General features: G+C 45.7%; 4 protein-coding genes across 4 annotated transcripts; 2 read left to right on the plus strand and 2 right to left on the minus strand.

The window, feature by feature from the left end:
• Window positions 1–8,132: 8,132 nt before the first annotated feature.
• LOC309550627 (uncharacterized protein) lies at window positions 8,133–215,107 on the plus strand (the record flags this gene model as incomplete). The annotated part of the gene is made up of 5 exons (XM_082250965.1): window positions 8,133–8,164; window positions 21,788–21,885; window positions 37,313–37,344; window positions 46,228–46,338; window positions 214,811–215,107. The coding sequence occupies 5 exons, from the start codon at window positions 8,133–8,135 to the stop codon at window positions 214,997–214,999; spliced, it is 462 nt and encodes a 153-aa protein (XP_082107091.1). The 3' UTR covers window positions 215,000–215,107.
• On the minus strand, window positions 80,906–82,999 carry LOC309562030 (uncharacterized protein; the record flags this gene model as incomplete). Its single annotated transcript, XM_082266130.1, has 2 exons — window positions 82,156–82,999; window positions 80,906–81,226 (listed from the first exon to the last, which is right to left on the minus strand). Exons 1-2 carry the CDS (start codon window positions 82,930–82,932, stop codon window positions 80,906–80,908), a joined length of 1,098 nt encoding a protein of 365 aa, XP_082122256.1. The 5' UTR covers window positions 82,933–82,999.
• Window positions 84,418–91,776, minus strand: LOC309547723 (uncharacterized protein; the record flags this gene model as incomplete). Its single annotated transcript, XM_082247685.1, has 2 exons — window positions 84,418–85,974; window positions 91,426–91,776. 2 exons carry the CDS (start codon window positions 91,774–91,776, stop codon window positions 84,418–84,420), a joined length of 1,908 nt encoding a protein of 635 aa, XP_082103811.1.
• Window positions 215,108–239,923: 24,816 nt separating the features above from the next.
• On the plus strand, window positions 239,924–271,765 carry LOC309550638 (uncharacterized protein; the record flags this gene model as incomplete). Its single annotated transcript, XM_082250976.1, has 6 exons — window positions 239,924–240,359; window positions 241,354–241,443; window positions 251,344–251,814; window positions 262,787–262,932; window positions 264,465–264,565; window positions 271,576–271,765. The coding sequence occupies 6 exons, from the start codon at window positions 239,924–239,926 to the stop codon at window positions 271,763–271,765; spliced, it is 1,434 nt and encodes a 477-aa protein (XP_082107102.1).
• Between the last annotated feature and the right edge of the window lie 16,593 nt (window positions 271,766–288,358).

The following is a 288,358-nucleotide window of genomic DNA, read 5'->3' on the forward strand; positions in this document are numbered from 1 at the left end:
CAAAGAGACAGAGAGAGAGAAACAAAGTTACAAGAAAACTCCTGAGTAGAGATAACATTAGAGCCAGTGCTGGGAGGGGGGCCCACACAGGGAGGGGGATTAGTGAGGGACGACTGTCTCTTTCTCAGCAGATAAAAGCTGATAGCAGGGAGAGGGACAGATCAGATTCAGGTGCTGGAGGAAGATTTCTGTATTTGTTGTCCATCACTAATCCCCCTCTCTGTGTTGGCCCCCCTGTGTGCTCGTGCCCCCTACAAGAGGGCTTGTGGTCCCCCCCCCTATCAGCGGCCCTGAAGCCAACTATGCATCAGATATATTATTTTAAGTCTTTGAATGCTCAGTAATCTGTCCAAATGTCACCCATCGCACACTGCCTCGGCATATAGTAAGCCAAATTAGAAAAAAATGGCTTCAGCTTATTCTCCTAGCCATGGGAGAACTGCCTCTAACATGTATCACCCAGTAGGGGCTTTATCGTTGAGGCCTTTACTGGGCCAAACATATTGGAGGTGGTTCTCCCATGGCTAGGAGACTGAAGCTCATTATATCCTGAAGCAGTGTGCAGATGGGTGCCATTTGGTTGAAGTTCTCGATGTGTCTGAGGAACCATTGTTCAACCCGATTAGAACCTGCAAACATTGTGGCCAGTTGGCTTGGATGACAGATTGGGGCATCTATTCCCTTTCACAGAGGTCACTGCCTCTGATGATGACTTCATCTACTTCTTTGCCCAGAAGGATGGTGAAATCTTCTTTCAGGCATCATCCAAGGTTACTATCAACCTCCTGGACTGAGATTCTGGTTCAGAGATGACACAGCCATGTAATTCCCGATAGCATCATCTCACTCTAGGCAAAGTAATTGGATTGAAGCTCAAGGGGAGAGGGGCTTCCTGATGAAAAAGGCGGTGCATTGATTGAAAAAAATTATACTGATGTTGTCAGAGATGTATTCATTTTTGGGTTTGGTTTGGTTTGAGAAGGGTTCAGGGAACTTACTAATGATCGGGTGCCAAATTGACAAGCCTGAACCCCATTGACAGGGCTGGCCCAAGACATTGTGCTGCCTTGGTCCAAGAATGAAATGTTCCCCCTCCCTCCAAAATAAAAAAAAATAAAAAAAATCAGGCCCACCAAAAGGTCCCCACATCCATTATATATAAAATCCTGTGCAGCGCTGCCCCCTAGGGGGACTTCTGAGAATTACACTTTCTGGATTCCCCTGGGTTACCCGTAGCAACAGTCTATGGCAGGGGTCCTCGAACGACGGCCCTCCAGCTGTTGCAGAACTACACATCCCATGAGGCATTTTAAACTCTGACAATCACAGACATGACTAGGCATGATGGGAATTGTAGTTCCTGAACAACTGGAGGGCCATAGGTCTATGGAAACGTATCACTTTAAATGCTTGGCTCAGACAATGAACAGTCCAGGGGATGTTGTTTTGTAGTTTATTGTTTATTGTAGAACAGGGATAGGAGAAGGGATGATTGGGATACTCCAACTGATAACTATTCACAATGTTGAGGACAACTGACTTAGGATGCGGCAAGGCCACTGCTTCACCTTGCCACTGAAGTGAAGGTACTTTAATACTTGAAGTGTTCCTGCTTGAATTATCTCTTCACGGTTCTAAACTTGGCACCCCCTTTCTCTCTTTCTGTGTGTGCTGACACCTGTCCACTGACTCTATTCACTGGAGTGGTCCCCCTCCTGGGCAGACCCCCAGCAAGCTTCCCTGTACTCACAGACACTGTTTTTCCAGAGTCATTCTGCCTTCAACTCCACCAGTCAGCTTTCCTGGACCTCTGAATTCAGCCCCACACTCCTGGCTCACAAGGCCAACCGCCTGTGACCATCATCCACAGCAAACAGGAGGAGAGACAGCCGTCACCCTCCTTCTGGGACCTGGCTTCCCGCCCAAAGACCCCCTGCCTCATGTGCTCTCAGCTTTTATACCCTATGCCAGGATGCACCTCTCTCTGTGCCAACCCACTGGGACAGTACAAAAGCCTGTGCGTCATTGGTCAGGTTTCCTCCACTGTCCAACACACCTCCTCATTGGATACAGTGGGGACACTCCCTCAGCCCACATGAATCGCACATTGAGCACACTGAGCACACGAACAGTTGATGTTTGAGTTGAATTTATGTTCGACTCGAACATAAAGCTCATCCCTACCATTGAAGTCAATAGGAGTCATGGGAGACTAGGTACTTCCATGGGGGATATGCACCAAGAAAAAAAAAATGTTTGGGGAGCCCAGGGTCACTGCCTCTGAGGTGGCACATTTGTATGATGTATATAACCTACTACAGCAGCGCTGACCTTTACAAAGAAAAAATGCTGGTAAATGACAATTCCCAGCTGCTTACTTTTATTTGTAAAAAAATTAGCTGGGGATTCAATTCATCTATACCAGACCTTTATCCTAGATTAGGGTCTTGCAAAAAAACATACTAGACCCTTATTTTGATGGGGGTCTAGTATAATGATGTGAGTCTGGTATTATGGGGGTCTGATATGATAATGGGGGCTCGGCGTGATGATGGGGGTCTGGCATGATGATGGGGGGTCTGGCATGATGATGGGGGTCTGGCATGATGATTGGGTCTTGTGTGATGATGGGGGTCTAGTATAATGAGGGGGGTCTGGTATGATGGGTGTCTGATATGATGATGGGGGTCTGGTATGATGATGGGGGTCTAGAATGATGATGGGGGTCTTGGATGTTGAGGGGGCCCGGCATGATGATGGGAGTCTGGTATGATGATGGGGGTCTGGCATGATGATGGGGGTCTTGGATGTTGAGGGGGCTCGGCATGATGATGGGGGTCTGGTATGATGATGGGGGTCTGGCATGATGATGGGGGTCTGGTATGATGATGAGGTCTGGCATGATGATGGGGGTCTTGGATGTTGAGGGGGCTCAGCATGATGATGGGGGTCTGGTATAATGATTGGGGTCTGGCATGATGGGGGTCTGGTATGATTATGGGTGTCTGGCATGATGATGGGGGTCTGGCATGATGATGGGGACCTGGTATGATGATGAGGGTCTGGTATTAATTTCAGGGGGGACTCCCTGAAAAGTAGGGAGTCAATCACGTACTTCCACCCTGCTTCCTAAACCATACCCCAGGCCACATGCTCTCAATAAAGGGAGGGTACCTTTCCAGTGGTGTTTCCCATAGCAAAGCATCTTGTCCCCATTCTGATGAATACAAGAGCCTCCTCCCAACAACCCTGGCCCAGTCTGTGGGTGGGGGGCTTATCAGAATCTGGAAGTCCCTTTAAAAATAAAGGGGCCCTCAAATATCAGCCCCTCCATGTGAAAGAGAAAGGGGTACACAGTGTCCCTACGCATAAACAAAAAAGTGTAAAGTGTAAATAAAAACACTCCTTTTGCAAGTATTTTATTAAAAAATAAATAAATAAATACATTTTCCATGATGTAAATCCATTGTCACTCACATCATCCAGTAACAATCTCAATGAACATTACCCACCAATCATGATGAACAATGCCGTTCCCAGTGATGTCATTGAACAAATGTGGCCATTGCCAAAATATACCCAGGAGGCTACAACTGGGAAAATAGGTCAGCCACTGTACATGTTAACATGACCATATTTGGTTCAGTGATGTCATTGCTATCCCCGCACCTTTGTTTACATGGCTGGGAATTCCTGGCCAGCAAGTGAATAGGAAGCCTGATGATGTCACTGACTGCTAAAGACATGGCTGGTGCTTCCGTAACCACTGACAGGGGAAAAAGGAATCTCCCACATACTGTATAGCGATAAACAAAACACTACTCTATATGACATTCGTCTCCTGCCCAGTCAGATAAAAGCCTGGACCAGCAAAGAGCTCTCTGAGATAGATAATCTGACCTATTCTATGATTTGTGACTTTAAAAGAAAGGGGAGACGGTTTATAAAATATTAGTAATCTTGTTAATTTGGTAAAATGACTTTCAGAGGAACAACAGAGCAACGTGTGGTAGAGCTGTGTAAACTCTGCTTTGTTTTTAATTCTTTAAGGTAACGAAATGAGCGATGATAGTCATGAGCATAAAGATGAAGAGGATGATGATGATGATGATTATAAGCACACTGGTGATAAAGATGATAAAGAAAAAATAAAAGGAGAGAGGTGAGAAGCTGTGGATATCTCAATTTTTTTTACAATACTTTTTCATATGTGGCAAATATAAAAAAAAAAAAAGGCAATAAGATCTTCAAACGAGTCCACAGGCCGTTGGAGAGGTTTGGGTGGGTGGAGGAGGAATGTCTGCCTCCATTATCTCCTCTATACTGAGCCTCTCCTCTACCTCCAGTATCTCCTCTTTGCTGATTCTCTCCTCCACTTATAGTACCCCCTATATACTGAGTCTCTCCTCTACATCCAGTCTCTCCTCTATGCTGAGTCTCTCTTCTACATCCGGTCTCTCCTCTATACTGAGCCTCTCCTCTACCTCCAGGATCTCCTCTATACTGAGCCTCTCCTCTACATCCAGTATCTCCTCTATACTGAGCCTCTCCTCTACCTCCAGGATCTCCTCTATACTGAGCCTCTCCTCTACCTCCAGGATCTCCTCTATACTGAGCCTCTCCTCTACATCCAGTATCTCCTCTATACTGAGCCTCTCCTCTACCTCCAGGATCTCCTCTATACTGAGCCTCTCCTCTACCTCCAGGATCTCCTCTATACTGAGCCTCTCCTCTACCTCCAGTATCTCCTCTATACTGAGCCTCTCCTCTACCTCCAGCATCTCCTCTATACTGAGCCTCTCCTCTACATCCAGTATCTCCTCTATACTGAGCCTCTCCTCTACCTCCAGTATTCCCTTCTATACTGAGCCTCTCCTCTACATTCAGTATCTCCTCTGTACTGAGCTTCTCCTCTACCTCCAGTATCTCCTCTATAGTGAGCCTCTCCTCTACCTCCAGTATCTCCTCTATACTTAGCCTCTCCTCTACATCCAATATTTCCTCTATACTGAGACTCTCTTCTACCTCCAGTATCTCCTCTATGCTGAGCCTCTCCTCTACTTCCAGTATTTCCTCTATACTGAGCCTCTCCTCTACCTCCAGTATCTCCTCTATGCTGAGCCTTTCCTCTACCTCCAGTATCTCCTCTGTACTGAGCCTCTCCTCTCTCTCCAGTATCTCCTCTTTGCTGATTCTCTCCTCCACTTATAGTACCCCCTATATACTGAGCCTCTCCTCTACCTCAAGTATCTCCTCTATGCTGAGTCTCTCTTCTACATCCAATATGTCCTCTATACTGAGCCTCTCCTCTCTCTCCAGTATCTCCTCTATACTGAGCCTCGTCCTTACCTCCAGTATCTCCTCTATACTGAGCCTCTCCTCTACCTCCAGTATCTCCTCTATACTGAGCCTCTCCTCTACCTCCAGTATCTCCTCTATACGGAGCCTCTCCTCTACCTCCAGTATCTCCTCTATACTGAGCCTCCCCTCTACCTCCAGTATCTCATCTATACTGAGCCTCTCCTCTACCTCCAGTATCTCCTCTATACTGAGCCTCCCTCTACCTCCAGTATCTCCTCTATACTGAGCCTCTCCTCTACCTCCAGTATCTCCTCTATACTGAGCCTCTCCTCTACCTCCAGTATTTCCTCTATACTGAGACTCTCTTCTACCTCCAGTATCTCCTCTATGCTGAGCCTCTCCTCTACTTCCAGTATTTCCTCTATACTGAGCCTCTCCTCTACCTCCAGTATCTCCTCTATGCTGAGCCTTTCCTCTCTCTCCAGTATCTCCTCTTTGCTGATTCTCTCCTCCACTTATAGTACCCCCTATATACTGAGCCTCTCCTCTACCTCAAGTATCTCCTCTATGCTGAGTCTATCTTCTACATCCAGCATCTCCTCTATACTGAGCCTCTCCTCTTCCTCAAGTATCTCCTCTTTACTGAGCCTCTCCTCTCCATCCAATATGTCCTCTATACTGAGCCTCTCCTCTACCTCCAGCATCTCCTCTATACGGAGCCTCTCCTCTCTCTCCAGTATCTCCTCTATACTGAGCCTCGTCCTTACCTCCAGTATCTCCTCTATACTGAGCCTCTCCTCTACCTCCAGCATCTCCTCTATACGGAGCCTCTCCTCTCTCTCCAGTATCTCCTCTATACTGAGCCTCGTCCTTACCTCCAGTATCTCCTCTATACAGAGCCTCTCCTCTACCTCCAGTATCTCCTCTATACTGAGCCTCCCCTCTACCTCCAGTATCTCCTCTATACTGAGCCTTTCCTCTACATCCAGTATCTCCTCTATACTGAGCCTCCCCTCTACATCCAGTATCTCCTCTATACTGAGCCTCCCCTCTCCCTCCAGTATCTCCTCTATACTGAGCCTTTCCTCTACCTCCAGTATTTAAAATGTCCTCATATTGTGATTTCGTTTATTAAAAAGGATTTATTAAAATAATCACAATATATTCACAAACGAACAGTGAACAAACACAGTGAGCCGAGTTCTCTCAGAGATGATACTTCCGTGCGTTCCACGACCTGGAAGTGACGTGTTGATACTCGCGCTCACATCACCACGTCACTTCCGGCTCGTTACTCCTGTGGGGCTTGATCTGGTCCTGGGAGAGAGGGGAAGCACGCGTGTTTTCACAATCCCGAATCACCATTGCAGATTGAATACATTTTGGGATTTTGATTACTATCATCTATTTTTATATGGACATATTTTTGGGATTCTTACATTATTAATTTTTGCACATATGTCACTTTTATTGATGTTTTTAGCTGATTTTTTTACTTATCCAGTTGTCTTAACACTGCTAGCATTACTTTATCATCTATTACTACTCATTATTACACTATTTATTTGTTGCACTTGAGCATTTTTTTTTATTCAGTTATATATTGATTGGTGAGACACATTTATTTATTTTTAATGAACCTCTCATTGGTTTCCACTCCTTTTTGGATCAGGCAGCGCCATTTACCTCCTTTCTTTCTTAGCGGGTAAAATATGTATTGAACACGTCACCATTTTTTAATGCAAATATATTTCTAAAGGTGCCATTGACATGAAATGTTCACCACATGTCGATATCAACCCATGCAATCCATACATATCAAGACACCAAAACAAATAAGTTCAGAAATGAAGTTATGTGTAATAAAATAGAATAACACTGGGAAAAAAGTATTGAACACATGAAGAAAGGGAGGTACGAAAAGGCATGAAAAGCCAAGAGACCAACGGAAATCTATCAGTAATTAGAAAGCAATCCTGCCCCTTGTCAGTGCAAATTAATATCAGCTGGTTCAATCACAACTGATGGCCTATTGAAAGGTGTCTCATTACCAAGGGGTCACACAAGAAACATCTCATGATGGGTAAAAGCAAAGAGCTCTCTCAAGACCCTTACAACCTTATTGTTGCAAAACATACTGATGGCATTGGTTACAGAAGGATTTCTAAACTTCTGAATGTTCCAGTGAGCACTGTTGGCGCCATAATCTGGAAGTGGAAAGAACATAATTTCACCATAAACCAGCCAAGATAAGGTGCTCCTCGCAAGACTTCTGACAGAAGAGTGAAAATAATTATCAGAAGAGTTGTCCAAGAGTCAAGAGCCACTTGTGGAGAGCTTCAGAAAGATCTGAAATGATCAGGTACAACTGTTTAAAGAAAACAATAAGTAATGCACTCCTTGGCCTGTATGCATGCTCACCACGCAAGACTCCATTGCTGAACAAAAAGCATTGCAAACAAAGAAATTGGACCGCACTCGGAAATATGAAATCAAAACTGTTCTTTATTCCTCATCGAATCCATACAGACAGTGCATTGAGAGACATGTCAGGTTGACGCGTTTCACGATATAGATAATCGCTTACTCATAACCACACCTTTTGTTGAAATGGCGAGCCTCCGTGAACAAAAAGCATGTTGAAGCTCATTTAAAGTTTGTTGCCAATATTTAGACAAGCCTATGAAATGCTGGGAGAATATAGTCTGCTCAGATGAGCTCAAAATGGAACTCTTTGGATGTCATATTACACGCCATGTTTGGAGGTCACATGGCATGTCACCCAAAAAAACACCCCCATACCAACAGTGAAGTTTGGAGGGGGGAACATCATGGCGTGGGCGAGGCTGTTTTCCAGCATACGGTACTGGCAAACTTTTGCCTCGTTTCCACTGAGTGGTACGGTACGGTTTGGTTCAGTACGGTACGGCTCGGAACGGTACACATTGCGTTTCCACTGCCAATAGTACCCTTTCATGATAGGTGTGGTGTAGCAGGAAAGCTGTGATAGACGATTCTCTGTCAACCAATCAAAGTTCTGCAGAGTGTAGCTCCACCCTGTTGTTACGGTACTAATGTGCTTGGTACCCCAACGAAAGGGTACCAAAAAAGTGGTACGGTACGGTTCGGAATTAGGGTACCATTCGTAATGGAAACGGCATAAATAGCTTACCGTACCGAACCGAACCGTACCAGAAAGCTCAGTGGAAACGAGCCATTAGTATCATTGAAGGAAAGATGACATGAAAAATGTCCCAAGACATTCTTGATAAAATACTGCCACCATCTCCCAAGATGATGAAGATGAAATGAGGGTGGACATTTCAGCAAGACAATGATCCCAAACACAAAGCCAAGGAAACTCTCCATTGGTTTCAAAAACAGAAAAAATAAAGTTAGTGGTGTAGCACAATTCCCAGCCACGTTGCTGGATATGGGTCCCCCTGGGTCACCGCTAGCAACAACAGCACATTTAAGCATGTTCTCCAAGTGTGAGCACTGAGACAAGAAACAGTCCAGTATCTTTGAGTTTTTAGGTTTATTTAGGAACTTGGACGGGAGAAGGGATGAGTGGGATACTCCTACAACTGAACTATGCACAATATGGCGGGGACTCTGAAAAATGCTGCTTGGCGCTGGTTTACGCTGGCTGGATGCCGGTTAACGCTGGATTAACTACGTGACTTTTCCTTTGACTAAAGAAGTCCTTCTTGGCTCCCTTAGGTACTCTTGCCTGAGGTAGCTACTTGTACACTGTTGCTGTACTGCTAAACGCTTCAGGGCCCACACTGGAACCCCCTTCACTCCCTATCTTCAGGGCCCACACTGGAACCCCCTTTCACTCCCTATCTTCAGGTCTTTAACACTTGGCACCCCCTTTCACTCCCTATCTTCAGGGCCCACACTGGAACCCCCTTTCACTCCCTATCTTCAGGGCCCACACTGGAACCCCCTTTCACTCCCTATCTTCAGGGCCCACACTGGAACCCCCTTTCACTCCCTATCTTCAGGGCTTTAACACTTGGCACCCCCTTTCACTGCCACTACTGCTGGTCAGCTGGCTCCTGGATCCCTTTGACCTTCTAGAGTGGTCCCCTCTCCTAGGCAGACCCCTGGGCAGATCTCCATACGATACTGTTTTTCCTGGAGGTCTCTGCTCACCAGCTCCACTCGGTCAGCAACACTCTGGATCCCTCTCTGTAGCACAGCTCAACCTCCGGTCCCCTAGGCCAACTGCCTGGACCACCTTCTCTCTCTGACAGGAGGAGAGACAGCCATCACCACCTCCTGGGACTGATGCATCCGCTAAAAGATGCTCTGTCACATGTTCCCGCCGGATTTATTCCCAATCCCAGGGTGCATTGCGGCAAACTCCACCCACTGAGACAGTCATAAACCCTTATGTGCTAATGGCCAGGTTTCCTCCACTGTCCAACATGATCCCTCATTGGATACAGTGGGGAGACTCCTCAGACTCAACAGGCACACCTGGAAACATGTGACAGACTAGCTGATAATTCAGCCCCCCCCCCCCCTGATAAGCAGACAGGGCCCCCTATGTGTTTACCTAGCACCTACCTAGGAAGGTGCTACACTAGAATGGCCCAGCCAATCACATGACTCGATTACAATAGAAAATCTATGGAAAGAACTAAAGATCGGAGTTGATAGAAGCGGCCCACGGAACCTTCAAGATTTGAAGTCTGTTTGTGTGGAAGAATGGGCCAAAATGACACCTGAGCAACGCATGTGACTAGGTTCTCCATACAGGAGGCGTCTTGAAGCCGTCATTACCAACAAAGGATTTTGTACCAAGCAATAAATACATTTCAGTTTGCGTGTTCAACACTTTTTCCCTGTTTACTCCTCTTTTTTTTTGTAATTATGCTTTTATTGAGATTGTACAAACAACAGGCAAAAACAAAGGAATAAAGGTATACAGTGCATTGCGAAAGTATTCGGCCCCCTTGAACTTTGCAACCTTTGGCCACATTTCAGGCTTCAAACATAAAGATATAAAACTGTAATTTTTTTGTGAAGAATCAACAACAAGTGGGACACAATCATGAAGTGGAACGAAATTTATTGGATATTTCAAACTTTTTTAACAAATAAAAAACTGAAAAATTGGCCGTGCAAAATTATTCAGCCCCCTTAAGTTAATACTTTGTAGCGCCACCTTTTGCTGCGATTACAGCTGTAAGTCGCTTGGGGTATGTCTCTATCAGTTTTGCACATCGAGAGACTGAAATTTTTGCCCATTCCTCCTTGCAAAACAGCTCGAGCTCAGTGAGGTTAGATGGAGAGCGTTTGTGAACAGCAGTTTTCAGTTCTTTCCACAGATTCTCGATTGGATTCAGGTCTGGACTTTGACTTGGCCATTCTAACACCTGGATATGTTTATTTGTGAACCATTGCATTGTAGATTTTGCTTTATGTTTTGGATCATTGTCTGGTTGGAAGACAAATCTCCGTCCCAGTCTCAGGTCTTTTGCAGACTCCATCAGGTTTTCTTCCAGAATGGTCCTGTATTTGGCTCAATCCATCTTCCCATCAATTTTAACCATCTTCCCTGTCCCTGCTGAAGAAAAGCAGGCCCAAAACATGATGCTGCCACCACCATGTTTGACAGTGGGGATGGTGTGTTCAGGGTGATGAGCTGTGTTGCTTTTACGCCAAACGTAACGTTTTGCATTGTTGCCAAAAAGTTTGATTTTGGTTTCATCTGACCAGAGCCCCTTCTTCCACATGTTTGGTGTCTCCCAGGTGGCTTGTGGCAAACTTTAAACGATACTTTTTATGGATATCTTTAAGAAATGGCTTTCTTCTTGCCACTCTTCCATAAAGGCCAGATTTGTGCCGTATACGACTGATTGTTGTCCTATGGACAGAGTCTCCCACCTCAGCTGTAGATCTCTGCAGTTCATCCAGAGTGATCATGGGCCTCTTGGCTGCATCTCTGATCAGTCTTCTCCTTGTATGAGCTGAAAGTTTAGAGGGACGGCCAGGTCTTCGTAGATTTGCAGTGGTCTGATACTCCTTCCATTTCAATATTATCGCTTGCACAGTGCTCCTTGGGATGTTTAAAGCTTGGGAAATCTTTTTGTATCCAAATCCGGCTTTAAACTTCTCCACAACAGTATCTCGGACCTGCCTGGTGTGTTCCTTGTTCTTCATGATGCTCTCTGCGCTTTAAACGGACCTCTGAGACTATCACAGTGCAGGTGCATTTATACGGAGACTTGATTACACACAGGTGGATTCTATTTATCATCATTAGTCATTTAGGTCAACATTGGATCATTCAGAGATCCTCACTGAACTTCTGGAGAGAGTTTGCTGCACTGAAAGTAAAGGGGCTGAATAAATTTGCACGCCCAATTTTTCAGTTTTTTATTTGTTAACAAAGTTTGAAATATCCAATAAATTTCGTTCCACTTCATGATTGTGTCCCACTTGTTGTTGATTCTTCACAAAAAATTACAGTTTTATATCTTTATGTTTGAAGCCTGAAATGTGGCAAAAAGTCGAAAAGTTCAAGGGGGCCTAATACTTTCGCAATGCACTGTAACATCCATCAAACGAGAAATAATCGAAGTACAACTTACAGGTTCATTTTGTGCAAAGAAATACAACATAGACACCTAATACAATTCAAGGCAGGTGCAAGATTATTCATTGAATATACAGCGCATCCAGAAAGTATTCACAGCCGTTCACTTTTGTGTGTGACAGCCTTATTCCAAAATGGATTCAATTTATTATTTTCCTCAAAATTCTACAAACAATCCCCCATAATGACAACGTGAAAGAAGTCTGTTTGAAATATTTGCAAATTTATTAAAAATAAAAAAATAAAAAAACTAAATAATCCCATGTACATAAGTATTCACACCCTTTGCCATGACACTCAGAATTGAGCTCAGGTGAATCCTGTTTCCACTCATCATCCTTGAGATGTTTCTACAACTTGATTGGAGTCCACCTGTGGTAAATTCAGTTGATTGGACATGATTTGGAAAGGCACATACCTGTCTATATAAGGTCCTATTGTTAACAGTGCATGTCAGAGCACAAACCAAGCCATGAAGTCCAAGGAATTGTCTGTAGACCTCCAAGACAGGGTTGTATGGAGGCACAGATCGGGGGAGGGGTACAGAAACATTTCTGCAGCATTGAAGGTCCCAATGAGCACAGTGGCCTCCATCATCTGTAAATGGAAGAAGTTTGGAACCACCAGGACTCTTCCTAGAGCGGGCCGTCCGGCCAAACTGATCGATCGGGGGACAAGGGCCTTAGATAGGGAGGTGACCAAGAACCCAATGGTCACTCTGACAGAGTTCCAGTGTTTCTCTGTGGAGAGAGGAGAACCTTCCAGAAGAACAACCATCTCTGCAGCACTCCACCAATCCGGTCTGAATGGTAGTATTACGTACCTGGTGGAGATCGAGCTGTAGAGGGGGCTTCTCTTGCACCTCCTGTCTAACACCCCTGGTAGAGATGACAGGCGGTGTAGGACACAGAGTGGCACGAGGGCCGGTATAGCAGGTGGTGCCTTGACAGGAGACTGATGGCTGTGGGTCACCGGATGAGCACCTGGAACTGGAACTCGGTGATGCTGGATGAGAAGGCAGGAACGAAGCCGGAACACAAGCCAGGCAGTCGTCAACAGCCAGGCAGCGCAGGTACAGGAACGTGAGACGGAAGCGGAGTCAGGATACAAGCCGAAGTCGGTACACAGTCTGGCAGCGAGGTACAAAGGCATAAAGACAGGAGCAGGGTCAATCACAGGCCGGGGTCACAGGTAGGCAGGCATGAATCCAAAGGAGAGTCAAGGGCAAGCCGGGTCAGTACGGGTAATCCAGAAGCAGGTCTGGGCGCAGGTAAACAGGAACAAGCTGAAAGACCACTCAGCAATGTGCTCCTGTTACTGCTCAATTTAACCACTTTACCACCGGAGGATTTTGCTGTCTTACGTCTGGGCCACTTTTTGCGATTCGGCACTGTTCGAATTTAACTGACAATTGCGCGGTCGTGCGACGCCGTACCCAAACGAAATTTACGTCCTTTTTTTTCCCACAAACAGAGCTTTCTTTTGGTGGTATTTGATCACCTGTGCGATTTTTACTTTTTGCGCTATAAACAAAAAAAGAGCGTTTATTTTGAAAAAATAACAATATTTTTAACATTTTTTTATATGAAATTCCTCCCAAAAAAATGTAAAAATCTAATTTTTTTAAAATTTTTGGCCAATTTGTTTTATGCTACATATGTTTGGTAAAAAATTCACAATAAGCGTATTTTGATTGGTTTGCGCAAAAGTTATTGCGTTTACTAACAAAGGGAAAGATTTCTGTCATTTTTGTTGTTTTTTTATTTAACGAGTAATGGCGGCGATCTGCGATTTTTTTTGTGGTACTGCGACATTGCAGCGGACAGATCGGACCCTTGACTGACATTTGTGACACTTTTGGGGTTACCAGTGACATTACTACAGTAATCAGTGCTATACATATGCACTGTTACTGTAAAAATGACACTGGCAGGGAAGGGGTTAATTTTTATTGGAGAGGGAGGGGTTAATGTATGCCTGGTGCTTACTGACATGTGTGGGGGGAGGGGACTGAGTGACACAAGGACAGATCGCAGGTTCAACTATGCTGAACCCTGCAATCTGTCCCTGCCTGTCACTTAGGAGATCCGCCCGCTTTGTTTATACAAGCAGGCGGATCTCCACACTAGATCCCCGATGATCGGGGAAGAGCAGTGGCGATCACCGTCGCTCCTCCCCTTCCCCGACTTCCGCTGTGACTGAATACAGCGGGAGCGAGCCTCCGGCGGCGCGCGCGCCACCGAGAAAGGGGAGTGTCTGGCGATGTAGGTCTACGTCGCCAGACGATAACCAACCACTGTGCCGCAGTAGGCTCAACGTGAGCAGACAGCAAGTGGTTAAATAGGCCGTTTGGCGCCAAATGCGTGCGCGCGTAAGCGCATGGCGTCAATCTGTGATTTTTAGCGGGACTGCGACATTGCGGCGGACAGATTGGACCCCTGACTGACACTTTTGGGGGAACCAGTGACGTTGCTACAGTAATTAAACACAACATATACACTCAAGGTGATATTCACCATCCATGCGCTAATCATACCAGTCCAAACGTAGCTTGTGTGTCTTCCTTCCAGGACATAGTCTATTAGTGCCGGGTCACACTTGTGCGATGCGGGAAGGCTGCGAATTCACAGCCTGTTCCCGCATCGCAAACGCACCCTTGGCAGTTCACACTGCCATATGCGATACGCTGGGGGTGTCAATTAATTGTTAACGACACCCCCAGTTTGATCGCATATCGCAGTGTGATCTGACAGTTCGCACAGGATGGATCGCACAAGTGTGCACCACTGTGCGATCCGATCCTGATGCGGCTGAAAAAAAGGGTCATGTGCGACTTTTGTGCGGGTGCAGTGCGAATTTCAGCCATACAAAGTGTATGGCTAAACTCGCACTGCACAGCCGATCGCATGTAATGAAGGAGCAGTGCACTCCGATATTACATGCGATCGCCGCACACGCTATAGTGTTAACCGGCACTTAAAGCTAGGTGGCTGCTGCTCCAGTCAACTCCACTGGGTGGCGGAAGAGAACACTGTGCAAAAGATAAACAGAACCAGGCGCACATCCAACCTAATGTATTATAGTTTTTATTAACCGCTTTAGGACCGGAGGATTTTCCTGCTTTACGTCCAGGCCACTTTTTGCAACTTGCCACTGCGCAACTTTGACTGACAATTGTGCAGTCATGCAACGCTGTACCCGAACTAAATGTACGTCCTTTTTTCCCACAAACAGAGCTTTCTTTTGGTGGTATTTGATCACCTCTGCGCTTTTCATTTTTTGCGATATTAATAAAAAAATGCGACAATTTTGAAAAAATAACAATATTTTTCTAGTTTGACAGTTAAAAAATATCCAATATATTCAATTTTGGTCATATATTTAGGCCGAAATGTATTTAGCTACATGTCTTTGACAAAAAAAATTCTCAATGAGCGTATTTTTAACAGCTTTAAGACCGGAAGATTTTACCCCCTTCCTGACCAGGCCATATTTTGGGATTCGGCACTGCGTTACTTTAGCGGACAATTGCGCGGTCGTGCGACGCTGTACCCAAATTAATGTCCTTTTTTACCCCACAAACAGAGCTTTCTTTTGGTGGTATTTGGTCACCTGTGCGATTTTTACTTTTTGCGCTATATACAAAAGAGAGCGACAATTTTGAAAAAATAACAATATTTTTCACATTTTTTATATGAAATTCCCCCCCAAAAAAATGTAAAAATCAAAATTTTTTAACATTTTCGGACAATTTGTTTTCTGCTACATATGTTTGGTAAAAAAAAAAAAAGTTATCGCAACTACTAACCAAGGGAAAGATTTTTGTCATTTTTATTGTTTTTTTTTTTTAACTAGTAATGGCGGCGATCTGCGATTTTTTTTTGTGGGACTGCGACATTGCGGCGGACAGATCGGACCCTTGACTGATATTTTTGACACTTTTGGGGGTACCAGTGACATTAAAATAGTGCACATATAAAATAAATAAATAATATTCCACTTGTGAGCAGAAACTTACTTGTGCTGGGTATAAAAACCAGTGTGAGAAGGTGCTCATGTGCAAATGCCAAATAAATAAATAAATAAATAAATAAGCACTAGTGAGCAGTGTTAATTTCGTCGACTAAAACCGACTAAAACGTTTTCGTCGACTAACACAATTCAGATAACTAAAATACGACTAAAACTAAAATGGCATTTTAGTCTTAAGACTAAAATACGACTAAAATGGCATTTTAGTCAAAAGACTATAACTAAAACTAAATCGAAATTTGCTGCCAAAATTAACACTGGTGCATGCTCAAAGCTTAATACCATAAATAATAACATATTAGATTTTTCACTCCAGGACCAGCAGTAGTATATAATGAGTTTGGAAATTGTAGAGAAATGCTTAAATAATGCATTACAAATCACAATTGAACTACACCCATTCCATTATAGATGACTAAAATGAGTTTTAGTCGACTAAAGTGTAGGACGTTTTAGTCGACTAAAATATACTGGAGTTTTAGTCGACTAAATACGACTAAAACTAAAACACTTTCAGAAGACTAAAATGGGACTAAAACTAAAATGCCATTTTAGTCCTAAGACTAAGACTAAAACTAAATTGAAATCTGCTGCCAAAATTAACACTGCTAGTGAGAAATAAATAAATACAGTGCAGAAAAAATTTATATTGTCACTGGAAATTAGTGAACCAGTGTAAAATTATTATTATTTAAGGGAATTCTTGAAAAGTGCAAGCAAGACAAGTGAAAAAAGAAATTCCCACTGTGTAGAAAAAAAAAATGTTGCATTCACTAGCCGCTGCAGCAGACGTCCTCTGACGAAACGCGTAGGGCGGGTCCATTGCGTCATACGTCACTTCCGGTTCTCAAGCATCTGACCGTGGAACGCGGAAGCTTCCCGGGAGACCGAACTGATCACCAACAGCCTACACCGTGAGTGTATCTATGCTCGCTACTCTATTAGCATTTATTTACTGCACAAATGGGGTTCCCTTTCTCTTGCATTCTATGATATCGATTGGCGTGTGCCTGCTCGCCGAAGAGAAGGAACCTCTACAATTGTGCCTACCTTATTCAAGTGAAAACTACCAAAACAGGTTGTATATCGGTTGCGACCTCTAGTGGCCACACTAGTGAATGCAACATTTTTTTTTCTACACAGTGGGAATTTCTTTTTTCACTTGTCTTGTTTGCACTTTTCAAGAATTCCCTTAAATAATAATAATTTTACACTGGTTCACTAATTTCCAGTGGCACTATTAATTTTTCTGCACCGAATAAATTTTTTCTGCACTGTATTTATTTATATTTGGAATAAAATTTCATCACTATTTCTCACTAGTGCTTATTTATTTATTTATTTGGCATTTGCACATGAGCACCTTCTCACACTGGTTTTTATAACCCAGCACAAGTAAGTTTCTGCTCACAAGTGGAATATTATTTATTTATTTTATATATGCACTATTTTAATTTACCAACTGTCTTTGTAATTATTCACTTCATGGCACATATAGTTTAACCACTTTACTGCTGAGTACCGGAGTACTACTGCGGCAAAGTGGCACGATCCCGCCTGACAACGTAGACCTACGTCACCAGACTCCTCCCCCTGTAGGCGGCGCTCGCGCGCCGCCGGAGGCGCGCTCCCGCTGTTTTCATTCACAGCGGGAGTCGGGCCAGAGGAGGAGCAGCGGCGATCGCCTCTGCTCTGCCCCGATCGTCGGGGAATCGAGTTTGGAGATCCGCCCGCTGTGTGTAAACAAAGTGGGCGGATCTCCTAAGTGACAGACAGTGACAGATCGGAGTGTTCAGCATAGCTGAACATCCGATCTGTCCCTGTGTCACACAGTCACCTCCCCCCCACACGTCAGTAAGCACCAGGCATACATTAACCCCTCCCTCGCCAATAAAGTTAACCCCTTCCCTGCCAGTGTCATTTTTACAGTAACAGTGCATATGTATAGCACTGATTACTGTAGTAATGTCACTGGTAACCCCAAAAGTGTCAAAAATGTCAGTCAAGGGTCCGATCTGTCCGCCGAAATGTCGCAGTCCCGCAAAAAAAATCACAGATCGCCGCCATTACTCGTTAAGAAAAAAAAAAAACACCAAAAATGACAGAAATCTTTCCCTTTGTTAGTAAACGCAATAACTTTTGCGCAAACCAATCAAAATACGCTTATTGCGATTTTTTTTTTTTACCAAACATGGGTAGCAGAAAACAAATTGGCCAAAAATTTTTTAAAAAAATTGGTTTTTACATCTTTTTTGGGGGGAATTGCATATAAAAAAATGTGAAAAATATTGTTATTTTTTCAAAATAAACGCTCTTTTTTTGTTTATAGCGCAAAAAGTAAATTTCGTTTGGGTACGGCGTCGCATGACCGCGCAATTGTCAGTTAAAGTCGCACAGCGCCGAATCGCAAAAAGTGGCCCGGACGTAAGACCGCAAAATGCAGTGGTAAAGTGGTTAAGGTGACAATTTGTCACTTAGAGGTAGCGCCGGGGCAACTCCTTTGCACTTTTCACTTAATTTAACCCCACTGGGTTTTGTTGCTGGCAGCTTACACCTGTTTAACACACGTTATTCACACACTTCCATAGCGCTGGTCACCCTTGCCTTTTTACTACCAGTGACATTACTACAGTAATCAGTGCTATAAATATGCACTGTTACGGTACTAATGACACTGGCAGGGAAGGGGTTAACTTTTTTGGTGATCAAGGGGTTAAATGTATGCCTGGTGCTCTACTGACGTGTGTGGGGGGAGGGGATTGTGTGACACAGGGGCAGATCACAGGTTTAACTATGCTGAATCCTGTGATCTGTCCCTGCCTGTCACATAGGAGATCCGCCCGCTTTGTTTACACACTCGATCCCCGACGATCGGGGAAGAATAGGTAATCACCACCTCCCCTGTCCTGACTCCCGCTGTGTCTGAATACAGCGGGAGCGAGCCTCCGGTGGCGCACGTGCGCCGCCCACAAGGGGAAGAGTCCAGCGACGTAGGTTTATTTTTTTTTAATTTCTATTATATTTTTTTATTTTTATTTTAATTTTTTCACATTTTTGTATATGTATTATATATTATATTTTATATGGAAGATTTTAATAATACACATGCATCCTTATGTATGCATGTGTGGGTATTTATGTATATATTTTTGCATGGCTGGTGTGCTAGGTGTACTTTTTTTATATATATAAATTCATTTTTTATGAGTTTTAATATGAGCCATGTACATATAACATGTGTTTTTGTTGCAATATATGTTGCCGCTTTTAATTGTAATCATAGACTCTTGCAAATGCTTGTAAGTGTTCCCAGCGTGCGGAGCCTCTCCTGGTATGGCCGTTTTAAGTCCAGGGGCGGGGGAGGGGCCAGTATATACACACACGTACATATAGTTCTGGGGCACTGACATAGCTATGACCTGAAGAGGGAGGCTACGCCTCCGAAACATGTTGTCATAGCAACCAGTGCTGGGCCTTAGTTTCCATCCTCCACCACCATCTGCCGGAGAGTTATCGGCTTCTGCCTGGATCCTTGTGCGTTGTGCGGGATTCACGGTGGGGACAGCGGAGTCTGGCTCAGGCGCACTAGGCAGAGACGCCGGAGGTGCAGCGGATCGCTCGTCTTGAGGGGAGCTTCACTTTCCAGGGGACACTGAGTGGGTACAGTGCGGGATCTGAAGAGGCCATACAGCAGGAGAGGAACCTACATATGCCCAGTACTTGATGTACCATGTGAGTGCATTTCATATTGATTCATATTGCTACAGTAATCAATGCTAAAAATATGCACTGTTACTGTAATAATGACACTGGCAGGGAAGGGGTTAACCCTGTGGGTGATCAAGGGGTTAAATGTGAGCCTAGGGGAGTGATTCTAACTGGGTGGGGGGGGGGCGTGGCTTCTGAAATGACCATAGAGACATGTGATCCTATATAGAAGGATCACAGGCAGGCACTCTGTGATCATTGCAGGGAGAAGAACGGTCAGCTGTGTTTACAACATCCGACCGTCCTTCTCTCTCAGTGGGGAGCGATCGCAGGTGTTAGGCGGCAATCGGAGCCGCCTGCCCGCTGCATCAGCTTCCCCGCTGACGGCGCACGCTCGCCCCATAGCCTCCCGAGAGCGAGCTGCCTGGGAGCGGCTGCCTGCCGCAGTACATCAGCGGCGGGCAGTCGTAAAGTGGTTAAAGGCACAAGGGCAAACTGCAACACCCAGTCCAAAGAGTTAAAGTTAGGTCCACAGAAAATACGTTGCCTTGCCGGGGCTCTGTGGCTTACCCATGTATAAAGTGACTGTACCTTATGGCAAAACCATAAGTCGTCCATTTTAGGCAAGAGTCCTTTAAGGCAATAAATCCACAAGAGGTAGCAAGTAATCCCTAAGTCCCTAAGTCCGTAATTTGGCAGTAGTCCACAAAGGCAATAAGTCCATAACTGGCAGCTAAGAGTCCGTAAAAGTTCTCAGATTTCAAACCCCATAGGGAATCCCGAATGGGTCCCCAGATGCCAGATGCCGATGGGGGCACAGAATGACATAGTAACAGCCTACAGCTTGGCAGTGGTTTAGCAAGAGATCTGTGCTGCGGCACTGGGGAGCCCCTGTTTATGTGAGTCTTTAGACAATTGTTGGGAAAATCTAGCCAATCATTTCAGCTGAGAAAGAGCGCAGTGAACCCAGACAGCTGCAAAACACGAGACAGCACAGCAGAAAACTTGAACCTTTTGGGCTCATGTACACTGCAACTTGTAAACGGACATTTAGGAGCAGTTGGGCGATTTTTTTTCAGAAGCCCCTGAACCCACCTCTATGTTATCTTATCTGTCCATGTACACCGGGTCGTTTACAGTCATTTACAGGCAGTTGAGTTCAGTGACGTTTTTTTGGAAAGCAATTATTTGCTTTCCAACGTGTGTTTCCCGGTGTTTCAAACGCAAAAACGGTACCCGCATTTAGCGCTTGCGTTTTTAGGAGGCCTTTATATATATATATAGATTTATATTGTGTATATGTATATATACTGTATATATATATATATCATGATGCTCTCTGCGCTTTAAACGGACCTCTGAGACTATCACAGTGCAGGTGTATTTATATGGAGACTTGATTACACACAGGTGGATTCTATTTATCATCATTAGTCATTTAGGTCAACATTGGATCATTCAGAGATCCTCACTGAACTTCTGGAGAGAGTTTGCTGCCCTGAAAGTAAAGGGGCTGAATAATTTTGCACGCCCAATTTTTCAGTTTTTTATTTGTTAACAAAGTTTGAAATATACAATAAATTTCGTTCCATTTCATGATTGTGTCCCGCTTGTTGTTGATTCTTCACAAAAAATTACAGTTTTATATCTTTATGTTTGAAGCCTGAAATGTGGCAAAAGGTCGAAAAGTTCAAGGGGGCGAATATTTTCGCAAGGCACTGTGTATATATATATATATATATATATATATATACACACGGTCACCTTGGCATGGCAGAGTCAGGTCACCCCAAACACCGGTCACCCTGACATGGCAGAGTGGGGTCATGCAGCTGCCATGTAAGGGTGACCTGACTCTGCCATGCCAGGGTGACCCAACTATGCAGATTTTGGGTTAGGGATATACATATATACACATATATATATACAGTATTTGGATACCATCATTCAGTGTGGAGGACTGGTGATATCAAGTGGCTGAAAGAATTTGCTTTGGGGGACCACTCTAGATTGAATGTGCGTTTTACCTCAAAAGTAGCTTTTTTATTTTCTTTTAATAGGCTATTGATATTTATTTATTTATGTATTGAATTTATTTATTTAGTCTCTTCTTAAGCTGGTATTCTGTTTCAGTTCTAAAATTCTGCAGATTCTCCTCCCTTGTCTGGCTGTGGTGGTCCTTCTGGCGATCTGCTCTTTTCTTCTTTGGAGGAAAAATCGAAAACTTCAGAGTAAGTCTGGTCGGTCATTTTCTTCCAAAATTTAATTTTCCTATAAGGAGTAAGCGATGCCCTTCTCTGTGTTTTGGGTTAGGCGATGCCCATTTCATTATTAGATTATTTCTGATTGGTTAACCAGGTCATTGTACAGTTCGATATAATGAACAAAATTATAAACGCAACTCTTGTTTTTGCCCCCATTTTTTCATGAGCTGAACTCAAAGATCTAAGAAAACCGGGATTTATCCATGAAGAGAACACCTCTCCAAAGTGCCAGACGCCATTGAATGTGAGCATTTGCCCACTCAAGTCGGTTACGATGAACTGCAATCAGGTGGAGACCCCGATGAGAACGACGAGCCTGCAGATTGACTTCCCTGAGGCGGTTTCTGACAGTTTGTGCAGAAATTCTTTGGTTATGCAAACTGATTGTTGCAACAGCTTGTTGAAGATGCTGGATGTGGAGGTCCTGGGCTGGTCTCAGACCATCTTGGAGGTGAAGATGCTGGATGCGGAGGTCCTGGGCTGGTCTCAGACCATCTTGGAGGTGAAGATGCTGGATGTGGAGGTCCTGGGTTGGTCTCAGACCATCTTAGAGGTGAAGATGCTGGATGTGGAGGTCCTGGGCTGGTCTCAGACCATCTTGGAGGTGAAGATGCTGGATGTGCAGGTCCTGGGCTGGTCTCAGACCATCTTGGAGGTGAAGATGATGGATGTGGAGGTCCTGGGCTGGTCTCAGACCATCTTGGAGGTGAAGATTCTGGATGTGGAGGTCCTGGGCTGGTCTCAGACCATCTTGGAGGTGAAGATGATGGATGTGGAGGTCCTGGGCTGGTCTCAGACCATCTTAGAGGTGAAGATGCAGGATGTTGAGGTCCTGGGCTGGTCTCAGACCATCGTAGAGGTGAAGATGCTGGATGTTGAGGTCCTGGGCTGGTCTCAGACCATCTTGGAGGAGAAGATGCTGGATGTGGAGGTTCTGGGCTGGTCTCAGACCATCTTGGAGGTGAAGATGCTGGATGTGGAGATCCTGGGCTAGTCTCAGACCATCTTGGAGGTGAAGATGCTGGATGTTGAGGTCCTGGGCTGGTCTCAGACCATCGTAGAGGTGAAGATGCTGGATGTTGAGGTCCTGGGCTGGTCTCAGACCATCTTGGAGGAGAAGATGCTGGATGTGGAGGTCCTGGGCTGGTCTCAGACCATCTTGGAGGTGAAGATGCTGGATGTGGAGGTCCTGGGCTGGTCTCAGACTACCTTGGAGGTGAATATGCTGGATGTGGAGGTCCTGGGCTGGTCTCAGACCATCTTAGAGGTGAAGATGCTGGATGTTGAGGTCCTGGGCTGGTCTCAGACCATCTTAGAGGTGAAGATGCTAGATGTGGAGGTCCTGGGCTGGTCTCAGACCATTTTAGAGGTGAAGATGCTGGATGTGGAGGTCCTGGGCTGGTCTCAGACCATCTTAGAGGTGAAGGTGCTGGATGTGGAGGTCCTGGGCTGGTGTGGTTACACGTGGTCTGCGGTTGTGAGGCCGGTTGGATGTACTGCCAAATTCTCTGAAACACCTTTGGAGACGGCTTATGGTAGAGAAATTAACATTCAATACATGGGCAACAGCTCTGGTGGACATTCCTGCAGTCAGCATGCCAATTGCACGTTCCCTCAAAACTTGGGACATCTGTGGCATTGCTCTGTGTGATAAAACTGCAGATTTTAGAGTGGCCTTTTATTGTGGGCAGCCTAAGGCCCACCTGTGCAATAATCATGCTGTCTAATCAGCATCTTGATATGCCACACCTGTGAGGTGGATGGATTATCTCGGCAAAGGAGAAGCGATCACTAACATAGATTTAGACAGATTTGTGAACAATATTTGAATGAAATCTGCCTTTTGTGTACATAGAAAAAGTCTTAGATCTTTTAGTTCAGCTCATGAAAAATGAGGGCAAAAACAGAAAGTGTTGGGTTTATAATTTTGTTCAGTATATTTGTACACAGGCACAATTTTATTTTTTCAGGTATTTACCAAAACATTTTCAAGCTATAGTTATATGATGGATATGGGCTGAAAGTGCACACTCTCAGGTGTAATTTGATGGTATGTACATCCAAATCAGAGGAAGGGTTTAGTAATTACAGCTCTTAGGAATCGCCATATCCCCTTTTTCAAGGAACCAAAAGTATTTAGACATTTTGATTCAATTTGAATCAAAAGCTGTTTCACGGCCAGGTGTGGTCTACTGGTCTACTCTTTCTTTATTTCTTCGTCAATTAACATAGTTACATAGTTACATAGTTAGTGAGGCTGAAAAAAGACACAAGTCCATCCAGTTCAACCTATGATGTGTGTGTGTGTTTGCTAACCGTACATTGTATACCCCTGTATGTTGTGGTCTTTAAGGTGTCCATCCAATAGTTTTTTGAAACTATCAAGGCTCCCCGCTGATACGACTGCTTGCGGAAGAGAATTCCACATCCTTACTACTCTTACAGTGAAGAACCCCTTACGCACTTTAAGGTTAAACCGCCTTTCCTCAAGTTTTAGTGAGTGGCCACGTGTCTTATTGTATTCCCTTACTCTGAATAGTTTGTTCCTTATGCTAGGGTCGCCAGTACAGTATTTGTACATTGATATCATATCCCCCCTCAATCGTCTCTTCTCCAGAGAGAATAAGTTCAGTGCTTGTAGTCTTTCCTCATAGCTGATGTCCTCCATTCCCCTAATTATTTTTGTTGCCCTTCTCTGGACTTTCTCCAGTTCCAGCACATCCTTCCTGAGGACCGGTGCCCAGAACTGGACAGCATACTCCGGACCAGAGTTTTGTAGAGTGGAAGAATAATCTCTTTATTTCTGGAGTGAATCCCCTTTTTTATACAACCCAGTATTCTGTTGGCTTTGCTTGCAGCGGCTTGGCATTGCATGCCACTTCCAAGCCTGTTGTCTACCAGTACCCCCAGGTCCCTTTCCATCCTAGACTCACCCAGAGGTTCCCCCCCTAGTGAGTAGCTTGCTTTCTGGTTACTGGCCCCCAAGTGCATTACTTTACATTTTTCTACATTAAATCTCATCTGCCATGTAGTTGCCCACCCCGTTATTTTGTTCAGGTCTGCTTGCAAGATTTCCACATCCTGCATAGAAGATATTGGCATGCCTAATTTAGTATCATCTGCAAATACTGAGATTGTACTAGATATCCCCTCCTCTAGATCATTTATGAATAAATTAAACAGGATTGGTCCCAGGACAGAACCCTGGGGGACCCCACTTTCCACACCCGCCCACTCAGAGTACTCCCCATTAATCACCACCCTCTGGACTCTCCCCTGGAGCCAGTTCTCTATCCAGGTACTCACCTTATGGTCCATACCTACCTTCCTTAGTTTGTACAGTAAGCGTTTGTGGGGAACGGTGTCAAAGGCCTTTGCAAAGTCCAGATACACCACATCCACAGGCTTACCTTTATCTAAGTGGCAGCTCACTTCATCGTAGAAGGTTAATAGATTGGTTTGGCATGAACGATTTTTCATGAATCCATGCTGATTACTACTTATAATACCGTTTTCATTACTAAAGTCTTGTATGTGGTCCCTTATCATCCCCTCCAAAATTTTGCAGACTACTGATGTTAGGCTGACCGGCCTATAGTTACCCGGGATATATCTCGGCCCCTTTTTAAATATTGGTACCACGTTGGCTTTTTTCCAATCAGCTGGCACCATACCTGTCTGTAAACTATCCTTAAAGATCAAGAATAATGGTCTGGCAATCACCTGGCTGAGCTCATTAAGAACCCTTGGGTGCAAGCCATCCGGTCCCGGGGATTTATTTATGTTAAGTTTCTCTAGTTTAGCTCTAAGTCTATCCTCTGTTAGCCATGGCGGCACTTCCTGAGGTGTATTATTTAGTTCGGCCTTACAAGCTGGGTTCGTGTAGCCCCCCGATTCCTTTGTGAAGACTGAAGAAAAGAAATTATTTAACACTTCCGCCTTTTCTCTGTCCTCTGTGGCAATTTTTCCTTTATCATCTTTTATGGGGCCAATGTGTTCTGGCCTCGCTTTCTTACTGTTTATATACTTAAAGAACTTCTTGGGGTTCTTTTTACTCTCCTCCGCTATATGTCTCTCGTGTTCTATTTTAGCCGCCCTGATTTCATCTTTACATTTCTTATTACACTCTTTGTAGTGCTTAAATGCTGCCAATGACCCCTCAGTCTTGTATTTTTTGAAGGCCTTTTCTTTAGCTCTAATATACATTTTTATGTTGGAGTTTAGCCACCCAGGGTTTAGTTTTGCTCTTTTAAATTTATTTCCCTGTGGAATGCACTGGCCCACCCCCTTGTTAAGTATGCTCTTGAAGCACTCCCATTTTTCCTCCGTGTTCTTTGTTCCCAGGGTTCTATCCCATTTGATATTTTCTAGCAGCGAGCGCAGTTTAGGGAAATTGGCTCTTTTGAAATTCAGTGTCCTTATATTACCCTTGTGTTTCCTATTACTGTAATTAATACTGAAACCAATTGACCTATGGTCACTGTTCCCTAAGTTGTCCCGTATTTCTATATCCGTGAGCAGGTCTGTATTGTTGGTAATCAGTAGGTCAAGTACCGCATTGTTTCTTGTCGGTGCATTCACCATCTGACCCATGAAATTGTCCTGCAAAACATTTAGGAACTGCCTAGCCTTGGCTGAATGCGCGGTTCCTTCTGCCCAGTCTATATCAGGATAATTAAAGTCCCCCATTATAATGACATTTCCCATCCTTGCTGCCAATCCTATCTGTAACATGAGGTCCACCTCCCCCTCCTCCCTCTGGTTGGGGGGCCTATAGCATACGCCCAATATTACCTTCCCCACCGTGCCTTCCCTTTGAAGCTCTACCCATAGGGATTCTGCTTCGTCCATAGCTCCATTATTAATATCATCCCTCATATTTACCTGTATACTGTTCTTAATATACAAACATACCCCTCCCCCTTTTTTACCCTCTCTATCTCTGCGATAAAGGGAATACCCCTGAATGGTCGCCATCCAGTCATGAGAGCTGTCAAACCAAGTCTCAGTTATCCCCACAAAATCTAAGTCCTCCTCAAACATCAGCAGCTCCAGCTCTCCCATCTTGTTGGCCAGGCTTCTGGCATTGGTATACAAGCCTCGTAATTTTGATGTTTTTAGGCTGCTCTCTTGATTTTTCCCCGTACCCACCCTGGGTATAGGAGCTCCGAACACCCTACCGCTAATGCCCCCATTTCTGCCCTCTGAAGCTTGCTTTCCACTGGCTAATTCTACATCTGTACCCTCCCCCCCATTCCCTAGTTTAAAAGCCCCTCTAACTTTTTGGCCATCCTCGCACCCAGTACGGCTGCACCCACCCCATTTAGGTGCAATCCGTCCCTACCAAAGAGCCGGTGACCGACTGAGAAGACGGCCCAGTTCTCCAGGAACCCGAAACCCTCCTTACTACACCAGCTCCTCAGCCACTCGTTAACTTCCCTAATCTCCCGCTGCCTCTCTGGTGTGGCTCGAGGTACAGGTAGTATTTCGGAAAATACTACCTTGGAGGTCCTAGTCCTCAACTTAGCGCCTAAGTCCCTGAAATCGTTTAGGACTCTCCGTCTTCCTCTGCCTATGTCATTGGTACCCACGTGTACCATGACAGCTGGGTCTTCCCCAGCCCCACCCAATAATCTGTTCACCCGATCCGCGATGTGCCGAACCCGAGCGCCCGGCAAACAACAGACTGTTCGGCGCACACGGTCTTTGTCACAGATTACACTATCTGCCCTTCTAATAATTGAGTCCCCTACCACCAGCACCTGTCTATCCTTTCCCTTTCTCCCGGCCTCACTGGAGGAGTTCTTCCCCTGGCAGCTAGGGGCGTCACTCTGCTCCAGCAATGCTGGTCCCTGACTGGTTTCCCCAACATCACACAACGGGGCGTATCTATTGGGGTGCTCCAGCCCAGGATCAGCCTCCTTGACTTGTCCCCTTCTACCCCTCCTAACTGTCACCCCTCTGCTCTGCTCTGATGCCTGCACCTCCGATACTCCGCCCACCTCTGTGCAGGCCCCTGCCTGCACCTGATTGGTACAATCCTGGCTCTCCTCCGGTATGGACATTCGTCTCAGTGTTGCCAGCTGCTTCCCTAGATTCAGGACCTGAGCTTCCAGGGAAGCAACGTGCTCACATTTTGCGCATTTGTATTCGCCCTCGATCGCATGACCGAGGAACGCATACATATCACAAGATGTACACCGAGTCGCATCTCCACACCCGCCGGGCATTGTACCTACTATCTAATCTAATGGGGATTCAGCGATTTAAGTCTATCCTATGTGGCTATTTCCTGGCTTCCTAACGCTACCTTCTCACCCTCTGGTATTCCGCTCCACTCACTTGACACCGGTCAGTCACCCAACACTCACAATCTCACAGCCCGGTCAGACGCACAACGCTGAGTCGCACAGCCCGGTCAGACGCACAACACTAAGTCGCACAGCCCGGTCAGACGCACAACACTAAGTCGCACAGCCCGGTCAGACGCACAACATTCAGTCGCACAGCCCGGTCAGACGCACAACACCATTAAGCAGGTAAAAGGTCTGGAGTTGGTGTGGTATTTGCATTTGGAATATATTACTGTGAACCTAGATCAGGGGTTCAAAGGAGCTGTCCATGCAACTGAAACAGGCCATTGTAAGACTTCAAAAACAAAAGAAATCTATCAGAGAGATAGCAGCAACATTAGAAGTGGCCAAATCAACAGTTTGGTACCTTCTGTGGAAAGAAGAACGCACTGGGGAGCTCAGCAACATAAAAAGGCCAGGACGTCCACGGAAGACAACAGTGGTGGATGATCGCAGAATCCTCTCTATGGTAAAGGAAAACCCATTCACAACATCCAGACAAGTGAAGGACACTCTCCAGGAGGTGGGCGTATCATTGTCAAAGTCTACAATCAAGAGAAGACTTCTTGAGAGCAAATACAGAGGGTTCACCACAAGGTGCAAACCATTCATAAGTCTAAGGCCCGTTTCACACTATCCGTCCGTCGAACGGATTCCGTTTTTCTCAACGGGGGATCGAGCCGCCAATCCCCCGCTGAGCAGGAGGAGGACAGCTGTGTCTCTGCGCTGTGTACGGAGACACATCTGTCAGTTCCCCAAGCATCTCTATGGGGGAAATCGGATGGGAACGGACCGTCGGTCCATTCTCATCCGATCCCATCCGGTGGATGGATGGAAAATAGGGTTTCCATCCGTCCAGATTTGACGGATCGGATCGGGTGTCAGCGGACATGTCTCCGCTGACATCCGATCCCCCATAGAGATGCATGGGGGGACCGCTCAGATCCGCCAAAAAAAAACGGACAGGCGGATCTGAACGGTCCGCCTGTGTGAAAGGGGCCTTAAGAATAGAAAAGCCAGATTAGACTTTGCCAAAAAACACCTAAAAAAAGCCAGAGCAGTTCTGGAAAAGCATTCTTTGGACGGATGAAACTAAGATAAATCTGTACCAGAGTGACTGGAAGAAAAAATTGTGGAGAAGGATTGGGACAGCTCATGATCGAAAGCACACAACGTCATCTGTAAAAAATGGCGGAGGCAGTGTGATGGCATGGGCATGCATGGCTTCCAGTGGCACTGGGTCATTGATGATGTGACAGAAGACAGAAGCAGCCAGATGAATTCTGCAGTGTTTAGAGATATACTGTCAGCTCACATTCAGCCAAATGCAGCAAAGCTAATTGGACGGTGCTTCACATTACAGATGGACAATGATTCAAAACACACTGCAAAAACATCCCAGGAGCTTTTGAAGGAAAAGAAGTGGAATATTCTGGAATGGTCGAGTCAATCAACCCAATTGAGCATTTCACTTGCTGAAGGCAAAACTAAAAGCAGAAAGAGCCATAAGCAAAGAACAACTGAAGACAGCTGCAGTTAGAGCCTGGCAAAGCATCAGAGAGGAGGAAACCCTGTCTTTGGTAATGTCCATGGGTTCCAGACTTCAGGCAGTCATTGCCAGTAAAGGATTCTCAACAAAATATTAAAAATGAACATTTTATTTATGATTATATTCATTTGTGGTCGGTAAATAAAATGATGGATACCCTTAGTATGGAAAGTCGGTGTGGTGTGCCAGAACCAACGTAAGGGGGTAGGCCTGTAAATAAAGAGGGCCCCCCGAAGATTAGAGGTCAGGAAAAAAGGGTGAAGGTGGGTGGGGTAACTAGAGTGAACAGCAGCAGGCCGGAGTAGGGGAGGGGCAGCGCTATAAAGCCCGCTAGCTCCTCCCACAAACACCAGCCTGCGGCCGAACACTTGTGGTCGGTAAATAAAATGATGGATACCCTTAGTATGGAAAGTCGGTGTGGTGTGCCAGAATCGACGTAAGGGGGTAGGCCTGTAAATAAAGGGGGCAAAAAGGAAGCAAAGAACACACTTTATTAACAACCCAATTCATGTCATAAGCCTACTAAAAGCTAACCTCAACTCCTTCTCTGGGTGAGGAATGTATACTTGAAAGGCAACAAATTCCCATTGACCAAGTCTTTTGATGATGTGGCCTAGCGTGTTGTTGCCGGAGGCAGCTGATGCTGCGCCTATCCTAAAGGAGTGACCAGAGTGCGCAGCAGGGTCCCAACCCAGTCTGATACATAGAGTGCGGATATAAAATATAAACTTATTTGTGGTGAGGGGGATGCCCAGCAACATGAAAAGTGGTGAGTAGCTGGGAGAGCTCTGGGTCTGAGCAACGTAATTGTCCAGGACCTTGACAGGGCACCAATTATTCCCTGATGGGTACAAAGGGATGGACAAAGGGTGTCCCACCTGCCTGGTCTTAGAACACCGAAGTGACAAGACATAGTGATCCCCCCGTTTGACCAAATCCCATTTGAGGAGGCATGAGCGACCCTCTGATAGGGAAGCCACCGTGAACTCCCCGGGTCTGAGAAAGCCATAAAAGGCCAGGTACATGGCGGTTTTGACAACTAAATTCGTGAAGGATTCAAAAGGGGCCGTGTCAAACAAATCGGAGAGAGCCCGGAATTTCTCCCCATCTATCGGCAACCACCTGACCGGAGTATGGCGATCCACTTTGCCAATACTCTTCAAAAGGTTTTTTAATGGCTATGCCCTGAGAAAGGGAGACGAGTTCGGCTGGTACGTCAGGACATGATGTTGAACACCAGACAGATACAGCTTGATGGTACTAGCAGATAGTTTCAGCTGGAGGTGGCAAAAGGCTGCAAAGGCGACCATCGTCTGAACTGAGTGGTCGTGCAACCCAAATTCCGCTGAAAACCTCCGGAAGATGGACATGGCTCGGTCATAAGCCTTCCTGGTGTTTGACGACAGAGCCATCCGTGCCAATTCCCGACCATGCGCCACAATCCGGGCTAGTCCAGTACTAATTCTTCGAACTCCGGGGTACGAGTGGGGCATCTGTCGGCCGTCGGGTGGAGGTTGACGAACACCTGTAATTTAGACCCGGGAAAGAGCGTCAGCAGCTGAGTTGGAGTGGCCCGGGATATGTTCACAATAAAGAAAAAACTGGAAGGTGGCTGCTAACAAAGTCAGCCTGCGAACCAGCCTCATGATGGTCAGGGATGATGACTGGCCCTTGTTAATGATGTCACAGACTGCCTTATTGTCGCTAAAACACTTGACTGCCATCCCTGACCAGCACCTACCCCAAGTGAAAACTGCCGCCACTATGGGATAGATCTCGAACAACGCCAAGGTCTCACCGAAAGCGGGTAAGGAAAGTGACTCAGCCGGCCAACGATCCCTGAACCACGAGTCCCCAAAGATGGCTGTGAACCCAGTATTAGCGGCCGTATCCGTCCAAAACACAATGGACTGGGAAGAGATAGGCGGGATAAACATAGAAATGCCGTTCCAACTTTCCAGGAACTCCACCTACATGGCCAGGTCCGCCCTGGCTGGGGGATCCAAGTGGGTGACAACGCCCTCCAGAAGACCTGGCAATAGACACAGCAACCGGGAGATGAAGGACCTGCCCTGGGGGATGATGCGCATGGCAAAATTCAAAGACCCAATTAATGACTGCAGATCTTTCCTCAAAAAGGTCCCCACTTCAAGGAACCTGCCTACCACCTTTCGAATGCGCCTAAGCTTGTCCTCAGGGAGGCTGGACTGCATGGAGATGGAATCCAAGGTGATCCCCAAGAAATCTAACCTGGTGACAGGTCCAATCGTCTTGCCTGGTGACAGAGGGACCCCTAAGGATGAAAACAAGGCCATGGAGCTGCTCAAACTGACGGGAGTGCAGTTGCCCTGTTCAATCAACAAGAAGTCGTCCAAGTAATGCAAAGCCGTGGGGCCCCTGGTGATGTTCAGAAGAAGCCAGCAGAGCATCTCTGCGAAGGTATCAAAAATCCTTGGACTGCTCTTGGACCCGAATGTGAGCCTGATGGCAAAATAATATTCCTCCCTCCACTTAACACCGTGAACATGCCATAAAGAGGGGTGAATGGGCAACAGCTTGAAGGCGTTGGCTATGTCTGTCTTGCTGAGCCATGCAGCCCTACCTGCCCCCAAAATGGCTTGGATGGCGTTGTCCACGGTGGTATAGTGGAGAGAGAACTCAGCTGAAGGGATAAGAGAATTCAGGCTAGGGTTAGTTGAAGAATGAGGAGCCGACATGTCAATGATTAACCGCTTTTTATTCGAGTATTTGCTTGTGGAGATACCAATGGGGTTAGTACGCCAGGAGGTGAAGGGGGGGTTGGGAAAGGGGCCTAACATGAACCCTTCCTGAACTTCCTTTCTGAGCAGAAGATCCATCGACTGCGGGTCCTCCCTGGCAGACAGTAGGTTGGGACATTCTAGTGACCCTGTGGGTAGAGACACCAACCCCGTGTGGAACCCCCCGAGAACCCTTGTACCAAATACTCGATGCAGGTGCGGAGACGGGTGAGACTGTAGGTAAAAAGCCAGCACCTCGATCTTGACCCCAGTCAGTCATTGGTTTGGATTAAGCCTTGATGGACACATGGACTTGGTATGAGCCCTGAAGCAAATTGAACAAACATGGAGCAGCCTGCAAGCACTGAAACTACACGCCCCCCCCCCCCCCCCCCGTTGAAATTGTTGCAGACCTGGGCCTTGCCTAAGTAAATGATCGGGTGACCCAGTTTGTCTCTAAGGCCACGCTGCTCTGATCTGCCAGCCCCCCCCAGGACCCCGGACGTGGAGGACTCGGTCTCCATGGGGCAAAGGTTGGCAGAGTGCGAGGTGGATGAGCATGTGGCGCAAGAGGGAGGCCCCAAACCTGCAAAGTGCCTACAGAAAAGTTTGGTGTCCAAGAGGCTCCAATCGAACCGCACATTGAATTGTGCCAAGGTAGCCGCTGCTTTGGCTGAAACTGACTTATGAAAGTCAGAAAATGTAAAACCCCCGTACTTGTGGCCCATATCCACAACCTTATGGAGATAAAGATCCAACTCCTCCCAACGATGTGGGTAGACAGAACATAACACATCCCTGTAAATCCCGAAAGCCAGGACGAATTCAGGGATGGTCAGCTTCTTATTGAGCCTGGGGTCTCTGGCCTTCATCACTACAGACAAATCCCCGTAGTTGTAAACCTTGTTCTCTACCACATCTTGGGAGGCAATAAGGAGAGCCACCAGGTTAATGTCCTTCCCCTCCAGGATATCCTTGCGGAGGGCTGGGGGGACCATGTGTGCCGGGGTAATGATGGGAGACACTGTAGCAGAGGGAAAGAGGGGAACTGGGGGCCTACCCTGTTCACTAACGGGAGCGGGCGCCTGCAACAGTAAGGAAGGAGGAGAAACCCCATGAGCTGGACTGGCGTCCTCCAGTTTGGTCAGTCTATCGCCGATGGACTGCAGGGAAGACAGGATGGAGTCCAGGGTCCCTTGCATGACTGATCCACAGCCCTGAGAGCTGGTGCCCAGTCCAGGATCTTCCGGATGCTCAGACAGGATTCTAAACAGTCTGGCCTTCCTAGCTGTTGCCGGGAACGGGATACCCCTCTGGCGTAGGACCGCCGAGATCTTTGGGATGGTCCAAGATCCATAGGAGCCCAGCGGGGATGGATTCCAATGACCCCTGGGGGTACCAGATCTGACTGGGGTGCCAGGTCTGGCTGGCGTGGAGGGGGAGGAAGATCCTTCGTCCAGGATGGCTCCTTGAGGCACGCTGTCGAAAGAAACAAAATAGAACACCAAAGTCCAATTAACAACCGCGAGAGCCCGAGAACAAAACTGGCTGGCTAGCTAGTGCCCTTAAGCGAAAAACTTAACTACCCCATGACAGGTGAGGCCCTGCTAGATGCCAAGCGGCAGGCAAGAGGCTCTACCTATGATTTGGACGTGGGGCATGAGCCACTAGCGTGGTGGCGGGAAGGTTGGCCTCTCGGTGACAGTAAAGAATCAAAACATGTGGCCGTGACAGGTGAGGCCCTAACTATAAACCCATGAGACGGGTGAAGCGAGGCACTAACTATGGTTTGGCCCGAGGGGCGAAGAATCTCCGTGTTGAGATTGGGAAGTTGGCCTCGCGGGACCAGCTATGAAGGGGAAGTATAGGGCCAGCACCTGAACCCTAACAGCCAGTTTACTCATCCTATGGGGAGGGGGGGGGGGGCTTGACAGGGGAGACAACACATGACGAGGTACAATACAGTTGAAGTGCAAACAGCGAATAACAGTGCCCATGAGGAAGGACGAACGACATGAAGTATTGTACGTGGCACAGAGTTGGTGAAGGTAGTGATGGAACAACTGGAACCGAGTGGCACCCGCTGGTGACATACTGAAGGTGTGATGCGTGCCTGAAGCGTGACCGGAAGGGGCCTAGACAACTGGTATATGGCATACCGAGGTGACTAAAAGATGTGTGTGGAGGCCCAATGAGATAAATGTAAGACTGGCCTAGTAGTGCCTATGGGCAACGCTGGAGTGGCGTCTGTGATGACTACCTGAATGCGGAGCCGTGGAGTAAAACACAAGGAAGAACCTGCAACCTGGCAGTAGTACCGGATACCGGCACTGAAGGACATGACGTAATCCTGGAGAAAAAAGGCAATCAGTCAAAGGAGGAAAGAAGGGGGGGGGGGGGGGGAAGAAGAGGGAGAGAAAGAGAGAGGAAAAAAAAAAACAGAAGCAGCAACACATGACCTCCCAAGTGTTGATAGCATGTCATGGAAGCCAGGGATCGGGAAACACATGATCCCGTGGAATGCTAGTGAGTCCCCCCCCCACCCCCCCTGAACCCTGGACACCAAGCCTCCCCCCCTCCTGACCGAGGGGGTAGGTTGATACATATGTATGTATGTATATATATGTATATATCATCCCTCTATCCTACCCTTGACCTATATACCCAAGAGCCCCCCGATGAGAGCCTGGGGGCGCCTGGTGACCCCAGTGAGGGGGAGCCGTGCCTGATTGAGAGGAAGGCCGGCAGGCAGGTGGGACGACAGACCAACCCCCCCCCCCCCCCTCTGCAGGAGACCATGCCCAACCAGGGTGAACGAAGTGCAATTGAGCAAAATTCCCTTTTATTTTTTTCTCTTTCCCCTTAATCCTCCTGCTGTGTAGCCCAAGATTGGAGCGCCCCCCCCAATGAAGAGAAAAATAGCCGTGGCCTAGCTGGAGGCAGGCAATGTGATGCAAGTGAACATAGCCGTGGCCTTGATTGAGAGGCAGGCAGTGTGTGCAAGAAGCCGCCCCCCCCTCCTCCCCCCCGATCCCCAATCGGTACCTGACCCGGCTTGTACAGCGGGGAGAAGCAGCGGTGGCGATGCTGGCGGTGGTGGAGGTGCTGACGGCGGCTGGTGGCAGCGGTGGAGGTGCTGGGACGGCTGGCAGTGGTGGAGGTGCTGGCGGCGGCGGAGGTGTCTTCAGCGTCTTCTGGCAACCGGAAGTTCGGTCCTCGAGGCGGAAGTTCCAGCGGACGTCAGGTGACAAGCTAGAACACCTGACTAGAGCGAACAGCAGCAGGCTGGAGTAGGGGAGGGGCGGCGCTATAAAGCCCGCTAGCTCCTCCCACAAACACCGGCCTGCGGCCGAACACTTGTAGATTTACATTTGAGCCCCTGAAAATGGGGGGACTGTGTATAAAAATGGTTGCAGTTCCTAAAATTTGTACTTGATATTTATGTTCAACCCCTTGAATTAACCACTTAAGCCCCGGAAGATTTTACCCCCTTCCTGACCAGGGCCTATTTTGCGATTCGGCACTGCGTGAATTTAACGGACAATTGCGCGGTCATGCGACGCTGAACCCAAATGCAATTGACGTCCTTTTTTCCCCACAAACAGAGCTTTCTTTTGGTGGTATTTGATCACCTGTGCGATTTTTTGATCATGCGCTATAAACAAAAAAAGAGCGACAATTTTGCAAAAACAACAATATTTTTCACATTTTTTTTTATGAAATTCCCCCCAATTTGTTTTATGCTACCCATGTTTGGTAAAAAAGATTACAATAAGCGTATTTTGATTGGTTTGTGCAAAAGTTATTGCGTTTACTAACTAAGGGAAAGATTTCTGTCATTTTTGGGTTTTTTTTAACGAGTAATGGCGGCGATCTGCAATTTTTTTTACGGGACTGCGACATTGCGGCAGACAGATCGGACCCCTGACTGACATTTTTGACACTTTTGGGAGTACCAGTGATATTACCACAGTAATCAGTGCTATAAATATGCACTGTTACTGTAAAAATAACACTGGTAGGGAAGGGGTTAACTTTATTGGAGAGGCAGGGGTTAAATGTGTCCCTAGGGGCGTGTTTCTTACTGTAAAGGGGCGTGGCTTTTCATGTAATCACAGAGACATACGATCCTAAATAGCAGGATCGTATGATCTCTGCAGTTACACCAGGGAGAATGACAGGCGGCTTTGTTTACATTAGCCGCCTGCCTTTTTCCCTCTGCAGCGGACGATCGCGAGTGACCAGCGGACATCCGAGCCTCTGGTCACTCGCGCTGGAGTGTCCGAGAACGAGCAGGGGCGGGAGCGCGCCTCTGGCGGCGCGCGCTCGCCCCCTATTGGCTCGCGGGCGAATGAAGTATATATACGTCACTTTGCCCAGGAGGGGCTGACCGCCGCCGTATATAGTCGTGCGGCGGTCGGCAAGAGGTTAAAACTGAAAGTCCACACTTCAAATTCATTTGGATTGTTTAGTTTTAATCTTCTTCTGGTGGCATACAGAGCCAAAAGTATGAACATGGTGCCTGTGTCCAAATACATATGGACCTAACTGTACATCATTTACAAACTGTCTTATCCAATAGGACAAGCAATTGGATTGTTATAAAGGCGAAGTTCTACTTTAGGATAATAACACCAATTAGTTTGGATTCCAACACTGTGCACATGACTCTGATCAGTTATTTAGGATTGATGACTTTGTTTTCTCCTTACTCACAGTCTTTTTTTCCCCAGGAAACCTTGAGATAGGAGGCGCTAGTTATCGGGTAAGCATCGTATTTGCTTTATTTGGTGCAGGAAATTATATGATTGGCTGATCTTATATGGGGGGTAATTGTGGACCCTAATGTCTACAGTGCCTCTCACACACAGCTGGTTGGTTTATTCCTCCATCCTAGCTTGTACCCAGATAGCAAAGACACATTTGTGGCAGTGTTGAATTGTAAGTCTGGTAACTTGCTGCACATTTTTATTGCTAAGTTGTACACTTGCAGAGCACTTGAAGCACAAGTTCTAGTTGACACTTTTCCAATCTGTAGCAAATTTGCATGGCAAGTCTCTAGCAAGAGCAACATTGAAGTGATGGGTCTACAGCAGGGGTGTCAAACTCAATTTCATCGCGGGTCGCATCAGCAGTATGGTTGCCCTCAAAGGGCCAGTTGTATCTATGCAAAGATGCTGGGTTCAGGAGTGTGTTATGTACAGAGTGCAGAGCTCATGATTATGGTATGTACAGAGTGCAGGGTACAGGACTGCATTTCGTATAGGGTGCAGAGCTGAAGATTATGTTATGTACAGAGTGCAGAGTTCAGGAGTGTGTTATGTACAGAGTGCAGGGTACAGGACTGCATTTCGTATAGAGTGCAGTGCTCAAGATTATGTTATGTACAGAGTGCAGAGCTCAGGAGTGCACTGTGTACAGAGTGCAGGATTCAGGAGTGCGCTATGCACAGAGTGCAGGGTTCAGGAGTGTGTTATGTACAGAGTGCAGAGCTCATGATTATGGTATGTACAGAGTGCAGGGTACAGGACTGCATTTCGTATAGGGTGCAGAGCTCAAGATTATGTTATGTACAGAGTGCAGAGCTCAGGAGTGCGCTGTGTACAGAGTGCAGGATTCAGGAGTGCGCTATGCACAGAGTGCATGGTTCATGAGTGTGTTATGTACAGAGTGCAGAGCTGGTGATTACGATATGTACAGAGTGCAGGGTACAGGACTGCATTTCGTATAGAGTGCAGAGCTCAAGATTATGTTCTGTACAGAGTGCAGAGCTCAGGAGTGCGCTGTGTACAGAGTGCAGGATTCAGGAGTACACTATACACAGAGCGCAGGGTTCAGGAGTGTGTTATGTACAGAGTGCAGAGCTCATGATTATGATATGTACAGAGTGCAGGGTACAGGACTGCATTTCGTATAGAGTGCAGAGCTCAAGATTATGTTATGTACAGAGTGCAGAGCTCAGGAGTGCACTGTGTACAGAGTGCAGGATTCAGGAGTGCGCTATGCACAGAGTGCAGGGTTCAGGAGTGTGTTATGTACAGAGTGCAGGGTACAGGACTGCATTTCGTATAGAGTGCAGAGCTCAAGATTATGTTATGTACAGAGTGCAGAGCTCAGGAGTGCGCTGTGTACAGAGTGCAGGATTCAGGAGTACACTATGCACAGAGCGCAGGGTTCAGGAGTGTGTTATGTACAGAGTGCAGAGCTCATGATTATGATATGTACAGAGTGCAGAGTACAGGACTGCATTTCGTATAGAGTGCAGAGCTCAAGATTATGTTATGTACAGAGTGCAGAGCTCAGAAAATGCGCTGTGTACAGAGTGCAGGATTCAGGAGTACGTTATGCACAGAGCGCAGGGTTCAGGAGTGTGTTATGTACAGAGTGCAGAGCTCATGATTATGATATGTACAGAGTGCAAGGTACAGGACTGCATTTCGTATAGAGTGCAGAGCTCAAGATTATGTTATGTACAGAGTGCAGAGCTCAGGAGTGCGCTGTGTACAGAGTGCAGGGTTCAGGAGTGCGCAATGCACAGAGTGCAGGGTTCAGGAGTGTGTTACATACAGAGTTTAGGGGTGTGCTGGGTTTAGGGGTGAAATTCACAGTGTGCAACCCCAACCCCCTTTCCTGACGCTTCCTCGCATCTCTCTCCCCTGCCTTGCCTGGCTCTAGTACCTCCCTGTGTAGGCGGCTCTGTCTCACCTTGCAGGAAACAGAGGGTGAGAGATGGAGGTGGCGGAATAGAGTTTTGCCATTTTCTGCCTGCAAAGGCCACATGACCAGGCCTGTATGGCCGGATTTGGTTCTTGGACCTTATGTTTGACATAAGTGGTCTACATCAAGAGCTCTGCAAGTCTACAGCATTCAGCCACAGTGTTCCCTGTGGTGGGATAGCTATTGCACAACATATAACTTAGAACCAGAACTTGCAGCAGAATTGCAGAATGTTTGCAAAGAAAGTTGATCTGTAGTCATGCAATTCGGACTTGCTGCAATTGTGCAACAAACTTGTGAAGCCCGGCAAGTCTAGCAATAGCTTAGCAAGTCATTTTCAAACTTGCTTGCTATTTGGGTAGTGTATTGTCAAATTCTGCCCCTTGAAATGAATCAGGCAACTCGGATCATACTCCTCTTAGCATACAGTAGACTGACTCTTTAGTGCCTTCCTCATTCTGCAATACCCCCTGCTCTGAGCAGTGTCCATGTCTCAGAACACTCCTTGTAAGCACATTTATCTCCTGCTGCCCCTGGGGTACCTCTGAGTCCCAACTATCTCTCTCTCCATCTTACTTCTGTCACCACCCTCCCTATAGCTTCATATACTGGGTACTGCTGTCCACCACCCTCCCTATAGCCCCATATACTGGGTACTGCTGTCCACCACCCTCCCTATAGCCCCATATACTGGGTACTGCTGTCCACCACCCTTCCTATAGCTCCATATACTGGGTACTGCTGTCCACCACCCTCTCTATAGCTCCATATACTGGGTACTGCTGTCCACCACCCTCCCTATAGCCCCATATACTGGGTACTGCTGTCCACCACCCTCCCTATAACCCCATATACTGGATACTGCTGTCCACCACCCTTCCTATAGCTCCATATACTGGGTACTGCTGTCCACCACCCTCTCTATAGCTCCATATACTGGGTACTGCTGTCCACCACCCTCCCTATAGCCCCATATACTGGGTACTGCTGTCCACCACCCTCCCTATAACCCCATATACTGGATACTGCTGTCCACCACCCTTCCTATAGCTTCATATACTGGGTACTGCTGTCCACCACCCTCTCTATAGCTCCATATACTGGGTACTGCTGTCCACCACCCTCCCTATAACCTCATATACTGGGTACTGCTGTCCACCACCCTTTCTATAGCTCCATATACTGAGTACTGCTGTCCACCACCCTCTCTATAGCTCCATATACTGGGTACTGCTGTCCACCACCCTCCCTATAGCCCCATATACTGGGTCCTGCTGTCTACCACCCTCCCTTTACCTCCATATACTGAGTACTGCTTTCCACCACCCTCCCTATAGCTCCATATACTGAGTACTGCTGTCCACCACCCTCCCTATAGCTCCATATACTGGGTAGGGGTGATCGAACGGTTCGGGTCGACCATCGGTTCGACCCGAACATTGGCTGTTCGAGGTTCGGCCGAATTCCGAACTTTTTGCTGAAGAACCCTTCCTATAGCTCCATATACTGGGTACTGCTATCCACCACCCTCTCTATAGCTCCATATACTGGGTACTGCTGTCCACCACCCTCCCTATAGCTCCATATACTGGGTACTGCTGTCCACCACCCTCCATATAGCCCCATATACTGGGTACTGCTGTCCACCACCCTTCCTATAGCTCCATATACTGGGTACTGCTGTCCACCACCCTCTCTATAGCTCCATATACTGGGTACTGCTGTCCACCACCCTTCCTATAGCTCCATATACTGGGTACTGCTGTCCACCACCCTCTCTATAGCTCCATATACTGGGTACTGCTGTCCACCACCCTCCCTATAGCCCCATATACTGGGTACTGCTGTCCACCACCCTTCCTATAGCTCCATATACTGGGTACTGCTGTCCACCACCCTCTCTATAGCTCCATATACTGGGTACTGCTGTCCACCACCCTCCCTATAGCCCCATATACTGGGTACTGCTGTCCACCACCCTCCCTTTACCTCCATATACTGAGTACTGCTGTCCACCACCCTCCCTATTGCTCCATATACTGAGTACTGCTGTCCACCACCCTCCCAATAGCTCCATATACTGGGTAGGGATGATCGAACGGTTCGGGTCGACCATCGGTTCGACCCGAACATTGGCTGTTCGAAGGTTCGGCCGAATTCCAAACTTTTTGAAGAAGTTCGGAATTCGGCAACCAGAACCGACCAAAATGCAATGGGACAGGAAACGTGAATGTGATTGGAGTGACTAGGGGGTCCAGAGGCCAATCAGTAGTGAATATGCCCCCCCAGTATATAAGATAGCCCCACCAAATTCCTAGCATTGTAATACAGGGACATGGAAGAGAGTGGAAGCAGTTCTGTTACTTCTGCTTCAAAAGTGTCATTTAGCAATTATTAGTGTGAGGAAAGGGATATCTAGTGTAGTTAGGGTGCTATTTTCCACTTTAGTTAGATTCAAAAATCTAGTTTCTGTAGGGAAAGTGTTAAGTGCCAGGGTGACCGTAGTGTAGTGTAGGGTGAACTGACTCTGACTGCTATGGCAGGGTGACCAAACCCTTCCATGTCAGGGTGACCGCTATAAAGAAAATATTGTTTCTCTTAGGTGACTTATAGAACAGCGATATGGCTTCTCGCCGGTCACCCTGCTTTTTGCTGCAGGCGTTTAATAGGGCTTTTTTGAGGACATGTTTGGAGTCAGGCATGACATCTGAACTTGTGTGTAGGGGTATATATACACACACACATGTATGTATATATACACATACAGTATATAGGTGTGAAAGTAGCAGAAATCTATGCTTGCGCTAATGAAATAATTAACACCCATATGGCTCCGCTCCTATCACACTATGTGTAAGTGTATAAATACATATAAGTATGTGTGTATATATACCCCTACACATAAGTTCTGATGTCATGCCTGACTCCAAACATGTCCTCAAAAAAGCCCAATAAAACGCCTGCAACAAAAAGCCGGGTGTGAAAATAGCGGAGCCATATCCCTGTTCTATATTAATTCTAATACAAACATACTTTTTTTTCTGGTTCTGGACATGCTACAGAGCTGAAACTTCACAGGTACACTTTTTAGACACCCCCCCCCCCCCAGACACTAAATCCAAAGAAATCTCTTTTTTTTTTTTCTCAATAATTTTTTCAATAATTGTCTCTGTTTCAAAAATGACAATTTTTAAGAACTTTTTTTTGTGTGATTAATAGTCTCTGGGGCATGACCCAGAACCCTAGGCACTTTTTAGGGGCATTTATTGGGTTTTAGGGCTTCAAAATTGTGTTTTTTGATTACCGAAGTTCGGGTCCCATTGATTTCAATGGGGTTCTGAAATCCGGGCCGAACTTTCGGGAAGTTCGGGTGTTCTGGTTGAACCGAACTTTTCAAAAGTTCGATCATCCCTAATACTGGGTACTGCTGTCCACCACCCTCCCTTTAGCCCCATATACTGGGCACTGCTGTCCACTGACCTCCATATAGTTCAATATACTAGGTACTGCTGTCCACCACCCTCCCTATAGCCCCATATACTGGGTACTGCTGTCCACCACCCTACATATAGTTCAATATGCTGGGTACTGCTATCCCGGGGCACTAGATTAATACTGTATGAACAAAACGTAAGTCACTAAGTTTTTACTACATGATTACCCCTTACACCCCAAAATCATCAAACATATGAACATAAATAAAAAACACCTGATCAATAATTGAACATAAGGTTGCTGCGTGCCCCATAAAGTGGTTTCACTCCACCCCTCAATAAAGAATGCAACAAATGATCCTGTGCAACCCACAAACCTTCACTATAAATTAATAATAAAGTCCAAAACAATGATGAACCATCCACTAAATTATCCATGTGTACCAATATCTCCGTGCACCAATATCTTCTATAACTGATCACCTGTGCTACTCATGCATACACCTCCGGTGAACAGTATATGCTCCTCTGCAGACTAGACCTGGATCACTAGTCAAGGGTCACATGCACTTTTGCCCCCTTTGCAGACTGCAAGCAGAAGGGCTCCAGATTCACTCCATCACAGATTGCTCCTACTGTTCCACTGATCCTCCATTCTCTTAGGAAGCATTATTTAATTAATGAAAGGGGAACAGGGACCAATAGTGCTTTCCGTGCAATAAAAAACATTTATTCAATGACACTCACAAGTCAGTGCACGCACAGTGCTATGTACAGCATATATCAAACATAGGCAGCTCTCTGTCTCACCACCTCCACTGCTGACATCAAAATGGCCACCGACTCACCGAGCTTCACTCCCATACGCTTTACGCTTATTCAACAGGCTTCATCAGTAGGCTTCAGATGGAGATATTGGTAAACGTGGATAATTTGGTGTTACACGTGGATAATTTGGTGGAAGATTCATCATTATTTTGGACTTTATTATTAAATGATAGTGAAGGTTTGCTCAACATATTTTGTTGCACTGGATTCATACTGTTATTTTCTCACCAGTGGACACATCTTTGCCAGCTCTCTCCCCCTCCAATCACTTTCCATTTCCCACAGTCTGTCTTCCCAAGACCTGAAACATCTCTCCCCGTTTCCTGCAGTCTTTCCACCCAGTGTTTCCAGTCTATCCTAGTGTTTTTCCCCACAGTTCCTGCAGTATTTTCTCCCAGTTTCCACAGTCTCTCATCAGAGTTTCCCTAGTTTTTTCCCCCTATTTCTTCAGTCTCTCCCACTAGTTCCAGCAGTCTCCCTTCCCCCAGTTCCTGCATTTTAAAACAAAAAAGTGCTACAACCCCAAAATCCCATGAGGATAGATAGGATTAGATCAAGACATCTGTGCCCAGGCTCATGTAGTACTGAACGTCCAAAATCCAGCAGAGTAGAAATCCAGCACCAGCACGACTTGGCATTAAAAATTGATATTTTTATTTAGTCCATCTTACCATAATAAGAAATCAATTCCTAAAAATGGACACGTTTCAGCCTCCTATATATGCCTTAGTCATAATGACAATTTTAGGAATTAATTCATTTTTATGGTTTGATGGATTAAATAAAGATATTAGTTCCTGCAGTCTATCCTCTCTTTTCTTGCAGTCTCTCCTACCTGTTCCTTCAGTCAACCCTCAGGGTTCCTGCAGTCTCTACCCCCTTCCCTAATTTATGCACTTTCTCCCACAGTTCTTGTAGTCTCTTCTTCCAGTTCCTGCATGCTTTTCCCTGAGATCCTTCAGTCTCCCATCTCAGATCCTGCAATCAATCATCCTATTTCCTGCAGTATCTCCTGCCAGTTCATAGAGTCTCTCCTTCCAGTTTCTACAGTCTTTCCACCAGTTCCCACAGTCTTTTTGAACAGTTCTCATAGTCTTTCTTTCAAGTTGTTGCCTGCAGTTTCTTTTTCCACTTCCTGCAGTTTCTCCCCCAGTCTCTTCTCCCAGTTCCTACAACCCCCCTGTTCTTGCAATATCTCCTCCCAGTTCCTGTAGCGTTTTCCCCCCTGCTCCTGTGTTTCTCTTTCCAGTTTCTGCAGTTTCTTCTTTCAGTTCCTGTAGTCTCTTCCCCCAGTTCTTACAGTCTCTCCTCTGAGTTCCTGCAGTTTCTCCCCCTAATTCATGTTGTCTCTCCCCCAGCTCCTGTTGTCTCTCTTCCCAGTTCCTGCAGTTTCTCCTCCCAATTCCTGTAATATCTTCCCCCAGTTCCTACACTCTCTCCACCCAACTTCTGTAGTCTCTTCCCCCTGTTCCTGTTGTCTCTCTCCCCAGTTCCTGCAGTTTCTCCTCCCAGCTCATATAGTCTCTTACCCAGTTCATACAGTCTCTTTTTCCAGTTCGTACAGTTTCAACTCCCAGTTTTTACAGTTTCACTCCCCAGTTCTTGCTATCTCTCCTCTGAGTTCTTTCAGGCTCTTCCCCCAGTTCTTGCAGTCCCCACCCCCAATTCCTGTTGTCTCTCTCCCCAGCTCCTGTTGTCTCTCTCCCCAGCTCCTGTTGTCTCTCTCCCCAGCTCCAATTGTCTCTCTCCCCAGCTCCTGTTGCCTCTCTCCCCAGCTCCCGTTGCCTCTCTCCCCAGTTCTCGTTGTCTCTCTCTCCAGTTCCCGTTGCCTCTCTCCCCAGTTCCCGTTGCCTCTCTCCCCAGTTCCCATTGCCTCTGTACGCAGTTCCCGTTGCCTCTCTCCCCAGTTCTCGTTGTCTCTCTCCCCAGTTCCCATTGTCCCTCTCCCCAGTTCCCGTTGTCTCTCTCTCCAGTTCCCGTAGTTTCTCCTCCCAGTTCCTGTAGTCTCTGCACCATTTGCTACAGTCTCTCCTCCCAGTTATTGCAATCTGTCATCTGATTTCCTGCAGTTTCTCCGACATTACCTATTGTCTCTCTCCCCAGTGCCTGCAGTTTCTCCTCCCAGTTCCTGTAGTTTTTTCCCCTAGTTCCTGCAGTCTCTCCTCCCAGTTTTGGTAGTCTCTTCCCCCAGTTTCGGTAGTCTCTTCCCCCAGTTTGTGTAGTCTCTTCCCCCAGTTTGTGTAGTCTCTTCCCCCAGTTTGTGTAGTCTCTTCCCCCAGTTTCTGTAGTCTCTCCCCCCAGTTCCTGTAGTCTCTCCTCTCAGTTCCCGTAGTCTCTTCCCTCTATTCCCGTATTCTCTCCTCTCAGTTCCTGTAGTCTCTTCCCCCAGTTCCTCATGTCTCTCCTCCCAGTTCCTGTAGTCTCTTGCCCCTGTTTCTGCAGTTTCTTCTCCCAGTTCCCACAATCAGACCCCTCCCCCCATCCCCCATTCCTCCAGTCTTCATCCCCTATTCACAGGGGTTTCTCTCACATGAAGTCTGTCTTACCAGTGTCTGTGGTTTCTCTTTCCATATTATTACTGTTACTATACGATCACCCCAATCTGTGTTTTCCGATCTGGAGGAAAAGTTTGCCTATTTAAACCTTTTTTGCTGTCAAACAATTCACAGCTGGGGAAGAAGATGGGATCCATCAGTGACATTGATGTGAAAAACAGTGAATTACCCCCTGTACCACACAGACCTTCCCACATCTACCAGGAGATACCGGCTACTCAAGAGGTGAGATCCAACTCCTGATCACATCCCCGTGGAATCAAGAGAGATTCACATTAGTTATTGAAACATATCTCTGCAGGGATATACAGTATGTGCATCTGATATATGATGGGCAAGGCCAAGTTACAGTTACTAAGCTTCCCAGATCCTTCAGGACAGTCCTGGGATTTTGCCCAGTAGTGTCCATGTTCCACAGGCTGTAATGCCGGATCCAGAAAATCTCAGACTTTGCAGAATAGTAGAGGGGTGCTAAGTGATGGAACACTCTCTGTTCTAGAACCCAGGATTACAGGTGGAATTCTCTCCTCCCCTACAAGTCACAGTATAGTTTTCCTCAACGGCACATAACAATTGAAAACCAATGATTTTTCTTGTTCTGGCACCAATGACGGGACCTATTTTATCCTAATGACACCAACAATGTGGATTATTGTATCCCACTGAAACCAATGATGGGATTTATTTTTTGCTACTAATATCAATGGGATGAGATTTTTTTTACTGACACCAATGATGGGATTTATTTTATCCCATGGACACCAACGATGGTGCTTAGTTAACTCCTATGTACACCTATGGGACTTTTTTTTTTTTTTGACGATGAGACTTTTTACACTCCCCCAGACACCAATGATAGGACTTATTTTAATCTCACTGACATCAATGTTGGGACTTTTTTTATCCCACTGACAACAACAATGGGGCTTATTTTACTCCAACTGAGAACAATGATGGGACTTATTTTATTCCACTGACATCAGCAATGGCAAATATTTTTTATCCCACTGACACCAACAACAGGGGGTCTTTTTTAACCACTTGCCGACCGCCGCACGACTTTTTACGTCGGCAGTCAGCCCCTCACAGGCAAAGCGACGTAGGGCTACGTCACTAGCCTGTGAGGCTCTAGGGGGCGAGCGCGCGCCGCCGGAGGCACGCTCCCGCGCCGACATGGACTCTCCTGCGCATGTGCCTGGCAGACCCGATGTCCACCAGGCACTCGCGATCCTCCGTTACATCGATAAAAAGGCAAGCGGCTAATGTAAACAAAGCCGCCTGTCATTCTCCCCTGTATAGGAATGGTGATCATACGGCTCTACTATGTAGGACCGTTGATCTCTGTTCTTACACATCAAGCCACAGCCAATCACAGTAAGAAGCACGCCCCTAGGGACACACTTAACCCCTCCCTCTCAAAAAAAGTTAACCCCTTCACTGCCAGTGTCATTTTTACAGTAACAGTGCAAATGTATAGCACTGATTAGTGTAGTAATGTCACTGGTAACCCCAAAAGTGCCAAAAATGTCAGTCAGGGGTCCGATATGTCCGCCGCAATGCCGCAGTCCCGCAAAAAAAATAGCAGATCGCCGCCATTACGCGTTAAAAAAAAAAAACAACAAAAATGACCAAAATCTTTCCCTTTGTTAGTAAACGCAATAACTTTTGCGCAAACCAATCAAAATACGCTTTTTGCGATTTTTTTTACCAAACATGTGGTAAAAAAAAAATTGGCCTAAAATGTTAAAAAAAATTTTGATTTTTATATTTTTTTGGGGGGAATTTCATATAAAAAAATGTGAAAAATATTGTTATTTTTGCAAAATTGATGCTCTTTTTTTGTTTATAGCGCATGATCAAAAAATCGCACAGGTGATCAAATACCACCAAAAGAAAGCTCTGTTTGTGGGAAAAAAAGGACGTCAAATTTGTTTAGGTACAGCGTCGCACGACCGCGCAATTGTCCATTAAAGTCACGCAGTGCCGAATCGCAAAATAGGCCCTGGTCAGGAAGGGGGTAAAATCTCCCGGGGGTTAAGTGGTTAAGCCACTGACACCAATGATGGGACATATTTTATCCCACTGACACGAGTGACGGGGCTTATTTTACTCCCACTGACATCATCGATGGCACTTATTTTTCTTCCACTGAGTTGGGTCTTATTTCATTCTTTTAAAAAACAATGAAGGAGCTTATTTTATTCCACTGACACTAATGACAGAGAAATATACCAGGTGACACTGTCAATCTTTTCTTTTAGGGTCCAGCTGAGGTCCTCCAGAATCCACTGTATGCCCCTTCTGGACCCTCTTCTCATGAGCAGCAGTCGGGGTCCCAGGATGAGCATCTGGCAGAAGGACAATACAGCCTCCTCCAACCCCCAACCCAACTCCAACCCAACTCCAACCTCCAACCCAACTCCTGCCCCCAAAGCAACTCCAACCTCCAACCCAACTCCTACCCCCAGGCCAGCAGTTATCTCACAATATGAAGAGGCTCAGAAGATATGATCATTATTTGGGACACATTTCAGATGTTGTATAATTATCTGCTTTAGCGCTAAAGCTTCCACCGATCGAACCAGAATATTATTTCCCAGTGCTGTCGCTACTTTCTTTTTTGTATTATATGTTTATTAAATAGTTCATAAAATTTTGTTAAAAATGTGTAATAGCCGTGTAACAATGACTCTGATAGATGGCCGGCAATGGATTCCATTTTATTGGCACATTCAGTGGCTGTTGTTCTATTACTACTGTCCAGACCCTCCAATCAATGTAGATGAGACTGACTCACATCCAAAAGATCTCCAGAAATGACACCACATTGGGCAGATTCTGGTAAGATTGGACTTTGGATGTCTCTGGTTATTATCACAAAATATCCTCCGACAATGACTGGATGAAATGATGGTCATTGGGCTAGGATCTCTGATAGGGGCCAAATCTTCCAGAAGTCAGTAAATAAAAATAAAATAGATATTAGTAAAATATAATGGGGTAATACACATATCTATACAAATATTTACAACCTAATCTTATACAAAGACATTAACAGTAGGGATGATCGAACGGTTCGGGTCGACCATCGGTTCGACCCGAACATTGGCTGTTCGAGGTTCGGCCGAATTTAGAACTTTTTACTGAAAAAGTTCGGAATTCGGCAACCAGAACCGACCAAAATGCAATGGGACAGGAAATGGGTTTTAAAAGCCTGTGATTGGACCAGAACCATTAGTAAAAGCCAATTGAGGGGGCAGGAGAATGCTAGGGATGTGATTGGAGTGACTAGGGGGTCTCTAGACCAATCATTAGTGAATATGCCCCCCAGTATATAAGATAGCCCCGGCAAATTCCTAGCATTGTAATACAGGGACATGGAAGAAAGTGGAAGCAGTTCTGTTAAATTGGCTTCAAAAGTGTCATTTAGCATTTATTAGTGTCAGGAAAGCGATATCTAGTGTAGTTAGAGTGCTCCTTTACACTTTAGTTAGATGCAAAAATTTTGTTTCTGTAGGGAAAGTGTTAAGTGCCAGGGTGACAGTAATGTAGTGTAGGGTGAACTGACAGTGACTGCTATGGCAGGGTGACCAAACCCTTCCATGTCAGGGTGACCGCTATAGAGAAAAGATAGTTTCTCTTAAGTCACATTCAGTGCACTAATATGGCTTCTCACCGGTCAGCTTGCTTTTTGGTTGCAGGCGTTGATAGGGATTTTTTGAGGACATGTTTGGAGTCAGGCATGACATCTGAACATGTGTATAGGGGGTATATATATACACACACCCATGTATGTATATATACAGCTGCACATATATAGGTGTGAAAGGAGCAGGACACTATACTTGCACTAATTAAATAAATAACAGGCATATGGCTCCGCTCCTATAACACCTATATATGTGTAAGTGTAAAATACATATAAGGGTGTGTGTACATATATACCCCTATACAGAAGTTCAGATGTTTTGCCTGCCTCCAAAGAACCCAAAAAAATGCCCAAAAAAACGCTAGCGCCAAAAAAAAAAACAAAAAAAAAAAACAAAAAAAAAAAACGCCCAGGTGTGTTGTTGCAGGCATTTTTTTGGGGTTTTTGGAGGCAGGCAAAACATCTGAACTTGTGTATAGTGGTATATATACACACATACTTGTATGTATTTTTACACTTACATATATATAGGTGTGAAAATAGCGAAGCCATGTCCCTGTTCTATAAGTGACATAATACAAACAATCTTTTTTTTATGGTTCTGGACATGCTACAGAGCTGAAACTTCACAGGTACACTTTTTAGAAAAATCTCATTTTTTAAAAAATTTTTTTCAATATTTGGCTCTCTATCAAAAATGACAATTTTTAAGAACTTTTTTTTTGTGTGATTAATAGTCCCTGGGGCATGACCCAGAACCCTAGGCACTTTTTAGGGGCATTTATTGGGTTTTAGGGCTTCAAAATGGTGTTTTTTGATTACCGAAGTTCGGGTCCCATTGATTTCAATGGGGTTCTGAAATCCGGGCCGAACTTTCGGGGAGTTCGGATGTTCTGGCCGAACCAAACTTTTGAAAAGTTCGATCATCCCTAATTAACAGTCGGTTCACACTAAGGCTATCCGACTTCGGGGGCAACCTGTGAAGTCACGTGCACCGCGACTTCGGCGCGACTTGCACGGACTTCACATAATTAAAGTCAATGCAAGTCGCTCCGAGGTCGCCCCGAAGTAGTACAGGAACTATTTTCTAAGTCTATTAGAATGGTTCCCGTAGCACTGAATGGACCACGACTTGTCAGGCGGCCAAGACGCCTGACAAGTCGCGGTAGTGTGAACCGGGACTTAAATAAAATACACTGTAATGATTAGACAATAAAAAAAAGGTATGTATAGTTTTTTATTTTAGAGGGACCATGGTTGCTGTCCATGCAGGGGGTCTATGGATAAGGGGTCTATGTATAAGATTTTCGCTGTGTGGCTAGAACAAAGATCAGGGCAAACATTGCTATACTTCCTGTATTATGTGCCATCTAGTGGCCACAATACATTTATTTTTCCTGCTAGGGGTATTTCTGGGGAAAAAAACCCCACACATTAAGGCCACTAGGTGGTGCTGGCGATAGAGGAATCACACATAATAGAGAAGGTATGGCAAATGTTGCCCTTCTTGTGTGAATGTTTTTCACATCCACATAGGAAATGTTTTTAAACATAGACCCCCGAAGTGTATGTCCAAGTACCATATCCAATGTACCCCCAAACCTCCCCTTCGAGATTATATTTCAACGTTATTTTTTTCTCCCTTTCTTTTAGTAGGAAACAGCTTTTCTTTTTTGTACATCACAGGACACAGAGAAGGCTAAAAATCATGACTACCTGGGTTATGTGCCACCTATAGGTGAATGGACACTGGTAAAAGAAACAGAAGAAGAAGTTCCCTATATCATTTCTCCTACTCAGGAAGATCCTCAGTTCTTTTGCCAGTGCCTGAAGGTGATAGTCACTGACGTGCATCTGTCTGCATAATCCTAACAGATTCTCCATGGTTCCAGCAGGGTTCAGGAACTTGGTTCTATCCAGGTCCATTCCTGCAGCTGGTATGCTGAGATGGATGGTGTCCAGGCTCCACTACAATGAGACTGGAACAGACATGTGAGGATTGCCTGTAATGTGACCATTGGGTGTTGGACCCTTTATATTTGGAACCCTATGCAGTACTGACTGACCAAGGTGTTTCCAGTGAGGTATTGTACAGGTCCAGGGTAAGGGACCCCAAGAAAGAGGGATTGAGCTCCCTGGAGGTCTACCTAGACATTTCTTGCCATGATGGATGAAGGTTAGTTCTTGTTCTCCAGCTGAATATGTGTGCCCTTCCTCTTTCCCCCTCTAGGAGGAGTGTGCTATAAGCAGCCTGTGTTCCATGTGTGTGGCCTGCTATTGTGACTCTGGCTAGAGAGGGGGCACACAGCCCTTGCCACATTTCTTTGATGTGCTCAAAGCCTTCTCATGGCTGCATAGTGGCCATCTTCCCTAGTCACATTGGCTGTGCATTCGCGATTGTCTGATGGCATCATAGGCAGGGAAGCGCCTTTTCCTTGGCCATTTTCACTTCAGGAAGAGTAGGAAGTAGGATCACAGTGAGTTGAAGCAGCACATTTACACTTGTGCACACCTTTTAGGCACATTTACCCCTTGATTGCCTTCCATTAACCCTTTGATCCTCCATTTCACCCAGCCAGTGTCAGCGTACAGTATTTATCATTGATAACCAAAACTGGAACAAGTAGCCAGGAAATGAAATGCGGAAATTAAACCCTTTGAAAACTTGAAGGTGGTAATTGGATTTTGGGCCCATGTACCTTGCTAAGCTCCCAAAAAGTCTCCTCATACTCAGGAGAAGTAGCAGAATGTATACACATGGCACGTGCAGGAAATATCTCAATAAAGTGACAACTTTGTGTTAAATTAATTAATTTTCCAAAAACTTGTAACAAAAAAATAAACATCTTCCATGGACTCAATATGCCTCTCAGCAAGTATTTCGGAGTGTCTTCTTTCCATAAAGGGGTCATTTGTGGGGTGTCTGAATTGTCCTTGCATTTTAAGACCTCCAAAACTGTGATAGGTAGTGAGGAAAATAAATTAGGTAATTACACTCTTTGAAAACTTGAAGGTAGTCATTGGTTTTTGGCTCCTGTACACTGCTAGGTTCCCAAAAAGTCTCACATATGTGGTATCCCCAAGCTCAGGAGAAGCAGCAGAATGTGTTTTGGGGTGTAATGCCACATATACCACATATATATGGAATGTGTGAGAAATTTCTCATTAACCACTTGCTGACCAGCCGCCGCCTATATATGGCGGCAGGTCAGCAGGTTCCTGCGAATCGTTGTACCTGTGCAGCGGTTCACAGGAGCAATCCTGGGGGGTGCGCATGCCCACTCACCAGTGGGGAGGCCAATGCACGGAGATGGCGGCTGCAATGTCCGCTGTTACCTGTGATCACTCCCTGTGAAGAGAGAGCGACGGTCTGCTGTTGTAAACACAGCAGACCGTTGTTCTCTCTGAAATGAACAAATAACTCCTGTGTTCCTCCTATTTAGGAACACAGGTCTCTGTATTGATTTCACAACCCCATCCCCCCACAGTTAGAAAACACCCCCTAGGCTCACACTTAACCCTTTGATTGCCCCTGGGTTAACCCCCTTCCCTGCCAGTGTCATTAGTACAGTGAGAGTGCATATTTTTTTAGCACGGATTACTGTAGTGATGTCACTGGTCCCCCCAAAAGTGTCAAAAATGTCAGTTAGGGGTCTGATCTGTCCGCCGTAATGTGGCAGTCCCGCAAAAAGTTGCTGATCGCTGCCATTACTAGTAAAAAACAAAATAAAAATTACATAAATCTTTTCCCTAGGTTGTAGATGCAATAACCTTTACGCAAACCAATCAAAATGTGCTTATTGGGATTTTTTTTAACCAAAAATATGTAGCAGAATACAAATTGGCCTAAAATGATGAAAAAATTTAGATTTTTAATTTTTTTTTTATTGAGAATGTTATATAGCAGAAAGTGAAAAATATTGTGTTTTTTTTTTTTTTTCAGAATTGTCGCTCTTTTTTTCACACAGGTGATCAAATACCACCAAAAGAAAGCTCTATTTGTGGGAAAAGAGGACATCAATTTTATTTGGGTACAGCATCGACAGCCGTGCAACTGTTCTTTAACCACTTTACCACCGGAGGATTTTGCTGTCTTACGTCCAGGCCACTTTTTGCGATTCGGCACTGTGCGACTTTAACTGACAATTGCGCGGTCGTGCAACGCCGTACCCAAACGAAATTTACGTCCTTTTTTTCCCACAAACAGAGCTTTCTTTTGGTGGTATTTGATCACCTGTGCGATTTTTACTTTTTGCGCTATAAACAAAAAAAGAGCGTAAATTTTAAAAAATAGCAATATTTTTCAAATTTTTTTATATGAAATTCCCCCCCCCCCCCCCCAAAAAATGTAAAAATCAACATTTTTTACCATTTTAGGCCAATTTGTTTTCTGCTACATATTTTTGGTAAAAAAAAAAACGCAATAACTGTATTTTGATTTTGCGCAAAAGTTATTGCGTTTACTAGAAACATAGAAACATAGAATGTGTCGGCAGATAAGAACCATTTGGCCCATCTAGTCTGCTCAATATATCTGAATCCTATGAATAGTCCTTGGCCCTATCTTATATGAAGGATAGCCTTATGCCTATCCCATGCATGCTTAAACTCCTTCACTGTATTTGCAGCTACCACTTCTGCAGGAAGGTTATTCCATGCATCCACTACTCTCTCAGTAAAGTAATACTTTCTCATATTACTTTTAAACCTTTGCCCCTCTAATTTAAAACTGTGTCCTCTTGTGGTAGTTTTTCTTCTTTTAAATATGCTCTCCTCCTACTAACTAAGGGAAAGATTTCTGTCATTTTTGTTTTTTTTTAAACGTGTAATGGTGGCGATCTGCAATTTTTTTGCGGGACTGCGACATTGCGGCGGACAGATCGGACCCTTGACTGACATTTTTGACACTTTTGGGGGTACCAGTGACATTTCTACAGTAATCAGTGCTATACATATGCACTGTTACTGTAAAATTACACTGGTAGTGAAGCGGTTAACTTTTTTTCAGAGGGAGGGGCTGTGTGTGTCCCTAGGGGCGTGATTCTAACTGTGATTGGCTGTGGCTTGAGCTGTAGGAACAATGATCAACGGTCCTACATAGTAGAACCGTAAAATCACTATTCCTACACAGGGGAGAATGACAGGCGGCTTGTTTACATTAGCCGCCTGACTTTCTCCCTCTGCAGCGGCGATCGCAGAGTGACCATCTGTCCTGTCATATTTGTATAATATGTGCACAGAAAAGTTGAGTGTTTATATAAAAAACCCATTTCAAAAAGGCAAAAAAACATGAAGAGAAAAAAGGAAGTAACAAATAAACCAAACAGGGATCTCATAGGGATCAACCAAAACTGAGTCCTGCAAGGTATATTCACTTTGTTTGGCCAATGACAGAATTGTAAACACGCCTTGGATCCTAACTGAGCACCAAATACTTGCGGCGTGCTGACCTCACCTCGTTGAGACGCTCAGGCGGGTGTTTGGAACTGTCCGGCCGGCAGCTCCGATTCAGCGCAGATTTTAGCATTATATGTAAGTGCAATACTTTATTGTCTACTTTTAAATAAACCAGTTTACACTATGGATATCTCCATCATTGCTTTTATATGACTGTTGGAGCCATCTTTGCGGGTCGGCCTCTACCACCAGGGACCGTTAGTGTATGTGAGATTTCGTTATTCCCAGGGGACATCTGGAATTGAGATTTGGCATTCACTTGTCCGTTCTCTGGTAAGCAGATTGTTTTGGTGGTGCCTCCTAGCGGGTCCTCAGCACATTGGAAGTCACTCTATATGCACATCCATTTTCATTGTCTGGTAATTGCATTTGGATCTAGGTGGTGGCTTACCCTTAAGACCCTCTTTGAGCTAATTTTTGATCTGTCTTCATATAACAACTATCTGGTAATTACACTATTAAGGTGGTGGTGCATTCATAGCTTCTATCATCTTTTAATATACTTGTATTGGCTAATATATATCAACATCTGGTAAGCAGCCTGTGTTGGTGGTGGGTTGTATTAGCACCTTCCCTTTTTTTTCCAATTTGGCACATTCGGGAGTGACTCACCTGAACTATTACAGTATCACGCTATGTTTTATTTGTTTTTTATTCACTCACTCAATATATCGTGATCCTGGGACGGCCATCGCTGGGGAGGAATTCTTCATCTGGCTTGGTCAATCCTTATTCAAGGCACACTTTACTGCTACTTCTGGTAAGCAGTAAATCTATATATTTATTTTTTGTACGGTCGGTAATTCGGCTGAATTCTTACCTTATTGGACTTTGAATCAAACAATTTCACAACAAACATTGGAACTTTTTGGACTCTTGTTATATGTTTGTGTCACTTAGCGCAGCTTCCTTTCCCTAAATACTGAAACAAATCAGTGGTGGTCAGTGGATTTCTCCCAGTCAAAAAAAGGGGGGTATAAAAAAAGGTGGAGTAAAGAAAGTTGGGGCGCACAACTTTCCTGTTCCATCTTCTCCGGCACTATATTGGTCTATATCCTTATAGACCTAATTTGCAAAAACCACCGTTCTCTGTGGGTGTTCTACAAAATTCCTTGTTTTTATCTAGCGGCAAAACTACCGTATATGTTCATATGCTAAACCAATCATGTAAGTGTACCCTTTCTTTTTTACAACTGTTTTATAGCTCCATTTTCATGATTAGAACATGTCTAAAAAAGTTGTATTCTTTTGCTGTCTTATGTGACATATATGCTTCTCTCAATATCTAAAGAAATAACTACCTCCAGCACAATCCCTGAGGAAGAGGTTTTTACCTCGAAACGTTGGATAAAACCTGGAGTAGATGGTTGAGTGTATTTGCATATTTTAATCCATCAGTTTTGCCAATTTTTACTGTATACGTACTGTATTATTATTACTTTTGTATGTTCCCTTTTTGCATATTGTAATATGACGGTTGGGCGGGACATTTGTTGTTCTGGGTGGAAATTATATGAGGTCCCCCCAGAATGCACCTTGTTTGCGCCCCATGGTTTACGCTCTTGTGCGATCTTTCACCAGCTGTGTACATCAGACACAGCCGATGACTGATCAGTGTAATGATCAGTGTATCGACCCGTTGCTGGTGCCATGTGATTGCTGTGACCAATCACAGCAGATCACATGACGATTGTACAAGGGACATCCCTTGTTTCCCTTTTTTGAGCACTGCGCCTGCGCCCGTATCGGCGCATGCGCAGTTTGAGATCGGACCCGGTCCGCGTAATTTCCGGGAGGAGATGACCGGCCGGGTTGGAGCCGGTATTTAAGCTTGTCTGAGTGAGCGGGTAAGTTCCACGGTTCCCCTAGTATTGGCTGCACAGCAAGTAGGCTACATAGAAGTTACACTCATGGCTTGTTTCTTTGCAGGTTTGTAGGCTCATTACACCCTATTCCATCGGTAACACAGATCTTCCTGTGTTCTGGCCAGGATCTATTTATCTGGCAATATAGCCATCCTGCCATTCTCTCCATCTTCATGCCTCCTGTGACCCACTAAGGAGCACTGGGAAGCTATTTCAGTCCAGCAGCCATGTAAGCATTCTCTATGAGCATATACCTCCATCTTTATTAACAATATATTTTGTTAACTTGATATCAACTAGATCCGTGTATGGATGTCTATCATTTATAATACCATTATACGGTATATAATTCTCTCTAAATATAAGCAAGATTACAACAGATTTATGCATCTGTTAGAGGGTCTACTTTTTTGATATCTAATGGTGTATAGCTTGTACATCTCTTATAGCCCTATGCATTGTAAACCTTTGGAACAGACATATCCTGCTCCCTAGTGATATGCTCTATCCTCTCTGTTGCCCCCTTATTTTTGTCTTGGAATCTTCAAGTATATAACCAGGGCCAGTGCTTCCACTGGGCAAACTAGGCAGCCGCCTAGGGCGCATTGCCACCTAGGGGCGCAGCCACGAGTCAGCACTCACGCTCCATCATGAATGATCCTTGTGAGCTGAGGAAAGGGTCGGCAGTGGGGGAGGAAGAAGGGACAGAGGAAGATGCCAGGTGTCTGGGGCAGTGGCAGAACTACCAGGCCCTGGCTTTCCACCATTGTTGGGGGAGCCCCAAGGAGCCCACCGGAGTGCTAGCTGCATAATGGGACAGTGGCAGAACTACCAGGCCCTGGCTTTCCACCATTGTTGGGGGAGCCCCAAAGGAGCCCGCCGGAGTGCTAGCTTCATAATGATCCTCTTCATCTGGAGCTGAGCGGCCTAATCCCTGGGTGGGAAGTGACTCTCTAATCTGAGCTGGTGGGCAGCCGTTCATTTCCCTGGGTCGGTATTAAGCAGGGAGTGGAGGAGAGCTGAACCTGAGCCGGAGCTCGGCACTGGAGGGTGGCACCTTTACTGGAGCAGAAGCGACGAGGCAACGGAATGGTCTGAGGATGTTGGTGATGAAGGAGGTGCGGAGCTCTCTGACTGCTGCTTCTCCCTCCACCAGGAGCCGGTTGCAGCTGTGGTGAGCACTGTGGTCCAGGAGAGGAGCGTCCTGGGAGAAGGAATCAGCAGGATCATGGGGAAGGAGGGCAGAGTGCAGGCCACTCTCTTCATACTGCCCAGTGTGTGTCCCCAGAACAGGGAATCAGGGTCCCTGGGTGTGACATGGAGTATCCCAGGTGTGAAAGAGAATTGCGGTCACTCACCAGGTATGCCATGGGGAATCTGAGTCACCAGGTGTGACATGGGGGAGAGGGGTCACAAGTGTAACAGGGGTTTGGGGTCACCAGGTGTGCCATGAGGAATTGGAAACCCTGGGTGTGCCATGGGGGATTGAGGTCCCCAGGTGTGACATGGAGGAACATCAGGGTCCCCAGGTGTGACATGGAGGAAAATCAGGGTCCCCAAGTGTGACATGGAGGAACATCAGGGTCCCCAGGTGTGACTTGGAAAAACATCAGGGTCTCCGGGTATGACATGGAGGAACATCAGGGACCCCAGGTGTGACTTGGAAAAACATCAGGGTCTCCGGGTATGACATGGAGGAACATCAGGGACCCCTGATGTGACATAGAGGAACATTGGGATCACTGGGTATGACAGCATTACATGGAGGAACCATCAGTTCAGGGTCACTGGATATGACATAGAGCAGTTTTTAATCCCTTCCCTTTTTATTTATTTTTTTTTGGGGGGGGGGGGGACGCAAGTAGCTGATCTCGCCTAGGGCGTAAAACAGTCTAGCACCGGCCCTGGATATAACATCATTATAATATAATTTGATATTTTGTCTAAGAAGTACAAATTTTTAAACATCTTTACTACATCTATTCCTACTGTGACAGGAAGTCAGGTAAATCTGGGAATGTAGTCACTGAGAGGAGACACATTCCCACCTGCTTTGAAAAGTTCACTGATACTATAGGGTGTTGGCTGCAAAAAGAGCCAGCAGGAAGTTGAAAACCATTCAGCTGTTCAGAATGAGGAGATCAAGGCCTCTATAATTTGTCCAGAGAAAATCTATTGAGTGCTGCCTCCTGTCTCCGTGTAGGCTGGGAGAGGACAGACATACGTGTACCTCCCGACGCCGTGTGGGCATGGGAGAAGGACTGCTGCCGCCTGTCGCCGTGTGGGCTGGGAGAGGGGGACAGTCGGATGTGTGCCTCCCGACAAGCTGGTGAGCATGGGAGAAGACCCCCTACAGCGATGTGAAGCTAAGGAGGGTAACCACGAGTGAAGACGTCTCAAAGGTGAGAAGACAAAGTGTTCCATGTGAAGAGTGTGAAGAGTAAAGGGACCTGTTAAATGAACTGTGTTCAATGTGAAGAATCTGAAGAGTAAAGGATCCTGTTATAAATGAACATGTGTTGATGTGAAAGAAACAAAGGGACATGTTCAATGGACAATGTTTGTGCTGTGTGAAAAGCAAACAAATGGACATTTGAGTGTCTGCTGTAGGATCAGCAGTGTCGGCCCAACAGTAGGTTGGAAAGACTTCTTAGGTAGGTTCCAGCGTGAGAAGGTAGCCGCCCACAGAGGCAAGGATTTATTTTGTCTTTTATTTTATTTTGGCTGTTTTGACGCTTGCAATTGTGTGAAGTAAATTGCATGAATAAATCAGTCTTGTTTTCAACCTCTGCTCGGCTATCTCTCTGTGAAAACGCACCCCAAAAGGGGTCATCCACACCCGCCACCGAGCTAATCCCTTACATATGGTGGAGGTATGCAGTGGGCATAAGCAGAGATCCCTGCAAGGAAGTGCAAATGTTTGATGAACTTTATCTGGTGCATGAGATTGCACAATCTATGTGTGCAGGAGAGAAGATCCTGACAGAAAAAAAAAAGTGTTTTAAAGAGACAGCGGTCTCAAAATTATTTGATGAACTTTGTTGTGTCTGGTGCAAGTGACTGCACAAACTGTGTGTGCAGGAAAAGAGATCTTGCAAGAGAGAGAAAAACTACATGTGTTAAAGAGACAGTGGTCTGAAAATTTTTTGCTGGACTGTGAAAAATTTGTGGAGTTATTGAAGATGGGGCGATCCAAACGCCTGAAAAATGCAAAGATAGATGAAATGAGAGACCGGATTCTATGGATGGAGGGGATGTTGCCGTCTGAACCAGCCCCATCCATGCCTAAAGAGAGTCTATTAAAGAGGAAGGTTGTTGTCCCTAACAACACTGATGAAACCGCTATGGAGACGCAGTGTGCTCAGATGAAAAGTAAACTCAAAATGGAGGAGATGTTGAAACATCTGATTATATCAAATGCAGCTCAACAGCAAGCAAATGCAGCTCAACAGCAGGCAAATGCGGATTTTCAGCAGAGCTTTGCAGCTCAACAAAAGGCTCATCAAGAGAGCATGGCAGGCTGGAAACAGAGACGCCAGCAGCCAATGGAGGCCATCGGTTTGGAGGAAACCGAGTATGTGTGCAGGGCTGAGTTGGATGCCTTGCAACGGAAAATGGAAGAAAAGGAACAAGCCTTGGAATTGCTTAAAATGGAGCATAGAAACTTGCAGGAAATGAATGAACTACTCAAGTCTCATGTGTTACAGTGGGAAGAATCCACTGCTCTTCTTTTGGTCGAGTTGCAAAAATGTCAAGACACTATAAAGGAGAAAGATACCATCCTCATGGAAAAGGAAATTGAAATTCAGACTTTGCAGAAGCAAAGTATGTGTGAAATGTTGGAGTTGCGTAATCAGCTGGAAAAAAGTCTTCAGTGTTTGGAAGTTACAAAAATAGACCTGCAGGAGTCGCAGGAACAGAATGTTGCTCTGAAAGCGACATTGTCTCTCAGCGACAACGAGAAAAGTGAAAGAGAGGCTAAATTACTGAGTACTGTGTATGAGCTCACCACTTTGAGCAATGTGGTAGATGAATTACGTGCAGACTGTGAAAGTTGGAAAGGTGAAGCCCAACGTTTCCAGCAGCAGTTAAAGGAGAAAGAAGCCTGTGTGGCAGAATTACAGTCTCATTCCCAGAAACTAGCCAATGAGGTGAAGGCTCTTATGCAGGGAAAAGGAGATTGTGAACATAAGAGGGAAAAAGTAGAGGCACAGCTTCTGGAATCGCAAGTCAAGGTGTCAGAAGGTGACCGATTGTGTGCTAAGCTGTCAGAGAAGGCAAACCGACTGCAGGCTGAGTTTTAGCACAAAGCTCAAACAAATGGAAGATGAGAAAAATGGCTTCCTGGAACAATTAAAAGAGGAGGCGGAAGCAAAGAAAAACCTATCAGAGCAAGTCGCAACATTGCAAGCTCAGATAGCGGATATGAAAAAACGCATGGAAGAAAGCGTTGGTTCATTACAGTGTGTTGAAGATGTGAAAAAGAAGTTTGATCAGATGCTTGGTGAAGAGAAGACTGTGTCTGCAAAATATGCAGAAGAACGTGCACGTGCAGAAACGGAGGTGCGTGATAACGAGAGCAAAGCCCTGTTCTTGGCTCGCTCTTTGGAGGAAGCTCTAGAGTGTAAGGCTGAACTAGAAAGTGTTAACAAACAGCTGCGTACAGAAATGGAAGAATTGGTCAGCTCCAAGGATGATGTTGTGAAAAGCGTTCAGGAGCTAGAAAAGTCTAAGCGAGCCTTAGAACAGCAAGTAGAAGAGATGAATATTCCGTTGCAGGAACTGGAAGAGGAATTCCAGGCAACAGAGGATCTGTCCCAAAGAGGGGATAGTGTGCCTGATGCAGTTTTTAAAAGGATCAGTGTTTTGGGGTCTGTCCTGAGTGAGCCTCAGAAATGTGATGACACGTGGCTTGAATCACCCCTTTGGAATAAACCGTTCCTTCAAAAACTTCAAGCATTGGAAAATGTATCATTAGAGCTTCAGCAAACAAAAGAGTTGTGTAAGAAATGTGATGATTTCTCAGTTCAGGCTGAAAACCTAGTGGAGAAAACTAAAGCGGAGAAAACTAAAGCAAGTGATATAAATCTGGGAGAAAAAAGCAAACGCCACCTAGTGGAGAAAACTAAGGCTGTTGGTGAAAACGTGAAGCAAATGAATAAGTGCCTTTCAGGGAGTGTTTCCAAAATGGAACTGGTGAAAGACGGGTGGCAGAAGTTTGATCGTGATCTTGAGATACATTCCATGTGGAATTCAGATAGAGAAAAGGAACTAGGTGACCTTGAGCGGTCAAATAGTTCAGCAGAAAGTGCATTGAAGAAACCTGTAAAAGAATGTGTTGCAGTTCCATGCTTCTTCACTGATGCAGAGAGGAGGTCTATAATGGATACCACCCAGATCGCTGGGTTCAACTGTGTTGTTGCCTTTAACCCCTATGTTGGTGGAAGGAAAGTTGATGATGTTCTGGTTGGCTACTTCTGTGAAGAGTTTGGCAAGAAATATAAACTGAATATCAAATCAAATAGTAGGCCTTTACTGCGACTCGCTCAGGAGGGCGAAAAGTTTAAGAAGTTGATGAGTGCAAATGCTTCAGATCTGCCTATGAATATGAAATGTTTGAATGATATTGATATCTCTGGGAAAAGGAACAGGGGTCACTTTGAAGAAATGTGTGACAGCCTGTTGTCTCAATTGGAAAATCCTCTGCACAGCATCTTAGAGCAAGCAAAGCTCAAGAAGGAAGATCATTCCCTTTTACAACAAAAAGTCAATGATTGTGTACAGCTGTATGGAGAGGCAACTCAAGTCACAGAGGGATGTCAAGAGTCCCTACTTGGAACAAAGCTTAGTGAAGCAAAGGTTCTCAAAGTTTTGTGGAAAACATTTATGGATTGCAGAGAGAGGCGTCTTAAGAATGTTGAAGACCTTAAGACTAGCCCAATTGAGTTGCCTATGGATCACGGTCCTCCATGGTGGATTGGACAGACGGTTATGAGGGACAAGCTGTCTGACATTTATGAGAAAGCTGTCAATGAAGATGACAGAAACGAGAAGGAGCAAAATTATGCCAAAAATGCAGTTGAAGAATGTGTATATGAGATGAGAGACAAACTGTGTGGCATTTATGAGAAATCTGTCAGTGAAGATGACAGAAACAGTTTCATCCGGAAGCTTGAGGATAATAGGAGGCTTATCAGTGAGTCAGCAGTGCCTGACACATGCGTGCCTGGAAATATGTGTCCCAACCCTAGGGTTGAAACAAGAGGGGGGGGTATGTGACAGGAAGTCAGGTAAATCTGGGAATGTAGTCACTGAGAGGAGACACATTCCCACCTGCTTTGAAAAGTTCACTGATACTATAGGGTGTTGGCTGCAAAAAGAGCCAGCAGGAAGTTGAAAACCATTCAGCTGTTCAGAATGAGGAGATCAAGGCCTCTATAATTTGTCCAGAGAAAATCTATTGAGTGCTGCCTCCTGTCGCCGTGTAGGCTGGGAGAGGAGGACAGACATACGTGTACCTCCCGACGCCGTGTGGGCATGGGAGAAGGACTGCTGCCGCCTGTCGCCGTGTGGGCTGGGAGAGGGGGACAGTCGGATGTGTGCCTCCCGACAAGCTGGTGAGCATGGGAGAAGACCCCCTACAGCGATGTGAAGCTAAGGAGGGTAACCACGAGTGAAGACGTCTCAAAGGTGAGAAGACAAAGTGTTCCATGTGAAGAGTGTGAAGAGTAAAGGGACCTGTTAAATGAACTGTGTTCAATGTGAAGAATCTGAAGAGTAAAGGATCCTGTTATAAATGAACATGTGTTGATGTGAAAGAAACAAAGGGACATGTTCAATGGACAATGTTTGTGCTGTGTGAAAAGCAAACAAATGGACATTTGAGTGTCTGCTGTAGGATCAGCAGTGTCGGCCCAACAGTAGGTTGGAAAGACTTCTTAGGTAGGTTCCAGCGTGAGAAGGTAGCCGCCCACAGAGGCAAGGATTTATTTTGTCTTTTATTTTATTTTGGCTGTTTTGACGCTTGCAATTGTGTGAAGTAAATTGCATGAATAAATCAGTCTTGTTTTCAACCTCTGCTCGGCTATCTCTCTGTGAAAACGCACCCCAAAAGGGGTCATCCACACCCGCCACCGAGCTAATCCCTTACACTACTTTCAAAATATTTTGTTAGAAAGTAGAAAACCTCTTTGTATACTTTTTTCCTCGTTCTTTTTTCAATACAATCTGAACACTTCTTTAGTAGAGTTCATGCCTCTTTTACCTAATACTGGCTCCCGCACTCGTCCCCGAGAGGCTATGGCCTCTTGCATGCCCTGTTAACCATTCTTTGGGTTGTGAGTGTTTTCCTGGTGAATACATTGTGGTGTAACGGTGCTGGGTTCACATGGTGAAATGTTCATAAACTGTTAATGTTATGTAATTTTCTTATGTAACACTCTATTTATGTACCTATATGACCATATCTGCTACAATTACTCGCCCCTGAGGAAGCAACGGCGAAACATGTTGGGCGCTGTCTGTGGATAATAGCCGGTATTCTGTCCGGCTTAGTCATTTAAGGTCACCGTGACATATCATCTCTATGGTTTCTATACATGAAATGAATATTTCCAATTTATTGTATATGTATGTTTTGTTCTTGTCTTTTGTTTTTTATACACAATTAATAATAAAAAATGTATTGATTTTTGTCTTTCTACCTTCCAGTCCAATTTACTACCAGGTACCATTAAAGTCCCCCCCCCCCCCATTCCCTAGCCCTCTATTTGCCACTTTGGTGGCTATAGACATCAGAATTCTATGATATTTATCAATTTACTAGGGACGTAGGTACCATGCTGCATCTCATTCATTAACCGCTTGCCGACTGCTCACAGTATATTTACTGCGGCGGTCAGCCCCTCACAGGCAGAGTGACGTAGATCTACGTCGCTAGCCTGTGAGGGTCTCAGGAGCGAGCGCGTGCCACCGGAGGCGCGCTCCCGCGCGGTCACGGACCCCCCCCCGCACGTGTGACCGGCGGACCCGATCGTCCGCCGGTCACTCACGATCGTCGGTGGAGAGGGAGAACAGCAGGCGGCTAATGTAAACAAGCCGCCTGTCATTCCCCGGTGTATGAATGATGATCATACGGTCCTAATATGTAGAACCGTTGATCACTGTTCATACATCTCAAGCCACAGCCAATCACAGTTAGAATCACGCCCCTAGGGACACACATAGCCCTTCCCTCTCAAAAAATGTTAACCCCTTCACTGCCAGTGTAATTTTACAGTAACAGTGCATATGTATAGCACTGATTACTGTAGAAATGTCACTGGTAACCCAAAAAGTGTCAAAAATGTCAGTCAAGGGTCCAATCTGTCCGCCGCAAAGTCGCAGTCCCGCAAAAAAATCGCAGATCGCCGCCATTATGCGTTAAAAAAAAAACAACAAAAATGACAAAAATCTTTCCCTTTGTTAGTAAACGCGATAACTTTTGCGCAAACCAATCAAAATACGCTTTTTGCGATTTTTTTTACCAAACATATGTAGCAGAAAACAAATTGTTTCGAAAATGTTAAAAAATTTTGATTTTTACATTTTTTGGGGGAATTTTATAAAAAAAGTGAAAAATATTGTTATTTTTGCAAAATTGACGCTCTTTTTTTGTTTATAGCGCATGATCAAAAAATCGCACAGGTGATCAAATACCACCAAAAGAAAGCTCTGTTTGTGGGAAAAAAAGAACGTCAAATTCGTTTGGGTACAGCGTCGCACGACCGCGCAATTGTCCGTTAAAGTCACGCAGTGCTGAATCGCAAAATACCCCCTGGTCAAGAAGGGGGTAAAATCTTCCAGGGCTTAAGTGGTTAATGAGCAATACCTTTAAAAGACACATTTCAATTGACAATTGTACATAATAGATGGCTTCCTTTCATGCCATTCATTGTGGACTATCGTGTTGCTAGCTACTGATTGGTCACAGTGATCACATGGTACAGACAAGGCCAATCACAGGCCATCTGTACCATGTGATAAGATGTGACCAATCACAGCTAATCACAATAGTAAACACCGAATACATCAGTTTCATTCAGTAAAAATAGTTCAAATGGTAAAAATGAAATTCACTAGTATAAGCCATGATAATTGTGTATAAAAAAAAGAAGAAGAAAAAGAAGAAAAATCCTGATTACTACCCCAGAGTAATACAGTGTTACTATGGTAACACTGCATTGCTCTGGTCACAGCATGGTTAAAAAAAAAAAACATAAACAAAAAAAAAAAATAGAGGGTTAGGTGCATTGCGGCGATCCAGGTATGTGCAAGCAACCAGACCTTCCCCCAGGTCATATATAGAGAAAATCCAAAATCCAAAAGGGGTTGCTGCACAAAAGGTAAAGAACAAGGAACACACCAGGCAGGTCCGAGATACTGTTGTGGAGAAGTTTAAAGCCGGATTTGGATACAAAAAGATTTCCCAAGCTTTAAACATCCCAAGGAGCACTGTGCAAGCGATAATATTGAAATGGAAGGAGTATCAGACCACTGCAAATCTACGAAGACCTGGCCGTCCCTCTAAACTTTCAGCTCATACAAGGAGAAGACTGATCAGAGATGCAGCCAAGAGGTCCATGATCACTCTGGATGAACTGCAGAGATCTACAGCTGAGGTGGGAGACTCTGTCCATAGGACAACAATCAGTCGTATACTGCACAAATCTGGCCTTTATGGAAGAGTGGCAAGAAGAAAGCCATTTCTTAAAGATATCCATAAAAAGTGTTGTTTAAAGTTTTCCACAAGCCACCTGGGAGACACCAACCATGTGGAAGAAGGTGCTCTGGTCAGATGAAACCAAAATCAAACTTTTTGGCAACAATGCAAAACGTTATGTATGGCGTAAAAGAAACACAGCTCATCACCCTGAACACACCATCCCCACTGTCAAACATGGTGGTGGCAGCATCATGGTTTGGGCCTGCTTTTCTTCAGCAGGGACAGGGAAGATGGTTAAAATAGATGGGAAGATGGATGGAGCCAAATACAGGACCATTCTGGAAGAAAACCTGATGGAGTCTGCAAAAGACCTGAGACTGGGATGGAGATTTGTCTTCCAACAAGACAATAATCCAAAACATAAAGCGAAATCTACAATGGAATGGTTCACAAATAAACATATCCAGGTGTTAGAATGGCCAAGTCAAAGACACGACCAAAAGATATGATAAAGAGAGCCTGTATCCTCCCTGCACCTCCAGCACAAGGCGGAACATGAGGGATTCATCTTGTGGAAGCGTTCCGGTGTCCTATACCAAAAAAGAAAGATCTTAAGGGCGGTCTCTCTCTGCACCTCGCAACGGGAAGATTTAAAAGTGGACGTCCAGATTCTATTCCACATAGGCAACGTGATCGGTCGACCCAGTATACCAGACCACCTACGCATATAAAAATGGGAGTCCTCAGTAAGCGAAGCAGCATTGTGTGAAATATTATTTATATCGAAGACACCAGATGTCCCTGGTGGGGACCACGTCCACACAACAATTCAAAGGCCGTGGGCCTCTCCAGGGCAAGCGGCGGCACCAATGTCTTATAACAATTGCGGACCTGGAGATAGAAATAAAAGGAATATTTCGGCAAGGAGAATTTCTCTCGAAGCTTCTCAAAAGTAAAGAGCATACGGGATACCGGATGGACCAAGTTGCGTAACTGGAAGAGCGGAGGTTGAGTCCTGGCCCATAATCTGCTCACCCGAAGACCATCGGGTAGCAATGGGTTAAACAAGATTGTGGTAAGGGGGGGGCATGGCGAGGAGAGAGAGTAAAGACCCAAGCACTTACGCCAGACCAGCATTGAATCCAGACACATGCCTTTCAGGGCACCGTCCATATGCAAGGCCGGTGACCACACCATCGAGCAAGGGTGAACCGGGTTAAATCACCCCCCTCTCAATCTCCGACCAGCAGTTGGGGGCCAACCAAGAAGACCAGGAGGCCACCACCCGGAGGTGGGAGGCATAATAATACTTAACTATATCTGGAGCACCCCATCCCCCCCGTCTCCGAGGAGCAAACACCACCGAGGAAGCCACCCTGTGTGCCTTATTGTTCCAGATAAACCTTAAAAAAAGAGCGTTGAAGAAGTTTAAGTTGAGGCATTGGGACCGCTACAGGAAGTGTGTCAAACAAATAAAGCAGTTTTGGCAAAATAGACATTTTTAAAACATTAATATGACCCAATAACGACAGGGGGAGGGTGGTCCATTGCTGTAGGGACATAGATATCTCACAGATCAGGGGAGTAAAATTTCCATTATAGAGCTTTGAGTGGGAAGGGGTCAGGTTCACCCCCAAGTATTTAAGCGACAGCACGCACCACCGATAAGGATATGTATGCTGCAATCGAAACAGAAGGTCTGGGGAAACATGATGGGGCATGGCCTCCGTCTTAAATGCATTAACCTTGTAACCAGAGATAGCACCAAAGGAATCCAGGAGAGCATGTAACGATGGTAAAGAAACTAGTGGATTCGTCAGAGTCAACAATACAGTATGTCGTCCGCAAATAAAGAAAGCTTATATTCTCTATATCACATAGTGACCCCAGCAATATCAGAATGAGAGCGAATGGCTTCAGCCAACGGCTCCAGGCACAATATAAACAGTAAAGGGGAAAGGGGACACCATTGTCGAGTGCCGTTAGACATGGGGAACACAGGCGACATAAAGGCAGACGACATACGGACCTGAGCCGTAGCAGGAGAATAGAGGGCTTCTAAAGCTCTATAAAAAGGGACCCTTGAAACCAAACTTATGAAGCGTGGAAAAAAGATAGGGCCAACTCAACCTATCAAAGGCCTTTTGGGCACCCAAGCTGAGAACCAAAGCAGGGCGAGGGAACCTATTCAGAAGGGAGAACAAATCTACAGTACGTCTAGTGTTATCCCCTGCATGTCGAGAAAGAACAAATCTATATCTATCAATTTTGGAAGAAGACCAGCCAACCGATTGGCCAAAATCTTAGTGAATATTTTGTAGTCGGAGTTAAGGAGTGCGATTGGTCTGTAACTGTCTGGGAGAGAGGCGCCCTTACGCGGTTTGGGAATAACAGAAATGTAGGAATGGAGAAAGTGGGAATGTGGTGTCTTGCCCTCCAGCAAAGAAGCGTAAAGAGCCAGGAGACAAGGGGCTAGGGTCGACAAAAAAGTTTTGTAGTAAATGTATGGAATCCCATCCGGCCCCGGAGCTTTTCGAGAAGGCAGATCCTTAATCGTAGCAGCCAACTCATCCATGGAAATATCAGCGTTAAGTTTATCTAAGTCTGCCTTAGAGAGACTGGGAATGTCCAGATCCTGAAAAAAGCTCTCAAACTTGTCAGCAGAAAAATGAAAGCGATTCTCAGGAGTCAAACAATTATATAGGTTGCCATATAATTTACCAAATACCTCGGCCATGGTATAGGGGCAATGAGTGGGGCTACCATTAGGCTGTAGCAGTAAGTCAGGAACTGATTGGAAGGGTTTAGGTTTAAGCCTATTAACTAACATCCTGTGAGGTTTATTAGAATACTCATAAAATCTCTGCCGAGCCCACATCAAGGATTTAACCATCTTGGACATATCCAGAACCTTGATACGGTCCCGGAGACTGACCACCCTCCGGAGTCCTGCCAAGAACAGAGAGGCCTGCAGACGCCCCTCGGCCACCCGAAGCTCAGCCAGGAGCGAGTTGCGCACGCTCTCAGCATCTTTCTTCAAACAAGAGCCTTCCGCAATGCAGATGCCCCTGAAGAAGGCTTTGTGAGCCTCCCACACCGTAGACACCGCAGGCACAGAACCCTCGTTGAGTGCGAAATAATCCCTCAAACCATCCTCCAACCGAGTCCGGACTGCCGGAATCTGGAGGAGTCTATCATTCAGGCTCCAATGGCAGGCCTTAGGTGGGGCCCCCGTCATGGAGACATCGAAAATAATGGGAGCATGGTCAGACCAGGAGATGGGCAGGATCTCCGACTGAACCATGCATGAAATGAGCGGAGCTGAAATAAAAAAATGATCTAATCTCGAATGCATCTTGTGGGCAGCTGAATAAAAAGAATATTGTCTATGTGTAGGGTGTTTAATACGCCATGAGTCAAAAAGCCTGAAGGAACGAATACACCTGCGGAAAGATTTAGCCTGACTCAGCTGTCTACGAGAAGGGGTGTCTTGACTCATGGACTGCCTATCCCTGTAAGGGGACATGATAAGATTAAAATCCCCCCCCCCCCCCCCCACTATCAGGAAGGGTTGGAAAAATTGCGAAGTGGCCGTGAGGGTCTTATCCAAAAAAGCCAATTGACCATCATTAGGGGCATATACGTTAAGGAGAGTAAAAGACGTAGATAGATAGTCACAGACCAAGGCAATGTATCTCCCATGAGGATCCAGGAGCGAGTCACGGACCCCGATGGGACAAGACTTTCGAATCAAAATGGCAACCCCAGCTTTACCCGTCCTCTCAGAAGCAACATAAGCCGTGGAGAAGTATTGCGCCGCAAACTTAAACGATCCGCCAGGACGGAAGTGCGTCTCCTGCACCAAAATCACATCCGCCCCGGAGGACCGGAAAGCCTTAAGCGCCAGCCAACGCTTCTGAACCGAGTTCAAACCTTTAACATTATAGTACATAAACCTTAAAGCCATGGCATAACAAGTCCCAAACATAGATCGTATGTATATGTAAAACTACCTCCCCCCGTATCATAACTCTCAGTAGCTACATCATAAAAAAATCTCAATGCAGTCTGTACTCCATCCAAAGATAGAACACAGAGGCACCAATCCATGCATATGACATAAAAACGTCGGACCAAGGATAAAAAAGGTCCAACACGGAGGAAAAAAAAACATATAAAAATATAAAAGGAAAAAAAACAATGGAATAGAAAAACAGTATCTATTCAGAATCTTCAGAAGAAGCCCTGAAGGATTGTAGAATCCCAGGGCAAAGCCCACGGGCAGTACGGGCGACACGGGAGCCTCCAGGGTACAGTACTCCATCAGGGGTGGGCAACCCGTCAACTCCCCAGCAAAAAAAACAACTAGGCTTCAAAAACTGGGAAAACAAATGCCCCATGGGGGAGAAAAACTTTACCAGCCCAGCCGGGCCGGATCAGGACAATCACCTATATGGCAGCCCGTATCCGATCAGTCCATCCTCAGGAGACCGGAGAAACCAGAAGAAATAGAGCACCATGTAGAACCTTCAGGAGCAACAGGGTGGGAATCTGGAGGGCTTCTGATGCTGAGGAGTAGCGTAGGACCTGCGTTGTGTTGTCTTGGCCGGAGTCCAGATGCGGGCAGGAGTAGCTGGAAGCGGACGGCCTGAAGGGTGCTGTTGAGCTAGCAGGTCCTCTTCTGGAAGCGGTGGAAGTCCTAGGCCCCTAATAAAGGACTCCGCCTCGTGCATTTCCCGCATGGAATGCGGAACGCCATCTTTGGTGACCACCAGGCGGAAGGGGAAACCCCAGTAATAAGGAACCCTGTGTTTCTGCAGATGCAATGTCACCACGCGGAGGGCCCTCCCCTTATTCAAAGTGATGGGGGAGAGATCATTAAAAATTTGTATTTTTGCCCCCTTGTATTCCACCTGGGTTTTATTGCGGGTCGCCAGGTTGAGAGCCTCCTTACTGTCATAATAGGAGAACCGGACAATCACATCCAGTGGTGTATCTTGGTTTTGTGCTGCCCTAGGCAAGACTAAAATTGGGCGCCCCCTCCCCCTTCAAAGTAAATTTGCCCCACTCCTTCCTTCACGGATGTGACTCCCTCCAAAATTGAAGTCAAGTCCCAGCGTGAACCCCTGAGATCTCACAAGAGGGGGGGGGGGGGTTGTGAGAGAGAGAGAGGGGGGTGGGTGAGGGAAAGAGGGGGGAGGGAGAGAGAGGGGGGTGAGAGAGAGAGAGAGAGGGGGGATACGAGAGAGAGAGGGGGTGAGAAAGAGAGAGGGGGGATGAGAGAGGGGGGGAGTGAGAGAGAGAGAGGGGGGTGAGAGAGAGAGAAGGGTGAGAGAGAGAGGGGAGAGAGAGAGAGAGAGAGAGGGGGGATGAGAGAGAGAGGGGGGATGAGAGAGAGAGAGAGAGAGAGAGGGGGTGAGAGAGAGAGGGGGGGTGAGAGAGAGAGAGGGGGATGAGAGAGAGAGGGGGTGAGAGAGAGAGAGGGGGGATGAGGGAGGGGAGGTGAGTGAGAGAGAGAGGGGGGGTGAGAGTGAGAGAGAGAGGGGGGTGAGAGTGAGAGAAGGGTGAGAGAGAGAGGAGAGAGAGAGGGTGAGAGAGGCAGCTCTAGCAACCAGTGGCCAGTAGAGTCTCAGGTGGAGGGGGGCGGCTTTTTGCTGCCCCCCTGCAAAGTGCCGCCCTAGGCCTGGGCCTTGTTGGCCTAGGCCAAAATACAGCACTGATCACATCACGAGGCCTACCTCCAGAGGGTGGTTTGGGGCCTAGGGATCTGTGCGCCCTATCCAGTCTCCAATCAATGTCCACAATGTTGGGGGCTAAGTGATTAAAGAGGCCCAAAAAAAAGGAGCGCAGGTTGTTATTCCCCACTGTTTCAGGGATACCCCAGAAGCGCAAATTCTGGTGTCTTTCCCGATTCTCAAGATCTTCTTGCTGCAGCTGCAGTTGAGAAACCGAATGCTTCAAATAGGAATGTTCCTCCTCTAATACATGCACATAATCCACCAGTTCATCAAACTTGGTCTCCAGGGTGTCTGTGCGTTCCCCTATGTGTGCAATCTCCCCCCCCTTAATTCCACCGACAGCTTGCCCACCTCAGCAGCTATGTTGCAGGTAATCTGCACCAAGAGGACCTGCAATTTAGCATCCAGTATGTCAGGAGTTAATATTTGCTGAGAGGTAGGGGTCGATCAATCCGGTACCTGTGGTGGTGGAGGGTCTGCCTCATTATCTGCTTCCAATGGAGGGTCCATCGCGGAGAACAGGTCCGCCTGTGAAATTGAGGCCGGGGATTGCGGCCTAGTAATGAAGCGATCCATGGCGCCTGGGTCCGGGACTCCTGAGGGGCGGAATAACCCTGTTTCTGCTGCCCAATCTTGCCCATGGGGATGCCAAGGAAATCAGGATCACTGGCAGCCTGCTCCGGATCGAAAGTATGCGGATAGAAGCCGAAGCGGAGCAGCAGAGAATCAGCGGTGCCCGGAGCTCACCTAAGATGCGCCCTCCATGTCCGGAAGCCGCGCATGCGCCCTACCTGTTTCTTTCTCAGAAAGATCTGCCCCTCCTGACACACGCCTCCATTGAACCAATGATCCTCTCAGACCATCATTGCATCTCAATGACTTTGTCCATACCAGATACGAAAACACACACTAAATTCTGGACATTAGACGCATCCCTACTGACATCTGAAACAGACATCACATTCATACACAACGAATCCGTGATTTTTTCAATCTCAACAATACACCAGAAACTACTCCCATAAACCTCTGGGAAATACACAAATGTGTTCTACGAGGAAAACTGATATCCCTCAAAGCCTCAAAAAGGAAAGCCCAACAAACTAAAATCCAAGAACTTCTTGGAAAAATCAAAGCCCTTGAACTTCAACATAAACGTACACAAATACAACAGACCTTCAATGACCTTACCCACTACAGACAACTCCTACTAGACAAACTTAATATCAAAATGAGACACAAATTTGTCCTACAGCAGAAACTCTTCTACAAATTTGGCAACAAAAGTGGAAGATACCTGGCTAGAGCTATTCAAATGAGAAGAGCAAATTTGACTATCCACACCATTAGTGATCCACAAGGCAAACCCTTAGTTCCTACCCCTGACATAGCTACTCAATTTGAAAAATACTATTCTGGTATCTATACTCTTAATACCAATTCGCCCGATTCCAGAAGAGACATAGATAGGATCGCTCTCATACATGACTTCTTACAGAAAAAATAGCCCTGCCCCCATCACCTCAGAACAAAATTCCTATATCTCAGGACGAACTCAAGGAAGCAGTCAAACAACTTAAGGCCGGGAAAAGCCCAGGCCCAGACGGGTTCACAGCCCGATACTATAAAACGTTTCTTGATATACTTTCTGAACCCCTATTAAAAACTTTTAACTCACTGTCATCCCCCTCAACTCCCTTCCACAGACTTTGAGAAGCCTAAATTACAGTCATCCCAAAGGAAGGCAAGTATACAACCTCTGTCACAAACTACAGACCTATCTCCCTACTCAATATAAAAAGTGTAAATACCGCGCTAGAGAAAGCTGCCAGCACTACCAACCGACAAAAAATTGGTGAAAAGAATAAAAAATAAAAAGTGCAGCGCTATTGAAGAAAGATTGAACAAAACAACTGTTCATATATCAAGTGCATAACACTAAAAGAGTTATATACCGTATATACTCGAGTATAAGCCAACCCGAATATAAGCCGAGGCACCTAATTTTACCACAAAGAAGTGGGAAAACTTATTGACTCGAGTATAAGCCTAGGGTGGAAAATGCAGCCGCTACTGGACCCAACTGGACCACCAAGAGACACAAAACAGGGGCTGCGGGCATGGTGCAGGAGATGCAGGGCTGTGGGCATGGTACAGGATATGGTACAGGCATGGTACAGGAGATGGTTCAGGCATGGTACAGGAGATGGTACAGGCATGGTACAGGAGATGGTACAGGCATGGTACAGGAGATGGTACAGGCATGGTACAGGAGATGGCACAGGAGATGGTACAGGCAAGGCACAGGAGATGGTACGGGCATGGCACAGGAGATGGTATGGGCATGGCACAGGTGATTGTACAGGCATGGTACAGGATATGGTACAGGCATGGCACAGGAGATGGTAAAGGAATGGCATGGGTGATGGTACAGGCATGGTACAGGAGATGCAATGTTGTGGGCATGGTACAGGAGAATGTCTGCATGAAGAAATGCAGAGGCTGCGGAAGATCTCACTTACCTGTCGGTGAGGCGCCTTACATTAAAAAATGGCGACGCCCGGCGCCAACACATCACTTGCCATGCACCGCCGATGCTCGGGAAAGCCCGTACACGTTCGGCTATTCCCATGCAGACGGCACATGCGCGGTGACGTGTTGGCATCGGGCGGCGCCATTTTTAAATGCGCACTGACCGGGGAAAAGGTATAAGCCGAGGGTGGCTTTTTCAGCATTAAAAAATATGCTGAAAAAGTCGGCTTATACTCGAGTATATATAGTACTTCAAGTGAATAAATATAAGGACTCCCTTATACAAAGATAAATAAATGTAGTCCATACATTGAAATGTCCCATCAAATTAACCACTTTACCACCGGAGGATTTTGCTGTCTTACGTCAAGGCCACTTTTTGCGATTCAGCGCTGTGCGAATTTAACTGACAATTGCACGGTCGTGCGACGCCGTACCCAAACGAAATTTACGTCCTTTTTTTCCCACAAACAGAACTTTCTTTTGGTGGTATTTGATCACCTGTGCGATTTTTGCTTTTTGCGCTATAAACAAAAAAAAGCGTTTATTTTGAAAAAATAACAATATTTTGTCACATTTTTTTATATGAAATTCCCCCCCCCCCCAAAAAAAAAATGTAAAAATCTAATTTTTTTTAATTTTTTGGCCAATTTATTTTCTGCTACCTATGTTTGGTAAAAAAAAAAAATCACAATAAGCGTATTTTGATTGCTTTGCGCAAAAGTTATTGCGTTTACTAACTAAGGGAAAGATTTCTGTCATTTTTGGTGGTTTTTTTTTTTAACGCGTAATGGCGGCGATCTGCGATTTTTTTTGCGGGACTGCGACATTGCGGTGGACAGATCGGACCCTTGACTGACATTTTTGACACTTTTGGGGGTACCAGTGACATTTCTATAGTAATCAGTGCTATAAATATGCACTGTTACTGTAAAAATGACACTGGCAGGGAAGGGGTTAATTTTATTGGAGAGGGAGGGGTTAATGTATGCCTGGTGCTTACTGACGTGTGTGGAGGGAGGTGAATGAGTGACACAGGGACAGATCCAGGGTTCAGCTATGCTGAACACTGCAATCTGTCACTCCTTGTCACTTAGGAGATCCGCCCGCTCTGTTTACACAAGCGGGCGGATCTCCAAACTGGATTCCCCGACGATCGGGGAAGAGCAGCGGTGACTGAAAACAGCGGGAACGCGCCTCCGGCGGCGCATGAGCGCCGCCTATAGGGGGAGGAGCCACTTTGCCGCAGTACGGTCAACGTGACCGGTCGGCAAGTGGTTAATCCATGGGTGAAATGAGTTAATATTAGGTCACTAGTGACAAACCGTGAAAAATTATATACATATATGTATCTATAGTCCAAATAAAAAGATGAATGAAATGTAGATATCTTGTTCTCCGTTGTGGTAGTAAATAGATATGCTTACCAGAGCACGTGGACTTACACTACCGTAAGGCAAGCAAGTCACTTAGGCTTACGGTAGTGTAAGTCCACTTGCTCTGGTAAGCATATCTATTTACTACCACAACGGAGAACAAGATATCTACATTCTTTCATCTTTTTATTTGGACTTTAGATACATATATATATAATTTTTCATGGTTTGTCACTAGTGACCTAATATTAACTCATTTCACCCATGGATTAATTTGATGGGACATTTCAATGTATGGACTACATTTATTTATCTTTGTATAAGGGAGTCATTGGTAATGAGTAAGCGACACATCTAGTCGTGAAACGTGTCTACCTCTTCTGTCCTGCACTCACAGTGTGATGTTTTATACTTTGCCGATTGTTTGATGTGGAATAAACACACTCCAACTTTGATCTACATCGGAAGTGCGGTCATTTCTTTCTGTTCCACCTTGGTTACTCTCGTCTGCCTGTTACCCCGACCTCGGTTTACCCATCACCATTCTGTGTGTCCTGAGTGGCTGCTTCCCTTCTCTCCCTATGGAGCATGACCCGGGGGACCCCAGGGACCGCGACCTGGGCCCAGCTGCAGCCAAGTCCATCCTCACCCCTAGAGGCTCTGGTGAACACCTGCTGGGTCTTAGACTCCGCGCCGTGGGGAATCTTGGGCTCAAGTTCCGGTCCATCCGCAGCAGTCTGCTATCAGGTTCACTACCTTGCGCTGCACCCCTGCCTCCAACAGGGTGCAGTCGTCACCTGGCCACAGGTGACCTGACACTCCCCCTTCGACCTACCCTAATTGGCAAAGATCAAGTCAGCTTTGTCTCGGGCCGAGACAATATGATCAAAGCCCTAAATGTACATCATTGGATGACTTCAAATAAATGTAAAGGTTTTATGCTTTCCCTGGACGTTGGAGAAGGCATTCGACAGGCTGGATTGGAATTATATGGCTACAGTCTTAAGACAACACAACATTTGAGATAAAATGTTCAACTTTATTCTGTCTCTATATTCCACTCCTTCGGCTTGTGTTAGGGTGAACGGCCACCTGTCGAACGCCTTCTCCATTAGCAATGGGACGAGACAGGGCTGCCCGCTCTCACCCATCCTTTTTGTCCTAACCCTCGAGCCTTTCCTACGCTCTATCAAATCGAACGGCAATATTCGGGGAATACCCATAGCATCCCATTCATATAAATTAGCAGCATTCACAGATGACATTCTTCTGTTTCTCAGCGATCTTTTGGTGTCCATCCTGACACTACTACTAGAATTCAAACATTTCCAACACTTCTAATTTCAAAATTAACTTCCCAAAATCACACGCTCTGAATATTTCACTTCCCCAAGCATTAGTTACACAATGTATGTACTGTCAGTGATACTTTCTTATTTGCACTAACATACAATTTTTCAGGACAAGCTTTCGGGTATGTCCCCTTCTTCAAGGTCCAAGCAGTACTGATTCACAAAATGTTAAAAAAAAAACACAAAATCTCTAAGCCAAAGGAAAAAAAACCCAAAGAAACACAAACAAATCCAACTGGCAATGGTAATAAAACTAGCATAGCAAGTGAGAGAAGACAGAGGGAGAGCTGAAGACAGGGGGGAAGGTGGGGGGGATCGTCACAGAGGGGGTCGTAAAACTGTAGGATAATGAGTAAGGAAACCCATATCTAAATTTAAGCCGTTATTTTGTGTGTCAAAAAGAAGTATCATTCTTAATTCAAAAGTTTTCCTTTCCTGGATAGTTCTGAAATTCCCTTTAAGAACTAAAACATTGAGGTCTTCTATAGTGTGGTCCAGTTGTGAAAAATGATGTCCCACAGGTGTGCAGAAACTATCTTATTTATGTTCCTTGATGGTATGTCTGTGAAAATTCATCCTCGCTTGCAACTTCTGTCCTGTTTCGCCTACATAAGATCCTTTGTTACATATTTTGCATTGGATGAGGTACACAACATTACTGGAGGTGCAGTTGTATGATCCCATTATATTGAAGGTCCCATTTGTGTGTGTGTGACACTTTTAGACAGATTGATCTGGTTGCACAGTTTGCAGCGTTTTTTATGGCAGGGTTTGCTCCCATTATTTGTGACTTCATAATCAGAATGAAGTTTCCTGCTTATTAGTTTATGTCTGAGGTTGGGTGGTTGTCTGAAAGCCAGTATTAGAGGTTGTTGGAATATTCCTTTCAGAGTTTCATCTTCTGTTATGATGGGTTGTAAATCTTTGATTATCTTTCTTATCCCTTCTAGTGCTGGATTGTATGTGGTGACTAGAGGTACACGGTTATTTGTTTTTTTCTCTTTGTATTGGAGAAGATTTTCTCTTTGGGTTTTCAAGGCTGTGTTTATGCTGGTGTTGAACACCATTCCCTATCAAAATCCCCTTTTCCTTCTTTCAAACAATCAAACACACATGTCTGAAATTCCTATGGAACCAAAAACGTCCTAGACTTTCATTTAATCTCTTGACCAGACCTAAACATGCTGGAGGGATCAGTCTACCAGACCTAAGGAAGTGCTACTGGGCATGCCACCTAACTAGATTGACTGGTCCCTACATAAGCGGAGTAAAGATTGGATCAATTTGGAAAATTAATTATCTAACTTACCCATACACCTCACGCCCTGGATTGCTTCACCCAATCTTCCACATTCTCTCACAGACCATCCTTTGATAGGCGCTATGTTATCCTGCTTCAAAGAAGCTTGTAGACACGCCTCAATTTCGTCTAATCCAGGACCCCTTTCCCCCGTGAAACTAAACCCAACTTTTGCCCCGGGAATGTCCGTTCATTCTCCAGACAACCTATGGCAAGGCGCATCGCTCAGAGACTACCAATTTTACAAAGACAACATCATTCTTGAGCGTTCGTCTCTTAAGATTAACCCAGATGATACCCCTGTCCCCTCTTGGTCATACTTTCAACTACGCAACTTTTTAAATTCTATAAATCGAGATGGTTCGGTCTCCAGAGACATCACACCCCTTGAACAACTTTGTCTCAGTACAGTCCCGCAGCGCAACCTGATATCAACCACTTACAACATGCTTTCCGCCAACATATCAATAAAATCTACCAAAGCCTTCACCACATGGGAATCTGACCTCGACATGGATCTTACAGAAGCCCATGGGAACTAATTTGTACCATCACCCACAAAGGTTCCCTGAACATCTCTATTCAGGAAAATAACTATAAAATTGTGACCTGTTGGTACAAAACTCCTACCCTTCTCCATAAAATAAACCCAGCCATCTCAAACAAATGCTGGAGATGCAACTCAGAAACAGGTACATTACTACACCTCTTCTGGTCCTGCCATAGGATACAGCCATTCTGGAACCAAATACACACCCTAATCTCAAATGTCACTGACTATACCTTAGAATTCTCCCCAGTGCAATTCCTACTACATCATTCAGATATCCCTGCCAACAGATATTGCAAATCTCTACTCCCGCACCTACTTAATGCAGCTAAAGCATGCATTCCAATACACTGGAAATCACCCAATCCCCATCCATACGTGAATGGATAATAAACGTCGACAAGATAGCAAAAATTGAGGAATTAATCTCCATTGCACGAGATACTACAGAAAAATACGCTCTCATCTGGGATCCTTGGATACATTTCCAAACCTCTGCGACATATATGACATTTACAAACCAGACTTCCTCTTCAAATACTGGTTGAACAACCACCCTATTATCTAACCATATATGGTCTTGGCCACTGTGCTGCAGCTCAGTTCCCCAATTCTTCTTCCTCTTCACATCCCCATTTTCCCCTTGTAATGTCTCAGCTGTGTGTTTCCTGAGGTACACAGCTTCACATCAAGTAATAACCACATCTCAATGAAAGAAGCGCTGGTTTCTTTAACTGATGCAACCTTTACTAAGATATAATCCATACATGTGCCTTTACATATGAATAAGTAGATATGTGGTGGACATGAGAGTGGATATGATAGTGAAAGCGATATTGTGAGGTAAAACAAACATATGAAAGACAGGTATAAGTATGGCTATTCAAACATCATACATTATACATAGTTATGCAGAAGATAGGGACTAACTAACATGTGCTTACTACATATTGGAACACATATTATCTATACAAAGGCCTAACATCCCTCTATACAGGCTGAACTAGCAAATCCTTTACTTACAGGCTTTTGGTGTTCATCGGGTTTGCAATCGATTAGCTTAGACGTCTTAAGGGTCTGTTCCCTATGGTAGCTAAAGCTGGAATGGATAGGCAAGTTTAGACTTGCCCGAGGCAGTAGGGAGAAGACCCGCCCCTAGGCTACAAGAAAATGGAGGGTCTTAAAGGGACAGACACTGCTGAGTGCCAAGTACAAGATATACAGTGCGAAGGCAGCACACTCCCCACCTGGCATACTTTTTGTTATGCCACTAACCATTGGACAGAAGTAAAATGACTTCAGAAATTGGCCTAGCATACACCTTGGGAGTGCCCTGTCTAACAATTCTAACTTCAACTTTTCTAACTTTAGCATCACTACTAGGATCAGTTCCCACAATCAGTCCAATAGGCCACTCGTTCCTGTGGGCCTGAGTGTCTTTTAGTAAAACAACATCTCCAATTTGTAAGTTGGGCTTGTCATCTTGCCATTTCTTGCATGACTGGAGTGTCACCAGGTATTCTTGTCTCCACCTCTTCCAGAAAATGTCCGCAAAACTTTGAACTTGTCTCCATTGCTTGGTGTACAAGTCCTTGAGGTCAAAGTCTCATGTGGGAGCTGTCACTGGTTCCATCTTCTGGGTCAGCAACATTGCAGGTGTCAAGACTGCCGGCATCTCTGGATCTGTGGACACTGGTCCTGGTCTGGCGTTCATAATGGCCATGACTTCAGCCATTAGTGTAGTCAAAGCTTCATGTGTGAGGCGAGTGGATCCAACCTTCAGGAGCATAGCATCCAGAATGCGACGAGCTACTCCTATCATCCTCTTCCAAGCTCCTCCCATATGCGATGCGTGAGGAGGATTAAAAGTCCAAGTACATCCTTGGTCTTGAAGATAGGAACCTGTTTTAGAGTCTATAGAGATGATCTTCAATTCCTTGCAGGCCCCAATAAAGTTTGTATCACGGTCCGAACAAATCAATTTTGCTGGTCCTCGGATAGAGAAAAATCTTCTCAAGGCGTTGATGAAACTTGAAGTGGATAAAGATTCAATCACTTCGATGTGAACTGCTCTGGTACTCAGGCAAGAGAACAAAACAGCCCAACGCTTACTTTCGGCACTGCCTCCTCTGGTCTTGCGAGATGTTCCAAGGACCAAAAACGTCTAGACCTACATGAGTGAATGGAGGATCCGAAGCAAGTCTGTCTGCAGGCAAGTTTGACATCCTCTGAACCTCAAGTTTCCCTCTAATCTTCTTGCAGATCACGCATTTGCTGATCACACTGGAGACTAGTCTCTTACCTCCTATGATCCACAATCCTGCTAACCGTGCTGCTCCTTCAGTGAAGTGTCGTCCCTTGATGTGCGACTTGCTCGTGATAGTGTCTCACCAGAAGAAGAGCGATGTGATGATTCTTGGGTATGATGAAGGGATGTCTCTCTTGGATAGTCATATCCGCTGCCGACAAGCGACCTCCAATTCTTAACACTCCGTCTTCGTCGAGGATAGGGTTCAACTTCTTGAGCGAGCTGTGTCGAGAAATCTCTTCCTTTTTCAGAAGGCTTTGGATTTCTTCTTTAAAGACTTCCTGCTGGACGCATCTGATGATCGTGACCTTGGCTTGTTCAAGATGGTCGTTGCTACGCTGATCAGTATTGGTAGCTCTGCAGGAGTATCTGGCTAGACAGATACGTTTTCCGATTGCACGGGTCAGCGACTTCCAGCTGGAAAACTTTTCAAATCTATGGGCGCCCAGACTGTCTCTTGTAACTAAAGTCTTGCAAACTGCAACTTGAGGTCTTACCTCTTTGTCTTGATCTGGTTCTACGAGCTGAAAAGTCTCTACCTGAGTAGTCTCTTTGGTTTCTGGCTTACCAAGAAAGGAAGGACCTACGAACCAGTTAGTTTGCTTGAGTACGGCGGCTGGCATCAGTCTTGTCCCGTGATCAGCTGGGTTCTTGTCCGTGCTGATGTGATGCCACTGTTCTGGACTTGTAGACTTTCTGATACATGTCACTCTGTTGGCCACGTATGTATAAAATCTTCTTGAAGCATTGTAAATATATCCTAACACAATCTTGCTGTCTGTATAAAAGTTCACTGCATGGATCTCAATGTCCAGTTCTGTCGTAATCATGTCTGCCATCTCTACAGCTAAGACAGCAGCACAAAGTTCTAGACGTGGGACAGTATGAGCGGGTCTCGGAGCCAGGTTAGATTTTCCCATAATGAACCCGACATGGCTTTGTCCCTCAGTGTCTATTACCCTAAGGTAGGTTACAGCTGCGATAGCCATAGTGGAAGCGTCAGAGAATATGCATATTTCTCTTCTCTTTGTAGCAGATAAGGAAACAGGCACGTACGGTCTTAGGATGCCGAGTTGTTCAAGCTCTAACAATGAGTCTTTCCACAACTTCCACTGCATTTCCTTCTCTTCAGGTAGAGGTACGTCCCAGTCACTTTGTTCTTTCTCAATAGTGAACTGTCTCAAAAGAGCTTTGCCTTGCATGATGATAAGTGCTACGAGTCCCAGGGGGTCATAAAGACTGTTGACTGTAGATAGGACACCTCTTTTTGTAAATGGCTTCTCTTCTTTGGCGACCTTGAAGGTGAAACTGTCAGTCTTCAGGTCCCAACTAAGCCCAAGACTTCTCTGCAAGGGTGGTGATTCTGTTCCTAGATCCAAGTCTTTGAGGTCTTTAGCACGGTCTTCCGTTGGAAATGCTTCCATAACTCTGCTGCTGTTGTCAAAGATCTTTTGCATGAAGGCTTGGAAGTGTTTCTTCATACTTGGCTTTCTTTGTAGAGTGTGTTGCAACAACGTGAAATGTTTCTCAGCTTGTACCCTGTTGTCAGGAAGGTGATGGCATGGTGACCGGAAGGGTAGAGGGGCTACCCAGCTGCCTGATTTGTCTCTGAAGACTTCTCTGTCCATGATCTCAAGGAAGAGTGTATCTTCCACCGAGGGTGTTGGCTTGTCGTCGTCTCGTGTTCTTTTAAACACTTTGCAGCCCAATTCATCTGTATCTCCAGTTGAGGCTAAGTCCCCCATGCACCTCTGGATACTCCGATGATGTGTTGGGTTACTTAATCTCTCTTTAATGTGTAGACTGTTGGTACATGGGTAAAGACAAGATGTGCGACCATTCTGTAACAGATGTGTTCTGTAAACATTTACCTTTGCTGGTCTATGCAGTCCGTCTAGACATACCTCTCCAACGATGACCCATCCAAGATCAAGGCGTTGTGCAAATGGTGCGTTGTGTGGCCCATTGTACTGTTCTCTGACTTTGTGCACTCTGAGGATATCTCTCCGAAGTAGAAGGGAGATTGCAGCATCTGGATCTAGTGCTGGTATCTGGTCGGCTATTCTTACTAGATGAGGGTGATGATGAGCAACTTCAGGTGTGGGGATCTCTGACTTGTCGTCTGGTATCTCATCACATTCTATGAGGGTAGGAAGAGTCACCTTTGTCTTTCTATCTAATGACTCGATGATGTAGTTGTTTGCTCTTCTCCCTGTCTTCTCTACAACTCCAGAACAAGTCTTCAAGGTGTATGGAGTTGGACTTCCTTTGTCACCGAAGAGGTCAAAGAACTCTGTTTTTGCCAGAGATCTGTTACTCTGTTCATCCAAGACTGTGTACATCTTGATTGCCTTTTCTCTGAAACCTGCAGGATACACCTTGACTAAACATATCTTGGAGCATGATCTAGGACGGCCTTGCTCTGTACAGATCTCAGTGCACTTGGAGGATACTGCTGGCGTTGTACTCTCGCCTTACTCCCCACCATGATCTTCTTGAGTTGCTGGAACTTCTTGCTTCCATGGTGGTGGTCCTGGGTGCAGTGTTGACAGTTGTTTGTCACTGTTACACTCTGTGCATTGTATGGTTTTTGTACAGTCTTTTGCAAGATGTTGAATTGAAGCGCAACATCTGAAACAAATGCGATTGTCTTTAAGGTAAGCTTTGCACTTTTCTAGTGTCTTACTCCTGAAACTGCGACATTTTCTTAGTGAATGAGGCTTGTTGTGGATCGGACATATTTTGTCTGGCTCCTCATCTTTCTTACTTGCGTTGTCTTCCTGATTGATTTCAGATTCAGTCGGGACTTCTGTCTTCCGTACAGAAACTGTTGCTCTGCGTTCTTTGCAAAACACTGGAGGTTTTTTTTCTACCTTTGGGAAGCTTGCCGTTCTCTTGTTCAGGAAAGCAAAGCTCGGATCATTGCGTGTTTCTGCTTGGTCTACGATTAATTCAGCGAGGAAGGCGAACGGTGGAAATGCAACTCGATGATCTTTCTTGTATCTTAATGCTTGAGTGACCCACCTTTCTTGCAAGTTGTAAGGAAGTTTCTCGATTATGGGATCAACTCCACATGCTGTATTCAAGTATGAGAGACCTGGCAGATATCCACTAGACTTAGCGGCTTCTATTTCTAAGAGTAGGTCCCTTAAACCTCTCAGCTTTTGATTGTCCTTGTTTGTTATTCTTGGATAGTTTTCTATCCTCTTCAGAAGCGCATCCTCGATCACTTCAGGTGATCCATAGCATTGTTCTAGTCTCTGCCACACCATTGCAAGTCCTGCTGCTGCGTCATGAACATGTACTGATCTGATTCTTTGGGCTTGCTCAGTGGATTCTGGTCCTAGCCATTTGACGAGCTGGTCAAGCTTTTCTCTGTCTGTCAGATCTAAGTCTTGGGTACCGCTCAGGAAAGAGGACTTCCAGGCCCAGTAGTTTTCTGGACGGTCATCGAATTTCATGAGACCAGCGCTCACGATCTCACGGCGCATCAGGAATCTTGCGACTTCTGTAGCTCTTGCTGCGTCTGGTGAATACTTCCTGGGTGTAAACTCAGGGTATGGCTGCGGCTGGTAAGGCTTATTAGACGCTTGACTAAGTCCATTTTGGTTAAGTTGCTGTTCTTGTCTGTTGTAAATCTTTCTGCTATAATCCAGGCTTGTATTTGCTTGAGGAGGGATTATATCAGCATCTGTTTGCACTCTTGGAGGGTTGGCAGATTGGTCTCTGAGCATGCGACCACTTGACTCCTCACACTGAGGTTCTGATTCAGTCTTGCAGTGTTGCGTAGTATCAAAGTTGCTTATTGCTGGTGGAGTCAATGACGACCTAGATATGTCATTGGACTGCTGGTCAGTGTACATGGTTGCTTGTGACTGTACGTACTCACGAGTGCGTTGGATTGCGCTGTGGGTTGATGTCTGGGTTTCTATGCCAGCGAACTGAGATTCGGCAGCCCTTGCAAGAACTTCTGCCTCTGCTAAGGCTGCTGCAGCGTTTTTCTGCTGTTTGAGTAAGTGTAAAGATGCTTGCTGTTCTGCTTCGTGTTATTGAACATGTTGTATAACACTAGTCAGACAGCTTAACAATAATTCAGAAGTCAAGAAACGTGAGACATCAAATCTGTATGTATTCTTTTTTCTGAATAACTTTGTAAAACTACAACATAAGCATAAGCAAAACATATGTGTCAGTACATTAAACATTATACAGCAGCCTCACTCCATCAGTGGATGTACTTACAGACAATTCCCTCATTAGTCCTGAAATAAATAGGGACTCTTCTGAATGCTGTCTGCTGTATCAGAAGGTCAGTTGTGAAATGGAGGAAATACAGTTCCAGGTTAAAGGTTACTGCCCTTCCCTCTGAGGGGAATACCTTTTCCTGTCAAGCTCTAACAAATACACTTCCAGGTTAAAGGTTACAACCTCTTCCTATGATGGAAAACATTACTTCCTATAAGCTCTGGCAAATAACTAACTCTGACCACTAGATGGCAGCAACATCAACAACATTGCAGTATAATCTGTAACAGCACTGACCAATATGGGCAGAACACTCCCTGTCTGGCATAATTTATTATGTCACTACCCAAACAATTACTGCTATGCAGAAAAAACATAAACAGGTAAATGGAATCCTAGTTAGTCTGAAATCAAAACTATAATGTCTGCTATAGGTCTGAGATAAATTCTGGCAGTCTCATTTTTTACAATCTTGACCTCAACCTTTCTAACCTTGCCATCCCTGCTAGGTAGAACATTGACAATAAGTCCTACGGGCCACTCGTTTCTGCTCTCTTGGCTGTCCTTCAACAGAACAACATCACCCACTTTCTAGATTTGGGCGATCCTTAGTCCATTTCCTACGGCGTTGCAGGTTTGACAGATACTCTCTCTTCCATCTTTTCCAAAAGGTGTCTGCCAAGCATTGTACTTGCTTCCATTGTTTCGCATGGACTTGAGTTGTACTTATGGTTCCAGATGGAACAGACAAAGAGTTCACCTTTTGAGTCCACAACATTGCTGGGGTAAGGACCATAGGTGTATCTGGGTCGGAGGACCATATAGAGTTCTGAAGGCATACTGCTTGAATAGGTCTAGTGGCATAATCTGCAGGGTTTTGCTCTGTAGATACAAAGAACCACTGATCTGGGTGTGTAGATTGCCTGATTCTATTCACTCTGTTGGAGACATACAGATAGAACCTCCTAGTGGTGTTGCAAATGTACCCTAGGACAGTCTTGCTATCAGTGAAGAATTTCACAGCATCAAAGTCAGTGTCTAGTTCATCTGTGATTAGCTCAGACATTTCGACTGCAAGTACAGCAGCACACAACTCTAAACGAGGAATAGTGTGGGCTGGTTTAGGGCTTAATTTGAACTTTCCCATGACAAATCCAACATGACACACATTTTCTGCATCAACTACTTTCAAGTAAGCTACTGCACCTATAGCTGTGGTGGATGCGTCTGAAAAGATACACAGTTCCTTCCTGCAAGCTGATGATAGAGATACAGGCACATAGCATCTGGCTATCTTTAGGTGCTCTAACGTTTGCAAGGATTCTGTCCATTGAACCCACTCACTTAGTCTCTCCTGTGGAAGCAATGCATCCCATTCACTTTTCCCAGATGACAGTTCCCGAACTAGGACCTTACCTCTTATTGTCACAGGTGATACAAACCCTAGGGGATCATAGAGGCTATTTACAGTAGATAGAATGCCTCTACGTGTAAAAGGCTTTTCCTCTGAGGAAACTCTGAAAACAAAACTATCTGATTCTAGATCCCAACTTAGGCCTAGGCTTTTCTGCAGGGGAAGAGTGTCTGTACCCAGGCAAAGATCTTTTAGGTCCTTAGCTCTGTCTGCTACAGGGAAGGCTTCCATTACTTCTTGGCTGTTGGAAGCAATTTTATGAAGACACAGGTTGGATTCTGCCAGCATTTGCTTTGCTTTACTGAGGATGGAAATTGCATCTTCAGGTGTGCTAGCAGAAGGGAGTCCATCATCTACATAGAAATGTCTCAATACAAAGTGTTTGGCTTCTTGTCCATAGCGCTCTGCATCTTTCTGGGCAGCTTTTTGCATGCAGTATATAGCGACAGATGGAGATGGGCTATTGCCAAATACGTGCACTTTCATTCTGTACTCGACAATTTCTTTGTCTATATCATTGTCTAGCGTCCCTTTAATGAATTCAATGAAATCTTTTTTCACCTCTGGCTTTCTCTGCAGTGTTTTGCTGAGTGAATGCAAACGCTTCATGGCTTGTTCCCTGTTACTAGGCAAAACACGTCTGGGTGTGCGAAAGGGGAGAGGGGCCACCCAACTGTGATTGTCATCTTGGTAAGCCTCTCTATCCATAATCTGCAGGAAGGTCTGATCCTCTATAGAGAGGGCCTGTTTGTCATCATCTTTAGTTTTCTGGAACACTGTAATCCCTAGATTGTCTGTTTCAATGTTGGAATTGACTTCTTCTTTACCATATAGTGTAAAAGAGTCACAGTGTTGTGTTGACCTGCCAAAGCTTTCCTTGACAACGAAGCTGTTGTGACAGGGACTGAGAAGGGATGTGCGTCCATTTGTTAACACAGACGTCTTCAGAGTGCTAAAGTTGTCAGGCTGGTGCACTGTCCCCAGGCAAACTTCTCCTACAATGACCCATCCCAGGTCCAGTCTCTGTGCATAGGGGGCATTATAAGGTCCATTTATTTGCTGGCGCACCTTGTGTACCTGAAGGATGTCTCTACCAAGAAGTAGAAGGATAGAAACATCTGGCTCAACAGCTGGGATAAGGTGAGCAATTGAGCGGAGGTGAGGGTGGTGATGGGCTACTTCTGGAGAGGGAATCTCAGTTTTGTCGTCAGGTATCATGCCACATTCTATTAGGGTAGGAAGCGGGAACTGCACTTTCTTATTGAAGGATTCAATGGTAAAGTCAGTAGCTCTTCTCCCTGTGGTTTCAACTGTCCCTGCACATGTCCTTAGAGTGTATGGAACTGCACTTGCCTTAAGGTTAAAGATATCAAAGAAATCTGACTTTGCAAGGGATCTGTTGCTCTGTTCATCTAGCACTGCATACATTTTCACTGCTCTTTCTCTCTTGCCAGTGGGATACACAGTCACTAAACAGATTTTTGAGCATGATCGTGCACTCTTGCCTTTTCCACATACTTCAGTGCAATTAGACATTACTGAGGAGAGTGGGGTCTCTTGTTGCTCCCTGCCCTGATCTTTCCTGGGTTCTACAGTCTCTAGTGGAGCAGGAGCAGGGCCAGGGTGTAAAGCTGCAATATGTCTCTCACTGCCACATTCTGTACATTCTACTGGTATTTTTCAGTCTTTGGCAATGTGATAAGTAGACCCGCAGCACTTGAAGCAGATGCCGTTTTGTTTAAGGAAGGACATCCGCTCTGCAATGGGTTTGCTTCTAAAGCCTTTGCATTTCTTTAGTGGATGTGGTTTTTTGTGTATTGGGCATTGTCTATCAGGGTTTTCTATGGTGTGTACCTTGTGGGTGCTTTGGTAGTCTGTGACTTCTGAAGGTACAGCTGTTTTGTGTGTGGATACAGAGGTCCTACCGTGATGTCTGTGAGGTCTCTCAGGTCTGTGCGATTGATTGCCGCTGGTGGTGAAGGCGAAACTGGGATCACTTCGGATTTTCGCTTGCTGTCGGACAAACCTAGAAAACACAGAGAAAGGGGGAAAGGCAACTCCATAATCTTCTTTGAATTTACCTCCCACAGACATCCACTTGTCTTGCAGATTTGAGGGCAGTTTCTCTACTATGGGATTAGTGCCTCTAGCTGTATCTAGATATGAAAGTCCTGGCAAGTAGCCATCCTCTTTGGCATATTCTATCTCTAGTAGAAGATCACTTAGTTCTTGTAGCCGCACGTTGTCTCTGTAGCCCACTTTGGGAAAGACTTCAAGTTTTCTCAACAGTGCTCCTTCTATTACCTCTGGGGATCCATACGTTTCTTCTAGTCTTTTCCAGGTCATGTTGAGTCCTGCTTTAGGATTGAACAGGTTTGCTCTTCTCATCCTCTTTGCATGCTCTACTGACTCGGTACCAAGCCATTTTATCATTAAATTAAGCATTTCTGCTGGTGATAAGTTCAGGCCTTCAGTGGCATTCAGAAAGGAAGATTTCCATGCCCAATAGTTTTCAGGACAGTCATCGAATTGGAGAAAGCCTGAGCTAACCATTTCTTTGCGGATGAGATATTTGGTGACGTCCACTGCACATTGTTGTTCGCGCATGTAATCTATAGGTTGAGGCGATGGGAACACTTGTTTTTTGTTCTTAGGGGTTTCTGGTACTTCATTCTTGATTTGCTGGCAGCCGCTGACCTCATGTGGTTGATTGGGCCTGCTCAGGGGGTCTGTTGATCTCGGCCTGACTTCCTTTGCTTCAGGTTTAAGAGACTGTTCCTTTTTGTGTGCATCAGTGAGGTTCTGGATGTACTCACTTGTACGATCTGCAGAGAATAGAGGTTTTTCTGGAACCTCTGCGCCTTTATATGATTTTTCACTTCCTGATCGACTTGTTCCCATGTAGGCATCGGCCTCTGCTTGAGCAACTGCAACTGCAGCTTGGCGCTGCAGGATGAGCAATTTTGATTCTTCTTGTGCCATGACAGCTTTCTTTGCTGCTAACTCCTGCATCATCTTTGCTTCTTTTTCTGCGTACTGTAGCTGGACACGGGCAGCTTCTACCTTGGCACGAGCTCTAGCCGCTGAGGAACTTGCTGAGGACATCTTGCTAGCCCGTGAAGATCTGGATGCATGCGATTGTGCATCGTCTTGCTGGGTGCCAGGAATGTTCTCCCTGCCTTGCTGTGTCGGCGGTGTCGTGACATCAGCCTTGTACTTTGTTCCTGATCTTAGACTCATGCTGCAGTAATGGCGTCTCAGTTTATTCCAGACCAGATGTGGTTGTCTTTTTACTGTTCTGCTTCGCGTTATTGAACTGTTGTATAACACTAGTCAGACAGCTTAACAATAATTCAGAAGTCAAGAAACGTGAGACATTAAATCTGTATGTATTCTTTTTTCTGAATAACTTTGTAAAACTACAACATAAGCATAAACAAAACATATGTGTCAGTACATTAAACATTATACAGCAGCCTCACTCCATCAGTGGATGTACTTACAGACAATTCCCTCATTAGTCCTGGAATAAATAGGGACTCTTCTGAATGCTGTCTGCTGTATCAGAAGGTCAGTTGTGAAATGGAGGAAATACAGTTCCAGGTTAAAGGTTACTGCCCTTTCCTCTGAGGGGAATACCTTTTCCTGTCAAGCTCTAACAAATACACTTCCAGGTTAAAGGTTACAACCTCTTCCTATGATGGAAAACATTACTTCCTATAAGCTCTGGCAAATAACTAACTCTGACCACTAGATGGCAGCAACATCAACAACATTGCAGTATAATCTGTAACAGCACTGACCAATATGGGCAGAACACTTGCACTTCTGTTTTTTTTCTAAGTGCTTCAGATTCACTTTTTGATTTTTCTCTCATCAATTCAGCTTCCTGTTCTGCATAGGAAGCCATCGCACAGGCTGCTTCTGCTTTTGCTCTTGCCTGGGTTGCTTTGACCCTAACTGATGACAGACTGGTGATGCTTGAATGTCTAGAACTAGTGCGTTTAGATCTTGCTGCACCGGCGCTAGCTGGAGTCAGATCTGCTTGACTGGATGCTCTGGACAGTGTTGTGCATCTAGACCTAGTTCTTGGCAAGCTGCATGTGTCTTCCTCTTTACAGGAGCATTGAGGGTTAACTGACAGAGTGTTGTTCTCTGTGTTCTGCTTCTCCATTTTGCTGACAGTGTGAGATACTGATGATGATGATGATGACTGAACACACAGCCTGTGTTCTAGTCAGTGAGGGAAATTAGTTTCACTTTCGTTTTGCTCCCACACAGACTGGATTTATGAGTCTTTTTACTGCTGTGGACGATTCAAAGCTGTTTAACTGCTTCTGATAACGTTTTAAAGCCTTTTTACTAGGGATGCACCGAATATTCGGCGGCCGAACATTATTCGGCCGAAAATAGAGAAAATAGCACTTTCGGTGTTCGGCCGAATAAGTCAAAAGGCCGAATAATTTTGTGCCGAACAATGTCAGCTTCCGCCCGGACTGCTCCCCTTCCTCATTGCGGCTCCCGGCTCCCTTCTCACACGCCGCTGGTGTCCTGTCCGGCCGCGAGTAGGGGGTGTGACGTCACGCTCGCGTCCCGCCCCCTGCTCCTGACTGCGGCTCCTTCACACTAGGTCCAGCGAGCGTGACACTATGTGCACGCCCCGCCCCCCTGTTCGCGGCTTTTGGCTCCGACCTGGCTGCAGTTCAGGTATGTGGAGCTGAGCACATTTGGGGGAGAATACGGTAGCTGCACAAGCATTAGTGTGCAGACTGCCATATGTTGTTGCCACTTGCCATGCTCATTACATTAGAGTGCCCTATAAAGTGCCCCTTAAAAAAAAGAAAAAAAATGTGCCCAACAGAGTGCTCCCTTGACATAAAATGTGGCCATCAGCGTGCCCCTTATTTTATGCTAATGGGCATATTTTATTTTATTTTATGCTAATGGGCACGCTAATGGGCATATTTTATGTTAAGAGCAACGCTGATTTAAATGTTTTGTTTTGCCCATCAGAGTGCCCCCTAACATAAAATGTGCCCATCAGCGTGCCCCCTAACATAAAATGTGCCCATCAGCGTGCCCCGTAACATAAAATGTGCCCATCAGAGAGCCCCCTAACATAAAATGTGCCTATCAGCGTGCCCCTTATTTTATGCTAAGGGACATGCTGATGAGCATATTTTATGTTAAGGGGCACTCTGATGGGCATATTTTATGTTAAGGGGCACGCTAATGGGCATATTTTATGTTAAGAGCAATGCTGATTTAAATGTTTTGTTTTGCCCATCAGAGTGCTCCCTAACATAAAATGTGCCCATCAGCGTGCCCCCTAAAAATTGGCAAAATAAATGGAAAAAATGCGAAACACCGCGTTCGGTATTCGGCCTTCGGCCTTCGGCCAAGCATTTCATTATTATTCGGCTTCGGCCAAGAATTTCATTTCGGTGCATCCCTACTTTTTACTGTAATGTCTCGGTCTGTGTGTTGCCTGAGGTACACAGCTTCACATCAAGTAATAACCAAATCTCAATGAAAGAAGCGCTGGTTTCTTTAACTGATGCAACCTTTACTGAGATATAATCCATACATGTGCCTTTACATATGAATAAGTAGATATGTGGTGGACATGAGAGTGGATATGATAGTGAAAGCGATATTGTGAGGTAAAACTGTAAAACAAACATATGAAAGACAGGTATACATAGTTATGCAGAAGATAGGGACTAACTAACATGTGCTTACTACATACTGGAACACCTTATTATCTATACAAAGGCCTAACATCCCTCTATACAGGCTGAACTAGCAAATCCTTTACTTACAGGCTTTTGGTGTTCATCAGGTTTGCAATCGATTAGCTTAGACGTCTTAAGGGTCTGTTCCCTAGGGTGGCTAAAGCTGGAATTGATAGATAAGTTTAGACTTGCCCAAGGCAGTAGGGAGAAGACCCGCCCCTAGGCTACAAGAAAATGAAGGGTCTCAAAGGGACAGACACTGCTGAGTGCCAAGTACAAGATATACAGTGCGAAGGCAGCACACCCCTCTTCCTTTTCCCTCTCCCTTACTTACCCCCCTGATTATATATGATATTTAAAATGAGATCAGGGATGGGGGAGTGTGACGGATGCCCTCCAGGGCATTCCACGCACCCCCCCATTCCGCATGCAAATACAACATAAGACTTGAAATCTACAATATCACGATTGGAGCCCAACAACATTTTAAGACTCCTCACAGTTCCCAAACTTTAAGAACACACATAGGTCTACAGGAGACATCAGAGAACAAAAGGTTACTTACTACATTCCACCATATACCTTACATGGATAAAGTGAAAGTGGTGTCCTAACTACAAATGTTCGCTACATTTACTTGTTTCACCAAAGTTGCGTTAATGCCATAGAGTTCTCTGACTAGTATCTTATTATACCGCAGTTGAGTTCTGTATAAGAAGATCTTTTTTCTATGATATGATCATTTTGTTATTTGATGTTTAACCACTTAAGCCCCGGAGGATTTGGCTGCTAAATGACCAGGGGGTATTTTGCGAATTCAGCACTGCGTGACTTTAACGGACAATTGCGCGGTCGTGCGACGCTGTACCCAAACGAATTTGACGTCCTTTTTTTCCCACAAACAGAGCTTTCTTTTGGTGGTATTTGATCACCTGTGCGATTTTTTGATCATGCGCTATAAACAAAAAAATAGCGTAAATTTTGCAAAAATAACAATATTTTTCACAATTTTTTATATGAAATTCCCCCCCCAAAAAAATGTAAAAATCAAAATGTTTTAACATTTTCAGCCAATTTGTTTTATGCTACCTATGTTTGGTAAAAAAAATTGCAAAAAGCGTATTTTGATTGGTTTGCGCAAAAGTTATCGCATTTACTAACAAAGGGAAAGATTTTTGTCATTTTTGTTGTTTTTTTTTTTAACGCGTAATGGCAGCGATCTGCGATTTTTTTTGCGGTACTGCGACATTGTGGCGGACAGATCGGACCCTTGACTGACATTTTTGACACTTTTGGGGTTACCAGTGACATTTCTACAGTAATCAGTGCTATACATATGCACTGTTACTGTAAAATTACACTGGCAGTGAAGGGGTTAACTTTTTTGAGAGGGAGGGGCTATGTGTGTCCCTAGGGGCGTGATTCTAACTGTGATTGGCTGTGGCTTCAGATGTATGAACAGTGATCAACAGTTCTACATAGTAGAACCGTATGATCATCATTCATACACTGGGGAGAATGACAGGCGGCTTATTTACATCAGCCGCCTGACTTTCTCCCTCTCCCCTGACGATCACAGAGTGACCGGCGGACATCGGATCCGCCGGTCACACGCGCGGGGGGGGGTCCGTGACCACTCGGGAGCGGGAGCGCGCCTCCGGGGGCGCGCGCACGCTCCCTAGACCATCAAAGGCTAGCGACATAGACCTACGTCACTTTGCCTGTGAGGGGCTGACCACCGCAGTAAATAGTCGTGCGGCGGTCGGCAAGTGGTTAACGACACTTTGTTTGTTATACCTGATTCTAAACAATAAAAATATTTTTGAAAAAAAAAAAAAAAAATTTTGTTCAGTAAAAATGTCTGATAAGATATTATCACTTCAACTTTAATTATTAGGCAACAATCCTTCCTGTGCTACTTCCTATTTCCCTCCAGAGCGCTCGTTCCTTTCTTAGACACTTTGTGCCAGTGTATACTGAGCTGAGTTCCTTTATCCATTCATTGCCAGACGGATCTCCTGGAGGATAAATATGATGAACTTCTATTTCTGCATCCTGGTTGTGTGTATAATGGGTAAGTCTACAATATTATAAGTTAAAGGGAACCTGATAGTATAGAATTATGGGAGCTTCTACTGCTACCTTATGCTTGAAGTGGTAAGGGTTCCCCTCCTAAAGTGTATTGTGCTTTTATGTTTCTAGTCCCCAAGTGCAAAACCTTACACTTCTCCACATTAAAACTCATTTGCCAAGTCGTTGCCCACTCTGTAATTTTGTCCAGGTCATTCTGTAGGATATCTGCTTCATGCTGTGCAGTTATTGCCCTGCCCAATTTTGTGTCATCTGCAAAAACTGATAACGAACTACAGATCCCGTCCTCAATGCTGTTTATGAATAAATTGAACAAGGTTGGACCCAGGACTGAGCCTTGGGGGACCCCGCTTACTACCTCAGACCAGTCTGAGTATGCGCTGTTTATTACCACCCTTTGGACACGCCCTTTTAGCCAGTTCCGTATCCAAAAGCAAACCCTGCTGTCGATACCTGCAGACCTTATTTTATAAGGTCATTGGTTCCCTCAATGAACTGTAGCTCCCCAGTGCCGGCAGCACTCATGCAGCCCCAGACCATGACACTCCCACCACCATGCTTGACTGTAGGCAAGACACACTTGTCTTTGTACTCCTCATCTGGTTCCCACCACACACACTTGACACCATCTGAGCCAAATAAGTTTATCTTGGTCTCATCAGACCACAGGAGATGCTTCCAGTAATCCATGTCCTTAGTCTGCTTGTCTTCTACAAACTTTTTGTGGGCTTTTTTGTGCATCATCTTTAGAAGAGGTTTCCTTCTGGGACAACAGCCATGCAGACCAATTTGATGCAGTGTGCAGCGTATGGTCTGAGCACTGACAGGCTGACCCCCCACCCCTTCAACCTCTGCAGCAATGCTGGCAGCACTCATATGTCTATTTCCCAAAGACAACCTCTGGATATGACGCTGAGCACGTGCACTCAACTTCTTTGGTTGACCATGGTGAGGCCTGTTCTGAGTGGAACCTGTCCTGTTAAACCGCTGTATGGTCTTGGCCACTGTGCTGCAGCTCAGTTTCAGGGTCTTGGCAATCTTCTTATAGCCTATGCTATCTTTATGTAGAGCAACAATACATTTTTTCAGATCCTCAGAGAGTTCTTTGCCATGAGGTGCCATGTTGAACTTCCAGTGACCAGTATGAGAGAGTGAGAGCGATAACACCAAATTTAACACACCTGCTCCTCATTCACACCTTAGACCTTGTAACACTAACGAGTCACATGACACTGGGGAGGGAAAATGGCTAATTTGGCCCAATTTGGCCTTTTTTTTTACTTCAGGGTGTACTCACTTTTGTTGCCAGCGGTTTAGACATTAATGGCTGTGTGTTGAGTTATTTTGAGGGGACAGCAAATTTACACTGTTATACAAGCTGTACACTCACTACTTTACATTGTAGCAAAGTGTCATTTCTTCAGTTGTCATGAAAAGATATAATGAAATATTTACAGAAATGTGAGGTGTATACTCATTTTTGTGAGATACCGTATGTACCATGCTAGACACAATGACGGAATCAAGTTGATATCAGTAAGCGGTAGCTCAAAAGCCTGTAAATGGGGGCGACGGGAGGGAGCAACATTCCTTTGTGGCGTAACATTAAACACTCTTTTTTCACTTGGCACTTCCTCTGACGAAGCCACAAATGCAGCGAAACATGTTGGGAATGGGATTGGGAGCTTACAAACTTTTATAAAATAGTTGAAGCTAACAAATGCAATTTAGAACTAAATGGAAATTGGCAAAGAAAAAGGGTAGGAAAATGAGGGGGTGATAGAGCAGACTAGAAAGCTCCACTAATGAAGAAGATCAGATAATCCAATATGCATGAATAGAAGACAAGTGAAGCAGGACAGTTCTGATAGAGATCTTCTGCTCGTTATTGTACTGCTAATGGAACGATGCATTCAATAATTATCATTGAAATACCTGCTGCATACAAAAACATGTTATATACAGTATACCGATATGTACACTGGACATACTGTGTTATTGTGATACATGCATACTAGGGATGGGCGAATGGCTTGGCCCAAACATGAGTTTGGGCCAAACATTTGCCTGTTTGGCCATTCGCCAAACACCCGAATTTGCAGGGTGTTCACCCCAAAGCTTTGCCCAATCAGGGCACAATGTAAGGTGGCTGTTAACCACTTAAGTGAGAAAAGGGGTAAAAAAACTGCGCAAATGGTGTGAGAAAATTAATTAACCACTTTACCCCCAGCCCTATTTCGGACACTTTTTGTTCACAAGTTAAAACCAGTATTTTTTCCTAGAAAACTACTTAGAACCCCCAAACATTATATATATTTTTTTAGCAAAGACTCTGGAGAATAAAATGTCGGTCATTGCAAAAATTTTTGTCACGCGGTATTTGCGCAGCGGTCTTTAAAACGCCATTTTTTTGGAAAAAAATTGAAAAATCACATTTCACTGCATTTAAAAAATACTAAACAGTAAAGTTAGCCCATTTTTTTTGTATATTGTGAAAGATGATGTCACGCTGAGTAAATAGATACCAAACATGTTACGGTTTAAAATTGCGCCCCCCCGTGGGATGGCGACAAACTACAGTCAATAGAGATCTCAATCTGCGACGCTTTAAATGTATTTAACGGTTGCCAGTTTAGAGTTGGAGTGTAGCTCTTTTTTTTAAATTATTGCCCACGCTCTGGCGATCGCGGCGATACCTCACATGTGTGGTTTGAACAGCGATTTCATTTGCGGCTCGACTTCCGTATACGTTTTTTTTTTGTGCGCGAGCTAACGGTGACGGGGGCGGCTAAATTTTTATTTTTTTTTTCCCTATTTATTTTTTCTTTTTTTTTAACTTTATTACAGGTTTTTAAAAAAAAATAAAAATCTGATCACTTTTATTGCTGTCACAAGCAATGTAAACATCCCTTGTGACACCAATATGTAGTGACAGGTACACTTTATGGAGGGATTGAGGGTCTAAAAGACCCTAGACCCCTCCACTACACTTCCCTGTATGCAAAACGCCGAAAACGGCATTTTTGCATACAGCCGTTTTTCAAATCTGCCGCCTTTTGCAGCACAGTAACCCGGATGTGACGTCATGGACGCCACCTCCGGGTTACGTCATCGGAGACCCGATCGATGCCGTTTCCGGCATTCATCGGGACTCCATCCAGCCGGCGGACGCGCCGGCTGGGTGCTCGGGGCTCCTGGTGGGACGGGAGCCCCGAGCAAAGCCGCGGAAGGCGGCGGGAGGGGGGGGGACGTCCCCTCCTGCCCCCCCGGGTAACGATTGAGCGGCTCCCGAGCCGCATCGATCGTTACCGACGGAAAGCCGACCGTCGGCTTCAAACAACGGTACCGGGATGATGCCTCTAGCTAGAGGCATCATCCCGGTATAACCACTCAAAGTCAGCTGACGTAGATCTACGTGGCTGGTCGTTAAGTGGTTAATATAAATAAATTTGAATATAAAGTGATAAAGTGGGATTTCTCCCACACTGTCAGCTGCTACACAAACGTGGAATCGTGATAAATAGTGAACAAATGGGGATGTAGCGCTCTACAGAAATATATAAAATAAATACAAACATGTGAACCATATAAACCATATAGAATGATTCCTGCAATAAAGTCTCTGGTGTCCAAAGCAATTAGATAATTGACAGCCAATGTGGAAGACACAGACTTGATAGGGTGGTTTCCTTAGCAAAGCTTTCACCTTCACACGATCACCCAGTGGAATAACTATATGAGCCGCTTACCAGATTTAATGGACCCCTTGATTATAGGGGGTCAAATGCGCTGTGTACTCCAGTAAGGAACTCTATTGCATCTTGCTCCCATAAGTAGAGGTCATCACAGCCAGAGTCAGTGCCATAATCAGAAAGCCAAGCCATATGCAGGGATGAAAAAATAGTCTCATGGTGCAGTATCTCTTATCAATCAAGCATTTATTTTAGACAAATTGCACTTACTAGACAAAAAGCAGATAAAAGCCTTCAATAAAATCGTATGCTGGGGATGGGAGACGCCGCTCCACGCTGCGCTCCTCAGACCCGGATGTGTATGGTCTCACGTTCCCGACGTTTCGTCAGTCAAGGCTGACATCATCAGGGGATCATCATTAAATCTGGTAAGAGGCTCATATAGTTAATGCCTAAAACTAACACTAAAAAGTGTTGATCTCCTCTGAGAAGAAAAGGGGGGATTTTTAAGGCAATAATGCATGAAAAAAACAATGAATGAATAAAATGTATGAAATTTATTGATTAAAAACGACATATCATATCATAGATACATAGATATACAAATTCCCTGGCCGAATGTGGAAAGCAAAGCGGCTCATATAGTTATTCCACTGGGTGATCGTGTGAAGGTGAAGGCTTTGCTAAGGAAACCACCCTATCAAGTCTGTGTCTTCCACATTGGCTGTCAATTATCTAATTGCTTTGGACACCAGAGACTTTACTGCAGGAATCATTCTATATGGTTTATATGGTTAACATGTTTGTATTTATTTTATATATTTCTGTCGAGCGCTACATCCCCATTTGTTCACTAGTTAACCACTTAAGCCCCGGAATATTTTACCCCCTTCCTGACCAGGGGGTATTTTGCGATTCGGCACTGCGTGACTTTAACCGACAATTGCGCGGTCATGGGACTCTGTACCTAAACGAATTTGACGTCCTTTTTTTCCCACAAACAGAGCTTTCTTTTGGTGGTATTTGATCACCTTAGCGATTTTTTGATCATGCGCTACAAACAAAAACAGAGCGTCAATTTTGCAAAAATAACAATATTTTTCACATTTTTTTTATATGAAATTCCCCCCAAAAAAAAGTAAAAATCAAAATTTTTTAACATTTTTGGCCAATTTGTTTTCTGCTACATATGTTTGGTAAAAAAAAAAAAATCGCAAAAAGCATATTTTGATTGGTTTGCGCAAAAGTTATTGCGTTTACTAACAAAGGGAAAGATTTTTGTAATTTTTGTTGTTTTTTTTTTAACGCGTAATGGCGGCGATCTGCAATTTTTTTTTGTGGGACTGCGACATTGCGGCGGACAGATCGGTCCCTTGACTGACATTTTTGACACTTTTGGGGTTACCAGTGACATTATTACAGTAATCAGTGCTATACATATGCACCGTTACTGTAATAATGACACTGGCAGGGAAGGGGTTAACTTTTTATGAGAGGGAGGGGCTGTGTGTGTCCCTAGGGGCGTGATTCTAACTGTGATTGGCTGTGGCTTGAGGTGTAGGAACAGTGATCAACGGTCCTACATAGTAGAACCGTATGATCACTGTTCCTACACAGGGGAGAATGACAGGCGGCTTGTTTACATCAGCCGCCTGCCTTTCTCCGGCTGTCACGGACGATCGTGAGTGAGCGGCAGACATCGGGTCCGCCGCTCACACGCGCGGGGGGTCTGTGACCGTGCGGGAGCGCGCCTCCAGCGGCGTGCGCTCGCTCCCCAGAGCCTCACAGGCTAGTGATGTACCGGTACGTCACTTTGCCTGTGAGGGGCTGACCGCCGCAGTATATGTACTTGCGACTGTCGGCAAGTGGTTAAAGGAATTTTTCATTTTATTGTTGCATTTTAAGCATTATTAAAATCAATGCTTCTAAAAAAAAAACTATTTTTTTAATTTCATTTTTTTTTATTGATCCACGTCCCCCCAGGGCAGTACCCAGACCCCCATACCCCTTGTATGGCCAATTACTTGCATATAAGCCTTCAAAATGGGCACTTTTGATTTTTCACCCAGGGAGGTGTTTGACCCATCATACCTCCCAACCATCCCGTATGTGCCGGGACTGTCCCGGGACTTGATGCAAGTCAGGAAGTCCCGGCAAATGAAGGCTTTGTCCCAAGGTGAACCAAGTGGGTTGTTTTTTAGGGGTTGGGCTTGGCCCCTTAGTTGGGGATGGCTCCTTCCTGTTCCAACAACTGCTCACTCATACACCAAAGACAGGCTTGTAGGAAAATTGGTCCTAGCCTGTAAAAAAAAGGAACCCTCATGAGTGGGACTTTAACGGCAACAGGGTTATATACAAAAATATAGCACTCAAAATGCTGTCGTGTATTATAAAAGTAACAAAAACGTTACTATTTGACAAATTTAGCAACAAAAATGGACAGCGCACAGGAATGGCAATATGGTATCAAAGGAGAATCAGCAGGCAGCGATCCATAGTAAATGTCAATTTATTGAACGAATGTAAAAACCAGGGATTGCAAGCACATTACCCCATAGGTCCTGATGATGGTGAGGGCATTGAAGGATGACAAATGCCAATAGTCAATCCAGGGTGATCCAACACTATACCTCTCGGAGTGTGCAGATGGCGGGACCCACCATGGAGAAGGAGGAGGATCCCTGCCGAACGCCGACGGCGCATGTACAAGCTATAACACTGGAATGGCAAGGGTAGCGTTGTGTCCGGAGGTGACATCACTCGATGGGAAGGAGCCAAGTGCGGGAACCAGCGTGGAATACAACCAAGCCCGTTGCCGTGACTACACGTTTCGCTCGCATGCACTTTATCAAGTCACGGGGATAGAATCCCTATACCGACTCACAATAAATACAGTCCACTGTCCCGAGACCTTGATGGCTATATCAGGGAAGGAAGGTGACCCAAAATCTTTGAATCCTCTCACAGGGTTTTAAGAGATCTGCCAATAGAAAACGTCCCCTCTGCAGATGTGCCGGATTTTCAGACCCCAGCTCCAAAGAGAGTAACAAAAGAAAAAAGAAAACTCGAAAAGGAAGAAGAAGAGGCCAGCACCTTAAGATCAAACAAGAAAGAGATAACAGGGTCAAAGTAAATAAGGAAACAATTAAAATCTATAATTTATCCTCCTATGTTCTCACTGATGCAGAATCACTTCTACTTAACCACTTGCCGACTGCCGCACGACTATATACGGCGGCAGTCAGCCCCTCACAGGCAAAGTGACGTAGGGGTACGTCACTAGCCTGTGAGGCTCCAGGGAGCGAGCGCGCGCCGCCGGAGGCGCGCTCACGCCCCCCCCGCGCGTGTGAGCGGTGGACCCGATGTCCGCCGCTCACTCGCGATCGTCGGTTACAGCGGGAGAAAGGCAGGCAGCTAATGTAAACACAGCCGCCTGTCATTCTCCCCTGTGTAACAACAGAGATCATACGGTCCTGCTATGTAGGACCGTAGATCTCTGCTGTTACATCACAAGCCACATCCAATCACAGTTAGAAGCACGCCCCTAGGACACACTTAACCCCTCCTTCTCAAATAAAGTTAACCCCTTCCCTGCCAGTGTCATTTTTACAGTAACAGTGCATATATATAGCACTGATTACTGTAGTGATGTCACTGGTAACACCAAAAGTGTCAAAAATGTCAGTCAAGGGTCCGATCTGTCCGCCGCAATGTCGCAGTCCCGCAAAATAAAAATCGCAGATCGCTGCCATTACTCGTTAAAAAAAAAAACAATAAAAATGACAGAAATCTTTCCCTTAGTTAGTAAACGCGATAACTTTTGCGCAAACCAATCAAAATATGCTTTTTGCGATTTCTTTTTTTTCTTTACCAAACATAGGTAGCAGAAAACAAATTGGCCTAAAATGTTAAAAAAATTTGTTTTTTACATTTTTTTGGGGGGGAATTTCGTATAAAAAAATGTGAAAAATATTGTTATTTTTGCAAAATTGACGCTCTTTTTTTGTTTATAGCGCATGATCAAAAAAATCGCACAGGTGGTCAAATACCACCAAAAGAAAGCTCTGTTTGTGGGAAAAAAAGGACGCCAAATTTGCTTAGGTACAGTATCGCACGACCGCGCAATTGTCCGTTAAAGTCACGCAGTGCCGAATCGCAAAATAGGCCCTGGTCAGGAAGGGGGTAAAATCTTCCGGGGCTTAAGTGGTTAAAAAGGGTCTTGAGTTCTCTCCTTCAATAGGTCCAAATAATTTTGGTCTATTCAAAGATCTCAATACATTTATATGACTACTTACAATTAAAAGACACTATGCCAACAACATTACCCACAAGGAGGCCCTTCCCCCAAAAACATCTTCCCCCCTCCCAAAACGAGGACGCAGTTGAGGGAGGCAATGTTCTCCTGTCAGAGAGGCAGGGAAAGTCAGATCGCGGGAGGAGCGGGCGGCCTGCCGCAATCTTCGGCTAGAATGACAGAAGAGCCGCCTGCTTATGTAAACAAAGCAGACGGCTCTCCTGTCAGAAAGGCAGGGAAATCGTGCGATTCAGCTAAGCTCAGCAATCCCTCTCTGCCTCTGTCCAACCCATCCCCCCACACAGTCAGTAAGCACAATAGGGAACACATTTAACTCCTTTATCACCCCCAGTGTTAACCCCTTCCCTGCCAGTGTCATTTATACAGTAAGTGCCGGTTCACACTAGCAGAAAGTAAAAAAAAAAAAATATTGTGTTTTTTTTCAAAATGTTTGGTCTTTTTTTTGTTTGTAGCGCAAAATCTAAAAACTACAGAGGTGATAATAAACCACCAAAAGAAAGCTATATACAGAGCCGCACAGTGGTGTAGTGGTTAGCACTTTCACCTAGCAGCAAGAGGGTCGCTGGTTCGAATCCCAACTACGACACTACCTGCCTGGAGTTTGCATGTTCTCCCTGTGCCTGTGTGGGTTTCCTCCGGGTACTCCGGTTTCCTCCCACACTCGAAAGACATGCTGGTAGGTTAATTGTATCCTGTATGAAAAAATTGGCCCTTCTGTGTATGTATGAATGTGAGTTAGGGACCTTAGATTGTAAGCTCCTTGAGGGCAGGGACTGATGTGAATGTGCAATGCATATGTAAAAAGCGCTGCGTGAATTGACAGCGCTATATAAGTATCTGAAATAAATAAATAATAATAATAAATTTGTGGGGGAAAAAAGGAGATCAATTGTATTTTAACATGACTTCGCACGACCGCGCAATTGTCAGCAACGCAGTACCGAATCGCAAACAATGGCCTGCTCATTAAGGGAGTAAAAGCTTCCGGAGCTGAAGTGGTCGAAGGTGTTACCCTTATTGTCACTAATCTCTGTTTGTCCATGTGGAATGGATCAACAAGTGAGACAGCTCCTTTTTTTTTTTCAACATTGATTGAATTGAATGCAGGATACACGGAGAGCCATCACCCCCAAAGGTCACCCCGATGGTCATGAAATGATATCATGGCTATGAACGGTGTGTAATTTAAACCACCTAGTATCCTGTCTCCACACCCCCTTTGGACTATACTGAAGTATATTCCTGCACCATGTGGTTTGTCCTTTACCCCCCAATAAATTGGACCCCAAATATAGGCTGGAGGATTATATCCTAGGGCAAAACGCTAAGGAGCCACAATACAGTGTTTCTCTGTCTTTTGAAGTCGTGAAGAGGGGAAAACCTCTATAGAGGTATATACTCAAGGGATTGCTACTACAACACGGGGGCTCCACATCAGTTGAGGAAATAATACGGAGACTGGTTTATACCACAAGCCGTCACCAAAATATGCATGCTACCATAGGGATTCGATTATCCTGCCCACTATCAATGCTCCCACACACAGCGAGAAATATCAGTATTGCTCGGTCTCTCTGGCCCTGACGAAGCCTGATGTGAAACGCGTTGGCTCATTGGGACCCTCAAACCAAACATTAACAGAGACTTCTTGCATCAACATCAGCTTGAAGCATGTATTGTTCCCTTATTAGGGATATATTTCTGTGCTGCTGTTTTTAACCGGTTGCCGACCGCCGCAAGTACATATACTGCGGCGGTCAGCCCCGGCCAGGCAAAGTGACGTATGGGTACGTCACTCGCCTATCACTTGCTTGTGAGCCAATAGCGGCTAGCGCGCCCGCCCCGGCTCGTTCCCTAGGAAGTCCGTGCTTGTGACTGGCGGACCCGATGTCCGCCGGTCACTCGCGATCGTCCGCCGCGAAGGGAGAAAGGCAGGCGGCTGATGTAAACAAGCCGCCTGTCATTCTCCCCTGTGTAGGAATGGTGATCATACGGTTCTACTATGTAGGACCGTTGATCATTGTTCCTACACTAGTAGCCATGTCCAATCACAGTTAGAAGCACGCCCCTAGGGACACACTTAACCCCTCCTTCCCCAATAAAGTTAACCCCTTCCCTGCCAGTGTCATTAGTACAGTAACAGCGCATATGTATAGCACTGATTACTGTAGTAATGTCACTGGTACCCCCAAAAGTGTCAAATGTCAGTCAAGGGTCCGATCTGTCCGCCGCAATGTCGCAGTTCCGCAAAAAAAAAATTGCAGATCGCCGCCATTATGCGTTAAAAAAACACCAAAAATGACAGAAATCTTTCCCTTAGTTAGTAGATGCGATAACTTTTGCGCAAACCAATCAAAATACGCTTTTTGCAATTTTTTTTTTTTACCAAACATATGTAGCATAAAACAAATTGGCCGAAAATGTTAAAAAATTTTGATTTTTACTTTTTTTTTTGGGGAATTTCATATAAAAAAATGTGAAAAATATTGTTATTTTTGCAAAATTGTCGCTCTTTTTTTGTTTATAGCGCAAAAAGTAAAAATCGCACAGATGATCAAATACCACCAAAAGAAAGCTCTGTTTGTGGGGAAAAAAAGAACGTCAAATTCGTTTAGGTACAGCATCGCACGACCGCGCAATTGTCAGTTAAAGTCACGCAGTGCCGAATCGCAAAAAAGGCCCTGGTCAGGAAGGGGGTAAAATCTTCCGGGGCTTAAGTGGTTAATATGTTGGTGAATACATGGGGGATTCTCCTCTTTATCCAGATGTCCCTCATCTATATACTGTATTCTTTTATATATCTAATAAATTGTTCAATTTTAAGTATTTGGTTTCTTGGTTTTCCTTCTCCCAACTGGCCAATAACCTCTACTATTTCTGTACTTTGGTTTTGCATGCAATTTGGGGCATGGGCCAACCTTCACGGTTGATTTTCTCTATTGAAAAATACCGGTCCTATTATAAAATTTGCAATTTGCTGGGGGCCAGGATGTTTTAAATTGTATGTACCCTTTTGAAGGTCACCTGAGGGGCAAGGGGCAATACAGGGGCCAATCTATGATCAAGTTGGAGTGTTTTTTTTATAAGATATGGCTTTATATTAGTCACTGAAAACTGTGGTGAATCTTTTAGTATTCATATTATCACTGTGACAGAACCTTTTCAGGTCAACTTGGGGATGTCCGGATTTAGGTTAGGGGCTGAGTTCCATTTGCCGGGACAACCCATCAGCGTTGCCATTTTGCTTCCCAGGGCAGTAGTGGATGGTAAAGTCAAAAGGCTGCAGTGCCAAACTCCAGTAGCTTCTGGCCCATAGTCTGTCGGTAGGAGGCTTGCGCACAGTCCCCTCCAAAACACACAGTGACAGTGGGTTCCGTCACAATCACTAACCATGGTTTGTCTATTATCAACTAGAACTGGATCCATACGTGTATTGAAGGCTTCACTTATAAGTAATGAAGGGTATCCCTTATCTTCAAACCTCCTAATCATCAGAGATCCTTGTGTCACGTAGTCCTCCCTTCTGGTACAATTCCTCCGTAGTCTGTGGAATTGCCCTCCAGGGATATTACGCTTCCAAGCTGAATGGTGGCAGCTTGAAAAGTGAAGATTAGAGATCCCACTGGTGGGTTTGATGTGATTCCTGCTGGTGATAGCACCGCTTAATGGGACAGAACCAAGTCTTGGAGGACTATCTTGTTAAAATCCAACACATGGGTAAAGGATAGGCCTAACAAATTGGCATTGTAATGGGCCACAAAGGAGGAGAAGGCGGCTGGGCCACCACTCCAGATAAGTAGAATGTCATTATGTAAAACATAATGTGTTGGGCAAAGGGGTTGTTGACCCAGACGTACCTCTCCTTCCAATAGCCCATCACAAGGTTGGTGTATCCTGGTGCGAAATTGGCGCCCATGATGGTGCCTTTCACCTGCAGGAAGAACTGATCCAGAAATGTAACATAATTCACTCAGAATTGAGCTCAGGTGCCTCCTGTTTCCACTCATCATCCTTGAGATGTTTCTACAACTTGATTGGAGTCCACCTGTGGTAAATTCAGTTGATTGGACATGATTTGGAAAGGCACACACCTGTCTATATAAGGTTCCACAGGTAACAGTGCATGTCAGAGCACAAACCAAGCCATGAAGTCCAAGGAATTGTCTGTAGACCTCGGAGACAGGATTGTATGGAGGCACAGATCTGGGGAAGGGTACAGAAATTTTTTTTAAGCATTGAAGGTCCCAATGAGCACAGTGGCCTTCATCATCCATAAATGGAAGAAGTTTGGAACCACCAGGACTCTTCCTAGAGCGGACAAACCGGCCAAACTAAGCGATAGGGGGAGAAGGGCCTTAGTCGGGGAGGTGACCAAGAACCCGATGGTCACTCTGACCGAGTTCCAGCGTTTCTCTGTGGAGAGAGGAGAACCTTCCAGAAGAACAACCATCTCTGCAGCACTCCACCAATCAGGCCTGTATGGTAGAGTGGCCAGATGGAAGCCACTCCTCAGTAAAAGGCACATGACAGCCTGGAGTTTGCCAAAAGGCACCTGAAGGACTCTCAGACCATGAGAAACAAAATTCTCTGCTCTGATGAAACAAAGATTGAACTCTTTGGCCTGAATGGCAAGCATCATGTCTGGAGGAAACCAGGCACCGCTCATCACCTGGCCAATACCATCCCTACTGTGAAGCATGGTGGTGGCAGCATCATGCTGTGGGGATGTTTTTCAGCAGCAGGAACTGGGAGACTAGTCAGGATGGAGGGAAAGATGAATGCAGCGATGTACAGAGACATCCTTGATGAAAACCTGCTCCAGAGCGCTCTGGACCTCAGACTGGGGCGAAGGTTCATCTTCCAAAAGGACAACGACCCTAAGCACACAGCCAAGATAACAAAGGAGTGGCTATGGGAAAACTCTGTGAATGTCTTTGAGTGGCCCAGCCAGAGCCCAGACTTGAACCCGATTGAACATCTCTGGAGAGATCTGAAAATGGCTGCGCACCGACCCTCCCCCATCCAACCTGATGGAGCTTGAGAGGTCCTGCAAAGAAGAATGGGAGAAACTGCCCAAAATAGGAGTGCCAAGCTTGTAGCATCATACTCAGAAATACTGGAGGCTGGAATTGGTGCCAAAGGAGCTTCACCAAAGTATTGAGCAAAGGGTGTGAATACTTATGTACATGGGAGTTTTTTTGTTTTTATTTTTAAGAAATTTGCAAGGATTTCAAACAAACTTCTCTCACATTGTCATTATGGGGGAATGTTTGTAGAATTTTGAGGAAAATAATGAATTTAATCTATTTTGGAATAAAGCTGTAACATAACAAAATGTGGAAAAAGTGAAGCGCTGTGAATACTTTCCGTATGTGAAAGGGATCCTTAGATTGTAAGCTCCTTGGTGGCAGGGACTGATGTGATTGTGTAATGTTGGTAAATATGATGGCGCTTTATAAATCAGTTTAGTTAATCTGTTTTATCTGATGACATAGAATTTGAAATGTTTTATCTATATGTCAGTCTGAATATCGGCATGTCACACCATGGGGGGGCCACCAGTCCTCCTGTAGGGGGCCCGGGCACACAGGGAGGCCAAACAGCACGGGGAATCGGTGTGTGGTCGGGCGGAGGGGCAATTACAGAAGGAAGCCCTGTGCGGCTCTCTCCAGCAGCTGAAAGCCAGCTTTCAGCTGCTGCAGGGAGAGACACAGACACATCATTCCTGTAGTTGCTTCTCCGACACCGATCCCCCTCCCTGTTCTGCCTGCTTCTGATTCCTCCCCCCCCCCCCCGTGTGCCCCCCTTTCACTGTGCCATTCCTCCCCTCCCTCCCACAGTGCTGCAGGCTTCCCTGTCCTGTAAAAAAATAACAAACATTATAATAAAAAAATTGTAAAATAAAATAATTGTAAACATTTTTAACTTTTAAAAAAATGTAAAAAACAATTAACCACTTAAGGACCGCCCACCTGGCCCACTGGCCCTCCTGCGCAAACCAACGTAGCCCTGCGCCATTTGCACGCCTGCTGCTAGGGGGCGAGCGCACGCTGCCGGTGGCACTTCCGCCCCCACTAGGTATCAGGGACTCCGATGCACGGGGCCGATTTTTGCCGGCCACCCCGCGATCGCTCCCCGCGAAAAACGGTCAGATGCTGTAAACACAGCCGACCGTTCGTCTCCCTGGAACGATCACATAGACTATGCGATCCTGATATATAGGAACACAGGTCTCTATGGTAATTTCACAAACCCATCCCCCATACAGTTAGAGACACTCCCCTAGGCTTACATTTAACCCTTTATCGCCCCTGGTGTTAACCCCTTCCCTGCCAGTGTCATTAGTACAGTGACAGTGCATATGTATAGCACTGATTACTGTAGTAATGTCACTGGTACCCCCAAAAGTGTCAAAAATGTCAGTCAGGGGTCCAATCTGTCCGCCGCAATGTCGCAGTCCTGCTAAAAATCGCAGATCGCCGCCAATACTAGTAAAAGAAAAAAAAAAAAGCAATAAAAATGACATAAATCTTTCCCGTAGTTTGTAGCTGTGATAACTTTTGCGCAAACCAATCAAACTACGCTTTTTGCAATTTTTTTTTTACCAAAAATATGTAGCAGAAAACAAATTGGCCTAAAATGTTAACCATTTTAGCCCCGGAGGATTTGGCTGCTCAAAGACCAGGGCCTATTTTGCGATTCGGCACTGCGTGACTTTAACCGACAATTGCGCGGTCGTGCGACGCTGTACCCAAATCCCTTTTTTCCCCACAAACAGAGCTTTCTTTTGGTGGTATTTGATCACCTGTGCGATTTTTATTTTTTTGCACTATAAACAAAAAAAATTTTTTTTTTTTTTTAAATAATATTTTTCAAATTTATATAAAATTCTCAAAAAAAAAATGTAAAAATTAACATTTTTTAACATTTTAGGCCAATTTGTTTTCTGCTACATATGTTTGGTAAAAAACAAAATCGCAATAAGCGTATTTAGATTGGTTATTGCGTTTACTAACTAAGGGAAAGATTTTTGTCATTTTTATTGTTTTTTTTTTAACTAGTAATGGCGGCGATCTGCGATTTTTTTTTGTGGGACTGCGACATTGCGGCGGACAAATTGGACCCTTGACTGACATTTTTGACACTTTTGGGGTTACCAGTGACATTACTACAGTAATCAGTGCTATAAATATGCACTGTTACTGTAAAAATGACACTGGCAGGGCAGGGGTTAACTTTATTGGTAATCAGTGGGTTAAATGTGTCCCTAGGGGCGTGATTCTAACTGTGGGGGGGGGGGCGTGGCTTGTGATGTAATCACAGAGACATACGATCCTACATAGCAGGATCGTATGATCTCTGCAGTTACACCAGGGAGAATGACAGGCGGCTTCGTTTAAATCAGCCGCCTGCCTTTCTCTCTCTCCAGCGGGAGATCGCGAGTGACCGGCGGACATCGGAGCCATCGGTCACTCGCGCGGGGATGTCAGGGAACGGGTGAGAGCGCCCTCGCCCCCTGCAGGCTCCTGGGTGAGCAACGTAGCTCTACGTCGGGTTGCCCAGGAGAGCCAGACTGCCGCAGTAAATAGTCGTGCGGCGGTCGGCAAGTGGTTAAAACATTTTTATTTTATTTTTTTTATTGGGAATGTTATTTAGCAGAATGTGAAAAATTTTATTTTTTTTCAGAATTGTTGCTCTTTTTTTGTTTATAGCACAAAAAATAAAAATCACACAGGTGATCAAATACCACCAAAAGAAAGCTCTGTTTGTGGGGGAAAAAGGACGTCAATTTTATTTGGGTACAGCGTCGCACGACCGCACAATCGTCCGTTAAAATAACGCAGTGCCTGATTGCAAAAAATGGCCTGATCATTAAGGGGGTAAAATCCTTCCGGTCCAGAAGTGATTAAGGGTTAATTCACAGGCTCTCTGTTATGTTTGTGTCCGCTAATAATGATTTTAGTGTATTTTTAGTGAAAATATTGTCTTGACATATTGGTGGGGGGGGGGGGGGGGCTGGTTTCTGGTAGGCATACTTGCCAACTGTCCCCATTTTGCAGGGACAGTCCCGGGCAAATAGGAGCCTGTCCCGGGTAATTTACATTGCCCCGGCAATGTATTTATTTACACCTTGCACTTTATTTATATTTCCATATTCCATTTTTTCTATGGTCACACCTCAGCACATTTCACACTTTAGAATTGCAGGGAATTGTGATGAGAATTTTAAACTTTAGGCAGAAGTAGTGCAGCTGAATGGGAGAATTATTCCAACTCTGCTACTTTGACCTTAAGTTTGAAATTCCCTTTTCAACTTCCTTTAATTCTCTCTTTATCATAGGCGTGCGCACAGGGTGTGTCGGGTGTGCCTGGGCACACCCTAATCTCTTAGGGCACAGTAGCATTATCGCTTTGATTGCCAGTGAGGAGAAAGTGGAAGATCTTCCTTGGACCTGCTCTGCCCTACGCACTTCTATTTCACTGTGCCAGCAGGGAGAGTAATGTACCGAGGCCATTAACATGTAGGCGCACACATGCATGGGTATTTAAACTTTGGGGTGCACACCCTAATGCAATAGGCTGCGCACACCTATGCTCTTTATTGAGTAGACCCTATAATCTTATAAGTAGGCGGAGATTAATTATGTGGAGTGGGCGGAGCTTTAGGGAAGTGGGTGTGGTAAGTAATTGATAAAGGAAAAGGAATTGGCAGCACTCCAGGTTGAGTCAAAATCCAGATTTATTGACTGGACATGTTGGATGTCCAGTCAATAAATCTGGATTTTGACTCAACCTGGAGTGCTGCCAATTCCTTTTCCTTTATCAAGTTTTCACAGAGGCGAGCCGGGGCATGCACCGGTGTAAGTCATCAGGCAATCACACCACCTTGAGCAGTGAGTTCTTGTCTCTTCAATTGTAAGTAATTGATAGCTGTGCTGCAAAGTGTCCCCGAAGTTGTTTTTTTCAAATGTTGGCAACTAGAGGTAGGCTGTATGGGGGAGGGGGGAGGGGGTAGGCTGTCCGGGTAGGGGGGGGGGGGGGGGGCTGGTAGGCTGTACGGGGCCCCATGATTTCTAACAGCAGCCCTGTGCTACACATACCCCCTTCATCTTCTTTTTGGGATTTTGTTGGGTAATGGTGGATTATTTCAGAAGTACCATGGGGGTTTTTTTCGCCTTCCTCTGGATCAACTGTAGGTATAGGAAGGTGGTATATGGGATTGTATGGTTGGGTTTTCATTACTGTTTTTCTTTTTTTGTTATTGGTTGAGCCAGATGGAATTGTGTCTTTTTTCAACCTGATTAACAGCTTGCCGACTGCCTAACGACTATTTACGGCGGCGGTCAGCACCTCACAGGCAAAGCGACGTACAGTAGATATACGTCGTTAGCCTGTGAGGCTCTGGGGAGCGAGCGCGCGCCACCGGATGCGCGCTCCCGCTCGGTCATGGACCCCCCCCCCCGCGCGTGTGCCCGGCGGACCCGATGTCCGCCGGGCACTCGCGATCGTCCGTTACACCGGGAGAAAGGCAGGCGGCTAATGTAAACAAGCCGCCTGTCATTCTCCCCGGTGTATGAATGGTGATCATACGGTTCTACTATGTAGGACCGTTGATCTCTGTTCTTACACCTCAAGCCACAACCAATCACAGTTAGAAGCACGCCCCAAGGGACACACTTAACCCCTCCCTCTCTAAAAAAAGTTAACCCCTTCCCTCCCAGTGTCATTTTTACAGTAACAGTGCATATGTATAGCACTGATTACTGTAGTAATGTCGGTGGTACCCCCAAAAGTGTAAAAAATGTCAGTCAAGGGCCCGATCTGTCCGCCGCAATGTCAAAGTCCCGCAAAAAAAATCGTTAAAAAAAAAAACAACAAAAATGACAAAAATCTTTCCCTTAGTTAGTAAACGCAATAACTTTTGCGCAAACCAATCAAAATACGCTTTTTGCGATTTTTTTTTTTACCAAAAATATCTAGCAAAAAACAAATTGGCCTAGAATGTTAAAAAATGTTGATTTTTACTTTTTTTTCTTTTTGGGAATTTCATTTAAAAAAATGTGAAAAATATTGCTATTTTTGCAAAATTGACGCTCTTTTTTGTTTATAGCACATGACCAAAAAATCGCACAGGTGATCAAATACCACCAAAAGAAAGCTCTGAAAAAAAGGACGTCAAATTTGTTTAGGTACAGCGTCGCACAACCGCGCAATTGTCCGTTAAAGTCACGCAGTGCCGAATTGCAAAATAGGCCCTGGTCAGGAAGGGGGTAAAATCTTCCGGGGCTTAAGTGGTTAACTATGTAACTATGCCATGAACCACACTGTATTATATGATATTTGTACCTAATCTCCCTCTCCAGGACTATCCAATGGAGAATCCATAGTGTGTCTGAGGAGGGGAAAGAATGTCACCTGCAGTCGTGTGGAAGGTTATGAGAAGGAAATCCATTTATGGTGTGATAACAGAGAAATCATCTGCCCGGTAATCCCGAGTCTGGACAATGTCAGCAATGATATGCAATCCCATGAAGTCAAATGTGGGACAATGAACAGGGGAGACAAGACATGTGCGATATACTATTGTCAGATAGAAAGACTCCTCTACATGTCAGCCCTCCTTTTCACTGCTTTGGGTAAGTTTCTTAAAAGCTGATGGTAATTTTGCTTATATTTCACCTTCCCTGGTTCCCTCTTCATCAAAATGATAGTGACATTTTTACTGACCGGCCGCCGCACTTTTACTGCAACAGGTCGTTTCTATTACGCGAAATTATGTACCTGTATGTAATATAGTGTAGTAGCCATTGGGGGGGGGCGCCAGAGAGGGAGCCAGTCCACCGGTCTATCTCCCGTCTGATCAATGTTTATAAACAATGTTACTTTGTATCTCTCTATCTCCTGTCTGATCAATGTTTATAAATAATGTTACTTTGTATCTCTCTATCAATGTTTATAAACAGTGTTACTTTGTATCTATCTTTCTCCCGTCTGATCAATGTTTATAAACAATGTTACTTTGTATCTCTCTATCTCCCGTCTGATCAATGTTTATAAACAATGTTACTTTGTATCTCTCTATCTCCTGTCTGATCAATGTTTATAAATAATGTTACTTTGTATCTCTCTATCAATGTTTATAAACAGTGTTACTTTGTATCTATCTTTCTCCCGTCTGATCAATGTTTATAAACAATGTTACTTTGTATCTCTCTATCTCCCGTCTGATCAATATTTATAAACAATGTTACTTTGTATCTCTCTATCTCCGTCTGATCAATGTTTATAAACAATGTTACTTTGTATTTCTCCATCTCCTATCTGATCAATGTTTATAAACAATGTTACTTTGTATCTCTCTATCTCCTGTCTGATCAATGTTTATAAACAATGTTACTTTGCATCTCTCTATCTCCTGTCTGATCAATTTTTATAAACAATGTTACTTTGTATCTGTATTATGGAGGCTCAGTATCACATATGGTGTACCTAGGGTGGTCTGCATGGAAATACAGCCAATGGAGGAATGTTGGGCATCGCTGCCCACATATTGGGTATTGCCACACACACCAGAGCGAGATCAGTAGCTCTGGAGCCCTCACTGGCATTTAACTCTAATAAAGCATCCTCTATGGACATTTTTTTGTACTCTCACTTTAATGTGTAATGAGCTCATTAACTTGGCAAGTCAAACCTCTGACCTCTCTGTGTTGTCTGACAGATGAGCCCCAATCACAAGACTGGAGAAGCAAACTGATGAATATTTTGGAAGGTATGTATAGTTTAATATGCATATATTAACCACTTTACCACCGGAGGATTTTGCTGTCTTCCGTCCAGGCCACTTTTTGCGATTCGGCGCTGTGCGACTTCAACTGACAATTGCGCGGTCGTGCGACGCCGTACCCAAACGAAATTTACGTCCTTTTTTTCCCACAAACAGAGCTTTCTTTTGGGGGTATTTGATCGCCTGTGCGATTTTTACTTTTTGCGCTATAAACAAAAAAAGAGCATTTATTTTGAAAAAATAACAATATTTTTAACATTTTTTTATATGAAATTCCCCCCCCCAAAAAAGATGTAAAAACCAATTTTTTAAAAAAATTTTGGCCAATTTGTTTTCTGCTACATATGTTTGGTAAAAAAAATCGCAATAAGCGTATTTTGATTGGTTTGCGCAAAAGTTATTGCGTTTACTAACAAAGGGAAAGATTTCTGTCATTTTTGGTGTTTTTTATTTTAATGCGTAATGGCGGCGATCTGCGATTTTTTTTGTGGGACTGCGACATTGCGGCGGACAGATCGGACCCTTGACTGACATTTTTGACACTTTTGGGGGTACCAGTGACATTACTGCAGTAATCAGTGCTATACATATGCACTGTTACTGTAAAAATGACACTGGCAGGGAAGGGGTTAATTTTATTGGAGAGGGAGGGGTTAATGTATGCCTGGTGCTTACTGACGTGTGGGGGGGGAGGTGACTGTGTGACACAGGGACAGATCGGATGTCCAGCTATGCTGAACAGTCCGATCTGTCAGTCCCTGTCACTATGGAGATCCGCCCGCTGTGTTTACACACAGCGGGCGGATCTCCAGACTCGATCCCCGACGATCGGGTAAGAGCAGCGAATGTGAATGAAAACAGCGGGAGCGCGCCGCCCAGAAGGGGGAGTGTCTGACGACGTTAATACTACGTCGTCAGACGATAACGAGCCACTCTGCCGCAGTAGTATTACTGTGAGCGGACGTAAAGTGGTTAAAAACAGCTAATAGCAGTACCAGAACCTGTCTCTGTATTTGCTTCCTGTGATCTTTAACACAGCAGAACCCTCATCGGGGGAGGGGGAAAGCTGCACTGTGTGCTGAGGGCTGCATTTTAATACTGGGAGCTGACAACAGGAGAGGGAAAATGGGAGAGGGTTGGTGATCAAGCTATGCAGCTTTAGTGTGCACCAATGACCCTCAATGGAGCTGCTGAATTTTTTTGTAACCTCCTAGTCTTTCAGCTGGTGATTTGTTCCAGTGGTGTAGCAAGGCGAGGCCACTGAAGTGTCTACCCTGGGTGCAAAATTCTTAGTGGGGCAGGGAAGCTGTCAAAGCCAACTGCCAATCATAGGCAGTGGAGGCATTTCCTGTCCTCCTGACTGCATATGTGCGGCTGCGTGGCAGAATATTTTGTCTCCGCTGCCTATGAATTGTCCTGAAGTTTTTAGATGAACCACCGACAGGGACTGAAAAACAGACTTTCACCCTTTTTATTTCTTTTTTTTTGGCTTTTTAATTGGATCAGGTGGGTTGGGGGGTACAGGAAACCCAAAAAGAGGAGAAACCAATTCCCTCCTCTCAATAGTATCTTGAAGCAGGGCTTTTTTTCAGCAGGAACGCGGGGGAACGCAGTTCCGGCACCTCCAGCACTAAATGTATGTAATGGCAAGGGGGGTCGGGGTGTGCTACAGGATTTATTGATGATGGCTGCTGGGGATTTATTGTCATTGGAGGTTGTAGTGAAGAGGGAGGGCCTACAATTTTCATAGTTTACACATCATCCTGTGTCAGGGATTTGGCAGCCTAGGTGTAACAGCATTTATTGGTTCCACTTTTACATCATAGCCATTTGGTATTACGACCCCACAAGAACACATCCAAAGGACTAGCGCCTGGACCATTTTTTGTTTGATTGTCATTGGAGGGGATCTATTTTTACCTGAGGGGGAGGTCTCTTGTTGCTTTGGCAAATCTATTGTTGCTGGAGGTGGCTCTTCTGTTGCTGGGGGTTAGTTGTTGCTGGGAGGGATCTGGACAGTCTATTGATGCTGGCTGCAGGTGGGATCTGTTTTTGCTGCCGGGGGTCTATTGTTGCTGGGGGGGGGGTATTTTGCTGCAGGTGGTCCATTGTTGCTGGGGGGGAATCCATTGTTCCTGGTTGCAGGGGATCTATTTTACCGCTTTTCTTGTTATAGTTAACAAATCTTATACCACAAACGTTACTTGGTTCTATATTCTCTGAAAGGGGCAGTAAGGTGGGTGGGGGTTGGAACCAAGGAAAGATGCTTGAAGGTTGATAGTGGCAGAGACAATGGGGGATACCCAGAAAGGAGGAGTTCCTGCACCTATTCTCTGAGAAAAAAAGCCCTGTCTTGAAGTATCTATAAAAAGTATCTTTAACTTCTGTCATATGGCCTCTACCATTGCAGACTTGGTAGGCCAGATGGACAGCTACCTTCAAGTATCTTCAGTTGTAGATCTTTGATCTGAGCCCAACAATTGGAAGAAGTGGAGCTTTGAGCTGAGACCAGAAATTAGTTAAAGTGGACCTTTAAAATGAGACAAGCAAATGGTAGTAATGGACCTTTAAGATGAGACCAGCAATTGGTAGTAATGGACCTTTGAGCTAGGGATAGACCAATATGGTTTTTTCAGGGCCGATACCGATATATTGGTCCCAACATATCGGTGTCGGCCGATATGGGCCAATATTTTGTACATCCTATGTCAGGGTCCGAGACTAGTCTTCTACTCCTCCAACCATTAGGTGGTGATGCTCATGTAAGGGTAAAATTACGTCACATAGCATAGTTCCGTTTACAAATGTTATTGAATATGCCACTCACATATGTACGAATTAAAGATATATCCCATTTTATCTGCCGATCAGGCCTCCCAACTAAATGCTCTCTTATCGGTAGACAATATCGCCGAGGCCCTCTCCTGCTTTGCACGGGCTAAAGCACCGGGCTCGGACGGAGTCCCGGCCGAATTCTACTCCCAGTTCACCGAGGTACTAGCCCCCAAACTCCTAGAGGTTTATAATGCCATGTTTGAGGCAGAGGATGTCCCCATGTTTATGAGTGAGGCCCTAATTGTCCTAATTCCCTAAGCCCGGTAAGGACCCTAGATATACGGAATCCTATCACCCCATTTCGCTCCTCCAGTGCGATATTAAGATCCTAGCCAAAATACTGGCCCAGCGCCTTAATATGGTTATCCATTCTCTCATCCACCCGGATCAAACGGGCTTCATGCCCTCTAAGAATACTGCATGCAACACCCGGCGCTTGTTCATGAATATACAGGCAACGCATGATTCTGTGGGTACATGGGTCTTGGTGTCCTTGGATGCCGCCAAGGCCTTTGACTCTGTGGAGTGGCAATACTTATGGCAATGTCTGCCAAGCTTTGGCTTTGGGCCCCACTTTGTGAAGTGGCTGACCATCCTCTATCACCGTCCTTGTGCTCGGGTGGTGGCGAATGGTCATACCTCCAGGTCGTTTCCTCTCTCCAGAGGTACAAGGCAGGGGTGCCCGATTTCTCCACTTCTGTATGCCCTTGCGGTCGAGCCCTTGGCCATCGCCATACGCGATCACCCTGCTATTGATGGACTCCGCCGTGGTGACCATGCTGATAAAAAAGGCCTCTATGCGGATGATATGATCCTTTACCTAGCCAACCCTGGCCCCTCTCTGGCAGCAGCCCTGGCCCTCATCACTACCTTTGGTAAGTTCTCGGGCCTGACCATTAACTGGGATAAATCACAGATATTGTCTCTGGATGTGTTCCCCCCGACTCTTGCCATTGTTGCGTGTTGCTACCCTTAAACATCTTGGCGTGCATGTTACCCGTAGCCTCACGGATTATATTTCTCTCAATATTGAACCCTTGTATGCCCTGGTTAAACATAAAACTCAGATTTGGACACGTCTTCCTATCGGTGTGATGGGTCGCGTGAACTTAATCCAGATGATCCTCCTGCCCAATATTCTCTATGCCCTCTGGCATTCTCCTACTTACCTCCCCTATAAATAATTTGCGATCCTTGAGCGTCTGCTAAAAACTTTTGTATGGGGCACGAGTAGGCACAAGCTAGCATGGCCTACTAAGATGGGAAGCCTTGACGTTCCTGACTTTGGGGCACATTACCTCGCATCTCAGTTGTCCCATTTCTTTCATATTAACGCTCTGGAGGCTCCTGGATACATGGCTTTAGCTTGCTCTCCTGCCGTTGCCTTGGGTCCTCACCCCTTCTGTGATATTGTCAGGGAGGGGGGTGGGCCCTCGAGTTCCCTGGTGCCGAGTGCCATCTCCTCTCACTATAGGAGGATCTGGGACCTGGCCCTTTCTAAAACAGGTGACCCCAAACTTCACGCCAAGACTCCCCTATGGCATAACTGCCTTTTACCTGAGCTGCTTCAACTACCGGACCCTGGGTTGTGGATGGCCAAGGGGGTTCTGTATCTTTCCCATGTCATACGGGAAGGGGCGATTAAACCCTTCTCCCTACTGAGGACCGAATTTGGCCTTCCTCAGACCATGTACTACCGCTATTACCAACATGCCCTCCATCAGGCCCGGACTGGGACATAAAATAGGCCCGGGCATTTTAGGCTGAGCAGCCCATGTTTTTTTTTTTTTAAACAAAATGACCAATGATGAACAACTACCGGTTTCTCTATGTTTTTTAGTTATATTTAGCCTGCACACCCATGCAATCCGATTCTGCAAATTGCACTGTGTTTTGAAAACCGATTGCGGGGTGTCGTTAACCTAACATACACTCCACAATCTGTTTGCATGGACGGGTTGCTATTTAGATGCAGTCTGCATTTAGTGTGAACCCTAGGCTAAGAGATAATGGTAATTTTAGGGTACATTAAAAATATATTACCGAATTTTTGGGTAAAATATAAAAGATGAGTTTGTGTCAAGTAAATAAATACCCAACATGTCAAACCTTAAGACTATGCATGCCCGAAAATAGCAACACATTTCAGTACCCTATATTTTCTATAGGCAAGGTTATTAAAGATCATAGAGGTCATCAGTTCAGAGTTACCATGAATAATGATCCTATAATTATTGCTCTCATTCCAGTGTGCAGGGTGATATATTACATGTGTAGTAAAATCAAGGTTTTTGTTCACAGGCGCCCCCAAAATGTGTATGTAGTTTCTTATGGTATTGGTGGGATAGGGATGACATCAGTAGCAGTGGTGGTAGTGGGGATAGGGATGACATCAGTAGCAGTGGTGGTAGTGGGGATAGAGATGACATCAGTAGCAGTGGTGGTAGTGGGGATAGGGATGACATCAGTAGAACTGGTGGTAGTGGGGATAGGGATGACATCAGTAGCAGTGGTGGTAGTGGGGATAGGGATGACATCAGTAGCAGTGGTGGTAGTTGGGATAGGGATGACATCAGTAGAAGTGGTGGTAGTGGGGATAGGGATGACATCAGTAGTGGTGGTAGTGGGGATAGGGATGACATCAGTAGCAGTGGTGGTAGTGGGGATAGGATGACATCAGTAGTGGTGGTAGGATAGGGATGACATCAGTGGTAGTGGTGGTGGGGATAGGGATGACATCAGTAGCAGTGGAAATAGGAATGACATCAGTGGTAGTGGTAGTGGGAATTGGGATGACATCAGTGGCAGTGGTAGTGGGGATTGAGATGATATCAGTGGCAGTGGTAGTGGGGATTGGGATGATATCAGTGGCAGTGGTAGTGGGGATTGGGATGACATCAGTGGTAGTGGAGATTGGGATGACATCAGTGGCAGTGGTGGTGGGGGATAGGGGTGACATCAGTGGTGGTGGGGGATAGGGGTGACATCAGTGGCAGTGAGTGGTGGTGGGGATAGGGGTGACATCAGTGGTGGTGGGGGATAGGGGTGACATCAGTGGCAGTGGTGGTGGGGATAGGGGTGACATCCGTGGCAGTGAGTGGTGGTGGGGATAGGGGTGACATCAGTGGTGGTGGGGATAGGGGTGACAGCAGTGGCAGTGGTGGTGGGGATAGGGGTTACATCAGTGGCAGTGGGAATAGGAATGACATCAGTGATAGTGGGGATTGGGATGACATCAGTGGCAGTGGTTGGGATAGGGATAACATCAGTGGCGGTGTTGAGGATAGGGATGACATCAGTGGCGGTGTTGAGGATAGGGATGACATCAGTGGGAGTGATGAGGATAGGGATGACATCAGTGGGAATGATGAGGATAGGGATGACATCAGTGGCGGTGTTGAGGATAGGAATGACATCAGTGGGAATGATGAGGATAGGGATGACATCAGTGGGAATGATGAGGATAGGGGTGACATCAGTGGGAGTGGTGGTAAGGATAGGAATAACATCAGTGGCAGTGGTGGTGGGGATAAGGATGACATCAGTGGCAAGTGGTGGTGGGGATAAGGATGACATCAGTGGCAGTGGTGGTGGTGATATGAATGACAATGTCCACTGCCCCTGATGTCATCCCTATCCCCACCACCACCACTACTGATGTCATCCCTATCCCCCCCCCCCATCACCACTGCCTCATGGGAGGGGGGAGAGATCAGACAGAGGGATGGCGGTGGGAGGGATGGGATACGGCAGAAGGATGGCAGTGGGAGGGATGGTGGGATCCAGGAGAGGGATGGCAGTGGGAGGGATGGTGGGATCCAGCAGAGGGATGGCGGTGGGAGGAATGGTGGGATCCAGGAGAGGGATGGTGGGATCCAGCAGAGAGATGGCGGTGGGAGGGATGGTGGGATCCAGGAGAGGGATGGCAGTGGGAGGGATGGTGGGATCCAGGAGAGGGGTGACAGTGGGAGGGATGGTGGGATCCAGAAGAGGGGTGGCAGTGGGAGGGATGGTGGGATCCAGGAGAGGGGTGGCGGTGTGAGGGATGGTGGGATCCAGGAGAGGGGTGGCGGTGGGAGGGATAGTGGGATCCAGGAGAGGGATGGCAGTGGGAGGGATGGTGGGATCCAGGAGAGGGGTGGCAGTGGGAGGGATGGTGGGATCCAGCAGAGAGATGGCGGTGGGAGGGATGGTGGGATCCAGGAGAGGGGTGGCGGTGAGAGGGATGGTGGGATCCAGCAGAGAGATGGCGGTGGGAGGGATGGTGGGATCCAGGAGAGGGGTGGCAGTGAGAGGGATGGTGGGATCCAGGAGAGGGGTGGCAGTGTGAGGGATGGTGGGATCCAGGAGAGGGGTGGCGGTGGGAGGGATGGTGGGATCCCGGAGAGGGGTGGCAGTGGGAGGGATGGGATGCCCTTTCCATACCTTGCAGCCGGCCTTGGCTTGGGTGGTGTGTTGTTGTCTGCGGTGCGTGCGGCTGCAGAGCCAGAGACACTGTTCCCGCTTCTTCTCAACCCGACAGGCAGAAGGGGTTCCCTCTAGCTCCACCCCCTTCACAGTGAGACACGGTCACCTGGTCAGCCCCTCAATAGCTACGCTGGGTGGCTGCGGAGCCGGCCGCAGTGAGCTGCCAGCCCAAACAGTGCCTTAGGAGTGACGGGGAGTCGGGGACATACCCGTAACCCGGGGCAGGTGGCTAGAAGAACATGCGGTAGCGGCCGCCGGCCGGTAATGCGGCGGCCGGCCCTCTCTGCGGAATTGGCCGCGGAGAGGCCAGCGGCAACCGGCATCAGAGCGGAGGGACACTTCACTAGTGAAAATCATGCGCCCGGAGCAGAGGCCTCGGCCCACCGGGCATATGCCCGGTCTGCCCTATGGCCAGTCCGGCCCTGCCCTCCATACACAATTTGAGGGTCACTACCTGGAGCTGCCCACGATAGAACTCCTGGACGTGTTGACTGGCTCTGACTCCCGCAAGCTCATATCTCTCCTTTAAGAAATGCTGACCTCCAAGACTGTTACGACCCTGGCCTATAGCATTCGCCCTCTCTGGACAACAGATGCAGGGGACCTTGACGATAATGACTGGAGTGAAGCCCTTGAAACCTGCATGCTTGTCTCACCCAAACTGTCCGACAGACTGACTCAGGTGTACATACTCCATAGGGCATATCTTTCCCTGGACAGAATAGCCAGATTCGACCCTTCCAGAGATCCCACATGTCCCAAATGTTTATTGTCCCCGGGTACGTTTGGACACCTGCTTTGGCACTGTCCCCATATCCAGGGATTCTGGGCACAAGTCATACGGTTTCTCCACGACCGCATGGGGGCGCCTGTCTCGTTGGATCCCAGGGTTTGCCTCTTGGGAATACTCCCCACTGAGGAAGTAGATAAATACACTGTTAAATTTCTTCACGAAACCCTCTTCAGTGCTAGAAAGTTAATTGCCTGAACCTGGATCCAACCTACGTGGCCAGACCTGGCTATGTGGAAAACGACGTCAATCAATCCTTGCCCTATAAGAAGGTTATTCATACTAACAGGGGCTCTCTTGGCCGCTATCATAAAGTGTGGGACAGGTGGCTCCACAACTCAGACACCTGCTCCCCTGGCTGATTGTCCTTCTTGCCAATGGCACCCTATCTGACTCTGCTGCACCCCATATGTTTTCTACCAGTTCCTTGCTTATCGCATGTGCTATGTGTGGGTCCGCCTTGCATGGTGAACCGTACCCCTCCATTCTTGCTGTTATTGGCTTTTAGTGTGTACAGACTTTTGTTTTCTTTAGTCAATATTTTTTATCTTGTTGTTCTTGTTATACTGGCCTCTTGTCGTTCCATGTACTGACTGTCCTTGTATTTATACATATGAACCCAATAAATGTTTGTTTTTTCAAAAAAAAAAACCAAATTAAAGATACAAGCAATTCCACATTAGCAGATCTGCTGGCAGATCAGTATCTCTCACCCACTTGCCATAAGTGATACCTGGGTGATACCGCTCTGTTCGGCATCCACTCAATACTGCTCCGTCTTTGAGCTGAGACCAGCAATTGGTAGTAGTGGACCTTTGAGTTGGCATCAGAAATTGGTAGTAGTATACCTTTTGATCTGAGACCAGCAATTAGTACAGGTGGACCTTTGAGCTGAGACTAGCAATTGGTAGCAACTGACTTTTGAACTTAGACTAGCAATTAGTAGTGGACCTTTAAGCTGAGACCAGCAATTGATTAAGCATAATTTACCATCAACTATAGCTTCCTGCCCCAGGCAAGGGGTCTAAGAAGCTTGAAGTGAACCCTTTTTGATTTACATCTTCACCAGGCAGCATTTTCGGGAGGTAAGGGCCCATAGACTCCCCCTCCTCCCCAGATAGCAAGTCTAGGAGGTAAGGACCCCTGGACTCCCCTCCTCCCCAGATAGCAGGTCTGAGAGGCAAAGAACCTTCCAACACTACCTCCTCTCCAGGCAAAAAAAAAAAAAAAACACCCTTTTAGAAGGTTCCCCCATATACAGTGCCTTGCGAAAGTATTCGGCCCCCTTGAACTTTGCGACCTTTTGCCACATTTCAGGCTTCAAACATAAAGATATAAAACTGTAATTTTTTGTGAAGAATCAACAACAAGTGAGACACAATCATGAAGTGGAATGAAATTTATTGGATATTTCAAACTTTGTTAACAAATAAAAAACTTAAAAATTGGGCGTGCAAAATTATTCAGCCCCTTTACTTTCAGTGCAGCAAACTCTCTCCAGAAGTTCAGTGAGGATCTCTGAATGATCCAATGTTGACCTAAATGACTAATGATGATAAATAGAATCCACCTGTGTGTAATCAAGTGTCTGTATAAATGCACCTGCACTGTGATAGTCTCAGAGGTCCGTTTAAAGCGCAGAGAGCATCATGAAGAACAAGGAACACACCAGGCAGGTCCGAGATACTGTTGTGGAGAAGTTTAAAGCCGGATTTGGATACAAAAAGATTTCCCAAGCTTTAAACATCCCAAGGAGCACTGTGCAAGCGATAATATTGAAATGGAAGGAGTATCAGACCACTGCAAATCTACGAAGACCTGGCCGTCCCTCTAAACTTTCAGCTCATACAAGGAGAAGACTGATCAGAGATGCAGCCAAGAGGCCCATGATCACTCTGGATGAACTGCAGAGATCTACAGCTGAGGTGGGAGACTCTGTCCATAGGACAACAATCAGTCGTATACTGCACAAATCTGACCTTTATTGAAGAGTGGCAAGAAGAAAGCCATTTCTTAAAGATATCCATAAAAAATGTTGTTTAAAGTTTGCCACAAGCCACCTGGGAGACACCAAACATGTGGAAGAAGGGGCTCTGGTCAGATGAAACCAAAATCGAACTTTTTGGCAACAATGCAAAACTTTATGTTTGGCGTAAAAGCAACACAGCTCATCACCCTGAACACACCATCCCCACTGTCAAACATGGTGGTGGCAGCATCATGGTTTGGGCCTGCTTTTCTTCAGCAGGGACAGGGAAGATGGTTAAAATTGATGGGAAGATGGATGGAGCCAAATACAGGACCATTCTGGAAGAAAACCTGATGGAGTCTGCAAAAGACCTGAGACTGGGACGGAGATTTGTCTTCCAACAAGACAATGATCCAAAACATAAAGCAAAATCTACAATGGAATGGTTCACAAATAAACATATCCAGGTGTTAGAATGGCCAAGTCAAAGTCCAGACCTGAATCCAATCGAGAATCTGTGGAAAGAACTGAAAACTGCTGTTCACAAACGCTCTCCATCCAACCTCACTGAGCTTGCGCTGTTTTGCAAGGAGGAATGGGCAAAAATTTCAGTCTCTCGATGTGCAAAACTGATAGAGACATACCCCAAGCGACTTACAGCTGTAATCGCAGCAAAAGGTGGCGCTACAAAGTATTAACTTAAGGGGGCTGAATAATTTTGCACGCCCAGTTTTTCCGTTTTTTATTTGATAACGTTTGAAATATCCAATAAATTTCATTCCACTTCATGATTGTGTCCCACTTGTTGTTGATTCTTCACAAAAAATTACAGTTTTATATCTTTATGTTTGAAGCCTGAAATGTGGCAAAAGGTTGCAAAGTTCAAGGGGGGCGAATACTTTCGCAAGGCACTGTATATCTCTTACTCAGCCAACATCACTGGCATAAACTTCTCAGTTATTCACCAATGTTGAATAAATATTAGTAACCCAATATATTGTTTATCTTTTATTTACTGGAGAACACTTCCTGAAAGCACGCAGAAGAAAAGTCCTTGCTCTTAGAAGAAAATTAACAAATCCAGATAACATAAACAAAGCTCAGCTGGTTACACTAGGATTGAACTATACTTATGGCATGGTCCCTACAAGTCTAATAGAGAAAAGTGATGATACTAACTTGTATATGTTGTCTGGCAGGGGTGCCTGGAGCAGAAGTATTGCGGAACCAAAATGTGGGATTTCTTGCAAGTATGTATGATTTTAAATGTATATTTTAGTAAAGCTAGTAGTAATACCTGAATCTGTCTTTGTATTATCATGTTGTGATCCTCTGCTCAGCAGACCTCTGGCAGGGAAGGGAGGTCATCTAACACTGACAACTTGCTAACATTTAGGTGACCAAGCTGTATTAATTCGCTGCAGTTGAGAATAGTGAGATCTCTGACCTGTATGTGTTTTGTGGCAGGCTTACTCAGACCACAAGATTTGTGGAAAGGTGCCAAAGATCGTATAAATGGTATGTATATTTTACAACGTATATTTTACCCAGTTCAGCTTTCCTCCCTGTACACCCCCCATGCAGCAGAGCATTTTTTACATTTCTACTATGGGCCTCTTGATCAAGCAATATCTCTGTCATTACTTAAGATAACAAAGTAATACATAAAACTTTTTTGGGGATATTTTTTATGTAAAAAAAAAAACAAACAGCTGAAAGTTTTTGTAGTCAAAAGTATAAATGCTTTTCTTTATCGTACATCAGGGGACACAGAGCAGCCATATTCATTACTATCTGGGTTATACACCACCTATAGGTGAATGGACACTGGCAAACCAATCAAGACTGGACGTCTCCCATATAACCCCTCCTATACAGGAAGTACCTCCATTTTTTGTTGCCAGTGTCTTAAAGGTGATGGTCACGGTAGAGAAGCTCTCCATGTTTTCATGTTTTTTCAAAGAAGAAGGAAGAAAGATTATTCTACAAAACCCAATCAAGATCTCTGAATCTAAGGGGATTAGCAATCAGATCCATCCAAAAAAGGAAAGCAGATACGAGGTTTTGCCTGTAATGTTGTCCTTTTTATGCACTGGACCCTGGGATCCGGACCCTTGGTAAAACCAACCCCAAAGGCACTCTGGCAGGGTGCTCTACAGGTCCAAAGGATTGGCCCCTCAAAAACAAGGGGGCCCAGTCCTTGAAGGTTGGCAAGTGACAGAAACCCACCGTGAAGGGTGAAGATTGGGTTCTTGTTACAAGACTGAGGCGGTACTAGTAAGTCCACTTTAAAAATATTTGTAAAAAATATTTTTATGCACTGTTCCCATTAATATAACAGATACCGAATGCCATGTTGGGCCTCTACAGCAGACAATGGGTGTATCAGCTGTGACAAAGCGCACCTTGTTTGCTTAAACATTCTGCTCTCACCCCATGTTGCTTGGTGTGCAGATTTTCACCTTGGCATAAAAGCGCCCGCTCATTCATCCCCTCTGTGGTTCCAGATCAGGGAGCTCCCTCAGTGACGTCTTTGTGGCGAAAGGGTCATCTGCATGCGCGAATATTCCCCATTTACAGGCACAAGCGCGCACGTAGATCTGGGAGGGGGCGTGCCATGACGCGATTGGCGTGTACGTGGATGTGGTCGTGCACGTAGCATGCCGCGCATGAGCAGTAACAAGCGCAAATGGCACAACTTTTTAAGGAATGTGTTCCCAGCGCGCGAGCTTCTGTCAGAGGCTGGAGGGGACACAGAGCAGCAGCAGCCAGGTTGCGCGAGTCACTGTGGGTGCATGTTTTTAGGCACAGCCAGGTTCTGTATCTTTGAGATAGGCAGTGCTGTGTGTGATAAGCTGTATAGCTTGGCACAAGCCTTGAGTACACTAAAGTTAGATCCTCAAGTTTGTGTTGTCCTCCCGAAAGAGGAGTTGGGGGGGGGGGGCACAGCTGGAAGGGGTACTGTGGTGCCACCGTCAGAATTAGAAGATCCTAGCCCTGCTTCCTCTGTGTTTACCTCCCCTGAAGGGCCAAACGTGGCTAGCCAATCTAAGCCATTACGGTTGTCAGGCATAGTAGCACTTCTGTCACAGCCCACTTCACTAAGGACAATTAGGCATCGGCATTGGACGGCCTTGAGGGTAAGATTGCTGGCATGATTGCAGCATCGCAAGGAGGGAGGAAACGTGATAGATCCCCCTCACCTGGGCAACCCCCTGATTTCGTTCAAGATTAGGCAGAGGATGTGGAAGAAGTAGCTGTAAAAGACCCTGAAGAAGATCAAGCTGAGGTTTCCACTTCTGGGGAGTCAGGATCTGAGGAATCATACTTGGCCTCTCAATCCCAGAGATTGTTAGTTCAGTCTCTCGCTGAAATGGTCCGGTTTGGATATAAATGACCAACCTTAGAGATGTCTGAAGTCTCTTTTTCCTCTCTAGGCTCATTGCAACCTCCTCAAAGTCCTCAGGTTTTTCCCTTACATCCGCTCTTTGAGCAGGTAATGTATGCTGATTGAGACTCTTCTCCCCCGGCCAGCCCCAAATGAGCTGTCCCAGCTCCCCCCAACCGCCCCCTGCTGACCAGGATTCAACCAGTAAGTAGAGAGTATCCAGAGCAGGGCTTCATCTTGGAATGGGGGTCAGGAGGAGGACAGGAAGAGGGAGAGTGGGAGGGGGTGGCCGAGTCGCTGCACCATGGGCCTCTGGTTTGTACTTGCCCCCCTGGGACAAAACTTGCCAGTCAGCCCCTGACAGCAAGTGATGTGTTAAAGCCCAACTCCAGCAAAGTGAAAAAGTCCACCCTTGCAGTGCTGGGGGAAATAGCCTCATGAATACTTTCTCCAGCCAGCTTCAGTGCTCTCCTCTTCCTCCCAAGTCTCAGCATCAGGGCCGCTGATAGGGGGGGACCATCAGCCCTCTTGTAGGGGGCCCGAGCACACAGGGGGGCCCACACAGAGAGGGGGATTAGTGATGGACAACAAATACAGAAATCTTCCTCCAGCACCTGAATCTGATCTGTCCCTCTCCCTGCTATCAGCTTTTATCTGCTGAGAAAGAGACAGTTGTCCCTCACTAATCCCTCCTCCCTTGTGTGGGCCCCCCTCCCAGCACTTATCTCTGCTCAGGAGTTTATTTGTAAATTGTAACTTTGTTTCTCTCTCTCTGTCTCTCTGATCACTGAGCTCCAACTGCCCAGCCTGGATATTTTTCTCATCTCATCTTTTTTATTTAACATAGTTTTTTTATTTTAGATTTAGCAGGAATTATGCGAGTTATGTTATATTTGTGTCTGCTAATAGTGATTTTGTTGTAATTTTAGCTAAATATATCTTTAATACTTTATTGGGGGGGGGGGGGGGGGGGGGCTGCCAGGTAGTCTGTACGGGGCCCCGCGATTTCTAATAGCAGCCCTGCTCAGCATCATCACATACCATACAGGAACATTAGTCTGTATGGTATGATGAGGCTGGAGTGTGACCACAGCCACCCACAATTCACCCAGGAGCACTAGAGGACCAGTCACATCACTATAGCGAGCTTACAGGAGTAAGGAATAAGTTAAAGCTGGGTACACATGGATCAAAATGCGTTTTGCTTCAGCAGGGACAGCTGAATTTTGATCTATGTGTGGCCTTGTCTGTTAGACAGAAGCTTCCTGTCAGATCAGCTTCCGTAGAATGGGACTGCTGGAAAACCTTGTTCAATCAGCAATCAGTGCTGATCAATGCTGCAGTGCTGATCAGCATCTCCATAAAGCTGGTCAGCAGAGGGAAGCATGAAGTACTCTAGAATTTCCTGCTAGAGGGCTGCACTGACTTTTGACTTGATAAAACACAGTGGACCAACGCCAGCAGATGACATGGCTCCCCAAATCATCACTGACTGTAACTGGACCTTACGCAACTTGGATTCTGTGCCTCTCCACTCCTCCTCCAGACTCTGGGACCTTGATTTCCAAATAAAAATGCAACATTTTCCACAGTCAGTGATGATTTGGGGAGCTGTGTCATCTGCTGGTGTTGGTCTGCTGTGTTTTATCAAGTCCAAAGTCAGCACAGCCCTCTAGCAGGTAATTCTAGAGCACTTCATGCTTCCCTCTGCTGACCAGCTTTATGGAGATGCTGATTTCATTTTCCAGCAGGACTTGGCACCGCCCACACTGCCAAATCTACCAATACCTGGTCACATGATCATGGCATCACTGTACTTGATTGGCGAGCAAACTCGCCTGACCTAAACCCCATAGAGAATCTGTGGGGTTTTGTCAAGAGGAAGACAGAGACACCAGACCCAACAATGCAGAGGAGCTGAAGGCCGCTATCAAAGCAACCTGGGCATCCATAACACCTCAGCAGTGCCACAGGCTGATCGCCTCCATGCCACGCCTCCATCCCACGCCTCTATGCCACGCCTCCATGCCACGTCGCATTGATGCAGTAATTGCTGCAAAAGGGGCCCAAACCACGTACTGAGTACATATGCATGCTTATACTTTTCAGAGGTATGATATTGTTCTATGTACACTCCTTGTTTTATTGATTGCATGTTCTAATTTACTGAGATTGTGGATTTTGGGTCTTTATGAGCTGTAAGCCATAATCATCACAATTATGACAAATGACGGCTTGAACTATCTTGCTTTGCATGTAAGGATTTACATTTGGAAGGATTGGGAAACAGAGATTTCGGGCACAAGAGTTTTGTTAAAAAGATTTCTTTTATTCAATACAAAACTAAATATTTTAAAATCATAGAAAAATACAGGCAAATGATTGTGTATTAAGGACACAGTGAGACCACATGACAATGGTCTATGTTATACAATGTCTCAGTGCATAGAACTTATAAAGGTCGGTTTATATACAGTTCAAAGTACAGGATCATTAGTAGTCATATAATCCTTGGAAACGTATTGCTTGTTATCAGAAGAACCGCCGACGGACACCCAAATAGTATGGTGCCGGTCAGCAGGGTCGACTGAAAATATAAGTTAACATTCACCATGTAATATATGACCTTTGCTCGACATGTTTCGCTTTCTTAGACAAAAAAGCTTCATCTGGAGCATATCATTTCTTTGTCTGTGTGAGAAATAACAATATTTAGATGGATTACATATATATGTTACCTCATTTTTAGTATGTTATAATTACAATTACATATAATTTATCTTTCCTTTTAATTACATATAATCGTCTTACACATCTCAAATAAGTCCTTTTATTTTTGCAATATCAACACAATATAACATTGGGTCTTGAGTTGCATTCAGATACTAGGGGAGTTTAGGGGAAAAGAACGGAGGTTGCCAATAGTGAGTATATGTGGGGATCCATGCTGTAGTTATAGTATAAGCATGTATATCCTATTTATATACCTGGTAAATGGACAGAAAAATGTATACATACCTGTACATATAGTCATCAGGCACATATCTTAATCTCCATAGAGAATTCTTTAACGAGGAGGACTGTGCGTTTTGGGAAGCTCAGAGAGGCAATGTATAGTGACATAGTAGTGAGGGTAGTCACTCCATGTCTCATATCTGGGTGGGTGAGAGCAGAAAAACAATGTTTCTCAGAGTAGTAAGCGTTTTAGTTCTATGATATCACTTTAAGGGAAAGCCCATAGGAGTGCCACACCATAAGCTCGAATGTTCTAAAGTGGTAAAGTCAGTGTGTCTCATGCTTGTTATAAGAGTGTATGAGTACCCATAGAGCCCATAGAACATTTGCCCTAAATGGGGGGGGGGGGGGAAGGAGGGAGGGGGGAACAACAGAAAGGACACATAGTCATTCTGGACCGTAAGAGAAGACAGGTGCCATACGTTTATAAACGATTATACACCAACATGCAGAGTTTACCCATTCGTATATGGGCTACCCCTATAGTAAAATGTATATCATGTATATTAATTTGCTTTCACACGCATATGTGGATATGTGTGTGTGATCAATTTCGTGTCCGGCCCACCCTCCTCCATAATGGTGGGGGGGGGTGACCAGGGTTATATGTAAATAAACAATTGCTACATGAGGTCCAAGATGAGTACATGCAAAGCGTACTTAGACTAGACATAAGTAATAAGCATAGTAGTAAATAGAGTGCCTCCCAAAATGATAGATCACTATGCAGTATAAAAGTTCCAAACATACACGGACACCTTAGCAATGCTCACCAAACTTAGGCAGGACCAGAGCTTAGATGTAGGGAGCGTGTCTCCTCTGCTTGTATGTCGGCTATTAAGCACAGTAAGATTAAGGTGAATTCCCGGATATCATAAAAGTATAATGTTACAGTATTGATACTGGCCATATGAAGCTTACCCCTTGCCACGCTGTTCCCAGCTTCCGCACAGTCCTCACCGGATGGGGAACCTCCACCATACCAGGGCTTGTAAATGGCGCCCTTAAGTAGCATGGATCCCGGGTGGTTCGTCAGACGGACGTCACCGCCCCGGCCACTCCCACCGGACATCGCTCGAGAGCCAGCACGGGGACACCCCGGCGAGGCTCTCGGCTTAGTCACTGGTGTATGCAGACTATACAGAGGCAGGAAGTGCCTCCGCAGTCCGCTCAGGTGCCACAGGAAGTTCCGCCCGGAAGGGGCGGGACTGACCTGCGGCCTATCTGGCCGCACATATCTCACTGATGAGGCCGACCTCCATGCTTACCCACATTGCCCCCACAGGATCGGTCCGCAATTACATGAGAGTTCTAATTGCCTGAAATGAAAAAACAACACAACAAAGACAGAATTTATATATTTAAAAAAATACAGATATAAAAGCATATTTCACTAAGGTACAAAGATGTTCCTGGTGAAACCAGGAAATATATATTGGTAACATATTTGTTTATCAAGAATTATTCTATAACCATGTTTATTTTTTGACATTAACCACTAGTAAGGGCTTCAATAGTAACAGCCCTAATGAAAGAACAGGGGCTGAACTGCCCCCTACTAGAAACACTTCCATACTTCAAACCCCAAGAGAGAGTTGCATATTTTGACTTATTGTAAATCCTCAAGATTATAATATTGATGAAACAGGGATATATAGCACAAAAAAACTGTTTGTTATAAATAAGACAGGAAGAGGGATATATGTGTCATAAGACCTATTTGATGTGAGGAGGTATCAGAATAATTGAATATATATATATATACGGGGGGAGGATGACCACGCCAAAACCAAGCCGACACCCTGACCCATATATCCCACAAAGGGCCATTATTGTAACCCGAGTATACTACTCGAGGTCAATTAGGTCTGTTGGCATTAGGTAAGCAAGGAAACCTTCACAGAAAGGATTTGTATGACTGTGTTTCATTTAACCCAGGTCTATAAGTGGCATTGAGACGCTCTATCCAGAGAGTTTCTCTCTGGAGAATTTTTTTGTCCCAGTTGCCACCCCGAGGATCTTGAGGAATAACCTCAAGCACATAAAATCTTGCCTTTTTGGGATTGAACCTGTGGTATAGGTCAAGGTGTCTGCTCACGGGCGTGATCATCCTTCCCCCTGCTGATGCGTACACATGGTCATTTATCCTTTGGCGTAGCTCTCTTATAGTTTTACCTATGTAGAACATGCCGCAGGTACAATGCATCATGTATACCACTCCACGTGTGCTACAGTCGGCTCGAAATTTTGGAGCAAATGTCTCCCCATTAGGTAAAGTGTATTCAGTATTCTCCTCTATCCAAGGACATAAAGCGCATTTGCGACATTTATAAGTACCTCTACCTGTTGTTACTTTATTTCTAATGGGTTGATAGTGGCTTGTAGTTAGTTGATCTCTTAAAGATCTTGTTCTCCTGAAAACGATTTGGGGATGTTTGCCCACGTATTTGTTTATAACAGGATCATCACGAAGAAGATGCCAGTTCCGTTCAAGGATATCTCTCAATACTTTTTCATGAGCGGAGTATTTGGTTATTAGTTTAACTGTCGATTGCGCATTTGGAGGTTTGGCTCTAAAGATAAGGCTGTTTCTATTTTGAGAAAACGCTTTGTTGAAAGCTGTTCTCAACAAACGCTTACTGTATCCACGAGCCATTAGGCGTTCTCGTAAAAGGTTAGCCTGTATTTTGAAATCCTTATCAGATGTGCAATTACACCGTAGGCGTATGTATTGGGCGTATGGAATACTACGTATAAGCGCCCCTGGGTGGGCGCTAGACGCATGTAATATTACATTCCCTGACGTCTCCTTTCTGTATAGGTTGGTCGTCAGGTGTCCATCCTCATGTTTGAGTACCGTTAAGTCAAGGAAATTAACACTCGAGTCACTGATAGTAGATGTTAACTTCAAGTTGAAGTCGTTTATATTTAGTTGGGCAATAAACTCATCTAGCATTGATTTTGAACCTGTCCAGACAGCAAAAATGTCGTCTATATAACGAAACCAGATTGCCACAGAGGAAAAAAAATGTGATAAATTTTCATCTGATGTGATTTGTCGCTCCCACCCCCCCAGGTACAGGTTGGCGTAGGCCGGGGCACAACAAGTGCCCATGGCCACGCCCTGCACCTGGAGGTAGTGGGACCCGTTGAAAGTAAACCAGTTATGTTTCAAAATAAACAATAGAAGTTCCAAAATGAAATCACAAAATGGCCAAGTGTGATGATCTTGCTCATATAAGAATGTGCGTATCATCCCGACGCCCTGCTCGTGAGGGATACTGGAGTATAATGCCTCCACATCCAAAGTCACGAGCAGGGCGTCGGGAGGAACCACCATATCTTCAATCATTTTTAATGTCAAAAAATAAACATGGTTATAGAATAATTCTTGATAAACAAATATGTTACCAATATATATTTCCTGGTTTCACCAGGAACATTTTTGTACCTTAGCGAAATATGCTTTTATATCTGTATTTTTTTAAATATATAAATTCTGTCTTTGTTGTGTTGTTTTTTCATTTCAGGCAATTAGAACTCTCATGTAATTGCGGACCGATCCTGTGGGGGCAATGTGGGTAAGCATGGAGGTCGGCCTCATCAGTGAGATATGTGCGGCCAGATAGGCCGCAGGTCAGTCCCGCCCCTTCCGGGCGGAACTTCCTGTGGCACCTGAGCGGACTGCGGAGGCACTTCCTGCCTCTGTATAGTCTGCATACACCAGTGACTAAGCCGAGAGCCTCGCCGGGGTGTCCCCGTGCTGGCTCTCGAGCGATGTCCGGTGGGAGTGGCCGGGGCGGTGACGTCCGTCTGACGAACCACCCGGGATCCATGCTACTTAAGGGCGCCATTTACAAGCCCTGGTATGGTGGAGGTTCCCCATCCGGTGAGGACTGTGCGGAAGCTGGGAACAGCGTGGCAAGGGGTAAGCTTCATATGGCCAGTATCAATACTGTAACATTATACTTTTATGATATCCGGGAATTCACCTTAATCTTACTGTGCTTAATAGCCGACATACAAGCAGAGGAGACACGCTCCCTACATCTAAGCTCTGGTCCTGCCTAAGTTTGGTGAGCATTGCTAAGGTGTCCGTGTATGTTTGGAACTTTTATACTGCATAGTGATCTATCATTTTGGGAGGCACTCTATTTACTACTATGCTTATTACTTATGTCTAGTCTAAGTACGCTTTGCATGTACTCATCTTGGACCTCATGTAGCAATTGTTTATTTACATATAACCCTGGTCACCCCCCCCCACCATTATGGAGGAGGGTGGGCCGGACACGAAAATTGATCACACACACATATCCACATATGCGTGTGAAAGCAAATTAATATACATGATATACATTTTACTATAGGGGTAGCCCATATACGAATGGGTAAACTCTGCATGTTGGTGTATAATCGTTTATAAACGTATGGCACCTGTCTTCTCTTACGGTCCAGAATGACTATGTGTCCTTTCTGTTGTTCCCCCCTCCCTCCTTCCCCCCCCCCCATTTAGGGCAAATGTTCTATGGGCTCTATGGGTACTCATACACTCTTATAACAAGCATGAGACACACTGACTTTACCACTTTAGAACATTCGAGCTTATGGTGTGGCACTCCTATGGGCTTTCCCTTAAAGTGATATCATAGAACTAAAACGCTTACTACTCTGAGAAACATTGTTTTTCTGCTCTCACCCACCCAGATATGAGACATGGAGTGACTACCCTCACTACTATGTCACTATACATTGCCTCTCTGAGCTTCCCAAAACGCACAGTCCTCCTCGTTAAAGAATTCTCTATGGAGATTAAGATATGTGCCTGATGACTATATGTACAGGTATGTATACATTTTTCTGTCCATTTACCAGGTATATAAATAGGATATACATGCTTATACTATAACTACAGCATGGATCCCCACATATACTCACTATTGGCAACCTCCGTTCTTTTCCCCTAAACTCCCCTAGTATCTGAATGCAACTCAAGACCCAATGTTATATTGTGTTGATATTGCAAAAATAAAAGGACTTATTTGAGATGTGTAAGACGATTATATGTAATTAAAAGGAAAGATAAATTATATGTAATTGTAATTATAACATACTAAAAATGAGGTAACATATATATGTAATCCATCTAAATATTGTTATTTCTCACACAGACAAAGAAATGATATGCTCCAGATGAAGCTTTTTTGTCTAAGAAAGCGAAACATGTCGAGCAAAGGTCATATATTACATGGTGAATGTTAACTTATATTTTCAGTCGACCCTGCTGACCGGCACCATACTATTTGGGTGTCCGTCGGCGGTTCTTCTGATAACAAGCAATACGTTTCCAAGGATTATATGACTACTAATGATCCTGTACTTTGAACTGTATATAAACCGACCTTTATAAGTTCTATGCACTGAGACATTGTATAACATAGACCATTGTCATGTGGTCTCACTGTGTCCTTAATACACAATCATTTGCCTGTATTTTTCTATGATTTTAAAATATTTAGTTTTGTATTGAATAAAAGAAATCTTTTTAACAAAACTCTTGTGCCCGAAATCTCTGTTTCCCAATCCTTCCAAATGTAATTGATCAATTGAGGATAGGGGCACACCCTAAATTGGATACGTCATGGCCAAGATGGCTGCTATCTGTGGACACATGACTTATAAAATAATTCTGATATAAAGGTGGAAGCACCAGCCATCCTGGGAAGTGGCAAGCAGCAACAGTATATAGGTTTAAGTATCACTTATTACCTTTTATACATATTATATTTGAACAGTATCATATGGAAGGATCGTGAAACATCTTTTATGCTAAAAAAACCCTGTAGAGAGTTGCCTATAATTTTTTAGCGCCAATTTTTGGCCTGCATCTGGCGTTTGAAGATAATTTTGTAGTTGTCTATTTAGTCAAGCCATAATTTATATACATTTCTCCAAAAAATAGAAATTTATATAGAAGAGACCATAAATCACTCTAACAATAACGGATAGAACTCATAGGACAACCATGGATTTCGTTGGAAATGCATGGACGGGTCTTATGACTGAAATTGAATCTACCTGTAACATCCCGGCCAAGGACGATATAAGCCTAAACCAATACATTAATACAGTAAAGAGACTTATTAAAAAAAAGTCAAATCTATATTGGCATATAGAATTTTTCTTGAAGTATATACAGGCAAATGTATGCCCTATGGGTCTGAGGATTCATCTATTCCCCTCCTTCGATAATGCTTCGAGCCAGTTTAGAACTCTGTGGGAACGTATTCTAACCAAATGTAGTACCGACTTGTGCCAGCTGTTGGTGTCCCAATACAAATTGGACCTAGCTACTTTGGACACTGAGTTATCATCTTTATATACTAAGAACGAGAATCTAAAAAAACATATACATTACGAGGCAAGATGGAAGGAGGTGAAGGAGTATGGAATCAAGCTTAATAGGGATATCATTGGTAAAAAACAAACTAAATTTTTAAAAGATAAGATGGCCTTCACGGAAGGCTATGCTTACCGGTGGCCGGGACCCAATAGTTCAAGGCGACCCCGCTACTCGCGAGGCCCCCGTGAACAGATGTTGAATACAGGTCCAAGGGAAACTGACTGGGAATCAGACTCGTCTTCGATCTCCGCACAATCTAATAGATCCAAAACATCGATTAGATCTAATCAAGATACTAGACCAAAAACAGACATGGCGACACGTAAACGAGGACAACAGGAAGGAGCCAATTACACACCACGCTCCAAAAAGCGACCCGATGAAACTTCCAAATTTCAACCATTAGGAACTGGGGGGACACAAATTGGACAGACTGTTCGATCTGTCGAGGCACTCACACAAGATGGTTTGGAAGCACAGGACCCTTATTTGGGACCCCTGGCTCTCCAAGCGATACAAATGTTGCAACCTTTATCCACTAACACTAACCCAAGTAATTCACCCACACAGGACTTCACATCCAATTCTCAAACACATTCACTAGGTGCTGCGGCACCGGTTTTTTCTAACACATTACCTTTAAATATACCCAGCACTACTTCTCTTAGACAAACCACTATTGATGGACACTTTGCAGCTTCACAGGCCCAGGCCTCAAATTTTCCCCTGAGCACATCACTAAGCCTTCCCACCTAAAATTATCAATTATTAACTTAACTCCTTATCACTTCTCCCCCCAAGAACAAGAGGTCCTTGAACTTGGCCTCACTTTCTGTCCATCTACTCCTATGGATAGATATGAGACCATAAAGGACGTCTATATGTTCATAAGGAACTTGACGTATAAACATATTTACGACCCAGAAAGACAACGCAACACACAAGATAAAGAAATTTCAGAAAAAATAAAACATTATACAATGCAAGAATTCCGTGTTCTACGGGATCTAATCTTACTATTGGAGGAAGGCAGTCTTCCGGATTCCCAGTCCCCCGACCAACCTATACAAACAAAGACAGTAAATCCAAGACAGGTCCCCTTCAAACCAAAATCCAATAATTTCCCTGACTTGACTACAAATCCCAACCTTTTGGCTTTTTTGACCACAGTGGTAGGTGAGATTAAAAATTGTGAGCTAAAATCAACACAAAATAATCTTTCTAAACAACAACTACAGATGCTTAACAAACTAAAAAACCATACAGACTTGGTCATCAAACCCTCAGATAAGGGTGGTAACCTAGTATTGATGACTCGAGAGGGATACGAAAAAATGTGCCTTAATATCCTCTCAAATCGTACATGGTACAAAAAGATATCCCCATCGGTTACTACAGAATTTAAAGCAGAGTATTTGGATATAATTGGACGTGCATATCAACTGGCTCTTATAGACAAAGACTGTTATAATTTTCTTAACAACAAATTTCCGAGACAGGCGACATTCTATTCACTCCCAAAAACCCATAAAAATTTAACTTCTCCACCCGGGAGGCCTATTGTATCGGGCATTGGAAGTTTAACTGAGAATGCAAGTCGTTTGATCGATTACTATTTACTACCACATGTAGTGCGGTTACCGTCATACGTCAAGGACACACTCGAGTTCTTAAAAATGATTGAAGATATGGTGGTTCCTCCCGACGCCCTGCTCGTGACTTTGGATGTGGAGGCATTATACTCCAGTATCCCTCACGAGCAGGGCGTCGGGATGATACGCACATTCTTATATGAGCAAGATCATCACACTTGGCCATTTTGTGATTTCATTTTGGAACTTCTATTGTTTATTTTGAAACATAACTGGTTTACTTTCAACGGGTCCCACTACCTCCAGGTGCAGGGCGTGGCCATGGGCACTTGTTGTGCCCCGGCCTACGCCAACCTGTACCTGGGGGGGTGGGAGCGACAAATCACATCAGATGAAAATTTATCACATTTTTTTTCCTCTGTGGCAATCTGGTTTCGTTATATAGACGACATTTTTGCTGTCTGGACAGGTTCAAAATCAATGCTAGATGAGTTTATTGCCCAACTAAATATAAACGACTTCAACTTGAAGTTAACATCTACTATCAGTGACTCGAGTGTTAATTTCCTTGACTTAACGGTACTCAAACATGAGGATGGACACCTGACGACCAACCTATACAGAAAGGAGACGTCAGGGAATGTAATATTACATGCGTCTAGCGCCCACCCAGGGGCGCTTATACGTAGTATTCCATACGCCCAATACATACGCCTACGATGTAATTGCACATCTGATAAGGATTTCAAAATACAGGCTAACCTTTTACGAGAACGCCTAATGGCTCGTGGATACAGTAAGCGTTTGTTGAGAACAGCTTTCAACAAAGCGTTTTCTCAAAATAGAAACAGCCTTATCTTTAGAGCCAAACCTCCAAATGCGCAATCGACAGTTAAACTAATAACCAAATACTCCGCTCATGAAAAAGTATTGAGAGATATCCTTGAACGGAACTGGCATCTTCTTCGTGATGATCCTGTTATAAACAAATACGTGGGCAAACATCCCCAAATCGTTTTCAGGAGAACAAGATCTTTAAGAGATCAACTAACTACAAGCCACTATCAACCCATTAGAAATAAAGTAACAACAGGTAGAGGTACTTATAAATGTCGCAAATGCGCTTTATGTCCTTGGATAGAGGAGAATACTGAATACACTTTACCTAATGGGGAGACATTTGCTCCAAAATTTCGAGCCGACTGTAGCACACGTGGAGTGGTATACATGATGCATTGTACCTGCGGCATGTTCTACATAGGTAAAACTATAAGAGAGCTACGCCAAAGGATAAATGACCATGTGTACGCATCAGCAGGGGGAAGGATGATCACGCCCGTGAGCAGACACCTTGACCTATACCACAGGTTCAATCCCAAAAAGGCAAGATTTTATGTGCTTGAGGTTATTCCTCAAGATCCTCGGGGTGGCAACTGGGACAAAAAAATTCTCCAGAGAGAAACTCTCTGGATAGAGCGTCTCAATGCCACTTATAGACCTGGGTTAAATGAAACACAGTCATACAAATCCTTTCTGTGAAGGTTTCCTTGCTTACCTAATGCCAACAGACCTAATTGACCTCGAGTAGTATACTCGGGTTACAATAATGGCCCTTTGTGGGATATATGGGTCAGGGTGTCGGCTTGGTTTTGGCGTGGTCATCCTCCCCCCGTATATATATATATATTCAATTATTCTGATACCTCCTCACATCAAATAGGTCTTATGACACATATATCCCTCTTCCTGTCTTATTTATAACAAACAGTTTTTTTGTGCTATATATCCCTGTTTCATCAATATTATAATCTTGAGGATTTACAATAAGTCAAAATATGCAACTCTCTCTTGGGGTTTGAAGTATGGAAGTGTTTCTAGTAGGGGGCAGTTCAGCCCCTGTTCTTTCATTAGGGCTGTTACTATTGAAGCCCTTACTAGTGGTTAATGTCAAAAAATAAACATGGTTATAGAATAATTCTTGATAAACAAATATGTTACCAATATATATTTCCTGGTTTCACCAGGAACATCTTTGTACCTTAGTGAAATATGCTTTTATATCTGTATTTTTTTAAATATATAAATTCTGTCTTTGTTGTGTTGTTTTTTCATTTCAGGCAATTAGAACTCTCATGTAATTGCGGACCGATCCTGTGGGGGCAATGTGGGTAAGCATGGAGGTCGGCCTCATCAGTGAGATATGTGCGGCCAGATAGGCCGCAGGTCAGTCCCGCCCCTTCCGGGCGGAACTTCCTGTGGCACCTGAGCGGACTGCGGAGGCACTTCCTGCCTCTGTATAGTCTGCATACACCAGTGACTAAGCCGAGAGCCTCGCCGGGGTGTCCCCGTGCTGGCTCTCGAGCGATGTCCGGTGGGAGTGGCCGGGGCGGTGACGTCCGTCTGACGAACCACCCGGGATCCATGCTACTTAAGGGCGCCATTTACAAGCCCTGGTATGGTGGAGGTTCCCCATCCGGTGAGGACTGTGCGGAAGCTGGGAACAGCGTGGCAAGGGGTAAGCTTCATATGGCCAGTATCAATACTGTAACATTATACTTTTATGATATCCGGGAATTCACCTTAATCTTACTGTGCTTAATAGCCGACATACAAGCAGAGGAGACACGCTCCCTACATCTAAGCTCTGGTCCTGCCTAAGTTTGGTGAGCATTGCTAAGGTGTCCGTGTATGTTTGGAACTTTTATACTGCATAGTGATCTATCATTTTGGGAGGCACTCTATTTACTACTATGCTTATTACTTATGTCTAGTCTAAGTACGCTTTGCATGTACTCATCTTGGACCTCATGTAGCAATTGTTTATTTACATATAACCCTGGTCACCCCCCCCCACCATTATGGAGGAGGGTGGGCCGGACACGAAATTGATCACACACACATATCCACATATGCGTGTGAAAGCAAATTAATATACATGATATACATTTTACTATAGGGGTAGCCCATATACGAATGGGTAAACTCTGCATGTTGGTGTATAATCGTTTATAAACGTATGGCACCTGTCTTCTCTTACGGTCCAGAATGACTATGTGTCCTTTCTGTTGTTCCCCCCTCCCTCCTTCCCCCCCCCCCATTTAGGGCAAATGTTCTATGGGCTCTATGGGTACTCATACACTCTTATAACAAGCATGAGACACACTGACTTTACCACTTTAGAACATTCGAGCTTATGGTGTGGCACTCCTATGGGCTTTCCCTTAAAGTGATATCATAGAACTAAAACGCTTACTACTCTGAGAAACATTGTTTTTCTGCTCTCACCCACCCAGATATGAGACATGGAGTGACTACCCTCACTACTATGTCACTATACATTGCCTCTCTGAGCTTCCCAAAACGCACAGTCCTCCTCGTTAAAGAATTCTCTATGGAGATTAAGATATGTGCCTGATGACTATATGTACAGGTATGTATACATTTTTCTGTCCATTTACCAGGTATATAAATAGGATATACATGCTTATACTATAACTACAGCATGGATCCCCACATATACTCACTATTGGCAACCTCCGTTCTTTTCCCCTAAACTCCCCTAGTATCTGAATGCAACTCAAGACCCAATGTTATATTGTGTTGATATTGCAAAAATAAAAGGACTTATTTGAGATGTGTAAGACGATTATATGTAATTAAAAGGAAAGATAAATTATATGTAATTGTAATTATAACATACTAAAAATGAGGTAACATATATATGTAATCCATCTAAATATTGTTATTTCTCACACAGACAAAGAAATGATATGCTCCAGATGAAGCTTTTTTGTCTAAGAAAGCGAAACATGTCGAGCAAAGGTCATATATTACATGGTGAATGTTAACTTATATTTTCAGTCGACCCTGCTGACCGGCACCATACTATTTGGGTGTCCGTCGGCGGTTCTTCTGATAACAAGCAATACGTTTCCAAGGATTATATGACTACTAATGATCCTGTACTTTGAACTGTATATAAACCGACCTTTATAAGTTCTATGCACTGAGACATTGTATAACATAGACCATTGTCATGTGGTCTCACTGTGTCCTTAATACACAATCATTTGCCTGTATTTTTCTATGATTTTAAAATATTTAGTTTTGTATTGAATAAAAGAAATCTTTTTAACAAAACTCTTGTGCCCGAAATCTCTGTTTCCCAATCCTTCCAAATGTAATTGATCAATTGAGGATAGGGGCACACCCTAAATTGGATACGTCATGGCCAAGATGGCTGCTATCTGTGGACACATGACTTATAAAATAATTTTGCATGTAAGGAGTCTATCTCATATATTAGTCTCCCCTTTTAAGTTGCATTACTGAAATAAATTAACTTTTGCACGATATTCTAATTTTTTGAGTTTCACCTGTATGTAGGTGTAGGTTGCGCAGTTTGGCATGTTCGATCCTTAAGGTCTCCCAGCCTTGCCTACTAGGGGGCGCAGGTTATAGTCCCACACTAGGCCCCATTTTGGATGGGGAAGAGCCTGCGAGTGGATGTCGACCTGGAACGCCCTGAGTTGCAGCGTACCTCTCGGCTGGCAGCAGCCCCACTCCGGGCGGGAGGTGGTCTGTCCGGAGCGGAGTCCACCCAGTCCATGGTATGGTGAGCAAATGCAGCCCCCCCATATCCCTTAGTGGTCTTGAGGGAGGGGGATGTGGGCCCACTCCTGGGGAAGATAGGACCTAGTACTTCCTAAAAGAACCCCCTGGCCTGTCAGGATACCTGGCCCTGTGCCCTGCCCCCCTCCCTGGCCCCCTCCCCATATTGCGGCTTTCACCTGAGGGGTACTATTGCTGCGGCACCTGGCGTCCTGGGGGGGGGGGGATCATTTTTTCCTGCTGAGTCTTGTTGTAGATCCTCTGTGGCTTCCAATTTGGGGTCCCCTGACCACATGGCACGCCGTAGGGGCCGCCATCTTTAGTGTGTGCATAGGAGAATTTCTCCCCGTTGACCTGCATGGTGCATCCATTCTTACTGTGCTTCCCATTGACTTGCATTGGCAGCCATTTTTGTGTAGCCTTATGGAGTTACACAGGCAGCGTGACCGTTCACATTCTATCCAGACTGATGTCATATCCTGTGACTTTCACTTTCACTTTTCTGCTGCACAGATCGGCTCTGAAGTTTTCTCAGAGAGGTGGTAAAGTAGTGGGGTCTCTGTGGGCATATCCCTGCGCACTCTGCTATCTGCAAATAATTAAAGGAGGAATCCGCATACTGCGGTGATCGGCAGTGGGGACTGCGACCAGCGCTCTTAAAGAGACAGCACACCTGTTTTATTGTGAACTAATTATGGAGTCCCAGGCAGTGGTTTCACCCTCAGACCCCCTTAGTGCGACTACCGGACCTTCCGGATCGCAGTCACTGGATTTCAGCAGCACTGGAAAGCCTGGCGACCAAGGTCGATTTTGTGATAAAAAAGGTTAATAGCCAAAAAGAGCCGCTACCTTCACCGCCATCAGTGGGGTCCTCTGATTCAGAGGCTGATATGGTCACCACAGACCCCCCTCCTTGAGGGATCACTGTCCTTGCAATCGGATGGTGAAGAGGACCTGTCCTCTTCAGCTGCAGCACGGGAACATGCTTTGATGGAAGCCCTGATTGTTTCAGTGAGGGAAACTTTAAAAATGGCAGATGAGCCCACACTGACAGGGACACGGGTGTCCTTTGGCTCCCACAAAACCCAAAAATCGGGCAAGGTTTTCCCTTGTCCCGAGAATTTTCATGATATTGTTAATGAACAATGGCAGCACATCAAGCATGTGCTAGTAGTAGCTAAGCGCTTAAACACCATTATCCCTTTGCTGAGACGGTTTCGAACCATTGGCCGGTAGTGCCTAAGGTGGATCACCCTGTATCCAGGTTGAACAAATCTACTATAGTGCCTGTGGACGATTCCCCGGTGTTTTCAGACCCAGTGGACAGGCGGGTGGAATCCCTTTCCCGCCACCTTCATGTGTTGGCGGGTTCAATCCTGAAACCGGTTTTTGTGTCTGTTCTGGTATCACAGACGGTTACGGAATGGGTAAGGGTTTTTAAGGGGAACCTAGATGCTGACTTAGTTTCCCCGGGGTTGATGGAACTTATGGACCAGATGGCCCATGCCCTGGTGTTCCTGTGTGATGCGTCCTTGGATGCCGCTTCCCTGGTGTCCAGAGTGTCGGCTGTGGGGATTGCCATAAGATGCATGGTTTGGCTGCAAAGCAGGTCGGCAGACCAGGCTTTCAAGAAGGCCTTAACAGATCTCCCTTTCCTGGGAGAGCGATTATTTGGCGACTCGCTGGATGAGTTGATCAAAGGTCTAACTGGTGGGAAGAGTACTCTTCTTCCTCAATCCTCCAAAGGCAAGGCACCCTGTAGTAAGCAGGGGCCTACTTTCACTGCTCATAGATGGTTTTTTTCTTGCCTCAGGGGCGCTAGACAAAGGTAAGACGTTCAGGGCTTTTGGAGGGGCTAAAAAGCCATGGTCAGGCAAGACCAAGACCAGTCAGTATGGTTCTGCGGACAAGTCCTCTTCAGCATAAATGGGGCGACCTCACCTGTTTCTGGGGTGGGGGGACATCTCCACTTCTTTCAGGAACCCTGGGCTTCCTTCATTCAAGACAAATGGGTTCCCAAACTGATTAGTTCCAGGTACAAGATCGACTTTCGGTCCCGGCCAGCGGACAGGTTCTTTCAGTCAAATCTTCGCCTCTCTTCGGATCGTTTAAAGGGTCTCTGAGACGCGGTGCAAGATCTCCTTGCTCAAGGAGTGATTGTGCCGGTTCCTCCGCAGGAACACTTTCACGGTTTCTATTCAACCTGTTCACGGTGCCCAGAAAAGACGACAAGGTGCGTCCAATCCTGGATCTCAAGGCTCTGAACCGCTTTGTGCGAGTGCAGAAGTTTCAAATGGAATCCATTCGGTCGGTGGTGGCGTCTTTAAATCAGGAAGATTTTCTAGCTTCCATCTATATCAAAGATGTGTATCTACACATCCCCATCTACGGAGGACACCAGCAATTTCTCCGCTTTGCGGTGGCAGAGGACCATTTTCAATTTGTGGTGTTACCCTTTGGTCTTACCTCCGCTCCAAGAGTCTTTACCAAGGTACTGGCTCCGGCATTGGCTTTGTTGCACCAAAAAGGGATTGCGATCCTGGGATATCTGGACGAACTCCTATTGAGAGCGGACTTTCACTCTACTCTGTTGGGCGACCTGTCGATTACAGTTCAGACCCTTCAGGAATTCGGGTGGACTATCAATTTAAAAAAATATGCTCTGATGCCTTCAGTGAGGTTGGATTATCTGGGGCTGACTCTAGATTCCGCCTTGGCGAGGGTCTTTCTTCCTCAGGAAAAACTTCAGAAGTTGCAGGGGGAGATCCAGTTGCTGTTGGGAACTGATCTGTCCTCACTATGGACTTGCATGAGAGCCCTGGGTCTGATGGTATCAACCTTTGAGGTTTCATTTGCTCAGTCTCACTCGAGACCTCTGCAAAAGGAGACTCTTGCCAAATGGAACAGTGATCCACAGTCTTTAGACAAAATTATACGCTTGAGCTGACTCATGAGGTCTGCTCTATCCTGGTGGATCCAGTCGCCAGCACTGTGTCAGGGCAGGTCCTTCCTACAACTGTTTTGGATGGTGGTCACCAAGGATGCCAGCCTGCCAGGCTGGGGTGGAGTGCTGGGGAAGCTCTGTGCCCAGGGGACCTGGTCAACAGAGGAGTCTTCCTTACCGATTAATATTCTGGAGCTCAGAGCAATCAAGCTTTGGCTGATCCACTGGACAAATCGGCTACGCAGTTCTCAGGTTCGGATCCAATCAGTCAATGCCACAGCTGTGGCTTACATTAATCATCAAGGCAGCACCAAGAGTGTCCAGGCGGCCAAGGACAATGTTCCGGCTCTTTCCGCAGTCCACATTCCGGGTGTGAAGAATTGGCAATCGGATTACCTGAGTCGTCAGGTGCTGGATCAAGGGGAATGGTCCCTTCATCCGGAGGTGTTTCATCTCATCTGTGTCCGGTGGGGAACTCCGGAGGTAGACCTGTTTGCATCTTGCTTCAACAAAAAGTCCAGAGGTTTGTGGCTAGGTCTTGGAATCCTCTAGCTGACGCCACAGATGCCTTGGTGGCTCCTTGGAGCCAGTATCGGCTGATCTGTGCCATTCCTCCGATAAAACTCTTGCCAAGGATTCTCCGCAGGGTGGCAGTGGAAGGAATTCTGGTCGTTCTGGTGGCTCCAGACTGGCCTTGTCAGTCTTGGTACGCAGACCTAGTAAAAATGGACGCTGATCCCCAGTGAAGACTTCCTCTGAGGGAGAATCTGTTGTCTCAGGGACCGATCTTCCATCCTGCTTTATGGTCGCTGGCTTTAAAGGCATGGCTGTTGAAGGGCAGGTGTTGAGAGATAGGGGTCTCTCTGAATCTGTGATTCCTATCTTGTTGAAGGCAACTTCTAGGAAGATTTATTATCGTACGTGGAAATCGTACATTTCATGCTGTGAATCACTGCAGCTCCACCCTCGCTTGTTTTCTATAGCTAGGGTTTTGGCCTTTTTTACAAAAAGGGGTTGAGCAGCAGTTGGCCTTGGACACTATCAAGGGCCAAATGTCGGCCTTGGCCATTTACTTCCAACGTCCGTTGGCTGCTAATGGTTTGATTTGCAATTTTATTCAGGGGGGTGGGTCATCTGGCTCCATGGGATCTCAATCTGGTTTTGTATGTTCTTCAAAAGCCTTCTTTTGAGAACATTAGGTAAAATTTCTCTGTTTTCTTTATCCAAGAAGGTTGCCTTTCTGGTGGCGATTACTTCTGCTCGCAGAGTGTCTGAGTTGACGGCGCTGTGCTGTCATTCGCCTTATTTTGTAGTCCACGGAGCCTTAAGGTGGTGTCTGATTTTCATCTAAATGAAGACATTGTGTTGCCTTCGCTCTGTCCTAAGCTTAAGCATCCCAAGGAAATTGCTTTGCACTCTCTGGATGTGGTTCGGGCGATCAGGGTTTACTAGATGGTCACTGAGTCTTTTAGGAAATCAGATGCTCTTTTTGTCCTTACTGAGGGATCTCGTAAAGGTTTGGCTGCGTCTGCCGGCAGACGGTTGCTCAGGCTTAGCCATTGAAGGGTTAGGTTCCTCCTTCCCCTGTGAAGGCGTATTCTTCTAGAGCGCTGAGTTTTTTTTGGGATTTTCGCCATCAGGCCTCAGTAGTGCAAGTTTGTAAGGCGGCGACTTAGTCGTCTGTGCACACATTTACAAAATTCTACAAGGTCATTTTGTTGCCATCTTCGGATGCATCCTTTGGCTGCAAGGTTTAAAGAGACTAATTTGTTTCTCTTTAGGGGTTTTTTTTCTTTCATGGGTGAGCTCCTGTTGTTCCTGATTGAGCTTCATGTTACCCAGTTGGCTACGTTTAGCCTTTGGAGTTTACGTAACCTATTTGGTTTGCGTTCTTATCACCCCTCATGCCTACAATGCTTTGGGATTTCCCAATGGTCTAAGAAGCATAAGGCCTGTGTCTGTCAATGGACGATAGAGAAAACTGGATTTTTGTAAGAACTTATCGTAAAATCCTTTTCTCTGAAGTCCATTGACAGATGCAGCATCCGGCCCTGTGATATGGGGATGGTTTGTGTCTTCTTATCACTGCTTGCAACGAAACTGGTATACTGGAGCAGGGTGTGTGGGGTTATGCCTATAGGCGTGGTAAACAGTTTTTTTTTCCTGCCTAGTACTACTCCAGTAGAGGGCAGCATAACCCAATGGTCTAAGAAGCATTAGGGCTGCGTCTGTCAATGGACTTCAGAGAAAAGGATTTTACGGTAAGTTTTTATAAAAATCCAGTTTTTCTTGTGGACAGAATACAGGCAAAGTTATTGTTGCCATCAAGAAAAGTCATAGACCTGAACGACCTGGTTTGGTCCATAAGAAGGAAAAAGTATCCTACGGTACGTCTTTGCATGAGGTTATTAGGGAAGATGGTGTCCTCATTTGGAGCAGTTCCCTATGCTCAATTCTATGCCAGAACTTTACAGAACAACATTCTGTCAGCATGGACCAGAAAGGTCTAGGCCCTAGATTGATGCATGTCTCTGGTACCAAGGGTACGTCAGAGTCTAAGTTTGTGGTTGGTAACCAGGAATTTGGAAAGAGGGAAATCCTTGCTGCCAGTAGTCTATAAAGTAGTGACTACAGATGCCAGTCCCTTGGCTGGGGAGCAGTTCTGGAGAAAGCCACTGTCCAAGGAAAGTGGGCTTAGGTAGAAAGGAGCCTCCCCATTAATATCTTGGAAATCCGAGCAGTTTGTCAGGCTTTAAAGTTCTGGACGCCCAGACTTCGGGGGTTACTCTGTCAGATACAATCTGACAATGTCACGGCTCTGGCTTATATCAACCATCAGGGAGGCACCTCCCAAAAGTCAGTCAGCCAGCCCAAAAGGAGGTGGATCTCATCCTATCCTCGGTGGAAAAATTTGTTCTATACCTATCGGTAGTTTTCTTTCTGGGAATAGAAAACTGTCAGGCAGACTTTCTTAATGCTGGGGGGGGGGGGGGGTCCCAGATGTAGATCTGATGGCATCCAGGTTCCACAACAAGTTGAAAATAATTTTGTCCAGGACCAGGGATCCAATCGCAGTCGGAGTGGATGATTTGGTGACTCCTTGGGAGGAGTTTTCCCTGATCTATGCCTTTCCTCCAGTTCAGTTGCTGCCACGTTTTCTACGCAGAATACAGGTAGAGGGGATATCAGTAATCCTGGTGGCTCCAGCATGGTCCAGGGGGTTTTGGTATGCACAAATTCTAGAAGTGGCAGTGGCAAGGCCTTGGGTTCTTCCACTGCATCCGGACCTGCTCTCTCAAGGTCCGATATTCCACCCTGTTTTACAGTCTCTGAATTTGAAGGCTTGGCTTTTGAAGCCTGGATATTGAAGAAGCGGAGTGCATCTGGCCCTACAGTCTGTACCCTGATAAACGCTAGAAAACCAGTCTCTAGAGGCATTTATTACAGAGTCTGGAAGTCTTACATTTCCTGGTGTGCGGCCAGAAAATAGCATCCCCGTAAATATATCATCTAGAGAATTTTAGCCTTCTTGCAAGTAGGGGTAGATATGAAGTTATCCTTAGGCACTATTAATGGTCAAATTTCAGCTTTATGGTTCTTTTTCCAAAGACTGATGGCTTAGCATTTCTTGGTTCGAACCTTCGTTCAAGAGGTGCTACACATGCTTCCACCAGTGAAGCCACCATTGTATCCCTGGGATCTAAATTTGGTGTTGGCAGTTTTACAGAAAAAGCCTTTTGAGCCCATGTGGCATATTCCTCTGGTTCTTTTGACCAGAAAGTTGATCTTTTTTGGTTGCAGTAACTTCAGCCAGAAGAGTTTCAGAATTAGCGGATGACTAGATTCTATCAAGTGGATGTTAGGACCCTGGAGGAATCTGCATTTGGCCGCAGTGTTTGGCAGGCAGCTATATAGATCTTTTGCAGTCTGATGGCAGTGTTTTTATGGTGTCCCCCTCCCCTCAAGTGCATTGCTTTGCGACGTCCCAGATAGTAATGAATATGGCTGCTCTGTGTCTCATGATGTACGATAAAGAAATATGGATTTTTCCTACAGCTTACCTGAAAAATCTATTTCTTGGAGTACATCACTGGACATAGAGGTCCCTCTCCTCTTGTCTGGGATGTTTATTGCTTGATACAAAACGGAGGTACTTCCTGTGTAGGAGGGGGTATATGGGGTGACTTCCTGTCTGATTGGTTTGCCATTCACCTATAGGTGGCATATAACCCATATAGTAATGAATATGGCTGCTCTGTGTCCCGTGATTGACTCCAAGAAATGGATTTACAGGTAAGCTGTAGAAAAAAATCCATGTTTTTATAATGTGTCCTGTTTACAATGACAACAAAAATAGGACTCTGGTACAAAGCATTACAAAGTTATTTACAGGTAAAATACATGTTTTTTTTTTTTTTTTTCACTTTGCACTTTATTAATAAAACACCAAAAAACAAAAAAAACAAAACAAAACCAATATGAATAAAAAGAACAATGTTAAAATACTATTAGTTTAGCTTAGTTTAGGGTAAAATAGGGGCTAAAAAGCAATAAACAATGCAACTATGTATTTCTTTATCCAATGCCTGGAGAGTGTTTATAAACAATGTTACTTTGTATCTCTCTATCTCCTGTCTGATCAATGTTTATAAACAATGTTACTTTGTATCTCTCTATCTCCCATCTGATCAATGTTTATAAACAATGTTACTTTGTATCTCTCTATCTCCCATCTGATCAATGTTTATAAACAATGTTACTTTGTATCTCTCTATCTCCCATCTGATCAATGTTTATAGACAATGTTACTTTGTATCTCTCTATCTCCCGTCTGATCAATGTTTATAAACAATGTTACTTTGTATCTCTCTATCTCCCATCTGATCAATGTTTATAAACAATGTTACTTTGTATCACTCTATCTCCTGTCTGATCAATGTTTATAAACAATGTTACTTTGTATCTCTCTATCTCCCGTCTGATCAATGTTTATAAACAATGTTACTTTGTATCTTTCTATCTCCCGTCTAATCAATGTTTATAAACAATGTTACTTTGTATCTCTCTATCTCCTGTCTGATCAATGTTTATAGACAATGTTACTTTGTATCTCTCTATCTCCCGTCTGATCAATGTTTATAAACAATGTTACTTTGTATCTCTCTATCTCCCATCTGATCAATGTTTATAAACAATGTTACTTTGTATCACTCTATCTCCTGTCTGATCAATGTTTATAAACAATGTTACTTTGTATCTCTCTATCTCCCGTCTGATCAATGTTTATAAACAATGTTACTTTGTATCTTTCTATCTCCCGTCTAATCAATGTTTATAAACAATGTTACTTTGCATCTCTCTGTCTCCTGTCTAATCAATGTTTATAAACAATGTTACTTTGTATCTCTCTATCTCCTGTCTGATCAATGTTTATAAACAATGTTACTTTGTATCTCTCTATCTCCTGTCTGATCAATGTTTATAGACAATGTTACTTTGTATCTCTCTATCTCCCGTCTGATCAATGTTTATAAACAATGTTACTTTGTATCTCTCTAGCTCCCATCTGATCAATGTTTATAAACAATGTTACTTTGTATCACTCTATCTCCTGTCTGATCAATGTTTATAAACAATGTTACTTTGTATCTCTCTATCTCCCGTCTGATCAATGTTTATAAACAACGTTACTTTGTATCTCTCTATCTCCTGTCTGATCAATGTTTATAAACAACGTTACTTTGTATCTCTCTCCTTGGAAGTGCAGTCGCTGTAGGTCTGAGGGGAAGATCTGAAATTAGGGGAAGCTCTGTCGATTTCTATTATCCAATCATGTGCAAGCAAAAATGCTGTTTTTTTTTATTTCCCTTGCATGTCCCCCTCAGATCCACAGCGACTGCACTTCCAAGTGCACTTGTAGTGCACAATGGATTTGCCTTTAGTAAATAAACCCCAGTGTTACTTTGTATCTCTCTATCTCCCGTCTGATCAATGTTTATAAACAATGTTACTTTGTATCTTTCTATCTCCCGTCTAATCAATGTTTATAAACAATGTTACTTTGCATCTCTCTGTCTCCTGTCTAATCAATGTTTATAAACAATGTTACTTTGTATCTCTCTATCTCCTGTCTGATCAATGTTTATAAACAATGTTACTTTGTATCTCTCTATCTCCTGTCTGATCAATGTTTATAAACAATGGTACTCTGTATCTCTCTGTCTCCTGTATGATCAATATTTATTAACAATGTTACTTTGTATCTCTCAATCTCCCGTCTGATCAATGTTTATAAACAATGTTACTTTGTATCTCTCTATCTCCTGTCTGATCAATGTTTATAAACAATGTTACTTTGTATCTCTCTATCTCCTGTCTGATCAATGTTTATAAACAATGTTACTTTGTATCTCTCAATCTCCCGTCTGATCAATGTTTATAAACAATGTTACTTTGTATCTCTCTATCTCCCGTCTGATCAATGTTTATAAAAAATGTTACTTTGTATCTCTCTATCTCCTGTCTGATCAATGTTTATAAACAATGTTACTTTATATCTCTCTATGGCCTCTTTCACACGGACGTTCCGTATGTCCGTATATCATCCCATCCGTTTGCGAATGATATACGGACATAATGCATGTTAATGGGATTGCGGATGTCAGCGGATGACCATCCGCTGACATCCGATTTGCGTCCTTTCAGTTCTGTTCCGTTTTGTGGAACGGAACAGAACCCTATTTTTCTTCCATTTAAAAAACGGAGAGGACGCAAAATCGGATGTCAGCGGTGTCATCCACTGACATCCGCAATCCCATAGACATACATTATGTCCGTATAGCATCCGCAAATGGATGGGATGATATGCTGACATACGGACCGGAAGACACAAGTGTCATCCGTGTCCGTAAAAAAAAAGTGCCGGAGCGGATCAAAATACGGCCGGCTCCGTATGAAAGAGGCCTAACTCCTATCTGATCAATGTTTATAAACAATGTTACATTGTATCCCTCTATATTTTGTCTGATCAATGTTTATAAACAATGTTACCTTGTATCTCTCTATATCCAGTCTGATCAATGTTTATAAACAATGTTACTTTGTATCTCTCTATCTCCCATCTGATCAATTTTTATAAACAATGTTACATTGTATCTCTCTATCTCTTGTCTGATCGATGTTTATAAACAATGTTACTTTGTATCTCTCTATCTCCTGTCTGATCAATGTTTATAAACAATGTTACTTTGTATCTCTCTATCTCCCATCTGATCAATTTTTATAAACAATGTTACATTGTATCTCTCTATCTCTTGTCTGATCGATGTTTATAAACAATGTTACCTTGTATCTCTCTATATCTAGTCTGATCAATGTTTATAAACAATGTTACTTTGTATCTCTCTATCTCCTGTCTGATCAATGTTTATAAACAATGTTACATTGTATCTCTCTATCTCATGTCTGATCGATGTTTATAAGCAATATTACTTTGTATCTCTCTATCTCCTGTCTGATCAATGTTTATAAACAATGTTACATTGTATCTCATGTCTGATCAATGTTTATAAACAATGTTACTTTGTATCTCTCTATCTCCTGTCTGATCAATGTTTATAAACAATGTTACTTTGTATCTCTCTATCTCCCGTCTGATCAATGTTTATAAACAATGTTACTTTGTATCTCTCTATCTCCTGTCTGATCAATGTTTATAGACAATGTTACTTTGTATCTCTCTATCTCCCGTCTGATCAATGTTTATAAACAATGTTACTTTGTATCTCTCTATCTCCCGTCTGAACAATGTTTATAAACAACGTTACTTTGTATCTCTCTCCTTGGAAGTGCATTCGCTGTAGATCTGAGGGGAAGATCTGAAATTAGGGGAAGCTCTGTCGATTTCTATTATCCAATCATGTGCAAGCAAAAATGCTGTTTTTTTTTTTATTTCCCTTGCATGTCCCCCTCAGATCTACAGCGACTGCACTTCCAAGTGCACTTGTAGTGCACAATGGATTTGCCTTTAGTAAATAAACCCCAGTGTTACTTTGTATCTCTCTATCTCCCGTCTGATCAATGTTTATAAACAATGTTACTTTGTATCTCTCTATCTCCTGTCTGATCAATGTTTATAAACAATGTTACTTTGTATCTTTCTATCTCCCGTCTAATCAATGTTTATAAACAATGTTACTTTGTATCTCTCTGTCTCCTGTCTAATCAATGTTTATAAACAATGTTACTTTGTATCTCTCTATCTCCCATCTGATCAATGTTTATAAACAATGTTACTTTGTATCCCTCTATCTCCCATCTGATCAATGTTTATAAACAATGTTACTTTGTATCTCTCTATTCCCCGACTGATCAATGTTTATAAACAATGTTACTTTGTATCTCTCTATCTCCCATCTGATCAATGTTTATAAACAATGTTACTTTGTATCTCTCTATCCCCCGACTGATCAATGTTTATAAACAATGTTACTTTGTATCCCTCTATCTCTCATCTGATCAATGTTTATAAACAATGTTACATTGTATCTCTCTATCTCCTGTCTGATCAATGTTTATAAACAATATTACTTTGTATCTCTCTATCTCGCATCTGATCAATGTTTATGAACAATGTTACTTTGTATCTTTCAATTTTCCCTTCGAACATTGTTTAAAAACAATGGGGGTGCACTCAGAATCTGATACAGCTGTGCATGGTAGCCAATCAGCTTGAAACTTCCGCTTGTTCAATTAAACTCTGGCAATAAAACCTGGAAGCTGATTGGCTTCTATGCACAGCTTCACCAGATTTTGCACTCTCCAGATTTGTTAAATAACCCCAAAGGTGTCAGCAATCCGTTTCCTGACACCAGCAGTTATTACAGCTATTGTATTTACACAGCAACTCCCGGCTGTCATTTTGACAACCAGGAATTGCTGGCAAGTGTGAGGAAGGGGGTGGCATACACTCTTTGTATTTATGTATTTACAATGACAACAAAAATAGGACTCTGGTACAAAGCATTACAAAGTTATTTACAGGAAAAATAAATGTTTTTTTTTTCTTTTCACTTTGCACTTTATTAATAAAACACCAAAAATCAAAAAGAAAAAAAAAAAAAACAATATGAATAAAAAGAAAAATGTTCAAATACTATTAGTTTAGCTTAGTTTAGGGTAAAATAGGGGCTAACAAGCAATGAACAATGCAAATTTGTATTTCTTTATCCAATGCCTGGAGAGTGTTTATAAACAATATCTCTCTATCTCCTGTCTGATCAATGTTTATAAACAATGTTACTTTGTATCTCTATATCTCCTGTCTGATCAATGTTTATAAACAATGTTACTTTGTATCTCTCTATCTCCTGTCTGATCAATGTTTATAAACAATGTTACTTTGTATCTCTCTATCTCCTGTCTGATCAATGTTTATAAACAATGTTACTTTGTATCTCTCTATCTCCTGTCTGATCAATGTTTATAAACAATGTTACTTTGTATCTCTCTATCTCCTGTCTGATCAATGTTTATAAACAATGTTACTTTGTATCTCTCTATCTCCTGTCTGATCAATGTTTATAAACAATGTTACTTTGTATCTCTCTATCTCCTGTCTGATCAATGTTTATAAACAATGTTACTTTGTATCTCTCTATCTCGCATCCGATCAATGTTTATAAACAATGTTACTTTGTATCTCTCTATCTCGCATCCGATCAATGTTTATAAACAATGGTACTTTGTATCTCTCTGTCTCCTGTACTATCAATATTTATTAACAATGTTACTTTGTAACTCTCTATCTCCTGTCTGATCAATGTTTATAAACAATGTTACTTTGTATCTCTCTATCTCCTGTCTGATCAATGTTTATAAACAATGTTACTTTGTATCTCTCTATCTCGCATCCGATCAATGTTTATAAACAATGGTACTTTGTATCTCTCTGTCTCCTGTACTATCAATATTTATTAACAATGTTACTTTGTAACTCTCTATCTCCTGTCTGATCAATGTTTATAAACAGTGTTACTTTGTATCTCTCTAGCTCCTGTCTGATCAATGTTTATAAACAATGTTTACTTTTTATCTCTATATCTCCTGTCTGATCAATGTTTATAAACAATGTTACTTTGTATCTCTCTATCTCCTGTCTGATCAATGTTTATAAACAATGTTACTTTGTAACTCTCTCTATCTCCTGTCTGATTAATGTTTATAAACAATGTTACATTGTATCTCTCTATCTCCTGTCTGATCAATGTTTATAAACAATATTACTTTGTATCTCTCTATCTCGCATCTGATCAATGTTTATGAACAATGTTACTTTGTGTCTTTCAATTTTCCCTTCGAACATTGTTTAAAAACAATGGGGGTGCACTCAGAATCTGATACAGCTGTGCATGGTAGCCAATCAGCTTGAAACTTCCGCTTGTTCAATTAACCTCTGGCAATAAAACCTGGAAGCTGATTGGCTTCTATGCACAGCTTCACCAGATTTTGCACTCTCCAGATTTGTTAAATAACCCCAAAGGTGTCAGCAATCCGTTTCCTGACACCAGCAGTTATTACAGATATTGTATTTACACAGCAACTCCCGGCTGTCATTTTGACAACCAGGAATTGCTGGCAAGTGTGAGGAAGGGGTGGCATACACTCTGTGTATTTATTTATTTTTTGGATGTACATAGCTTGCCCAGTGACCACATCTGGCTAATATAGCTAGTAGTAGTTGCTGAATCTGCCTATGTATAACTGTAATCCTTTGCACAGCAAAATTCAGACTAGAAGAGGGAAGGCCGGCACTGGGACTCATTCTGATAGTCTACTGGCAGGAGAGAGAAGAGGCGGGTTCAGGGGCGGGTCTCTGACCAATCTGTATCACTAACAAATGTATTCTTTCTGGCAGATCTGTTTGAATCAAATGTCGTTCTGAGAAACATTAAGAAAATTTTGAAAGGTAAAGCAAACCACACATATGCAGTTCACCTGTACTTGCTTTGAGTTCTGCTTTTACAGGGACCCCCGAGGACAGAAATAGGTTTGTTGATGCTGGCTTGTTTTTTTTTTCTTTTTTTTCTTTTTTAAAGCCTCTCTCCTCCTTATCCTTGCTGCACTTTAAATTAAGTTACTATATACAGTGCACCCACCAGGTAATGTGGCATTTCACTGGCTACATGCTTGTTCGGGGTCAGTGACTCACTTAGGGATCAGGATGTCAGATTCTGTTCCAGTCTGATCACTGGGGGAGGGGAGACTGAGGAAATGCTTTCGCTGCCTTCTACAAAGTTATAGTGTTGCAGTCTGATGATTGGAGGAGAGGCGAATGAGGAAACACTTCCTTTGATAACATCATCTCAACCTACATAAAGCTATTGGACCGAGGGTTAAGGATAGATTTTTAATTTTAAAAATGTGGAGCCTTGCTGAAAAAATATACAGATGCTATATATTGTGTTAGAAATGTATTTATGCAGATGTATAAGGATACTGACAGGGTCCACTTTAACAGGTCACTGTCTGGGCATATGGCAAGATGACATCGGTGGGAACCACTCATCCCTCCGGGTGGACGTCATGTAAACTGCGGTAACTCATTGTTACTGGGTTCTCCTCCTCACACACTGATCCAGTGTGAGGAGGAGATCACAGGAACAGTGAGTTAATGGTTAACCCCCTTACTGTATTGTGCCCCGATTGCCCCAATAATGAGAGTACCTGCCACTAGCCCATCAGAGTACCTCAAACTAGCCCATCAGAGTACCTGTCTTCAGCCCATCAGAGTACCTGTCTTCAGCCCATCAGAGTACCTGTCTTCAGCCCATCAGAGTACCTGCCACTAGCCCATCAGAGTACCTCAAACTAGCCCATCAGAGTACCTGTCTACAGCCCATCAGAGTACCTGTCTGCAGCCCATCAGAGTACCTGTCTGCAGCCCATCAGAGTACCTGTCTGCAGCCCATCAGAGTACCTGTCTGTAGCCCATTAGAGTACCTGTCTGTAGCCCATTAGAGTACCTGTCACCAGCCCATCAGAGTATCTGACACTAGCCCATCAGAGAACCTGTCTGTAGCACATCAGAGTACCTGTCCCTAGCCCATCAGAATACCTGTCTGTAGCCCATCAGAGTAAATGTCTGTAGCCCATCCAAAAACCTGTCTGCAGCCCATCAGAGTATCTGTCTGCAGCCCATCAGAGTACCTGTCTGCAGCCCATCAGAGAACCTGTCTGCAGTCCATCAGAGAACCTGTCTGCAGTCCATCAGAGAACCTGTCTGCAGCCCATCAGAGAACCTGTCTGCAGCCCATCAGAGAACCTGTCTGCAGTCCATCAGAGAACCTGTCTGCAGTCCATCAGAGAACCTGTCTGCAGTCCATCAGAGAACCTGTCTGCAGTCCATCAGAGAATCTGTCTGCAGTCCATCAGAGTACCTGTCTGCAGTCCATCAGAATTCCTGTCCGTAGCCCATCAGAGCATCAGAGTACCTGTCCGTTGCCCATCAGAGTACCTGTCTATAGCCCATGAGAGTATTTGTCTGTAGCCCATGAGCGTATCTGTCTGTAGCCCATCAGAGTACCTGTCTGCAGTCCATCAGAGTACCTGTCTGCAGTCCATCAGAGTACCTGTCTGTAGCCCATTAGAGTACCTGTCTGTAGCCCATTAGAGTACCTGTCACCAGCCCATCAGAGTATCTGACACAAGCCTATCAGAGTACCTGACACTAGCCCATCAGAGTACCTGACACTAGCCCATCAGAATACCTGTCTGTAGCCCATCAGAGTAAATGTCTGTAGCCCATCCAAAAACCTGTCTGTAGCCCATCAGAGAACCTGTCTGCAGTCCATCAGAGAACCTGTCTGCAGTCCATCAGAGAACCTGTCTGCAGTCCATCAGAGTATCTGTCTGCAGTCCATCAGAGTACCTGTCTGCAGTCCATCAGAATTCCTGTCCGTAGCCCATCAGAGTATCAGAGTACCTGTCCGTTGCCCATCAGAGTACCTGTCTATAGCCCATGAGAGTATCTGTCTGTAGCCCATGAGCGTATCTGTCTGTAGCCCATCAGAGTACCTGTCTGCAGTCCATCAGAGTACCTGTCTGCAGTCCATCAGAGAACCTGTCCGCAGTCCATCAGAGAACCTGTCCACAGTCCATCAGAGAACCTGTCCACAGTCCATCAGAGAACCTGTCTGCAGCCCATCAGAGCATCAGAGTACTTGTCTGTAGCCCATCAGAGAACCCGTCATGCAGCCCAGCAGTACCTGTCAGTTATGCAGCCCCCATCACTACCTGTTATGCAGTCCCATCACTACCTGTTGGTTGTGCAGCCCATCACTACCTGTCATACAGCCCATCAGTGTTACCCGTCATGCAGCCACCATGTCGGGCCTCTGTATGTGGCCAGATTGTGAATGTCTCACACATGTGGTATTGCCATACTCAGGATGAGTAGCAGAATGTGTTTTGTGGTGTAATTGCAAGTATGCATATGCTGTGTGTAACAAATAATTTGTTATTATAACAATTTAGTGTAAAAATATAAATAATTAATTTCTTAATTTTACCAAGAACTGTGGGAAGAAACTACAACTTCAAAAAAACTCACCGTGGCACTTACTAAATACCTTGGAATGTCTACTTTCCAAAAAGGGGTCATTTGGGGGGTATTTGTACTTTCCTGGCTTGTTAGCGTCTCAAGAAATGAGATAGGCCGTCAGTACATCAGGTGTGATCAGGTGTGATCCATTTTCAATGATTAGCGCCATAGCTTGTAAACTCTATAACCTCCACAAAGACCAAATAATATACACTTATTTGAGTAATTTTTACCAAAGCTATGTAGCAGTATAAATGTTAGCCCACATTTATGGACAAAAATTGTTTTTACAAAATTTTATAATAGAAAAAAAAAAACAGCTCTTTTTTCACTTATATCGTAAAAATTTAAAAACCCATCGGTGATTTAATACCACCAAAAGAAAGTTCTATTTGTGTGCAAAAAGAATGATAAAAATTTTGTTTGGGTACTGTCGTAGAAATCAATAGGGCTTGGAGCATAGAAACCTGCTCAGTGCGCTGAAGATGAATACGCACCAAACGCCATTAATAGCTTGTACTGAAAAGTACAATGTACAGCTCTTTTGTATAAGGTTATCCAAGCGCTCGGCAGCAAGGAAATGAACAGACACGCTTGCTGTAGTCAATTCGATGCCATCTGGAGGGTTCCTGTGAGGGACTGTCCCATCCAGGGAAGAGCAGGTTTATTTACAGCAAGTGAACAAAAGGGGGTTACAGGGAATGGCTTCAAGACCACCAATCACAGAACATGTATACATTCAAAAAGTACAAAGGAACTGTGGAGTGGATGCCCATGAATTAACATGACTGAACACAGAGGCTCCCAACTGCCACAAAGGACAGAGCACATGGCTTCTCATTATTCAGTCGACATTGATTGACATAATCAATAAACATGGACCCATTACCTGTTAGTGGATCCCATCAAATATAGTTCATATAAACCATATTTAATAGTGACCATTCTATTTGTTCCAGTTGATGAGGCTTTCTCTGCATAAGACAATAGCAGCAGTATTTCAGTCCCACGGATCAAATACGAAGAAAAGATGCCATCCATTAATCTTGGTAAAACGATAAGAATTCCATATCACAAACATATCTCCGCAGTACGGGGCCCCAAATGGCGGATATACATCTGTGCGATGGACTCTCTTTGCTACAAGTATTATGCCATCCCATCTTAATGGAAGGTTTTCACTAACAAGTCTTTCCGCAATGACAGTTAAAGCAATATTTGCTGTGAATAGCGATTACCGGTAAAATTGACACTGGGAGACATTATGGTTATTTAACTAAAGAAATGTCCACAATAAATTTTCCATAACAGCACAGCGTTGCATGACTGAGTAATTGTCATTCAAAGTGTGAGAACGCTGAAAGCTGAAAATTGGTCTGGGCAGGAAGAGGGTGAAAGTGTCTTGTATTGAATTGGTTAAGAGACTCCGCCTCCCACCCAGTGATCACAGCAGCTTTTTTTCTGACTCAGTGAAGTTATCCTCCATTCAGAAGAGGAGCCAGGTTTATAGTGGAGAAGTATTAGGAAAAGGAGGTGTCAAATCATAGATAAAGTACCTACAGTACGTCCTATTATATTTGAAAATGGGAAATGGGAAAGTCTTTAGTGAGGCATGTGTGCACTTTTATGGTACTGTACGAAGCTTGACAACGCAAATTACTTTTTTTTTTTATAAAATTAACACATTTTATTCACAATATAAATATAAAAACATATCAATATCTAAAACATCAGCCTAGACAGCTGTGTCATTATCTATTGCTCAAAAAATAAATAAATGTAGCACCTTCCTAGGTAGGTGATAGAGAGAGAGTGTAGTTTTTGGCTCTGTCTCTGTAGGAGCAGCAGGTAAATCTATATTGTCCTCTGCTTAACAGAGAGCAGGATCTGTTAGTGAGGTCTGCTCAGGGTGCTCAGTATGCGATTCATTGGGTCTAGAGAGTGTTTCACACTGGTCCAATAGGGAGGCATGTTGGACAGTGGGAGGAAACCTGACCAATGGATACATAGGCTTTGATACAGTCCCAGTGATTGGTAGAGACTGGCTGTCTCGGTGCATTATGGGACACTGTATAAAAGCCAGGAGCACTTGTGCTGCGGGGTCTTTGGCTGGTGAGCAGAGTCCCGGAGGGAGGGTGGCGGCTGCCTCCTCCTCTGTAGTGGTGGCACGTGGTCGCAGGCCGTCAGCCTGGGGACCAGATAAACGGAACTGAACCCAGAGGTCCAGGAGAGCTGACTAAAGGGGGAGAGACACTGGAGAACCTCAAAAAACAGTATTGTGAGTACAGGGGATCATGTCTAGGGGCCGGACCTAAGGGGGGCCACCCCGTGTAGGATAGTCAGAGGACGGGTGTTAGTGTGTCAAGTGGAAGGGGATACTAGAAGAGTATTCTGAAGATAACCTAGTCCATCAAGTCATCTGGATAGAGACTTAATCCAAATTCACCTAGTGGCAGGGTGAAACAGCAGTCTGGCTGCATCGTTAGAAGTAGGAGTCCTCCGCATTGTGAATAGTTAATTTGGAGTATCCCACTATTCCCTTCTCCCATCCCTAATTTAAAAAAAAAAAAAAACACCAAAAACAACTACAGACCCCTGGACTGGACATTGACTGAGCCAAGAAGTAAAGTGTTAATGTGTGCATGCTGAAATTGCTAATGGTAACCCAAGGGGAGCCGAAGGTGTGGAATCCAGCAGTCCTCAAGGGGGCAGTGCTACATAAATCCCAGATGGGGTAACCTCAGAGATGTCATAACTATAAAGTATAACAGATACCATCTGGATTAGTGCTCGACATGTTTCGCGGGGGAATTGCCGCTTCTTCAGGAGCTTTAATACATCATCAAAAAAGAGCAGAGATCGGTATGCAATACTGAAAAACAGTGATCAAATGTTAAATATTTGAAAAAAACTATAAACAACATAACAGTTATATATAGAATATGATGTAATTCCATGTGCTCTCTTACCCTAGGCGGAGCCACACCCAGGGCCCCGGTATGGAGTCTCACCCGGCAAAATGCAGGAATCCCAAACCTCAAAAGAGGGAAAACAAATGCAGGGTTCTTTATCTGTTAATAAAGTACACATATTAAAGTGTCTTACCAAAAAATAGCAACACCAATTTTATGTGGTTGAATAGATTACCCCTATGACATCATATTCTATATATAACTGTTATATTGTTTATAGTTTTTTCAAATATTTAACTTTTGATCACTGTTTTTCAACAATGAGCGTTGAGTGATGGACACATCCTATCCCGTCATTACACCCACTGTGAATGACAGATCCTTGCCACTAAATTTAAACATAGGGGCGGGGTATATCCAGTGATGTCATTTACCACATGTGGTCATGTGGTTCTATTTGGCCAGTGATGTCAACGTTTTTCCTACCGCCTTGGTTTACATGGCCAGGGATTCACAGCCGGGAAATAACTGGGGCCTGGTGACATCACTAGTTGCTAAGGATGCGACACGCGCTTCTTCCCTAACAACCACCGATAGTGGAAGAAGGAAACTGTCATATATTTCGGCAGATGGAAAAGTCGCTACTTGATATGAGTTTTTCTCCTGCTGAACAAGCTAGAGGGTAAAAGAATCAGCAAATAGCTTTCAGGGTAAGATATTCTGCAATTCTATGATTTGTGGCTTTAAGAAAAAGAAAAGATGGCTTAAACGTTAGGAAATCCTGGTGATCTGGTAAAGTGACTTTCAGAGAAGTAATGTGTGGTGGAGCTGTGTAAACTCTGCTTTGTTCTAATTCTTTAAGGTACCAAAGAAAGCGATTTTATCTGCCAAGAGGACGAAGATTATTATGATCATGCTGCTACTACTACTCCAACCACTGCTGCTGCTACTACAACCACTGCTGCTACTACTACAACCACTGCTGCTGATGATGATGGTGATCCTAATGATGTTGAAAACAATGAGAAAGATAGGTGAGAAGTGGATTTTAACATTCCCATAAGACTGTTACACAAGTGAAGCTGAAAATAGGGTTGCAGGGGGCCAGGTGGGTGACAGAGGCATGGAAATGCTTCTATTGTAGCACACCTTTCCCCCGTGTCCAGTGTTCTCTGCATACTGAGCATCTTCTCTACCCATAGTGCTCCCCTGTACTGAGCCTCTCCGCTACCCATAGTTCTCCCCTGTACTGAGCATCTTCTCTACCCATAGTGTTCTCCTGTACTGAGCCTCTCCTCTACCCATAGTGCTCCCCTGTACTGATCCTCTCCTCTACCCATAGTGCTCACCTGTACTGTGCCTCTCCTCTCCCCATAGTACTCTCCTGTGCTGAGGCTCACCTCTACCCATAGTGCTCCCCTGTACTGAGCCTCTCCTCTACCCAGAGTGCTCCCCTGTGCTGAGCATCATCTCTACCCAGAGTGCTCCCCTGTGCTGAGCCTCTCCTTTACCCATAGTGCTCCCCTGTACTGAGCCTCTCCTCTACCCATAGTGCTCCCCTGTACTGATTCTCTCCTCTACCCATAGTGCTCACCTGAACTGTGCCTCTCCTCTACCCATAGTGCTCTCCTGTGCTGAGGCTCACCTCTACCCATAGTGCTCCCCTGAACTGAGCCTCTCCTCCACCCATAATGCTCCCTTGTACTGAGCCTCACCTCTGCCCATAGTGATCTCCTGTAATGAGCCTCACCTCTACCTATAGTGCTCCGCTGTACTGAGCCTCTTCTCTAGCCATAGGGTTCCCCTGTACTGAGGCTCACCTCTATTCATAGCGCTCCTTTGTACTGAGCCTCACCTCTACCCATAGTGCTCCCCTGTACTGAGCCTCTCCTCTACTCATAGTGCTCCCCTTGTACTGAGCCTCACCTCTACCCATAGTGCTCCCCTGTATTGAGTCTCCCCTCTACCCATAGTGCTCCCGTATACTGATTCTTACCTCTACCCATAGTGCTCCCCTGTACAGAGCCTCTCCTCTACCCAGAGTGCTCCCCTGTACTGAGCATCATCTCTACCCAGAGTGCTCCCCTGTACTGAGCCTCTCCTCTACCCATAGGTTTCTCCTGTACTGAGCCTCTCCTCTACCCATAGTTCTGCACTGTATATTGAGCCTCACCTTTAAACAAAGTGCCCCCCCCCCTGCACTGAGCCTCACCTATGTTCACAGTGTTGCCCTGTACTGAGCTTCTCTTCTACCCATAATGTCAATCCTGTACTGAGCATCGCCTCTACACAGTATATCCCCCGGGACTGAGCCTCTCCTCTACCCATAGTGCACCCCTGTACTGAGCCTCTCCTGTACCCATAGTGCTTCCCTGTACTGAGCCTCTCCTCTACCAATAGTGTCCACTTGTATTGAGCCTCACCTCTACCCATAGTGCTCCCCTGTACTGAGCCTCTCCCCTACTATAGTGCCCCCCTGTATTAAGTCTCACCTCTACCCATAGTGTTCTCCTGTACTGAGCCTTACCTCTACCCATAGTGTTCTCCTGTACTAAGCCTCTCCTCTACCCATAGTTCTCCCCTGTATACTGAGCCTTTTTTCTACAGATAGTGCCTTTACTGACATACTTCTCTATCCATAGTGCTCCCATTCCCTTGAATACTGAGCTTCTCCTCTGCCCATAGTGTGCCCCTGTACTAAGCCTCTTGTCTACCTCCAGCATCCCCTCTATACTGAGCCTCTCCTCCACCTCCAGTGTCTCCTCTATACTGAGCCTCTCTACCTCCAGTATCCCTTCTATACTGAACCTCTCCTCTACCTCCAGTATCCCTTCTATACTGAGCCTCTCCTCTACCTCCATTATCCCCACTATACTAAGCCTCTTCTCTACCTCCAGTATCTCCTCTATACTGAGCATCTCCTTTACCTCCAGTATCTGCTTTATACTGAGACTCTCCTTTACCTCCAATATCCTCTATACTGAGCCTCTCCTCTAGTTCCCGGATTTTCCTCTATACTGAGCCTCTCCTCTACATCCAGTATCTCCTCTATACTGAGGCTCTCCTCTACCACCAGTATCCGCTTTATACTGAGCCTCTTCTCTATCTCCAGTATCTTCTCTTTATTAAGCTCCTCCTCTGCCTCCAGTACTTTCTCTATACTGAGCCTCTTCTTTACATCCAGTATCTCCTTTATACTGAGCCTCTCCTCTACATGCAGCATCTCCTCTATGCTGAGCCTTTTCTTTACAGCCAGTATCTGCTCTGTACTGAGCCTCCACCCTGATTGTTGCATTCCCTCTTTACAGAGACTCTCCTCTACCTCCAGTATCTCCTCTATACTGAGCCTCTCCTCTATACTAAGCCTGTCCTCTACCTCCAGTATCTCGTCATCAATATTGAGTCTCCCAATTACCTCCAGTATCTCCTCTATACTGAGCCTCTCCACTACCTCCTGTACCTTTCTATACTGAGCCTCCCCTCTACCTCTATTAGCCCCACTATACTGAGCCTCTCCTCTACCTCCAGTACATCCTCTATAATAAGCATCTCCTTTACCTCTAGTATCTGCACTATACTGAGCCTCTCCTCTACCTCCAGTACCTCCTCTATACGGAGCCTCTTCTCAACCTCCAGTATCCTCTCTATACTGAGCCTCTCCTCTCTCTCCAGTATCTACTCTATACTGAGCCTCTCCTCTACCTCCAGTATCCCCTCTACACAGGGGCTCTCCTCTACCATCAATATCCGCTCTACTGAGCCTCTCCTCTACTTCCAGTATCCCCTCTATACTGAGCCTCTTCTCTACCTCCAGTATCCCCTCTGTACTGAGCTTCTCCTCTGCCTCCACTACTCCAGTATCTTCTCTATACTGAGCCTCACCTCTGATTGCTGTATTCCCTCTGTACTGAGACTCTCCTCTATCTCCACTATCTCCTCTATACTGAGCCTCTTCTTTACCTCCAGTATCTCCTCTATACTGAGCCTCTCCTTTACCTCCAGTATCTCCTCTAGATTTAGCCTCTCCTCTACATACAGTATTTTCTCTATACTGAGCTTCTCCTCTACCTCCAGTATCTTCTCCGTACTGAGCCTTTTCTCTACCTCTAGTCAGTGGCGTAGCGTGGGGGGTGCAGGGGGGGCGGGCCGCACCGGGCGCAACATCTGGGGGGGCGCATCCACAGTGTCACTCTATCTGTCTGACTATGACATAAAAGGGGGCACGCTGGTCTCTCTGCATTGAAAGGGGGCACGCTGGTCTCTCTGCATTGAATGGGGGCACGCTGGTCATTCTGCATTGAAAGGGGGCACGCTGGTCATTCTGCATTGAAAGGGGGCACGCTGTTCTCTCTGCATTGAAAGGGGGCACGCTGGTCATTCTGCATTGAATGGGGGCACGCTGGTCATTCTGCATTGAAAGGGGGCACGCTGGTCATTCTGCATTGAAAGCGGGCACGCTGGTCATTCTGCATTGAAAGGGGGCACACTGGTCATTCAAACTTGTATTTAGATGCATTTTACTTTAATTACATCAATATTTTCATAACAAACAATACATGTGCTTGGGGGTAAGGGTTTCTTTAACTAATCTAGTGGAAGAGACTCGACTGCTAAAATCCCGCGAGTTAGGGGGCGCAAATTACTTGCCTTGCCCCGGGAGCTGACAACCTACGCTACGCCACTGCCTCTAGTATCCTCTCTATAATGAGCCTCTCCTTTAATTCTGGTTTGTCCTCTATATTGAGCATCTCCACTACTCCACTATATTCTGCATTCTGTATACGGAGCCTTTTTTACTTCCAACATTGCCTCCATACTGAGCCTTTTCTTTACCTCCAGTATTTCCTCTATACTTAGCCTCTCCTCTACCTCCAGTATTCTGTCTATACTGTGTCTTTCTTCTACCTCCAGTATTTCCTCCATATTGAGCCTCTCCTCTACCTCCAGTATCTCCAGTATACTGAGCCTCTTGTTTACCTCCAGTATCTCCTCTATACTGAGCCTCTCCTTTAATTCTAGTTTGTCCTCTATATTGAGCCTCTCCTCTACCTCCAGTATCACCTCTATACTGAGCCTCTCTTCTACATCCAGTATCTCCTCTATACTGAGCCTATTCTTTGCCTCCAGTATCTCCCCTAAACTGAGCCTCTTCTTTACCTCCAGTATTTCCTCTATACTGAGCCTCTTCTCTGCCTTCAGTATTCTGTCTGTCTATACTAAGCCTTTATTTTACCTCCAGTATCTCCTCTATATTGAACCTTTCCTCTACCTCCAGTATCCCTTCTATACTTAGCCTCTTCTCTACCTCCATTATCCCCACTATACCTAGCCTCTCCTCTACCTCCAGTATCTCCTCTATACTGAACCTCTTCTCTACCTCCAGTATCTCCTCTATACTGAGCCTCTTGTCTACTTCCAGTACCTCCTCCATACTGAGCCTCTCCATTACCTCCAGTATCTCTTCAATATTAAGCCTCTTTTTTTCCTCCAGTATCTTATCTATACTGAGCCTCTCCTCTAATTCCAGTTTGTCCTCTATATTGAGCATCTCCTCTACCTCCAGTATTCCCTTCTATACTGAGCCTCTCCTCTACCTCCAGTATTCCCTTCTATATTGAGCCTCTCCTCTACCTTCAGTATTCCCTTCTATACTGAGTCTCTCCTCTACCTCCAGTATTCCCTTCTATACTGAGTCTCTCCTCTACCTCCAGTATTCCCTTCTATACTGAGCCTCTCCTCTACCTCCAGTATTCCCTTCTATACTGAGCCTCTCCTCTTCTTCCAGTATTCCCTTCTATACTGAGCCTCTCCTCTACCTCCAGTATTCCCTTTTATACTGAGCCTCTCCTCTACCTCCAGTATTCCCTTCTATACTGAGCCTCTCCTCTACCTCCAGTATCTCCTTCTATACTGAGTCTCTCCTCTACCTCCAGTATTCCCTTCTATACTGAGCCTCTCCTCTACCTCCAGTATTCCCTTCTATACTGAGCCTCTCCTCTACTTCCAGTATTCCCTTCTATACTGAGCCTCTCCTCTACCTCCAGTATTCCCTTCTATACTGAGCCTCTCCTCTACCTCCAGTATTCCCTTCTATACTGAGCCTCTCCTCTACCTCCAGTATTCCCTTCTATACTGAGCCTCTCCTCTACCTCCAGTATTCCCTTCTATACTGAGCCTCTCCTCTACCTCCAGTATTCCCTTCTATACTGAGCCTCTCCTCTACCTCCAGTATTCCCTTCTATACTGAGCCTCTCCTCTACTTCCAGTATTCCCTTCTATACTGAGCCTCTCCTCTACCTCCAGTATTCCCTTCTATACTGAGCCTCTCCTCTACCTCCAGTTTCCCCTTCTATACTGAGCCTCTCCTCTACCTCCAGTATTCCCTTCTATACTGAGCCTCTCCTCTACTTCCAGTATTCCCTTCTATACTGAGCCTCTCCTCTACCTCCAGTATTCCCTTCTATACTGAGCCTCTCCTCTACCTCCAGTATTCCCTTCTATACTGAGCCTCTCCTCTACTTCCAGTATTCCCTTCTATACTGAGCCTCTCCTCTACCTCCAGTATTCCCTTCTATACTGAGCCTCTCCTCTACCTCCAGTTTCCCCTTCTATACTGAACCTCTCCTCTACTTCCAGTATTCCCTTCTATACTGAGCCTCTCCTCTACTTCCAGTATTACCTTCTATACTGAGCCTCTCCTCTACTTCCAGTATTCCCTTCTATACTGAGCCTCTCCTCTACCTCCAGTATTCCCTTCTATACTGAGCCTCTGCTCTACCTCCAGTATTCCCTTCTATACTGAGCCTCTCCTCTACCTCCAGTATCTCCTTCTATACTGAGTCTCTCCTCTACCTCCAGTATCTCCTTCTATACTGAGTCTCTCCTCTACCTCCAGTATTCCCTTCTATACTGAGCCTCTCCTCTACTTCCAGTATTCCCTTCTATACTGAGCCTCTCCTCTACCTCCAGTATTCCCTTCTATACTGAGCCTCTCCTCTACCTCCAGTATTCCCTTCTATACTGAGCCTCTCCTCTACCTCCAGTATTCCCTTCTATACTGAGCCTCTGCTCTACCTCCAGTATTCCCTTCTATACTGAGCCTCTCCTCTACCTCCAGTATCTCCTTCTATACTGAGTCTCTCCTCTACCTCCAGTATTCCCTTCTATACTGAGCCTCTCCTCTACCTCCAGTATTCCCTTCTATACTGAGCCTCTCCTCTACCTCCAGTATTCCCTTCTATACTGAGCCTCTCCTCTACTTCCAGTATTCCCTTCTATACTGAGCCTCTCCTCTACCTCCAGTATTCCCTTCTATACTGAGCCTCTCCTCTACCTCCAGTGTTCCCTTCTATACTGAGCCTCTCCTCTACTTCCAGTATTCCCTTCTATACTGAGCCTCTCCTCTACCTCCAGTATTCCCTTCTATACTGAGCCTCTCCTCTACCTCCAGTTTCCCCTTCTATACTGAGCCTCTCCTCTACCTCCAGTATTCCCTTCTATACTGAGCCTCTCCTCTACCTCCAGTATTCCCTTCTATACTGAGCCTCTCCTCTACCTCCAGTGTTCCCTTCTATACTGAGCCTCTCCTCTACTTCCAGTATTCCCTTCTATACTGAGCCTCTCCTCTACCTCCAGTATTCCCTTCTATACTGAGCCTCTCCTCTACCTCCAGTTTCCCCTTCTATACTGAGCCTCTCCTCTACCTCCAGTATTCCCTTCTATACTGAGCCTCTCCTCTACTTCCAGTATTCCCTTCTATACTGAGCCTCTCCTCTACCTCCAGTATTCCCTTCTATACTGAGCCTCTCCTCTACCTCCAGTTTCCCCTTCTATACTGAGCCTCTCCTCTACCTCCAGTATTCCCTTCTATACTGAACCTCTCCTCTACCTCCAGTATTCCCTTCTATACTGAACCTCTCCTCTACTTCCAGTATTCCCTTCTATACTGAGCCTCTCCTCTACCCAGTGGTGTATTTTGGTTTTGTGCTGCCCTAGGCAAGACTAAAATCAGATCCCTCCATCTAAATTTGTCTTACCCCTTCCTGTCTGTTGATACCTGCCGCCATCCGATCAGATCCTGTCCAGTAAAAACAGACGGATGGGGGATCTTTTCCCCATTTGTCTGGCAGATTGGATCGGATAGCAGTCAGATAGGAATTGACAGGGGGTCCATTTCCAATCATCCGCCCCAAATTGGAGAGCGGGCTGTGTCCGTGTTCACTCTGCATAGCGGTCAGATCCCCCGCTGAGCAGGCATCCTATGTGGAAGGGCACTCACTATATTTTTTAATTTTATTTTCATTACATTTTTTTGTTTTGTTTTTTTTTTATTAAAGTATTTCACAATAACAAAGAAAATACAATGAGATAAAAAAAGAAAATGTCTTCCCCATTTGTCTAACACATATCAAAAATTGCAAGCCCACCAGTTTATGTTAAGAAGTCTTCTTGAGACAATGAAAATCTTCCCAAACTGTACGGAACATTCCAACCTTGTGGGCTATCTTCTATGCTGTGTAAACGTTTACGTTCGTATAAAGTACAATAAGGCACGGCAAACTTGCTGAACAAGAAACAAAATGATATCAACTCGTGTCATGTCCCCATCTCTAAGGACAATCATCACTTCCACGTGCAAACTCGACAATTGGGAGAACCCAGTAATGATAACCACTGAGTTTTAGAGTAGAGAAAAAAGGAAAAGGGTAAAGATTAAAGAAGAGAGAAGAAAGGAAAAAGAATTGGACCAGACCCTGCACTCCGAACCCCACAGTCCCAGAACCCAGGCCGCCTGCCACAAATCTAAGAGTCACCAGTTAGATATTTGATTCATGGTTCCCTTCCCTCTCAAACATTTAGCATTGCGGACATACGTTCATTCATCATAATCCAAGAAAGTTTGTGCTTGAGCTGTTCGAATGGCAGGGCAGGCGACTTCCAGGACCTCGCTGTTTTTATTTTTCACAGATGTAAATATAAAGGTTATGAGTTGTCTCTGGGCCTTCATATTTTCATTTAATTTTATATATATATATATATATTTTCTTTTTGTAATTTTTTTAATTTTTATTATTTATTTAGTATTATATATTTTTTTTTGTTTTACATACATACATTAGATTCTAAATAAATTGGTCATTGGGGAAGCCGATGCATTAAAGCGGAGTTCCGGGCAGAGAAACGATTTTTTTCTGAACATACCCCCGGGACAGTCAGGGCTAGCACATTCCACAATGGCTAGCCTCTGATCTGTCCCGGTTCGCACTTACCTGCAAGAAGAAATACTTACTTAGAAATTTTCTTCCACAGCGTTTCCATCTCGGTTGTGGGCAGCTGAAGCCGGCGCGGTCCTCTTCTGTGTCTTCTTCCGCGTCTTCGTGTCCCAGAATGCACTGCACCGGCCCCTCTCGTCACTTCCGGTGCGGCGCCGCATTCCTAAACAGCTTCTGGGCATGCCCAGAAGCTGTTTAGCAGGGGAATGCGGCGTCGCCCGGAAATGACGAGCGGGGCCGGTGCGGCGCATTGATTCCTGGGAGCGATGACGTTTAGCTCCCAGGAATCATCGCGAGGCAGGAAGTGACGGGGTGAGCCTCGGCGCTGGAGGAGGAAGCTGTCATAAGTGAGTATTTACGATCTTCAATAAAAAGGTGAGTAAACAAAAAAAAAAAAAAAATAACTATCCAATTCCTTTTCAGGTGAGGCATACCTAGCGGAGGGGCACAAAAAAAAAAAAAAAATCTTTTTTGTGCCCGGAACTCCACTTTAAGCAGGTGGCTCCGATTGCAGCCTGACACCCGCGATCGCTCGCTGCTGAGAGAGAAGGACGGTCGGATGTTTTAAACACAGCCGACCGTTCTTCTCCCTGGAATGATCACAGAGCGCCTGTGATCCTTCTATATAGGAACACAGGTCTCTGTGATCGTTTCACAAGCCACGCCCCCCCCCACAATTAGAAACACGCCCCTAGGTACACATTTAACCCCTTGATCACCCACACTGTTAACCCCTTCCCTGCCAGTGTCATTATTACAGTAGCAGTGCATATTTTTAGCACTGATTACTGTAGTAATGTCACTGGTCCTCACAAAAGAGTCATAAATGTCAGTTAGGGGTCCGATCTGTCCGCCGCAATGCCGCAGTCTCGCTAAAAATCGCTGATCGCCGCCATTACTAGTAAAAAAAAAATTATTATTTATGACATATATCTTTCCCGTAGTTTGTAGACATGATAACTTCGCTTATTGGGATTTTTTTAAATCAAAAATATGTAGCAGAATACAAATTGGCCTAAAAAGATGAAAAATTAGATTTTTACATTTTTTTTTTTTTTTTGTGGGGGGGGGGGGGGATGTTCTATAGCAGAAAGTGAAAAATATATATATTTTTTTTCTCAGAATTGTCGCTCTTTTTATATTTATAGCACAAAAGATAAAAATCGCACAGGTGATCAAATCCCACCAAAAGAAAGCTCTATTTGTGGAATAAAAAATACATCAATTTTATTTGGGTACAGCGTCGCACGGAAATCAGGGGACCCTGTACAGCCTACCTGACAGGGCCCCCCCCCCTCCCCTCTTCTGAAAATATCAAATAATATTTTTGCTAAAATGCACCGTCCGTGATGCTATGCTTTGCACACATGGAAGACATTATACCTCCAACAAGCCGTACAAGACCCACTCAAGTGAAATGTAATGGCACGGAGGCATTATCAGCACTGCAACAGTGAGCAATCAGTACCGATCACTCACTGCGTTCATTCAGGATGGTGAGCCCCCCCACTGCAATAAGGCAGTACTGCCGACCCTCCTGCTCAGCAGGTTCCCAGACCCCCCCTTTTGAACTGATTAGGCCTGGGCCCAGTACAGGAGGGCTGGCTGTACTGCCTTATCAGCGGCCCTGGCAGGATGTATAGAGTCTCATCATTTTAGAGGCTCGTTTTTGAAGATGGCCTCAAATAAATGTCCCCCAATTTATGGAACTGGGAACACATGATTCACCGAACCATTGTGACTATCTGCTGCAGGCTTCTCCTATCTGCCATTGTTCAATAGGGATAGCAGACTGCAACATTGTGTTTGCAGGTAAGTAGTCTGAATCACTACCTATAGCGCTTGCTTTAAATTAATTAATATATATATTAAAGTGAATATAATACATTTCATAAATTAGTGACAAATATAATAAGTGCAGATAATAAATCCTATTACATATAACATTAAATAAATGTGAGAAGAGTCCAAAATTAAAAAGTCCAATAAATATGCAATATAGAGTGAGTCCTTTGTGCAAACAGTGCCAATTTCCAACCAAAAAGTGCAAGTGTTCAGCGCAATGATTGCTCAGTCTACTCAATAATAATCCTTATAGTTATAATGTCACCATGACAGAGGTAAGATTCAATCACTTACCAGATGTTGGGGGTCATGTATGCCTTATAGCACCAAGACCACTCGAGCTTGAGCCATCCAGGCTAAAATGGGCTCCCCTTTTGACTTACTCCAGGTGGATGAGATGGTGGGATCCGCCTCTGTCTCCCTCGTGCCAAAAAAGGATATAAGAAAAAAAGGAGCTCCAGATAGTGTGATATCTTCAATAAAGTTTATTCCCAATTGGGCAAAAAATTTACAAAGCTATGTGCAAATAAAAGCAAAAAGAACAGCAAAAAAGCCGACAGCGTGGAAGCAAGCGGGAGAACTTCCGGCTTGCGTTCCACCTACGTAACACGTCACCACGCTGTGCGTTCCAATCTGACGCGTTTCGTCACTTCCGGTGACGTCTTTGGAGAAGTTCTCCCGCTTGCTTCCACGCTATCGGCTTGCGCTGAATACACGGCCACAAGCGGCCGTATTAGGGCTGCACTCGAGAGGAACAAACCCCGGTTTTTATTACATGTTTTTTTGCTGTTCTTTTTGCTTTTATTTGCACATAGCTTTGTAGATTTTTTACCGACATCTGGTAAGTGATTGAATCTTACCTCTGTCATGGTGACATTATAATTATAAGGATTATTATTGAGTGGACTGAGCAATCATTGCGCTGAACACTTGCACTTTTTGGTTGGAAATTGGCACTGTTTGCACAAAGGACTCACTCTATATTGCATATTTATTGGACTTTTTAATTTTGGACTCTTCTCACATTTATTTAATGTTATATGTTTTATTATCTGCACTTATTATATTTGTCACTAATTTATGAAATTTATTATATTCACTTTAATATATATATTAATTAATTTAACCACTTGCCGACTGCCTAACGCCGATCTACGTCGGCAGTCAGCCCCTCACAGGCAAAGTGACGTAGGGCTACGTCACTAGCTTGTGAGGGTCTAGGGAGCGAGCGCGCGCCCCCGGAGGCGCGCTTCCGCTCCCGCGTGGTCACGGACCCCCCCGCGCGTGTGACCAGCGGACCCGATGTCCGCCGGTCACTCGGCGATCGGCGGGGGAGAGGGAGAATGTCAGGCAGCTTGTGTAAACAAGCCACCTGTCATTCTCCTCGCTGTAAAGACACTGATCAAACGGATCTAGTATGTAGATCCGTTGATCAGTGTCCTTACAGCTCAAGCCACAGCCAATCACAGTAGAAAGCACGCCCCTAGGGATACACACAGCCCCTCCCTCCCAAATAAAGTTAACCCCTTCACAACCAGTGTATTTTTACAGTAACAGTGCATATGTATAGCACTGATTACTGTAGAAATGTCACTGGTAACCCCAAAAGTGTCACAAATGTCAGTCAAGGGTCCAATCTGTCCGCCCCAATGTCGCAGTACCGCAAAAAAAATCGCAGATCGCCGCCATTACGCGTTAAATAAAAAAACAACAAAAATGACAAAAATCTTTCCCTTTGTTAGTAAACGCGATAACTTTTGCGCAAACCAATCAAAATACGCTTTTTGTGATTTTTTTTACCAAACATATGTAGCATAAAACAAATTGGCCGAAAATTTTAAAAAATTTTGATTTTTACTTTTTTTTGGGGGGGAATTTCATATAAAAAAATGTGAAAAATATTGTTATTTTTGCAAAATTGACGCTCTTTTTTTGTTTATAGCGCGTGATCAAAAAATCGCACAGGTGATCAAATACCACCAAAAGAAAGCTCTGTTTGTGGGAAAAAAAGGACGTCAAATTCGTTTAGGTACAGCGTCGCACGACCGCGCAATTGTCCGTTAAATTCACGCAGTGCCGAATCGCAAAATACCCCCTGGTCAGGAAGGGGGTAAAATCTTCCGGGGCTTAAGTGGTTAAAGCAAGCGCTATAGGTAGTCATTCAGACGACTTACCTGCAAACACAATTTTTACTTCTATAGCAGCTGCTACAAACACACATTTTAAAATATTTTTTATTCACAATTAATTCTTTTTTCACATTATTTATTAAATTCATCACTATTTATTCACATACTTATTAAATAAACACGTGGCGCGGGGCATATACACTAGTATAGTCCTTAGACAGACTGCAATATTGTATCAAAATACTTTCCACTGAACTACGATAAAAATGTAACAACCACTTATCAGGCAATCTTTTGCATTTCATAATTTACGATAAAAATGTAACAACCACTTATTATCAGGGAGTCTTTTGCATTTCATAATGCTCAGGAAATAAAGGCGCTGCTGAACCTTTGTTATCAGATATGAGGGGTTCAGATTCAAGGTCGGGCCCTCAGATAAAGGTCGGGCCCTCAGATAAATAAACTCGATAACATGCACTCACTCTTCCAAGAAATGAACCAAAATATGCGATTAGATGGGTTTCTCATCTACTTCCCTATTTGCTTTTGAAACCAAAAATTGATCTTATTCTCATTTCCTCTGCTGGAACACGTTCTCTGCTCTGTCTTTATGGGCCACGAAGGAGAATATTCCCCAGGGTGAAAGGATGAAGAGAGTATATCTCCATTCTGTTTCAAAAGCAGCTTTATGCATGGACATACAGTTGTTCCGGAAAGTATTCACAGCGCTTCATTTTTCCCGCATTTTGTTATTGTAGCGCCCTCCTAGATAGGTGCTAGGAATAAAAGCATTGTTTTGGCTCTTCTACTTATCAGGGAGCAGGATTGTTAGTTTTGCCTGTTGCATGATCTAAGGTGTGATTCACTTGGTCTGAGGGAGTGTCCCCACTGTATCCAATAGGGGAGGCCTGTTGGACAGTGGAGGAAACCCAGCCAGTGACACACAAGCTTTAATGGCTGTCCTAGTGGGTAGTCCAAAGAAGCAAAGAAACAAATCACCGCTCAAAGTGCTGACAGCTGGGCCAGTAGAATTCCCAAGTAAACTGTAGTAGTCCTGCAAGACTGGGTGCTCACCAAGGTCCGCAACCTAAGAAGTCCATATGCATGTAGAAAGAAAGTGGCACTTCCAGTCTCAGGAAAGTAGAAACTTGAGTTTTATTTCTTCAAATCAAAAAAGTCCAATGAATAAGCACATGGTGTGAAACGCGTTTGCTGCTATCCTGTTTGTCTTGCACATGTTGATGTTGGACTTTTTGATTTGAAGAAATAAAACTCAAGTTTCTACTTTCCTGAGACTGGAAGTGCCACTTTCTTTCTACATGCATATGTCCCAGTGGGTAGGCACAACAGCAATGCATCCTGGGATTGATCATAAAAGCCGGGGGCACATGTGACAGGTCATCTTTGGCGGGAAGCATTGTCCCAGGAGGAGGGTGACGGCTGCCTCTCCTTCTTTATGCTGAGGAAAGTGGTCACAGGCAGTCAGCCTGGTGAGCCAGGTGTGGAGCTGAGCCATAGAGGTCCTGGAGAAGCTGACAGTGGAGCTGAGGGCAGAGCTACCTGGGAAAAACAGTGTCCACGAGTACCAGGAGGTTTGCCAAGGGGTCTGCCCAGGAAGGGGGACCACTCCAGTGAGGTCATTGGACAGAAGGTCAGTGCACACAGTTAGAGAGAAAGGGGGTGCCAAGTAGAACCCTGAAGAGCAATCTACCAAGTACCAAGTACCAAGAGTAATCTACCAAGCCTTTCAAATTCTTCACTTCAGTGGCAGGGTGAAGCAGCGGCCTTGCCGCATTCATCATAGATAGAAGTCCTCAAGTTTGTGCATTGTTTACTAAAGTTGGAGTATCCCACTCATCCCTTCCCCCACCCCATCATAAAATAAAAACAACCAAAACCAAATCCCCTGGACTGTTTACTGACTGAGCCAAGAATATAAAGTACTAAGAATTCACAAGTCGTTGCTATGGGTAACCCAGGGGAAGCCGCTTTCAGCAGCTACCAAGGGAGTAGTGCTACATTATGTTACAGCCTTATTCCAAATTGGAAAAACAATAGAAAAACAGTGGCAAAAAAGGAAAGGGAAGGGATTTTCATGGTACAGTACCCGAATAGATAATCAGACCAGATAGTATATATAAAAATATCAAAGTTTTATTACATACAAAATAAAATAAAAAACTGACAAAAAAAAGGAAAAAAAATGAATCATCAGGTACATCAAAAATTAATGAAAAACATTAAAACCGACATATGTTATATTCAACCCGGAGGGGAGATGTTCCTCTATGGATTCCTCCAGGTGTAGACAAATGAAGGACTAATTCCGAGGATTCCTGACATGTTTCGCCAGTAACAGCTTCCTCAGGGGAATGGGAAAAAGGACTAAGAGTGAGAGAGAAAAATATACAATATCAGATAGGTAGAATATGTACAGAAATGCATTTTTATTTTTCCTTTCTCTAAACATATTTTATACAGATCCAGGCTTAGAGGGGGTTTGGGACTACCTAATCTTTGGTGGTATTATCAAGCAGCTCAGCTGGGCCAAATTTGTATTATCTACTCCAGGGGACTAAAACCTGATGGAAAGAATTCACTTTGATCCAGGGAATATCCGATTGCCTCTCGGGGGATCAGGAAGGAATTTTTCCTCTGCTGTAGCAAATTGGATCATGCTTTTCTGGGGTTTTTTCGCCTTCCTCTGGATCAACTGCGGGTATAGAACTGTGTATATGGGATTGTATGGTTGGGTTTTCAATACTGTTTTTTTTTTTTTAAATATCTAAGGTCTTAATCTAAGACCAAAGTACAGCGCTTGCTCGAAGCTATGAATACCTGTGTAGGTTGCCTAAGTTCCAATAATTGGTATAAAACCAGTACATATATACTGTGAACAAATATCTATTTAAATATTGTGCAAATGGTGAGTGATAAAGATAACCAATTGTATTATAAAATATATAAAAATATTACTTCAATAGATATATTGCTTCAATAAATAAATCCGTGAGAAAAAGGATGTATCTGCATATATGAAATCCAACAAAAGATTGAGATGCAAGTGACTTATGTGCTCAAAAAAAAATATATATATATACAGTGGGTACGGAAAGTATTCAGACCCCCTTAAATTTTTCACTCTTTGTTATATTGCAGCCATTTGCTAAAATCATTTAAGTTCATTCTTCTTCCTCATGAATGTACACATAGCACCCCATACTGACAGAAAAACACAGAATTGTTGACATTGTTGCAGATTTATTAAAAAAGAAAAACTGAAATATCACATGGTCCTAAGTATTCAGACCCTTTGCTCAGTATTTAGTAGAAGCCCCCTTTTGATCTAATACAGCCAGGAGTCTTTTTGGGAAAGATGCAACAAGTCTTTCACACCTGGATTTGGGGATCCTCTGCCATTCCTCCTTGCAGATCCTCTCCAGTTCTGTCAGGTTGGATGGTAAACGTTGGTGGACAGCCATTTTTAGGTCTCTCCAGAGATGCTCAATTGGGTTTAAGTCAGGGCTCTGGCTGGGCCATTCAAGAACAGTCACGGAGTTGTTGTGAAGCCACTCCTTCGTTATTTTAGCTGTGTGCTTAGGGTCATTGTCTTGTTGGAATGTAAACCTTCGGCCCAGTCTGAGGTCCAGAGTACTCTGGAGAAGGTTTTTGTCCAGGATATCCCTGTACTTGGCCGCATTCATCTTTCCCTCGATTGCAACCAGTCGTCCTGTCCCTGCAGCTGAAAAACACCCCCACAGCATGATGCTGCCACCACCATGCTTCACTGTTGGGACTGTATTGGACAGGTGATGAGCAGTGCCTGGTTTTCTCCACACATACCGCTTAGAATTAAGGCCAAAAAGTTCTATTTTGGTCTCATCAGACCAGAGAATCTTATTTCTCACCATCTTGGAGTCCTTCAGGTGTTTTTTAGCAAACTCCATGCGGGCTTTCATGTGTCTTACACTGAGGAGAGGCTTCCGTCGGGCCACTCTGCCATAAAGCCCCGACTGGTGGAGGGCTGCAGTGATGGTTGACTTTCTACAACTTTCTCCCATCTCCTGACTGCATCTCTGGAGCTCAGCCACAGTGATCTTTGGGTTCTTCTTTACCTCTCTCACCAAGGCTCTTCTCCCCCGATAGCTCAGTTTGGCCGGACGGCCAGCTCTAGGAAGGGTTCTGGTCGTCCCAAACGTCTTCCATTTGAGGATTATGGAGGCCACTGTGCTCTTAGGAACCTTAAGTGCAGCAGAAATCTTTTTGTAACCTTGGCCAGATCTGTGCCTTGCCACAATTCTGTGTCTGAGCTCTTCAGGCAGTTCCTTTGACCTCATGATTCTCATTTGCTCTGACATGCATTGTGATCTGGAAGGTCTCATATAGACAGGTGTGTGGCTTTCCTAATCAAGTCCAATCAGTATAATCAAACACAGCTGGACTCAACTGAAGGTGTAGAACCATCTCAAGGATGATCAGAAGAAATGGAAAGCACCTGAGTTAAATATATGAGTGTCACAGCAAAGGGTCTGAATACTTAGGACCATGTGATATTTCAGTTTTTCTTTTTTAATAAATCTGCAACAATGTCAACAATTCTGTGTTTTTCTGTCAGTATGGGGTGCTATGTGTACATTCATGAGGAAGAAGAATGAACCTAAATGATTTTAGCAAATGGCTGCAATATAACAAAGAGTGAAAAATTTAAGGGGGTCTGAATACTTTCCGTACCCACTGTATATATGAAAAAAATGTGCGTGTCCTTAATAAATATACAGTCCAAAAATTATATATATTATTATATAAAAATTGACTTCTGTGTTCAAAAATTAATAAATTGTCCTTGGTAATAAAAATAAGTGAATATTCAACCTCAAAAAGTGCATGTGCTTGATCAAAAAATCGCTGTGACATCAAATTCTTGCTGAGTAGATAGGCTGGATCACGTACCAGATGTAGTGGGTTCTATATACCATACGGCATTAGAACCTATCAGGCTTGAGAAGCCCCCTGGGCTCAATAGGTAACCTCTTTAGGTGGTCTCCAATGGCAGGTGATTCCTGTCCGAGGTATCGATGATGGTATGTAAAAGAAAAAAGGCTCCAAATAGCGCAATTCAATAGGACTAAATTCTTTATTTCCCATATAGCGGGTAAAATAGTTTAAAAGATCGTATCACATCCCTGGTGGTCTAGCGGTACGGGCTGCTTGTTCTCCTCGCGGTGAGACAAGCTACTTCCGGCTTGCGCTCCACTCGGTATGACGTGATGACGTTTGTGCGGTCCAAGCTGACGCGTTTCGTCACTTCCGGTGACGTCCTCAGAGCTTTTTGCTTTTTTTTTTGGTTGAACCAGATGGACTTGTGTCTTTTTTCAACCTGACTAACTATGTAACTTTAGATTTCTTCTAAACTCTAAGCCATTCTATACTCTCTCCCACTTTATCCCACTGTTACCTTGTGCGACTCTTTACACAAGTCCTCCAAAATAGTGTCAGTATGGCTGTCTCATATTTTCCATAATCCTAAATTCCCTCCAGGGAAAGATATTAAAGCCTTTCAATGGTGGTTAAAAAAAAAATATTATTTCGGATTGGACATTTCAACTCGAACGGGCCCCTTACATTTAACCGTTGTGTTAGTAAATTGGAGATGACCCTAACAGAAAGATATTGCTTTATTCAAATTTCCTACATTCAATTTGGTATGATAATCCTAACCCTTTATCAGTCACTCCGTATGGACAGTGGTCATGGACATGGGGGGGAGAAATCTCCCTGATCTAGTAGGCTTTAGCTGAGCCCTCTGAGAAAACGTCCTAGATGTTGGGCTGGGAGCGGGACCTCAAAATACATTGGGACATGGATACCTGGCACCGGTGCTTTTCACGGAAGTGAATGTGTATACTGCGCTAACCAACATACATAATAAAAAAGCCGCTAGCACAAAACAACTGACAAACAGGTTGATGTGAACAATAAATAGAAAAAAGTGCAGCGCTAAATGAGAGAGAACTGTGACAGCTCTCTATATACATATTAGTCATAAAGTGCATATAAAACCAATACAATGGTATGTAAATCATATAGAAAACCAGAAAAAAAGTCCAAATAAAACGTATAAGGTGAAGACATCCAGGATGGTCAGGTGGATCATATAGTGAATATATCCCGTCACCAATACCCAAATGAATAATGTGCTCGCCAGAAGATGTTGGCCCAAACTACTGTACAGCATAAGCAGGGCTTTTCTTCTCAGAGAATAGGTGCAGGAACCCCTCCCTTCTGAGTAATTTCCGCCCCCTACCCACCTCTGAGCACCATCCCTTGGTTCCACTCCCTATGCACCGCCATGTACCGCCCCTTTTTGGATAATAAGTATAATTTTGTGCTACTTGGTAATTTGTATGGAATTTAATAGACCCCATCCCAGCAACAATAGATTCCCCCAGCAAAAATGGATCCCCAGCAACAATAGACCCCCAGCAGCAACTTTAGATCTCCCAGCAGCCAGCATCAATAAACCCTCCAGCAGTAGTAGACCCCTATTTTAATGGTAGATCCCTCCCAGCAACAATTGACTCACAAGTATTCTAAGACCCCCTGCCAGCAAAAATAGATACCCCCCACACAAAAATAGATCTCTACCAGGGACAATAGATCCCCTAGCAGGCAGCATCATTTATTGCCATAAAATACATTCAGCTCTGGAGGTGCCGGAACTGCGTTCCCCCGCGTTCCCGCTGAAAAAAAAGCCCTGAGCATAAGGGTCAAAAAGGCTCATGTGATGGTATTACGATTCCTTAGCTTGGACTGTTGTTCTCCAGGTATGTATCCAGTAGGCTGAATGGAGGATAAGACTCACAGACATCAAGGGCCATATGGATAAAAACCAAAGGAAACAAACACAGTGTAAAACTCCAAAATAAAATGTATTTAAATAAGGGAATGCACTCACAGATGATCCAGTGGTACAGGCAAAAATATTAGCAGGCAAATCAGGCTACAGAGGCACGATCCTGATGCATTTCGTCCCATAGGACATTCTCAAAGGATTGACCTTTTATCTTGGGGTTTTACACTATGTTTGTTTCCTTTGGTTTTTATCCATATGCCCCCTGATGTCTGTGAGTCTTAAGCCCCGTACACACGCACCGATTGTTGGCACGACCGATCGGCCGTCTTTTGTCCAGTGCTGTCGTGTTGGTTGAAAAGTGCTCTAGACTGCACACGAATTTTGTCGGCCAACAACAACCAACTGCAGAAGTGATGTCATGTTCTGGTCTACTTTTCGTGTGTTTTTCTTCACTGAGCATGCCCAGTCTTGATCATCACATTTTTGTCGGCCGAAATCTGTACTGACTGACGAACAATCGGCCGTTCTGTTGTTGGCCAACAAAAATTTTATAGCCTGCACACCAGATTTTGTTCGGCCGAAAAGTTGCAGTCGGTTGTTGGAAGCATCATACTAACAAGCCGATAATCGGCCGATCGGACGTTGGCCGAAAATTTACGGCCAACAATCGGTGCGTGTGTACGGGCCTTTATCCTCCATTCATCCTACTAGATACATACCTGGAGAACACCTGTGGTTGCAGTCCAAGCTAAGGAATCGTAATACCAGTGCTTTTCACGTTCATTTAAGGGGGTTAACAATGTCTCTTCGATCGAAGCTAACCTTGAGGTCATGCCTCACTGGTACCTGGTTCCCACTCGCCTGGCCAAATTATACCCAGACCTTTCTCCTCTATGCTTCCGAGGCTGCGGGCATAGAGGCTCGCTACTCCACACCCTTTGGCAATGCCCCAGAATTAGGGGGTTCTGGAATCAAATCTTTCACCTGATTCGTAAAAATACTGGGATTTCTCCAATTGCACTGCTAAACCAACGCATTCCTAAGATTTCCAAATGCTCCCAGGCCCTAATTTTCTACATACTACTGAGGGCTAAATTATTGATTGCTTGAGCTTGGAAGAACCCTTCAGTCTCTTTCCACCTGGCCAGGCGCAAAATTTCCTGGATCATGTCACAGGAAAAGATTAGTCGCATAATCCTGAATACTAGTGAAAAATTTGAAATTACCTGGGAACCATGGGCTCGATCTTTAGGAGTTTCTCTATAACACTACCCTTTTCTCTTTCATTTGAAATACCATTGTGCTGGTTTTCCGCATAAGTTATCTCTGCATATTGCTCCCCACTTTCATTTCTTCCTTTCTTTCTGTGAACCTGGCTCTTTACTTTATAACGAACCCTACACCTTCCCCTTCTTCTTACTTTGGCCTAATTGGCCTTGGCTCCTGCTACTCAAGTCTTATAGCTTGACTTATCTCCTTACCTGGAATGGGCTTCGAACTGGGCCTTTAGGTCCTCTCCCGAATGGTTCGAGTTCCTGGACCCCCCGGAACAGGAACCCCCTATAACTGAATATCGGTGGTATGACCTCGTCTGCGGTCACTATGTTGTATTCTAGGACTATATATTTGCACTTTATTTTGTTGTTTTATCAAGGTCTCTTAATGTTAACCTCACCCCCTCGCAGATGTCCTTCACATGGACTTCAGGCTCTTAACTGGTAAAAAACACATTTTTGTTGATTCTGATTCTCCATGTGAAGTTGTCCTGGCAGGGCTCCAACAATATTACTCTACACTATCTTTAGGGACCATGAGGGTTTGAATTTCATTAAACCTAGCTACTTTAAACCCTGTTTATCCCAAGGTCATGTTGATATCCTTATACACTACCAGGGGAGCCTATATCACTGATGTTCTTTTTATTCTGGAGTACCCTTCCCACCATTTTTTTTTCTGCTCAACTTAATTGCCCTTATGATATCAGTTGTATATTTCTCAGATGCTATACTGTTATGTCTGTACACCTCTTTATTAATCTTTTTCAATAAACATATTGAAACATAAGACTTCCCTTCACTGTTACTAAGGGGCCAAGCCCAACCCCAAAAAAACAACCTCACACCACAACCCCCCTAATCCCCCCCCCCTCCACCAAATGATTTGGACCAATGCACAAAGCAAGGTCCATAAAGGACCACATGGGTGAGTGAGTTTGGGGTGGAGGAACTTGACCGGCCTGCACAGAGTCCTGACCCCCACCCGATAGAAAACCTTTGGGATGAATTAGAGCAGAGACTGAGAGCCAGGTCTTCTTGTTCAACTTCAGTGCCTGACCTCACAAATGCGCTACTGGTAGAATGGTCAAACATTCCCATAGACACTCCTAAACCTTGTGGACAGCCTTCCCAGAAGAGTTGAAACTGTTATAGCTGAAAAGGGTGGACCAAACCAATATTGAACCCTACGGACTAAGAATGGATGGCCATTAAAGTTCACGTGTGTGTAAAGGCAGGCGTCCCAGTACTTTCAATAATATATATATATATATATGTACAGAGTGCAGAGTTTAGGGGTGTGCTTTGTACAGAGTGCAGAGTTCAGGAGTGTGCTATGTACAGAATGCAGAGTTCATGTCTGTGCTATAAACAGAGTGCATTGTTCAGGGGTGTGCTATGTACAGAGTGCAGAGTACAGGGGTGTGCTATGTACAGAGTGCAGAGTTCAGGAGTGTGCTAGGTACAGAGTGCATTGTTCAGGGGTGTGCTATGAACAGAGTGCATTGTTCAGGGGTGTGCTATGTACAGAGTGCAGAGTACAGGGGTGTGCTACGTACAGAGTGCAGAGTTTAGGGGTGTGCTATGTACAGAGTGCAGAGTTCTGGAGTGTGCTATGTACAGAGTGCAGAGTTCATGTGTGTGCTATGAACAGAGTGCATTGTTCAGGGGTGTGCTATGTACAGAGTGCAGAGTACAGGAGTGTGCTATGTACAGAGTGCAGAGTTCAGGAGTGTGCTATGTACAGAAAGCAGAGTTCTGGAGTGTGCTATGTACAGAGTGCAGAGTTAATGTGTGTGCTATGAACAGAGTGCATTGTTCAGGGGTGTGCTATGTACAGAGTGCAGAGTACAGGGGTGTGCTACGTACAGAGTGCAGAGTTTACGGGTGTGCTATGTACAGAGTGCAGAGTTCTGGAGTGTGCTATGTGCAGAGTACAGAGTTCATGGGTGTGCTATGTACAGAGTGCATTGTTCAGGGGTGTACTATGTACAGAGTGCAGAGTACAGGGGTGTGCTATGTACAGAGTGCAGAGTTTAGGGGTGTGCTATGTACAGAGTGCAGATTTCAGGAGTGTGCTATGTACAGAGTGCAGCATTCAGTGGTGTGCTATGTACAGAGTGCAGAGTTTAGGGGTGTGCTATGTACAGAGTGCAGCGTTCAGTGGTGTGCTATGTACAGAGTGCAGCGTTCAGGGGTGTGCTATGCACAGAGTGCAGCATTCAGGGGTGTGCTATGTACAGAGTGCAGAGTTCAGGGGTGTGCTATGTACAGAGTGCAGAGTTCAGGGGTGTGCTACATACAGAGTGCAGAGTTCAGGGTTGTGCTACTTACAGAGTGCAGAGTTCAGGAGTGTGCTATGTAAAGAGTGCAAATTTCAGGAGTGTGCTATGTACAGAGTACAAAGTTTAGGAGTGTGCTATGTACAGAGTGCAGAGTTCCGCGGTGTGCACAGAGTTCATGGATGTGCTATGTGCAGAGTATAAAGTTTAGGAGTGTGCTACGTACAGAGTGCAGAGTTCCGCGGTGTGCTATGTACAGAGTGCAGCGTTCAGTGGTGTGCTATGTACAGAGTGCAGAGTTCAGGGGCGTGCTACATACAGAGTGCAGAGTTCAGGGTTGTGCTACGTACAGAGTGCTGAGTTCAGGAGTGTGCTATGTACAGAGTGCAGAGTTGAATGGTGTGCTACATACAGAGTGCAGAGTTCAGGGGTGTGCTATGTACAGAGTGCAGAGTTGAATGGTGTGCTACATACAGAGTGCAGAGTTAAGGGGTGTGTCATGTACAGAGTACAAAGTTTAGGAGTGTGCTATGTACAGAGTGCAGAGTTCCGCGGTGTGCGCAGAGTTTATGGGTGTGCTATGTACAAAGTGCAGAGTTCAGGGGTGTGCTACGTACAGAGTGCAGAGTTCAGGGGTGTGCTATGTACAGAGTGCAGAGTTCATGTGTGCGCTATATACAGAGTGCAGAGTTCAGGGGTGTGTCATGTACAGAGTACAAAGTTTAGGAGTGTGCTACGTACAGAGTGCAGAGTTCCGCAGTGTGCGCAGAGTTCATGGGTGTGCTATGTACAAAGTGCAGAGTTCCGGGGTGTGCAATGTACAGAGTGCAGAGTTCAGGGGTGTGCTATGTACAGAGTGCAGAGTTCATGTGTGCGCTATGTACAGTGTGCAGAGTTCAGGGGTGTGCTATGTACAGTGTGCAGAGTTCAGGGGTGTGCTATGTACAGAGTGCAGAGTTCATGTGTGCGCTATGTACAGTGTGCAGAGTTCAGGGGTGTGCTATGTACAGAGTGCAGAGTTCAGGGGTGTGCTATGTACAGAGTGCAGAGTTCAGTGGTGTGCTATGCAGAGAGTGCAGAGTTCATGTGTGCGCTATGTACAGAGTGCAGAGTTCAGGAGTGTGCTATGTACAGAGTGCAGAGTTCATGTGTGCGCTATGTACAGAGTGCAGAGTTCATGTGTGCGCTATGTACAGTGTGCAGAGTTCAGGGGTGTGCTATGTACAGAGTGCAGAGTTCAGGAGTGTGCTATGTACAGAGTGCAGAGTTCAGGAGGGTGCTATGTACAGAGTGCAGAGTTCCAAAGTGTGCTATGTACAGAGTACAGAGTTCAGTGGTGTGCTATGCAGAGAGTGCAGAGTTCATGTGTGCGCTATGTATAGAGTGCAGAGTTCAGGAGTGTGCTATGTACAGAGTGCAGAGTTCAGGAGTGTGCTATGTACAGAGTGCAGAGTTTAGGAGTGTGCTATGTACAGAGTGCAGAGTTCAGGAGTGTGCTATGTACAGAGTGCAGAGTTCAGGAGTGTGCTATGTACTGAGTGCAGAGTTCAGTGGTGTGCTATGCAGAGAGTGCAGAGTTCATGTGTGCGCTATGTACAGAGTGCAGAGTTCAGGAGTGTGCTATGTACAGAGTGCAGAGTTCAGGAGTGTGCTATGTACAGAGTGCAGAGTTTAGGAGTGTGCTATGTACAGAGTGCAGAGTTCAGGAGTGTGCTATGTACAGAGTGCAGAGTTCAGGAGTGTGCTATGTACTGAGTGCAGAGTTCAGTGGTGTGCTATGCAGAGAGTGCAGAGTTCATGTGTGCGCTATGTATAGAGTGCAGAGTTCAGGAGCGTGCTATGTACAGAGTGCAGAGTTCAGGAGTGTGCTATGTACAGAGTGCAGAGTTCAGGAGTGTGCTATGTACAGAGTGCTGAGTTCAGAAGTGTGCTATGTACAGAGTGCAGAATTCAGGGGTGTGCTATGTACAGAGTGCAGGATTAGTGGTGTGCTATGCAGAGAGTGCAGGGTTTAGGAGTGCACTATGCCCATGTGCAACCCCCCCCCCCCCCAAAGCATCCTCGCATCTCTCTCTCTCCTACCTTGCCCGGCTCTAGTACCTCCCTGTGTAGCCAGCCCTGCCTTGCTTTGCAGGGAGATCATTCTATCTTTCAGATTCTGGAGATCTGTCCCCGCTGTGCTGAGAGCAAAGCTGTCCCTCGGAAACACAGAAGGCTTACAAATGTTGTATTTACCAGTGAAAGCAGGGAGCGGGAGAGGAGGGTGAGAGCAGAAGGTGGTGGAATGGAGTTCTGCCCCTTTCCAGCTGCAAAAGTGGGGGCGGGGGCCACATGTCAAGGCTTGGCGGGCTGGATTCAGCCAGCGGACCTTGTTCTTGACATGAACCTGGGATAAATATATCTCCCATCCTGGACGCAACCCATAGATGATATATATATATATATAGTTATATATTGAACCTTTTTTTGGGATTCCAGCCAATCTGTCACTAATATCATGATGGATGAGGGCAGTTCAGTGCAGTAATACTGTGAGCCCTGGCTGTGTGATGATGTCTGGGCTCTGATGAAGGTGGAAAGGAAGGGGTTTGAATTAGGGATAGACTGATTATCGGCAAGGCCGATATATCGGGGACCAATATGCACTTTTCCCAATATATCGGTATCAGCCCAGATGCTGATATTTTTGTGATGTCATTCGGCCTTCTTTGGCCGCCTCCCTCGCCTTGCACAGCCTCGTCTGGAGTAGGGATTAGTCTCGCGGGAGTGTATCACAGCCATACACCCACCCACAGCAGCTCGGTGCCAGCCAGCCACCATCATCCACAGGCCCTCTACCAGCCAGCCACCCACATGCACTGTACCAGCCACCCACAGGCCCTGTACCAGCCAGCCACCCACAGGCCATGTACCATCCACCCACAGGCTATGTACCATCCACCCACAGGCTATGTACCATCCACCCACAGGCCCTGTACCTGCCACCCACAGGCCCTGTACTAGCCAGCCACCCACAGGCACTATACCAGCCAGCCACCCACAGGCCCTGTACCAGCCAGCCAGCTACCCACAGGCCCTGTACCAGCCAGCCACCCACATGCACTGTACCAGCCACCCACAGGCCCTGTACCTGCCAGCCACAGGCACTGTACCAGCCAGCCACCCACAGGCCATGTACCATCCACCCACAGGCTATGTACCATCCACCCACAGGCCCTGTACCTGCCACCCACAGGCCCTGTACTAGCCAGCCACCCACAGGCACTATACCAGCCAGCCACCCACAGGCCCTGTACCAGCCAGCCACCCACAGGCACTATACCAGCCAGCCACCCACAGGCCCTGTACTAGCCAGCCACCCACAGGCACTATACCAGCCAGCCACCCACAGGCCCTGTACCAGCCAGCCACCCACAGGCACTATACCAGCCAGCCACCCACAGGCCCTGTACCAGCCAGCCAGCCACCCACAGGCACTATACCAGCCAGCCACCCACAGGCACTATACCAGCCAGCCACCCACAGGCCCTGTACCAGCCAGCCAGCCACCCACAGGCCCTGTACCTGCCACCCACAGGCCCTGTACTAGCCAGCCACCCACAGGCACTATACCAGCCAGCCACCGACAGGCCCTGTACTAGCCAGCCACCCACAGGCACTATACCAGCCAGCCACCCACAGGCCCTGTACTAGCCAGCCACCCACAGGCACTGTACCAGCCAGCCAGCCACAGGCCCTGTACTAGCCAGCCACCCATCACAGGATGCCAGCAAGCCAGCCATTAAGCATTAAACAAAAATTAACATGTTCAGTACCAGATTTGTCATAAAATGTCTTTATTTTTCAAAACTTTAAATGTACAAAATATCCCATATCAGCCGATCCCGATACGTTGTAACCAAAATATCGGTATCGGCCCTGAAAAAAACATATCAGTCTTTCCCTAGTTAGAATGCTGGCCATAATTCAATGTGGAAGACTGGCAACATCTAGTGTCAGAATAAAGTTACTTGGGAGGACCTCTCCAGGTTGAAGGTGAGTATTGCAGCAAAAGCTGTTTTTGTATTTTCTTTTAATGGGCTATTCATATTTATTTTTTATTTTTTTATTCTCTTTTAAACAGGCATTCTGCTTTCAGTTCTACATTGCACATCGTCCTCCCTTGTCTGACCGTGGTGCTTATTCTGGCGATCTGCTTTTTTTTCCTTTGGAGGAAGAATCAGAAACATCAACGTAAGAAGAAAGTTATTCAGTCATTTTCTTTTAATTTTCCGATAGGGAGTGAGAGATCCCCTTGTCTGTGCTCAGGTTAAGGCAATGACCTCTTCATTCCAGCTAAGAGAAGATTTCTGATTGGTTAATCAGGTCATAGTACATCATTCATGTACCTTTACATCAGAGCCCTGCTAAATATTTCCTTCTAATCCCATCTGCTTTACCTTGTTTCTGTAATCAGTATTTATTATATACTGTATGTAGATGGGTGGAGCCCTATGTGTTTATTACATAGACATGTTGGACGTCCTACTTAGTAGGGCAGAACTTTGTTAATAAACATCCAATGAAAATGTGAACTCTCTAGGCAGCTAGGTTAAGCAGAAGTTGTTTAACAGGGATACTGACTGCGCTGTCTGGCATGTCCAATAGGTCAAGCAATTGGATTGTTATAAAGGTGGAGCCCTCCTTTAAGATAATAAAAGCAATTAGTTTGAGCTTCAACACTGTGCACATAACTTTATTCAGTCAATTAGCACAATGGACTTTGTTTTACCCTTACTCACAATAACAGCTGCATTGCTTTTGTTTTTCTTTCCAGGAAACCTTGAGATAGGGGGCGCTACTGATCAGGTAAGCATTGTATTTCCTATTTGGTGCAGGAAATTATATGATTGGCTGATCTTATATGGGGGTAATTGTGGACTTGGAATTGTTTCACACAGTCTGCTGGAATATTGATCCATCCTAGCTAGTAATGTAGATATGGATTTTGGGTTCTGCTCCTCAAAGTGAGTCTGGGAGCTCAGAGCATTCAATTGACTGACTCTTTAGTGCTTAAAAACCTTCCTCACCATCCAAACCACCCCACCACACCACCACCACCACCACACCATCACCACACCACCACCACCACTACCACACCACCACCACCACTACCACACCACCACCACCACTACCACACCACCACCACACCACCACTACCACTACCACACCACCACCACCACACCACCACTACCACCACACCACCACCACCACACCACCACCACCACACCACCACACCACCACACCACCACACCACCACACCACCACCACCACCACACCACACCACCACCACTACCACACCACCACCACTACCACACCACCACCACCACCACCACCACACCACCACCACTACCACACCACCACCACCACCACACCACCACTACCACCACACCACCACCACCACTACCACACCACCACCACCACACCACCACTACCACCACACCACCACCACCACACCACCACCACCACACCACCACCACCACCACACCACCACACCACCACACCACCACACCACCACACCACCACCACCACCACACCACACCACCACCACTACCACACCACCACCACTACCACACCACCACCACCACCACCACCACACCACCACCACTACCACACCACCACCACCACCACACCACCACTACCACCACACCACCACCACCACTACCACACCACCACCACCACACCACCACTACCACCACACCACCACCACCACACCACCACCACCACACCACCACCACCACCACACCACCACACCACCACACCACCACACCACCACACCACCACCACCACCACACCACACCACCACCACTACCACACCACCACCACTACCACACCACCACCACCACACCACCACTACCACCACACCACCACCACCACACCACCACCACCACCACCACACCACCACACCACCACACCACCACACCACCACCACCACCACACCACACCACCACCACTACCACACCACCACCACTACCACACCACCACCACCACCACCACCACACCACCACCACCACCACACCACCACACCACCACACCACCACACCACCACCACCACCACACCACCACACCACCACCACCACCACACCACCACCACTACCACACCACCACTACCACACCACTACCACCACACCACCACCACTACCACACCACCACTACCACACCACCACCACCACACCACCACTACCACACCACCACCACTACCACACCACCACTACCACACCACCACCACTACCACACCACCACTACCACACCACCACCACCACCACACCACCACCACTACCACACCACCACCACCACCACACCACCACCACCACCACACCACCACCACTACCACACCACCACCACCACCACACCACCACCACCACACCACCACCACAACCACACCACCACCACCACCACCACCACACCACCACCACCACCACCACTACCACACCACCACCACACCACCACCACCACACCACCACCACACCACCACCACTACCACACCACCACACCACCACCACCACCACACCACCAAAAAGAACAAAAAACACAAAAAACTAAATAAAAAAAACCTTTCTCATTCTTCGATGTCCCCACCACCATTAGCATTGTCCATGTCCGAGCACACTCCTTTGTGCGCACATTTATCTCTCCCTGCCCTGGGGTACCTCTGAGTCCCAACTCTCTCTCAATTTTACTGCTGTCCACCACCCTCCCTATAGCCCCATATACTGGGTACTGCTGTCCACCACCCTCCCTATAGCCCCATATACTGGGTACTGCTGTCCACCACCCTCCCTATAGCTCCATATACTGGGTACTGCTATCCACCACCCTCCCTATAGCCCCATATACTGGGTACTGCTGTCCACCACCCTCCCTATAGCTCCATATACTGGGTACTGCTGTCCACCACCCTCCCTATAGCCCCATATACTGGGTACTGCTGTCCACCACCCTTCCTATAGCTCCATATACTGGGTACTGCTGTCCACCACCCTCCCTATAGCTCCATATACTGGGTACTGCTGTCCACCACCCTCCCTATAGCTCCATATACTGGGTACTGCTGTCCACCATTCTCCCTATAGCTCTATATACTGGGTACTGCTATCCACCACCCTCCCTATAGCCCCATATATTGGGTACTGCTGTCCACCATCCTCCCTATAGCCCCATATACTGGGTACTGCTATCCACCACCCTTCCTATAGCCCCATATACTGGGTACTGCTATCCACCATCCTCCCTATAGCTCCATATACTGGGGACTGCTATCCACCATCCTCCCTATAGCTCCATATACTGGGTACTGCTGTCCACCACCCTCCCTATAGCTCCATATACTGGGTAATGTTGTCCACCACCCTCCCTATAGTCCCATATACTGGGTACTGCTGTCCATCACCCTCCCTATAGCCCCATATACTGGGTACTGCTGTTCACCATCCTCCCTATAGCTCCATATACTGGGTACTGCTATCCACCACCCTCCCTATAGCCCCATATACTGGGTACTGCTGTCCATCATCCTCCCTATAGCTCCATATACTGAGTACTGCTGTCCATCATCCTCCCTATAGCTCCATATACTGGGTACTGCTGTCCACCATCCTTCCTATAGCCCCATATACTGGGTACTGCTGTCCACCATCCTCCCTATAGCTCCATATACTGGGTACTGCTGTCCACCATCCTCCCTATAGCTCCATATACTGGGTACTGCTGTCCACCATTCTCCCTATAGCTCCATATACTGGGTACTGCTGTCCATCGCCCTCCCTATAACTCCATATACTGGGTACTGCTATCCACCATCCTCCCTATAGCTCCATATACTGAGTACTGCTGTCCATCATCCTCCCTATAGCTCCATATACTGGGTACTGCTGTCCACCATCCTCCCTATAGCTCCATATACTGGGTACTGCTGTCCACCATCCTCCCTATAGCTCCATATACTGGGTACTGCTGTCCATCGCCCTCCCTATAACTCCATATACTGGGTACTGCTATCCACCATCCTCCCTATAGCTCCATATACTGGGTACTGCTATCCACCATTCTCCCTATAGCTCTATATACTGGGTACTGCTGTCCATCACCCTCCCTATAGCTCCTTATACTGGGTACTGCTATCCACCACCCTCCCTATAGCTCCATATACTGGGGACTGCTATCCACCATCCTCCCTATAGCTCCATATACTGAGTACTGCTGTCCATCATCCTCCCTATAGCTCCATATACTGGGTACTGCTGTCCACCACCCTCCCTATAGCTCCATATACTGGGTACTGCTATCCACCATCCTCCCTATAGCTCCATATACTGAGTACTGCTGTCCATCATCCTCCCTATAGCTCCATATACTGGGGACTGCTGTCCACCACCCTCCCTATAGCTCCATATACTGGGTACTGCTGTCCATCGCCCTCCCTATAGCCCCATATACTGGGCACTGCTGTCCCAGGGTACTAGATTATACTGTTATTTTCTCACCAGTGGTCACATCTTTGCCAGACACCCCCAATCACTGTCCATTTCCCACAATCTGTCTTCCCTAAGACATTGAACATCTCTCCCCATTTTCTGTCTTTCCACCCAGTGCTCCTGAACTACAGTAATTATTTTCCATTCAGTTCCTGCAGTCTCTTTTCCAAGTTCCTGAAATGTCTTCTCCCAGTTTCCACAGTCTCTCCTCCATGTTCCTGCAGTCTCTCATCAAAGTCTCTCATCTCTCATCAAAGTTCCTGTAGTTTCTCTCCCCTATTTCAACTTACTGCAGTCTCTCCTCCCCACTTCCTGCAGTCTCTCCTACCAGTTCTTGCAGTTACCCCTCAGGGTTCCTGTAGTCTCTTACCCACAGTTCCTGCAGGCTCTTCCCTAAACTCCTTCAGTATCTCAGCTCAGTTCCTCCAGTCACTCCTACTACTTCCTGCTGTATCTCCTCACAGTTACTAGAGTTTCCTCCCAGTTCTTCTTCCAATGCCTGCAGACTCCCATCCTAGTTCCTGAAGTCCTTCCTCACCATTCTCACAGTCTCCCTCCCTCCCCACACCTCCCTCTCACTCTTCCCAGTCCCCACACATTTTTCACCTAGTTCCTGCGGTCTCCCCTCCCAGTTCCCACAGTCTCTCCTCCTAGTACCTATATTTTGTTCCTCCAGTTCCTGAAATCTCTCCTCCCAGTTGTCCTCCCTCCAAGTTTTTACACTCTCTTCCCCAGTTTCTTCAGTTTAGTTTCTGCAGTCAATCCACCCAGCTCCTGCAGTCTCTTTCCCCATTTCCTGCGGTTTCTTCTTCCAGTTCCTGCAGTCTCTCCACACAGTTCCTGCAGTCTCTTTCTCCAGTTTGTGCAGTTTCTTCTTCCAGTTCCTGCAGTCTATCCACACAGCTCCTGCAGTCTATCCACACAGTTCCTGCAGTCTATCCACACAGTTCCTGCAGTCTATCCACACAGTTCCTGCAGTCTATCCACACAGTTCCTGCAGTCTATCCACACAGCTCCTGCAGTCTATCCACACAGTTCCTGCAGTCTATCCACACAGTTCCTGCAGTCTATCCACACAGTTCCTGCAGTCTATCCACACAGTTCCTGCAGTCTCTTTCTCCAGTTTGTGCAGTTTCTTCTTCCAGTTCCTGCAGTCTCTCTTCCCAGTTCCCACAATTTCTTCCCCCAGGTCCTCCAGACTCTCACATATAGTTTATCATTCCAGTGTCTGTAGTCTCTCTTACCAGTTCATACTTGTTACAATGAGTGAAAAAAGTATTTGATCTCCTGCTGATTTTGTACGTTTTCCCAATGACAAATAAATGATCAGTCTATTATTTTAATGGTTGGTTTATTTTACCAGTGAGAGACAGAATAACAACAAAAATATCCAGAAAACACATTTCTAAAAAGCTATAAATTGATTTGGATTTTAATGAGTGAAAAAAGTATTTGACCCCTTTGCAAAACATGACTTAGTACTTTGTGGCAAAACCCTTGTTGGCAATCACAGAGGTCAGACGTTTTTTTGTAGTTGGCCCCCAGGTTTGCACACATCTCAGGAGGTATTTTGTCTAGTGTTGAGCGAACACGGACTGTATTATTCGTGTTCGTACCGAATAATTGGATTTTTTGTACCCGAACACGGACACGGACACTTTACTGTATGTTCGGGTAAAAATCCGTGTTCGGTCGTTTTATTTCCGGGTTTTGCATGCTTTGGCGCTCTTTTCATGGCGGGCTTTCAACAGCCAATCAACAATTGTTTAACTGGTGTGCCTTAAGCCATCCCAGCCATGCCTGCAAATGTCTCAGTAGCTGTGATTGGCCGTCTGAAGCATGTGACCAAGTCTTTATAAGTTCGAGGCAGCCGCAGCGGCGTCATTATGCTGCTTAGATTCAGGGACAGAGCACACATCAACGTGCTGGCTGCTGATTAGGGAAAGATAGGCAGGAAAAAACCATTTGTGTCCGGATAAAATTGAGGGACAGGTCGGAGTGTTTAGGCAGGGCGAGTTGTAGGCATTTTAGGGATAGAGTCTGCTGAATTATATAGGGTCAGTGTCTTCTACAAACTACAATCGATATTGCTGTGTGGGGGGTGGGGTCTGCACTCAATCCTGATCTACGATCTCTTCTCAATCCTGTTAGGGACAGAGTCTGCTGAATTTTAGGGAAACTGTGTTCTACAAACTACAATCGATATTGCTGTGTGGTGTGGGATTGGAGATAGGCAGGTGTCAGTGATCCACATCCATTTTTCTGTGTGTGAGCTGCAGTGAACACAATCTTTTTGGGCTGCAGTGAACACAATCTTTTTGGGCTGCAGTGAACACAATCTTTTTGGGCTGCAGTGAACACAATCTTTTTGGGCTGCAGTGAACACAATCTTTTTGGGGTGCAGTGAACAAAATCTTTTTGGGGTGCAGTGAACACAATCCTTTTTGGTGTGCAGTGAACACAATCTTTGTGGGGTGCAGTGAACAAAATCCTTTGTGGGGTGCAGTGAACACAATCTTTTTGGGGTGCAGTGAACAAAATCCTTTTTGGGGTGCAGTAAACAACATCCTTTTTGGGGTGCAGTGAACACAATCTTTTTGGGGTGCAGTGAACAAAATCCTTTGTGGGGTGCAGTGAACACAATCTTTTTGGGGTGCAGTGAACACAATCTTTTTGGGGTGGAGTGAACAACATCCTTTTTGGGGTGCAGTGAACAAAATCCTTTTTGGGGTGCAGTGAACAAAATCATTTTTGGGGTGCAGTGAACACAATCTTTTTGGGGTGCAGTGAACACAATCTTTGTGGGGTGCAGTGAACACAATCTTTTTGGGGTGGAGTGAACAACATCCTTTTTGGGGTGCAGTGAACAACATCCTTTTTGGGGTGCAGTGAACACAATCTTTTTGGGGTGCAGTGAACACAATCTTTGTGGGGTACAGTGAACAGAATCTTTGTGGGGTGCAGTGAACACAATCTTTGGGGGGTACAGTGAACACAATCTTTGTGAGGTGCAGTGAACACAATCTTTGTGGGGTGCAGTGAACACAATCATTGTGGGGTGCAGTGAACTCAATCTTTGTGGGGTACAGTGAACACAATCTCATACTGAAGGTTTGAGGGTGCTGCCTGTTCCATACTCCCCCTACTCCTCATCTAGCCTTTTAGGGGTACAAACAATAGTAATTGGGGCCTAGTGTGGTTGTGTACGTGTGATATACATACACTTTTTTGGGATCATATTTTCTATTCCGCTATTTAATCAAAAACCTTTGGGGATCAGTTAAATTGGGGGATAGTCTGTGTTGGTACGTGTGAGAGAGATCCACCTTTCCAAGTTGTTGGGGTTCATCTCATACTTCTGAAGGTTTGAGGGTGCTGCCTGTTCCATACTCCCCCTACTCCTAGCCTTTTAGGGGTACAAACAATAGTAATTGGGGCCTAGTGTGGTTGTGTACGTGTGATATACATACACTTTTTTGGGATCATATTTTCTATTCCGCTATTTAATCAAAAACCTTTGGGGATCAGTTAAATTGGGGGATAGTCTGTGTTGGTACGTGTGAGAGAGATCCACCTTTCCAAGTTGTTGGGGTTCATCTCATACTTCTGAAGGTTTGAGGGTGCTGCCTGTTCCATACCCCCCCTACTCCTAGCCTTTTAGGGGTACAAACAATAGTAATTGGGGCCTAGTGTGGTTGTGTACGTGTGATATACATACACTTTTTTGGGATCATATTTTCTATTCCGCTATTTAATCAAAAACCTTTGGGGATCAGTTAAATTGGGGGATAGTCTGTGTTGGTACGTGTGAGAGAGATCCACCTTTCCAAGTTGTTGGGGTTCATCTCATACTTCTGAAGGTTTGAGGGTGCTGCCTGTTCCATACTCCCCCTACTCCTAGCCTTTTAGGGGTACAAACAATAGTAATTGGGGCCTAGTGTGGTTGTGTACGTGTGATATACATACACTTTTTTGGGATCATATTTTCTATTCCGCTATTTAATCAAAAACCTTTGGGGATCAGTTAAATTGGGGGATAGTCTGTGTTGGTACGTGTGAGAGAGATCCACCTTTCCAAGTTGTTGGGGTTCATCTCATACTTCTGAAGGTTTGAGGGTGCTGCCTGTTCCATACCCCCCCTACTCCTAGCCTTTTAGGGGTACAAACAATAGTAATTGGGGCCTAGTGTGGTTGTGTACGTGTGATATACATACACTTTTTTGGGATCATATTTTCTATTCCGCTATTTAATCAAAAACCTTTGGGGATCAGTTAAATTGGGGGATAGTCTGTGTTGGTACGTGTGAGAGAGATCCACCTTTCCAAGTTGTTGGGGTTCATCTCATACTTCTGAAGGTTTGAGGGTGCTGCCTGTTCCATACCCCCCCTACTCCTAGCCTTTTAGGGGTACAAACAATAGTAATTGGGGCCTAGTGTGGTTGTGTACGTGTGATATACATACACTTTTTTGGGATCATATTTTCTATTCCGCTATTTAATCAAAAACCTTTGGGGATCAGTTAAATTGGGGGATAGTCTGTGTTGGTACGTGTGAGAGAGATCCACCTTTCCAAGTTGTTGGGGTTCATCTCATACTTCTGAAGGTTTGAGGGTGCTGCCTGTTCCATACTCCCCCTACTCCTAGCCTTTTAGGGGTACAAACAATAGTAATTGGGGCCTAGTGTGGTTGTGTACGTGTGATATACATACACTTTTTTGGGATCATATTTTCTATTCCGCTATTTAATCAAAAACCTTTGGGGATCAGTTAAATTGGGGGATAGTCTGTGTTGGTACGTGTGAGAGAGATCCACCTTTCCAAGTTGTTGGGGTTCATCTCATACTTCTGAAGGTTTGAGGGTGCTGCCTGTTCCATACTCCCCCTACTCCTAGCCTTTTAGGGGTACAAACAATAGTAATTGGGGCCTAGTGTGGTTGTGTACGTGTGATATACATACACTTTTTTGGGATCATATTTTCTATTCCGCTATTTAATCAAAAACCTTTGGGGATCAGTTAAATTGGGGGATAGTCTGTGTTGGTACGTGTGAGAGAGATCCACCTTTCCAAGTTGTTGGGGTTCATCTCATACTTCTGAAGGTTTGAGGGTGCTGCCTGTTCCATACCCCCCCTACTCCTAGCCTTTTAGGGGTACAAACAATAGTAATTGGGGCCTAGTGTGGTTGTGTACGTGTGATATACATACACTTTTTTGGGATCATATTTTCTATTCCGCTATTTAATCAAAAACCTTTGGGGATCAGTTAAATTGGGGGATAGTCTGTGTTGGTACGTGTGAGAGAGATCCACCTTTCCAAGTTGTTGGGGTTCATCTCATACTTCTGAAGGTTTGAGGGTGCTGCCTGTTCCATACCCCCCCTACTCCTAGCCTTTTAGGGGTACAAACAATAGTAATTGGGGCCTAGTGTGGTTGTGTACGTGTGATATACATACACTTTTTTGGGATCATATTTTCTATTCCGCTATTTAATCAAAAACCTTTGGGGATCAGTTAAATTGGGGGATAGTCTGTGTTGGTACGTGTGAGAGAGATCCACCTTTCCAAGTTGTTGAGGTTCATCTCATACTTCTGAAGGTTTGAGGGTGCTGCCTGTTCCATACTCCCCCTACTCCTAGCCTTTTAGGGGTACAAACAATAGTAATTGGGGCCTAGTGTGGTTGTGTACGTGTGATATACATACACTTTTTTGGGATCATATTTTCTATTCCGCTATTTAATCAAAAACCTTTGGGGATCAGTTAAATTGGGGGATAGTCTGTGTTGGTACGTGTGAGAGAGATCCACCTTTCCAAGTTGTTGGGGTTCATCTCATACTTCTGAAGGTTTGAGGGTGCTGCCTGTTCCATACCCCCCCTACTCCTAGCCTTTTAGGGGTACAAACAATAGTAATTGGGGCCTAGTGTGGTTGTGTACGTGTGATATACATACACTTTTTTGGGATCATATTTTCTATTCCGCTATTTAATCAAAAACCTTTGGGGATCAGTTAAATTGGGGGATAGTCTGTGTTGGTACGTGTGAGAGAGATCCACCTTTCCAAGTTGTTGGGGTTCATCTCATACTTCTGAAGGTTTGAGGGTGCTGCCTGTTCCATACTCCCCCTACTCCTAGCCTTTTAGGGGTACAAACAATAGTAATTGGGGCCTAGTGTGGTTGTGTACGTGTGATATACATACACTTTTTTGGGATCATATTTTCTATTCCGCTATTTAATCAAAAACCTTTGGGGATCAGTTAAATTGGGGGATAGTCTGTGTCGGTACGTGTGAGAGAGATCCACCTTTCCAAGTTGTTGGGGTTCATCTCATACTTCTGAAGGTTTGAGGGTGCTGCCTGTTCCATACCCCCCCTACTCCTCATCTAGCCTTTTAGGGGTACAAACAATAGTAATTGGGGCCTAGTGTGGTTGTGTACGTGCGAGATACATACACTTTTTTTGATCATATTTCCTATTCCGCTATTCAATAAAAACCTTTGAGGATCAATTGAATTGCGGGATAGTCTGTGTCGGTACGTGTGAGAGAGATCCACCTTTCCAAGTTGTTGGGGTTCATCTCATACTTCTGAAGGTTTGAGGGTGCTGCCTGTTCCATACCCCCCCTACTCCTCATCTAGCCTTTTAGGGGTACAAACAATAGTAATTGGGGCCTAGTGTGGTTGTGTACGTGCGAGATACATACACTTTTTTTGATCATATTTCCTATTCCGCTATTCAATAAAAACCTTTGAGGATCAATTGAATTGCGGGATAGTCTGTGTCGGTACGTGTGAGAGAGATCCACCTTTCCAAGTTGTTGGGGTTCATCTCATACTTCTGAAGGTTTGAGGGTGCTGCCTGTTCCATACCCCCCCTACTCCTCATCTAGCCTTTTAGGGGTACAAACAATAGTAATTGGGGCCTAGTGTGGTTGTGTACGTGCGAGATACATACACTTTTTTTGATCATATTTCCTATTCCGCTATTCAATAAAAACCTTTGAGGATCAATTGAATTGCGGGATAGTCTGTGTCGGTACGTGTGAGAGAGATCCACCTTTCCAAGTTGTTGGGGTTCATCTCATACTTCTGAAGGTTTGAGGGTGCTGCCTGTTCCATACCCCCCCTACTCCTCATCTAGCCTTTTAGGGGTACAAACAATAGTAATTGGGGCCTAGTGTGGTTGTGTACGTGCGAGATACATACACTTTTTTTGATCATATTTCCTATTCCGCTATTCAATAAAAACCTTTGAGGATCAATTGAATTGCGGGATAGTCTGTGTCGGTACGTGTGAGAGAGATCCACCTTTCCAAGTTGTTGGGGTTCATCTCATACTTCTGAAGGTTTGAGGGTGCTGCCTGTTCCATACCCCCCCTACTCCTCATCTAGCCTTTTAGGGGTACAAACAATAGTAATTGGGGCCTAGTGTGGTTGTGTACGTGCGAGATACATACACTTTTTTTGATCATATTTCCTATTCCGCTATTCAATAAAAACCTTTGAGGATCAATTGAATTGCGGGATAGTCTGTGTCGGTACGTGTGAGAGAGATCCACCTTTCCAAGTTGTTGGGGTTCATCTCATACTTCTGAAGGTTTGAGGGTGCTGCCTGTTCCATACCCCCCCTACTCCTCATCTAGCCTTTTAGGGGTACAAACAATAGTAATTGGGGCCTAGTGTGGTTGTGTACGTGCGAGATACATACACTTTTTTTGATCATATTTCCTATTCCGCTATTCAATAAAAACCTTTGAGGATCAATTGAATTGCGGGATAGTCTGTGTCGGTACGTGTGAGAGAGATCCACCTTTCCAAGTTGTTGGGGTTCATCTCATACTTCTGAAGGTTTGAGGGTGCTGCCTGTTCCATACCCCCCCTACTCCTCATCTAGCCTTTTAGGGGTACAAACAATAGTAATTGGGGCCTAGTGTGGTTGTGTACGTGCGAGATACATACACTTTTTTTGATCATATTTCCTATTCCGCTATTCAATAAAAACCTTTGAGGATCAATTGAATTGCGGGATAGTCTGTGTCGGTACGTGTGAGAGAGATCCACCTTTCCAAGTTGTTGGGGTTCATCTCATACTTCTGAAGGTTTGAGGGTGCTGCCTGTTCCATACCCCCCCTACTCCTCATCTAGCCTTTTAGGGGTACAAACAATAGTAATTGGGGCCTAGTGTGGTTGTGTACGTGCGAGATACATACACTTTTTTTGATCATATTTCCTATTCCGCTATTCAATAAAAACCTTTGAGGATCAATTGAATTGCGGGATAGTCTGTGTCGGTACGTGTGAGAGAGATCCACCTTTCCAAGTTGTTGGGGTTCATCTCATACTTCTGAAGGTTTGAGGGTGCTGCCTGTTCCATACTCCCCCTACTCCTAGCCTTTTAGGGGTACAAACAATAGTAATTGGGGCCTAGTGTGGTTGTGTACGTGTGATATACATACACTTTTTTTGGATCATATTTTCTATTCCGCTATTCAATAAAAACCTTTCTAGGGCAAGATCTTAAATTACAGAAATATGAGGAGACCGTCAAATAAGGGCCGTGGCCTGGGTCGTGGTGCTGCTGGTAGAGCTCCTGTTGCAAGGAGAGGACATGGTCGATCTGTGCCAGCTACACGCACAAGTGAAACACCTTCCTCAAGTGTGAGTAGGCGACAGAACCTGCATCAGTATTTGGTAGGGCATCAAACGCCCCTAGAAGTGATGAGGCCAGAACAAGTTGAGGCGATAGTAGATTGGTTTGCTGCTGACAGTGCCTCCAGTTCCTTCACATTGTCTCCCACCCAGTCTACTGCAGAAAGGTCAGAGTTGGCACCTGCAGCCAATGTCCAACCGTCTTTCACCTCACCCCCTTGCAAATCAGGCCAGCAGTCTGAGCCCCAAGCCATACAGCAGTCTCTTATTCTTTTTGAGGACTCTGTCAGCAGGGTTTCCCAGGGCCATCCACCTAGCCCTGCCCCAGAAGTGGAAGAGATTGAGTGCAGCGATGCCCAACCACTTATTTCTCAAGATGAGTACATGCAAGGATCATCGCAGCACGTCTCCGATGATGACGAAACGCAGGTGCCAACTGCTGCGGCGTTCAGCATTGTGGAGACCGACAAGGAGGGCAGGGGTGAAGACTGGGTGGAAGATGATGTGGAGGACGATGAGGTCCTCGACCCCACATGGAATGAACGTCATGCAGGTGAACTGAGTAGTTTGGAGGAAGAGGCGGTGGTCGCACAGAGCCACCAGCACAGCAGAAGAGGGAGCAGGGTGCAGAAGCGGAGCGGCCGTGCCCTAGACACTACGCCCGCTACTGCCCAACGCAGCAAGGGAACGAGCGCACCAAAGTCAGCTCAAAGGAGTTCTCTAGCGTGGAAGTTCTTTAGAAAATGTGCTGATGACAGGACACGAGTGGTTTGCACCCTGTGCAATCAGAGCTTGAAGCGAGGCATGAACCTTCTCAACCTGAGCACAACCTGCATGATCAGGCATCTAAGTGCAAAGCACGAGCTGCAGTGGAGTACACACCTTCAAAACCAAGAAACGTCTCTGGCTCATCCTGCTTCCTCTTCTGCTGCAGTCTCGGCCGCTCCAGCCACATCTGTAGTGATACCGGCACCTGCCACCCCGCAAACAGACGATCTGTCAGCAACACCACCACCTGGGTCACCAACAACCATCTCCACAATGTCCCGTGGAAGCGTTCAGCTTTCCATCTCCCAAACACTTGAGAGGAAGAGGAAGTACCCCCCTACCCACCCGCGATCCCTGGCCCTGAATGCCAGCATTTCAAAATTATTGGCCTTTGAAATGCTGTCATTCCGTCTGGTGGAGACGCACAGTTTTAAAAACCTTATGTCGGTGGCTGTCCCACAGTACGTCGTGCCCAGCCGCCACTACTTTTCCAGGCAAGCCATCCCTTCCCTGCACAACCAAGTGGGGGAAAAAATCAGGTGTGCACTGCGCAACGCCATCTGTGCCAAGGTCCACCTAACTACGGATACGTGGACCAGTAAGCACGGTCAGGGGCGTTATATCTCCCTAACGGCACACTGGGTAAATGCAGTGGCGGATGGGCCTGAGGCGGATAGCAATTTGGCGCATGTCCTTCCACCACCGAGGATTGCAGGGCGCTTCAGTTTGCCTCCTGTTCCTAACTCCTCCTACTCCGCTTCCTCATCCTCTACCGCCTCCTCATCCGGACAGCGTAACACCTTCACCACCAACTTCAGCACGGCCAGGGGTAAACGACAGCAGGCAGTTTTACAACTTGCCTGTTTGGGGGACAAACCACACACCGCGCAGGAGTTGTGGAGGAGCATGGAACAGCAGACAAATGAGTGGTTGCTGCCAGCGAGCCTCAAGCCCGGCCTGGTGGTGTGCGATAACGGGCGAAATCTCATAGCAGCTCTGGGCCTAGCCGGTTTGACGCACATCCCTTGCCTGGCGCATGTGCTGAATTTGGTGGTGCAGAGGTTCCTTAAAAACTACCCCGATATGTCAGAGCTGCTGCAGAAAGTGCGGGCCGTTTGTGCGCACTTTCGGCGTTCTCACCCTGCTGCTGCTCGCCTGGCAGCGCTGCAGCGTAACTTCGGCCTTCCCGCTCACCGCCTCATATGTGACGTGCCCACAAGGTGGAACTCCACCTTGCACATGCTGGAAAGACTGTGCGAGCAGCAGCAGGCCATAGTGGAGTTTCAGCTGCAGCACGCACGCGTGAGTCGCTCTGCGGAACAGCACCACTTCACCACCAATAACTGGGCCTCCATGCGAGACCTGTGTGCCTTGTTGCGCTGTTTTGAGTACTCCACCAACATGGCCAGTGGCAATGACGCCGTTCTCAGCTTAACTATCCCACTTCTATGCCTCCTTGAAAAAACAATTCGGGCGATGATGGAAGAGGATGTGGCACAGGATGAGGAGGAGGAGGAGGATGAAGAGGTAACATTTCCAAGGCTTTCAGGGCAGTCATTCGCAAGGGGCTCCGAGGGTGGGTTCCTGCACACGCAAACGCCAGGGACGCAATTGTCCAGCAGGGGCACAGTTCTGGAGGATGAGGAGGATGAGGAGGAGGAGGAGCTGGAGGAGGAGATGGAACCATGTTCACAGCAGGGTGGCACCCAGGCCAGCTCATGGCCATCACTGGTGCGTGGCTGGGGGGATACAGAGGACACGGACCATACACCTCCCACAGAGGACAGCCTTTCGTTGCCTCTGGGCAGCCTGGCACACATGAGCGATTACATGCTGCAGTGTCTCCACAACGACCGCCGAGTTGCCCACATTCTAACTTGTGCTGATTACTGGGTGGCCACGCTGCTGGATCCCCGTTACAAGGACAACGTACCGTCCTTAATTCACTCACTGGAGCGCGATCGCAAGATGCGCGAGTACAAGCGCACGCTGGTAGACGCCATGCTGCTGGCATTCCCATCTGACAGCGGGGCCACAGTGGAAGCACAAGGCAGAGGAGGAGGAGGAGGAGGTCGCCAACGCAACCAGGGCACCGCCAGCACCTCAGAAGGCAGGGTTAGCATGGCCGAAATGTGGAAAAGCTTTGTCAGCACGCCACAACAAACAGCAGCACCAGCAGCTCAGATGGAACGTCTTAGCAGGAGGCAGCATTTTACCAACATGGTGGAGCAGTATGTGTGCACACGCCTACATGTAGTGAATGACGGGTCTGCCCCCTTCAACTTCTGGGTCTCCAAATTGGGCACATGGCCTGAGCTTGCCCTTTACGCCTTGGAGGTGCTGGCGTGCCCTGCAGCCAGTGTATTATCTGAACGGGTATTTAGCACGGCTGGGGGCGTTATAACAGACAAGCGCAGCCGCCTGTCCAGAGACAATGTGGACAAGCTCACGTTCATTAAAATGAACCAGGCATGGATCCCAGGGGACTTTTCCGTACCTTGTGCAGAATAGCAATGGATACCGACCTTACCCACCCATTGTTCCATTTTTGCTCTTTCTCACTCTTTTGGGGTGTACCCTCATTTAAAATTTGTGAAAAGAAGCAGTGTTGGCTACCTCGTCCTCCTCCTCAGGGCCAGATTAATGTAGGGGCTATTGGAGCTGCAGCTCCAGGCCCCTACCTTTTATATAGGCCCCGGGTTGGCCATATTCACTGTTACCGCTCTTCTGTCACTTGTAAACACAGAAGTCTGGCTTCTATGCTCGCTTCCCCAGGCAGCACCCTCAGAACCTCCCCACACAGCGTGAAGGCCGGACAAGGAGGGACAGTTGGCGATGCATGGATGTGTTTATGGGCTTCAGAGACAGCATCCCATGTTGAATTAGGCATGCATGGCTGCACCCTTCCTCCTCTGGGTGCATGGCAAGGCACGGCCCTAAGGCCCTTCAAAATCCTCAGCACCAAGCCCATGATGCTGTTAATCCGGCCCTGGTCCTCCTCCACCGCCGCTTCCACCTACACCGCCCATAGGTGTGCGCAGCCTATTGCATTAAGGTGTGCACCCCAAAGTTGAAATACACATGCATGTGTTTGCCAGCAGGGAGAGTAATGTATCGGGGCCATGTACCTGTAGGCAAGGAGAAATAGAGCAGAGCAGGTCCCAGGGAGATCTTTCCCATCTCCTCACTGGCAATGCTATGTGCCCTAGGTGATTAGGGTGTGCCCAGGCACACCCAGCACACCCTGTGCGCACGCCTATGTCACCGCCACATCCACCACCACCTCAACCTCCCTCCTACTCCATATGGGCCTCGTCCTTCAGAGATGAAGAAGAACATTGTTTTATTTTTCTGGTTTTTTTTGTTGTTTTAAGTTATTTCCCTATCCACATTTGTTTGCAGAGCACTTGCCATGCTCTTAATTACGTTTTGCTGCCATTTGCAGCACTCTAGCCCTTTCCTTTGGTGTTTTAGAGCCATTTTAGTGCCTTAAAGTTCGGGTCCCCATTGACTTCAATGGGGTTCGGTGTCCGGGAAAAGTTCGGTAAAAGTCCGGGACACGGACCCGGACTTTTTTTTAAAGTTCGGCCGAACCCGTCGAACACGGACATCTAGGTGTCCGCTCAACCCTAATTTTGTCCCATTCCTCTTTGCAGATCCTCTCCAAGTCTTAAAGGTTTTGAAGCTGATGTTTGGTAACTCAAACTTTCAGCTCCCTCCACATATTTTCTGTGGGACTACGGTCTTAAGACTATGACACTCCAGAACCTTAATGTGCTTCTTCTTAAGCCACTCCTTTGTTGCCTTGGCCATGTGTTTTGGGTCATTGTCATGCTGGAATACGCATCCATGACTCATTTTCAATGCCCTGGCTGAGGGAAGGAGGTTCTCACCCAAGATTTGATGGTACATGGCCCCGTCCTTCGTCCCTTTGATGCAGAGAAGTTGTCCTGTCCACTTAGCAGGAAAACACCCCTAAAGAATAATGTTTCCGCCTCCATGTTAGACGGTGGGGGATGGTGTTCTTGGGGTCATAGGCAGCATTCCTCCTCCAAACACGGCGAGTTGAGTTGATGCCAAAGAGCTTGATTTTGGTCTCATCTGACCACAACACTTTAACCCAGTTCTCCTCTGAATCATTCAGATGTTCATTAGCAAACTTCAGACGGGCTGTACATGTGCTTTCTTCAGCAAGGGGCTGCAGTATTTCAGTCCTTCACAGCGTAGTGTGTCACCAATGGTTTTCATGGTGACTATGGTCCCAGCTGCTTTGAGATCATTGACAAGATTCTCCCGTGTAGTTCTGGGCTGATTCCTCACCGTTCTCATGATCATTGAAACTCCATGAGGTGAGATCTTCCATGGAGCCTCAGACTGAGGGAGACTGACAGTTATTTTGTGTTTCTTCTATTTGTGAATAATCACACCAACTGTTGTCACCCTCTCATCAAGCTGCTTGGCGATGGTCTTGTAGCCCATTCCAGCCTTGTGTAGGTCTACAATCTTGTCCCTGACATCCTTGGACAGCTCTTTGGTCTTGGCCATGGTGGAGAGATTGTAATCCGATTGATTGATTGCTTCTGTGGACAGGTGTCTTTTATACAGGTAACAAGCTGAGATTAGGAGCACTCCCTTTAAGAGAGTCCTCCTAATCTCAGCTTGTTACCTGTATAGAAGACACCTGGGAGCCAGAAATCTTGCTGATTGATAGGGGATCAAATACTTATTTCTCTCATTAAAATGCCAATTAAGTTATAACTTTTTTAAATGCGTTTTTCTGGATATTTTTGTTGGTATTCTGTCTCTCACTGGTAAAATAAAAGGACCATTATAAAAATTATAGACTGAGCATTTCTTTGTCAGTGGGAAAACGTGCAAAATCACTGTATTCTAAAGCAGGCCAAACATTATTCATTAAAAAAAAAAAAAGACCCCATTGCTCCCATCCACACACTCGATGTAGATAAGGGAATCCCTCCTGCTGAGTCATTGTATTCTGACAGAAGGGAGACTTCTCCGCCATAAGAATACACAGATCAGCTGTGATGGTTATAGGCACTGATTATTCAGAAGGAACCTGACAGGCTGGCTGTACAGAAGTTGGTGGATGGATCGATTTCTGTACAACCAGACTGCCCATACATGGATGGAAATTCTTCTGGTCCCTGCTGAACTGGCCAAATTTCGATCCATGTATGGCCACCTTATGATCAGCCCAATCTGTGAGCTCAGATCTGGTGGATCAGTTTACTTTTTTGTGCTTTTCATTGCTGTCAAACAAATCACTGCAGGTGATGCCGGGGGAGAAGATGGGATTCATCAGTGACAATGATCTGAGAAACAATGAACTTGTATGCAACAGACCGTCCCACATCTACCAGGAGATACCGGTTACTCAAGAGGTGAGATTTAACTTCCGATCACATCACCATGGAATGAAGAGTGATTTGCATAATTTATTAAAACGTATCTCTGCAGGGATATACAGGATGTTCCTCTGATATATGGCTGATGTATGAGGATGGATGGGAAGGCCCAGTCCCTGCCAGTGATGTCCTTCATTCAAATATGACATGTTCTTTTGAAGCACAGTTACTTGGACCAGATCCTTCAGGACGGTCCTGGGATTTTGCCCAGTAGTGTCTGTGTTCCACAGGCTGTAATGCTGGATCCAGGAGATCTCACACTTTGCAGAATAGTAGAGGGGTGCTAAGTGATGGAATGCTCTCTGTTCCAGTACCCAGGATTAAAGGTGGAATTCTCTCCTGCCCTACCTTTACAGTATAGTTCTGCTCAACTGCAGATGCAGAGAAGCAATTTTGCTTCAGGTATGGTTAGGATTCATGTCAGGACCTAGTTCACCTGCTGGTGGCACTGTTGTATTCAAAGACAAAGGGAGCAGTTTCGGTGGCCACCAGCAGGTGTCTCCTAGCAGCCAGCTTATCCTAGTATTTAGGCTCCACCTGATACTGGCTACTGGGAAGGTATTTAATCCCTCCCTCAATGAAGATCAGTGCTTCAGTGTTCTAACTGTAAGCTGTGTCCCTGCCTGATCCTGTGCCTTGTATCCTCTGACCTGCTTCCAGTACCCTGTACCTTGTACCCAGTATCTAGAACCCTGAATCCCCCCATTGAGTATCCTACTCAGCTCCCCTTGTTTCCTGTCCCAGGCCTGATCCTGCCCTATTCATGTGAGCTCTCTCCATTTTGTACATAGAGTTTGTTGTTCTTGATTTGCTGCAGGATCACGTTTATTTTTCACTTTTACATTGTATATGGTTTGTAGGTGTTAGAAGGATGTCATTTATTCATTTATTACACAGCTATTAGTCATTTATTATTACATTTTATTTAACAACTTTTGTTGTTAGATTTCCTTTAGATTTACCTTCAACTATGTAGTGCAGGGGCCTGCCTGACTGCATACACATTGAAAGTGTTTAGGTTTGACCTCATATTATATGGTTTTGGTAAATCTGAAGGAAAAAATCTAAAGAAAATTGGATAGTCTATATCCAGCTTTAGGCCCCATGCACACGGGTACGTCAAAGTTAGTTCTGACGCCGGAAAAAGCAACTGTAAAAACGAGCTTTCAGTAGCTTTTTCCATTGGCGTTATTGCACGTTTTGCCACGTTGCTTTTAGCAGCGTTTTTTTTTTCTTCCATTCAAAATCAATGGTTCCCTATGGAAGCCTATTGATTTGAATGGAGGTCGCACCGCAACACCGCAAGTCGGAACTGACTTGCGGGGCAACTTGCGCTGTGGGAATCTTGAGGGGGAACTCCACGCCAAAATGGGAAAAAAACGGCGTGGGGGTCCCTCCCCAAGGTTCCAAACCAGGCCCTTTGGGTCTGGTATGGAATTTGAGGGTAGCCCCATGCCGAAAAAACGGCGTGGGGTCCCCCCCAAAATCCATACCAGACCCTTATCTGAGCATGCAGCCTGGCAGGCCAGGAAAGGGGAGGGGACGAGCGAGCGGCCCCACCCCCCCTGGACCACACCAGGCCACATGCCCTCAACATGGGGGGGTGTTGGTGCTTTGGGGCAGAGGGAGCTCTGCACCCCCCACCTCAAAGCACCTTGCCCCCATGTTGATGAGGACAAGGGCCTCATCCCCACAACCCTGGCCGGTGGTTGTGGGGGTCTGCGGGCAGGGGGCTCATCGGAATCTGGAAGCCCCCTTTAACAAGGGGGCCCCCAGATCCCGGACCCCCTCCCTATGTGAATGGGTATGGGGTACACTGTACCCCTACTCATTCACCACATAAAAGGCAGTGTATGGAAATAACGACAGGAGACGTTTTGGAAAGTTTATTAAAAATCTTCATCCGGCTCTTCTTGTCTTCTCCTCTCCGGGGTCTTCTCCTCTCCGGGGTCTTCTGCTGTCCGCTCTTCTTGTCTTTTCCTCTCCGGGGTCTTCTGCTCTTTTGCTGTCCGCTCTTCTTGTGTTCTTCTCTCCGTGGTCTTCTGTTCTTTTGCTGTCCCCTCTTCTGCTGTCCTCTCTTCTTTTCTTCTCCTCTCCAGTCTTCTGCAATTTTGCTGTCGGCTGTCGGCTCTTCTTCCTCCGGTCCTCCTCCGACGACGTCTCCGGTGATCATGCCGGTCTCCGGTCTCTGCAGCTTATTATATAGCCATTAGGGGCGTGGCCCCCGATGATGTCATCGGGAGGCCCCGCCCCCTCCTGTCACAGATGACGTCTTCTGTGACTTGAGGGGGCGGGGCCTCCCGGTGACGTCATCGGGGTCACGCCCCTAATGGCTATATAATAAGCTGCAGAGACCGGAGACCGGCATAATCGCCAGAGACGTCGTCGGAGGAGGACCGGAGGAAGAAGAGCCGACAGCCGACAGCAAAAGAGCAGAAGACCGAAGAGGAGAAGAAAAGAAGAGAGGACAGCAGAAGAGGGGACAGCAAAAGAGCAGAAGACCCCGGAGAGAAGAACACAAGAAGAGCGGACAGCAAAAGAGCAGAAGACCCCGGAGAGGAAAAGACAAGAAGAGCGGACAGCAGAAGACCCCGGAGAGGAGAAGACCCACGGAGAGGAGAAGACAAGAAGAGTCGGATGAAGATTTTTAATAAACTTTCCAAAAGGTCTCCTGTCGTTATTTCCATACACTGTCTTTTATGTGGTGAATGAGTAGGGGTACAGTGTACCCCATACCCATTCACATAGGGAGGGGGTCCGGGATCTGGGGGGCCCCCTTGTTAAAGGGGCTTCCAGATTCCGATGAGCCCCCTGCCCGCAGACCCCCACAACCACCGGCCAGGGTTGTGGGGATGAGGCCCTTGTCCTCATCAACATGGGGACAAGGTGCTTTGAGGTGGGGGGTGCAGCTCCCCCTGCCCCAAAGCACCAACACCCCCCCCATGTTGAGGGCATGTGGCCTGGTGTGGTCCAGGGGGGGTGGGGCTGCTCACTCTTCCCCTCCCCTTTCCTGGCCTGCCGCGCTGCATGCTCGGATAAGGGTCTGGTATGGATTTTAGGGGGGACCCCACGCCGTTTTTTCGGCATGGGGCTACCCTCGAATTCCATACCAGACCCGAAGGGCCTGGTTTGGAACCTTGGGGGGGACCCCCACGCCGTTTTTTTCCCATTTTGGCGTGGAGTTCCCCCTCAAGATTCCCACAGCGCAAGTCGCCCCGCAAGTCGGATCAACCTCCATTCAAATCAATAGGCTTCCATAGGGAACCATTGATTTTGAATGGAAGAAAAAAAACGTATAACGTGGCTTAACGCACGTTAAACAACGTTATAGCAAAGTTATTCAGCTTTTAGCAGCGTCAGGCAATTTTAACGCTCTAACGCTGGTCCTCAGAACGCGCAGGTCGTGGGTTCTTGTTGCAGCTTAAAAACGCCTAGGCCACTTACAGCTCAAAAACGTCTGAGTGTGCATGAGGCCATAGAATAACATGGAGGGGCGTTTTTAGGCTGCAAAAAGAAAACGCCTGACGCTGCTTACAGCGGCGTTAAAAACGCCCCGTGTGCATGGGGCCTTAGTCTGGTTCCTGATTCCTTGAGGTGTAGCCCACTAATCTGGTCATTCCTACTGTATATACCTGTATTTGGTATCCCTTACAGGTATGTAACAAATAAAAAACAATGGTCATTCTTCTTCCCAATGACACCAACAACAGGTCCTATTTTATCCTAATGACGCCAACCATGAGGCTTATTACAGTAAATCCCACTGATACCGAATATGGCATTTATTTTACTCTCACCGACACCAATGATGGAGATTTATTTTATTTCAATGACACCAATGATGGAGATTTATTTTATTTCAATGACACCAATGATGGGATTTATTTTATCACACGGAAGCCAACGATGGGTCTTATTTTACTCCTACTGACACCAACAATGAGACTTATTTTATTCCACTTACACCTTCAATGGGGCTTGTTTTATCCCACTGACACCTATGACAGAGAAATAAACCAGGTGACGCGTACTGTAATTTTTCCTTTTAGGAATCGGCTGATGTCCTCCAAAATCCTCTGTACATTTCTTCTGGACACCCTTCTCAGGAGCAGCAGTCGGGGTCCCAGGGTGAGCATCCAGCAGAAGGACAATACAGCCTCCTCCAACTCCCAACCCAACCCAACTCCAACCCCCAGACCATAAGTGATCCACAATGTGGAGAGACTCAGAAGATATGATCATTATTTGGAATACATTTCAATGTTGTGTAATTATAACATGTATCGCTAAAGCTTCCACTGATTGTAGCAGAATATTATCTCCCAGGTCTGTCGTTCTTTTCTTTGCCCACACTTTTCCTTTTTTTTTGATAATATGTGTATTTAAAGTTTATACAATTGTGTTAAAAATATAAAACAGCAGTGTAACAATGACTGGCTGGCAATGGATTCCATTTTATTGGCACCTTCAGTGACTGTGGTCCTCATACTTCCTGCCAGACCCTCTTCAATCAGTGGTGATGTGATCCTGAGGCTGATAGAGCTACTGAACAGGTGAACAGGTAGGGGAGACCAGTACATTTCCAGCGGCCCCTTCGTGGGTTAGCGCTACACACACTTCCTGTCCTAGGGTGACAAGGCTGACTCATTGCACTATATCTATGGAGGAACTGCATTGTCTCCCTAGGCTGCTCTCCTGATTTCTACTCCAGACCTGACTTCGTCCTCTTCATCTCCATTACATGCGAGGGGGAGTTGTACCTTGCAGAAGATAGCTGGGAAGTCTGAGAATGTTCTCAGGCAGAGGCTTAACTAGAACCTTCAGGGCTCCAAAGCAAGAAACCATGAAGGGCCCCCCTGACCCCTTGCTGGGGCCCTTGCTTCTGAGCCCAGGTCCTTCCCACTGATCCCAGGGCCCTTTTCTCCCTTTGGGGGGCCCTTTATTACAGTCCCACAGTGGGACCCTTTCACATGTTATGCAGGGGGCCCCCTTCCTGCCATCTTGGGGCCCCCACAGTGGAAGAACGCCGGGCATTCTTTCTCAATTTTTTAGGAGATCTTTCCGGGGGCTTTGGTGAGATATTATGGGTCTAAACAGATCTCTGATCTTTCACCTTTGAGACAGAGAAAAGAGATTGAGGCACCGCTCTCCTGCACTTAGAGGTGGACCTCTCGATGGTAGCACTCTTAAGCCTCGTACACACGCAACGATTGTTGGCCGACCGATCGGCCGTCTTTTGTCCAGTGTTGTTGTGTTGGTTGAAATGTGCTCTAGACTGCACACGAATTTTATCGGCCAACAAAAACCAACTTCAGAAGTGATGTCATGTGATGGTTTACTTTTCGTGTGTTTTTTCTTCTCTGAGCATGCCCAGTCTTGCTCATCACATTTTTGTCTGCCGAAATCTGTACTGACTGAAGAACAATCGGCCGTTCTGTTGACGGCCAACAAAAATTTTATAGCATGCACACCAGATTTTGTTCGGCCGAAAAGTCGCAGTCGGTTGTCGGAAGCATCATACTAACAAGCCGACAATCGGCCGATCGGTCGTTTGCTGAAAATTCACGGCCAACAATCGTTGCGTGTGTACGAGGCATTAGGCTCTCAAATTCTTAGACTTGTCCACCCGGGATAACAACCGCCTTGCTTCCCTCTCATGACTGGGGATGTCAGGATGCACTAAAATCAAGAAATAAACAGAGGGCGTCCCGACTAGCGCATTATCCTCAATACAAACGGCTTTATTTAGTAAAAGTACAAATTCATACTCACAAACATAGGTTTAACAAAGGCACATCAACACTGGTGTTACAGCATCAAATTTATCGCATCACAGGTATGAAGTCCTTAAAACGACTGACTGACACGTTTCGAGGTCTCGACTCTTCCTCAGAGCCAGCAGTACTGTATGTCAGCCCCTATATTTATAGAATCAGACTTATTGCAAAATCTGGTTCTATAAATATTGGCTTGCTTCATAACCACGTTTCTACCTGCTTCTCTTGCTCCAGATCTGATCATCTGATACCGACGTAGCTAGTCTTCTTGACCTTCTCCTCCTATCTGACTGTATCGATCTTGGCTTTTCTCCATGACCACACTTTCACCTGCTCCTCTTGCTCCACCAGATCTGATCATCTGATACCGACGTAGCTAGTCTTGACCTTCTCCTCCTATGTATCTGACTGTATCGATCTTGGCTTTTCTCTATGACCACACTTTCACCTGCCCCTCTTGCTCCAGATCTTATCGTCTGATACCGACATAGCTAGTCTTGACCTTCTCCTCCTATCTATCTGACTGTATCGATCTTGGCTTTTCTCTATGACCACACTTTCACCTGCTCCTCTTGCTCCAGATCTGATCATCTGATACCGACGTAGCTAGTCTTGACCTTCTCCTATCTATTTGACTGTATCGATCTTGGCTTTTCTCCATGACCACACTTTCACCTGCTCCTCTTGCTCCAGATCTGATCATCTGATACCGATGTAGCTAGTCTTGACCTTTTCCTCCTATCTGACTCTATCGAGCTTGGCTTTTCTCTATGACCACACTTTCACCTACTCCTCTTGCTCCAGATCTGATCATCTGATACCGACGTAGCTAGTCTTGACCTTCTCCTCCTATCTATCTGACTGTATCGATCTTGGCTTTTCTCCATGACCACACTTTCACCTGCTCCTCTTGCTCCAGATCTGATCATCTGATACCGACATAGCTAGTCTTGACCTTCTCCTCTTATCTATCTGACTGTATCGATCTTGGCTTTTCTCTATGACCATGCTTCCACCTGCTCCTCTTGCTCCAGATCTGATCATCTGATACCGACGTAGCTAGTCTTGACCTTCTCCTCTTATCTATCTGACTGTATCTATCTTGGCTTTTCTCTATGACGACACTTTCACCTGCTCCTCTTGCTCCACCAGATCTGATCATCTAATACTGACGTAGCTAGTCTTCTTGACCTTCTCCTCCTATCTATCTGACTGTATCGATCTTGGCTTTTCTCCATGACCACACTTTCACCTGCTCCTCTTGCTCCAGATCTGATCATCTGATACCGACGTAGCTAGTCTTCCTGACCTTCTCCTCCTATCTATTTGACTGTATCGATCTTGGCTTTTCTCTATGTCCACACTTTCACCTGCTCCTCTTGCTCCAGATCTGATCATCTTATACTGACGTAGCTAGTCTTGACCTTCTCCTCCTATCTGACTGTATCGATCTTGGCTTTTCTTTATGACCACACTTTCAGCTGCTTCTCTTGCTCCAGATCTGATCATCTGATACTGACGTAGCTAGTCTTGACCTTCTCCTCCTATCTATCTGACTGTATCGATCTTGGCTTTTCTCTATGACCGCACTTTCACCTGCTCCTCTTGCTCCAGATCTGATCATCTGATACTGAAGCTGCTTGGAACCTGATTTCCCACCTGCCTGCCAGCCTGCATCTCTACTTCTTCTTCTACTTACCTGGCTACAGCTTCACTTGCTACACACTTACCTGCTCACCAGTCTGGTGATCCTGTGTTTGGCCCACACATTTGCTGCTCCACTGATCAGTCTCCTGTCTGTTATCCTCCCATGGAAGCTTATGTACCACGGACTCAATGAGTGGCTCCCATTCACAAGGAGCAGCATCCAGCAGACCAGTGAAGCACTAGTGCTACTGCTTGCCCTATCTGTTCACTCTATCAGGAGCCCTGGGCAGGAGGCAGGGCCACCATTAGAAATCATGGGACTCTGTACAGTCTACCGGATACGGCCCTCTTGAACACCCAGAGGACAATATTGAAGCAGCTCACCAAGCAAGCCATGGTGAATTATGGGTGTAGTAACAGTGGGAGGGGCTGAAAACTCAAATACAGTGTGCAGGTGTCAGGAGTTTGTACCATACAGCGTGCAGGGATCAGGCTTATATAACATACAGAGTGCAGGGATCAGTAGTATGTAATGTACAAAGTGCAGGGATCAGGAGTATGGAACATACAGAGTGCAGGTGTCAGGGGTATGTAACATTCCTAGTGCAGGGGTCAGGGGTATGTACTGTACAGCGTGCATGGATCAGGCATATGTAACTTCCAGAGTGAAAGGATCAGGAGTATGTAACATACAGAGTTCAGGAGTCAAGAGTACATTATGTAAGGTATAAAGTGCAGGGGTCAGGAGTATGTAACATATAGAGTTCAGGGGTAAGGAGTATGTAACGTATAGAGTGCAGGGGTCAAGAATATGTAACATATAGAGTGCAGGGGTCAGAAATATGTAACATATAGAGTGCAGGGGTCAGGAATATGTAACATATAGAGTGCAGGGGTCAAGAATATGTAACATATAGAGTGCAGGGGTCAGGAGTATGTAACATATAGAGAGCAGGGGTCAGGAATATGTAACATATAGAGTGCAGGGTTCAGTGGTATGTAACATATAGAATGCAGGGGTCAAGAATATGTAACATATAGAGTGCAGGGGTCAGGAGTATGTAACATATAGAGTTCAGGGGTCAGGAGTATGTAACATATAGAGTGCAGGGGTCAGGAATATGTAACATATAGAGTGCATGGATCAGGGGCATGTAACATATAGAGTACAGGGGTCAGGAGTATGTAACATTCAGAGTGCAGGGGTCAGGAATATGTAACATATAGTGTGCAGGGGTCAGGAGTATGAATCATATAGAGTGCAGGGGTTAGGAGTATGCAACATATAGAGTGCAGGGGTCAGGAGTATGTAACATATAGAGTGCAGGGGTCAGGAATATGGAACATATAGAGTGCAGGGTTTAGGAATTTGGAACATATAGTGTGCAGGGGTCAGGAGTATGTAACTTATAGAGTGCAGGGGTCAGGGGTATGTAACACATCGAGTGCAGGGGTTAGGAATATGAAATATAGAGAGTGCAGGGGTCAGGAATATGTGACATACAGCATGTAGGAGTCAGGAATATGTAATATACAGCATGCAGGTGTCAGGAGACAAGTCAGTTAATATTATTCCACATGCTCCTGATAGCAAAAGAAAATCAACCCAGGGAACTTTGCTATAATTGCTGGGATCTGCAGCCAAAAGTATTACAGGACAGCCATCAGAAATTTTTGGGCCCCTTACACAGCTTTAGGCCTGGGTCCCCCAGGGCCCATCCAATGGCTGTCCCACTGAATCTGCCCACTGGCCATCCTACCGAGTCCTTCAGTGTATCCACTTTTTTTTAACACTCTTACAACTTAATATATGAAAATGAATCCAATCCAGCAAATAGGCACCCCCATATAATCAGAAAAGTGATGGCCCAATCCAGCAAAGAGACATTCCAATCCAGAAAAGGGGAGGCCCCATATATTCTGCAATGAGATATCCCAACCCAGCAAAGAGACTTCCCAATCCAGGAATGAGACATCAAATGCAGCAAAGAGACATTCTAATCTAGCAAAGTTATCTGACAATAGACCAACATTACAGGCTGAGGACATTCACCCAGAGTCCATAGGGTTCAATATTTGGCTGGCCCACCCTTTGCAGCTATAACAGCTTCAACTCTCCTGGGAAGGCTGTCCACAAGGTTTAGGAGTGTTTGGGAATGTTTGACATTGCATACTAGCACATTATGTGACACTTACCTCCGAACAAAACCCTAGTCGTCCACGCTGGAGGCCGCATCCATCTTCACCCGTCTTCCTTCCTGTACTGCAGGCTGGAGCCGCTTGAAGTCACTCCCACCCATGCACGAGGGAGCTGCCAGTCACAGTACAGGGCTCTGAAGAAATTGCACAGGTGGCCGTTCCTTCAGAGCACAAGCGCCAATGACATTATCTTTGCATAAATACAGTAAATATCTCCTAAACGGTGCAAGTACCTATAGGTAAGCCTTATCATAGGATCACCTATAGGTACAAATGCACAAGGGGGGTTTACAACCACTTTAACCACTTCTGGACAGGGCCAATGTCTGACACATGTTGCTTACAAGTTAAAATCAGTATTTTTTGCTAGAAAATTACTTAGAACCCCCAAACATTATAACATTTTTTTTTAGCAGAGACCCTAGAGAATAAAATGGAGATCGTTGCAATACTTTATGTCACACTGTATTTGCGCAGCGGTGTTATGAACGCAATTATTTGGGGAAAAAATATTTTTTCTAAAATAAGAAAGATAATGTTACGATGAGTAAATTAATACCTAACATGTCATGCTTCAAAATTGTGCAAGCGACAAACATTGGTCTATATAGGCAACAATTTAAAAATGTCTACAGGTTACCAGTTTAGAGTTACAGAGGAGGTCTAGATACCTCACATGTGTGGTTTGAACAACGTTTACATATGTGGGTGCGACTTGCGTATGCCTTCGCTTCTGCGCGCCAGCTCGGAGGGACGGGCGCTTTACATTTTATTTTTCCTATTTATTTTACTTTTTATTTTTACACTGTCCCTTTAAAAAAAAAAAAATTGATCACTTTTATTCCTATTGCAAAGCATATAAACATCCCTTGTAATAGAAATAGGCATGACAGGTCCTCCAAGGCCATAGAGTGGAGTAGGGGACTATCTTGCCCTCACTCCACTTCCAGCCCATCACCTCCAAGGTCCAGGTCATTTTCTCTGTTACTGACGGCTCCGGTAAGTGGGGAAAATGACCAGGAAATGGCGGGTGGGGGTGGGGCATCCCTCCCGCCACCCATAAAAGTGATCCAGCATTGGCTGGAAGTGACGTATGATGTTGCTCTGGTCCTTCAAGGCCATAGAGTGGAGTGGGGACCATCTTGTCCTCACTCCACTTCCTGCCCATCACCTCTGAGGACCAGGTCGTTTTCTCTGTTACCGTTGGCTCCGGTAAGCGGGGACAATGACCAGGAAGTGGCGGGAGGGGGTGGGGCATCTCTCCCGCCGCCCATAAAAGTGATCCCGCATTGGCTGGAAGTGACGTATGACGTTGCTCCGGTCCTCCAAGGCCATAGAGTGGAGTGGGGGCCATCTTTGTTGCAGAGTGCGATCACTGGGTTCAGCGGAGTCCATTCAGATCAGACATTGTGGAGTAACAGGAACTGGCTTCTTTATTGGAACATAACCACAGATAGCAAAGATGTCACCTTCTCATTGTAATAAAGCACAGACAGGAAAAGGTAACCAACAAGTAGAGTACAGGAAATACAACACATCATAGAAAATACATAGCATATCACTGAGCATTAGTGACATCTAGTGTCCTATTTATGAACTGCAGTTTATAGGCTAAGCTTAAAGTTGTATCTCCAACAATCTTGTCCTCACTCCACTTCCTGCCCATCACCTCTGAGGACCAGGTCGTTTTCTCTGTTACCGTCGGCTCCGGTAAGCGGGGACAATGACCAGGAAGTGGCGGGAGGGGGTGGGGCATCTCTCCTGCTGCCCATAAAGGGGATCCCGTGAAAAATCCGCTGCTGGGACTACTTTTATGTTAAAGCAGACCGCCCGCCGTGTAGAAAAATACCGGGGTAATGGCAGCTATCTGCTGCCATAACTCTGGTATTTAACGTCAAAATAGTTAAGATGATATATACGGTTTTACTAACTCATGTCAAAGTTGCAAAATTGTTCTTAGGCATTAGGGTTTGTTTTACCCTTAGGCGCAAAGGGGTTAATGATGTGATAATGATTACATAGTTGCATTGCTTTCTGTCTTTTACATCTGGCCAGCGTTCAGCTTTAAATGCTAAAAATAAATAATTTCAGTTAATTAAAAAAAAAAACCTTTCCGCCGGTGAGTGCCGGTTCTGCTGGGTGGTATTTAGAAACGTTTATTATTATTAGATAAAACCCAGCAGAGCGTGATTCCCCTGATCATAACAGATCTGAGTTCCTTCCTCTTCTAGTACATTAAACCATCTTCACTTCTCACCATTCTCATAAATGGAACCACCATGACCGACACCGTCACCTACGCCGAATTGAGATTCAGTGGCATCAGGCTGAAGGAAACCAACCATGGCGGTAATATTATTTATAAAATGTTATTATTTTATTATGGAGTGATCCTCCTCTGTATTTATAGCCTGATAATGTGCTGGAGGAACTGTCACTAAAAATGTACATTCCTGTGATCAGTAGGTTGTAGAGAGTTTTAACCAAAAATAATGAGTGGGATGTTCCTAACCCTTTCTCTCTTCCCTCGCCCTATATAAGAAAGTGAACTTCAGGGATTGAAAATTGTGGTGACTCCTTACATTGGTGGTCAGTGTGGGCAAGAGACTATTCAGCCATTGTTCTCTCCCCAAGGAACCACTAGCCACGATGAACTCTGTTTCAGAATAGGGAAACTTTTTGAAAAGTTTGGTTCGACCAGAACACCCGAACTTCCCGAATGTTCGGTTTGGATTCCAGAACCCCATTGAAATCAATGGGACCCAAACTTCTGGAATCAAAAAACACAATTTTGAAGCCCTAAAACCAAATAAATGCCCCTAAAAATTGCCTAGGGCTCTGGGTCATGCCCCAGGGACTATTAATCACACAAAAAAAAGTTCTTAAAAATTGTCATTTTTGATAGAGAGCCAATTATTGAAAAAATTATTGAAAAACAAAAAAATGAGATTTCTTTGGATTTAGTGTCTGGGGGGTCTAAAACGTGTACCTGTGAAGTTTCAGCTCTGTAGCATATCCAGAACCAGAAATTTTTTTTATTTTTTTCTTAGAATTTTTAGTAGAGCAGGGATGGGGTTCCGCTCTTTCACACCTGGGCGTTTTTGTTGTAGGCGTTTATTGGGCATTTTTGAAGGCAGGCATGACATCTGAACTTCTGTATAGGGGGTATATATACACACACACATATATATATATATACACATACACACATATAGGTGTGAAAGGAGCGTAACCCTATCCCTGCGCTACTGAAATTATTTCAGTAGCGCAGGGATGGGGTTCCGCTCCTTTCACACCTATATGTGTGTATGTGTATATATATATATATATATATATATGTGTGTGTGTGTGTGTATATATACCCCTATACAGAAGTTCAGATGTCACGCCTGCCTCCAAAGACGCCCAAAAAATGCCCAATAAACGCCTGCAACAAAAACGCCCAGGTGTAAAAGGAGCGGAACCCCATCCCTGCACTACTGAAATTCTAAGAAAAATTATCTTTTTTTTCTGGCGGTCACCCTGGCATAGCATAGTCAGTTCACCCTAAACTACGGTCACCCTGACACGTAACACTTTCCCTACAGAAACTAGATAGTTGAATCTAACTATAGTGGAAAATAGCCCCCTAACTACACTGCATATCCCTTTCCTCACACTAATAATTGCAAAATGACACTGGAGCAGCAGGAGTAACAGAAATGCTTCCACTCTATTCCAAAGCCTCTGTAATACAGTGCTAGAGTTTTGGCGGGGCTATGTTATATACTGGGGGGCGTATGGGGGCCGTATTCACTCCTGATTTAAAGCCCAGTTCCTGTCCCATTGCATTTTGGGCGGTTCTGGTGGTGGAATTCCGAACTTTTACTGCAAAAAGTTTGGAATTCGGCCGGATTTCGAACAACCAATGTTCGGGTCGAACCAATGGTCGACCCGAACCGTTCGATCGTCCCTACTTCAGAAAGGCTGCTGTAGGTGGAGGATGGCAGGATGGGTGAATGTTAGAAGTGCACCCCCAGTGTGCTCTCCTGGCTTCCGTCTCATTCAAACTTTGCCCAAGCACAATGCACTTTGCGATGGACTTTCTCTGAGCTGAGAGCAGCTACTGGGGTTGCACTTCTAAAGGAGGGTGGTTGACTACCCAGAGAATGGAGAGAGGTTGGCCACCCAGATAACGGTAGGAGGTGGACCACCCAGAAGACAGAGAGAGGTTGTGCTCCCCCAGGGTGGAGGGAGGTTAGAGAGAAGTTTTTCCAAATGACAGAGGAAGGGTGACCATCCAGAGGATGGAGGAAGGTTTACCCAGAGAATAGAGAGAGGTTGACCATCCAGAGGACAGATGGAGGTTGACCAACCAGAGGATGGAGTGAGGTTTACCCAGAGAAGAGAGAGAGAGAGAGGTTGACCACTCAGAGGACAGAGGGATATTGACCACCAGGGGGTGGAGAGAGATTTACTCAGGGGATAGAGGGAGGCTGACCACTCAGATAAAATGCAATTTCTCTGACAGCAGCTACTGGGGTTGCTCTTCTAAAGGTGGGTGATTGACCACCCAGAGAATGGAGAGAGGTTGACCACCCAGAGAACCAAAGGAGGTGGACCATCCAGAAGACAGAGAGAGGTTGTGCTCCCCCAGGGTGGAGGGAGGTTGACCAACCAGAGGACAGATGGAAGTTGACCACCCAAAAGATAAAGGGTCGTTTTTCCAAATGACAGAGGAATGTTGACCATCCAGAGGATGGAGGAAGGTTTACCCAGAGAATAGAGAGAGGTTGACCATCCCGAAGACAGAGGGAGGTTGACAACCCAGAGGATGGAGTGAGGTTTACTCAGAAGACAGAGAGAGGTTGACCACTCAGCAGTTAGATAACCTCTGGTTATTAATTTCACTTGAGATTATTAAAGTATTCTGAATCTAAATCTGGAGGGAGAACTGAAGGAAGTGGACCACTCAGAGGATGAAGGGAGGTTAACCACCCAGAGGGTGGAGGGAGGTTGATCATTCAAAGGACAGAGGGAGGTTGACCACTCAGAGGACAGAGGGATATTGACCACCAGGGGATGCAGAGAGATTTATCCAGGGGATAGAGGGAGGCTGACCACCCAGAAAAAAATCAATTTCTCTGAACTGAGAGCAGCCACTGGGGTTGCACTTCTAAAGGAGGGTGGTTGACTACCCAGAAAAAAGAGGTTGACCACCCAGAGAAACAAAGGAGGTGGACCATGCAGAAGACAGAGAGAGGTTGTGCTCCCCCAGGGTGGAGGGAGGTTGACCACCCAGAGGACAGATGGAAGTTGACCACCCAAAAGATAAAGGGAAGTTTTTCCAAATGACAGAGGAATGTTGACCATCCAGAAGATGGAGGAAGGTTTACCCAGAGAATAGAGAGAGGTTGACCTTCCAGACGACAGAGGGAGGTTGACCACCCAGAGGATGGAGTGAGGTTTACCCAGAGGACAGAGAGAGGTTGACTACTGAGAAGTTCGATAACCTCTGGTTATTAATTTCACTTGGGATTATTAAAGTATTCTGAATCCAAATCTGGAGGTAGAACTGAAGGAAGTGGACCACTCAGAGGATGAAGGGAGGTTAACCACCCAGAGGGTGGAGGGAGGTTGTTCATTCAAAGGACAGAGGCAGGTTGACCACCAGGGGATGCAGAGAGATTTACCCAGGGGATAGAGGCAGGCTGACCACCCAGAGGATGAAGGTAGGTTGACCACCCAGGGGACACAGGAAGGTTGACCACCCAGAGGACAAAGGGAGGTTGATCACCCAAGGGACTGTAACGCTCCTGCGTTTTTGTTATAGTGAGCTGGATTTGCAGCTGCAGAATCTTCACTCAGTAGTCATGTAGAGATGTGTTGAATTACCAGATCCAACTCTCCAGACTCATCACTGTGGACCCGCCTGCTTCAGCATACAAATACACATACACTCTATAAGATGTTCCTGGAGTGATAGGATGTATATGACAGTATAGAGGTGATGTGCTGAAGGGACAGGCATGAGCAGTGATAGCAATGATAAGCACTTGATAGTAATGTTCAGGAGAGTGGTAGATGGTAATAGGTAGAATGCAGATAGGTTAGTCATGTATAGTAACAGGTGGTGAGGACAGCAGATGACATATACAGGAGAGACTAACCCAGTGCAAGGATAGATGGTAGTAGACTCAAGAGCTAGCAATCTATGTAACAGTGTAGATGATAGGATTAGTAATGCACAGATAGTAACAGTTCTTAATGTGCAGAAGTAGATAGTGTAAGTTAGTTATGAAGGAATCCCCTGTGGGGTACTTATCACTAGTGAGGTTAGTAAGTAGAAGGGTCTGGTAGTAAGGGAGTGATCCGGTAGCGAGATACGGGATCAGTAGCGAGGTTCCGGTCTGTTCCAAGTAAAGAGAATAGCTGGAGGCTCCGGCAGCATAAGACAAGGCTGTTAAGCATGCGGTTTGAACGAACAACCTGTGAGAGAAAGCCGGCGATTGAAATAGCCGCTCAGAGTGGCGCTCAGTAATGATGTCATGCGGCTTAAAGGTATATGCGTTCCACCTAACTGAAAAGGTGGGACGCAATAAGCAATGAAAAATGGGCAATAAGGGTACCAAAGGTACCAGAATCTTACAGTACCCCCCCCTTAAGGCCGGCTCCAGAAGGCCTATAGCACTGGTTTCTCCGGGTATTTAAAGTGAAACCTTTGTATAAGCCTGGGTGCGTGAACATCAGAAGTATCCAACCAGGTGTCGTCTTGGGGTCCATAGTTCTTCCATCTTATGAGATATTGGAGTTTTCCTCTGTGGATACGAGAATCCAAAATCTCCCTAATCTCAAATTCTTCTCCGCCTTCAACTTGTACTGGAGGTGGAGACAAGATGGTAGGCCTTATTCCTTGGTTAGGAACATGTGGTTTCAGTAGCGACACATGAAAGATGGGATGTATTCTGAGATCTGCCGGTAAAGTGAGTTGCACTGCAGCTTTTCCAATGAGTTTCTTAATTGGGAAGGGTCCCAGAAATAAAGGTCCAAGCTTTTTGCTAGGGATCTTTAACCTTAAATTTTTCGTCGATAGCCAAACGAGTTCCCCAATAGCATATTGAGGAGAGGGTTTCCTACGAAGGTCGTAGTACCTTTTTTGTTGACTATGAGCGTGTGAGATGGTGGTATTAAGTAAACCCAGAGAGTCTTTTATTTGGGTAAGATAATCCAAGGCTACTGGGTTACTTGATGGTAGGATGCGTGGTGGAAGAAGTGTGGGATGAAACCCATAGTTTAAGTAGAACGGACTTTGCTTGGTAGTGCTGTGGGTTGCATTGTTATAAGCAAATTCCGCCAGAGGGAGGAGGTCCACCCAATCATCCTGTAGGTATGAGGTGTAGCAACGTAGATATTGTTCAATGCACTGGTTGACTCTTTCAGTCTGTCCATTGGTTTGAGGGTGGTAAGGAGAAGTGAGCTTTCGCTCAATCCGTAGTATATGACATAGAGCTTGCCAAAACTTGGAGATGAACTGTGAACCACGGTCGGATAAAAGAGTCTTTGGAATTCCATGTAGCTTGAACACATGTTTCATTAGTAATTCCGCTGTTTGCTTAGATGAAGGTAGTCTGCGAATAGAAATGAAATGTGCCATCTTTGTCAGATGGTCCACTGACACTAGAATGGTATTAAATCCTTTGGAAGGTGGTAGTTCTACTATAAAGTCTAAGGACACAACTTCCCATGGAACCTGGGGTATTGGTAGACTGCAAAGTAGACCAGATGGTTTTGTAGTGTCAATTTTGGACCTTGCACAGATGTCACATGAAGAAACAAATTTTTGTACAGACGTCTTCATATCAGGCCACCAAAACTGCCTGGTAAGCAAATTAAGGGTTTTAGTCATACCCATATGTCCTGCCATAGGCGCATCATGTGACAATTCTAAGCTCTTGGTGCGCATAGTGGGGGGTATGTAGAGTTTGTCGTTGTAGTAGAGGAAGCCTTCTGCATCAGTACTTAGTTGTGGTGGAGGTGAATCCAGTCCTATACTGTGCAAAATCTCTTCCTTCAGGGAACGAACAACACCAATAATACGTTCATATTATAGGAATAGAAGGGATTTCGGCGCCGTTATCTTCGGTTAATCGTGATAGCGCATCCGCTTTTTTATTTTTGTCTGCAGGCGTGTAGGTCACTAGGAAGTTGAATCTTAGGAAGAATAATGACCATCGTACCTGCCGGTGGGAAAGAGTTTTGTTAGTCTGAAGGTATTGAAGATTTTTATGATCTGTATATATGAGTATTGGTAATTGGGTACCTTCAAGTAGATGTCGCCAATTCTCTAGTGCCAGTTTTATGGCAAGCAACTCTTTTTCACCCACTGGGTAATTCACCTCTGGGCTGCTTAGTGATTTAGAGAAGAAAGCAACTGGGTGGAGTGGTGAAGTATTTGTTGGTCGTTGGGAGAGTATTGCTCCTACTGCCATGTTTGACGCATCTACCTCTAGAATATATTGGAGGGATGGGTCTGGATGGCGTAGTATGGGAGCAGAAGTAAAGCTTGATTTTAACAAGCAGAAAGCTCCATTTGCTTCTTCTGACCATTTGAATGGTTTCTTTATACTTGTAAGTTGTGTGAGAGGTCTCACAATAGCAGAGAAGTTCTTAATGAACTTCCTATAGAAGTTTGAAAATCCGAGGAATCGCTGTAATGCCTTACGAGTTGTTGGTATAGGCCAATCCAGAATACACGATATCTTGCTCATATCCATCTTGATTCCGGTTTTAGATATGATGTATCCTAGGAATAGTACTTCTTCTTTATGAAATAGGCATTTCTTTAATTTCACGTATAGATTGTGTGCGAGTAATCTGGATAACACAAGTCTTACATGTTTTATATGTTCAGACAAAGATCGAGAATAGATAAGTATATCGTCCAGATATACCACGACACAGACATCAAGTAAGTCTCTGAAGATGTCATTTATGAATCGTTGGAAAGCTGCGGGAGCATTACACAACCCGAAAGGCATCACAAGATATTCGAATAATCCGTATCTGGTTCTGAATGCTGTCTTCCCCTCATCTCCGTCACGGATTCGGATTAGGTTGTATGCCCCTTTTAGGTCTAATTTAGAAAAGTAGGTAGCCCCACGCACTTGTTCAATGAGTTCAGGGATGAGCGGTAAAGGATAGCGATCCTTTATCGTAATGGTATTTAATTGCCTATAGTCAATAATAGGCCTAAGACTTGAATCCTTATTGCGGACAAAGAAAAGTCCTGCAGCTGTGGAAGAAGTAGAGGGTCTGATGAACCCGCCAAATTCTCACCCAAGTATTCCTTGAGATGAGAGAGTTCATCCTGTGAAAGAGGATAAACATGACCGAAAGGCAATTTGCTGTTAGGGAGTAGATCGATAGTGCAATCATAATCCCTATGGGGAGGCAACACTTGAGCATTTTTTTCAAGGAAGACTTCGGTCAGATCCTGGTAGCATAGTGGTGTAATCTCATCTAACACCACAGACAGGATCTTTCCATAAGATGGGAGGTTACACGTGATCTCGCAATAGTGAGAAGGGAAGGTTAGAGTCCGTGTTTTCCAATCTATGGTTGGTTGATGTATGTGTAACCAGGGGAGTCCCAAAATAATGGGAAAATGCGGTGAGGGTAGTACATCAAAAGTGGTGGTCTCCATATGGGACTCATTAGCAGTGACAAGGAGTGCTTGTGTCTGATTGGTGATTGGACCAGAAGATAACGGAATACCGTTAATGAAACTAACAGAGACAGGTTTAGGTTTTGAAATAATAGGTATTTTATTTAAAGTAACAAAACGTGTATCGATATAGTTCCCACAAGATCCTGTGTCGATTATAGCCTTGGTGGTGATCCTAGTTTGGTCCCACTGTAATGTCAAATGAATAAAGAGATAGGGATTAGAAAAGGAAGTCGTTAATCCCCCTAGCAAGACATGTGAACACTCACCCTCTTTTTTGCGGACAAGGGGACAGACGCTTATCAAATGATCCGGGGAGGCGCAGTACATGCAGAGATTTCTGGATCTTCTCCTGGCTCGTTCAGTAGTCGATAAAGGTGGGCGTATGGTTCCTACCTCCAGAGGAGTAGGGTCAACGGCCGATTCCCGAGAAGGACTGGACGATGGCATTCCCATCTTCTCAGCCTTTCTTTCTCGCAATCGCCTGTCAATGTTGATACTGAGTTGTATTAAGGCATCCAAAGTGCCAGGTAAATCCGCTCGGGCGAGCTCGTCTTTAACGGCTTCTGACAACCCAAGTCTGAACTGAGTTCGCAGAGATGTATCATTCCACCATGAATCAAGGGTCCATCTTTTGAACTCTGCTACAAAGTCTTCAACAGGTCTCCTTCCTTGTTTTAAAGCCCTTAATTGGATATCAGCAGTACTCTGCCTATTGGGGTCTTCATATAAGCTAGCGAGTTCCGCTAGGAATAAAGGATAGGAGTTGAGAAGAGGATCATCTTTCTCAAAGAGAGAGTCTGCCCAGGCCCGTGGATCACCCGTTAGGTATGAAATGACGGTACAGACTTTAATTTGATCAGTAGGGTAAGTACGAGGTTTTAGCAAAAAAAGCAATTGACATGCGTTTTTGAATTCACTAAATTTTTTCAGATCACCTGTAAACACTAGAGGAGGGTTTATTTTAGGTTCAGGGGGCTGAGCAGCAGTAAGCTGTGAAAGACGGGCTATCTGCTGTCTCAGAGTCTGATTTTCATCTTTTACTTCAGTAAGAGCAAGTATTAATGCATTTACTTGTTGTGTTAATTGTGTCACTTGAGTGGGTAATTCTGCTGAATCCATTTTTCCTGGTTCGTTCAATCTGTAACGCTCCTACGTTTTTGTTATAGTGAGCTGGATTTGCAGCTGCAGAATCTTCACTCAGTAGTCATGTAGAGATGTGTTGAATTACCAGATCCAACTCTCCAGACTCATCACTGTGGACCCGCCTGCTTCAGCATACAAATACACATACACTCTATAAGATGTTCCTGGAGTGATAGGATGTATATGACAGTATAGAGGTGATGTGCTGAAGGGACAGGCGTGAGCAGTGATAGCAATGATGAGCACTCAATAGTAATGTTCAGGAGAGTAGTAGATGGTAATAGGTAGAATGCAGATAGGTTAGTAATCATGTATAGTAACAGGTGGTGAGGACAGCAGATGACATATACAGGAGAGACTAACCCAGTGCAAGGATAGATGGTAGTAGACTCAAGAGCTAGCAATCTATGTAACAGTGTAGATGATAGGATTAGTAATGCACAGATAGTAACAGTCCTTAATGTGCAGAAGTAGATAGTGTAAGTTTGTTATGAAGGAATCCCCTGTGGGGTACTTATCACTAGTGAGGTTAGTAAGTAGAAGGGTCCGGTAGTAAGGGAGTGATCCGGTAGCGAGATACGGGATCAGTAGCGAGGTTCCGGTCTGTTCCAAGTAAAGAGAATAGCTGGAGGCTCCGGCAGCATAAGACAAGGCTGTTAAGCATGCGGTTTGAACGAACAACCTGTGAGAGAAAGCCGGCGATTGAAATAGCCGCTTAGATCGGCGCTCAGTGATGATGTCATGCGGCTTAAAGGTATATGCGTTCCACCTAACTGAAAAGGTGGGACGCAATAAGCAATGAAAAAATGGGCAATAAGGGTACCAAAGGTACCAGAATCTTACAGGGACAAAGGAAGGTTGATCACCCACAGGACACGGGGAGGTTGACCACCCAGAGAGTGGAGAGAGGTGGATCACCCAAAGGACCAAAGGAAGGCTGATCACCTAGAGGACAGAGGGAGGTTTACCAAGAGGAAAGAGGGAGGTTGACCATCCAGAGGATGGAGAGAGTTTTAACCAGAGAATAGTGTGATGTTGACCACCCAGGGGATGGCGAGAGGTTTATTCAGAGGACAGAGGCGGGCTAACAACAAGGAGGATGGAGGGAGGTTTGCTCAGAGGACAGACAGAGGTTAACCACCCAGAGGACGCAGGGAGGTTTACCACCCAAAGGATGGAGGGAGGTTTACCCAGAGGATAGAGAGAGGTTGACTATCACGAAGACGGAGGGAGGTTGACCACCCAGAGAATGGAGTGAGATTTATCCAGAGGACAGAGAGAGGTTGACCGCCCAGAGGACGGAGAGAGGTTGATCACTCAGCAGTTAGATAACCTCTGGTTATTCATTTGCCTTGGGATTAATAAAGTATTCTAAAATTAAATCTGGAGGGAGAACTGAAGGAAATGGACCAGTCAGAGGATGGATGGAGGTTAACCACCCAGGGGTGGAGGGAGGTTGATCACTCAAAGGACAGAGGGAGGCTAACCACTCAGAGGACAGAGAAATATTGACCACCAGGGGATGCAGAGGTTTACCCAAGGGACAGAGGGAGGCTGACCACCTAGAGGATGAAGGGAGATTGACCACCCAGAAGTCACAGGAAGGTTGACCACCCAGAGAAAACAGGTAGGTTTACCACCCAGAGGACAAAGGGAGGTTGATCACCCAGAGGACAAAGGGAGGTTGATCACCCAGAGGACAAAGGGAGGTTGATCATCCATGGGACACAGGGAGGTTAACCATTAAGAGAGTGGAGGGAGGTTGATCACCCAAAGGACCAAGGAAGGTTGACCACCTAGAGAACAGAGGGAGTTTACCCAGAGGACAGAGGGAGGTTGACTATCCAAAGGATGGAGAGAGGTTTAACCAGAGAATAGTAGGATGTTGACCACCCAGGGGATAGAGAGGTTTATCCAGAGGACAGAGGCAGGGTTACCACCAAGAGGATGAAGGGAGGTCTGCTCAGAGGTCAGACAAAGGTTAACCACCCAGAGGACGTAGGGAGGTTTACCACCCAAAGGATGGAGGGAGATTGACCACCCAGAGGGTGAAGGGAGGCTGACCACTTGGAGGATGAAGGCAGGTTGACCACCTAGAACTTTGTGAGAACAGGCTGTGCAGTACATAGAGGTATGCAGTCAGAAAGAGGCAGCTTTATAAAAAGCTAAACAGAGCTTCAAAATGTGTGGGGGGTAATGGGAAGCTCAGTGGAATTTTTGGAAAAAGTGCAGAAAGGTGTACAAACCCTTTGGGTCACCCAATAAGATCAGATCTACAGATCTGTAAATGTTGGGCCGGTCTATGATAGTGCATGCAGTCTCAGTTATTGCAATGCTCAGAGTCAGATTTACAGAACGGGAAAGAAATATTTACAGAAAAAAGAGGAAGTGAATCTTTCTCGGGACAGAACCAGGAATCATGTATAAGGGGAAGTAGAGTATATGGGGAGAGCTCCGCTGTAGGATAGTGTAACTTCCCCTAGGTCTGTCAGCATTTTGTGAACCTGTCAGTAACTTTAAATAAACTTTAATAACTTTAAATTTATTGCTGACATTTCACAATATACAGCAACAGTATCATATTTTTAGAAAAGCTCTAGCTTATACCATTAAGAAGCCATCCTTGAGCTACTGTCAGAGGCTTTGTGTAAGATGAGGCAATGTCATCGCTGAGCCAGCATCTCGGTCCAGGAAGTAGAAGGTGACCCTGGATGATGGCTGAACAAAGATGGCTCAGTCCTTTTAGACTGTATGGGGTCCCATTACTTCTAATGGCCCTGGTGCCATGTGATGATTGTCATAGACGGCATAATTATACATTACCATAGTGTAATTGCATCAAGGTCATTGTAGGGAACTATTGGCCCTGCATACCTCCCACAGGCAATATCATTCCTCTGTACCCTGGCTTGTGCTTTTTCTGGTGAATCCATTCTCTGATTGGCTGAGCTTCTGATAGGTGTGTGATCTTGCCATATACTGGAACATGTAAGATGCATTGTAGTGCTGGCACACCCAATGGGTAAGTATAAATTCTGATAGGAGCTTTGGAGTGATTTATTGGAGATGGCAGTCAGTCTGGCTGAGCCAAGGTCAAAACGACTTTTCCAAAACTTATATGGGGTCTACAGTTGAAGTCTCACCAGTGGTCTCGGGTGTCCAGCAAGGTCCAGTCATTAGAGTTCATAAAGTTTGCAATTTCATCCAGAGTATAACATATTCCATTCACCATACAGGGTCACCTATAGCAGGAGTGGTCAACTTTATTGATACAGGGGGCCTCATGTGTGGCCCATGACATCGCCAGAGGGCCACACATATTATTCAGTAAATTTAATACCACAGAAAGCTGTCAAAGACATCAGGTATGCAATAGAAAATGGTCAAAGAATACAGTCATGAAACTAGAAATTGTCAAAGTCTACATACTTGCTACAAGAGATGGCCAGAGAGTGCAAACAAGCCAACATGAGAAGATCAAAGACTAAAGACATGCTACAAGAGATAGTCAAACACTCCAGACGTGCAACAGAAGATAGTCAAAGGCTATAGGCATGCTTCATGAGATGGCCAGAGAGGGCAGAGAGGCCAACATGGAATGGTCAAAGCCTACAGGCATACAACAGGAGATGGTCAAAGCCTACAGGCATACAACAGGAGATGGTCAAATACTACAGGCATACAACAGGAGATGGTCAAAGACTACAGGCATAAGCAGGAGATGGTCAAACACTCCAGACGTGCAACAGAAGACAGTCAAAGGCTACAGGCATGCTTCATGAGATGGCCAGAGAGGGCAAAGAGGCCAACATGAGATTGTCAAAGACTACAGGCATAAAACAGGAGATGGTCAAAGCCTACAGGCATACAACAGGAGATGGTCAAACACTCCAGACGTGCAACAGAAGACAGTCAAAGGCTACAGGCATGCTTCATGAGATGGCCAGAGAGGGCAAAGAGGCCAACATGAGATTGTCAAAGACTACAGGAATAAAAGAGGAGATGGTCAAAGCCTACAGGCATGCAACAGGAGATGGTCAAAGACTACAGGCATACAACAGGAGATGGTCAAAGACTACAGGAATGCTACAAGAGATGGACAAAGACTCCAAAAATGCAATAGAAGATGGTCAAAGACTACAGGCATGCTACATGAGATGGTCAGAGACTACAGGCATGCTATAATAGATGGTCAGAGCCTAAAGACACACTACAAGAGATGGTCCAATCTGCAGACATACCACAGGAGATGTTCAGAGACTGCAGACATGAAACTAGAGATGGTCAAAAACTTTGTTCTTGCTGCAAGAGATGGCCAGATAGTGCAGACAAGCCAACATGAGATGGACAAATACTACATGCTTGCTGCAAGAGATGGCTAGAGAGTGCAGACAGACTGACATGAAATGGTCAGAGACTGTAGACATACAACAGAAGATGGCCAAAGACCACTGGCATGCTATAATAGATGGTCAGGGACGATACTTTTTAACACAAGTACATGAGTGTGTGGGAACCTGATCATGGCGCTCATGGTGAGCTTAGGCTAGGAGCTCTGGAGGATCCCATCCATGCCTGTTAGCAATTAGTGGCGTTCACCTTTCAACCACATTGTCCAGCCCGTTAACCTGCAGAAAGCTGGTCCCATGGCCCAGCCGAGAGCATGAGAAGTGTCCCCTTGAACCGCGGGAAGACGCCCGAACCAGTGAAGGGAAGCGGGAGAGCCAGAGTGCCAGCTGTTGTGGTCCCCTGGTTTGAGCAGTGTGGAGGGCAGGTGGTGCTTGGGTCTCGGTTGCGGTGGTGGTGCACAATGGGGACCGGGAAGTTCTCGGTAGTGCTAATCGGCACGTGGTGAGAGCAAGGCAAACGACAGCTGAAGAAAGCCAACCAATAATTGTGGCACCCTGAGGAGTATAGGAGGAAGCTGAGGAGGTGCCTGACCCCCCCCACCCCAATCCCCACACCGAGGGACGAAACAAGTGAAACAAGCTGCATAAGCTCACAGAGCTCATAGAGCTGCATAATCTCTCTCTAGCAGAGACCTTAATGAAAAGGAAAACAGACAGTCACACACCGTACAACCTAGCCAGCCTCTCTGTCTCTCAACTTCATCAAGCAACATATGAAGAGCACCCCTGTGATCTTCATTGAACAGGATGGGTGAGTCTGCTTTTTGTTTAATCTTTATGGCACAGGACTTTAATAAGTTCGAGAAAGGATCACCTAGCCTGCTGGCATGCTTTACCGCTTAGACACAGGCAGACATATTACATCATGAACATTTCATTCAAATAAGGAGGCAAAATGGGATTGTTGGAAGTGGATAAAGTTATAAAGTAAAGGGAAGAAGTTGTGTTGGCTGGAGAAGAGGGAGAAAAATTGGTGGACCGGTGATCTACATGTAAAAGAGCTAAATAAGAATAAAAAGTAAAAGGATAAGAAAGAATAACAAAATAAAAGAGAAATCTGCTAAAGCAAGAGGAGCAGTAAAGTCCCCTAAAATCAGTGCCAGCCCAGGAACTATAAAAAATATATGTCACAGGAGGGGGACAGCGATAAGCAGGCATCTGAAAAGCCGCAAGGAACCTGGGAGAAAACTGGGGCAGGAAAGAGTAAAAATAGCCCGAACAGATCATCGGTGGGGACTATTGTCCCCAGCCAGTCGAGATCAGACCCAGAGATGGAAAGCGACATTGAGAGTGGAGATATGGAGGAGCAAAGATCAAAATCTCATCTCCCTACAAAGCTAGAAATGGCGGACATGTTTGCCAAATTAGAAAATTCTTTAAAAACCGACAAGGCAACATTGCATCGAGACCTGGGTCAGATATTAACAAGAGTGGAAGACACTGAAAGGAGATTGGACACTCACTCGCAAGTAGTAAAGGAATTGAAAGATGAAATAAAACCACTTCAAAGGGAACAGAGGAACCTGGCGTATAAACTGGAAGATCAAGAAAATCGTAATAAAAGAAAGAACTTCAGAATCCGTGGCCTACCAGAAGCAAAGCAAGACGAAGATCTAACAGAAATAATGAAAACAATATTTAACCCATTGCTAGAAAGAATGAGAAAGGAACCATTGAAACTAGATAGGGTACATAGGATTAGAAGACCACAAAGGGTGCCAATGGAAAATCCAAGAGATATAATGGTGAGGTTTCCCTATTACGAAGAGAAAGCACAAGTATGGACATGTCTGAAGAAGAGGCCAGCATTACATTTTGAGAGCACAATCTTTGGATCTTTGCGGACTTATCTTATGAGGCAATAATGAGAAGGAAGTATATTTAGGAGCTGCGCCAAACATTATATCAAAACAATAGAGTCCATAGACAGTCTGTTAAGATAAAACAACAGGAAGAGGAAGGGACCAGATCCCAATCAGGCCAATCACCAGTGGATAATAGAGGAAACAATTCACACCCTGTGTTGTCACTCGTGGCTTCTTACCAGAAGTTTTGACCCTCCTTTCACAGAGCGGTCAAACAGGCATAAAGTAATCAACACTTGACGTAATTGGTGGTTAATGGTCTGACTCCTCAGCAGGAAAAGGGTTTCATAGTTCCCAATAAATTATGCAGCCAATGGTGAAGTACATAGGGACATATGAAGTTTATTTAAAATATTGCACTTACATGGTAGACATCATAAAAATCAGCATAGAATTTTAAAAACCGCGGTATATGGCGTGCTCCACTCTGAGACGTCCGCCTTACGCATATCGTCAAATTTGTGACATCATCAGAGGCGTTGGTGGTGATGGCCTCTGATGATGTCACAAATTTGACGATACGCGTAAGGCGGACGTCTTGGGGTGGAGAACGCCATATACCGCGGTTTTTAAAATTCTATGCTGATTTTATGATGTCTACAATGTAAGTGCAATATTTTAAATAAACTTCACATGTCCCTATGTACTGTACTTCACCATTGGCTGTCCCTCTGTCTTTTTCTGAGCCTGCATGTCAAAGACAGTGTTATGGGATCCTGTGAATGCATCATTTATTGGGAACTATGAAACCCTTTTCCTGCTGAGGGGTCAGATCATTAACCACCAATTACGTCAAGTGTTGATTCCTTTATGCCTGTTTGACCGCTCTGTGAAAGGAGGGTCAAAACTTCTGGTAAGAAGCCACGAGTGACAACACAGGGTGTGAATAGTTTCCTCTATTATTCACTGGTGATTGGCTGATTGGGATCTGGTCCCTTCCTCTTCCTGTTGTTTTATCTTAACAGACTGTCTATGGACTCTATTGTTTTGATATATTTTGCAATATATGTTTGGCGCAGCTCCTAAATATACTTACTATCTTGTATGGGACTGTGATCTTCCTATAAAGCTAGCTGCCTTCTGTACATATATATATTTTTCTATGTGTGTTTTTTGTCTGGAGCGCAAATATTTTCTTTGTTTTTGTAATAATGAGAAGGAGACACCTTAAACCTACTGGAAGAAATGCGCAAACAATACATTCAATACAATTGGAGCTTTCCTGCTTGTCTGGTAGGCCGGAAAGACGGTCGTTCAATGAAGCTGAGATTCCCAGAGGAGATACAAGCCATTTGCAAAAAAATATGTTTTATCTGTCTGTGCACAAGCCAACATGAGATGGTCCCACATTATAGACTAGCTTCAAGAGATGGTCAAAAACTGTAGACATACGATAGTAATTGTTGGAGACATGCTTCAGGAGACATAGACTGTTGACACACTACACAAGACTGCTAGAAATCAATGCTACTGTATTACAGAGGGAAGCTGGACTGCCAACTGCAGGGGCCCCCGAGGGCCGCGCTGAAAATGGCAATGGGCGGCATGCAGCCTCCAGGTCACAGGTTGAGCACCAGGGATCTACAGCATATGACACCCTATCAGATATCTTTATCAGATTTTGTTTCATTTCAGGCTCCACCCCCGAGGATCGCACTAATCACTGGGATGACATGTATGAGAATGTCACTGGTCCGCAGCCACCCAGAGGGAGCAGAGCACCACCACCAGCGCCCACTAAAGGGAGAGGCCGGCGGCTGATGGCAGGTGAGGCGTGCCGTGTTGTTGTACATTTATGATGAATATAAGTAAACTGAGGAGCAGCAACAGCGAGGGAGGAGTTTGAGTATAATTGTGGATATCAGAAATAAACCAGAAAGCTCACTATAAATGTTTAATATATGTCATACTAGGTCAGACTTTGGCTTATTCCTTCACTTTACTCATTTTAACTAAACCAAGTGCTCCATCCTGATAGTTACTCAAACAAACTTAAACTTCTTCATTCATGTCCTCTCTAAGGAGGATCTGGGAGGCGAAGAGATTCCTCATTCATGTTCTCTCCAGGGAGGATCTGGGAGGCAAAGACCTTCCTCATTCATGTCCTCTCCAGAGAGGATCTGGGAGGCAAAGCCTTTCTCATTCATGTCTTCTCCAGAGAGGATCTGGGAGGCAAAGCCTTCCTCATTCATGTCTTCTCCAGAGAGGATCTGGGAGGCAAAGCCTTCCTCATTCATTTCTTCTCCAGAGAGGATCTGGGAGGCAAAGCCTTCCTCATTCATGTCTTCTCCAGAGAGGATCTGGGAGGCAAAGCCTTCCTCATTCATGTATTCTCCAGGGAGGATCTGGGATGCAAAGCCTTCCTCATTCATGTCCTCTCCAGGGAGGATCTGGGAAGCAAAGACCTTCCTTATTCATGTTCTGTCTAGGGAGGATCTGGGAGGCAAAGACCTTCCTCATTCATGTCCTCTCCAGAGAGGATCTGGGAGGCAAAGCCTTCCTCATTCATGTCCTCTCCAGAGAGGATCTGGGAGGCAAAGCCTTCCTCGTTCATGTCTTCTCCAGAGAGGATCTGGGAGGCAAAGAACTTCCTCATTCATGTTCTCTCCAGGGAGGATCTGGGAGGCAAAGTCTTCCTCATTCATGTCCTCTCCAGGTAGGATCTGGGAAGCAAAGACCTTCCTTATTCATGTTCTTTCCAGGGGGGATCTGGGAGGCAAAGACCTTCCTCATTCATGTCCTCTCCAGAGAGGATCTGGGAGGCAAAGCCTTCCTCATTCATGTCTTCTCCAGAGAGGATCTGGGAGGCAAATCCTTCCTCATTCATGTCTTCTCCAGGGAGGATCTGGGAGGTAAAGACCTTCCTCATTCATGTCTTCTCCAGAGAGGATCTGGGAGGCAAAGACCTTCCTCATTCATGTTCTCTCCAGGGAGGATCTGGGAGGCAAAGACCTTCCTCGTTCATGTCCTCTCCAGGGAGGATCTGGGAGGCAAAGACCCTCCTCATTCATGTTCTCTCCAGGGAGGGTCTGGGAGGCAAAGACCTTCCTCATTCATGTTCTCTCCAGGGAGGATCTGGGAGGCAAAGACCTTCCTCATTCATGTTCTTTCCACAGGAAACCTGGGAAGCAAAGACATTCCTCATTCATGTCTTCTCCCTGGAAAACCTAAATTTCAAGGACCCTTCAAGAAGGGCCTTCTAAATACTTATTCTTTTTCCAAGCCTACATCTCCACCATAGTTATTGGCCAAGGCATAATAAATATTCCTAACCCAATACAATGTATCTTCACACTCTATCTACTGGAGAACACTTCACAGTACCATGCAGAAGTATAAATGTCTTGTACCAGGCAGATAGCATAAGCAGAGCTTATGTAGGCTACAACCTACCAGCAAATACCAAACTTGGTTAGGGATACTCCAGTCCATAGGCGTGCGCACAGGGTGTGCCAGGGGTGCCTGGGCACACCCTAATCATCCTATGTGGCGCAGATTCCCCCTGTTTAGACCTTAAAAATAGTGTAAAAAATAATAAAAATAAAAAATAATTTGAAAAAATTAATAAAAAAACTACAGTCACCATCCACTGCCCCACTGACACCACTCTCTGCCTATGGACACTGTCAGTATATATACACATGCACACACAGGTGTTTGATCTTTGGGGTGCACACCCTAATGCCATAGGCTGCGCACACCTATGCTCCAGTCTACACATGGTTTTTCCATGATTGGCTGTAAAAGCTCTTAATCACTTTTGAATATGAGACTTCTCCAACTGTTTCTGTATATCGCACCCTCATGTCACAGTCTTTGGAATAATCACCCATGTTTGTGTCTTAGGGTTCCAGAAGAATTCTCTGCATCTTGCTCTGGTCTCTCTGCCGTTGTGTCTTGTTCTGTCATTGGTGGTGATTGGCCTGGCCGTGAAATGTGAGTGACGTCAGAAAAATTTATATGGTGGAGGAAAATATTCCTTCTAGTTCAACCTAATCAGAAGAGGCTCCTAAGCTGTTTTACACAATATAGACCTCACACAACCAACATTTCTTCACTATGCTGTACTGTGTGGTGATAGACCAAGAGAGGGCACCTCTGGGTGCTGCACTGTGTGGTGATAGACCAAGAGAGGGCACCTCTGGGTGCTGCACTGTGCGGTGATAGACCAAGAGAGGGCACCTCTGGGTGCTGCACTGTGTGGTGATAGACCAAGAGAGGGCACCTCTGGGTGCTGCACTCCAGCCCTGGATTTAGTTTACTAACTTTTGATATTGACAAGTGTACTTCAAAAAACAGAAAGACTTAAGGCGACAGTTGTCTCCTCCTCTTCCATCCATGTCTGCTCTCCTCCCCTCTGTCATCATTCTCCTCCTCTTCCATCCATGTCACCTCTCCTCCCCTCTGCCATCATCCCCCTCCTCTTCCATCCATGTCCATTCTCCTCCCCTCTGCCATTCTCCTCCCCTTCCATCCCTGTCCCCTCTGTCATCATTCTCTTCCTCTTCCATCCATGTCACCTTCGCTCCTCCACAGCCATCATTCTCCTCCTCTGCTGTCCATGTCTCTTCTCCTCCCCTCTGTCATCACTGTTCTCCTCTTCCATCCATGTCCATTCTCCTCCACTCTGCCATCATTCTCCTCCCCTTCCATCCCTGTCCCTTCTGTCATCATTTTCTTCCTCTTCCATCCATGTCACCTTCGCTCCCCCACAGCCATCATTCTCCTCCTCTGCCGTCCATGTCTCTTCTCCTCCCCTCTGTCATCACTGTCCTCCTCTTCCATCCATGTCCATTCTCCTCCCCTCTGCCATCATTCTCCTCCTCTTCCATCCATGTCTCCTCTCCTCCCCTCTGCCATCACCCCCCTCCTCTTCCATCCATGTCTGCTCTCCTCCCCTCTGTCATCATTCTCCTCCTCTTCCATCCATGTCTGCTCTCCTCCCCTCTGTCATCATTCTCCTCCTCTTCCATCCATGTCTCCTCTCCTCCCCTCTGTCATCATTCTTCTACTCCTCCATCCATGTCTCCTCTCCTCCCCTCTGCCATCATCCCCCTCCTCTTCCATCCATGTCCATTCTCCTCCCCTCTGCCATCATTCTCCTCCCCTTCCATCCCTGTCCCCTCTGTCATCATTCTCTTCCTTTTCCATCCATGTCCCCTCCACTCCCCACAGCCATCATTCTCCTCCTCTTCAAATCATGCCCCCCCTGTCATCATTCTCCTCCTCTTCCATTAAGTCCCCTCTCCTCCCCACTGCCATATTTTGTTTCCTCATCCATCCATTTTGCCTCCGCTACTCACAGCAATCAGTCTCCTCCTCTTCCATCCAAGTGTCCTCTCCTCCCCTATGTCATCATTCTCCTCCCCTTCCATCCATATCCCCTCTCCTCCCCTCTGTCATCATTCTCCTCCTCTTCCATTCATGTCCACTCTCCTCCCCTCTGTCATCATTCTCCTCCCCTTCCATCCATTTCCCCTCTCCTCCCCTCTGTCATCATTCTCCTCCCCTTCCATCTATGTTCCCTTTCCTCCCCTCTGTCATCATTCTCCTCTCCTTCCATCTATGCCCCTTTCCTCCCCTCTGTTATCACTCTCCTCCTATTTCATTTATGCTCCCTCCGCTCCCCACAGCCATCACTCTCCTCCTCTTCCATCCATTTCCCCTCTTCTCCCCTCTGCCATCATTATCCTCCTCTTCCATCCATATCCCCTCTACTCCTCACAGCCTTCAGTCTCCTTCTCTTCCATCCATGCCCCCTCTCCTCCTCCCTGTCATCATTCGCCTCTCCTTCTATCCATGTTCCCTCTGTCATCATTCTCCTCCTCTTCCATTCATATCCCCTCCGCTCCCCACAGCCATCATTCTACTCCTTTGCCATCCATGTCTCTTCTCCTCCTCTCTGTCATCACTGTCCTCCTCTTCCATCCATGTCCCCTCCCCTCCCCACAGCCATCATTCTCCTCCTCTTCCATTTATGTCCCCTCTCCTCCCCACTGCCATCATTTTTTCCTCATCCATCCATGTTCCCTCCGCTTCCCACAGCCATTAGCCTCCTCCTCTTCCATCCATGTCCCCTCTCCTCCCCTATGTCATCATTCTCCTCCCCTTCCATCCATGTCCCCTCTCCTCCCCACTATCACCATTCTCTTCTTCCATCCATGTCCCCTTTCCTCCCCTCTGTCATCATTCTCCTCTTCTTCCATCCATGTCCCATCTCCTCTCCTCTGTCATCATTCTTCTCCTCTGCCATTCATGTCTGCTCTCCTCCCCTCTGTCATCATTTCCCTCCTCTTCCATCCATGTGCCCACTGCTCCCATCTTTCATCATTCTCCTCCTCCTTTGTCCATGTCAACTCTCCTCTTCTTTGTTGTCCTTACCCTCCTCTTCCATCCAAATCCCTCTCTTCCTCTCTGTCATCATTCTCTTCCCCATCCATCTATGTCCCTTTTCCTCCTCTCTCTCATCATTCTCCTCCCCTTCCATTCATATCACCTCTCCTTCCCTCTGCCATCATTCTCCTCCTCTTCCACCTATGTTCCCTTTCCTCCCATCTGTCATCATTCTCCTACTCTTCCATCCATTTCCCTTCTCCTCCCCTCTGTCATCATTATACTCCTCTTCCCTCTCCTCCCCTCTGTCATCATTCTCTTCCTCTTCCATCCATATCACCTCTCCTTCCCTCTGCCATCATTCTCCTCCCCTTCCATCAATATGCCCTCTTTTCCTCTCTCTTATCATTCCCCTCCTCTTCCATTCATGTCCTCTCTCCTTCCCTCTGTCATCATTCTTCTCCTCTTCCATCCATTTCCCTTCTCCTCCCCTCTGCCATCATTATCCTCCTCTTCCATCCTTATCATCTCTCCTCCCCTCTGTCTTCATTCCCCTCCTCTTCCATCCATGTCCCCTCTCCTCTGTCATCATTCTCTTCCTCTTCCATCCATGTCCCCTCTCCTCCCCTCTGTCATCATTCTCTTCCTCTTCCATTCATGTCCACTCTCCTCCCCTCTGTCATCATTCTCTTCCTCTTCCATCCATGTCCCCTCTCCTCCCCTCTGTCATCATTCTCTTCCTCTTCCATTCATGTCCACTCTCCTCCCCTCTGTCATCATTCTCCTCCTCTTCCATCCATGTCCCCTCTCCTCCCCTCTGTCATCATTCTCCTCCTCTTCCATCCATGTCCCCTCTCCTCCCCTCTGTCATCATTCTCCTCCTCTTCCATCCATGTCCACTCTCCTTCCCTCCTTCATCATTCTCTTCCTCTTCCATCCATATCCACTCTCCTTCCCTCCTTCATCATTCTCTTCCACGTGTGTCTTCTATCCTTCTCTGTTAGAATTATTCTATTTTCCCTCGCTGTCTGTTCCTGTCTCTGGTAGTTCTTCTCCTCTCCTCTCCTCTATTCCTCCTCCTGATCCTCTTTCCCATTTTCCCCTTTTAGCTGTTATCATTCTTCATTTCCATATTGTATGGATCACTTATACAGTATACGTATCTCTACCCCCACAGGAGCCGCTGGTATTTTGCCTAGGTTTTCCCTACTTTTTGCTCTGCAGCCAGGCACAAGGTATTTCCCACAGCCAGGTGCACACATACACTTTCACTCATTACTCCAATGACCAGTCTAAGGGTTTTGTCTTTGTTGTTTTGTTGGAGAACTTGGATTGGGAATGGACTTAGTAGGATACTCCAAATTAAACTATTCACACCGAGGACTCTGACTTCCTTTCCTAGTGAAATTTGGCTGAAGTCCTTGCAAAGGCTCCTTCACCGCAGCACAGAGCAATGATTTCCCTTAACAAAGTAGTGGACGGTTCTGGAGAAAGTTCTAAGGACACTAGCCAGTGTTCTCATTGTGTGGGCCCTCAGCTGACTTAGAGCACAGGAGGGCATAACTGTCTAAGGCTCCTTAGGGTGTCCATGCTCACCAGGCTCCTGAAGTACCACCAGCAGCCTTCTCTCTCAGTGATACCAGACCAGATGCCCTATAGACTCTCCCTCTGTCAGCTATGGTACTACCAGGGTCAGCCACATAGACTTCAGGCTCTCAGATCTTCCATCTCAAGCCACATGCCAGTGTATCGGTACCCCCGCAGGAGTGACTTGGATATTGGTTTGCCCGGGCCTCCCACTGATTACTTCACAGCCAGATACAGGATATTTTCACACTTCTAGGTGCCCACGCTCTTCCGCTCCTTATCTTCAATGACCAGTCTAGGGGATTTGTTTTTATATTTCATTTAGAGAGCTTGGATAGGAGAAGAGAAGTAGTAGGATACTCTAAATTAACTATTCACAGTTGAGGACTACTCTCTCAATAAATCTGTGTAGCATCTGCAGGACCATACAGCGCCTACAGTATATGGCAGTGGTGTATTTTGGTTTTGTGCTGCCCTAGGCAAGACTAAAATTGGGCGCCCCCCCCCCCCCCCTTATGTAAATTTGCCCCACTCCTTTTTTAACAGATGTGACTCCCTCCAAAAACTAAAGGACTACAAGTCCCAGCATGAACCCCTGAGATCTCACGAGAGGGGGGGTGAGAGGGGGGTGGGTGAGGGAGAGAGAGGGGGGGTGGGAGGGGGTCGGAGAGTGAGAGGGGGGTGGGTGAGGGGGAGAGAGAGGGGGGTGGGTGAGGGAAGGAGAGAAAAAGAGGGGGGGATGAGAGATAGAGAGAGAGGGGGCAGGTGAGGGAGAGAGAGGGGGGATGGGAGAGAGAGGGGGGAAACAAAGAGAGAGAGAGGGGGGAATCAAAGAGAGAGAGAGAGAGGGGGGGCAGAGAGAGAGGGGAGATGAGAGAGAGAGGGGGGATGAGAGAGAGAGGGGGGATGAGAGAGAGAGAGAGAGGGGGGATGAGAGAGAGAGGGGGGGTGAGAGAGTGGGGGGATGAGAGAGAGAGAGAGGGAATGAGAGAGAGGGAGGGATGAGAGAGAAGGGGGGTGAGAGAGGGGGGATGAGAGAGAGAGAGTGAGAGAGAGAGAGGGGGGATGAGAGAGAGAGGGGGGATGAGAGAGAGAGGGGGGACGAGAGAGGGGGGACGAGAGAGAGAGGGGGAATGATAGAGAAAGAGAGAGGGGGTGAAAGAGAGAGAGGGAGGTGAGAGAGAGGGAGAGAGAGAGGAGGGGTGAGAGAGAGAGAGGGAGAAGGGGGTGATTCTAGCAACCAGTGGCCAATAGAGTCTCAGGTGGAGGGGTGGTGGCTTTTTTGCTGCCCCCCTGCAAAGTGCCGCCCTAGGCCTGGGCCTTGTTGGCCTAGGCCAAAATACAGAACTGGTATATGGGATGAACAAGTTCCTTTGTAGCAGAAGGAACTCAGTGAACTTTGCCTTTTCAAGTCACTAGCCAGTGCCTCCTTTAGCTTGCACCCAGTAACTGACTTCTAGCACCCAGACGGGGATCTAACAGCACAAGTCCCAAGGATCCCCTGCGAGGCTCTGTACTCACAAGGCTCCTGAAGCACACACGGTAGCCCTCTTCAGTGGTACCGGACAGGATCCATGGACATCCTCCCTCAGTCAGCTCTCATAAGAACCATGGGTTGCAACTTCAGGCCCTCAGGTCGACCACCTAAGGCCACATGGCAGCCTGTGCTTAGGAGAGGCAGCAGCCCCCTCCCCACTTGGACCTCTCTCTGTAGAGGTAGACTGGAACACGAGCCCATTGGCCAGGGCTGTACAGACATCCATGCTCACATCTGCCAGGTTCCCATTCACTGTCCAATATACTCCATAGCTATTGGATCAGTGTGAAGCATCAAGACAGCATAAGCAGCACGCTGAGTAGACCTCACTAAACAATCACAGCTCTCTGTTAAGCAGATAGATCTGTTAGGCTGTCAGTGGTGGCTAGTGCTCCATGGGCCGGGGGGGGGGGGCAGGTGTACCACACAAGCTCCAGCCCGCACACCATACCCCCCCCCCCCGGACCACACCAGCTCCAGCCCGCACACCATACCCCCACCCTCCCTGGTCTCACCCTGGACTGACATGTGGAGGACAGGCAGCGGCGGCGGCTTCCCCCTAAGTATCCTCCAAGGGTTGGGCTTCCCCTGTGTCTCCTCCCTCCTCCTCCTCCTTCACCAATAGGATGGCTTCTCCTTTTTTGGCCAATTGGGAAACGAGTCTCAAGAGAATCTGTGTGACAATAGCGAATATTCATTTGCTATTGTCACACAACTGGGTGGGCTCAGGGTGCAATGCTCTGTGCCCCAAGCCCACCCTTTTTTGAAGCCTATTAGAGCCTCTGGCTCCAATCACGTGCTTCAAAAAAAAAAGAAAAAAAAAACCCCATTGAAATCCATGCGTCCGGCACCCTGCATGTAGATTAGGGGGATGGATGCATTGATAGGGGGGGGGGCGCCCCTGCGCCCCCAATAAACGGCCCGCCACTGCTCCCTGTTAAGCAGAGAAACCAAAAACAATATATACTCACTCTAGCACCTACCTAAGAGGGCACTATATCAGCTATTTAGGCCCTCAGGTCGCCCATCTGAGGCCACATGGGCACAAGTGCTTCGGGAGGCAAAGCCTCTCCTCCAAGCCTGGTGCAATCCTCTCCTGAGAGTGACACACAGCCCATGTGCTCCTCCAATATAGATACAGGCATCCAGCATGCATTGGTGCACCTCCTCCTGTAATTGGCCAGGGCTGTATGAATATTCATGCTCCCATCTGCATGGTTTCTGTCTACTGTCCAGTACTTTCCATAGTTGCTAGGACACAGTGAAACTTCAAGACAGCACGAGCAGCACCATAGCACACTGAGCAGACTACACTAGCCAATCACAGCTCTCTGTTAAGCAAACAGCACATACAGTACATTTACCTAGCTGTCTCCCTGTTAGGCAGATGTAGCACCCTCCTAGGTAGGTGCTAGTGAGAGAGTATAGTTTGTGCTCTGTCTGCTTACCCGGAGAGATGCAGGTAAATCTATATTGTTCTCTGCCTACCAGAGAGCAGGATCGGTTAGTAAGGTCTGCTTATTGTGCTCAGAGTGCAACTCATTCAGTCTAGAGAGGGTATCCCACTGGTCCAATAGGGAGGCATGTTGGACAGTGGGAGGAAATCTGACGATTGGTTGCATGGGTTTTTGATACAGTCCTGACGATTGGCAGAGGGAAAGTTGCCTCGGTGCATGTTGGGTGACTGTGCTCGGGGTCTTTCGTTGGGGAGCGGAGTCCCGGAGGGAGGGGGTGGCTGCCTCCTCCTCTGTAGAGGTGCCATGCGGCCTCAGGGGGTCGTCCTGAGGGCCGGAAGAGTAGCAGAGAGGAGCTGAACCCAGAGGTCCTGGGAAGCTGACAGAGAGTGGAGACACTGGAGGATCTGTCTCTGCAGTACAGTGAATACAGAAACTCATGTCAAGGGACCTGACCTGAGGGGGCCCACCCCTGCTCCTAGGATAGTTAGCAGACGGGTGTTAGCTGAAAGGGGATGCTAGTAAGAGTGTCCTGAAGATAAGATATCATTCACCTAGTAATCTTGTTAGAGAGTAAAGAGAGCAAGAGACTAAACCCCATCTACACTTGAGGCAGTGTGGATTAACACCCTGGCTGTTCCTGATCACTAAAGAATTTTTGAAGATAGAAGTCTTCATCTATGTGCATAGGCGTGCGCAGGGGGGTGTGCCAGGTGTGACTGGGCACACCCTAATCACTACGCTTCAGGATGGAAAGTGGGGAAGGGGCTAGTAAATATGTAATTTACTGGTACCTTCCCTTTCTAAATGAACACTGTGAACACAACTATGTTTACTATGTTTCAGTTTGTGAATGAACAGGAAGCCGCTCAGCACAGAGCACTTTCCATTCATTCCCTGTCCTGTGCAGCTGAGGCTGCAGAGAAAGGCGTGTGTATTTGAGCTTTGGGGTGCACACCCTAATGCCATAGGCTGCATTGATAGTTTGGTCGGATCAGGATTTCTAATCTGACATTTTAATTGCTTTAATTGCCTCTTGAAGAAGCTTCCAGAGCATAGGGAGGGAAATTAAAATGATCAGTGGAATACCTTACCTTGCCTCAGCCTTAGCCTATCCCTAGAAGGAGGCATCCAGAAGGTGGCTGGGGGGGGGGGTTGATAAATACATAGGAGGCTTGGACAGATTGTTCTTTCCTCATCTGGGAAGGTTTCAGTTCTCCTGGGGGGGGGGGGGCTGTTACCCCCTGGAGATAGCCAGAGAGATAAGGAGCTTCAGTCTAGGCCTCTGTAGATGCTGAGCTGAGCGCCTATGGAAGATTTTCTGAGGATTACACTTGCTGGAGGGCACTACGTGGAGTCCTGGGTGTAGAGAAGGTTCTTGGTATCTCCCTCACTAAGGATCTACCTGTGGATGCTGGGTGGCTGACAGCGCCTAGGAGGACACTGTGAGTAAAGACCTTGTTGAGACTGATAGCTGGGCAAGTGCTATGGGGCAACTAAGCGCCAGCAGTGGCTTCTTGGACTGCTTTTGTAGGGTCCTATATATACTGGCTATTCCCCCTGCTATCTCCAGAAAGCTGCAACTGAAAGATTAGAGAGAAGTTTGTCCTCCCATTGCTGCTACTGATCATTTTGGAGTATTCTGGGACCCTAAACCCCTCTCCTGTTAAAGTTCTTCAGCAATAAATACTAACAAGATATGCCCTAGACTGAGCCTGAATTGTCAGTGTATCTGGGACTGCTCTTTTGTGATTGGCAGCCTCTTTACTACTTTGGAAGGACCCATCCATTTCTAGTGGCCCCTATTGGGGGTAAGTGATACATTATAATAGCTTCATTTGTGTATATACTTAAATTGCCCTAATTTCTAACAGATTCTGATTAGTGGCTCTGGAATTTACATAGTCCAGTTGATAAAAGACTCTCTATCTAGTTCAACCAATAGAAAGCCTCCACATACAGAGCCCTATAACCACAGGTGATCCAGGGGAAGGCAAAAAAACAATAAACCATGGTACAATTTGTTGCAGTTAAAGAAAATAAAAATCTTTCCTGATCCCCTGAAGGCAGTGGAATCCTGCACTCTATGCTGTCTTATGATTTTATTATAATTATTTTTATAGTAATACTCTTCTCTGCATCACATGCACTAATTTCCAGAAGCTTCTCCAAGCTCCTAGAACCAGGGGGAGGTACCAGAGACCTGCCTTGTTGAGCCCTCCAGCCCAGGGGCAGACTGGCAACTTTCAGCCCCGGGGGCAAGTACAAACCAGAGGCCTATGGTGCAGCGACTCAGCCCCCTTCTACTATAAATTTACCTACACTAGTTGCACACTAGAGGGTGCTACATACATAAATCGAAAACCTCCATATACAGTACCCTATGCCAACTGTGGATCCAGAGGTAGGCAAAAAAAAGAAACAGTAAAGCATGATTCAATTTGCTGCAGTTGAGGAAAAAATGAATTCCTTCCTGATCCCCTGAAGACAGTGGAATCCCGCACTCTGTTCTGTCTTATGATTGTATTCTTATAATTATTTTTAGATTAATACTCTTCTCTGTATCACATGCACTAACTTCCAGAAGTTTCTACAACCTCCTAGAACCAGGGGGAGGTACCAGAGACGTGCCTTGTAGAGCCCTCCAGCCTAACCTGGAGTAACCCAACCTAATTACAGACTCACACAACTACCTTGAGTCACAAAATAAATTTACCTACACTAGTTGCACACTAGAGGGTGCTACATACATAAATCGAAAAACCTCCATATACAGAACCCTATGCAATTTGCTGCAGTTGAGGAAAAAGTGAATTCCTTCCTGATCCCCTGAAGACAGTGGAATCCCGCACTCTGTTCTGTCTTATGATTGTATTCTTATCATTGTTTTTACATTATTACTCTTCTCTGTATCACATGTTGCAGATGTTCAGGTGTCCAGTGATCTCCAGAAGGCCTTGACCCAACACCAGACCACAATCAGCAGTCTGACTCAGAGCCTCAGGAGTGAAGAGGAACTCCTGGAGTCAGTAAAAAAGAAGCTGGAGAGCACTGAGAGTGACCTGGAGGAGACCCATCGGGAGCTGGAGAAGACCCAGCAGAATCTGGAGAAGGTCCATCTGGAGCTGGAGGACATGGTAGAAAACATCCTGGATCTGAACAGCAGTCACACTCAGAGTGTCAGGAGGGGAGAGGAGCTCCTGGCATCAATAAGGAGCAATCTGACAGCCACCAAGACTGAGCTGGAGAAGGCAGTACAGAATGGATCGGACCTGGAAGGCTCTCTACTACAGTGTCTTCAGGATAAAGAGACGTCCTCAACCGAAAGACAAAAAGCAGAAGTGACACTGAATGATGTCAAACCAAAACTGGACCAGTGTTTAGCGGAGCGGAGAGGTATTATGTGTTATCATTCTTATGCTGTTCAAGGTGTTTTCTAATAATCAAGTCCTCCCATGACCTTTTCACAAGCTAAAAGGCAATACTTAGCTATAACACTTTATTGACCAATGGATTTACATGTAGCTCCTTCCTCTAGCCAGGCTGCTAGACTATCTAGGTAATGGTTTCACTGTAGTGCAGGGTTTCTCAACCAGGGATTATAGGCGTCCCTATACTATGCCGATCGCATTGTACTGGGCATGCGCGAGATTTCGCGCTGCATTCATCGGCCCCCTCCATCTAGAAAGAGTAAGCAGGGCATACATTTGCACACAGCGGCTTCGGGTGACCAGCAAAAAGATGGCGGTGCTCTGCAAACATTTTATAAAGTAAGATTTAATGATCGTCAATCTATTATTTAAATGTATAAAACCGGATTAGCAGATGTATGAAGGGCGGTGGATAATTGTTTTGGGAAGTATTAGAAAAAAAAAAAAACGATTCTGTGGCCGGAACTCCGCTTTAACTATCTGTAAGGGGGGTAATTCTTCCCAATGATGACAGGAGTAAGGAGCATTCTTCCCACTGACTGTCACACTAATGTGTCATGAGTTGTAGATTTTTAATTTTTAGCAGGGGTTCCCCGAGACCAGAAATTTATTTCAAGGGTTCCTCTGTGTTGAAAAGGTTGAAAAAGGCCGCTGTAGTGAGTGTAGCAGTTACCTTTTGGTTTGGCCTGTTCAGGGTTTTCTGGGTGTTTGATTCCTCACACCTGCTTCTGGGAGAAGTTTCCAGAATATAGGGCAGAGAGAGTCAAATGACCAGCAATAATACTTACCTTGCCCCAGCCAATCCCTGGAAGGATGCATCCAGAAGATGGCTGGGGAAATGATAATTGTTTGGGAGGCCTTATCAGAGTGTTCTTTCCTATCCAGGGAAGGTTTCAGTTCTCTTGGGACTAATGCCCCTGGAGGTAGCTTTACTGAGGTTTCAATATGGGCCTCAGCAGGTACAAATACGAGAATTTTCTCCTTTAAATTGGGATTTTAAGGGCAATTATTACACATAATGTAAAAAAAGTAGAACATTTATTAACCTCTTTACCCCCCGCTCACTGTGCCTCTACTGCGGCACAGTGGCTCGTTCCCGTCCAGCGATGTAGACCTACGTCGCTGGACTCCTCCCCTTGTGGGCGGCGCTCACGCGCCACCGGAGGCTCGCTCCCGCTGTATTCAGTCACAGCAGGAGTTGGGCCAGGGGAGGAGCAGTGGCGATCGCCGCTGCTCTTCCCCGATCGTCGGGGAATCGAGTGTGGAGATCCGCCTGCTTGTGTAAACAAAGCGGGCGGATCTCCTAAGTGATAGACAGGGTCAGATTACAGGGTTCAGCATAGCTGAACCTGCGATCTGTCCCTGTGTCACTCAGTCCCCTCCCCCCACACACGTCAGTAAGCACCAGGAATACATTAACCCCTCCCTCTCCAATAATATTAACCCCTTCCCTGCCAGTGTAATTTTTACAGTAACAGTGCATATTTATAGCACTGATTACTGCAGTAATGTCACTGGTAACCCCAAAAGTGTCAAAAATATCAGTCAAGGGTCCGATCTGTCCGCCGCAATGTCGCAGTCCCGTAAAAAAAATCGCAGATCGCCGCCATTACTCGTTAAAAAAAAAAACACCAAAAATGACAGAAATCTTTCCCTTAGTTAGTAAACGCAATAACTTTTGCGCAAACCAATCAAAATACTCTTATTGTGATTTTTTTTTACCAAACATAAGTAGCAGAAAACAAATTGGCCAAAAATTTAAAAAAATTAGATTTTTACATTTTTTTGGGGGGAATTTCATATAAAAAAATGTGAAAAATATTGTTATTTTTTCAAAATTTACGCTCTTTTTTTGTTTATAGCGCAAAAAGTAAAAATCGCACAGGTGATCAAATACCACCAAAAGAAAGCTTTGTTGGTGGGAAAAAAAGGACGTAAATTTCGTTTGGGTACGGCGTCGCACGACCGCGCAATTGTCAGTTAAAGTGTCGAATCGCAAAAAGTGGCCTGGACGTACGACAGCAAAATCCTCCGGTGGTAAAGTGGTTAATGTTATTCATAAAAATTACAAAGTTGCATAAAACACAAAGATAATAAAAACAGTGCAAAGACACCAATTGTAATACAAACAAGAGGCATAACAAATCCTTGGACCAAAAGTTGAAAGGGACCCAATACACCTCCAAAAGAGGGAGTGTTCTTTTGGAGGTGTATTGGGTCCCTTTTAACTTTTGGTCCAAGGATTTGTTATGCCTCTTGTTTGTATTACAATTGGTGTCTTTGCACTGTTTTTATTATCTTTGTGATTTATGCAACTTTGTAATTTTTATGAATAACCTTAATAAATGTTCTACTTTTTTACATTATGTGTAATAATTGCCCTTAAAATCCCAATTTAGAGGAGAAAATTCTTGCTTCATATGGGATGGTGGCAATTTTTTTACCACCTCTGATCTGAGATGTTGTTCCTTATGGGCCTCAGCAGGAGCTGGACAGAGGGCCTAGAGAAGATTGCTATGGAGGATTTTTGTTACTCTCTGGGAGGAATGTTAAAGAATGTGTGTGGGAAAGCACTGTCTGAAGTCCTGGTCTGGAGAAGGATCTTTTATCTCCCTCACTGATTATCTTCTGGTGGAACCTGGGTGGTGGTCAGCCCCTGGGATGCTGTGAGTAAGACCTGATGTAGAACTTTCATGTGTGACTGCAGTGATAAGGATTTAGAGTGAATATTGTCCTCCTATTGATTTATAATTCTGTTTTGGAGTATCCCGACCCTAAACCCCTCTCCTTTTTCAATAACTTCAGCAACAAATAGTTAAAATACATCACTAGATGGAGGCATTGTTGCAGGTATGGGTAAGACCATGTCTGTGGCAGACTAGCTAGGGAGACCTAGGCATATTCTTAGTGGCCTCTCTGTGGGTGAGCGCTCCTACTAGGCTGCACAGGTCAATGACTTCCATTGCAGCAGTACAGCTTGGTCAGGAACATTGGTCAGAACATACCCCCAACTACTGAGTGGACAAAGAAGTATCAGGACACTGAAGAGGCCATCACTATGCTCTGTCCTTCTGTCTGTGTGTTCACTCCTCCTAGCCATAGGTGTTCCTTTTCCAGTGCTGCTGTGCAGGTGATAACAGGAGGCTCACATTGAAGAAAATTGGGTAATTAAACTAGTTCATTAACCTCATAAACAATAATGAATAGAAGAACATTCCACTGACTAGTGGTCATTTATTCCATGACTTTGAGAAACACAGCAAATGCGTCTTATACTAATTTTAGTAACTGCAGCATGGGATTCTGGGAGATTTCCACATTCCAGTTCTCTCACTTTCTGAGGTTGTTTCATTCATTGATAGTGATTGTGGTGTTACCCCATTTCCCATGAAAGATGTAACCAATTGGAGTAGCCTTTCTCAACCTTTTTACCCTCAGAAAACCCCTAAAATAACATTTCAGGTCTCTGGGAAACCCTGCTAAAACCAATTTATCTGGGGTCAGTAGGAGAAACGTCTTTTACATTGGTGGTCAGTGGGAGGAATGTCCCTTACATTGGTGGTCAGTGGGAGGAATGCCTCTTGCATTGGTGGTCAGTGGGAGGAATTCCTCTTGCATTGGTGGTCAGTGGGAGGAATGTTCCTTACATTGGTGGTCAGTGGGAGGAATGTCCGCTACATTGGTGATCAGTGGGAGGAATGTCCGCTACATTGGTGATCAGTGGGAGGAATGTCCGCTACATTGGTGATCAGTGGGAGGAATGTTCCTTACATTGGTGGTCAGTGGGAGGAATGTCCCTTACATTGGTGGTCAGTGGGAGGAATGTCTCTTGCATTGGTGGTCAGTGGGAGGAATGCCTCTTACATTGGTGGTCAGTGGGAGGAATGCCTCTTGCATTGGTGGTCAGTGGGAGGAATGTCCGCTACATTGGTGATCAGTGGGAGGAATGTCTCTTAAATTGATGATCAGTTGGAGGAATGCCTCTTGCATTGGTGGTCAGTGGGAAAAATGTCTCTTATGTTGGTGGTCAGTGGAAAGAATGCCCCCCCCCCCCTTACAGTGGTGGTCAGAATGACATCCTTGAAGACAGCTCATTGGTGTCCTGCTTCTAGCTCTTTTGAGTGGCGCTGGTCCTGAAATTATCCAGGCACTATCAAATGTGAGGTCAATCAGCAATAGTTCAAGGAATCCTTAGCTACCTATAGGCGTATGCAGGTAATCGGCTGGCCTGTAGGTGGCACTCTGCCATTGTTACAGGGGAATAGGATTCTATAAGGGAATTTTGGCCTTTTGGTGACTGCATTAGTCCTCTCTGGGAAGGTAGGCATCTGACTGGATGCTGAGTTCTTGAGAGAGCTGAGGTTGCCATCTTAATATGGAAGCCAATTAATAAGGGATCCTACGTCATTTGAGCACCCTTCAGGCTAGTGGCCGGTTAGGAAAAGGACCCCGCTGAAAAGGGAGAGAAAGGTTCTTGGCAATTAGGAACAATGCGAGGGACATTGTCTGGTATGGCAGAACTTTCTGAAATATTTTTCAGTGGTGAGAATTTTCCTGTTCCACCACCCCTCCAGGAGAATCCATCCTGTATGTGCTCCATTACCAACCATGCCTATAAAAGTTGCAGTTAACCACTTGCCGACTACCGCACGACTATTTACTGCGGCGGTCAGCCCCTCACAGGCAAAGCAACATAGGGCTACGTCGCTAGCCTGTGAGGCTCTAGGGAGCGAGCGTGCGCCGCCGGAGGTGCGCTCCCACTCCCGCTCAGTCACGGACCCCCCCGCGCGTGTGACCGGCGGACCCGATGTCCGCCGTTCACTCGCGATCGTCCGTTACACCGGAAGAAAGGCAAGCGGCTAATGTAAACAAAGCCGCCTGTCATTCTCCCCTGTGTAAGAATGGAGATCACACGGTTCTTCTATGTAGGACCGTTGATCTCTGTTCTTACACATCAAGCCACAGCCAATCACAGTTAGAATCACGCCCCTGGGGACACACTTAACCCCTCCCTCTCAAAAAAGTTAACCCCTTCACTGCCAGTGTCATTTTACAGTAACAGTGCATATGTATAGCACTGATTACTGCAGTAATGTCACTGGTAAACCCAAAAGTGTCAAAAATGTCAGTCTAGGGTCCGATCTGTCTGCCGCAATGTTGCAGTCCCGCAAAAAAAATCGCAGATCGCCGCCATTACTAGTTAAATAAAAAAAAAACAAAAATGACAGAAATGTTTCCCTTTGTTAGTAAACGCAATAACTTTTGCGCAAACCAATCAAAATACGCTTTTTGCGATTTTTTTTACCAAACATAGGTAGCAGAAAACAAATTGGCCAAAAATGTTAAAAAATTTTGATTTTTACATTTTTTTTGGGGGGAATTTCATATAAAAAAATTTGAAAAATATTGTTATTTTTGCAAAATTGTCGCTCTTTTTTTGTTTATAGCGCATGATCAAAAAATCACACAGGTGATCAAATACCACCAAAAGAAAGCTCTGTTTGTGGAAAAAAAAAGGACGTCAAATTTGTTTAGGTACAGCGTCGCACGACCGCGCAATTGTCCGTTAAAGTCACGCAGTGCCGAATCGCAAAATACTCCCTGGTCAGGAAGGGGGTAAAATCTTCCGGGGCTTAAGTGGTTAATGAAAGCCGTTGTGTTATTTCCCGTGGGTACCTGTAAGCAATAAAAAGTAAAATTAAACCACACCAGAGTGGGTTAAAACTGTGCAAACACTAAAAAAGACCTTTCCAGTTCATTCACAGTCCTCATAGAAAACCAATGAGTGGTGTGTGATGTAAATCAGGCCGGAAGAGTCCTCCACCATTAGTGACCACACTTAGTCGCTTACCAGATAACCATGACCACTACAGAAGAAAAGCACAATTATACATTTATTCTCAATGCTTAATGCTGGGTTCCAGGTAGATTCAGTCAATTACACCACTTGCTCCACTTCCTCCAGTGTTGGGATCGATTCACCACCAAAACAGTAGTATCACTCCCAAATCATGCAGGTCGTAGAGAAATCAGAACCATCTCACAGTGTAGTAAACTCCAAAAAACGCATTTATTCCAAGTATTGCACTTACATAAAACAAAGTAAACCCAGCATATATATACAAGGTTGTTTCAAACCAACAAGATGGCCGCCATCCTTTCCGGTGCTGGATGATGTCACACATCATGGCTCCACCTTTTTTTTGTCTCCACTGCAGGTGGTGCTTGACTGCAGAGGGAGAAGAAGTCAGGAGGAACATGGTTCCTCTTTAGTTTCCTGAGTCCCTGGGGCAGAGATCTAATTGGATGCTGGTCACCCATGTGGATATTTACAACCCTGGCCCCTGGGTTTGGCATGCATTTGTGTGTGAGTAGTGCAGTGGTGTATTTTGGTTTTGTGCTGCCCTAGGCAAGAATAAAATCAGACGCCACCCCTACATCTAAATTTGTTCCACCCCAGCCGTGGTATACCGTTCTTGTCTCAGGGTCTGATGAGGAAGCTGCAGCCATTTACAGTGCGGCTTCCACATCAGACCCTGAGACATGATTCATCCAAGTGCCACATGGATGGACAGGGTCAGCAGGACAGAGGATGGGGTGGCACTGGTGAGCACTGATGAGGAGGCACTGATGAAGCTGCACTGATATGTGCCACTGATTGGCAGCACTGAAGGGCACTGATTGGCAGCACTAATGGACACTGATTGGCAGCACTGATAGGTAGCACTTATAGGCACTGTTGGGGCTGCACTGATCATCAGGACAATGCTGATCAGTGCCCTGATTATCAGTGTAGATGTCCCTTTTCATACTGGCTGGTTATTGTCTCTCTCCTCCCCCATGCTGTGACAATGAGAGGATGTTTACATTGTGATCAGCTGTGATTGGACACAGCTGATCACGTGGTAAAGAGCCAATGTGATTGGCTCTTTACTCCGACCTGTGATTAGCTGTGTCTGAAGGACACCGCAATCACAGAGCACGCCGGGTGCATGCCGCAGCGGGCGCGTGGGGTGCGCAGTTCTGGGAGGACATTAATAGAATGACACCTACTGCGTGGTCACCTGGGGGGCGGTCACCCCCCCCAAAATCCATACCAGACCCCCAGGATCTTATCCAAGCATGCAGCCCAGCTGGTCAGGAAAGGAGGGATGAGGGAGTTCCCCCTCCTGAACCATACCATACCGGGCCACATGCCTTTAAACATGGGGGTGCTTTGTGGTGGGGGGGGCTCTGCCGTGATCTGTGATTAGTTGATCTGAAGGACACAGCGATCCCAGAGCACGTTGGGTGCATGCCACAGCGGGCGCACGGGGTGCACAGCTTTGGGAGGACATCAATAGAATTACGGCTACAGCACGGTCACCTTGCGGTAAAGAAAAAAATGCTCTGCCTTCTAGGACGGCCGCCCGGTGAATGCCTCCTATGTGCTGAGACAGTTCTTATATAGGTAAGGACAGAGCCACCTGGCAAAGTCACAGTCAAAGTGCAGCGGGCAGCCTGATTGACGATGGATTTACATCAATGGATATTGTTTTTTTTTAGTTTTTATTAAAGGAATTGTCAAAAACTGTCTATTACTTTTTAACACTTTTTTGGTGAATGGGTGAATGTACTCCATACTCATTCACATGGGGGGGGCGAACCCCACAACCACCAGCCAAGGTTGTGGGGATGAGGCCCTTGTTCCCATCAACATGGGGACAAGAAGCTTTGGGGTGGGTGGGCCCAATAGCAACCACCCAATAGCAACCACTTCCCCATGTTAAGGGCATGAGGCCTGGTATGGTTCAGAGGGGTGGGGCGCTCGCTCATCCCCCCCCCCCCTTTCCTTACCTGCCTGGCTGCATGCCCTGATAAGGATCTGGTATGGATTTTTTTTATTAAAAACGATTGTTTAAAAAAAAATTGTTTGTATCGATACATAACCCCCAGGGCAGTACCCAGACTCCCATGCCCCTTTAATGGCCAATTACTTGCATATGAGCCTTCAAAATGGGCACTTTTGATTTTTTCGGTTCAGCTCCTATAGACTTCAATGGGATTTGCCGTTCAGGTTAGAACTTTTCCCCTGTTCAGGAATTCTGCTGCAAACCCAACAGGGAGGTATTCGCCCATCTCAAGTAGGATACCGAGTTGAGAATGGTTAAAGCAGAGTTCCACACAAATGTGGAACTGCCGCTCATTTGCAACCCCCCCCCCCCCCTCCGGTGCCATTTGGCACCTTTCAGGGGGGAGGGGGGAGGGAGGAACGGGTACCTGTTTTTGACAGGTACCCTTCCCCACTTCCGGGAAACAGCGCCGCGGCGCAGTTAGGTCCCCTCCTCCTACCCCCCGCCACGAGCCAATCCGAATGCGCAGCATATATGGCACAGGCCATATCCACCCCCTCCATAGACTTTCAGGGTAGGCCCGAGGTCCCACACCCTACTAATCACTGTGAGTAAAGTGCACATGTGCAAATGACAAACACAAGAATAAAAGTGGGGAAAGAGAAGTGGAAAAGTGCTTAAAGTGCCATGGTGCATTCATGTGGCAGGCCCTTAGGCCAGAAATCCAAATTTCTCTGGTCCCAGCCCTAGAGGCAGGTGTGAAAAAACTGTGTAAGTGCAGGGACCAACGTGCCGAAAAACTCCAGATGAGTTCCCCCACCTGTTAGAATTAAGGCATCCCTGGCTGAGCCATACCAGGGGCACATACACCACGGGCTTCTCTCGCAGCCCGGCCTTCGGACAGACCAGTGCCTCTCCATTCCACAGGAAGGTATCAGAACTTAGGGAGAGCCTTGTCTACAACTGGGGACATACACAATGCCAGATTCAACCCAGGAGGAAAAAGGCTCCCCCCACCGTTTCCACCTAATTACATCAGGGAAGTACTAACTGACCCCCAAACTGGCAAGGGGGTCAGGGTTCTCTCCCTAACAACTGATAAGAACAGATACTACGCTTGATATTAGCCAAAAGCCTGAAAAACGCTTGCTCTATCCCTATCCAATCACAGCCGTGGCTAAGCTGTGCTGTTGTGACCACAATGAGTAAGAGTGAATGGTCAGCACCTGAGCCTGCTCTCTGATTGGTTTGGCAGGTGAGACAGATAACACACACATGTACAGTATTTAAATCCAGTTTGGAATTTTGCTTGTACTTACCTGTGCTTTAAGTGGCCCAAAAGAGGTGCCGGTACTCTATTATAGCCTATACATTTTTTCGCCCGCCACACCCCACATCAGGGTCCCCACAGAGCACCCCCCCCCCCCCCCTGGCCTGGGCTGGGACTCCGGAGCAGGGGGACTCACTGGTGGTGACTGGTCTGGCTCTGGAGTGGGAAATATTCTTGGGGGGGGGGGGGGCATTGAGAGCGCAGATGTCCAAAATGAGCGTACTGGTACGTTAAGGCGCACGGAGAGAGAGCGGTATGCTCAAGAGCCATATTTGGAAGTGGCGGTACCGAGTACCAGTGCATACCGGCCCACTTAAAGCACTGGTACTTACACTTTGAAAAATTTTCTTGGCATAGAAATAATCTTCTTCCTGATATTTACATTACAGATATGCTGTACATAACGGCAGAAAAACCCCAACGCTGGGCTCTTTCTAGGCCTAGACACAACTCTTTTTTTACAAACTTTATTTGAGTAGGAACTAATAATAGGTCATTCTATTGGAGGCAACACAAGGCCTGCTTTGTATGCAGATCTTCTTTACACCACCAAACAAGAAAAAGGAGACATGGCTTCCATCCTGAACAATCAAGAGTCTTCTGACTCTTCAAATCGTACCCCCTGGACCTCCATCCTCTACAGTTCTCTGCAAAATAAGGAAAATATTGATTGCACTCTAGGTTTTGGCTTTGTCCCTCCTGTAAGGTCTGTCTTAGACTCATGGAGCCATTATAATAAATACAACCTGTCTACTAACCCATGTAGGAAAAATGTCAACCACGCGCCATCTTCACTTTCAGGGATAGATTAAGGCAGAATGCAGCCCTAGCAAGGTAGTACCCACCCATTATGTCAATTGGATTATTAGGGATGACCTTGGGTGTCCTCTGAACTCATTTTAAACCTGAACTCAAGAATCCTGATTTTTCTACTCCAATGACCCGGCCCACAGCTCCTTGGGGTGCTAAAAAGCAGAAGTTAGAAGTTTGAGTTATGGCGCTTTTCCACTGCATGGAACCGAACGGTTCGGCTCGCTTTTGTGCTTTTCCACTGCTGATACTGCATGGTACGGTGTACGAACGGTTCGGTTCGGTACGGTACGGCGGCACTTTTCCACTGCATGGAACCGAATGGTACGGCTCTCAAAAACAGTACCTACTCGATTGTGGTTCCAAGAGGTACCATACCCGGTACCATATCCCACAATCCTTTGCATGCAGTCACTACTAGCCACTGATTGGTCAGAGAATCCCACCCACCCCGTTGTTATCCCACTCACTTAACTTTAGTACTACTTTAGTGGAAAAGCAAACCAACACCGTACCATGCGGTACCAGCAGTGGAAAAGCAAACCGGGCCAAGCAGGGCCGTGTAGAGCCGAGCCGGTACTTGCAGTGCAAAAGTGCCATAAGAGATCTGTTCGGAGGATGCCTGAGCTCATCTCTAGTTGAGATTGATAGGGACTGAAACAGCGACAGAGGAGCTGCCTCATTTGCCATGGCCTCATAAGACAGTAACTGCCTACAAGTCCAACCACAAAGAGCAGATAGGTGCACAGCTTTGACCAATAACTATTCCCTCCTGGCTTATTGCAGAAGCACAAAGCTTGTGCCTCTTGGTAATTAACTGGACCCTAAGCTCCTGCCTACAATGCCTTGTGGATGTCCTGGCTCTGTTCAGTTTATCATCTGTTTGAAGAAAATGATTTCTATAAGATTTCCAACCCCAAACTCCAGAGCTTGACTTAATGTGTGCTAATGCATTCCTTTTCCAGGTCTTTGCCCCAAAGACTGGGACCTCTATGGAAATAAGTGTCTTTGGATTTCTAAAGTAATAGGAGCATGGGAAACGGGCAGGGCAGACTGTGAACGGAAAGGCTCCAACTTGATTACCATACAGAAGGATTCTAAGGATCTTCAGGTAGGTGTTATATAGCAATTCCACCTGTGATTAGACAAAACATAATCCAGATACTTTGTTGTTTTCATCTATCAGACTTTATAAGGCTTTGTGTTGGCTTTATGTGGCTGAAGCTCTCCAAACATTACATAAGGCAAAGGTCTGTTGTTTAACACAAAAATGAACAGTCACAAAAAATGCAGAGTGTGTTTGTTTCACTTTGCATTGATTTTCATCTTCCTGCAATGTTGTCCAGGCATTACCAAATTGCAAGGCTTTCAAAACAATCAATTCAATGCTCTTAATCGGCCTTTCTCAACCAGGGTTCCTCAAGAGGCTGCTAGGGGCTCCTTGAGCAATGACCTGTTTCTGGCTCTTAATGTTGGGGAATGTTAACAATGTGCCCCCCCAGGCAGGGCCGGTGCTTCCACTAGGCAAACTAGGCAGCCGCCTAGGGCGCATTGCCACCTAGGGGCACAGCCAGGAGTCGGCAATCTCTCTCCATCATGAATGATTATTGTGAGCTGAGGGGAGAGGTGGCGGTAGGGGAGGAAGAAGGGAAAGAGAAAGATGCCAGGTGTCTTGGGCAGTGGCGGAACTATCAGGCCCTGGCTTTCCACTACTGTTTAAGGGGCCCCAAGAGGCAGGAATGGAACCCACCAGAGTGCTGCCTGCATGATGATCCTCTTCAGCTGGAGCTGAACGGCCTTAACCCCAGGCAGGAAGAGACTCTCTGCACTGAGCTGGTCCCTGGATGTTACATGGAGCATCCCTGGTATGAAAGGGAATCGGGTCACCAGGTGTGCCATGCGGAATCAGAGTTACCAGGTGTGACATGGAAAACATCAGGGTCTGACATAGAGGAACATTGGGGTCACTGAGTATGACAGCATGACATGGAGGAACACGGGGGGTCCCTGGGTGTGACATGGAGGAACATCAGGGTCAGTGGGTATGACAGCATGACATGGAGGAATATTGGGGTCCAAGGGTGTGACATGGAAAAACATCAAAGTCCCTGGGTGTGACACAGAGGGACATTAGGGTCCCCGGGTGTGACATGGAGGAACATGGGGGGTCACTGGGTATGACATAGAGGAGTATTTAACCCCTTCCCTTTTTTTGGGGGGAGGGGGGGGCGCAAGTAGCTGGTCTTGCCTAGGGCGTAAAATAGTCCAGCACCGGCCCTGCCCCCAGGCACACTAGAATGGCAGGACTGCCCTAAGTGCCTCGTGTACAAGTAGCCAAAGAGTGGACGTCCCTCACACAACTCGTCTGAATGAAGCCTCAGACTGAGCTATTGAGTTCTCTAAACAACAGCCTTCTGCAGCAAAGCAGGAAAGAAGACTAAATCTTCATCTGCTGGTCTGATATGAGAACATCAAATATTAATTGTTCCGATTTCGGATTTACCGGACTTAAAGAATATATTATTGTACTTTATATGTTACATTGTCTAAATTGGATAGTTATTCTATTGACTATAATAAATGAGAAAAGACAATATGTACAAATCCACTACACGTTCTCATTATAACCAAAACTATTCTTAGCATTTCCCAGATAAGGATCATAGAGACTTCTGGGCCGGCAAGGAAATAACATGGAATTTGGAGATTCAAGAATGGAAATGGCCCAAACCCTATGAGTCATTGTAAGTATGACAAGATATTAACATCACTGCCATGTTATAGATTATCCCACCCCCTCTGGCAGACTGGCCTTTATGGGAACATAAATAAAGACAAATGAAGAAAAAAATCATACTGAAACTCATTGTTACATTTATTAATTGCATAATATTAATTATTATTATTTGCATACAATTATCAGAATACAATCAGGGGAATTCATAAAGATTAGAATTCGGTCAAGGAATAAAGTTGAGTGGGTGGAGACTGACGGGGATTCAAAGAAACTTGTTTCCCATCAGGTCCACTCCCGTTGTGATTGATAGCAGGCAGTGGGCCAATCCAAAGCCAATAGACAGCCTGCTATTGGCTATAGACCCTGCCCACTGCCTTCTGTCAATCACAAGGAGAGAGCTTACCTGATGGGGAACGTGTCTCACAGCTTCACTATCAAGCTCTACACACTGCCAATATCACTGGTTGCTAGGAGGCTGTCGGTCAATCCAATCCCTCCTAGCCTCATTCCTAGGGGTGGGCCTTCCCTTTAGCTGCAGCAGCAGCCAATGAAAGCCGTCCTCTTCTGCTTCCCTCCTCTCTCTGCACTGTGAGTCTAAAGCCAGGGATAGGAGCAGAAGAACACTCTGTTGGGTGGCTTAAAGGGGCTTCCAGCAAATGCTGCATTGATAGATATCTACAGTATATATTGCATACACCTCATACTCAGTGCTGTTTTGTCAAAATTACATTCAGTAAAGAAAGGGTCCAGTCAATAGATGTCCAATGATACCTTATCTCTCTTATGAAGAGCTCACTCACCAGACCCCGTTCGACCCCTTATTACTAAGTAATGTCATATTGCTGTTATGGTTTGGTATGCTACAGATTTAGGGTTCCCCCAGGTCCAAGCTTCTTAAAGCGGAGTTCCGGGCACAAAAACGATATTTTTTTTTGTGCCCCTCCGCTAGGTATGCCTCACCTGAAAAGGAATTGGATAGTTATTTTTTTTTGTTTACTTACCTTGCAATTGAAGATCGAATATACTCACCTCAGAGTACTTCCTCCCTCGGAGCCGCGGCTCACCCCGTCACTTCCTGCCTCGCTATGATTCCTGGGAGCTGAACGTCACAGCTCCCAGGAATCAATGCGACGGCACCGGGACCCGCTCGTCATTTCCGGACGACGCCGCATTCCCCTGCTAAACAGCTTCTGGGCATGCCCAGAAGCTGTGGAGGAATGCGGCGCCGCACCGGAAGTGACGAGAGGGGCCGGTGCGCCGCATTCTGGGACAAGAAGACGCAGAAGAAGACACAGAAGAGGACCGCGCCGGCTTCAGCTGCCCACAAGAGAGATGGAAACGCTGTGGAAGAAATTTTATAAGTAAGTATTTCTTCTAAAAGGTAAGTGCGAACCGGGACAGATCAGAGGCTAGCCATTGTGGAATGTGCTAGCCCTGACTGTCCCGGGGGTATGTTTAGTAAAAAATGACTCCTGTGCCCGGAACTCTGCTTTAAGTTCACCATTTGTCCACCTCTTTCCATGCTCAGTGATTCATATAAAAGGAGGGAACGTACGCATAGTGTAAAACTTCACAACCTTTTGTTCCATATGTAGCACTACCCCCTGAAGGGGCCGCTTGTATTCACTGGTTCATTCCCAAACAGTACAGAAGCCACCTGTCAGCCAACCAACAGTCCATTCCTTCTGGCTCCAATAAATAGTCTAGGGGTTGTCTTTTTGTAAATGTATTGCTTGTCAAACTTGTAACAAGAGAGGGGTTGGGGCATGGGATATTCCAGTATGCTCAGTAACACTGTTTAGAGGACACTCTTCTTGTGGATATGGGGACAGTCTAATGCTTTAGAGCTGAGATCCATAAGGCAAGTCTATGTCATCTTGTTACCTTGCGTGTCTCTGATCGGTCTAAGGCCTCACAGCTGAGGGGTCATAAGGCAAGTCTTCGGCATCTTGTTTCCTTGCGTGTCTCTGAGTGGTCAAAGGCCTCACAGCTGAGGGGTCATAAGGCAAGTCTTCGGCATCTTGTTACCTTGCGTGTCTCTGAGTGGTCTAAGGCCTCACAGCTGAGGGGTCATAAGGCAAGTGTAGCGGAGAAGTAGTTTAATCTACAGGGTCTCAGCTGGTAGACAGGAAAACAGTTAATAATCCAAATAGGCAGGTACAGCAGGCAACAATCCAGGTAGCGTTATACCATCCTTCCCTCCCAAGAACTAGACGACACATAGGCTGGGAGTCAACAACACTTTTTATTCACAGGCTTTCAGTATTTATGGGATTCCCCATGCAAGGGGCTTCCCCACAGACATTCCAGGGGCTGTACAGCAGCGGACCACATGGGGGACTGAATATTTGTACATTGAAACAGGCTACAGATAACCTAATGAGCTTATGGTAAACAGGCAGTCTCTCAATACACACCCCCTGCGGAGAGATGTCTCCAGTCCAGACCATTGTCTATGTGTCATGAATCCACACAATTAGACACAGAAACAGGAGGGGGGGGATGGGGGAAGAAGGGCTGTAGCATTACATTACAAACTCTTGGTTCTTAAAGGTATACACATGCAATAAACATAATGCATACACGAAGGACAATATACAGTGGTTGTGTTTGCCACAGCAAGTCTTCAGCATCTTGTTACCTTGCGTGTCTCTGAATGGTCTAAGGCCTCACAGCTGAGGGGTCATAAGGCAAGTCTTCGGCATCTTGTTACCTTGCATGTCACTGAGTGGTCTAAGGCCTCACAGCCAAGGACCATAAGGAAAGTCTTGGCATCTGATTACCTTGGGCCTATGTACAACTGCCAGTACCAAGATCAGTCCAGAACTCTACTAAGTCACAGGGATTAGTATTGGGTCTTTACTCACAAGTCACTAGGACAGCTGCCACCATCCAGCTTCCTCCAAGCACAGCCCAGTGAGTGAGACAGTCCGTCTCTAGACCAGATCCTTTGTGGTGAAGTCCTGCAATCAGTTTCTAGAAGTTCCATCTATGTACTCAGTCCTGACACCACTGAAGCCTCTGGAACAGATGCACAGTCCATGGGCTGCCTAGTGGCAGCAGCCTCCCAGGCTCTGCAACCCTCCTGGGGAGAAGGAACCCAGCTCTCCAGTGCTTCAAATTATTTATCATCTTTCCTGCCCTCTACTTAAAACCCCTCTGCAGGGATTGGCTCGAACATGATAAATATTCAGGTTGATTAATTGAATCTCTACCCTAAGTTCTGGAAGCTTCTTCCAGAGGCAGGGGAGGCAATCAAACTTCCAGCCTGTGAGACACTGAACAGCCCAAAAACAATCACTGCTCCCTTAATTACAGAAGCAGACAAAAACTAAATTGACCTAGTATCCTACACTAGTAGGATGCTACACATAAGATCATTTAAAATTAGCTCACATTTGGCAGTGCCATGCAGCACTTCTGTACAAGTGTAGCGAGCCCCCCAAAAAGGCCACTGGATATTTTGGTCCTTTCCTCTACCCCCCCCCCCCCTTAGAGCACACACACAGCCAGCCACACAGCATTTCCTGCATTGTTCCACTGGCTCCAAAGAACAGTCTAAGGATTCATTTTTGTGTTTTTATTTTACGATGAGCTGGGATCGGGAAAGGGAGCATGGAATACAACGAGTTCCTGGCTGCACTTTACAGACTGCTGGTTGTACTGTACCACTGCTGTATGTTCTATAGGATGTTCTGTGCTGACAGAGACTTGTACTCTATCCAGAGTTTAAAACCTACACACAGTCACTAACTTTTCAGCACTGGGGGTCTTCTACTTACTTAGCCACGGGATCATTGTTTGCCTCCTGCCGATATCCTCCAGGCTCCTCCTAGTGAGGGAGATGTATACCACCATAGGACAACTGGACTCTTTCCCACCAACTTTGATCCTGGGTCTCTCCAGTAAGCTTCTCCGGACCCAAGTTAATCATTGGATTGCAGCTTGTAAATAGCCCCCCAGCTACACCTAGCGAGGACTTTGGTGTCTTCCTACAGATCCTTCCAGATAGCTACCCCAACGGCAGAGCCCCTGCATAGGAGTCCCCATCCAGCAAGACTGCACCCAGGAACACACCTCCTACTGCTCAGTCCCCCGACTATTTATGAGCTCTCTCTCCACCTACTGAGCACACCTCACCAGGGATTGGCTGAAGTCCCATACATTTTTAGGCTCCTTTGTCTGTTCTTTCTCCCCTATGGTTCTAGAATCGTCTAAGGTACAGGGCGAAGTAACAGAGCAGCAGCCTGTGAAACACAGAGCAGCCCAAGTAATCAACTGCCTGCTCCACTGATTACAGTGGAGCTAAATACATTCACCTAGCAGCCTGCTCTACACTAGGAGGGTGCAACACAAGCATGCAAACACCACTAGTCCCCTGCATCAGGAGTGGATGTGCACAAAATGCCCTGTAACCTGATGATATCACTGGCTCTGTACTCTCAACACGTTCTGTCAATGCGACTTTCTCAGGAGAGTAGTTTAAATGGTTTCATTTACAAATGTAAGCCCTGGGCATATTAGAAATGATGAATGCACCAAAACACATATAGATAGGAGGTGTGGAATCCTATCTATTCTATATGTAGCACCCTCTAGTGTGCTACTAGTGTTAGTGTAGCAAAGTTATGACTCATGGTTAGTTTGTGAGTCTGAAATTCAGTCAGGGTTACTGCAGGTCAGGCTGGATGGCTCACAGAGTCAGGTCTCTGGTACCTTCCCCTGAATCTAGAAGTTTGGAGAAACTTCCATAAGTTAGTAGGTGGAGGCCAGTAGATCCTGATCTGCCAATCCTCAGGCAGAATGTTTTGGCAGGGTGGCTAGGTCAGCCCATAAATATGAGGGAGCCATGCCAGCAGGGGAGTCAGGTGGAAGATGGAGTGCTGAGGAGGCTGTCAGGGCCTAGGAGGGGTCCCCTAGGTCTAGTTGTGCTTTGCCTCCAGGCTGGGCTCGGGCTGGCTTGGGAAAATTCTATCTTGATTTGAGGAGGAATCTTGTCTGAGGAGCAGCAGGGAGCAAAGAGGACAAAGTCAGTACATCAGCACACCCAAGGATTTACAAGGGGAAAGACTGCCACATGTAGAAAGCTATCGGGAGGACAGCATTGTGCCTAACCCTTCCTTTTCCTTTACCTCGGAGATATTCAGAGCAGCCAGGTGGGCTGGTAGACAAGCAGCCAGGAGGGCTAGTAGCTTCTGCAGGCAGTAAAGCTGGGAGCTGTTCTACAAAGGATAGGAGATACTCCTGTATGCAGGTTGGTTGCCACATACTGTGTGTAGCGCTACCCCATAGAAGCCCTTGGTGAATATGGATATATCTAACCCTGCACGGCCAGGCACACAAATTTTCCACACTCTAAAGATAGAAATCGGTCATTGCAGCTTTGTTTTTATATTTTATTAGGGGGAATTGAACTTGGATGTAGATAGGTTTATTATGAGATGCCCACTTGATCAACAAGGAATTCTTCAGGGACTCATCTATATACATCCAGTATAGACACTTCTCCTCTTCTACCTCCAGCACAATCTTGCTTGTAGAACTACAACTCCCAGGACCAGCTAGCACTGAAAAGATGATTCAACACAGACTTGGTCAGATCCAGGGTAAATGCCCTTTGCAGACTTGACCGCGGGCCCCTTTGGTAGAGTAGCAGAAAAAGAGGTCTTTAGTGCTTACCTGACCAATTCCTGTGGCTACTGGTCCCAGTAGCACCTCTTCAGGCACCCCCAGCCCGCCTGGTTGCAGCTGCCTCTTTCACTAGCCCTCCTAGCTACTTCTCCATAGTCCTCCCAGACTGACTCTGCATCCTCCCTGGAGATTTGCCTGGCAGTGTTCTCCTGCTGTCCTTTGCTTGCTCCTGTGCCTGGTCAGGATCCCCCCCCCATGTGTCATGAGAAGGGTCCCTTCTGCACCCGAGCCCAGGCCTAAGTTCACCCCCTCCCCCAGTCTAGGGGGCTACTCTCAATGGCCTCCGACAGCCTAGCACTCCATCTCCATCTTCCACCTGAATTAACTTTCCCCAGCCGGGCTGACCCTAAGTATTTGAGGGGGCCTGCCCCTGCTAACCCTTCTGTTGGGGATTGGCCAGGACCCTCGGAATACTCCAGACAGCTCCTCCTCCCCTCCACTCCCATCCTTCTAGAACCTTCTGCAAGTTTCTAGAAGTAGGGGGGGGGTCTTGGAGATGCTGCCTGTGAGTCATACCAGCCTCCCTGAGTCACTCAAACCCTGACCCAGAAAAACTCACATGCTTGACTGCTGGCCAAGCCTGACAATTTACCTACTCTACACAAAACAACCCTAACTCTAGTAATGTTAGGGGTTGCTACATGTGCTATTTTCAAAAAGTGGACTGAGAGTTCCTAGTCCTCAAGGGACTTTTGCTTTTGATCACTAAATGTTGGAGATACAACAGCTTTCAGCTTAGCAGATTAACTGCAGTTCACAAATAGGACACTAGGTGTCGCTAATGCTCAGTGATATGCTATGCATTTCTATGATGTGTTGTAATATCCTGTACACTGTACTGAACTTGTTGGTTATCTCTTCCTGTTCTGTTGTTCTTATTACAATGAGGTGACATCTTTGCTTTCTGTGTTATGTTCCAATAAAGAAGCCAGTTCCTGTTTACTCCACAATGTCTGATCTGAATGGACTCCGCTGCACCCAGTGATCGCACTCTGCAACACTAAAGACTGTTGGTGTCCAGGAAAGAGAACAGTCCAGGATTTTGTACATAGCAGAGGAAGTTGTCCCTACTCATTGTTTCAGTCACGCCGGGCATCCCATAACCCCTCTACCCCATCCAAATTAGTATCCCTAATAAAACAACAAAACCAAGCTCAGAGACTGTTTTCTGGTGCCCGGATAAAAGTGAAAAATGTTTGTTGCCTGGCTGTGCGGTAATAGGAAAACCAGTTACCAGCAGCACTTGCGAGGGTAGTGCTATATATATATATATATAAATAGATATACATATACATGGTGTAATATTATGATCTGATCACTTTACAGAGGGCGCGATCAGTGTCTGAAAATCAGCGGCGGAGATTTGCGGAGTGTTTCCTGCACGCAAAACAACCGGTGGATCTGCGAGAAGAATCTGGTATTGACTTCCCTGGAAAACAGTCCATATAAATCCACTCAGAAGAGACCACAATTCACCCTGGGGAAGGCGGACTTCTACTGTGTTAAGAAGAAGTGAGACCACCAAGTAACATTTCATTTCCAAATTACGGGAAATTTCTTTCTCCTGGAACTCTAGATATTGGCTGAGCCAGAAGAATTGTGTGCTAGACATCCAAGAATGACAACACTGCCCTTCCCAGAATAAAGCAAACCTAGATAAAGAGGCCCATGTGGGCTACCAATGTTGACATATCCTGCTGAAAATGCTACTTCTCTGGCTGCTATGCTGATCCCTTGGCTTGAATTTTTCCTGGTCACTGATTATAAACAAGCACGCCAATGAAGTGTTCTGACCTCGCTCTCACTTTTCCTGGTCTGTACTGAAGCCAGGCACTTGACATTTTCAGAAGAAGGTGAGCCATGGCAGCCACCCTCCATATTTCTCTATAGCTCATGTCACTATAATGAGCCTGTCACTGGAAAAAAACTCAACAATGTGCTGGAAAAACCTGGCCAGAGAGTGACACCCCACTCATCTACCTGGCCAGAGAGTGACACCCCACTCATCTACCTGGCCAGAGAGTGACACCCCACTCATCTACCTGGCCAGAGAGTGACACCCCACTCATCTACCTGGCCAGAGAGTGACACCCCACTCATCTACCTGGCCAGAGAGTGACACCCCACTCATCTACCTGGCCAGAGAGTGACACCGCACTCATCTACCTGGCCACCTGGCTAGAGAGTGACACCCCACTCATCTACCTGGCCAGAGAGTGACATCCCACTCATCTACCTGGCCAGAGAGTGACACCCCACTCATCTACCTGGCCAGAGAGTGACTTCTCACTCATCTACCTGGCCAGAGAGTGACACCCCACTCATCTACCTGGCCAGAGAGTGACACCCCACTCATCCACCTGGCCAGAGAGTGACACCTCACTCACCTACCTGGCCAGAGAGTGACAGCTCACTCATCTACCTGGCCAGAGAGTGACACCCCACTCATCTACCTGGCCAGAGAGTGACACCTCACTCATCTACCTGGCCAGAGAGTGACACCCCACTCATCTACCTGGCCAGAGAGTGACACCTCACTCACCTACCTGGCCAGAGAGTGACACCTCACACACCTACCTGGCCAGAGAGTGACACCTCACTCACCTACCTGGCCAGAGAGTGACACCTCACTCATCTACCTGGCCAGAGAGTGACACCCCACTCATCCACCTGGCCAGAGAGTGACACCCCACTCATCTACCTGGCCAGAGAGTGACACCTCACTCACCTACCTGGCCAGAGAGTGACACCTCACTCACCTACCTGGCCAGAGAGTGACACCTCACTCATCTACCTGGCCAGAGAGTGACACCTCACTCACCTACCTGGCCAGAGAGTGACACCTCACTCATCTACCTGGCCAGAGAGTGACACCCCACTCATCTACCTGGCCAGAGAGTGACACCCCACTCATCTACCTAGCCAGAGAGTGACACCTCACTCACCTACCTGGCCGTACAGTGACACCTCACTCATCTACCTGGCGGGACAGTGACACCTCACTCATCTACCTGGCCGTACAGTGACACCTCACTCATCTACCTGGCCGGACAGTGACACATGTAAGCCTCATGAGAGTTTCAACTCCTCTCATAGACCCTCATAGCTACCCCGCCACTGGTGAGTTCTCAGCAGGACCACCAGGATCTAGAGTTGGCCATATCCTGCTCAGATTTCTTGTGAATCCCCCGAAAATAGACATGTGTTGAACTAAAAACATTTGTTTTGCTTTGTATCGATTCAATAAAGTATAACTAAAGACAAACGTTTTTTTTTTTTTTTTTTTTTTGGATGGAGCGTAGAGAGATTAGAACCTCTGCCAGTTTTTATTGCTGATCAAAAGAGCAAGGGGATTTCCAGTCACTACTTACCAACCAGCCAGCGACCAACCGAATTAACCTGTCTAACAGTATGCGTTAAAAGAAGGGGTTTAGTTGCACACATTTGCCTTATTAGCAGACACAAATACAACATAACTCACAGAATTCCTGCTAAATCTAAAAGAAAAAAGGAAGTTAATAAAAAAAAAAAAAGAAGAAGATGATATGAAAGAAAAATATATACAGGCCGGGCAGTTGGAGCTCCGGGATCAGAGGGACAGAGTGAGAGAAACAAAGTTACAGAGATAACAAACTCAGGAGCAGAGCCAGCCCACACAGGCAGGGGAGGGGGGATTAGTGAGGAACGACTGTCTCTTTCTCAGCTTTCAGCTGCTGGAGGAAGAGTTCTGTAAATGTTGTTCATCACTAATCCTGTGTGGGCCCCCGTGTGCTCGGGTGCTCTACAAGAGGACCTGCGACCCCCCCCCCCCCTTCATCAGCGGCCCTGATGATATGCATTGTTGATGGAACTTTTAGGTGCACTTGGAAATCCAAAAATAAAGAAATGCCCAAAAACATACGAGTAGCAACAGAGGAAAGACCTGAAACAAGTACTGCCATTGAACTTCATAGAACACGCTTTCCAATTGTGTCCAACTGAAAAATGAGTCACTACAGTTACAATATGTTTAATTGCACTGAAAAATATTAAAATATATATATATATATATATGACAGGAAGTCAGGTAAATCTGTGGGTGTTGTCAGAGACGGGAGATACATTTCTGCCTTGTTTAGACAAATCACCAATTACTATAGGGTGTCGGCTGCAGAGGTAGCCAGGAAGGTGTAAGGACGTTGGAAAACTTCAGCTATTCAGAATGAGGCAATTAAGGCCTCTATAAGTTATCCAGAGGATGACTACTGATTGCTGCCTCCTGAAGCTGTGTGCGTTGAGGAGAGCAGTGAGCTGAGAGACTTCTGAAGGTGAGGTGATGGACTTTTTCTGTGTGAAAAGAAAACAAATGGACTATTGGTTTTCTGCTGTAGGATCAGCAGTGTCTGCCCAGCAGTAGGTTGGGACAGACACCATAGGTAGGTTCCTGTGTGTGAAGGTAGACGCCCACAGTGGCCAGGATTTATTTTATGTTTGTTTTGAATTGTGCTGTTTTGATGCTTGCACTTGTTTGAAGAAAATTGCAAGAATAAACCATAGACCGTTGTTTTCAACTACTCCTCGGCTATCTCTCTGTGTAACAACCCCCCCCAAGGGGTCACCCTCTCCCGCTACTGAGCTAACCCCTCACAATATATAAATATATATATATATATATATATATATATATATATATATATATATATATATATATATATGTATATAATATAATAAAAAATTATTGTATGCAAAATGTGTTTTTTTTTTTTTTACATTAATACATTTTATTAATTTTTAACATTGAGAGCCGGTTCACACTACCACGACTTGTCAGCCTGACTAGTAGAGCTCCATTCTGTGCAATGGAACCATTCCAATCAGAGCGACACAAGTCGCTCCGACTTAGAAAAAGGTTCCTGCACTACTTCTGGGTGAAGTCGGAGCGACTTGCATTGACTTCTATTATGAGAAGTCGTTTGCAAGCCGCGATGAAGTCGTGCTGCAAGGGCGATTTCAAAGTTGGGCGACTGTGTGAACCGACTCTAACATTGCCCCATCATTGGTGTCAGTGGGAGGAATAGTGCCCCATCATTGGTGTCAGTGGGAGGAATAGTGTCCCATCATTGGTATCAGTGGGAGGAATAGTGCCCCATCATTGGTGTCAGTGGGAGGAATAGTGTCCCATCATTGGTATCAGTGGGAGGAATAGTGTCCCATCATTGGTATCAGTGGGAGGAATAGTGCCCCATCATTGCTGTCAGTGGGAGGAGTAGTTTCCCATCATTCAGCTTCGGGTGTGGCTGCAGGAAGGTTCTCTGTCTGTGTGTCTGGAGCTGCTCCAGGTGATCTGTTTGAGAGGGGAGTCTGGTAAAATCTCTCCCAGCTCTGCTGGCCCCTATCTGGGGAGGCCATGCAGGCCAGCAGGGCCTCTCCTGCTGGAAGCTCTCAGCCATCCCCTGGGCAGATGGATGACATACCTGCTCCTGGACAAGCCATGGCTGGGGATCTCTCTGCCCCTGGTGAGGATGAGGATACCGAGTCCATTCGGGAGCGAGTGGTGGCCGGGATCAAGGTCCTGAATAGGGAGAGAGACCAGCTCTACAAACTGAGAGCGGAGTTGAAGCGTCTGCGAAAGCAACGTGAAGGTTTGTACAGCCGCAACCGTGGATCTATGGATCCGGAAATCCAGTTGGCAAAGGTCCGGGTTCAACACCAGGAAACCATTGTGGCCATGATGGAAGGTAAAGAGGGGCCCTTTAAGGAAAAGTTTTGCAATGACCGCAGATTTGCAAGGATGGCAAAGATGGAGGTGGACGAGGAGACCCCCAGTTCTGACCCCCTGACCCCCCAAGGTGAGGTAAGCAACCCGTTGCCTTCTCAGGGCTCAGGAGGCATGCTGACAGTGATCCAGGCAGTGGAGTCTCCATTACGGGCGGATCAGCTGGTGTTTGGTGAGGAGAACTTTCCTGACAATGTGCCTGATGAGGTAAAACCTAGCAAGTCCCAAGTGACTGATAAAACTATTTTTGTGCCATTTAACACCTTGGCTAATACTGATGTTTTGCCCAATGACACCCAGGCTGGTAATATTATATCCAGCAATACTTCAGCTGCTGATGTTTCCACTGAGGAAAAATTGCGTTTAAAAAATGACATTGCAGCAAAGGAACTACAAGAGCCAGAACAACCCGTTAACCCCCCTTTTGCTGAGTCAAAGGCTGTTTGTCCAGTCACAGCTGCTGTCTCTATACTGCAGCATCAGGACACCTGTGGTACTACAGCAGAAACTGTGATAGTGAATACTGATTGTGACATTTCTTCCAACACAGTTGTTCCTAATAATAATACTAATGTGTGTTTAATGGACAATCCTGCTGGCTCAGTACAAGCAGTTAATAATAAGGATAATAATAATAATGTACCAGCTAAAGTTACATCGGTGTGGGGTCTTGGCCCTGATAAGCCCTCTTTTGCTCAGGTGGTACGCTCTGCGCCTGGTAATGTTATTAAGCCAGGGCTGCAGCCAATGAGGAACCCTGCTTCCAGGCAGAGATTTACACCACAAACTGCCACTTTGAGCACCCCTGGTTCCGGTCTTGGGTCTCTGGCTTCTGCTGGGGGTCCAAGACGTAATGTCGTTATACTTAAATGGGAAGGTGGTGCAGTCTCTCCAGCACGGCGTGTGGTGGTGGATATGATTTTGGAGATGGGCTTTGGGGCGAATGACCTTTATGCCCTAATACACGTAGCTGGGAGTCGGGAGTACACAATCAGCTTCACCAGGCCGGAGGGTCTTGACCTGTTCTGGGAACGATATGAAGCTCGGTGCAGGTCAAGACCCGAATGGGAAGATCTGGCACCAGTTGCTGTTTCGCAGAGATCAACGGTTAAAAAAATAACCATCATCCTCAATAATGAGAGTGTTCCTGCTCGGGACCTAGAGGTCTGGTTAAGGAACTATGGTGAGGTTTTGACAAGGCTAGAAAAAATCCTTGATGAACGTGACATCTGGACCGGGGGTTGGTCAGTAACGGTCAGGTTGGCCAGGGATGGGAATGTTGTCCGTCACCTGCCCTCCTCGGCTTTCATAGGGAGGGATAGGATGACTATTTTTTATCCTGGTCAGCCAAAGCTATGTCACCGCTGTGGAGAAAAGGGGCATTTTAGCTCCTCCTGTTCAGCCTTAATATGTTCAGTATGTCGGGGACAGGGTCATGTGGCCAGGGACTGTACCCAGGCGATAAGGTGCAACCTGTGCCTGCGACTTGGCCACCCCTACAGCCGATGTCCGGAGGCCTGGCACAACATGGAGAAGGAGGTAGTAGATGAACTGTTGAGGCTGGACGGGATGGAGGATGAGGCCCCTGGTGTACCATCCTCCTCAGCGGTGACTGACCCCCCAGGTCCTGTTCAGGATCCCTCCCCAGTTTCTGTGGCCAACCCTCCTGTGTCTGTAGGTATTCCTTCTGTGACTGTCTCTGTGTCCCCCCAGCCTACTGTACCCGCTCCTCTTGTGTCAGAACCTTCTAAGTCTGTGCCCCCCGAGTCAGTCTTGCCCCATGAGTCATCCCCTCCTAGGTCTGACTTAAGGGAAGGTCCCCCCCCACCAGGAGTGGTAGAAGGTACCAAAAAGGGTGCTGCGGTTTCCTCTGTAAAGAAGTCTTCTGTGAAGACTTCAAAAAAGAAGAAAACAAGAGATAACATCTCTGAATCTGACCTGCAGTACCTGGAGGAGAGAAGGAGGGTTGTGAGGCGAAAGAGACAGGCGGTGAGGACGGGACAGGGACAGGATGCCCCAGTGTCTGTCCCCAACCGTTCTAGGGCTTCTGCATGGGATATCTCCACATCTGGAGCTTCTTCTGAGCAAAATTCTGATTCAGAAATGGAATTGGAGGAGGCCTCAAGAAAGAGAGAGGCTTCTGGTGATGAGCAGCAGAGGGGAGCTAAGAAGCAATCCACCCAATAACCCAAATGGCGGTTCCCCCTCCGTTAAAAGTGGTGACAATAAATGTTGCCAGCATTAAGTCGGTAAGAGCTCGTTCTATGGCCTTCTTTTTGTTCAGCCAATTAGATGCTGAAATTTTATTTTTGCAGGAGACTAGGCTCACCTCCTTGGCAGATATTCATATGGCCAAGAGAGAGTGGAGGTATGGTCCATCTTACTGGTCTCTTGCGGCCGAGCCTTACGGCGGGGTGGCGGTGTTGTTTAAAACCGGCATGGTAACTGTCCGGCGGGTTATTGAGGTGGAGATTGGGAGATGTATGGTCTTAGACGTTCTTGTGGGAGGGCAGGACCTGCGCCTAATTAATATTTATGGGCCACACACAAAGTGGGACAGGAAATGCCTTTTTACAGGGATCAAGCCATTTCTTTTTACATCCCGGCAAGTGGTTTTTGGAGGTGACTTTAATACTGTGACTAGGCCCAAGGACAGGAAGGACTTCAATGACAGGCTGGGATATGATAGCGTTTTTTTAAATAGTATGGTTAGGGATGCTGGTCTTGTGGATGTGCACATTAAGCACCTTCCGGATGACACAGGGTTCACATTTCATCGAGGTAATAGTCAGAGTAGAATAGATAGGTTTTTTTTGAAGGAGGCCTCTGCTTTCTCACCCCCAGTGGTGCAGGCAGTGGAGTTCTCTGATCACTGTATGCTATCTGTGGTCTTGAATGCTTCAGACTTCCCTCAGAGGGGCAAAGGCATCTGGAGATTAAATTCGACTCTCCTTGAGGAAGAACATGTTAGACAATCCTTTGAGGAATTCTTTCAGGCACAGGTGACCATCCTGGACTTTTGTAGCAGCAAGGCTGAGTGGTGGGAGCTGACCAAAAAGAGGATTGCTGGATTCTTCAGGGGCCTAGCCAATAAAAAACAGTTTAATAGATACATGACCTACCAACGTTTGCGGAGGAAGCTGGATATTCTTGTCTCAAGAGGAGGAGATCCTGGGGCAATCTCTGAAGTGAAAATCCTCCTCAGGAAGTGTCAATATGACCGGCATACCTCTTTGGTTCTGGAGAGGGACTATGGGAAATACCACTCGCCTGACCCTTACCAGAACTGCAAACAGGGTGTAGCTGTTAAGATGGTCGTTGGCCTTAAGGATAGTACAGGTTCCTTGACAAAGTCCAGGTCAGGGATCCTGGAGGTCGTGAGGTCTTTTTATGCTGAACTTCTTGGGAGGAAAGAGCTTGACCGAGACAAGATGGAAAGCTTTTTGGACTCTACTCCAGGTCTAAATTGTGGAGATGTCCTCTTGATGAATTTGACAGAAGAGATCACAGTTGAAGAGGTGACGAGGGCAATTGAACAGCTTGCCATCAAAAAGTCACCTGGACCGGATGGTCTGACGGCTGAGTTTTACAAAGCCTTTAAGTCTATTCTGGCCCCACATTTGGTAGAGATTTTTAACAGTTGTCTTGCTGAGGGGGTGCTTCCCCCTTCCATGAGACTCTCAGCTGTGATTCTTCTTTCAAAAGGTAAAGATCCTTCGATGATTGAGAATTGGCGCCCCATCAGCCTTCTCAATGTCGATAGAAAGGTGCTGGCGAAGATACTTTTCTGGCGCCTATCGGCAGTAGCAGAGTCTTTGCTTTCTCGCCATCAGCACTGTTCGATCCAGGGTAGGAGCACCTTCACAGCGGTTTTAGCTGTCCGGGAGGCCTTGGAGCAGTGCAGGGCTGCAGGCTGGGGAAAGTATTTACTGGCATTGGATCAGGCAAAGGCTTTCGATCGTGTCAACCATGAGTACCTGTGGTTGCTCTTTAGTAAGTACGGTCTGCCGGGTGGTTTTGTCGATTGGTTAAAAGTCTTGTATAAGGGGGCAGAAAGCTTCCCTCTTGTTAATGGTTGGGTTGGACAGTCCTTTGAGGTTGGTTCTGGGGTGCGCCAGGGTTGTCCCCTGAGTCCCCTGCTCTATGTGTTTGCAATCGACCCCTTCATCAGGAGGCTAGAGAGCGGCATGTTGTGTGGGGTACCAGTGGGAATCCCTGGTGAGCCGCCTTTGAGGGTTGTTGCCTATGCGGATGATGTGTCAGTGATTGTCACTGGGACAGATGAAGCGGAGGAGGTGGTCTCTCTGACATCATGGTACTCTGAAGCATCAGGCTCCAAGATCAATCAGGAAAAGAGTGAAGTTTTTTGGATGGGAAAGGAAGGTGAGGGGTTTGATCTCCCGGACACCTTTCCAGTGCCCCAGGAAAATATTAAGATATTAGGCATTGAATTTGGACCTGGCGATTATGGCCTCAAAAACTGGGAAGGCAGGCTGGAAGTTGCCAATACTAAGGTGGTCAACTGGAAGAGATGGAAGTTATCTCTGAGGGAAAGGGTTGATCTGATTAAGACTTACCTGATACCGATCTTCTTGTATGTCAGCCCTGTCTGCATCTTGCCAGTGTCTCTCTATGCTAGGATCTATAGTGTGTTCTTCCAGATGCTGTGGGGGAACAGACTGAACCCCATCAAGAGGAATGTCACCTATCTATCCAGGAGGGAGGGTGGCTTAGGTATGGTCAACCCCGTTCTTTTCTTTTCACTGCTATTTCTCAAGTTTAACATTGGTAGTATGCTTACAGTGGAACCTCCTGGATGGGCAGGCATGTTTAGATCTTGGTTTAGGCCTTTTCTGCGACTTTGGGAAGAAGGTGGCCAAGTGAAGAATCTCAGGGGTCATCGTGGTCAGCTCCCAGCCTATGTCGCTCCGTGTCTGAAGTTACTGCGGCAGTGGCGACTGTCGGCTGAAGATCTCAGATCCGCTCCGAGGAAAGTCCTTATGAGCCGAGTCTTGAGCGAAGTCTTTCATGACCCACTGGCCTTAAGGGATTGCCCAGGCCCAATTTTGAGGGAAGGGTTAAGACTGATTAATTTGGCTAGAGTCCCCCTTAAATTCAGGGATCTGGCCTGGTTGTGCTTCCACGGGAGGCTCTATGTTCGGGGCAATTTGAAATTCCGCAGTGGGATGGATCGTGGTTGTCCTCGGGAGGAATGTACAGGTGAGGAGGAGACTATGGACCATTTTTTGCTTCGTTGCCCTTTTAACATAGAGGTATACAAACAGGTTGGGCGGGCCCTCGGTGTTCCTTTCCTCTCCAGGCTGGGTTATGCTGAGTGGGTGTACGGAGCATTCAATACTGGTGGGGGCTTTTGTTTGGATACACTTTTTTTAGTTAGTTTAGTAGTCCGTTATTACACCTGGAACGCACGGTGTCAGGTCACCCTTCGGCGTAAAATCCTTCCTGTTCAGGTGGTGGTGTGTGACATTCTGCATGAGGTGGGGAAAATTCGGGCGCTTGAGAGAGACAAGTGGGGTCAGAGGGCTTGGCTGAAGGCGTGGAGGGGTTTCAAGCCTCCCTGACTGCCAGGAGTCTCTTTCCCGGGTGTGGCTTTCTGTCTCTTATCACCCTAGATTTTTTCTTAATGCTCAGTTTTTGATAAATGGCTGCATACATAGGTGATGGGTTGTGCCTCTTAGGCCCTCTCTGCTGCTTTATGTAAATAGTTTTCTAAAAATGTTGGAAGTGGATTATGTATATATTGTATATATTCTGCACATGGATGTGTATTCCTTTGTTTTCTGTTGGAATATTGTACTATAGTTATGTTTTTTACTTTTGTATAAAATATGTTGCTTGATTCTTTTCAATAAAAGATCAATAGTGTCCCATCATTGGTATCAGTGGGAGGAATAGTGCCCCATCATTGGTGTCAGTGGGAGGAATAGTGTCCCATCATTGGTATCAGTGGGAGGAATAGTGCCCCATCATTGGTGTCAGTGGGAAGAATCGTGCCCCATCATTGATGCCAGTGGGAGGAAAAGTGCCCCGTCCAGGGGCGAATGGACCATTTGGGCACTCGGGCACTGCCCGGGGGCCCCATGAGAGGCTCTGTCACCGCACCTTCACTTGTTGCAGAGTACCTACAGAGAGGTCTCCGTAGATGCTATGCTGCTCGCTCAGCAGTCTTAGTAGATCAGTAACATGTGATCGGTCCCCCTATCCTCCCCGCACACACGGATCCCCATTCCTGAAGGCAGGACAGACACAGTGGACAGCATTCAGAGCGGAGAGCCTGGTGTGTGGCCACAGAACAGGTTACCCCCCTGGGGGAGCTGTGCAAGGCAAGCCCCACTCCTCCTCTGCAGCCCTGATCTCCCATGCATTCTGTTGTGGCCCCGGCAGGACCGATCTGGAGACGATCCCATGTGTGGCTGGATCTTGTCTTCTGACTGCAATTCACATGGGTAAAATATGGACTGGACATGGACTCTCATACAGTGCACACATTGCTGTGACATGAGCTATGGAGGTAGCAGATTTACATAGAGAGCAGCTCTAGATCCTGACAGCCTGAGTACAGGGTAAAGCAGTCTGGGGCCATAAATGTGAGTAGCACACATACCGGCCCCTGTCCTCTCTCTCATCCACCCTCCCCTCATTCACCACCCTCCCACTCTGACCCCCCTCTCACTTCCCTATCCCCCTCTATCTCTCACCCCTATCTCTTACCCCCCTCTCCCTCTAACCTCCCTTTCTCGCTCTCTCTCACCCCCCTTTCTTGCTCTCTCTCACCCCCCCCTCTCTCTCAATCTCTCTCTCACAACCCTCTCTCACCCTCTTTCTCTCTCACCCCCTCTCTATCTGTCTCACCCCCCTCTCTTGCTGTCTCTCACTCTCTTTCTCTCTCACCTCTCTCTCTCTCTCACCCCCTTTGCTTTCTCACCCTCTCTCCCCCTCCCTCTCATTCGCTTTTCCACCCTCTCTTTAACCCCCCCCCTCTTGCTCTCTCTCACTCTCACCCCCTCTCTCTCTCATCTCCCTATCTCTAACCCCCTCTCTTTCACTTGCTCTCTCACCCTCTCTCTCACCCCCTACCTCTCAACCCCTCTCTCTCACTCACTCTTTCACCCTCTTCTTCACCCCCCTCTCTAGCTCTCTCTCTCTCACTCCCTCTCTCACTCTCTCGATCACCCTCTCTTGCCCCCTCTCTCTCTAACCCCTCTCTCTCACCCTCTCTCACCCTCTCTCTCGCACCCCTCTCTCGCTCTCTCACCCCCCTATCTCTCACCTTCTCACTCTCACCCCCCCTCTCTCTCTAACCCCCCTCTCTCACTCTTTCTCTAACCCCCTCTCTCTCTCATCCCCCCTCTCGCTCTCTCTCTCACCCCCCTCTCTCGCTCGCTCTCTCACCCCCTCTCTTGCTCTCTTTCTCTCACCCCCCTCTCTTGCTCTCTCTCACCACCCTCTCTCTCTAACCCCCCTCTTTCGCTCTCTCTCTAACCCCCCTCTCTCGCTCTCTCTCATCACCCTCTCTTGCTCTTTCTCTCTCTCTCACCCCCCATATCTCGCTCTCTCTCTCTCTCTCACCCCCCCTTTCTCGCTCTTTCTCTCACCCTCACTCTCTCACCCCCCCCCTTATAATCCACACCTCTGGAGATCCTGCACAGTGTGTATGGAGGTTCTACAAACAGGAATATGACACAGAGCAGTCTAGAGAGGATGGGTACGTGGGCTGAGAAGTATAGGACATACAGTACATACATCTTTGAAACAAGAGATACAATGTAACAATTCTAGAGAATGCTGCAGTGAAATGGCAAATAAATGTATTCACTGGAATTGTTGCATTGTGTCTCTTGTTATGTATGCACTTCCTATGCTCCTCAGCTCCATCTAGTGGCCATATTGTGGTTTTTGACTACTGTCTGCATTATGGCCATTAGACGGAGCTGAGGAGCATAGAAAATACATACAACTTTTACAAAGAGATACAATATACTAATTTTAGAGAACACTAGAGGGAATTAGCAAATAAACATAACCCTTGTAATTGTTACATTGCATTGCATGTTACACAGATGGATTTCCTATGCTCCTCAGCTCCATCTAGTGGCCATAATGTGGTATAATACTACTGCCCATAATAAAAGAACAATTGTTCAGAAAAGATAACAACTCTTACAACTACAGCATGAATGTGCATGCAGAATTGCTGGATGAAAAGCTATGCAATTTTTTATTTTTTTTTCAAATAAAGCCCTGCTGGGAATTCCTAATGTAACATATGCCTATAATTACCATTGGACTCCTACCAGATTTCTTAGAGGAAGATCTGTACATTTTATAGACCTTCAGGTCACTCTCCTGGCATTGGCAGTACACCGGAGTCCATGGGGTTTATGGAACTTCGTTTCTTCTATTGGGTGTTGTGATGAATGAAGTGAAAGTTGTTCAGGAGAAATGTCTGGAAGAATCTTAGCACTTCACCTTAAAATATTAGGCAATATTCCTTCCTGTACCACTTCCTGTTTCTCACCAGACCGCATGCTCCTCTCTCAGGCGCGTAGTGTCGTTGTAGACTGAGCCGGGTTCCTCCATCCCTTCACTGCCAGACGGATCCACTGGAGGAGAAATATGATGACTTTCTATTTCTTGGTCCTTGATGTGGGTGTGATGGGTAAGTCTCCAAATTTATAAGTTAAAAGGAACCCACTGACATAGAATTATGGAAGCTTCCATTGCTGACTTGTATGGTTAATGCGGTTGCTTGCAGTCTGAAAATGATAATTAGCAATATGTAGAAATTTGCAGAGAAAAAAGGAAGAAAAATGAGGTGACCACAGGCCAGAATAGAAAACTCAACAAAAGAAGAAGAAAAGTCAGAGGACCCAACAGTGACAAAGAGAGGAAAAGATAAGCCGGACATTTCTGATGGAGATCTTTTCTCCAGTCTTTCTCTTTTACATTTACTGATAACATAAATTGGACTTTAAGCTGTCCTTCACTGTTTTCAGAAAGCTAATACATGGCTGCTCTTACCAGATGGGACCTGCTGACAGGCAAAGAGCCAGAGGGGTGCAGCTGTCTTTTGCTAGAGCTGGAGGGCAGATCTGGGAAATGGCCTGCAGTGTGTCATCGGTTGCTAGAACGCCGACGGCCCTAACAATCAATGACAATATTGGAGATTGAAGGGAGAAGCAGAGACTGCCAGCATGCTCTGCTAACAGGAATCCCCACTGGGTGCAGTGTGTGCGAGCACATAGTTACATAGTTAGTAAGGTTGAAAAAAGACATCAGTCCATCCAGTTCAACCTATGAATGCGTGTGTGTGTTTGCTTTTAATCGTACATTGTATACCCCTGTATGTTGTGGTCTTTAAGGTGTCCATCTACTAGTTTCTTGAAGCTATCGATGCTCCCCGCTGATACGACTGCCTGTGGAAGAGAATTCCACATCCTTACTGCTCTTACAGTGAAGAACCCCTTACGCACTTTAAGGTTAAACCGCCTTTCCTCTAGTTTTAGTGAGTGGCCACGTGTCTTATTGTACCTCCTTTCTCTGAATAGTTTGTTCCTTATGCTCGGGTCACCAGTACAGTATTTGTACATTGATATCATATCCCCCCTCAATCGTCTCTTCTCCAGAAAGAATAAGTTCAGTGCTTGTAGTCTTTCCTCATAGCTGATGTCCTCCATTCCCCTAATTATTTTTGTTGCCCTTCTCTGGACTTTCTCCAGTTCCAGCACATCCTTCCTGAGGACCGGTGCCCAGAACTGGACAGCATACTCCAGATGTGGCCGGACCAGAGTCTTGTAGAGTGGAAGAATAATCTCTTTATTTCTGGAGTGAATCCCCTTTTTTATACATCCCAGTATTCTGTTGGCTTTGCTTGCGGCGGCTTGGCATTGCATGCCACTGCCAAGCCTGTTGTCTACCAGTACCCCCAAGTCCTTTTCCATCCTAGACTCACCCAGAGGTTCCCCCCCTAGTGAGTAGCTTGCTTTCTGGTTTCTGGCACCCAGGTGCATTACTTTACATTTATCAACATTAAACCTCATCTGCCATGTAGTTGCCCACCCCGTTATTTTGTTCAGGTCTGCTTGCAAGATTTCCACATCCTGCATAGAAGATATTGGCATGCCTAATTTAGTATCATCTGCAAATACTGAGATTGTACTAGATATCCCCTCCTCTAGATCATTTATGAATAAATTAAACAGGATTGGTCCCAGGACAGAACCCTGGGGGACCCCACTTTCCACACCCGCCCAATCCGAGTACTCCCCATTAATCACCACCCTCTGTACTCTCCCCTGGAGCCAGTTCTCTATCCAGGTACTCACCTTATGGTCCATACCTACCTTCCTTAGTTTGTACAGTAATCGTTTGTGGGGAACGGTGTCAAAGGCCTTTGCAAAGTCCAGATACACCACATCCACAGGCTTACCTTTATCTAGGTGGCTGCTCACTTCATCGTAGAAGGTTAATAGATTGGTTTGGCAAGAACGATTTTTCATGAATCCATGCTGATTACTACTTATAATACCGTTTTCATTACTAAAGTCTTGTATGTGGTCCCTTAACATCCCCTCCAAATTTTTGCAGACTACTGATGTTAGGCTGACCGGCCTATAGTTACCCGGGATATATCTCGGCCCCTTCTTAAATATTGGTACCACGTTGGCTTTTTTCCAATCAGCTGGCACCATACCTGTCTGTAAACTATCCTTAAAGATCAAGAATAATGGTCTGGCAATCACCTGGCTGAGCTCTTTAAGAACCCCCGGGTGCAAGCCATCCGGTCCCGGGGATTTATTTATGTTAAGTTTCTCTAGTTTAGCTCTAAGTCTATCTTCTGTTAACCATGGCGGCACTTTCTGAGGTGTATTTTTGGCCTTACAAGCTGGGTTCGTGTAGCCCCCCGATTCTTTTGTGAAGACTGAAGAGAAGAAATTATTTAACACTTCCGCCTTTTCTCTGTCCTCAGTGGCCATATTTCCCTTATCATCTTTTACGGGGCCAATGTGTTCTGGCCTCGCTTTCTTACTGTTTATATACTTAAAGAACTTCTTAGGGTTCTTTTTACTCTCCTCCGCTATATGTCTCTCGTGTTCTATTTTAGCCGCCCTGATTTCGTCTTTACATTTCTTATTACACTCTTTGTAATGCTTAAATGCTGCCAATGACCCCTCATTCTTGTATTTTTTGAAGGCCTTTTCTTTAGCACTAATATATATTTTTATGTTGGAGTTTAGCCATCCAGGGTTTATTTTTGCTCTTTTAAATTTATTTCCCTTTGGAATGCACTGGCCAATCCCCCTGTTTAGTATGCTCTTGAAGCACTCCCATTTTTCCTCCGTGTTCTTTGTTTCCAGGGTTCTATCCCAATTGATATTTTCTAGCAGCGAGCGCAGCTTTGGGAAATTGGCTCTTTTGAAATTCAGTGTCCTTATATTACCCCTCAGCTTCGAATTACTGTAATTAATACTGAAACGTATTGACCTATGGTCACTGTTTCCTAAGTTGTCCCGTATTTCTATATCCGTGATCAGGTCTGTATCGTTGGTAATCAGCAGGTCAAGTACCGCATTGTTTCTTGTCGGTGCATTCACCATCTGACCCATAAAATTGTCCTGCAAAACATTTAGGAACTGCCTAGCCTTGGCTGAGTGCGCGGTTCCTTCTGCCCAGTCTATATCTGGATAATTAAAGTCCCCCATTATAATGACATTTCCCATCCTTGCTGCCAATCCTATCTGTAAAAGGAGGGCCGCCTCACCCTCCTCCCTCTGGTTGGGGGGTCTATGCATGTTGCATCAATTGAGGATACCACCATTGAGTGGAGCCCAGTTCCGGAACTTGTTCCGACACTAAGTTCGACACTCCAGCCCAGATCTGCAAGACCCCAGGACTTACTTTAAATTTCAGGACGGTCCCGCGGAATCCGGGACAGTTGGGAGGTATGCCCAAAGGTAATGGCGATCCCTCTCTTAGGCTTCCTCTCCTTCTCTTCCTTAGCTCCCAGCCTGGAGGCAGAGCCCTCAGCCCTGGGATCTCCTCCCAGGCCTCATGACAGCAACCTTAGCACTCCATCTTCTACCCGACTCACCTTGCTGGCCAGGCTCCACAATATTTAAGAGCTAATCCAGGCACCCTACCAGGGCCTTTTGCCTGGGGATTGGCCATATTCCCTCAAGTATGCAGATCAGGACCTCATGGCCTCAGCCCACTAACTTCCAGAAGCTTCTACAAGCTCCTAGAACCAGGGGGAGGTACCAGAGACCTGCCTTGTAGAGCCCTCCAGCCTAACCTGGAGTAACCCGACCTAATTACAGACTCGCACAACTACCT

The sequence above is a fragment of the Pelophylax lessonae genome (genome assembly GCF_965119305.1).
Source record: "Pelophylax lessonae genome assembly, chromosome: 1".
Lineage (NCBI taxonomy): Eukaryota > Metazoa > Chordata > Amphibia > Anura > Ranidae > Pelophylax > Pelophylax lessonae.